The sequence below is a fragment of the Symphalangus syndactylus genome, chromosome 19, assembly GCF_028878055.3.
Source record: "Symphalangus syndactylus isolate Jambi chromosome 19, NHGRI_mSymSyn1-v2.1_pri, whole genome shotgun sequence".
NCBI classification, from domain to species: Eukaryota; Metazoa; Chordata; class Mammalia; order Primates; family Hylobatidae; genus Symphalangus; species Symphalangus syndactylus.
The window spans coordinates 60,130,002-60,418,359 of record NC_072434.2 but is presented as its reverse complement, the minus strand read 5'-3'; the positions used below and the strand labels follow the sequence as shown (position 1 = coordinate 60,418,359).

Below are 288,358 nucleotides of genomic sequence, written 5' to 3'. Positions count from 1 at the left end.
GTCTGCCTGTCCAAATCTCATTTGAATTATAATCCCCAGTGTTGGAGTTGGGGCCTTGTGGCAGGTGATTGAATCATGGGGGTAGATTTCTCATGAGTGGTTTACCACCATCTTGGTGCTGTCCTTGCAATAGTAAGTGAGTTCTTGTGAGATGTGGTCATTTAAAAGTTTGTGGCACCTCCTCATTCTCCGTCTTGCTTCTGCTCCAGCTATGTAACGTGCCTCCACCAGCTTCCCCTTCCACCATGATTGTTAGCTTCCCGAGGCCTCCCCAGAAGCTGAGCAGATGCCAGCATCATGCTTCCTGTACAGTCCATAGAACAATGAGCCAATTAAACCTCTTTTCTTTATAAATGTCTTTACCCAATGTCAGGTATTTTTTATAGATATGCAAGAATGGACTAATATGCATACACACAATATAATTTAAAATTAATGAAAGAATAGAAGAGAAAGTAATACTAGCAAAGCAAGATCAAACTAGTATTTAATCTTATAAAATTCCATGCCATGGGTATGGAGAATCACAAATTTGACTTGCAGTCTACTAGAAGCCTAGGAGGAAAGAGAAATCAAATCCTTTACACAACTCCTAATATCTAGTTACTTAGAAGAATCATAAACACTTATGGCACTGCCACAAGAACAAATCACCTTATCACCAGAAATAGCCCATGTGATATTATAGTTAGTGCTCTCAGTGACAGCATTCTTAAAAACATTCTATGTGATAACAAAATGGCTGCCTCCATCCATTTTGGTATTTTCTGCTTTTTTGAATCTTGCAATTCTGTGGGTGTGATGTGGTATCATTTATGGTTTTGATTTGCATTTGCCTAGTGAATAATGATATTAGGCATTTTTTTATGTGCTTGTTGGCCATTTCGATTTCTAATTCAATCTCTTTGCATTTAACAGGTCTGTTCAAATTTCCTGTTTCTTCCTAATAAGTTTTAGTGGCTTGCATCTTTCCAGGAATTTGTCCATTTCTTCTCACTTATTGACATAAAGTTGTTTGTAGTATTCTCTTAAAATCTTTTTTACTTTTGTAAGGTCTATAGCAATACCCCACTTTGTTTTCTTGGGCTAGGAATTTGAGTCTTCTCTGTCAGTTTTGCTAATTATTGAACAATTTTGTTGATCTTTACAATAAAACAATTTTTTGTTTTGTTAATTCTATTTTTTCTATTATCTATTTCATTTGTCTCTACTTCAATCTTTATTATTATTTCCATCCATCTGCTGGCATTGGGTTTAGTTTGTTCTTTTTCTAGTTCTATAAGAGTAAATATGGTTACTGATTTGGTATCTTTCTTCCTCTTTAATGTAAATATTTACAGCTATAAATGGTTCTCTGAACATTGCTTTTTGATGCATGCCATAGGTTTTGGCATTCTTCTTTTTATTTATCTCAAAGTACTTTGTAATTTTCTGTATGATTTTTTTCTTTGACCCATTGGTGGTTTAAGGCTGTATTGTTTAATTTCCACATATTTGTGATTTTTTTTCAGTTTATCTTCTGTTGTTCATTTCTAATTTCATTATATTATATTCAGAAAACATACTTTGTATAGTTTCCACACTTTTAAATTTATTAAAACTTATTTTGTGGTCTACCTAAAAGATTGTCTATTCCATGTACACTAGAGACGAATGTGTATTCTTCTCGTTTTAGGTAGAGTGTTTGACAGATGTCTATTAGGTCCACTTGATTTTTAGTGTTATTCTGGTTTTCTCTTTCCCTGTTGGTCTTCTGTCTAGTTGATTTATCTATTATTGACAGTAGTATACTGAAGTTTCCAACTATTGTTGTTGAACTGTTTATTTCTTCCTTCAATTCTGTGAGTTTTGCTTCATGTATTATGTAGATTTATTGTCTGGTGCTATATATATATATATATTCATATATGTATATTTTATAGAGAGAGAGAGTAAGAGAGAGAGAGAGAACCTCTTAATAGATTGGCACTTTTATCATTATAAAATAAACTCTGTAGTAACAATTTTTGTCTCAAAGTCTATTTTGTCTGATAATATAGGCACTTCAGCTTTCCTTTGGTTACTGTTTGTATGGTGTGTTTCCACCTGTTCACTTCTAATCTGTTTGTGTCTTGGATTAAAGGGTGTGCATTGTAGAAAGCATGTACTTGGATTTTTTTTTTTTTTTTTTTTGGAGTTTCGCTCTTGTTGTCTAGGCTGGAGTGCAATGGCATGGTCTCGGTTCACTGCAACCTCCGCCTCTGGGGTTCAAGTGATTCTCCAGCCTCAGCCTCCTGAGGAGCTGGGATTACAGGCATGCACTAACATGCCTGGCTAATTTTCGTATTTTTAATAGAGATGGGGTTTCACCATGTTGACCAGGCTGGTCTGAAACTCCTGACCTCAGGTGATTCACCTGCCTTGGCCTCCCTAAGTGCTGGGATTGCAGGCGTAAGCCACTGTACCTGGCCGGGTCTTTGTCTTAAAATCAGTTCTGTCAGTTTCTGCCTCTTGGCTAAAGTGTTTAATTTATTTGTATTTAAGGTAATTACTGGTAAGGTAGCACTTACATCTGCCATTTTACTATTTGTTTTCTATACCTCATGTCATTTTGTTCCTCTATTTATTTATTTTTGTCTTATTTTGTGTTAAAGAGATATTTTCTAAAGAACTGTTTTAATTCCTTTGTCATTTCTCTTATTACATTTTTTGAGTTTTTTTTTTAACTGACTGTCCTGGGGTTTATAGTTAACATGTTAATTCATAACAATCTATTTAGAATTATTATCAATTTAATGTCAATCACATATAACAACTTTGTTCCCATATAGATTCATTCTTTCCTGCTCCTTTGTGTTGTTATTGTCACTTTAATTATGTCTTTATATATTGTATAACCATCAAAACAGATGTATAATTGTTACTTTATGAAGTTGCTTTAAAATTATATTAGAAAAGAAACAACAAAAAATATTTTTATATTGTATCTTATGGTTATCTAGCTTGCTCCATTTACCGTGGTCTTTATTTCTTCATTGATATTTTTGTTACTGCCTAACATTTTTTATTTCTGCCTAGACACCTTTCTAGTATTTCTTTTACAGAAAACCTACTAGTTACAAGCTCGCTCAGTTTTTGTTTATTTTGGAATGTCTTAACTTCTTCATTTGTGAGGGGCAATTTTGTTGGATATGCAACTGTTAGTTGACAGGTTTTTTTTGTTTTTGTTGTTATTGTCTTTGTTTTAGTCTTGGCAATTAAATAGGTCACACTACTGTCTTTTGTCCTTTATTGTTTCTTATGAGATACTGACTGTTAATCTTATTGAGGATTACATTATATCATTCACTTCTCACTGCTTTCAAGAATCTCTCTTTGTCTTTGTCTTTTGACAGATTAATAATTATGTCACCTAGCAAAGATCTCTTTGAGTCTGTCTTACTTGAAATGTGTTGAGCTTCTTGAAAGTGCAGATTAATCGTTCCCATCAAATTTGTGAGGGTTTGGTCACCATTCAATTTTTTTTCTGCCTCTTTATCTCTTTCCTTCTTACACTATCATTATGTGTATATTGGTGTGCATGATATTGCTTCACAGGACATTATTATTTTGTTTTTTACTTTTTTTCTTCCTGTTTGCTTAGACTGAATAATATCAATTAATCTGCATTCACATTCTTGGATTCTTTCTTCCCCTGATCCAACGTGATGGTGAGCTTCTCTAGTAAATTTTTCATTTCAGTTAATGTATATTTCTATTCCAGAATATCCATGTTACCCTTTTTTATAATTTCTATGTTTTTATTGATATTCTTAGTTGATGAGACATGATTATTACTTTCCTTTAGTTTGTTAAGCATGGTTTTTCTTAGCAGTTTGAAAATATTTAAAATAGCTGATTTAAAGTCTTTGTCTATAAAATCCAATGTCATGGCTTTTTCAGGAACATTTTCTATTTACTGTACTTTTTTGGTCTTGTGTATGGACAATACTTTCTTGTTTCTTTGTCCATCTCTTAATTTTTTATGAAAATTGCACATCTTAAATAATAGAATGTGGCACTCTAGGAACCAGATTCTCTTCCCTTATCCAGGTTTGTTGTTGTTGTCGCATTGTTTCTTTAGAGGCTTTTCTGACTAATTCTGTAAAATCGATATTATTTGTCATGTATAGCCACTGAAGTCTCTGCTTAGTTAGCTAATGATTAGACGAAAATCTCCTCAAATACCTCCAATCAAAGTCTCCCAGGCTTTAGAAAGAGCTCCATGTGCATGTTTGTCAGGAAGTTGAGAACTCTGACTTAGCCCTCACATCCAGCTTATGCAGAGCCTCAAACTCAACCAAAGCAAGATTTAAGGCATTCTAGTTCCCAGGAATATGATAGGGCTTTAAAAAGCCCCATATCTTTAGTTTATTGTGGTTTTCCTTTTAAGCTTTTTAATTAGCATTTTGTTTTCTTCAACTTTTATCCACTACTTCATGCAACAGCAAGTTAAACAATGGCCAGTGATTGTTTTCAACAAATGACTTAGGAAAAAAACAATTCACACAAGGAGAGGTCCAAGTCAGGTTAAATAAAGGCAAGACTTGTGAAGGACTCTTAAAGGGAATGACTAGATAGGTCAAATGATAACAATTATCTGGAAATGGGGCTTTCAAGGAGCCCCAACACCATTCTGCCTCCTGCAGTGTCTGCCAGCCTGCTGATTTTCACTATGATTTCAGGCAGTTGGTTTTTAAGATTACTGCAGGATTGTAGGAGATGATCGTAATAGGGGAATTAGAAATTCCATAAAGCTCGCTATTCTTACTAGTATTTTTTTAAATGAATGCTCCCAGGGTTCTAAGCCTGTGGTTAATTTCCAAAGTTCTGAAAATGTTGATTCTGACAGTGTTTATCAGTGATCTCATGACTTTTATGAAAGAAAAGATTTTTGGAGCTCTTCACTCCACCATTTCTGGTGATGCCATCCCAAAAAGTTTATTCAAATAAACATATTTTAACACTTGATATGGCCATTCACAGTTTACAGCTGGATATCAGCCTCACTGCTAAGCACACTTGGTATGTGATATGGTTTGGCTGTGTCCCCACCCAAATTTCATATTAAATTGTAGTTCCCACAATCCCCATGTGTTGTGGGAGGAACCTGGTGGGAGGTAATTGAATCATGGTGGTGGGTTTTTCCTTTGCTGTTCTCGTGATAGTGAATATGTCTCATGAGATCTGATGGTTTTATAAAGAGCAGTTCCCCCGCACATGCTTTCTTGCCTGCCACCATGTAAGATGTGCCTTAGTCCTCCTTCACCTTCTGCCATGATTGTGAGGCCTCTTCAGCCATGTGGAACTGTGAGTCCATTAAACCTTTATATATATATATATATATATATAAATTACCCAGTCTTGGGTATGTCTTTATTAGCAGCATGAGAATGTACTAATGCAGTAAATTGATACTGGTAGAGTGGGGTGCCACTATAAGGATTCCTGAAAATGTGGAGGCAACTTTGGAAGTGGGCAACATGCAAAGGTGGGGACAGTTTGGAGGGATCAGAAGAAGACAGGAAGATGTGGGAAAGCTTGGAACTTCTACAGACTTTTTGAATGGCTTTGACCAAAATGCTGATAGTGATATGGACAACTAAGTCCAGGCTGAAGTGTTCTCAGTTTGGAGATGAGGAATTTGTTGGGAACTGGAGCAAAAGTCACTCTTGTTACGCTTTAGCAAAGGGACTGGTGGCATTTGCCCCCTGCCCTAGAGATCTATGGAACTTTGAACTTGAGAGACATGATTTAGGGTACCTGGTAGAAGAAATTTCTAAGCAGCAAAGAATTCAAGAGGAAGCAGAGCATAAAAGTTTGGAAAATTTGCAGGCTAATGATGCAATAGAAAATAAAAACCCATTTTCTGGGAAGAAATTCAAGCCTGCTGCAGCTACTTGCATAAGTAACAAGGACCCAAATGTTAATCCCCAAGACAATGGGGAAATGTCTCCAGGACATGTCTGAGACCTTCACGGTAGCTCCTCCCATCACAGGCCCAGAGGCTTAGGAGGAAAAAATGGTTTCATAGGCCAGACCCAGGGTCCCCCTGCCATGTGCAGCCTAGGAACTTGGTGTCCAGCATCCCAGCTGCTGCAGCCATGGCTAAAAGGTGCCAAGGTACAGCTCAGCCGTGGCTTCATAGCCCTAAGCCTTGGCAGCTTCCATGTGGTTTTGAGCCTGTGGGTGCACAGAAGTCAAGAATTGAGGTTTGGGAACCTCCCCCTAGATTTCAGAGGATGTATGGAAATGCCTAAATGTCCAGGCAGAAGTTTGCTGCAGGGGTGAGGCACTCATGGAGAACCTCTGCTATGGCAGTGCAGAAGGGAAATGTGGGATTGAAGCCCCTACACAGAGTTCACACTGGGACACTGCCTGGTGGAGCTGTGAAAAGAGGACCACCATCCTCCAGACCTCAGAATGGTAGCTCCATCAACAGCTTGCACTGTGCACTTGGAAAGGCTGCAGACACTCAACGCCAACCCATGAAAGAAGCTGGGGGGAGGGGGCTGTACCCTGAAAAGCCACAGAGGCAGAGCTGTGGGAGCTCACCTCTCTCATCAGCATGACCTGCATGTGACACATGGAGTCAAAAGAGGTCATTTTGGAACTTTAAGATTTAATGAGTGCCCTATTAGATTTTGGATTTGCATGGGACCTGTGGCCCCTTTGTTTTGGCCAATTTCCATTTGGAATGGGTATATTTACCCAATGCCTGCACTCCTTTGTATTAACATCTAGGAAGTAACTAACTTGCTTTTGATTTTACAGGCTCATAGGCAAAAGAGACTTGCTTTGTCTCAGATGAGACTTTGGACTACGGACTTTTGAGTTAATGCTGAAACAAGTTAAGCTTTTGCGGGGCTCCTGGAAAGGCATAACTGGTTTTGAAATGTAAGGACATGAGATTTGGGAGGCACCAGTGGTGGAATTATATGGTTTGACTCTGTCCCCACCCAAATCTCTTCTTAAATTGTAGCTCCCACAATCTACCACATGTTGTGGGAGGGACCCGGTGGGAGGTAATTGAATCATGGGGGTGCATTTTTCCTGTGCTGTTCTTGTGATAATGAATAAGTTTCAGGATATCTAATGGTTTTATAATGGGCAGCTCCCCTGCACAGGCTTTCTTGCCTGCTGCCATGTAAGATGTGACTTTGCTCCTCCTTCTCCTTCTGTCATGATTGTGAAGCCTCCCCAGTCATGTGGAATTCTGAGTCCATTAAACCTCTTTTTCTTTATAAATTACCCAGTCTTGGATATATTAGCAGCATGAGAACAGACTAATAGAGTATGGTTTCCTAATTGTGAACTACTAAATTTAAGCATTATTTTTTTCATAAGTAAAGAAAAAATTAATGACTTTTCCTTCAATCTGGTGTTAACTGGAAATCTGTAGATTTTTAGCTGATGTTTGCCCTAATATCATGCAAATGGAAGGTGTTAATTATTTTTCTAACACCTCTTAGTGTGTAAGGACTACTGGCTTTTATTTTCTTTTTGCTGAGACTATGCTTGTCCCACTGGTGGGAGCATCATGCAGAGCCTCTGTTTCTATCACTTTACCACACAGAACTCTGATTCCATAATATAGAGGTCCTATCTCAGATTTGGCACTAAATCACTTGTTGAAAACCACTTTCAAATAATCTCTCCAGATTAAAAAAAAAGTGATTCTGTAAAGAGGCTGCTCTAGGTAACAATTTAATTTTTTTTTCAAACTGAGAAGAATGAGATAGACCATGGGCATGCACATTTTCCCTTTGTAACTTCAGCATCTTTTAGACAGAAAAGGAAGAAATTAAGAGAGCAAACAATAAAAGTGCAACAACTACTTAAAGCAGTGCATCTCGACCATGGATATGCCTTAGAATATCCTGAAGAGCTTAAAAAACATCCATGACTAGTCTCCTCTCCAGAGCAATAATATCAGAATCTCTGGGAAAAGGAACCAGGCTTTTGCATGTGTTGAAATCTTCCCAAGCGATTTTTAAAAGGCAATCAGGAATGAAAACCACTAGCATAAAGCATGTATTGAAGCACAATGCCACGCCATGTGTCCTCGCAAAAAATACCTGAGAAACCCTTGAAAACACTTGGAATATATGGAAGAACTGGTACCTTGAAGGAAATGGTCAGAGAAACTACAAGTTTGCAGGCAGAACTAGAAACAAAACCAGGCTCTGAGTATCTCTGCATAATATGTAGGGTCATTAGTCACAGGGTGAGAAGGCAAGATTCTTGGATTCTATTCAACAACTAACACTGAAGTGCCTACTTGTGCCAGGCTCTATCCTATGCTAACTAGCCCTATGATCTTAGATAAGTTATTTGTGATATCTAAACATCTGATTTTTCCACTAGCCCAAGGCAAAGTTCTTAACTTATGCCTATTTGGCCATAAAGTCCATTTCATCTTTTTGTGATTTTGTCCTTCCTACATTTGAAGGGCTCACATATAATTTTGTTTACTAAAAAGCAATGCAAGAAAGTGGTTTTATTTCTAATGCCCTTTGTCAGCAATATCAAAATCAGAAAGTCGTTTATTAGTGCTTAAAATTAAAAAAATACTTTTAGTAATCTTTAAAATTTGGAAGTCAGGAAACCACTAATTTGAAAAATAACTAATGTCTATATTTGATGACTAGTTTGAGGAACACTAACCCAAATTACGGCAACAAAAGTATTTGTAAAATATTATGGTTTTTGAAATGTGAAATGTCAGATGCCTTTGTTTTCCTTATTATGGTGTAAGTGTAGGTCCATTTAGAAATTTTTTTGAATTTTTAACTATAATTTTTATTTTATTTTACTTTATTTTTATCAAAGGTAGCACTGGAGCTGACTTGAAGAAATAATAGTGCTAGTTAAAAAGGCTAATTACAAATGTAATTTATTTCCAAAATTTCTTTTAGAACTAAGCTAAATGAAAAAAAAAATTAAACATTTTCTTTGGAAAATGATGGTTTCCTAATCCTATATTAGTGAGCTGTTAATTTTATTTTCTGAATCATTAACAATCACTTGGAAACATTATAATAATTTTGGTAATTGGGGCAGAATACTCCAGTCATGTCAGTGGAGTTCCTGAAATGAAGGAATCATCCAAGTGTTTAAAGAATAACCCTCCACCTGGATGTGGGAGCAATTGAATCTGTTTTGTTTTTGGTTTTTGGTTTTGGGCTATAATTTTTTCTCTAAGCAGGCCTATTTTAGATCCAAAGATGCAGGCTCTCAAAGACCATAGAAGATAGGACATTTCCAAGAGTAATACCAAAGATTTTTCCCCAGTTCTTTTCTATTCTGTCTGCCTGTCTTTTCTACAAAGGCAAAGTAAAGAATCAAACACTGCCCAATGAATTCAATACATGTAAATGAAACTGGATAATGAGACCCCAATCTTCATGGCTTAAGCATGCAATCATCAGATTGGAGTTAATGAGATTTAAAAAAATAATTTTTCTTCATAACTAGAATGGTGCATGGCTTAGAATAAGTGCTCTATCAACATGGTTGAAAAATTCACGAGTTGTGGTCAGATAATTAGACAGGTATCCAATGCCTTTGAACTTTTTGTTGTTTCATAACAACTTTAATAACACATCTTCAGTCCAGTATTTTCTCCTACAATTCTCAAGAATTGTCCACTTCCATGTCAGATGAACCATTTAATATTTGGACCAGTCGTCAAACTTTTCTAAAGTGATTTCATATTTACTCAGAGAAAAAAACTGGGAGATAAAGGTGCAGAAAGGAACCACCAATTCTTGCCAAAAAATAAAAGCTTTGGCTGAGCACATGCAAATGCCCAAATAGTCCAGTTTATCAAAGATGACAGTTTTAAAAAATGGTCAACATCAGGTACTCCAAAAGGAGAGAAACAGGAAGAGAGGCAAGGGTAGAAAAACCACCTTATTGGACTCACTATCTGTGTGATGGGTCCAATAGAAGCCCAAATCTCAGAATTACACAAGCAATATATCCATGAAAAAACCTTACATGCACCTCCTGAATTAAAAAAAAAATGTCAACATTATACCCCAGGTCTGCTGATTTCTAATACAGATCAGGTATTTCAGTCTTAAAGCCTATCCTTCAGCTTGTACATTATTAAGTTTTCTGTCATTTGAGTGACTAGCTAAGCAGATCAAATTATGTGTTTTGAGGGTCAACCTGTTCAGAGTTAGTGAGATTTATTGGCAAGCACATGATTTTTTGGAGTCAGATACACTTGATTTCCAAATCAGGTTTCTAACTATTGGCTGTATATCTTTGGTCATGTTATCCATTCTATTTGAATTACAATTTATTCATCGAGAAATAAGAATACCTGTTCAAGGCTTCTGTAACAATCAGTTGAGTTACTGATATATAACATCCTTGGCATATAAAGGGCACTCCAACTTAGTTTATTTACCACTTTCTCTCATCAATGACATCTTCATAACGAATATTTCTTTGTAATAATGAAGTAATGAGCTCGTGAATGAAAAAGAAATAATAACTATAGAGGGGGCATAAATGGAGCACTTGCTGTATTTAAAATTGCAAAATGTGATTGTCACACGGCTTTCCTCTATGTTTCTCTGTGTCATATAATTTCACTCTCACTGGACCTAGGGACCATTCTAATTCAGTATGATCTCATGTTGATTCTTACCTTAATTATATCTTCAAACACCCTATATCCAAGTAAGTGAAGTTCTGGGTAGACATGAGTTTTGGGGCACTATTCAATCCATTATCATCTTATAGGATGCTCTCTTTCATTTATTGCCTTCTAGCTTCCTTGACCTTTCAAACATATCTATCTTAATCACTTCTTCAAGGCTTTCTATTTCCCCTTTCCTCCTCACAGAGCGTGTTTCTACCTAAATTTTGCATGAAGAATTAGTTCTTCATGCTCCTTAAGATCCACCTTCTTCAAAAAGACCATCTTTGACTTTAATTATTTAAATAACACCCACAAGCCACTAAATAACTTCTTACAAGTCACTTGCTATTTCATTACCTTCTTTTATTATCTTTGCTGTAATTATGACATTCTAAAATTATATGTTTTTATTAATTTGTTTTACTTGCTGTGATGGCTAATATTGAGTGTCACCTTGATTGGATTGAAGGATGCAAAGTATTATTTCTAGGTATGTCTGTGAGGGTACTGCCAAAGGAGATTAACATTTGAGTCAGGTAACTGAGAGAGGCAGACCCACCCTCTATCTGAGTGGGCACCATCTAATCAGCTACTAGCATTCTAGGATAAAAACAAGCAGAGGAACCTGGAAGGACTGGATTGGCCCGAGTCTTCTGGCCTCCATCTTCCTCTTGTACTGGATGCTTCCCGCCCTCAAACATCGAACTCCACGTTCTTCAGCTTTTGGACTCTTGGACTTACACCAGTGGTTTGCCAGGGACTCTTGAGCCTTCAGCCATGGACTGAAGGCTACACTCTTGGCTTCCCTACTTCTGAGGTTTTTGGTCTCAGAATGGCTTCCTTGCTCCTCAGCTTGCAGGCAGCCTATTGTGAGGCTTCACCTTGTGATTATGTGAGTTGATACTCCTTAATAAACTCTCTTTCATATATACATCTATCCTATCAGTCCTGTCCCTCTAGAGAACCTTGACTAATACACTTGCTTTTTTGAAATCTTACACTATTTTATTCCAAGAGAATATAAAGTACGTGAGAACATAAACATGGTTATATGTTTTATCATTGCATCTTCTGTGCTTATCTTAGTAATAAGAACACAGTGGCACTCAACAAGTACATGTTGAAAGAATGAATGGTCAATAAAAACAAAGAATATGAATTGGGAAGCAACTGACCTGACCCTAGTCCTAACTTTGCCACTACCCAGCTATGTGACCTGGAGTACTACATGCTACCTCACTGGTTATCAATTTCTCCATTTAGTAAGTGAGGAGGTTGATTGCTGAGTAATTTTGTAATTATATGATTCTGTTACTACAGATTTCAATAAGTCTTTGACTACATTTTTATCAGAGACAAAATTTTAAAGTAAGAACAACTATTATAATTGTGAATAAACCTTGTACTGTGGCTCAATTCATGAATTAATTGGAGAGTTCTAAGTTTCAATACAATTAGGAAAACAATTTGTTTTTCTTTATAAATTGGTTCTTTATGAGGGAGGTCATCAATTATATTTGCTATTTTGTCAACTGGTTCCTGAGCATATTTCAGATAGTTTTGATCCTACTAATATTGTGGGTCAGAAACTCCACTGGGCTGAAAGTAGGGTGTTGATTTACCAAACCATGTTATGCTACAGAGAAAATTTCTGATGGGAGTGATAACTACTGACACTCCCATTAATTTAAAAAATAAGGTAAAATTTGAATCATTCTTCTAACTTCCATAACTTAACAGAAATTCAGGTTAAAATGTGGCACATATATACCATGGAATACTATGCAGCCATAAAAAAGGATGAGTTAACGTCCTTTGTAGGGACATGGATGAAGCTAGAAACCATCATTCTCAGCAAACTATTGCAAGGACAAAAAACTAAACACCGCATATTCTCACTCACAGGTGGGAATTGAACAATGAGAACACTTGGACACGGGAAGAGGAACATCATACACTGGGGCCTGTAGTGGGGTGGGTAGAGGGGGGAGGGATAGCATTAGGAGATATACCTAATGTAAATGACGAGTTAATGGGTGCAGCACACCAACATGGCACATGTATACATATGTAACTAACCTGCACATTGTGCACATGTACACTAAGAGCGTAAAGTATAATTAAAAAAAAGAAAAAAAAATCTTCTCTATACATACCCCTCAGACATTGTTTTTTTCTTGAGAGCTCTATGCAGTGCAGCCTGCCTGTGTACAGATTCCGAATACACTTTCCAGAGAATAGCAGATATTTTGTCCTCTTAGTTGACCTCCTCTTGGAACAAAATATCAGTAACAATACTACTCCAAAGGCAGGGGAACGTCAGCTTTCAATGACTATTTCAGTGTCGGCCACCGTGCTCATTATCTGACTAACAAAACTAATTTTGTTGCAGCCTTTGAGAGAAGATAATGTAGGCCCCTGAACACATAATAGCTGATCCTAAATCCAAAAGTGTTTTATATCCAGAGCAGCTGCTACCCTCTTGGCGATCTCTGAGATGTATGAACTTGGAAAATCTATTTCTTTATATAACATATTGAAATTTTCTTCTCTATAATAAAAAATTATACATGTCATGCTTCAGATCACTGCTAGGAAAGCATGCAACTATTAAAGTTATGTAAAAATAATGTGAATTGCCCCAGGCCATTCACAGTCCTTCATCCAGTCCTTATTTGACCCATGGTGGTCTGCTGGACATTAACCAACATGCAGGGGTGGTTTGTGATCACACAACCAAGGCTCTTTCTCTGTGAGTTGACTCAGACATGATATTTTCCGTTGCTCTCAGTAACCAAATAGCTCTATATACCCTTTTAATATAATAATTTAGAAATGAATCACAGTTGTACAGTGGTTCCAAATGTCATGCTCTATAGCAGTAACATGGTGAGTCTTATTTATTCTGAAAGAAACATTTATTCTCTGGGTCGTTGGTTTAATGATGAAAGGTATTTTTCATGAAATGAGAGTTGTGAGGGAGGAGGAACATACAACTCCACATATTGAATGAGATTGTTAAAAGAAAGCATGGTAGTATGGAAGCGGAAGCAAAAATTTAAGGCCTCTGTATTGTAAAACTATACATCTATCTGCACCAGAACCCTTCACCTTCCTTTTCTCTTTTTTCTTCTGCCCACTTCCCTTCTTCCCCTCTTCCTCCTTCTTGTTCTGTTTAGATAAATATTTTTGCCTACTCTTTATTATTACTTAGGATCTATATCTAGAAGTAAAATTACTGGGCCAAAGAGAAAATATCAACTTTTAAATTTTTCTAGCAATTGATTTTACTAGCTTGCTTGGCAGCATCTGTGGCTTATCATCAATGGAACCCATACACAGGAGTCAGGAATCCTTGCTCTATGAAGTCTACATTAATAAAAAAGCAGTTACAGAGAATTGTTTTGTGTCAAAAACAGAGCATTGTGGCAATATAGATAGTCCAGGAAGATTTTTGATTCCAAGTTTTCAATCAAGATATAAGAATAATACATTTTTAAGAAGTGAAGGTGCAATATTGACCTTAACCTCTCAGTGTTACAACTGTGAAGATACAGGGATGCTTTGTCTGTTTGATGTAGAAAATGTTCTGGTTAGTTTATTTATTTATTTATTTTTTTGAGACAGAGTCTCACTTTGTCACCTTGGCTGGAGTGCAGTGGTGCGATTTCCTCTCACTACAACCTCTGGCTTGTGGGTTCAAGCGATTCTGTACCTCAGCCTCCCAAGTAGCTGGGACTACAGGTGCGCACCACCACACCCAGCTGATTTTTGTATTTTTAATAGAAACGGGTTTCATCGCTACTAAATCCGTTGGCCAAGTTGTCCTCGAACTCCTGACCTCAGGTCATCCACCGACCTTGGCCTCCCAAAGTGCTGGGGTGAGCTTTTTAATTACTGTTGTTAAACTACAAAATAGAGCATAGCTATGTGGGAAATCTCAGGTGAAGTCATTAATCCTGCCTCTGTACTAGTGCAGAGCAGAGTACTCTGGTCTGGATTTATGATGAGCTCTGCCCCACTTCTCCTCTGGAGTCTCTCTAATATAAAGGAATGCAATTCCAAAACCCTCAGCTAGAATAGCTAGCCTCCACTTTTTGTCCTGGTTCCAAGCCTTTACTGCAAAAACATTTAACAGTACTCTTCTGTAAATGTTGCCTCCTTTCTCTCTTCCCAACCTTCATTTACCTGTTTTTAAAATTACCAATGTGAAGACATGATGTAATCAGGCTCTACCACATTTAGTGAAATATCACATTTACTGTAGATATTCTGAAAATAAAAATCAATGGAAGTTGAAATCATCTTGAAAAGCCTAAATAAAAGCGTCTGTCTATCTAGATTAGAGTCTGACACAAAGATAACTCTTAAGAACAATTAACCTATTAAAAATAATAAGGGTGAATCTTACTGATAGAGGATAACACAGGAGCTCTGCAAATTTAGCAACTTGAGCCTTCTGCCTATATTCGCATGAAGAATCAGATGGTACAGTTAAATGATATATATATAGTATATGTATGCAAAATGTAATAAACAATTTAGTCAAACTGTTGGAAGAGAACAATTTAATGGCTACACATAATCTCAAATTTGTAAAGGTCAGAGTTCTCTTTTTTTTTTTTGGTATGATTAGTAAGATGTCTAGAATATATTTAGGCTTCCATCAGTAAAATAACATAGAAATAGTACAGAGTACCGAGTGTATATAGGACTTTAGGCTGGGCCTTTGACAATTCAGATCTTCAAAATGTTTTCCATTATTTTAATGAGAATTTATTACCAGTTTTATAAAGATACTTGTTTCAGGAAGAATTTAAGATGGAATTTTTTGGTTCATTTTAAACATAATTTGTCAGTTTCAACATATTTTGTTGGTTTCTTGGGAGATTAATTTACATATAATAAAAATTACCAACTACAACATATAATTTCATCATTTTTGACAAATGTATATGGTTGTATAACCACCACCACAATCGTGATATAAAACACATCAATCCTGAAAAAAGTCTCTTCACTGCCCTTTTCTGCATACCTTCTCTACACCTTCCAACCCCTGGGTAGCCACTAGTGTATGTAAGTTCTGCCTTTTCTAGAATTTTACATAAATGAAATCATATGGTATGGGGTCTTTTGTGACTGGATTCTTTCACTGAGCATCATGAATTAGATGTTCATTCCTGTTGCATATATCAGTAGTTTATTCCTTTTTGTTGCTAGGTAGTATACAAACATTAAAAAATAAGACTAAAATATATAAAAAACACAATGTTTTCCGATGATAGTAAGCATTTTGGAGTAACTACCCTAAGGATTCTAAAAGAATTACTTTATAGTCCTACTTGCAACTAAATCATCAACAGAGAGATGAGCTCATTGTTATGACAAGGAAATAACCAGAAGATTAATTGGGCCTAAACAAATTCATTTTAACTTCTGTTACTCCTCCAACATAGACATGTCTGTTTTGGGCACTGAATTAATTAGAAAAAGTCTCTAGCGCTTCAAGTATGTTTATGTTTTACTTCTAAAGTAGTTAAACAGCTTATAAAAAATTTTTTCCTTGAACTGAATGAAAATGCTCTTCCTGGGAATAATAACATAAACTCATTTACCTTTTTGATTGTTTATTCTGCTGTTTGTGTTAATTAGCAGACATCTGTGCTTGTATCTGAATTTTTCTTTATAGTATAACCTTTTTGCTGCTAATGGCTTAACCTGCAGTGAAGGTATATGCCTGGACTTCATGGAGAATGAAATTGTTAGTCAAGCAGCACAAACATCATTAGAACAAAAATATGAAATAAAAAGTTCTTACAATGAGGAAAAAATATAGACAAGCTTCAAGTTTTTAGTTCCTTTTAATTTCCATTATTTAAGCTTAGAAACCAAAGTTGCTGTACTTCCAATATGTTCCATATTGTAGAGCGTAAGTAGATGTAAAAATTTAGTTTTGTTTCATAGGATCAAAAAACTACCTATCAGTTACTATGCTCATTACCTGGGTGTCAAAATAATCTGTACAACAAACTCCCAGGACATGCAATTTATTCATGTAACAGACCTGCATGTGTACTTCCTGAACCTAAAATAAAAATTGGAAATAAAAAAATAAAATCCACCTCCGCTCATTATTTTAAAAGTACTACTAAAAAGCCAATGATAAATTAAGAATAGAAGAATATACATATTCAAATATTCCCAAAAAGGCAGGAAGTGGTAAACAGAGAAAGAAAAAAAACAGAGTGATAAGCATGAAGCAAATAATGAAATTTTAGACCTAATTTCAAACATATCAATATTATATTAAATATTAATGGATTAAACATTCAAAAGGCAGAGATGGTCAGAATAGTTAAAACTGAAAAACTCCATTATGCTATCTACAGGAGATGCCATTTATTTATGTATTTATGTATTTATTTTTTTACTATTTGAGACAAGGTCTCACTCTGTTGGAGTGTAATGGTATGATAACAGCTCACTGCAGCCTCAACCACCAGGGCTCAGGTGATTTTCCCACTTCAGCCTCCCAATTAGCTAGGACCACAGGAACCAGCCACCATACCCAGCTACTTTTTATACTTTTTTTTGTAGGGACAGGATCTCCCTATGTTGCACAGGCTCATCTTGAACTCCTGGGCTCAAGTGAAGAGATGTGCTTTAAACATAAAGACACATAGAGTGAGAGTAAATGGTTAGAAAAACAATATGCCGTACAAAAATTAAGCATAGGAAGGCTAAACTGGCTCTGTTAATAGCAGAAAAAAAAAGCTTAAGGCAAGGGGTATTATCAGAGATAAATAGGGACATTACATAATGATAAAGATGTCAGTTCATCAGGAAGACATAACAATTATGAACATACACGTACAAAATAAGAGTTTCAAAATACATAAAGCAAAAATTGGCAAAACTAAATGAAGTCAACTGTTCTACAGTTATAATCAGGGAATTAATGTTATTGACATTCAGTGGATAAAACCAGGCAAAAATTTAGTAAAGACAAATGATTTTAACAACATTTTCAACCACCTTGACCTAGTTGATATTTATAGAGCACTATACTGTGTAATTACAGACACACATTTTTTTCAAGTACAACCACCTTGACTTAGTTGATATTTATAGAGCACTATACTTTGTAATTACAGACACACATTTTTTTTCAAGTACTTGTGGTATATTTATTAAGATAGACCACAGGCTGCAATCAAAATCAAACAAGATAAATTGTCTATCTAAAGGAGCAGAACTGAAGTAGAAATCTCTCTCTCTTTCTCTCTCTCAATATATAAACTGTATATATGTATAACCAAGTGTTTAAAAATTGAGATCATCACCCTTCTAAACAATAAATGACTTAATAAAGAAATTATAAATTAAGTGAGAAAGTATTACAAACAGAATGATAAAAGTACAGTATAATAAAATTTATAGAATCAGTGAATGCGATGAATTGAGGAAATTTAAAGTGTTAATGCTTATATTATTTTTAAAAAGTTCTCAAATTAATGACCTAAAGTTCAACTTCAAAATGATAGAAAAAAATGTATATATAAAATGAAAAAAAAGGAAAAGGGCACAAGTCAATCAAATATAAAACATACAAATAGACTTTAAAAAGATCAAAAAATTTTCTAAACCCCTAGAGACTAATTTTGAAAAAAATGGACACAACAAAATCACCAAAATCATAAGTGGGAGATTATCACTATAAATCTTATAAACACTAGAAGTATAAGACAACAAAATGATAAAATTTATACCAGCAAATTAGACAACTAAGATTCAATGGTGACATTTATTTAAAAAATGCAACTTACCAAAATTGATACAAGACAAACAGAAAAATTTTAATTTTCTTAAATTTATTAAGGCAATTTTATCTGTTATAAAAATTTCCACAAAGAAAATTCTAGACTGATTGATTTCATTGGTAAATGCTATAAAGTATTTTTTTAGATAACAACTTTATTCTTACTTTTTCAGTAAATATAAGATGAAGGACCACCTTTGTTTGGTCATGAGACAAGGAAAACCTTCCTACCCAAATCTGACAATTATATATAAACATGATTATTCATAGATACGTAACATAAACATAACATTAACATCTCATTAAAATCAACACATTACTGTTTTAAACTATTAGCAAATAAAGTCAAACAATATTAAAACGGAGAAGTCATAATAATCAAGTAGAGCTTATTCCTGAAAGGCAAAGTTGGATTGACATTCAAAAATCAATTTCATTCACCATACTAACAAAATAAAGAGAAAAATCATATAATCATTTTGATAGATGTCCCCAAATTCTCCAAAACTTTGATGTAATTAAACACTTCTTAGTGATAAAAACTCTCAGAAACTAATAAACAAAAGGACATTTTTGAATCTTAAAAGGACATTTTCAAAAAACCTCACATATTAATTAATAATAAAATACTGAATGTTTTTCCTCCAGGATAGGGAACAAGCAGGAATTTCCATTCTCATCAGTTCTATTAAACACTACACTAATATCTGAGGTCATTATAACAAGGCAAGAAAAAAATACATTCAGATTGAAATGGAAGAAGTAAAACTGTCTCACTGAGTAGATAACATAAACATTGTCATTTAGAAAATGTCTATTAAAATTTAGAAAATTATTTGAAGTAATGGACAAATTTAGCAAGGACGTGAGATAAAGTTACATTACAAAAATCAATTGTATTTTTATATACTAGCAGCAAACAATTGAAATTTAAAAACAATTCTATTTGAAACAATCCCAAAGCACTTTAAAAACATTTAGAAATAAACTAACAAAATATGCAAGACCTGTACACTGAAAACTACAGAATGTTCCTAGGATAAACTAAAGGACACCTACAGAACTGGGGAGTCATATCATATTCATGAACTTAATATAATTAAGGTGACAATTTTTCTCTAATTTATCTGCTAACTCAGGAAAATCCCAAACAAAATGCCAGAAGATTTTTTTATTTGTGAAATTGATAAGCAGTTACTAAAATTTATGTGCAAAAAAAAGGATCTAGATTAGACAAATCAGTTTTTTAAAAAAGAATGTTTCTCAACTTCATTGGTCATCAAAATGCAAATTAAATCAATAATGAGGTACCACTTACACATCCATTAAACTAGGTAAATTTTAAAAGACAGATTGTACCAAAGTGAAGATGTGGAGCAACTGGAACTTTCATATACCTCTGGTGAGAATGTAAAATGGTACAGTCACTTCAGAAAATGTAAAATTATGAACATTTAAGTTTGACGTTAAGTGTACATAAGGATTAAACATACACCTACCATAAAAACCAGCCATTCCACTCATAAATTTACTCAGGAGTAGTAACGACACATTTTTGCATAAACAGGATTTTTCATAGTAGCTTTATTCATAGTAGCCTCCAAATGGAAATAACTTAAATGCACATCAAAAGCTGAATGGATAAACAAAATGTGAACACTACTCAGCAGTAAAAAGGAAAAGAAGTGAAAGTAGACAGATACAAAAGAATACATAGTACATGATTCCATTTATATAACATTCTAGAAAATACAAACTAATTTATAGTAACAAAAAGCAGATTAGGGTTTGCCTGGGAATGGGATGGAGCAGGAAGGAATGGTTACAAAAGTCCATGAGGAATGTAATATGTATGGTGGATATATATCTTGATGGTGGTGGTGATTTAATGGGTGAATATATGTATCAGAATGCATCTGGTTGTATACTTTAAGCAGATGCAGTTTATCAGATGGACATTATACCTCAATAAAGTTTAGTTTAAAGTGATAAAATGGTTGGCTGAACATATGCTAAACCTCCTTCATGGTGAAAAAAATATAAGGTGCCAACCTACGACCAGGAGCAGAATCAGCATCACCTGTAAAACTGGGACTCAGGCCTGTGCTACAGATGCAAGTGCAGGACCCAGAATTGCACCACCCATAATGAGCTAAATCCCCAAACATAGATGCCCAGAGCTTGTTGGGTTTGGAGCTGTGTCCTGAGCAGGCTTCAAGACCCACTCACAGGACAGCTGTCATAACTCTGGACACACATAGATAAATGAGATTTTAAACCAATGTAAAAGCAGACAGGAAAAGATTCAACAAACTGAAGAAATGTGGTCAAACAAATAAAGATTAAAAAGCCTTCAATAAAGAACTTTTTAAAAGTATTTTTAAAACATCCCAGAAAATCAAAGGAAAAATAAAAATAGCATCCATGAATGATGACTGTATATTTGGTAGGTATTTATCCTCATAGATCAAAATTATTATCCACAAATATGGAGATTTAAAATAATGTGATTTTTTTAAAAATAGAGAGTGAAAGTATTCAAGACTATCCCTAGAGTATGTTCAGTCTGTGTGTGTGTGTGTGTATGTGTGTGTAAGTGACAGGGATGAAGTGTATCCTTTAAAGAAGAGGAAGAAAAGACTCCAAAGGTAGAAGGAAAAAAATAGTGTGGTAAAAAAAAAAAAAATGTGGTAGAAAAAAAGAAGACAACATTAAGAGAGAATTTGTTAAGAAAGAAAGAAGCAGCAGCTGGATCTTGGTGTTTCCTAGGTTCAGAATTTGGTAATTTTCTCTCTTTAATATTCCTCTCTAAATTACATTATTTATCAATATGTTTTATTGCCATTTACATAATGATAATTCCCCAATCATACATATATACATTTCCATATATTTATATACATGTTTATATATAAATGTATTCCCACACTTATATCTGACATTCCCTCTGAGCGCTAGACGTTATATCTGACTGCCAACTTGAAAAGTAAATTTGGATGTCTTAGAGATGTTGCAAAGTTGACTTGTTCAAAACTGAATACTTATGTTCCACCACCAGCTGGCTTTCCAACCATTCTTGCCCTTCCTCATCTTAGTATAATACCACAGCTTACAATTTTTTTGAGCCTCAAATGTGGATGTTCTCCATGATTCCTTTCTGTATTTTATCACCAATACATTAAGTCACTAGAAGGTTATTGGAATCTATCTGCAAAATATGTCTACTTTTTTCTACCTCCACTACTATGTCCTGGATTAAGCCAACATTATCTCTTGCCTTGGCTTTTTACAATAGCCTCCTCTATTCTCCTAGCTTCTATTCTTGCATTTCCTGTCATGCTCAATGTAACAGATAGAAAGAGTCTTCAAAAACACTAATCAGACCTTATCTCTCTCAGGCTTACAATCCTCCAGTGTCTTACTGTTTCACTTAGAATCATATGCAAACCCTTTACCACAGCCTATGATGTTCTGCTTGATATCACCCCTCCCCAACTCTCCAAACTTGTCTTATGTTCCTCTCTCCTTCCTCAGACTGCTCAAGACACAATTGCGTTTTTCCAGCTCCTTGTCCACAGAAGCTCTTTTCACTTTGCTTCCTGCCTCATTCCTCAAGCAGGAAGGCTCTTTCTCCATTCTTCACGTTGCTAGGTCTTGCAGATTCTTCCAGGTTCATTTTATTTTTTATCCCCTAGAAAGCTCTTCTCTAACACTATTTAAGAGTACTTCCTTGTTACTCTTTATCTCAGCCACTGATGATCTTTCTACACAGCACTTACAATAATTTTAACTATTCTTAATGTATGTACACTGCTTTTGCTCCATCTCTCCCTGCTTGGCTGCAAGCTAGTGCATGAGGACAGGGGCTCCATCCATCTTCAACCTACCATGGAGGAGACAACTAGCACATGCTGTTTAAGCAGTAATTCTGGTTATTTAGGCATGCTGTAATTAAGAAAGAGCTTGGAATGGCAGAATTAATAATATTTGTTTAAATTTCAACCATCTCCTGTCATCCGTGACCTAAATAAGAAGTTATATTTATTTATCCTAAATCAAAATTAGTTTAATAAACTTAGGAAAACAAAGTTTTCTCTGACACTTTTTTATGGAACAAAAGATTTCTGATAGACAAACAATATTGAGAGGTGGAGGGGCATTCCAGGATACTTAGTGAGCATTTCCTATGAAAGTGTAATTCATCTTCAGTGTAGGAAGGGCCTGACTCGCTCTCTGAAGACATAAAATTATACAAAGTGAAGCCATTAGGTTGAATTTAAGACATTGAAGCAATATTTTAAAATGGCCTTGTTTTGTGAATATGAATAGCAATTTGAGGTTATGTGAGGTCACTGGTAGAATAGCTTTTTCTGCTGTCTCTTTTGGGATTTTGGATAGAATGGGGTGGTGGGGGTGGGTGTTATATTACTACCATTGAAAGCAGCTTCAAACTCTGAAACAATGCATTGAAAGGCCCATTTTTTTCTTGGCAGCTCCCAAGTTAGAGAGTGTGGGTGGCAGTTGATTTTCCATTTTCACCATGTGCCAAATTCCCCTGGATTTGATTTGATCCAAATAGCAGGTAACTTTAGTTAAGTGATAAGAAGTTTAGTTGAGGAAGAAGGGGAGAAGAAAAGGATAGAGGTACCATCAACCTGTCATTCTGGGTTTATTTGTCATTTTTGTTTTACTGGCAAGTGTAGACATCAAGGTCTACTTATTCAACTAAATGCTTTAGTTTTGGTTTTGTTAGTATTGGCAGTGGCTCTATAAGATTCAGCTCAAGCATCTGAGATCTTGTGAGAAGCTATTAGTTCTGATTTACTTCTTCATGACATAAGTACAAGGGTGACAGGTGAATGTATCATAGGGCAGAAGACACTATGGTGTAATCATTTAAACTTTTCATGTTGTGATATTGATAAAAGTGTCATGTAGGGGCAACCCCTTGTCCAGGAGATGCCATTATAGGAGGTAGAAGGAAAAAACTAACAGTAGTGAACTAATCGCAGTAATGACTCAGATTTTTTTACTCTTCTTAATAACCTTGCTCTCTTGCAGTATCCTTCCACAATGATTCATGTGACTTGTTTTGTTTTGACCAAAGAGATGGAAAACATGACACAAAGAGAGATTGGAAAAGCACTCACAGTGGAGCTTGCTCCCTTGCTGCTCTTGAATTCTGCCACCATATGAACATACCCAGACTAGCCTCCTAGAGATGGAGAGGTCATTTGGAGAAGATTCGAGGTGCCCTAACTAGCCCTCTAGTCTAACCAGAAGCTGACATCTGACTGAAAACACACTAGTAACCTAGACTGACAGAATTGCAGAGCTGAGTACAGCCCAAATTTTTGATCTGCTGATCTGTACATGTTGATAAATGGATGGCACAGCCACTAAATTTTAGGATGTGTTGTTGTGTAGCAAACGCCAGCTGATAAATCAAGGTATGGATAATAGATCCATTCTAAGAAGGGGAAACGAAATCAAGATCCACCAGATATTTGTATCTACTATTGAAAATCACTGGATTAACTGTTCTGTGAGTTGGAAACCAGATTTGTCTTTAGGAACATTTCAAGTGCTCCAGTATGATTGTATACACTTATACAGGAGAGGTCACTAAACACCTCTTTACTGACTATATCTGATGGAGAGGAGCTAGGATAGTTTTAAGGTGTTTTAATTAAAGTGGTTTTGTCCTTTTGAAGTTGAGTGGAAGGCCATTCACCAGGAGGCTCTTTGCATTGCGGTCTAATTCTTGTGTGGCCTATTTTCCATAACAGTACTGGAAAGAATCCCTAGGAGACTTTATTACAGATTGCAGGGGTGGCCTGTACTGAGAAAAGAAAATATTGAATTATAATTTAAAATTTGCTGCAATATTTCCCAAAATCATCATTTTTTTTAAATTCAAGAAGCCAGGTGTGAGTTTATGGGGATAACTGAAGGCCAAAACGAAAGCTCTGCTGTCTCTTAGAAATTGTAAATACCTTGAAGCATGCCTTCCAACAACACAGAACAGCAAGAGCTCCTAGGAGAAGATAGCAGCTGAAAGACCAGTCTGGTATCCAATAAAAAGGAATCTTGCAAATAGTAATAATGACTCTGAGGAACTGCCCTGTGTAAGCCACTGTAATTTGGCATGTCAGTGAAATAAAATAGAAAGCTTTAAAGGAGTTTTAAATTAAGAGTTTTTAAATGCATCTGAGGGCATCACACTCAAAAAGGATGTCATAAATGTGAGATCCTGTGCAAAGTATGTTTGTGCAATACGTAGAAGACAATGCCTAAGGGACAGGTATTCTTTACTATCCCCAAAACAATGTGGGAGAGGATCAAAACAACAGAAGATACTGCAACAGCATCTGCCATGCAAAACACAGGACTGAATATATGTGGGCTCAGGAGCCTTTTCAGCCACATCTGCAGATACCGACTGGATAAAAGTCAAATGTGTTGGGAATTTTATTAATTATTTGATTAGGCAACTGTCTGATGCTAACCAATATATGATACAGCTAAATTTACATCTATCTAATAGCCTTTCTACAGGATTCTTCTCATGCAAATTTTATATTCAAAAGCTGCAGTTTCAGAGACACCAAAATGATCCAAATCATGTCTATACTTCTTGCAGAGCATAAAAATTGCTAGGATTCCTGGAGTTCATATTATTTGTGTTTGCCTATGCACTGTTCTAAGCTTCAGGTATGAAGGGAACAAAATATGTTAAAGGGTAATGTTTCCCTTGCTATTTTTTGGTGAGTTTTTCCCCTTCAGTCTCCCTTACTCCTTAGGTACGTTTTGTTTTGCCAACCAGGTTTTCGGATTTGGGGGGTTTTTGTTTGCTTGTTTGTCTGTTTTTGGTAATGCAGAAGAGAGAGAATGGACAGACGAGAATAGAAACCAGCAGTGCTTATCCTAGTTAGATATCCTAGTTTGCCTGTTGAATCAGAGCTAAAGTGCTCTCTCTCTTTCTTTCTCTCTCTCTCTCTGTCTCTCAGAGAATGTGGGAAATTGATGAAGCAGGCAAAATAGAACTTTAAACATTCAGAAATGTTTAGTTTTTTAAAATATGCATTGAGAGTTGGGAAGAAGGAAAAAAGATGGGAAAGTTGTGGGCAGTCTAAGGAATTGGAGAGAATGTGGGGGAATTTTGCCATATAAAAAGGATGCACAGCAGCTGTGAGTATGAGAGACTTGCTTGGCAAGGGGTTAGGAATTGAGGGGGGAGCAGAAAATATTTGGAAAGTGTTGCTGTGCTTATGAATTGAATATTCTCTAATTTTCTTTGAGGGATACAAAGACACTTGGAATTCCTTTTTATTTATGTTAGGTTGTTCTTCTTTGAAAATGACTTCATGCAATGACTGAGAAATCTTTTATAACCAGGGTAGTTGCTGAGAGGCGACAAATAGAAAATGGTGTTACTTCTTTTTCCAATGATTGTAACCCATTTTCTGCGACTCTCACTTACCGTACCAATGACATCTTAGGCGAAGTCCATAAACTTCCACTCACTTCCCATTATTAAAGTCTAGGTCGGTTTTAGTCAAGCTTAACATTCAATCCTGTTTCCACATTAAGAGTTTTTTCTCTCTCTCCTTTTGGTATTTAGCTCCTCAATACAAGGAGGATTCATCAAGAGAAAAAAGGTGTATCAGTCAGATTCCATCAGGAAATATACCGTACCTCAAAATAGGATAATCAAAGGAGTTTATTCACAGAAGATATTTACAAAGGTAAGTGTAGAGAAAACAAAAAGCATAATGCAGAAACATAGACAGGGCTTAGTGGCAGACAAGCTTTTACCACACCTGCAGGGAGAAGGGTCAGATGTGGTCACTGGAACTTGGAAGGAGAGTTATGTAAAGTCAGCCCCTTTAAGCGTCATGGTGACCTGTGTCAAGGGACACAGCCAGCTCGTCTGGTCTTGTAGGAAGGGAGCCGTAACCTTACTCTTCTCTCTCCAATTTCTTTCCAGGGTTCTCAATTGGTGAAACCCAACTAGTTTGAGGTTTCAAAAAAATCTACTGATGTAGTTCATGCAGTTGATTTTCTGGGATCAGAATACAGGGGAAAAGGGTGAAGAATGGATCTGGACAGGCAAAAGAAAGCTACATCGTTATCCTATCAAGAGCTGCCCTTCTCTTTCATCTAATTCATGTCTCAGCATAGGAAAGCAAAAGGTTCTACCAACTATCATAACAGGGAGGAGTTACTTCCACCAACTTATGATCCAAGTTGGGAGCTAAATGTTTGTTACTGCTGGTATTCTTTATATAAGGAAGCATGGAGAAAAAAAGGGTACAAAGGAAATGGTCAAGTAATAAAACAGATGCAACAGTTCGTGCCGCCCTATCTGGTCATGAGGCCTGAGATGGTAATAATTGCTGTCGACTTCCACCACTCATTCCATGTTCCCCTTGACTTTTGCCAGCTCCTCATTTAGAGGGCGGTTCATTTGTATCTGCAGGATCTGAGTGTTTGCTTGTTTTGTTTTTTGTTTGTTTGTTTGTTTGTTTGTTTTGAGAGGGAGTGTCACTCTTGTTGCCCAGGCTAGAGTGCAATGGTGCGATGTCAGCTCACTGTAACCTCTGCCTCCTGGGTTCAAGCAATTCTCCTGCCTGAGCCTCCTGAGTAGCTGGGACTACAGGCAACTGCCACCACAGCCAGCTAATTTTTGTATTTTTGGTAGAGATGGGGTTTCACCATGTTGGTCACGCTGGTCTTGAACTTCTGACCTCAGTTGATCCACCCGCCTCACCCTCCCAAAGTGCTGGATTACAGGCATGAGCCACTGTGCCCGGCTGTTTGCTTGTCTTTTCTTTGTTGGATTTATGAGTTTTTTAATTTACCAGACAATGGGGCAAAGGAACGATAAGAATAGCCCAGTTAAATTATTTGGGTTCTAAACGTAGCCATCCTTACCTCAATTGCGTAGCAGCACCTTAATTTCTTCCAGCAGATGGGATCAGCACTATAACCACTGATTCTGGCTCTGTTGGTTCACCTTCATGAGGAGCCCAAAATGGCCAGGAGGTGTTTTCAGCTTCAGTGTATCAGGAATATTACTGTTTCATGGTGGAAGTCTCTTGGGGATTAGCAACCACAAATCTACTAAACCTCAGTGGCTTAAAACACTTTGGTTACGATTTTGTTCCCTTTTTTTTTTCCCCATTTCTTCCTTTTTCAAAAAAATTTTTTTTTATTACTATACTTTAAGTTCTGGGATACATGTGCTGAGCATGGAGGTTTGTTACATAGGTATACATGTGCCATGGTGGTTCGCTGGACCCATCAACCCGTCATCTACATTAGATATTTCTCCTAATGCTATCTCTCCCCTAGTCCCCCACCCGCTGACAGGCCCTGGTGTGTGATGTTCCCCTCCCTGTGTCCATGTGTTCTCATTGTTCAATGCCCACTTACGAGTGAGAACATGCAGTGTTTGGTTTTCTGTTCCTGTGTTAGTTTGCTGTGAATGATGGTTTCCAGCTTCATCCATGTCCCTGCAAAAGACATGAATTCATCCTTTTTATGGCTGCATAGTATTCCATGGGTATGTGTGCCACCTTTTCTTTATCCAGTCTACCATTTATGGGCATTTGGGTTAATTCCAAGTCTTTGCTATTGTGAACAGTGCTGCAATAAACATATGTGTGCATGTGTCTTTATAGTAGAATGATTTATAATCCTGTGGGTATACACACAGTAATGGGATTGCTGGGTCAAATGGTATTCCTGGTTCTAGATCCTTGAGGAATCTCCACACCATCTTCCTCTAACTTTTTGTAGTCATTCCACCTTAACTTTGATTGTCTGAGTGGCCTTTACAAATCTGAGATGCCATTATTCCCACTGAGATTAGTGAACCCAAAGTGTAATAGCATATTTCTCTGCTACTTTTAGTCTTAAGGGGACAACCACCACAGAGAGCTTCAAAGCTACTGACATCCTTTCACAAATGCATTTCTTAATGCATTGTCTGTTTTCTAGGCAAAGAGGCTGAGCAAGTTGCACATAACATACACCTACTTCCTGGAATAGTTGGACATTTTTTTCTTTTCTGTAGTATGTATGTGAATAAATTTCTGGCAGTTTGACCTCAATAATTGTAAGCCCTGATTAAATCCATATTTTGATTATTCAGCCCAGCAAACTATTAACCCACTTTCTTGAGCTCAAGACAACAAATTAATTCTGAATCTCAGGTAGATGGGACATAGGACAATGAATTTGGCTCCATCAAGTCTTATGTTCTGTCCCTATTGGCTTAACCCTCTTAGAATCTATTTTCAGAAATCCACCTCAGTTCTTGATGGCATACATTGGTAATGCCTTGTCATTGCATTGATGTAAAGGTTTTCTCCTTGTAAAATAGGGCTTCCCTCACTCAGTCTGGGCTGTTTTATTAGGATTAGAGGCAATGAAAGCTGACAGAGTATGTCTTGACAAAAGTGGGCATCAGCTTGAGAGCCAATCATTAAAATATTATTTTTTCACAGAATAACAGTTGAGAGGAGATTTCTCTACTGGCAAATGATGTTCAGAAGAATTTTGAAGTTCAAATTTCTCAGTCATAACTTCTGGGTAAGATGGAGTCGTGGGGATTGAATTCACCTTCCAACTAAAAAACTGAACACCATGACTAATTAATGGTTGTCAAGATATTGGACATTAGAAACAACTGGGTTTGTTGCCTAGAAGATGAGAAACAAATAACATGAGTGACATGATTGCCCATCTTACTTTCTAGAGAATGTTTCCAGGCTACAGTGTATTGAAGAAGACCCCAGAAAGAGCTTGGCACCCTCCCAAAGATAAGAAGACTTTAAGAGGTCAGTAGGACAAGTCAGCTAGAGTACAAAAAGCAGAGTACCAGAGAGAAGAGAGCTACATAGAGAATGAATTGCAGAAATCTGCAGAGGCTTACTTAAATTGAACTAAAGTCAGTTTAGTAGTGAGCAACATGTTCAGGTAAGGAAACTACTCAGGCTAAACAAGGAACCACTCTAAAGGATTAGAGAAAACAATTCCTGGTGCTCCAATAGGGCTGAGAATAGTACCTATTCCCATCAATGGAGCAACCTCATAATTCAAAAGGAATTTTAGAGTCCTACCTCAGCAGTAGTGAGGTTACCTCTAGAACAAAGCTTTAAAACAAGACCTGAAAGAATTGAACTAGTTTCAAATAACTTAGCCATGTTCTTTGCTCTTTATTCTTTTGTGCAGGTTTAGATTTCCATCTGATATCATTGTTCTTTTCCCTAAAGGGCATTCCTTTAAAATGTCTTATAGTGTAGGTACACTGGCAATAAACTCTTCCAGTTTTTCTATGTCTTAAACAGTCTTTATTTCACATTTTGTTTGAAAAATATTTTACTAGATAAGGAATTCTTGGTTGACAGTTATTTTTCTTTTCAGTACTTTAAGGATATCTTCTAGTTTGCATTTCTTCTCATAAAGGTCTGTTGTCCTCTTTATGTGTTCCTCTGTACATGATGTGTTTCTTTTAAGTCTATCTCTTGTGATTTTCTTCTTTTGTGTGTGTGTGTTTAGAGTTTTCTGAGCTTCTGGAATCCATGGGTTTATAGGTTGTATAAAGTGTGAAAATTTACCAGCCATTATTTCTTCAAGTATTTTTTCTTTCCTAATTCCTCCATTGAAGACTCCAAAAACAGATATATTTGGCTGCTTGAAGTTGTGCTACAGCTCTCTGATGCTCTGTTCCTTTCTTTCAGTCTAATTTTCTGTCTAAATTTTGAACTGTTTCTATTACAATGTCTCCAACTTCATTATTCTTGTTTTTTTGTTGTTGTTGACGTTGTTTTTGTTTGTTTGTTTGTTTTTGAGATAGAATTTCACTCTCTTGCCCAGGCTGAAATGAAGTGGTGTGATCTCGGCTCACTGTAACCTCTGCCCCCTGGATTCAAGCGATTCTCCTGCCTCAGCCTCCCAAGTAGCCAGGATTACAGGCACGTGCCACCACACCCAGCTAATTTTGGAATTTTTAGTTGAGATGAGGTTTCAACCATGATGGCCAGGCCAGTCTCGAACTCCTGACCTCAGGTGATTTGCCCACCTACCTCAGCCTCCCAAAGTGCTAGGATAACAGGCATGAGCCACCATGCCAGGCAGTTCATGAATCTTTTTTTCTGCAATGTCTAATCTGCTGTTAATTCATTCAGTATAGTTTTCAACTCAGACATTTTTGCTTTTATCTTTAGTAATTTGATTTGTTCTTTTTATATCTTTCATGATTTTGCTTATTGCATCTTTTCTATAGCTTCTTGAATGTGTGCAATACACATACAATAATTGATTTAAAATTGTGTGATTATTATATGCCATTTCTGGGTAGATTTTAATAGATTGATAATTCCGAGTTTTGATGAGGATGTGGAGCAACTGGAACTTTCAAATAATGCTGATGGGAATGTAAAATGATATAACCACTACGGAAAATGTTCATATCTCCTATATAACCCTGCTATTTTACTCTTAGGTATTTATCCAAAAGAAGTAAAAGCATATGTCCACATATTGACTTGTATATTAATGCTCATAACAGCTTTATTTTTACTAGGCAAAAACTGGACACAACTTAAATGCCCATTAGCAAGTGATTGGATAAACAAATTATGTTATATCTAATGAAAGGAATACTACTCAGCAATAAAAATGAATGTTACAATCAACAACATGTATAAATCAACAACATGTATAAAACAATTATGTTGAGTGTAAGGAGTGAGACAAATTAAAGTAACATAAACTCTTATAAAATTTTGGAAAATAAAAACTAATCCATAGTAACAGGAAGTAGATCAGTGGTCTGCATGGAGATAAGAAAGAATAGGAAGTTGCAAATGACAGGGACTACAAACTTTTGCAGATGGTGGTTATTTTAATTACCTTTATTGTAGTGATGGTCTTTATGTATGTATATAGATGTGTGTGTGTGTGCATGTGTGTCAAAGTTGATCAAATTGTACAATTTAAATATGTGGGGTTTATTTTATATAAGTTGTATCTAAATAAAGACACCTAAAATGTAAAAAAGAAGAAAAACAACGCAAAAGGAGCAAAAATTTTCTCTCCTTCATTCTTGTCTGCTTAAATGTCTCCCACCAATGCATATGGTTCCTAATCCTTCCTCATAATGCTCTTTTAACGGTAAGAAAGACTTGGCAAGATTGAGCATTCAATTGTTGCAATAATGCTGCACTCATTACAATCAGACTTGACCTTGTCCTCAGTCATATCTTCCCTGAGACTGCCAGAGATGATGAACTCTTTCAAAGCCACCGCCAAGGCCTTCTGGTTCTCCTCACAGATTTTAATTGCATGTTCATGACTTTTATTTTTTTTTCATCCTATACACACTCACTAGGGTAGTAAATGGAAGGTGAATGGCTCCACAGTCTGTTACCATAGAAGGTAAATACCAAAGCCATTAGTTCTTCCTCCACCTTCCCTCTGACTGCATCTCATCTCATATCACATTAGTAATAATTTGAGTACCTGGGAAGCTCACCTGGCAGTCAGAATTTTGGGGTAAGTTATTGTAATAATGATTTGGTCCGCTTACCTTCTGAGGTATCCCCTTGATATATGGGATGTCCACACATCCAGAAGGGCTGCACTACACCAATCATAATTCTATTCTTAAATAATTTAATTAAAAACAAAAAGTGAAGAGTTGACCTAATACCAAGATCTTTTTACTTCTTTACTTTGAGTTACTTGATAGCAGCAATGGGTTAAATGATTTCAACATTAATATTTATAAGCTACCTGGAAATTTTGAGGAGCTTAGGCCTAAGAAAATACGTTAAATGCTAGCACAAAAAGTGAAACAAACATTTATGTCAGCAAAATCTAATTATATCTTAACAGTCATTCCCATATCACTTCCAAGGTAGAATGATTTTGGACAATATAGGTCATAAGGTGATTCAATGTCTTAGATGTTACTACTACAGACAAATCTATGTCTCCTTTTAAGCCTTGTTACAATAAGGTCAAAAGGAGGTGAATGACAGGAGGAAGCTTATTGCTTTCCAGGGTAATAAGAACAGGAACTCAAAATTCCAGATGTTTCTGGAAAGCTAGATAATAATCACAGATTTTGTGCTTCCAAAAGTGTTGTTCAGTCTCTGGTTTTGTGCTTTGCTTGTAAAAAGGACATCCATGTGTTCAAACATACGATTGTAGCAATTGGCCCTAAATCAAAAGGAAATGTTTTTATTAGCACGTGTTTTCCTTGAGGGCGAAATTAGGACATCTTCTTCATGCTATGGAAATTCTCAAGGTGCCCAGAGTTTGACCAGAAATGTAGTAGGTTTTCAATAAATAATGACAGTTGGTGATGATGGCATGCTAAGTAGAGAGACAGTCTTTGGATTTGCACCTAAGGATGCATGGACAGTCTGAGTAGTGGTGCTAAGTCCACATGTGTCCTCTCTTATGTGCCCCTCCCTCCTGGTGCTCAGGTTGTTGTAAGGGTCATTCATATTTCAGCTGTGAAGGAACTACAGTTACCATTAAGTAGCATCAACTTAGTTCATAATTATGTCTGTAACCCAGGGAAGGCCCATGTGTTTGTCCATGCCACTAGTTTTACTGCCAGATGAAACATTTTATTCATATACCTCTACAGTTTTGATTGTCTGTTGCTTATCCTTGTAGTCAAGGCTTTTCACTTTCTTATCCTACTAAGCATTTTCAGTTTGATCTTCTGCTTCTCATTATAAATTCTCTAACCCACTAGATGGGCCACAATGGTTTAGAAGATTTATAATGGTCACAGTCTTTGCCTTTATAACCTTCCAGAGCATTTACTATCTATTTGATTTGAATTTAGCAATGCATTCATGCATTCATTGGATTCTATCCCTGGTCATTGCCTGACTTCTCTAAGATTGGACTGTGACTTTTCACTCCCTGTCAATCTTCTTTCTTTATCTTGACACTTCTCAGACTGCCTTAGAAAAACGGCTGCAGCCTGTAATCCCAGCACTTTGGGAGGCCAAGGCAGGCAGATCACCCTAGGTCAGGAGTTTGAGACTAGCCTGGCCAACATGGTGAAATCCTGTCTGTACAAAAAAATCAGCCGGGCGTGGTGGCAGGTGCCTGTAATTCCAACTTCTTGGGAGGGTGAGGCAGGAGAATCACTTGACCCCAGGAGGCAGAGTTTGCAGTGAGCAGAGACCATGCCATTGCACTCCAGCCTGGGCAAAAAGAAACTCTGCCTCAAAAAAAAAAAAGAAGAAAAAAGAAAAGAAAAGAAGAAAAAGAAAAACAGCTATAGTCTCTAAAATGAAGACAATAATATCATGTGTCTCATATAGTTGTTCTGAGGAGTAAATGGGTCAATATATGCAAAACTCTCAGAAAATTGCTTGCTGGAAAGTGCAATATAAATATTAGCTATATACAACAACTATATAAAAGTTTTATATATATATATACATATAACACATGTATGTGTATGTCTCTGTTGTGTGTGTATGTACCTATTGGTATCATACAAACCTCCTCCCCTTGGCTGTCGGGTTTTTAACATTCTTTTTCCTCTTCACATTTAAGTTTGGGAAGTGTTTACTGACATATCTTCAAACTCTCTGATTCCTTCCTCTGTTTAGTCCATTGATGAGCCCATCAAAGGCATTCTTCATTTTAGTTGCAGTGTTTTCGATTTCTAGCATTTTCTTTTGATTATTTCTTAGAATTTCCATTTTTGTGGATGGAAACCATCTAATCATGCATGTTGTATATTTCTTCTATTTAAGCCTTTGATATATTAATTATAGTTATCTTAAATTCCCTGTTAGATAATTCCAAAATTTGTGCCATACCTGAGTCTGGGTCTGAATGCTTCCTTTGTCCCTTCAGACTATGTTTTTCCTTGTCTTTTAATTTTTCTTGTTTTGTAATTATTTACTGAAAGTTGAACATTATTTGTTAGTTAATAGGAAATGAGGTAGTTCTTTAAAGTGAAGTTTTGTGTTAATTTGGCTAGAACTGGGCTGTTTAATTTTTGCTGTGGCTGTGGGTATATAATACTTCAAATTCTTTTAGTCTTTTGTTGTGTTTTGTTTTTGTCTTCCTTGTTGTCTTTGGGCTTCCCTAAATACTCCTACTTAAATAGAGGTGGCATCTTGGCACTCTTTTAGTTATGATCCACTGTTTTTACTGTTGATGTGGTGTAAGCCCTGGAAGAGGCAGACTTTTGTTCTATAATCTTATGATAAAACCTCAGCCTTCTAGTGGGCCTGTGTTTTCATCTGTTATTTCAGAAGCTTTTCTTAGCTCCCCTTCCACCTTAGATGTAACAGAAATGCTACAGAAGGCTGGAGTTGGCAAATCGCCATTTTCCCAGGTGGGATAAGGCTCTGGTAAAGTCTTTCCCCCTACATAGTAGGCCTTGGTCATGGAAAATGCTCTGGGCATATTTCAAAATGGTTACCTTCCCCCTTATTCTGCCAGAAGCACAGGAATTTTTCTCAGTTTTTTACCATGAGAACCTGGTGGAGTTCCTGAAGATAAAAGCCATGAGAGTGAGGGAGCTCCCCTAAGACTGTGGCCCCCAGGAGATTCTCATTCTCACATTAACTTCTCATTCTCAGTCTCCAGCAATTTGGCAAAATGATCATTTAAGTTTATGGCCTATTAGTTTATGGCTCCTGCACTTTCTGCTCCAGGTAACCACACCTTAGTGGTGATTCTCTGTATTCTCCTGTCTCTCCAGATTTTGGGATAGTAGTTTGCTCTGAGACCTCAATTTTCCAATGTCCCAAGAAAAGGTATTGACTTTCAGTTTGTTAAACTTTTTTCTAGTTGCAAGGACACGAGTGACAACTTCCAAGCTATTTACAAGTGAGAGCTTGGTAAGTGAGAATATTAACTCAACAGAGCTTTGAAGACTCATCCACTCTCCTTTATTTCAATTTAGTATTTTGTTATTTTGTGATCCCTCTTTGAGGGTAATATTATAATCAGTTTAATCCAGGTTTGTGTTTTTGTTTCAAATTCAGTAAACATTTACTACCTATCTACTGTATGTTAGATGCTGTTTTAGTTTCTGGAGACACAATGTGAACAAACAGATGAGATTATCTATTTTTTCTTTTGGCCAAAACTCTCACATAGTCATAGTCCTACCACCTCCTTTAGGTTAAGACCTCTCTACATTGTCACAAAATATGTCACTTTTTCATACCACCTCTCTCTGCCATGGAATTTCCTTTCCTATATTCTTCACATCTCACCCAGCCTTTGAGGCTCAATTCCCAAAGAAGACAGAATTTTTTTTTTTTTTTTTTTTTTTTTTTTAGATGGAGTCTTGCTCTGTCCCCCATGCTGGAGCGCAGTGGCATGATCTCTGCTCACTGCAGGCTCTGCCTCTTGGGTTCACGCCATTCTCCTGCCTCAGCCTCCCAAGTAGCTGGGACTACAGGTGCCCGCCACAAAGCCCTGCTGATTTTTTTTTATTTTTAGTAGAGACGGGGTTTCACCGTGTTAGCCAGGATGATCTCAATCTGACCTCCTGATCCACCTGCCTCAGCCTTCCAAAGTGCTGGGATTACAGGCGTAAGCCACCGCGCTGGGCTAGAACTTTTTTTTATCTACAGTGACCTTTTTATCCTTTGAGTTCTTATCACTTTGCGTGTATTTATATGTATCTGTTGGGGTAAGGTGAAGAGATGTTTATTTAGGTCATAATAATATAACACCTTGAGTGGGGAGGTTTTTTTTTTTAACATCATCTATATTTCAGAACTTACAAATTTTGTAAACAATTAGGATGAAGAACCTGGTTGTCCTGTTCCTTTTTCATTTATCGGTTAAGAGCTTTCATTAGTATAGAAGACACAATGAGGTACCACTGAAGAATTCAGTTGTACCCATCACTAGGACCCACAAAAAGCAAATTCTTTATCTAGTAGGTTCTCTGCTGCATACTGATGGCCATAAAAGTAATGTGGCCAATTTCTCAAGCTCATTTGATTTATCTACAAGCATGAACCTCTCCTTCTTCTTTGACAGCATGCACTTTTTCTGACATCAAGATCCTTGCTTATTAGATCTTTTTGTATGACGTCCAGTCTGCCATATATGGTAAACACTTGACTGTATAGCTATTCGATGATATCAGAAAGTGTGGATTCTGTTACAACCAATCATTTTATTTGTAAGACAATTTATGCATCTGCACTAAACAACTCTCTTTCTTGTTAAAAATAACTGCAATGTTTTATAAGCATTTCTATAAATACATCCAGTTTTACAATGCTTCTCATATATAACCAATGTGGTTTCTGCACTATCGACCATGGAGACACATATGTGTCCTGTACTGCTGGATTTGCCAAGAAGTGTTTTTGATGAATGTGTGGAATGCCCTTTTTCCAAAGTCAAACATCTGGTTTTGGCACCAATTTTCAGGCCAGCTCTATGCTCAGCACAAAAATGGAATGTACTGGATTTGCTTGGGTAGAAGTTGCTCACGCAATCCACATTTCCAAAAGCCAAAGGCTTTTTCAAAATTCATTTGAGTTGATTTTAGGTGTGAGGTGAAATCAAGAACAATACTGCTTCTTGCCTAGTCTAGATTTTTGCTAGTTCTACCATTTCATGTTAATCATTAAGTTGCAAGTTTCAGTGTTACAAGGGAAGGCCTTATTGACAAGAGGCATCAAATAGAGACTAATCAGTAATTTCCACATCAATAATCAAGGAGGGTACCTGCAGATTTTTAAAATTGCAGCAGAAGCTGAGTTTAACAATTTTTATTTTTACTAACCTATGTTCAGATGTCAAGATGGAAAAGGCAATTTTGAGTTTTTTTCTTATCTGTATCATGTAATAGTAGATTGTTCACTTAAATCTTTTGGCTTATGTTAAATGGCCAGTGCTGGACTTTGAGTCCCTGGAAGTGAGCTCATGCCATATCCTAGAGCTCCTACTATATCCTTTAGTGACATCTAAAAAAAAAAAAAAGAAAAAGAAAAAAAGAAAAGAAATGCGTATTGAGTTCTAACTATGTGTTGGTCACTATAGTAGGTGCTCAGGATATAGCCATGAACAAAACAAAGTCTCTACAAAAAATGAGCCAGAACAGGTGAGAAAATAAAAAAAATAAATAAATGCACAATACATAAGTAATATAAATCAAAATAGAGTGAGAGGATAGTGACAGGTGGGATAACATTTAAGCCCAGACCTGAATCAAGTGAGGGCGTGAATTACTCATGTGAATCTCTGAAAGGAGTGTGGTCTGCACTGAGAGAGCGAGATGCACATTAAATACTCTAAGTCAGAAGGTAGATCAACCTGCCCTACTAGAGGCCAAAGGAGCAGTGCAGCTGCATCAGAGTATGCACAGGCTATGGTAGTAGGAAATGGGATCAGAGAAGTAGCAGTGGTGAGATTTTTATAGATCAAAGGAAGGACTTGAATTGTCCCTGACTGTGATGGGAAGATGTTGGGAGATGCATCCCTATGGGCCTAGCAGGCACAGCAGAGTCAGCTTCATAGTAAATGCTTGTTGAATGGAAATAAAAGTGATGAACACTCAACTACACATTGTATAAACTTTCACAATCAATAAGGACTTTAGAAAGACAAAGTGAATAGGATATAATATCTTGTTCTTTGCCCTACGTTTTCTGCATCTATTTTGAATATGTTTTAGATCCTTCCATATACCTAGTGACTTTTACCAAATAGTCACTTTAATTCTTTCATCAGCTACAACAGTGGGACAAGATTTATCTGGATCACCCTGGATGACTTGCTATAGAAGGTCTTGGACTATTTCCACATGTGCCTTGACACTAGTTTATTGTTTCAACCCACCATTCTGTTGTGGAACACAACAGAAGCATCTCTGAAGTCAAAAAGGGAACAAGTTATCTGATTTTTCCTTTCCCACTCAGAGTGTATGCCTGTTTCATTCATGTAATCAAAATAGTTTTTTGATTTTTGGTTTTATTCTGGGTCTGTAAAACAGAGAAGGCAGTCAAAATGTATTTTGACATTTTTACCAGACCTAGAGAGAAAAACATAGGTTTAGAATTTAGACATAGGTTTTAATTCTGGATTATGGCTCTAAATCACAGGGAGGCAGTAAGTGTGCAGGCTCTGAAGTTACACTTGGGGGCATGCATCTCACATTGCCATTTACTAGTTATGTGGCGTTGGGAAATTTACTGACATTTTCTAAGCTTCACCTTTCTAACCTATAAAACATGAAAAATAGTAATAGTATTTTCTTCATAGAGTTGATGTAACAATTACTAAGTTAATGCTATGCATATAAAATTCTTAGAAAGTACCTGGAATATAGATTATAATATGTACAAAATAAATACTAGTTATTATTATTGTTATACTCACTGTGTGTCCCTATACAAGTTGCTTAGTGTCTGTGACCCATATCTGAAAACTGGGGATTATTGGTACATACTGTTCAACATTAATAAGAAAAACAAATGAGATAAGATATGTAAAACACCTAACACACTGTCTGACGCATAATAGTAATGATCATATTGAAATTGCTATTATTTGAGGTAATTTTAAGATAGTAATTTACGATTTCTGCTTTTGAATATGATTAAATACTAGATTCTACAAATCACACCTTGTTCTATTGTCCCTGTCTAATAATGTATGTTGAAATGGAAGACCCCAAAACAGTTATCATTCATTTGTTTGCAATTTAAAAATATCTGATTCAATAAATAAGAAGAAAATGCATGACTACCTAGAGGCAGCCATCCACAGGGAAAGTGAGTTTCAACATTATCGTGTTCACTAGCTGAAGGCGATTCAGAAATGCAGGGTCTTTCTATCCTTCACTTGGGTATTTGCCAGATCTATCTTCAGATAAGCTATCCTCGGGGTTGAAAGAGGCATCACGTCTAGGTCCAACAATGCCCAGAGGCAAAAACAGAAGCTGGAACATATATCTCAGAAGCTCCCAACAACTCTCCTGTTAGGTTTCATTGGCCAGAACTGCATCATATGTCCTCCAATAAACTCATCACTAGTATGGAGAAAGGCCTACCTTGACTGGTTTATGCCAACCAGGATCTACCTCTGGAGTTAGGTAGGGGCATCCTCCACTGAGTCCTATGGGGAAAGGTGGAGTAGAACAAAACCAGGGCTCTGCCCTCAAGGGAGAAAGAATAAGATAAATGGTTGACAGCAAATAGTGTCTGCAATAGATGATCAACCAAACCTTGCAAAACTACTTGTATTATCCTCTAAAATGAAATTGTGTTAAGATTCTTTTTATATGAGTCCAAAGCACTGACTATTAGCTTGGAATGTAGCTGTTCTCATATTTCTCACCCCAAACTATTACATAAAAAGTGTTTTCCAAGCCTTAGATATTTTCAAAGCAACCCTGTATTTTTAGACACCCAAAGACAACCAGAGGTGGCAAAGAACCTCTCATGGACATTTCAAGTGTTCTGGGTCAGAGGCTTTCTTATGGCCAGTTGAGTTGGATTTTTGCACTAAAACCAAGTTTCCATCTTCCACAATGCCAGTGGAATGTGAGACAGCCAATGCAGAAGGAAGAATTTGTCCTCAAGATTGTTCTTTTTGAGTTTGTAGTAATATTGTTACTGCTATAAGAGGGAAGGAACATGCTAGCTTTGCTCCTTGTTTATTGAATACAGCCTGCCATAAACTCAATTTTATTTTTCTCATGGCTGTATTTTATTTTCATCTGTATTGGTGCCTCAAATAAATCTCTGGAAAGACCAGCTGGGGAGGATTTGATACCAACAGGAATCACTTTCTAAAAAGTGGTTGAATGTAAGGAGCACTGAGAAAGTTAAAAACTAAACAGTGGGGAACTTTCCTGCTGGGAGTATAAATTGTACCATCAACATCAACCATACACTGGCTACAAGGACATAATTAGACAGACAGAGAAAGCACTTCGATTTGAAATTCCACTATAGACTTTTATAAAAGGAGTTAGATAAGATGCTGAAGAAAACTCACTGTAAATAAGTACTTTCTGACATAGATTTAATTTCTGTAAATGGAGGTACCTACTCTTCTTTATCTCTTAATAGTCTTTATTCTGCTCGCAACACTCTAGTGTCTCTAGATATCCATTATTCATTACCAAATCCAATGATCTTTTCTCTATTATCCTTCTCAGCCTCTCTGCAGTATTTCACTTATTCATTCCCTTGTTGAACTTTTCTTGCCCCTTGGGGCCTGGACTAAATACATTTGAATTAAAGATGTCAATTCTGCATTCTAAATGGAGTGATGGAGCCAGTGGCCGCTGGAAGTCAGTGGAGGGTCACAGATGGGGAATAGTCACTGATTAACATATGGGGATAGGCAGTGTGAGTCTATCGCCAAATCCATAGTCATAAGAGTCAGACTCTCTGAGCTCAGAGAGAAAGGTAGAGATCGAAACAGTTAGACTGAAGTCTTGTTGGATTCAACTCGGAGAGAACAACTTGATAAATGTATAGTTAAGTCACTAGGATGAAGAAACAAGAAAAATAAAGACACAAGTAAATAGACCAGAGGAACTAGAGTTAAGAAGTAAAGCAAATAACTTTCCCTGTGTAGCACAAATCACAGAGAGAGGTATGGAGGAGCTATAGTTATAGTCTGTTTCATTGTCATAATAATTACTCTTAAGATCCAGAGCCAGTCTGATGTCTGGAAAAGAAATCTATTTTATTACAACCCAAGAGTCTTCTTTTCCTTTACAAATTGTCATCTAAGGTGGGTAGAAAAATTCTGAGGAGTTCTATGCCTGGGGAATATACATGGTGGAGACGCACAGACACAGAAGGGTGTGCTACATGTCTCAAGTGACATTGGCCTCTCTAATTTTTCTCTTTCCATCTTTCTTGAGGATTAGTCATTTTCTATCCCCTGATTTGTTTAATCATTTCTCTCCTATGGCATAATGGTAGCTCTTCCACCCTCTTCTCTTCTTGAAAATTTTACTTACTTTTCTGGTTTCAAACATACCTGGTCCCAACCTCACACTTAACCTCTAGTTATGCATTTTAAAGCCACTTGCAAAATATCTCCACTGAGCTGTATCTAGCTGTCACCAACATCTCAAGGTGAACTCCCTTTCATTAAACCTAGACTTCCTGAATTCCTTATTTTTTTGGTTGTTGTTGGTATTGTCTTCTCAGTCACCCTGTCTTGAAACCTCACTAGCCTTTGAATACACATTCATCCTTAATCTTCAGGCAAATCCTCCTGAATTCTAGACTTTCTAGCTCTTCCACCTCTCTCATGTCCATTTACTCTTCCATTCCTGCAGTCATTGCCCTTATTTAGGCCCTTACTTCTCATGTAGTCCATTATAATTTTCTTCAAAATGATATTTCACTTTCCAGTTGCTTTCCCTTTCATTCTGTCCTATACAGAGTTGCATAGTAATTTACATAAGGTATATTTCTGATCATTCCCACTACTATGCAAAAACCTTCAAGGTATCTCTGCCACCACTGCCAAAACTGTAGTCAGTTTTTCATCTGGATTACTGCAATAGACGTTTTATAGCCTATTTACTACTTCTAGTTACCTTGACTTCAATCAAGTTGGTAACCTGTGGATAAGTGACTATTTCTTAAATCAAGAGTAAACACTTTAGATATCCATGTATAGCGCTTCAATGGTTCTCTAATATTCCCTCAGAAAAAAATCTGAATTCCTTTACATAGTTTTGAAGGTCTTTCAAGATCTAGAATCTTTTTTCATCTTTGATCTTACCTTTCACTATCACTAGCCAACCCTTCCACCTCCCACAACCCTTTTAGGATACAGAACAAAGAGGTAACTAATAGCAGATGTTCCCTCTTATCAGACAGACAGCTCATGTGGGTAGGCACCAGTTTACTCTTTAGCAATTGGCTTAGGGCCACTGTGTAAACAAAACCTGATGCTCTGTTTCCACGACACCAGAAACCATCTTGGTTGAAAATGAAAAATTCAGTCAATCATCTGGAGGCATCCCAAATATCCAGATGTTTGGCATCATGTTGACAAAACAGCCAGATGATTCAAAAAGAAATTTTCACTTTTTCAGTTAGAATATGTTTTGGTCTCCTGTAGTTATCAAAGGGGCCAACATGTCCAAGTGACTTTGTTGAGATAATGAGTTCCAGGTGGAATTAAAAACACCAAAGGGATAAGGAGGAATGAGAACAGTGGTTATTGCACTTGTAGGACTCTAAAGACAGTAAAATCTTCTGTCTTGTTGTAAATTGTTGTTAATTAACAATAATCTTTGTTGTTATTTGTTTATGCTCCCAACGGGAACTGTGGCAATGGCATCCATATCAAGAAACTCACAAATACATTGACATGCATTAGGCATGAGTTGACATAAATTGCTCTGAAATGACTGGAGTGTCTTTTATGTACAAACCAATTAGTTACCTGGGAGAATTAGCATTACATTAAGGGTTTTAATTTTAACTGAGCTAATGTTTCTGTGCCTCATAGCCAAGACAAAATGAAGAGTTGAGGAAACTGATTCAATGGAAAAATTTTCCTCCAAACACAATAAAGACTTTATATGAGCAGTCAGTGGCAAAATTAATATTTGTTTTACATCACCTGAAGAAGAAAAATAAACAATAATTTAATTTACCTATAAAATTAGCAGTAAAATTAAAAGATGTGCTTCAACTACCCTGTGTGCTGTAAGGTAGAGGCTTAAGAATTGTAACAGAAAAGTTTATCTAGTCCAAAAAACACTAAGAGATGTGGACAAACCCAAGGAGAACCGATGAAGGTAGTCTGTAGAATAAAACTGATGTTTATTTGAAATCTAAGTTTACACAGTCTGTTACTGAAATCTCTGTATGTACTAGAGATATTCATTAGTGATTTAAGATTATCTGGGCAAACACACACTGCTAGGAGGATGAGCCATAACCATTTTGTGACTTGGAGAATCTTTGGTTAAAAATGGCTGCTATCTTAAATGTGTTTAGAATTACTCAATGTTTAACAATGGAAAAGTTCCATTGCAAAATTTATCACAAGTTGGTTGAAATTCATGGAAAAAAATATTTTAATTGAACAGAAAAGTGATAGGAAAACTTTCAAGGTAGGACATTAGCGATACACATAATGTGGGAGAACAAACACCAACACAGGAGCTTCTGTTAGAGTTGAGCAGCGATGATAACAACAGAAAACATCTCAAAGCAAGAAATAATCTAAGCAGAAAAGTGATAATTAGCTACTATTTTTCTACTATATAAATGCTTTATTCTGTTCAATTGTGTGGAAAATCACATTAATGTATTTTTTGGTTCTTCATTTTTTTTAATTTTTGTGGGTACATAGGTGTATATATTTATGGGATACATGAGATGTTTTGATACAGGCAGGCAATGTGAAATAAGGACATCATGGAGAAGGGAGTATCCATCCCCTCAAGCATTTATCCTTTGAGTTAAATGTGTTGTTTAAGTGAATATAATTTCTGTTTTCCTCAGAGAAGAATTAGTTGAGTAAAAACATCTTGTGTGCTCATTGCACAAATTATATCTGTAACTACATCAGTGATATATCTCTTGGAATTCATTCACCTGGCTAGAAACATGGGGGCTAAATCAACAGAACTTCAGATATTCTTTCAGCTCTAGAATTTTCTGATTATGCTGAAAAATTGGCAGATCTGCCTGGTCTATGTACGGGAAAGAGTGAGGCTTCATGGGAATAAACCCTTGTTTTTAAAGTCATTAAAGCTCTAGGTCTTGAAGAATTTTGTGAATTCCAAAAACAACATGTGGCCCTGCTTCTATGAGACAGATGAGGGCATTTTATTATCTTAGAGAAAAGGCAGGAGTTGATGGCTTCCTATGGGTATAAGTTATTCCTTGGGAATCAGGACACGACTCAAAGGCCTATTAATTTCCATAGCTACATACATCCTGTCCACTCACGCACATGCATAGGAGTAATTAAAGTTTTGAGTGGAAAACTCTTTACCACATGGGACACAAATATGATATTGAGACCAAATACATGTACTCAAACATTTGGTTATGATTAGCCCTAACTAGCATATAATAAAAATACATTCAAAGAACTAGGGTGCGTGCTGAGCTGAAAGCTGATAGTTCTTTAAAGTTCTGTTCTATTATTAAATTTCTTCCTCTTTCATATTAAACTTCATTTAAATAGTCTCATTGGTTCATTGGAGTAGGTTTCCATTCAAAATGAACATTTGTCAACAGATACATTTATAAACAGCTGTGGGTTTCTTTGGGTATATACAGTGTCATTATCCAGACCATCTGGCCATTCTATGCTGGTGTTTCTTATTTGAGCTCTCTCTCTGACATAATAATTTGTCATCTTAAGTTTGCCTGATTTCTTCAGAGAGACCTTCTCCTGCTCTCACACCTCATGAAACAACAAAAACAACAACAAAAAGCAATAAATTATAAAGGTTACAGGAAGTGAATAGATATTTCTAAAGGTCACTGAATGGCCTGATAATTCTTCTTTTTTCCTCTTTTTACGATTAAATGGAGCCTGATTAGAGAGAAAGGTCAATTTAAAAACAGAGCAATGCAATATTAATATTTTTAAAAGAAATTGTTTCCAAATATACATATTTTCTTGGGTTTATTTGTTTGATTTATTTGTTTCTTTAATTTTAGAATCCCTGGCCAGTTCTCAAAAGATTAAGAAAAAACAGCTTTATTTTTCCAGGGCTTATCATTCTAGCCCATGCTTTTCTTACCAGCAATTTTAGTCAGAATGATATAACCATGGAAAGAAAATGAGAGGGGAGTGGATGTGTTTGCCTTAAAAGCTCCATAAATGAGCAATATAAGAACCTAAAAGTATGTACTTTACCTATGCAGAAATAAAAAGCAAATAAATGTTTAAAATGCAGGAAGTTATATGGAAGTAGCATTTTTAATGAATATGAGCCAAATATAAGCCAAGTATATTGGTAGTCAAAGAAATATGAAAACAAAAATTTAAGTCACATTCTTATCTTATTATGAACATATAAATTATTACACTTTGCTTGTCAAAATTATGTATAAATTTTAAATAAAATTATATTAGGAAACAAAATATTGACTATGAAATAAGAGATTGTTATTTCCATTTGTTTGTATCCTCTTTTATTTCACTGAGCAGTGGTTTGTAGTTCTCCTTGAAGAGGTCCTTCATGTCCCTTGTAAGTTGGATTCCTAGGTATTTTATTCTCTTTGAAGCAGTTGTGAATGGGAGTTCACTCATGATTTGGCTCTCTGTTTGTCTGTTATTGGTGTATAAGAATGCTTGTGATTTTTGTAGATTGATTTTGTATCCTGAGACGTTGCTGAAGTTGCTTATCAGCTTAAGGAGATTTTGGGCTGAGACAATCAGGTTTTCTAGATATATAATCATGTCATCTGCAAACAGGGACAATTTGACTTCCTCTTTTCCTAATTGAATGCCCTTTCTTTCTTTCTTTCTCCTGCCTGATTGCCCTGGCCAGAACTTCCAACACTATGTTGAATAGGAGTGGTGAGAGAGGGCATCCTTGTCTTCTGCCAGTTTTTGAAGGAAATGCTTTCAGTTTTTGCCCATTGAGTATGATATTGACTGTAGGTTTGTCATAAATAGCTGTTACTATTTTGAGATACGTCTCATCAATACCTAATTTGTTGAGAGTTTTTAGCATGAAGGGCTGTTTAATTTTGTCAAAGGCCTTTTCTGCATCTATTGAGATAATCATGTGGTTTTTGTCTTTGGTTCTGTTTATATGCTGGATTACATTTATTGATTTGCATATGTTGAGCCAGCCTTGCAACCCAGGGATGAAGCCCACTTGATCATGGTGAATAAGCTTTTTGATGTGCTGCTGGATTCGGTTTGCCAGTATTTTATTGAGGATTTTTGCATCAATGTTCATCAAGGATATTGGTCTAAAATTCTCTTTTTTCATTGTGTCTCTGCCTAGCTTTAGTGTCAGGATGACGCTGGCCTCATAAAATGAGTTAGGGAGGATTCCCTCTTTTTCTATTGATTGGAATAGTTTCAGAAGGAATGGTACCAGTTCCTCCTTGTACCTCTGGTAGAATTCGGCTGTGAATCCATCTGGTCCTGGACTCTTTTTGGTTGGTAAGCTATTGATTATTGCCACAATTTCAGAGCCTGTTATTGGTCTATTCAGAGATTCAACTTCTTCCTGGTTTAGTCTTGGGAAGGTGTATGTGTCGAGGAATTTATCCATTTCTTCTAGATTTTCTAGTTTATTTGCATAGAGTTGTTTGTAGTATTCTCTGATGGTAGTTTGTATTTCTGTGGGATCAGTGGTGATATCCCCTTTATCATTTTTTATTGCATCTATTTGATTCTTCTCTCATGCTCATGGGTAGGAAGAATCAATATTGTGAAAATGGCCATACTGCCCAAGGTAATTTATAGATTCAGTGCCATCTCCATCGAGCTACCAATGGCTTTCTTCACAGAATTGGAAAAAACTACTTTAAAGTTCATATGGAACCAAAAGAGAGCCCGCCTCGCCAAGTCAGTCCTAAGCCAAAAGAACAAAGCTGGAGGCATCACACTACCTGACTTCTAACTATACTACAAGGCTACAGTAACCAAAACAGCATGGTACTGGCACCAAAACAGAGATATAGATCAATGGAACAGAACAGAGCCCTCAGAAATAACGCCGCATGTCTACAACTATCTGATCTTTGACAAACCTGACAGAAACAAGCAATGGGGAAAGGATTCCCTATTTAATAAATGGTGCTGGGAAAACTGGCTAGCCATCTGTAGAAAGCTGAAACTGGATCCCTTCCTTACACCTTATACAAAAAATAATTCAAGATGGATTAAAGACTTACATGTTAGACCTAAAACCACAAAACTCTAGAAGAAAACCTAGGCATTACCATTCAGGACATAGGCATGGGCAAGGACTTCATGTCTAAAACACCAAAAGCAATGGCAACAAAAGCCAAAATTGACAAATGGGATCTAATTAAACTAAAGAGCTTCTGCACAGCAAAAGAAACTACCATCAGAGTGAACAGGCAACCTACAAAATGGGAGAAAATTTTCGTAACCTACTCTTCTGACAAAGGGCTAATATCCAGAATTTACAATGAACTCAAACAAATTTACAAGAAAAAAACAAACAACCCCATCAAAAAGTGGGCAAAGGACATGAACTGACACTTCTCAAAAGAAGACATTTATGCAGCCAAAAAACACATGAAGAAATGCTCATCATCACTGGCCATCAGAGAAATTCAAATCAAAACCACAATGAGATACCATCTCACACCAGTTAGAATGGCGATCATTAAAAAGTCAGGAAACAACAGGTGCTGGAGAAGATGTGGAGAAATAGGAACACTTTTACACTGTTGGTGGGACTGTAAACTAGTTCAAACATTGTGGAAGTCAGTGTGGCGATTCTTCAGGTATCTAGAACTAGAAATACCATTTGACCCAGCCATCCCATTACTGGGTATTCACCCAAAGGACTATAAATCATGCTGCTATAAGGACACATGCACACATATGTTTATTGTGGCACTATTCACAATAGCAAAGACTTGGAACCAACCCAAATGTCCAACAATGATAGACTGGATTAAGAAAATGTGGCACATATACACCATGGAATACTATGCAGCCATCAAAGACGATGAGTTCATGTACTTTGTAGGGACATGGATGAAACTGGAAATCATCATTCTCAGTAAACTGTCGCAAGGACAAAAAACCAAACACCGCATGTTCTCACTCATAGGTGGGAATTGAACAATGAGAACTCATGGACACAGGAAGGGGAACATCACACCTGGGGACTGTTGTGGGGTGGGGGGAGGGGGGAGGGACAGCATTAGGATATACACCTAATGCTAAATGACGAGTTAATGGATGCAGCACACCAACATGGCTCATGTATACATATGTAACAAACCTGCACATTGTGCACATGTACCCTAAAACTTAAAGTATAATAATAATAAAATTAAATTAAATTTTAAAAAAAATATTGTTATTTCCAAAGTGTGAACTGAGTTTATCAATGACCTAGAAAACCTAGCAGGGCAGCTTGATCACTGTAGAAAACTAAAACATAAACAAACAAATTAGAACTTTCAGCCTTCCCAATGTCAGTGAACATTCGCCCTCTATAACATCAGTGGAATGAGTTTGACAAAAAATGGCAAGACTTTATTTAAAGGAATATTTGATGACATGGAAGAAACAAAGGAAATAGAAAATACTTATAGGTAAGTGAGCACTGTGAAACTGCACACTTACTGTATATAATTATTCAAATAACGAAATACTGTTTTCTAACTTTTATTTAAAAAATTCTTATTCTTAGATTACTTGTTAAATGAATTATTTAGGACACAAAAATATGTTATAAGAGATAAATAGGGGAGAGTTGAAATTATTGGTAATTCTTTCAAAGCTCCATTAAAGCAATGTAGATGCTGAAAATTTTTAGCATTGTCTTTGTGAATAATGTGTCGTGTAAAAATTTACACTTATGAAAATAATCATCAAAGGCTGCTAACATCACAAAAAGAGGGACAACCAGACATCATGTATCTTCTAATGGGGCAAAACATCACCTAAGAAGTAATTTTGCCTGAAAGAAAATTGAACCTTACACTGATTAAACTACTCCAACTATCTAATAACTTAAATGAAATACAGAGGAAAGAGACTACAGTATAATGACACCTATGGGTGATGCAATCAGAAAAATTCAGACTGTGAAGAATTCTATAGGACAAAATACAGTCTCTTTAACCAAAGGAAAAAAGGAATAGAGATATCAGAGGAGTATATATAGGTTTTAAAATATTTAGGAAATATCCCAATAAAATACAATATATAGACCTAATTTGGATTTAGAAGCAAAAAATATATATTATAGAACTATAAGATAACTGTGTATTGATGATATTTAGGAATTTTAATTTTGTTAGATGCAATATGACTTTGTGATTATATTTTCAAATGATTCCATATCTTTTATAGATGCATACTGAAATATTTAGAGATAATATGCTATGTAGAATTTTCTTTAAAATAATTTGAGACAGGGGCTAAGTAGGTAGGGAAGAGATACAACAAGATTGTCCATTACTTGAAAATTGCTGACAGTATATATGATTTTCTTTTATACATGAAAGAAATTCTTTATATTAAATATTTTGTGAAAGAAGTGACTGGTCATGTAGGAGAAATATCATTATACCACATGCTCTTTAATATAGAGTATTATTTTTAATATACAAATTTAATATACAAAAAAACTAAATGTATTATAATGTAATTTTAAAGACCTTAAAGAAACTTACTCCCTTTGAAAACCAGTGCATGACTTGCTGCAAACAGCAATGAAATAGTGACATCTAAAAACGTCGAAAAATTATTTTGCTGTTATTAATTTAAAAAAATTAGAAAGTTAACAAAAGATGAAGTGATAAGAAGCTAATGGTAGTTTAATGATCATCTCTTCAGACAATAGAAATGAAATGGAAGAAAAACTTTTCACTCACTAGGGCCATCACTCTACATATCCCTGAATCATTCTCTTCACGAATGCATCTCTCCCAGTCTAAGAGGAAATCATCAGGAAGGAAATGACCCGGAAACTTTTCAGATGCTTTCAGGATGTTCCCATCTAGATTCCATAAAGTACCTTTCCAACTCCTCTGTTCTATCAATGGTATCACCATTCTCTTAGTCCATAGACTTGAAATCATGGATAATTTTGGATCCTTCCTTTTTTTTCAACTGCAATTGCAATCAGTGAACAAGTCCTGATGAACCTTGTTTGTCAATGGGTCATGTATTGCCCTCTTTTTCCACCTTTACTTTCTAAACCTCACATCTGGCTCCTATTTAATAACTGAATTCTCACATTACTTAACTGACAGCATAGTCTTCCTAAAATGCTGATTTCATCACATCATCCTATACTGAAGAAACTCCAGTAGTCCCCTCTGATGTCAAGCTATATTTCTTTGCCTGGCTGTCCACATTCTCCTAGATTTGTCCCCAAGTTATGGATAGATATTGCTTCCTTCCACCCTGAAGTTTTGATCTGTACTCCAGTTCCACTCTTCACCCTTCTCCACTCTTCTCTGTCACCTGGATGTCTATTTTACATGACTCGCTTGTCCTCTACCTATTGAATTTGGGACTTCTAGGTTAAATAAACCTTAAGTCAAAGGACTTCTGGGTTAAATAAAACTAAAGACATTTAAAAGATATTTGCCTTTAAAATAAACTGGAAGAAAACCAAACCAACTAGTTTTCTCTCTGTCCTAACTAGAAACACAGTAATTTATATAGAATCTCCAAGTAAACGGGAACATAAAAGTTATAAACTCCAATCACCTTCCAATGCTAAAGTCTTCCTTAGCACAGTCTCTAGCTTATGTTCCCTTTTTCTCCCTCAAGAAATTCTTTCCAAGTTTTGGCAGTTTTCAGCTTTTGAAAGTTTTTTCTTATGTCAAACTTTCTATCTTCTCAGAGTTATGTCCATTGCAATCCTATGTGCTACTCAGAACCTTTATAACAGCACTTCAAATATTTTATGACAGCTATTACTTTGCCTACTTTTCTCTAGGCTGGAGATTTCCAATTTTTAAAACTGTGCCAGAAAGAACATTATTTTTCAGACCAGTAAATTTCCTGACCCACAGAGCCTGTTGACCAAGCCTTCCCTATAGCACTCACGCTATCTGATGAGAGCTCCATGCTTCATATATGTCATAGGTGCCTGGCTCCTCTGTCATATGTGAGCTCCTTAAAATCAGTGACTGTGTCTTTTTCCTGCTTGTATTCTGAGTGTTTTGTCCCAGTTACTAGTGTTTTCATATATTTATTTTAAAAAAAACATAAATGGATAGATCATAGTTATTCCCCCTTTTAATGCTTTCAGTGTGTTTCTCCTCTCAGAAATGAACTCACTAGTTAAAGTGAAGTCTGACCAGTATAGTGAGGATTGGAGCTTTCCTTGTTCAAGATAGAATATCACACTTCTTAGAATGCAGCTAGAGATTACATTAGCATGTTTTCTTCCAGCTATACCCACTATTTACTCATGTCAAATGAATTTTAAGTTAAAACTCAATTCATTTTTTTCATATTATATCAAATCATATATTCCTAGCATATATTAGTGCAGAAGCATTTTTATCCAAATATACAAAAATTGATGTCACTCATGGTAAATTTATTCCTACTGGATCTATCAAACCATCCTTTAAGAACATTTTGGATTCTGACACTATCATCCTTTATGTTTGTTATCTCTCCTATTCTTGTTTGCTAGTTGTGAGCTAGTCCTCATAATCCTCTTTCCAATATATTGATAAAAGCATGTTTATTTATTTACTTATTCAGTGACTATTCTGTATCTATGACATGTAAGCACTTTTCTAGGCACTGGGGAATTCATTGGTGAGCAAGAGACGTGACCTCAGGCCTCATGTCACTTATATTCTAGGCCAGTGGTTTTCTAACTTTAACATGCATCAGATCAACCTAGAAGACTTGTTAAAATACGTATCACTAACCTGGCCCCACCACCAAAGTTTCTGATTTAATAGGTCTGGTTTCCAGGGGCTTGGGGGAGGTGAGATTTTATATTTCCAACAAGTTCCTAGATGCTGTTGATGTTGATTGTTCAGGGACCACACAGAGAATCACTGTTCTAGGGAGTGACACACATTTAAATACCAAGGACTTAATTAAAAGTGAATACGAGTTCACAGGACTGAGGACAGATCCTTGCCTATAGAATACTCCAAGGTTTACTTCATTCTATATGTTTGTGTCTAAAATAAAAACAATAGGTTGGCTTAATTAATTATGCTAAAAGAATGATCCAATATATTGAAGATGAGTAGAGGGCAAATTAATAGAAAATGAAACTTGTCTTAGATGAATTAATCAGTTGATTCAATTAAAATAAAATAATATAATACTTATGAGCTAGAGTGCTACTTATGCAACTGGAGTGATTTTTTAAAATAGCAACTAATATACTAGATTGAATAATATACTCTCAAGTATTTGGTTCAAAACTAGGAAATCCATAATATTAATATAACTGTGAATAAAGAAATGAATGAATAAATAAGGATCAAAAAGTTAAGTGATTTTCTGAGAAGTGATCCATAGGTAAGTGGCAGAATCTGAACTTGAACTCAAAGCTTCACAATCTTCACAAGAGAACAGAGTCAATAGTACATTAAGAAAAGTAAAAGCTTATTTCAAAGTCACTATCTCCTAGGTAAACATGAGTTAATAAAAGTTTGAGCACTTATTTTCACAAGTGCTCTTAAGCTTAGGCACCCTGTGAGACATGAACAATGGTGCATCTGAATGTCTTAGAAAAATCCGAAATCTCAGAATGTTAACTATTGCTTGGATGAAAGCCAAAGAATTGTACAACGAGTACTGGCAACAGCTGTGATATGGCAAATAGGCTTCTAGGAAAATTCACAGGCTGACCCAGCCAGCCAGGGCCTATTTGGTCTGTTGACTTGTGCTCTCTCCACACTGACTGCTGAGCTGGAAGAGGACACTGAAGAGATGTGTGGGTGGGTTTTAAAGGTTCTAACTTAGGGCCCTTTCTGTAGCCTGTAGGCAGGTGTTCTGTTTCCAGAGTGATAAGTACACCATAGACCTACCACAATGGCTTGTTTGAACCACTTTTTGTGCTATTCTGGGGATGAGCCTAATAAATTATAAATCACACTTACTAGTGAGCTAAAATATGCCTACACGATGTCAAAACCTCTGGTGTTCATTAGCTAATCAGACGAATGGTTCAGCTTCCAATCACTGAAATGGTTCTGGCTTCTGGTATCAATGACTTTGAATTTTTGATCTGGAAACTTACTTTGGTTTGTTTCAGTCTATGTCTATTTTGGGCCCACTGATAATTATTATTCCATTATTTTATAAATATTTATTTACCCTATTAGTGTCCACGTTCCCCCAAGGATGAAGGCTACATATTTTATACTATTTAGTTTAAAGTCAAATGAAATCAGTTTTAGTTAAGAGTCTTATACCATTGACTGAAAAGGCTTGAAAGACTCCAGATAGTCTACACATTCAGAGCAAGAAGCTGGGGTTTATATAAATAGTGACAAAGCAGGCTGCTATGGACTGAATCATGCTTCCCCCCGTTCATATGTTGAAGCCTTAACTTCCAAAGATGTGATGAGTACTTGATTTGGAGATAGGGATTTTAGGAGATAATTAGTTTTAGATGAAGTTCTGAGGGTGGGTCCCCTATGATGGGATTGGTGCCCTTCACTAATCTAAGAAGAGACACCAGGCACAGCATGGTTGCTCATGTCTGTAATCCCAATACTTTGGAAGGCCAAGGTGGGAGGAATGCTTGAGGTAAGGAGTTTAAGACTAGCCTGGGCAAAATAGTGAGACCACAGCTCTACAAAAATAATGAAAAAACAAAACGAAACAAACAAAAGGTTGCCCAGACATGGGGGTTCACAGCTGTAATCCTAGCATTTTGAGAGGCCAAGGTGGGTGAATCACTTGATGCCAAGAACTTGAGACCAGCCTGGCCAACATGATGAAACCCTGTCTTTACTAAAAATATAAGAATTAGCCAGGGGTGGTGGTGCACGCCTGTAATCTCAGCTACTAGGGAGGCTGAGGCACAAGAATCACTTGAACCTGGGAGGTGGAGGCTGCAGTGAGCCAAGATCCCAACATTACACTTCAGCCTGGGCATAGAGTGAAACTTTGTCTCAAATAAAATAAAATAAAATGCAGTTGAAGACACACCACAGAGGTTACAGTCTTGCTTTCTCTCCCATCCACCCTCACCCCCACCTCCTCAGCCCCCTACTCCCACACTCCCACCATGTGACAGCATCTATAAGCTAGGAAGAGAGCCCCCACCAAAACCCAACCATGGTGGCATCTTGATCTTGGATGTCTAGCTCCAGAATGGTGAGGAAATAAATTTATGTTGTTTAAGCCAAGCAGTATATGTCAGCCTGAGCTGACTAAGACACAGGCAAAGTGTTTTAAATGAAACTTTTGGATGAATTAAACTGTCTCCACTAATAACATTCTTACAATTTTTCTGCAAATGATGCAGATTCAATTTAACTTTTTTAATACTCATTTTACTGGATGTTTGGTCACTGAGAAGTCATGAGTTGATTATTTTATTGTATAACATTGCAGGTATAACCTATTAAAATAACAAGATGACTCTAAATGACTTTTGATGCGGTTACAAACTCATAAACAGCAAGAAAATAGTGGAAAATGCATATCCCTTCTCTTTCCTTCTGCAAGAAAATCATTGAAATTCAGAGCAATGCCCGGAATCATAATTAACTAAGTTGGATGTGCCATTCTTAGAGTATATAATTTGAAATGCCACACATACTCCACCAAACTACAGCTGTATCTTAATAGAACGTGATAGCAAGCTAAATTGTGTATAAGATTCTGAGGGCTTAGGAGGATCTGATTGGCAGAGAACCAAACAAAGCCATCCTCTGAGTCAGTCAGATGTTCAGATTTCCAGTAAAGATTCCACAAACAACTACCCAAATGCATTGACAGTCAACTGCCAAAACAACAGCTTCTCTTTTTTTCCAAAGCAGTACTTGTGTACAATCCATAAACAAACTGTCAAAGATGTTGTACATCTGGACGACACAGTTGCAAAGTTAATTTTGGTTGGAAGAAAACTACATCCCTGGTTTTCATTTGAGTGGAATTTTGATCAGGGAAAGAATTATATTGTGGGCATTTCTAATGTTTCTAAGGACACGTGCAATAGTGCCACAAGCTGCCAAACACAGAGGATTCTGATAAATAAAATTAACCCTTTGAATGAAGTCTAGGAAACAGTGAAGGCTTTAACTCATGGACTGTTTAGCTTTATGGACCAGCAAGTATCCTGGAGCAATCGCCATCACATTATAGACTTGAAAGTTCAAGATTCGTATTACAAAAATAACTTTCTTCTTATGTATGTATGTTTTCTAAAAATTAGATAGATGTCTACCAAGTGGATGATGCTACCTAGTGCATGACAAATACTGAGTAGTTTCTCTTGCCTTACGGGATTGTGGTAAGTTTTGTACTCTTAGAAGGAGTAACCACCATTATCAAAATAGTCAAAGTCCTCTAGCACCTTTGCTGATGCAGAACACTTAGGACATTAAATCTCTCTAATATTTCTCTCATTCCTGATATTATTGAGATTCATCTAAATCCAATGTCTCCAGGAAATGACAGAGAGCCAAACATCTCTTCCAATCTGAGTCCTTTTCAAAATAATAATAAAAATATAACCATGTGCATAATGACAGGACTCACTGAAGAGTAATTATAAGTGTGGAGAAAGAAGAAAGTGAATAACTTTCATGATATTGCACAACTGAATCCATATAAAAGTCAGATTCTTTCCACCATGTTCTTAATCTTTCCCACTTCTCCCCTGAGTAGGTTATGGTCAACTGCATAATACAGCTGCCTTCTATTCTGTTGTTGCAATGGACTCTTGATAGTTTCCATCTGTAGTCTGGACCACCTCTGAAGTCTACTCAGTTCAGATTACCACCGAACCAAGTGTCTGAGGCGCCTTCAACACTCAACTATCAGGTTCACCCAAGAATATCTGTCCTAGCAGTCTTCATCACCATTCTAAAAGAAGTGGCCTTCCACTTACATACGTTGGGTAAAATATTTATATAACCTGGGCTCAAGATACTGACTTCTAAAATATGAGTAAAGTCAACAACAAAAAAAAGGTTATAAACGGATGAATTGGAAAAACTATTTATTTTTATAAGGATCGAAAACTTGGCCAAAGAATCACCACAATTACCCTAAATAATAACAACTGCTAGTATAATCACTGTATACAACTGGTTTAATAAATTCTACCTGCAACTGTATAGGCAAGCAAAAATATCACCTTTTATGTCAGTATGTCATACTTTTCAAGTATATTAACGCATATTTTCTTAATAACAATTTTATAACCAATTTAGAGCAAGAATGGTGTCAATTTTATAGCTGAAGATTCTGAGAGAAATTAGAAGACTAGTCTAAGATCATATTAATTGGGAATTAAAATTAAAAATCAGGTTTTAATTTCAAGATCTCTGTGTTTTCTACTATACAGTGTCTACTTCTGAACCTTTATACTTAATAAAAATATTTAGGGGAATTAACACATGACATCCGTTGCTATTTAAGGTTTAATGATCAGGGATCCTAAGTATTAAGGATTATGAATATTAACTCATGATCAACATTATAGTCCATCCATGACTTTATGTATTTTTCAATGTCATCATAAATGGCTGTCTGTTGACCTCAACACGTCTTAATTACATTTTAAGCACAAGGACAGGCTCCATCTGTATCTAGGAAATATGAAGCCCTATATATTTTCTAATGAGCAGGGAAGCAAAATTTGCTATTAATCTCATATTCACCTGTGACTTATTTCTAGTAACTGTGCTTCTCTCTTAACTGTGCTACTCTCTTAAACCTTTGTTCTGGTATCTCTTTCCTCTTGCCCCAGTTCTTATCTTGTTTCAATGCCAGACACTTTAGTTCCTTTAGTTTGAGGGATTTTTCTTGTCCTAATAGTCCCTATATCTTCAAACAGTACTCATCACCCTTGCACAAGCATTCTCAGCCTTGGAGGGAGATGTCCTTCATGCCAATGTTAGTCTGCCTGCTGGGCTCAGGAGGGCTGCCTGGTGAGATGCCATAGACGTGAAGTCTAATCGTGATGGGTTTAGTCATTCATCCCTCACTTTCATCCACTAGCTTTAATCTCTACTACAAACCCATCAGGTAGGTATTAAATTCCCATGTACAAATTATGAAACCAATACAAGTCATTTGGCCTCCAGAAGTCTCAGTTTCATAATTTTTAAAATGCCACTACTATTATTACTTAACCAGGGACTCTGTAATATTGACTAGAGATTGAACTGCCCTCGATCACTGCCTTCCAGGCTTTGTGGATTCTCTATAGATCCTAGAGCATGTGTCAAGGCTCCCAGATCCCTTTCTTCCTGGTCAGCTCTACTTTATGGCAATCTGGGCTTCCAAATGCCTCAAGGACAAGTATAAATTGACAAAGCAAAGTATAGCAGTTTAGATGAGCACCTTCTTCACATAAGTTTAAAACAGCAAACAGACATTACGTACTATGCAATCTAAAACAATTATTCACTTTAGTTCACTTCAAATCTCCCTATATTATTATTTCCCTTTGTACTTGCAACAGTCCCATGTTCACTTTACCTTGTCTTATTTTCCCTCACAATGCATATTAGTCATTGCTCTCTGGCATTATGTTGTAGATTGATTTGCTTATTGTCAGGGCCCCTTTCATGAACAAAGGCTCCCCTTATGAAAAGAAGGTTTTCTGTTTTGTTTACCTCTTTTTCTCCATACACATAGAGGATTATGGGGCATCCATAGTTTTTCAATAATATCTGTTAAAGAAGAAGTCAGTAAAGGAAGAAAGGAAGGGAGTGAAGAAAGAAAGGAAAGAAGGAAGTAGGGAGTGAAGGGAGAAAGGAAGGAAGGAAGGAAGGAAGGAAGGAAGGAAGGAAGGAAGGAGCAGAGGGAGGGAGAAAGGGGCATGTTTGGGTTAAGTTTGGGAAAGATAAAAGTTTTAATTTTGATAATAATGATATCTAAGACTTACTGAGTACTTATTCTATGTGCTAGTAAGACATTGATATATACTAATTAATCTAATAATGCAAATACATATTAAGAGATAGGTAAGATTGGGAAACTGAAACACAAAGAGGTTCAGTTACCAGTTGACGGTCACACAGTTCATAATTAGTTGAGTTAACACACAAACCCAGGAAATTTAACTTCACGTCTCATACCCTTAATCTCCATGACGTATTGCTTCTTGCCAGTAGTAAGTAACTGATTCACTGAATAAAAAATGAGACTGATCATCTATACCTATTCAACAAAGTGACCTGATGAAGCAACTCCAAGAAGGTTATTAGTAACTGTTACTGAATTCTATAAACTAAAAAAAATCCTCCTTGTTTAGGCAACTTTACTGTGAACACTTGAAATAAGAAGACTTGGAGAGCGAGAGAGACAGAGTGAGAAGGACGAGGCTGGATTACACATTTCTTATCCAGACCCGATCTAGATTAATAAATCACAAACCATTGAATTCAGAAGACATCCTCATGCAACTCCAAGGGCATTTCAAGGAACCTTCCCATCTGGATACTGTGCTGATTCTTTTCATATTGTATTTCCCTAAGGATGACTCACAGGAAATTGAGGTTTCAGAAATATGTTGTGTTTTTTTATGGCATTTCTCTACCTTCACCGAAAAGTTTTAAAGATAAGTGACTTTGTGGTTATGTTTTTTTTTTCTCATTGAGTTTAAATAAAAAAAAACACTTTTTCAACTTTTTTTTACAGCTTCTCTAATTGTAATGATGTTTATACCTACACGATGATGATGATGGCAGTGATGATGATCCTCTTGATTGTGGTATAAACATTCCAGTAAGTGAGGGTAAAAAGAGGGTGGAAAAAACCCTCAATAAGCGATATAATTGCAGTCAAAAAACAGTTGTTGGGCTTAAGTATTACATATATGGAGCTATGCTATATATTGTGAGAGTATGAAAAATACATGGCATCACTCTGTCTCACAGAGTACACAGTGTTGGAGTCAAAGGTAGACCAGATGTCTCCAGCATGAGATGAGGGTAGTAGGTATAAAACAGGTATCAGGTACAATGACCACATATTCACTGGGAAATGATTGACTTCAACTGGAGGATCACTCAAGCTTTTGGGAAAGGGTGACATTTGAAATAGGTCTTGAGAGATTGTATAGACTTTCTTTAAAAAACACCATGAGGAGTAAAGAAGAAATTTGCAAAAGGTGCCAGTATTGATGGAGGGAGTGGCTTCCCTCCCTCTCTTTTTTCCTTTCTTCCTTCTTTCTTTCATTCCAATGCCTTATATACTATTAAATGTTTAAAGGGCCAGAACAGAAGTTCATGAATCTCTGTTCAGTGCCTAGAGTGATTTAATGTTCAATAAATATTATTATTTTATTTTTAGTTGACAAATAATAGTATATATGCATGAGGTACACAGCGATGTCTTGATACATATGTAGTGATTAGATCAGGATAATTAGCAAGTCCATCATCTCAAATACTTATGTCTTTGTGTTAGGAACATTAAATATTCTCTTTCTAGCTATTTGAAACTATATATTATTGTTAACTAGAGTCATCCTATAGAGGTACAGAATAATAGAAATAATCCCTCCTATATAGCTGTAATTTTTTTCTTTGAGACAGAGTTTCACTCTTGTTGCCCAGGCTGGAGTGCAATAGCACAATCTTGGCTCAGCGCAACCTCCGCCTCCCAGGTTCAAGTTATTCTCCTGCCTCAGCCTCCTGAGTGGCTGGGATTACAGGCATGCGCCACCACGCCTGGCTAATTTTGTATTTTTAGTGGAGACGGGGTTTCTCCATATTGGTCAGGCTGTTCTCAAACTCCCCACCTCAGATGACTGGCCCACCTTGGCTTACCAAAGTGCTGGGATTACAGGCGTGAGCCACCACGCCCAGCCATAATTTTTATTCTTTAACAGATCTTCCCATATCCCTCCTTTCTCAGCCTCTAGCATCCTCTGTTCATCTTTTTACTTATGACACTAGCTTTTCTTAGCTTCCACATGAGAGTGAGAACATCCAGTGTTTATATTTCTATCCCTGGCTTATTTCACTTAACATAATGTCTTCCAATTCCATTCATGTTACTGTCAATGACAGGATTTTTTCTTTTTTATGGCTGAATAGTATTCCATGGTGTGTGTGTGTGTGTGTGTGTGTGTGTGTGTGTGTGTGTGTTTGTGTGTGTGTATATGCCACATTTTCTTCATCTACTTCTCTGCTGTTGGACACCTAGATTTGTTCCGTATCTTGGCTATTGTAAATAGTGCTGCAATAAACATGGGGGTGCAAATGTCTCTCTGATATAATTACTTTCTCTTCTCTCAATAAATATTATTGAAAAAAATGGTTATCATATGTACAAATGGGCACCCAGATAAACAATTCTAATTTGCAAATTAAGGCAAAACTTTCATCTATTTAATTTATTATTTGGAAGTAAAAAAAATTATGAAGATCTATATGAGCCACCCATTATGTAATTGCAAGAGAGAGAAAAGAATGCATAAGAATTCAGGCTCTGAGCTATCTGGAACAGGAACCATATCTTTACTCATTCAATAGACATTTTATTTAGTACTTACAATATGCCATCTTCTGTATTATTATGTACGACAATGAATGATATGGTCTTTGCCAATGCTGTGCGTGCATTTAATGGGAAAGAAAGATAGGTGATATAGGTGTATGATGCTAATGATTATTAGATAATGTCTACTGTGTCTATTTCCAGGCACTATATTAGGCACTACAAAGACACTGTTTATTTGGTCTACCCACCCTCTGGGGAAGGTATTATCTCCATTTGACACATAGGATTTAAAGCTTAGATAAGTCACACAACTTGTCCTAGGTCACACAGACATTTTAGTTTTTTTTTTTTTTGGTCAGTTGTTGCTTTATTTTTATTTTATTATTATTATACTTTAAGTTTTAGGGTACATGTGCACAATGTGCAGGTTTGTTACATATGTATACATGTGCCATGTTGGTGTGCTGCACCCATTAACTCGTCATTTAGCATTAGGTATATCTCCTAATGCTATCCCTCCCCCCTCCCCCCACCCCACAACAGTCCCCAGAGTGTGATGTTCCCCTTCCTGTGTCCATGTGTTCTCATTGTTCAATTCCCACCTATGAGTGAGAACATGTGGTGTTTGGTTTTTTGTGCTTGCGATAGTTTACTGATCTGTTACCCAGGCTGGGGTGCAGTGGCGTGATCTTGGCTCACTGCAATCTCCACCTCCCAGGCTCAAGCAATTCTCATGCCTCAGCCTCCCCAGTAGCTGGGATTACAGGTCTGCACCATCATGCCTGGATAATTTTTTGTATTTTTTGTAGAGATGGGATTTTGCCATGTTGGCCAGGCTGGTCTTGAATGCCTGACCTCAAGCAATCTGCCCTTGCCCCAGCCTCCCCAAAGTGTTGGGATTACAGGCGTGAGCCGCTGTGCCCAGCCAACACAGCTATTTTAAGTGATAGAGTTGGGATTAAACCTTTCAGATTCTGAAGTCTATGCTCTTAGTTGTTCATTCAACACCTTTAGGCATTGGAAATAGTCACTTCTTAGATTGTTGCCTATGTTGAATCTTAAAGAATAATTACAAATGTATATGGAAGGAAAGGAGTGGAAAGAATGTTGGAGGCAAGAAAACAAGTATTTCTTTTTTTTTTTTTTTTTTTCCTTAGATATTCATTTTATTCCACAAATTCAGAATCCATAAATTTATTCCTCTACAAATTCAGAATCCACAAATAATTTTGTATTTTAATTGTTATATTCTCACTTATTTGATCTATTATTTATTATCATCTATTTCATTTATTATATCCATTATATTTTCATTTCTGATGCCAGAATCCACCTGTGACTATTTTTTTTTTTTTTTTTATTATACTTTAGGGTTTTAGGGTACATGTGCACAATGTGCAGGTTTGTTACATACGTATCCATGTGCTATGTTGATTTCCTGCACCCATTAACTCGTCATTTAGCATTAGGTGTATCTCCTAATGCTGTCCCTCCCCACTCCCCCCACCCCACAACAGTCTCCGGAGCGTGATGTTCCCCTTCCTGTGTCCATGAGTTCTCATTGTTCAATTCCCACCTATGAGTGAGAACATGCGGTGTTTGGTTTTTTGTCCTTGCGATAGTTTACTGAGAATGATGGTTTCCGGTTTCATCCATGTCCCTACAAAGGACACGAACTCATCATTTTTTATGGCTGCATAGTATTCCATGGTGTATATGTGCCACATTTTCTTAATCCAGTCTATCGTTGTTGGACATTTGGGTTGGTTCCAACTCTTTGCTATTGTGAATAGTGCCGCAATAAACATACGTGTGCATGTGTCTTTATAGCAGCATGATTTATAGTCCTTTGGGTATATACCCAGTAATGGGATGGCTGGGTCAAATGGTATTTCTAGTTCTAGATCCCTGAGGAATCGCCACACTGACTTCCACAATGGTTGAACTAGTTTACAGTCCCACCAACAGTGTAAAAGTGTTCCTATTTCTCCACATCCTCTCCAGCACCTGTTGTTTCCTGATTTTTTAATGATGGCCATTCTAACTGGTGTGAGATGGTATCTCACTGTGGTTTTGATTTGCATTTCTCTGATGGCCAGTGATGAGGAGCATTTCTTCATGTGTTTTTTGGCTGCATAAATGTCTTCTTTTGAGAAGTGTCTGTTCATGTCCTCTGCCCACTTTTTGATGGGGTTGTTTGTTTTTTTCTTGTAAATTTGTTTGAGTTCATTGTAGATTCTGGATATTAGCCCTTTGTCAGATGAGTAGGTTGCAAAAATTTTCTCCCATTGTGTAGGTTGCCTGTTCACTCTGATGATAGTTTCTTTTGCTGTGCAGAAGCTCTTTAGTTTAATGAGATCCCATTTGTCGATTTTGGCTTTTGTTGCCATTGCTTTTGGTGTTTTAGACATGAAGTCCTTGCCCACGCCTATGTCCTGAATGGTATTGCCTAGGTTTTCTTGTAGGATTTTAATGGTTTTAGGTCTAACATATAAGTCTTTAATCCATCTTGAATTAATTTTTGTATAAGGTGTAAGGAAGGGATCCAGTTGCAGCTTTCTACATATGGCTAGCCAGTTTTCCCAGCACCATTTATTAAATAGGGAATCCTTTCCCCATTTCTTGTTTTTGTCAGGTTTGTCAAAGATCAGATAGTTGTAGCTATGCGGCATCATTTCTGAGGGCTCTGTTCTGTTCCATTGATCTATGTCTCTGTTGTGGTACCAGTACCATGCTGTTTTGGTTACTGTAGCCTTGTAGTATAGTTTAAAGTCAGGTAGCGTGATGCCTCCAGCTTTGTTCTTTTGGCTTAGGATTGACTTGGCGATGCAGGCTCTTTTTTGGTTCCATATGAACTTTAAAGTAGTTTTTTCCAATTCTGTGAAGAAAGTCATTGGTAGCTTGATGGGGATGGCATTGAATCTATAAATTACCTTGGGCAGTATGGCCATTTTCACGATATTGATTCTTCCAACCCATGAGCATGGAATGTTCTTCCATTTGTTTGTATCCTCTTTTATTTCATTGAGCAGTGGTTTGTAGTTCTCCTTGAAGAGGTCCTTCACATCCCTGGTAAGTTGGATTCCTAGGTATTTTGTTCTCTTTGAAGCAATTGTGAGTGGGAGTTCACTCATGATTTGGCTCTCTGTTTGTCTGTTATTGGTGTACAAGAATGCTTGTGATTTTTGTACATTAATTTTGTATCCTGAGACTTTGCTGAAGTTGCTAATCAGCTTAAGGAGATTTTGGGCTGAGACAATGGGGTTTTCTAGATATACAATCATGTCATCTGCAAACAGGGACAATTTGACTTCCTCTTTTCCTAATTGAATACCCTTTATTTCCTTCTCCTGCCTGATTGCTCTGGCCAGAACTTCCAGCACTATGTTGAATAGTAGCGGTGAGAGAGGGCATCCCTGTCTTGTGCCAGTTTTCAGAGGGAATGCTTCCAGTTTTTGCCCATTCAGTATGATATTGGCGAAAACAAGTATTTCATGAAGACTAGGGCACATGGTGTGTTGGAAGAAAGGTGTCGGAGTTATGTTTAGAAATACAGAAATGAGATGGCTTATAAGAAGCACTGGATACTTAGGCTCAGGCAGTGGCTCACCACCCTGATGAAACAATAGAATCAACTGGGGAATGTTTAAAAAATGTAAGAGGCTGGGCACCTGTCCAGACCAGTTAAAATGAAGTCTCTAAGGGTAGGGTTCAGGCGTCTGTATTTTTAAAAGTTTTCCTGGTGTAATTCTAGCACGGTGTTGGGTGAAAAGCATTGGGCTGAAGTGATGGGAACCATTAAGGGAGTTTAGGCCGAGAAGTGTGGCAGATGGAAAGGAGAGGCCCAGAGTAGAGGACGGGAAGTCATTGAGAAGGAAGCGAATCAGTGATGGCGAGGGGCTAAGGAGAGTTAGGAGCAAAAGGGAAAGAATTGAAGGGGGAGATGTAAGAGATAATTAGGGAGTGGAATACACAGGTTTGATATCCACTTGGATGGGTGGGCTGGATAAGATGAGGAAGTAATAGTGACTCTTCCATTTCCAGTTTGGGTGACTGCATGGAAGTTAATCTCTTTTATTGAAAAGGCAGATACAGGAGGAAGGTCAGGTTTGTGGAAAAAATGATGAAGCGAAAATTCTGTGAATTAGACTAAGATGGAACACTCAGAAGAGTTGCAGAAAAGCCAGGGAGAGTGACACTCCAACAGCTAGGAGAACAGGAGCAAATTGTCAACACTGTCAAACACCTCTGAAACAAGGGACGACATGATTTTATTGAACATATTTAAAACAAAATACCATCCCATGATGTAGTTTTTCTTCCTCTATCTATCTTCTAAGAAGATTCCTGCTTGGGATGTATAAACCAACGGGGATAAGTGCAGAACTGGAAGAGGCCTGTGCCATTTATGAAGTCGTTGTCCTCAGCCCCAAACTGACCCTCTATGCTCTGCTTTTTGATGCTAGGGCAGAATTCCAGAAACCACATTTCTGCTTTGTTAGGCTCTGACAGTGAGGGGCACTAGTGAGAGACTGCAAGGCTGGAGAAGGAACAAGCAACAGTCTTGGCTGTATTCTCCCTGAGGGCTGTGACTACTGGCAGCACTTCAGAGTTGTTGTTGTTGTTGTTGTTGTTGTTGTTTGACTCCATAGTACACCAGTTTGTTTGCTTGTTTGTTTCAACACAGCAGGTGAAACCGGTTCATAGTATTTCCCGCACTTGCAGAACCAGCTCCATTATGTTCCCTGCCTGAAAACACCTGCACCAACTGTCTGGTGACTCCTTTTCCATAGACAAAGGTCTCAAGTCTACAGGGCCTTTTCTCCAAACCCCAGTGCAACAGCACTAGCTGAACAAGCGCCTTCTCGTCAAATGGCTTAATTTCTGCAACAGAGAGCCCCTAGCTAAGTTACTAAAGATTAATAATTGCAACCTCTCCTGTTTGTTCCCTCAGCCCTAGGGGTGGCAGCTACTTTCTGCAGTTAAGGATTTTTAAAAAAAAATCCTTTCCTTTATCTATTTAAGAACTTTGTAAATAGTTATCAGTTCTTTACATTAAATTTTCTGGGTTCAAATAGCCAGTGTTGTGTCTGTCTCCCGAATGGGCCCTTACTTACACAGTAATTGGTTCCATAACCAGAAATTTATTTTAGGAAACAAATCCTTAAAGTTATTTTGGATTAATATGGTCATGTCCTTAGATTGAACGCAATATCAAGATCCTTGCCAATGGTAAATGAGGCGCTAATCACTAATTGCATGTAGATGTACTACACTTAATCACATCACCACCTGTGATTGATTGTGATGAAGTGTCTACTGAAGCAAGAACCTTGGGAACCCAAGTGACTATTTCATTTGACTCTTACGTAAGGATGCCTACGTGGACTGTGGTATGGGATGGATTCTTATGAGCATCTACTTATTCAATTCCCATGCCAACCCTAGGAGGAAGCATGATCACAGCTTAAATAAGATCATATCATGGCTTGATCTTCCTATCATGATGCATCCTCATTAGCTTTTTGCTGTCAAGTGCACAAGAGTGGTTACAAGATGGAAACTATAAACATAGTTCTTTAAACTCTCAATTCAAGTGATGGTCAGAGAACCACAAACTTTTCATGACAACCCTAAATAAGTCTCATTTTTCTGTAGCCATATGACCAATATTTTAAGAAGCTATTCTTAAAATACTGTGAAGTTTGCAGAATTACAATACATATTGAATTCACAGCCTTACAAAGTCTCTCACAAGAAAGCGAAAGCTTGATTAGGAAGAAATGGGACTCAGAAACTTGAAATGGACAAATTAATTCATACTCAGATGAGGCTGAGAATCTTAGATTCAAGTCACTCTGAGCCCCCTGTAAATACATGCCAATTGCTTACCTGAACAGGCTGGGAATTCCTAATCTGAACATCCAAAATCTGAAATATTCCAAAATATAAAATTTTGTGCATGCCAACATAACCTACAAATGGAAAATTCCATACATAAGTACTTAACACAAACTTTGTTTCATGCACAAAATTATTTTAAAATATTATATAAAGTTACCTTCAAGCTATGTGTATAATGTTTACATAAAACATGAATTTCATGTTTAGACTTGGATTCCATCCCCAAGATATCTCGTTATATGTATGCAAGTATTCCAGAACCCCAAATTTGAAACACTTCTGGTCCCAAGCTTTTCAGATAAGGGATACTCAGCTGGTAGCTGAAAAGACAAGCTTTGCCTCGCCTGAAAACTCTGCAACCATCTGTCTAGGAACTGGACTGTTGCCTTGAAAGCGAATGCTCATTTTATGTAAGATTAACCTCAGCCATCGCTTATTGTCACCATAACTGACTTATAACTAGGTTCAGAACTCAGCATGCTCCATGGGTCTGGTACAGAATCTGACCCAAAGAGAAGTAGCTTATACATCAAAATAATTGCAAGATTTTCTAAATTACATTGATAGAAATCTAGGAAATATGTGTAGGAGATAATTCCAATGGGGAGCTAGAATAAGGATGGTGAAATGTAAAACTAGATCAGGTCTAACTTATTAAATAAGTGGAATTTTGAAATAGTCCGAATATAGTGGGTTAGGCTATAAAGCCAGAAGTGATTCTAACAGTTTCTTTGTTTTGTTTACTTAAAATTGAACTTAACAGTGTCTTAAATTGAAGTAGAAGGAGATAGCAGAAATTTCATGGTAAGGTGAAGTGGAAGGAATCCAAAGACATAGGGAGAGAAGAATGTTAGGCAAATTGTATAATATGCAAACGTGACACCTATCCTCCAACTACATCACCCCAAACAACCTAATACCTTCATTAAGTTATTGAGAAACACATACATGTGCAAAGCACCGACATCTTTACATAGCTCTGTGATGGCTGTCTTCTGTAAGCCAAGTATGAGTATGGAAAATAACATAACTGAGACGGAATTTCTGATTTTAATGGAAATGATGAGATCCTGGGGTAAAAGGAATGTTTGTTTTATTTTTTTGTTTACACTTGTTTTACTTTTACTGTTGGCAGTATTTAACCACTAAAGATAAGACAGGCACATTTACCATAGAAGTTAGCCATGGTTGAGTAATATAATGGTTTTTTTTTTTTTAGTTTTAATTTTTTCCCCACTCTATTAAAATATAATTTGCAAATAAAATTGTATATATTTATGGTATATAACATGATGTTTTGCTACATATATATGATATATATGAATATATATATATTTGATACGTATATAGTGAAATGAGTACCACAATCAAGCTAATTAACATATTCATTACCTCACATAGTTATCTTTTTGTGTACATGTGATGAGAATACTAAATCTACTTTCTTAGCAAATTTCAAGTATGCAATATGTTATTATAAATTATAGTCACCATGCTGTATTTCAGGTCTCCAGAACACATTCATCCTGTAACTGAAACTTTTTACCCTTTGATCAACATTTTCACAGCCCCTGGTAACTACCTTTCTACTCTCTGTTTCTATGAATTAAACTTTTTTAGATTCCACATGTAACTGAGATCAAGCACTATTTGAATTTCTGTGTCTGGCTTTTTTCACTCAGCATATTGTCTTCCAGGTTCCTCTGTTTTGTTGCAGCTGGCAGGATTTTCTTCTTTTATAAGGCTGAATAATAATAGAATGTTTTAACTTTCAGGGATTTGGGGCAGCAGCTAATTAATCAAGTTGTTCCTAGAAATGAAATATATGGGGAGTCAAATAAAATGTTTCTTAATCTATATAATGGGAAAAACTCCAGCAGCGTGGTGGCCAAAAACATGACTTGAGTTGCCACAATGGAGAGTAATGGCTTCTCACTTCGCTTCCACACCTAAGCCAATCCATAAACCCAAAGTCCTTCTACTGAAGAAGAAATTGGGTTCCTTGAGAATGGATGCTGCAGCACTGCTATACATACATCCTATAAATATTTCTCTGTTTTCCCCAAAGGAACTTATAGGCGTTTACTAGAGTTAATGTGCATTGGGGAAAAGGAAACACCCAGACCTATCAGGGATTTTTATACTGGTCCTGAGTTGACACTAATTCCTGTAAACTCCAAATCCTACTGTAATCTATCAATAGTGACGGATTATTGTACTCAGGAAAGAGATGGCATCTAAGCTCGAATGCAAATCACCATGAGATCTGAATCTTCATGGCCCACCCTTTGACTATTTCCCCAGTTTCTGAGTATGTAATGGGAATTCATGTACTTGGACAACAGCAGCATCCCCACATTTGCCCTGTGACTTATAAAGTAAGGGTCAATATCATAGGAAGGACCAAATGGAAGCCACTAGAACTTTTTCTTCCTACCAGGATAGTAAACCAAAAACAATTGCATCCCAGGGAGAATTGCTGAGATTAGTGCCATCAAAGACTTGAAAGATTCATGGATGGTCTGGGCGTGGTGGTTCACACCTGTAATCTCAGAACTTTGGGAGGCTGAGGCAGATCTCCTGAGGTCAGAAGTTTGAGACCAGCCAGGCCAATATGGTGAAACCCTGTCTCTACTAATAATACAAAAATTAGCTGGGCATGGTGGTGCATGCCTGTAATCCCAGATACTCGGGAGGCTGAGGCAAAAGAATCACTTGAACACAGGAGGCGGATGTTGCAGTGAGCCAAGATCGTGCCTTTGCACTCCAGACTGGGCAACAAGAGTGAAACTCTATCTCAAAAAAAAAAAAATTGGCCGGGCGCGGTGGCTCAAGCCTGTAATCCTAGCACTTTGGGAGGCCGAGGTGGGCGGATCACGAGGTCAGGAGTTCGAGACCATCCTGGCCAACATCGTGAAACCCTGTCTCTACTAAAAATACAAAAAAATTAGCAGGGCGTGGTGGCAGGCGCCTGTAGTCCCAGCTACTCGGGAGGCTGAGGCAAGAGAATTGTGTGAACCTGGGAGGCAGAGCTTGCAGTGAGCCGAGATGGTGCCACTGCACTCCAGCCTGGGGGACAGAGCCAGACTCTGTCTCAAAAAAAAAAAAAAAAAAAAAAAAAAAAAAAAAATTAATGTATGGTGATACCTGTAATATTTCACTTAACTTGCTTATTTGGCCTGCACATAATGTAGATAGCTCTTGGATAATGACTATGATTATCATAAAGTGAATCACATGGTAACTCCAATTACAGTGGCTCTTGTATATGTTATATCTTTACTGGAGCAAATGAACACAACCCCTGGCATCTGATAGCAGCTACTGACCTGACAAATAATTTTTTCTCCATACCAGTTTGCAAGGACTGCCAGAGTAGTTTGCTTTGCTCCTTGGCAGGGCCAAAAATATACATTTTCTTTCTTGCCCAGACGTATGTCAACTCTGCAGCTCTCTGCCATACAGCATTTTGTAGAGATCTTAATGGTCTTGATAATTCCACACATCACATTAGTCTATTACATTGATAGCATTTCACTGATTAGATTTCATGTGAAAATTTTAGATGCTTCCTCAAATGGGAACTAGAGAATGGTAGATAAACTCAGTAAAATATCTGGGATCTGCCAACTCAGGTCCAGAGATTTTGAGAATATCATTTTAATGCTCTGTGAAATGAATCTGTAAATAGACCCCAGGCTTTCTAGATTAGATGGACCCTATGAAGCTTATAGAGATGCCCAAATTAAGATACTAGGAAGCCAGTGGCCATGGTGAGTGAGAGAAAGGTGGTCACTTACCCTTTGTTCTTGAAGAGAGCAGCTCCAAATAAACATCCTGTTTGCGCCTGTGAGCCAAGATAGTTCCAGAGCTGAGACACCATGGCTGGCTGGAAGGCTCCTCCTACCAGCCTGAAAGGGGCATGCAGAGACGTCTGGTTTGAGGCTTAGAAACTACACAATCAGCACGCAGTTATTTCAACCAATCAGGATGGAACAAATTTAAATTCTTCATTTGCATATACAGGCCTGATTGAGGGCTGTGATGGGAACTTTTCCTATTTAAGCCAAATCCCCTCTTTGTTCTCTGCAACTGTGCTTTCATTATACATCCGAGGCTGTGTCTCCTCCAGCCTCGGATGTATATGTAAATATATATAAAATATATTTATTTTAAATATATATTTATTTATTTAAATATAAAAATATATTTATTTTATATATATAATATATAGGCATATATTTATTATATATATATAATATATAGGCATATATTTATATATACATATAAAATAAATTGCTCCCTTTTTCCTCTGGAGATCTCATGGTCTTTTGTTAATACTTCTAATGTGAAAGACAAGTTACTGCACCTTGGACCATCTACCACAAAAAAAATTAAAAGGCATAGTGCTTGATGGTTTGTGTATTTGTTCATGTTTGAACCAACATATAACAAATTTAACTGTGCTAATTTAAACCTCCAAAGGGCTTTCAGAGGGACCTGGGAAGGGAAGTCTCTGGTGCTCTGCAGTATAAAGCAGCATTTACACTTTATGACCCAGCAAATCCAGTTGTATTAGCCTCTTCTCACACCAATAAAGACATATCTGCAACTGGATAATTTATAAAGGAAAGAGGTTTAATTGACTCACAGTTCAGCATGGCTGGGGAGGCCTCACAATCGTGGTGGAAGATGAAGGAAGAGCAAAGGGATGCCTTACGTGGTGGCCAGCAAAGAGAGAACTTGTGCAGGAGACCTCCCGTTTATAAAGCCATCAGATCTCATGAAACTTACTGACTACCACAAGAATAGCATGGGAAATACCTGACCCCATGATTTAATTACCTCCCATGACATGTGGGAATTATGGGAGCTACAATTCAAGATGAGATTTGGGTGGGGACACAACCAAACCATATCACCAACGATATTTAAAGTGCCTGAGTGAAATAGGAATGCCATATGAGCCTCTTATAAATGCCAATAGGATAATCACCGTGAGGGCCTTTAGGATTTTGGAGAAAATGTATGCCTTCTTTTACAGATAACTATTTTTCTTTTCTTTTGAGAAACAGCTTCTGGCTTTTTCCTAAACTAGGATTAGAGAGTAAACACCAAACCATGGGATATTAAATGGCCAAGTAACCTTAGATCTCCACCATGATTTGGCACTATCTGACTCACTAAGACATAGGTTGCACATGCACCAAAGCAACCTGTCATCAAGTGGAGACAGTATACAGTCATGCATTGCTTAATGACAAGAATAGTTTTGAGCAATGCACTGTTAGGTGTTTTTGTGATTATGTAAACATCATAGTGTGCACGTACACAAACCTAGTGTGATAGTGTAGCCTACTACACACCTACACTATCTGGTACAGCCTATTGCTCCTAGGCTACAAACCTGTGTGGCATGTTGCTATATTTAATACTATAGGCAACTATAGCACAATGGTAAGTGCTTGTGTATCTAAAACGATCTACATGTAAAAATACAGTATAAATGATAAAACATGGTTCACCTGTATAGGGCACTAATGGAGCCTACAGGACTGAAAGTTTTTCTGAGTGAGTCAGTGAATGAGTGGTGAGTGAATGTGAAGGCCTAGGACATTACTATACACTATGGTAGACTTTATAAGTACTGTCCAATTAGGCTACATAAATTTATTTAAAACTTTTTTTCTTCAATGAAGAGTTAATTTTAGCTTCCTGGATGACCACCATTGTATATGCAACACATGGACTGAAACGTCATTATGAGGTGCATGACTGCATATGAGATTGTGCTTGAGCAGGTCCTGAAGCCACACAAGTAATTTGCGTGAGCAGGTGCCTACAACTCCTTTGAGTAACTCCTGCTGCCTTCCTTCCTTTTTTACAGTCTCATGATTTTTTGACCAGGCGACTGAGGGAAAAAAAAAAAAAAAGCTCAGGCCTAGTACAGATGGTTCTACACAGTATACTAACACTACTGAAAGTGGACAGAGGCAGCATTATGGCATCATTCAAGGGTGGCCCTGGAAAACTGATGAAGGCAAACCTGACAGTGTCCAGAGGTTAAGTGGTGCATTTGGTTGTCTATCTTCTCTGGGCGTAGACGTACTCAATCTGAGGGATGAGTCTACATTGATTCATAAATAGTTACTAATGGTTGAGCTGGATGGTCAGGGCCTTGGGTAACAAAAACCCCATAGAATGAGAATACAGGAGACAAAAAGGTCTGGGAAAGGGGTTTGCAGATGGAACTTTTAGAATTGGAACAGAGTGTTAAAGTATTCATTTTACATGTGAATGCTCACCGAAGGACTTCCGTGGCAAAGGTGGATAAAGTGACACACTTTGTGGGTGTCAATCAGCCTCTTATCTCAACTACTAGAACACATGCTAAATGGATCAATGCACAAAGTGGCCATAGTGGTAAGAACAGAGGCAGTCCATGGCCTCAACAATACGTTGAGTCAACAACATGCAGGGCCTCACCAAGGCTAGATGCCCAACCTACCAACAATAGAGGCCAACACTCAGTGCCATTAAAGCATGATTCGCTAGGGGCATTTTCTAGACACTTGAGGTAGCAGACTGATTACATTGGACACCTCCCCACTTGGAGGGGCTACACATATGTCATCACTGGAATAGAGACATATTCTGGATGCACATCATATTTTCTCCAGAACAACACAAATTCTGTAAATTTGTGGATTTACAGAAAGTCTTTTTCATTAGTCATGTTATTCCACATGGCATCTCTTCATAAAAAGAAACTCATTTGGAGAACATATGGACACAGGGAGGGGAAAAACACACACTGGGGCCTGTTGTGGGGTGAGCTGGGGGGAGAAAGAGGATTAGGAAAAACAGCTATGCGTACAGGTGCAGCAAACCACTATGGCACATGTCTACCTATGTAACAAACCTGCACACCCTGCACATGTACACCAGAATGTAAAATAAAAAATAAAATTAATTTTTTTAAAAAAGAAACTCATCTCACTGCAAAGAATGTAGCAACAGACTCATACCCATGGGGTTAATTGATCTTACCATGTTCCCTCATCACTCTGAAGCATCTGGCTTAATACCAAGATAGACTGGCACATGGAGAATTCAGTAATGGCACCAGTTAGAAGACACCTTGAAAGCAACAGGGTTCTATTTCACAAGATACAATACATGATTTCACTATTAAACTTGGGAGCTTCTCATTTTGGGGACAAGATAATAATGTCTTCATTTGTGAGATAGATAGTTGCATTGCCTTAGGCAGGAACAATGTCTTTTGTTGTTGTTGTAGAAAAGTGTCAATATGTGTAGAAGACTTTATATGGATGCTAAGTAGTCAAAGGGAGAGGACTGTGCCAGTTTTTGAGCTACTCCCTTATAACTTCAAATACACACTTGTATAATCTGCTTTATGACCCTGGACACCAGTCTCAGTAAATCACGTTCTGCTTTGCCACCTGGCTCTATGTTAGGCTCTGCCAATAGGGGTTTCTAGAAGTAGATTATAAAATTGGAAGAAGCAGAGCAAGAGGCTTGTTCCTTCCTCTCTGCTTTCTGTGAGCTATTTGTTTGTTTGTAACGCATGTCAGAGGCACCTCAGCAAGACTTTTTCATCCCAGAGAGAGTTCCTTTCTAGAGCAGTGCCTGAACTCAGTTTATAGCTTTTTAAAGATCTGCAGAACCAGCTTAATTATGCTCTCCCTTAGGGACCCCAGCACCTGCTAAGCAGTACCTTGTCCTCAGAGGTAAGAGTTTCAGCTATGTGTGTCCCCTCCTTTAAGTTACTAAATTTTAATAATTCCAATGCCTATCATAAGAAGGTAGGTCCTTCTTACGATGGCTTGTCTATGATATCTTGAATTTCTCTTTTTATCCTTGCATTTTCTTGGTCAATAATTTATTTCTAGTTAACAAATTCTCTCTGTTCTCGCTTTGTTCCTTGACTGGACTTCTAACAACACAAAGCCTTAGAAAGTCTGATGTGTATTAGAAAACAATGGGGCAGGGGGTGGGGTGGGGCGGATTCAAGATGGCCGAATAGGAACAGCGCTGGTCTGCAGCTGCCAGGGAGATCTACGCAGAAGATGGTGATTTCTGCATTTCCAACTGAGGTATCTGGTTCATCTCATTAGGACTGGTTTGACAGTGGGTGCAGCTCATGGAGGGCAAGCCGAAGCAGGGTGGGGCATCTCCTCACCCAGGAAGCACAAGGGGTCAGGGAATTTTCTCTCCTACCCAAGGAAAGCCATGAGGGTCTGGGACCGAGGATCTGCAGCACAGATACTGCACTTGTCTCACGGTCTTCTCATCTAAAACACCAAAAGCAATGGCAACAAAAGCCAAAATTGACAAACGGGATTGAATTAAACTAAAGAGCTTCTGCACAGCAAAAGAAATTATCATTAGAGTGAACAGGCAACCTACAGAATTGGAGAAAATTTTTGCAATCTATCTATCTGACAAAGGGCTAATATCCAGAATCTCCAAAGAACTTAAACAAATTTACAAGAAAAAAAAACAACTCCATCAAAAAATGGGCAAAGGATATGAACAGACACTTCTCAAAAGAAGACATTTATGCAGCCAACAGACATATGAAAAAATGCTCATCATCACTGGTCATTAGAGAAATGCAAGTCAAAACCACAATGAGATACCATCTCACACCATTTAGAATGGAGATCATTAAAGAGTCAGGAAACAACAGATGCTGGAGAGGTTGTGGAAAAATAGGAATGCTTTTACACTGTTGGTGGGAGTGTAAATTAGTTCAGCCATTGTGGAAGACAGTGTGGTGATTCCTCAAGGATCTAGAACCAGAAATACCATTTGACCAGCAATCCCATTACTGGGCATATACCCAAAGGATTATATACCATTCTACGATAAAGACACATGCACACATATGTTTCTTGCGGCACTTTTCACAATAGCAAAGACTTGAAGCCAACCCAAATATCCATCAGTGATAGACTGGATCAAGAAAATGTGGCACATATATACCATGGAATACTATACAGCCATAAAAAGGGATGAGTTCATGTCCTTTGCAGGGACATGGATGAAACTGGAAACCATCATTCTCAGCAAACTATCACAAGATCAGAAAACCAAACACTGCATGTTCTCACTCACAAGTGGGAGTTTAACAATGAGAACACATGGACACAGAGGGGAACATCACACACTGGAGCCTGTCAGGGGGTGGGGGGATAGGGGAGGGATAACATTAGGAGAAATGCCTAATGTAAGTGACAGGTTGATGGGTGCAGCAAATCACCATGGCATGTGTATACCTATGTAACAAAACTGCACATTCTGCACGTGTAACCCAGAACTTAAAGTAAAATTTTTAAAAAAAGGAAGCAGAGAGAACAATTGTCAGAAGATAGAGAGTAGATATATCAGATAAGCAGAGAAAGAAATGTATTACGAGAAATTAGGAGAGTTTGTGGAGAGAAAAAATTGGGGGAATGGAAGGTTTGAGAAAGCTGTCAGATTGTGATAAAAAAATAGATTTTTGAGGAAATAAGTAGATGTGAAGGTTTTTACATAGTTTTGCCATACAGAATGACAAAATTCCTCTCTTTGGCCTTTCACACAAAATTGTATAAAGATTTCAATTGCTTTACAATTCATTGTGGACATGTATTACAGGGATGTGTATTGCAGGGTACCTGGCAGGGCAGCAAGTAAGTGACAACCCTTAATGACACAGACTCCTTTGGAGACAGTAAACATCAACAAATTAGAGAGGAAAGAGGGGACAGTAGCTAGCTCATTTTCCAGACTCAAACCTCAGACTAAACATAGTTTGGAATAGAGAATTTGTCTGGAAATCTGGGTGTCTAAGCACATGCTAACAATAAGACTGCTGAGGTCCTCCAAAATGCAAACTGAAAATGAGTGATTATTTGTGAATACATTAAATTAAAGGAAGAATGTAACACTAGTATCAGAGCATAATAGTTCATTTTGAATCTCTATGTAATGTGTAACTTGGAATGATTTTAGATTAAGTTATAATTATACATTCAAACATGTGATGTATATACAATCAATTTCCTTTCTCTTTGAAGCGATACATTAAAGAAAAGCAATGGCCAAAATAACACTAAATCTCTAACATTGTCTACTGAATCCAAACTCGGGTCTCCCCCACCCTATGAGGAGACCCTCTATGACAGCGTTTTTCAATTCAGAAACTACCCTTTTGTGGAGGGACTCCGGAAAAATAATTGCTATGTATTTTTAAGTCTGTTCTCCAATAAAGAGTTTACAGTATATGCTTTCTTAACTGAGTATCTTATTTGTAAACAGTAAACAATATCATGAGAAAGGGAGTTCCTAACTTCTGTGCATATTCCTCTACTCCGAAACATGCTACAAACTTGTTCTTCAACTTGCACTTCACTTATGGTTGCTACAGTTGCCACCAACAGGGGTCATTAAGTACAAACCCAGGGAGCAAAATCATGAATGCCTCCCCTTAACACTCAGAAGTGGGTGTGCGTCGCCCCCTTCAAGAAATTCTGTGAGGTTGCCAATGTGGAGCATAGACATGGAGACCTTGGATGTATCTGCAGTTTTGTCTCCCAAAAAGTCACCCTTAGCTTGGTTGACAATATATGCTTGGTATCTTTCTGCTTAGCCTCTGGTTATTAAAAGAAATTTGGGCATACAAAATAGATTGGCTTCAGGGTGATCATGAGGGTGAGTTTGAAGTAGCATGCATCTGTGCAATAAGGGGAAATAGAGGAACACCTGACAGGATCGAATACAGAAAACTGGCAAATTGACATCGTAACAGAACCAGGGAAGGACTCTAAATAAATCCATCTTATTAATGCTTCACCCTATCTATGTCTCTTCTTCCCATTCATATTACTTTAAAAGTCTGAATTTCAGATAAATTATAAATATATATAATCAGTGAGAAATAAAAACTGAAAAGTTAAATTCTTACCAGCCTATGACTAGTTAGCCTGCATAAAGTTGATTCTTATCTCAATCAATGCTTAAACCTTATGATTAAATGTCAGTATTTATAAAATTTATGATGGCATCTAATACATAACACATGCCCAATAAAACTTACTGGTTCCCTCTGTATACAGAGTGAAACAAATAAACACATTGCAGTCTCCCCAGGCAGCCAATTCCAAAATTTGTACATTTCGTCAAAGGAGTAATATTGTACGCACAAGTCTGCAACTTAGAATGCAAACTCCTTGTATGTGAAATTGAATCTTGGTAATAATGTTGTTTTCCTATTACATGTTTCTTTTACTGTGAGCTTCTTCAATATTTTTGGAATATAATTTAAATTTTGATTAAAACACTGGGAAAGTGACATTTAAAATGTATTTTCTACAAAATTGTTAACCTAGGTCAGTATACTTACAAGGTTGGTGTTTGCTGGAAATGCAAGATTGCAACATTCAACCACACTTTTGCGTAATAATTACCATAGGCAAAGAAAATGTCTCAGTAGAGATTAAACAACACTAGCTGAAATATGTACCCTCTGGGAAAAATTGTATGTTAATAATCAAGAACCAGCTAGCAATTCCATCTCTGTTCACTGAATGTTAACATCTCTTATCTGTTATGTTCTTGCCCGTATTTATTCCCTGACAGCCAGTTGATCACTTGGGTCCAATAGGGTTTTCAGTCTTTCCTGACTCTAAGCTTCTAATCTGCTTCTGAGACATTACAGTTGGAATTGCCTTGGAGACAGATAAACAGCTACTGTATGGGAAATCAGAGAAACAAATATTCCACTTGGCAGCATGCTGGCCTGCTTTCTAAAGATCTTCTATAGCAAAGTGACAATTAAGACATGCCAAACATGTTTACAGTCTCCACTGAATGAAATGCCTCTCCAAATGGAACAAATGCCATGACACCTTTTGTCTCAAATATTAATGGCCAGCATGCCCTGGACTTTCCTCTCTCAACCTTGAATGAAATGATTCTGCTATAGTGAAATAAGGTTGAAAATAAGAGTAACTGAGTTATTCTCTGGTGTCCAGATAAACTAAGCACTCATTCCTTCTACTGGAAATATGAGACTGTGCTAATTTTCCTTTCTGAATGACTTAGCTGGTCTTCCCTTGGTTTTTTTCCATTTCCCTTTCTACTTTTCAATATGTTAGATGAATTTTTTTGGCTCAGGAGATTACAAAAGAAGGCATTTTGGCCCTAAAGGTATAATAGAATCAGAAATTTTTATCTTAAAGATATTATTCGGTCCCAGCCCTATATTTGCAGGATGGGGAAACTGTAGCCCATCTTACTGATCATCATACAGTCAGGCAGTGGCAGGATTAGGACTAGAACCAAGACTAGGGCACTTTCTATTCCAACATAAATAGTTCTCAAGTTCAACTTAATATACATTTCTCTGCGCCAATATCAAATTGGAAAATTTCAGCAAAGATTATCACTAGACAAATTTTCTAGACTAAAAGAAATAGCAATTTTCCAAGAGACACTTAATTCCATTCAATTTAATGAACATTGCTTAAACACCAGTATTTCAGGCATAATACAGATATTCTCCTTCAGGAAGTGATTACTTTGTTAAACCCTTTGACTAGGTCCACATAATAGGACAGATTGTCTCTTAGTGACTGAAAGGGCTGGGAGCTAGTTTATTGCATGCAGAGAGCCTGAACTTGTTCTAACTTCCATTCTGTGTCCTGAAGTTATGTTGTTGTGCCATTACATTTGAATCCCTCGAGCAGTCAAAATATAATCATTCCTAGGTTGGAAGCCTCTTTCAACCCATTAGTGTATAGAAATACTCACCAGTTAAAAGATATTTACGATGTTAGCTTACTGAGCCACCAAGGGTATGCCTTGCACATGCATGAAATAAAGAGTTTACATAAAAAGGTAGCAAAGAAGAAACTGCTATTTGCTATCATTTAGATGTTACTCTGGTGTCCTTTTTATTTGAGGAAATACCTCATTTATTTTGTTATAGCAACCTGAGGATATACCTATTCTGGCCTCCAGTATACTTGGAATCTTGAAATGATTCTACCTTTTCTCTATTCCTGCTGCCAGGGTGTTTTTGTTTTGTTTTGTTTTTTTATGGGGAGGGGGTGGGTTAAGAGTGACAGTGAATTTGCAGGAAGAAGAAGATGCACACTTTACTGTTCCCCAAACATACACCCTAGAGTACCAATAGTGGCAACATAGACTTGGGATTTTTGTTTTTTGTTTTTTAAAGGAATAGGCAGGCACGGTGGCTTATGCCCATAATCCCAGCACTTTGGGAGGCCAAGGCAGGTGGATCACTTGAGGTCAGGAGTTCGAGATCAGCCTGGCCAACATGGTGAAACCCTGTCTCTACTAAAAATGGAAAAATTAGCCAGGCGTGGTGGCAGGCACCTGTAATCCCAGCTACTCAGGAGTTTGAAGCAAGAGAATCTCTTGAACTGGGGATGTGGAATTTGCAGTGAGCCGAGATCACACCACCGCACTCCAGCAGCCTGGGCGACAAGACTCTATCTCAATAAATAAATAAATAAATAAATAACCTAAATAAATGGCCTGAGAAGTTAGGCTGAGGTTGAAATTTAGGCTCCTTCTTGATGTAGGGCAGGATTAAGGAAGTGGTAGTAAAGCATCTCCAACCTGTCTGTGTTGATTGGTCCTTAGGTAATCTGGAAGAGCAGGAGCTGCCCTCCCAAATCAGTCAATGATTTTCTGAAAGAGCAGGAATCTTGGCTCAGGAAGCAGCTGGTGTTTCTCATGGACAAATTTCCTGAAGCATTTTTATAAGAAAAGTATTGCTGACAACCACTGAGACGGTAATCTACCATGGGAACTGTGTGAATACAGGTTATAGGGCTTTCTGGGATGCAGCTTAGCAAAGTGGGAAAACCAGCCTCTTTATAGTCTGACAGATCTGGTTCTGGTATGTGATTCTCTCTGTGCATTTTAGGCATTAAATGGTTATTATTATGATGATAGCTATTATAATGATGAGAACATAATCCTGGGTGTGGAGAGGCAAGACTATCTGCAGATACCCAGGGTATGGCTAACTTGACCTGTAGAATCTGATACCATTGGTAAACTTTAGGAAAATACTCAACCCAATGGGCATTTGAGGACAAGGCACCCTGGTGCAGATCTCTTCCAAAGCATCTCAACTCTAATAAAAATTACAAACTCACGGCGGCCGGGCGCGGTGGCTCACGCCTGTAATCCCAGCACTTTGGAAGGCCGAGGCGGGCGGATGACGAGGTCAGGAGATCCAGACCATCCTGGCTAACACGGTGAAACCCTGTCTCTATTAAAAATACAAAAAATTACCTGGGCGTGGTGGCAGGCGCCTGTAGTCCCAGCTACTCGGGAGGCTGAGGCAGGAGAATGGCGTGAACCCATGGGGAAGAGCTTGCAGTGAGCAGGAGATTGCACCACTGCGCTCCAGCCTGGGCGACAGAGCGAGAATCCATCTCAAAAAAAAAAAAAAAAAAAAGAAAGAAAAAAATACAAAATATTAGCCGGGCATGGTGGCGGGTGCCTGTAGTCCCAGCTACTCGGGAGGCTGATGCAGGAGAATGGCGTGAATCCAGAAGGTGGAGCTTGCAGTGAGCCGAGATCACGCCACTGCACTCCACCTGGGCCACAGAGTGAGACTCCGTCTCAAAAAAAAAAAAAAAAAATTACAAACTCATATCACAACCTTCCTCTGACACATGGCTAGTTTCTCCTTTCCTCCCTGACCTACCTCCCTCTCACTCCAATCCCCCCTCCACACACACAAATATACACTCCAAAAAGCTTAAGCCACTGAGCATAATGGATGATGAAAGTGAAAAAAAAAAGTGCTGTATTGAGGAATTATAATTCAATACTCAAAGAAAATGTGTTATATAAGCCATATATAAACTCCCAGTAAAAGAAAACATATCTTCTGTGAGTAGATTAGAAGGCATTTCCATCTCAGTTCATCAAGGAACATATATCAGTAGACCAGTATTGTCTACGAGCTTCTTCCCTTCCTCTCTGGAGACCTGAAATATAAACATCTCTTATTTCCAGTGATCCATGGAGTACAGTCAGGAAACCAATCAATCTTGGTTCTGTTCTTTAGGTGAGGTTTGAGGGGTCATTACTAAGCTTTTTTTTGTTTGTTTGTTTGTTTTTCTTTTTTTTTTCATACAGGCGCCTCCCATTAAGCTCTTAAGGCTCATCCCAGAGCATTCCATTAGGTACGTTTCCTTTCACTTTAAGATAAGATTATTAACATTTAATCACTGTACTTATGTTCAGCTTGCTAACACTTGATTCAACAGCCTTGGACCAATTTTAGATTACTTCTTCAGATTTCAAAAATATATAAGAATGTATTGCAACTCTGGAACTCAATGAACAAAAACGAGTTTTTCCAGTTAATTAGAGATATTATTAGGAACTGGCCTCTTACTCTTTTTATCAGAACATTTATTGGAGAGTGTGACTTAAGTCAGATCTTTGTGGTTGCTCCCATGTCATTTATTAAATATAATTACCTAATTTCAACATGCTGTACAGGTGTAATGAGCACACAGGTTTTTAAAAGAAGGATCAAAGCATTGAGAAACTCTGAGAATTTAGAGTTCAGACCAAGCACAAAATGCAATGCAATTTTAGAAGTTTGCTTTAGCTTCTGAATAAGGTCCCTTATGACACTCTAGGAAGAAACAAATATTTTAGTTCAGGTCAACTCAAAACAAAATGAAAAAGAGAATAAGGTACTGTTAGTGCCCTCCTTCCACGAACAAATCATCTCCCTTGTAGTCAAGATTCTCCTCCAGGGCCATAGCCCATTGTGTCTCCCATCCGGGCCACCTGCCATTCTCTGGATCTGAATTACTTTCAGTCTCTGACAGAATTTCACAGGAAAATTGCTTTCCCTTTCCCTTCAGATTTTACCTGACTTTCATTGTGCTTTTAAAGTGTCAGTGGGTTACTATACATGTTTCTCTCTGCTCCTTAACATAATTTGGGGGAATTGTATAGTTTTAATATATTGTTTTTTCAGATATGCTTATTACTATAATCTCTGCATATGAGTTGTGATTGCTAATGATTTTTTTAATTACCATACAATGACATACACCCTGTAAGCCTTCACCTTGACATATCACTCTATAATCATCAACCATATAAAAACATGTATAGTGCATCATATTTTTATATTTGACATGAAAGTCTATATGGTTTTATATATTTATCATACATTTGTAATGTTTTAATATTTAACATTTTTAATATTCATATTTGATTGAATTTTTCTCTTATAATTTACTGATAGTTTGATTTTAGTTTTGATAATAAAAGTGTAGCAGAGATTAAACTTTGAGCCTCAGCTGAAATTTAGATAGCTCTAGACACGTCTTGCTAACTGATGTTCTGTGCCCAACAGACACCTGTCTGGAAAGGGAGTGCTGGAAGGGAGGCACAGCGTGATGATTTTAGATTTTAGCACAGCAACAAAATTCCAGGACCAGAAACATTAACTTTCAGTTCAGCATGGCAGTTGCCATTTAAAATCTGTATATACCCAGTCCATACACATTGCTGTATATGAGAGGCAAAGGGCTGCAAGTAAAAATCAATATAATTTTGTTTTTACTCAATTTCTCAGTAAAGTATTAAGGTCACAAAGCAAAATTGCTCTGGGACATTTACCATCATTTTGCAACCAACAGTGGCATGGCTTAAGCAATGAAGATTCACAGATCTGGTGTGTTTCATAACAGCAGTAGCATCTAATGGGAAAAGGGAGATAGCAGTACTTAGGGAGTGCAGGAGCAACACCCACTATTTGTGGGAAAATAAGAGACACCTCTGAAGATGCCAAGAAATACCTGTGAGATGAACATTTGCCAGAGGATAAGGAAAAGATCCCAACAACTTCAAGTTCTTACTAATCATGGTGATCTCATTAGTTCTTCTTCTCTAATGATGACTGGAGAATCTGGTTACATATCTACACTCCTAAAACATTTTTGTATTTGAAGATTTTTTTCCTTCTTAAAATTATTTCCTTGGGATAATATCTCAGAAGCCAGATGACTTTGTAAACACTGGAGTAATATTTATGTGCCTTTAAAAAATGCATTTTACTTCTAATGGGATTTTCAAAAGACAGGTCCTTTAGGAGACCAATGGGAAAAATACTTTGGGGCAAATGAGACATTTGAAACCACTAATATTCTAGGCTGTATCAATCTTCATATTCTTCATTCGCAGAGGGCTGGCACTAATTAACATCTCCCTTTACTAACTTTAATTGATCAAAGAAAGAAGTATGGCTTCTGAATAGATGTAATTGAATATACTGTAATTATACCAACTTATTTGAGACGATTGCATCTAATCTAGTTTCGGAGACATTAGACATATAGATTAGCTTAAAGCATAATGGAAGATTCCCTGTACCTTTGCTTTATGTTCAGCATCAGCCGTAGGCTATGTCAGAGCCTTCCTTGCCTTTTGGTCAGTCCTGATACGTTTAATGTTTTTTCTTACCTAATAATCTAGTTCCTTGGGATCTGGAACATAAATAATTCTTTTATTGAAATTGGATAACAGAACTAAGTAAACTAGGTTTACCTGCAGAGATTATTCTTGGTAGCAGAAGCAAAACCCTGCAAAGAATCACACAGAGATATTCACCCCAATGCACTTAAAAAAAATAGTAAGTAATGAAAGGATGCACATTTTATTTCATACTGAATATTCTTTTAAAGAGTGGGAGACATCATTTCTACTTTTACTTCTACAGTGAGGTGCAATGATAATTTCTTGCCCATAGTATGATGACTTTTTTTTTTTTTTTTTTACTGAAACCATTATTAATACTCTATGACTTTATAAATAGAATGAAAGCCAAAGGACCTCAGCCTCGGAGTGTCCGCAACCTAACTTCAACTTACCCTTACATTTTTATCACTCACTTTCTCCCTCAAGCCATACCAAATTAATTCCTTTGTCACAAATATGCTTTTAGTCATAGATGGTAGATATGAGTCTATGTGGGATCAAGAGTAAGGCCAGGTCAAAATAAAAGTGGGAGGGTTCTGGGTTTGTCTAAGAATGGGGGTAGACGTGGCTTGTTAACTACATTCAACTCAGTCAATCACTGAAAATCTGGGAAAATAAAAATATTATAAGTTCTGGAAAGTCTGTCAGGCCAGCAGAGGCTGTTGCACTAGGCAACCTCTAGATGGGAACAGGGTGGGAAGAGGTTGTTAGTGCTGAGATATGGTGCTCCAAGTATTGGTGTTCACCAGAAAAACCAAGGAACAAGAAACCATCTGCTATCTTTATTTGTGTTTGTCCTCTTGTCCTCTGCCTACTACCCTATAGGTCGTGTGGCGTAAAGTCCTTGTGGCAGTCACAGGAGTGCCACATTCAGATCTCCCTTCAAGAAAACTTATGTTTATTGCGGGACTATTCACAATAGCAAAGACTTGGAACCAAGCCAAATGTCCAACAATGATAGACTGGATTAAGAAAATGTGGCACATATACACCATGGAATACTATGCAGCCATGACAAATGACGAGTTCATGTCCTTTGTAGGGACATGGATGAAGCTGGCAACCATCATTTTCAGCAAACTATCGCAAGGACAAAAAACCAAACACCGCATGTTCTTACTCATAGGTGGGAATTGAACAATGAGAACACATGTTCACAGGAAGGGGAACATCACACACCAGGGCCTGTTGTGGGGTGAGGGGAGGGGGAGGGATAGCATTAGGTGATATACCTAATGTTAAATGAAGAGTTAATGGGTGCAGCACACCAACATGGCACATGTATACATATGTAACTAACCTGCATGTAGTGCACATGTACCCTAAAACTTAAAGTATAATAAAAAAAAGAAAAAGAAAAGAAAATTTGCCATCTGATATATAGCTGTTGAACCCCTTTTAGCTTATGAACCTTTAGCTCTACTACATTGTTCACACCAGTGCTTCTGTAGGACAGCCGCTAGGCAGCAGCTGAACATGGTAGGTATAGTGGGACCAGACCATTCCTGCTCAATGCAAGATTTCTACAATGACAGCTTTGGTTGAGGGCCTCACACTTTTAAAAGCCAATTTAGCTACTGCTGCTTCCGAAAGTCTAAGATGCCAGCAACAGAGATTAGGATTCAACTCCCAATATGGCACTATTCATCAAGAAGACCAGCCGGCCACTTGGTTACAAGTTGACTATATTGAGCCCCTTCCATCCCATCACTGAAATGCTAGCAGTTTGTCCTCACAGGTATAGATAATTACTCTGAGTATGGGTTTACCATTTCTGTTTACAAAACCTCAGCAAGCACCACTATCCAGGGACTTACAGAATGCCAGATCCACAGGCATGAGATATTACCCAATATAACATTGGAGCAAGGAACCCACTTCCCAGTGACAAACGGGTGGGAGTGGGCTCATGCCCACGACATCAACTTGTGTAACATGCCAGACCATTCAGAAACAGCTGGTCTTGTAAGTGCTGACACAATGATTGAAAATACAGCTAAAGCACCAGCTTTGGGGGAAATAATTTTCAAAAATGAGGTATTATCCTTTGGGATGCAGTACATCCATTAAGTTAAGTCCTCTATATGGTGTCCCCAGTATGAAGGATACTTGTGTCTGAGAACCAAGGGATGAGAGATGTGGTTCTACTTTCCATCATTTACAACGGCTCATTGGGAAACATTCTGCTTCCTGTATCTGAGCGCTGCAAGGTTGTATATCCTGGTCCCCATGGAGAGGGTGGGAAATATGCCCTTACAAGGAACACAAGGGTCCTGTTAGACTACAAGCTTTGGTTGGTGTCAGGGCACTTTGAACTCTGTGTCCAGTGTTCAGCAGATGAGAACAAGCGACTATTTTCGTGAAGGTTATTGACCATAATCACCAGAAGAACACAGGATGGCTTTTACATAGTGGAGGCAGAAAGGGATGTGTTTGGAACCCAAGTGATTCAGTTGTGTGTCTCTTGGTACTCATCCAATGTGACTGTAAATGGATAAGAGCAAAATCCGTTGTGAGATGGATATAATTATCAAGGATTTGGATGCCTTCAGGAATAAAGGTTTGAGCCACGCCATCAGGTAAGGCACAAAGATCTGCTGAGGTTGAGGGAAATTTAACATGAATAGTGGATTAAAGAGACAACAAGTACAAGTTGCAACCACAAGCCCAACTGCAACAATGAGGGTCATGGGTCATCCTACTACCCTTCTTCTTCTAAGTTTCCTCTCAGGAAGAGCAACTCATAGCTACTGAGCAAGTGTGTTTGCAAAAGCATACTGTGGTGGCCATAGATATGCCCTGCTCTGATCTGCCTTTAATAGAAACTGCTACGAGGAGCAAGCATAACTGATTAACAGCCTCTAACTCTCGCCTTTTGGGCTCCATTCATGCCAGGCTATGCTTCTACCAGGCTGTTCCAAGCCAATATCTGAACATGGCGGGTGGGGGTGCTAGAACTAGAACATTTATTCCTGATGTGGAATGCCTTTAATGGTGAACTTTGGTTGGGGATTCCTCATCGGCCTGACCAGAACTTTCTCAGAACTGTATTGTGATCTGAGTTTCTTCCTACCCAATCTGTCCTTCCTCCCTCCTTGCACAGGGATCACACTGCACTGCAGAAAGAAGACTCTCCTTGAATATTTCTCTCTCTCTCCATTCACACTTCATAAATATTATTATGGATTGAACTGTGTCCCCTCAAAAGGTATTTCCAAGTTCTAACCCCTGGTACCTGTGAATATGACCTTATTTGGAAATTGGGTCTTTGTAGATACAATCAAATTAGGATGTGGTCATTCGGATGGGCCCTTCATCCAGTAGGACCAAACACTGCATGTTCTCACTCATAAGTGAGAGCTGAACAATGAGAACACATGGACACAGGGAGGGGAACATCACACACCTGGGCCTGTTAGAGCAGAGCGGGGGGGAAGGGGAGGGAGAGTATTAGGACAAATACCTAATGTATGTGGGGCTTACAACCTGGATGATGGGTTGATAGGTGCAGCAAACCACCATGGCACATGTATACCTATGTAACACTTTCAGCACATGATCCCAGAACTTAAAGTAAAATTTTTTAAAAAAATAAATTAATTAAAAAGAAAAGAGAAATTTGAGAAACACAGAGGGAAGAAATCCATGTGAAGACAGAAGCAGAGATTGGAGTTATTATACCACAAATCAAGGAATGAATGCCTGGGGCTAGTGGAACCTGGAAAAGACAAGGAAGAATCCTCCCCTAGAGGCCGTGGAGGGAGCATGGCCCTGCTAACACCTTAATCTCAGACTTCCAGGCTCCAGAAGTGTGGAAGGGTAAATATCTTTTGCTTTAAGCCACTCAGTTTGTGATATTTTGTTATGAGAACTTTGGGAAACTAATATAAGTATTTCCTCAAATAAATCTCTTGCATATCTAGCCTTGTTTTCATATCTGATTCTCAGAGAATCCCAGATATGATGTTTATCCACTAGTAAGGAGATATACACAAACTGATATGATGACCCATGGAAGTGAGAGAAGAAAAAGGTGGGAAGTAAAATACTCCACAAACGTTCACATTTTCCTTTATCTCAAAATCCCATTACCTTTGCATTACCATTACATCTTACATATTAGCTCCTCCATGATAGCTTCTGGGAACCTTGAGATGAATGAACTCTTACCTCCTCCAAACCTAGTGGTTTCTTCATAACTCTGATGGCATATACCATTGATAATCTTGTATTCTTTTTGCATATATCTTAAAGAAATTCCATTTAAACCTGGGTGTGTGTTATTTCAAAAATATTAGAGCAGATCTGATTCTTGAACACATTTGCCTTAAAGCTTAATGTGTGACATCCATCCAACAAAAACCAGTATTTTGTGTCATCCAGACAAAAATTAAGTTAATCATTCTTGATCTTCTTCTTTGCTAGGAGGCATTGTCACATATTTGTCTGAAAGCTGGAAAAGAGTGACATATAATATCTGCATACACAACAGATTTGACAGACTTGATCCTTAAGGTGCATATCAATTTCTTCCCAGTCTCTTATGGCCATTGACACACCACTTGTTATTTACATTGGGCAAAAAGGAATTGTGGCACCTGTTAAACCTATCATTCATAGGCAGAAATGTTTTTCTTAGGATAAAGTATATATATGATATGTAATAAAGGTATACTTAAATATTCAGCAACATAGAATGCATTTCCCCTTTGAGAACCAATATAACCTACACCTCTAATAACCACTTTTTCTTTGCTTTTGCAAGATTTACATTTAACTACACAGGATGGATTATGAATTATCTGAGAGTAATAGTCTGCCCCAAAATTATTTTATTAGCTAATGTTATCAAGAGCTTGAACTTACATCTGAAACCAAATGTAATTTTCTTGAATGTAGAATGAGGTTTAATTGTTTTAATCAATAGTATTCATGTCTAACACATCTGTGTATATGTGTACTTCCTACTTACCTACTCTTCGAGTATAAGCTTGACTTAGTGATTTACTTTTAATGAATAGAGTAAAAGTGGAAATGAATATGTGTGACTTCACAAACTAGATCATAAAAAGCACTCTGGCTTCCTGCTTGCTCTCTCTTTCTCAGATCACTTATTCTATGGGAAGCCAGCTGCCATGTTATGAGGACACTCAGGCAGTACTGTGGAGAGTTGCACATGGTAAAGAACTGAGCTCTCTTGCCAACATCCTTGTGAGTAAGCCATCTTTGAAGTAGATCTTCCTGTCCCCCTTCAAGCCTTCATATGATTGCAGACCTGGCCAACAGCTTGACCACAACCACATGAAAGACCCTAAGCCAGGATATCCAGCTAAGTCATTCCCAGAGTCCTGATCGTTTGAATCTTTGTGCGATGACAGATGTCTAACTTGCCAAGTTTGGGGGTAACACAGATTATTATGCCATGTTTTAGGGTAATGCTGTGCTATAAACTAATACAGATTCCTTACTGGAGGACTTCTCAAAACCTTTAAAACCTGTTGGTGTTAGTTGTTTAGGTGTAGGGTACAGTGTATTCCAAATTTTTTGACCACAAAACATTCTTTCTTTCCCCAAAGAATCTTAAAGGATAATGTTTCCCTAAATATTTTTGGGAATGGCTGTCATAGAGATTTTTGATAGTTCACGGTAACTTCAACAAGAGATCAGATTCACCTAGTTAAGTGACAATTTCAAAGTGGTCAATTTAGAGAAATTTGGGAGAGCCCAGATGCACTTGGCTAAGTAGGACATAGAAGTCAAAAACATTCCCAATCTTTGATTTTCAGTGCATTTCCTGCAATGTGCAGGGGCATTGCTGCACCTAATTGGCAGAAATACATCAGTATCTGATTAAATAGATATTTTTCTGCTAAAATCCATTGCCATAATAATTCATGAAAATTTATGTCCTTCATGGTAATGTTGGTCATGTTCCATAGCTGGTTGTAAGAAATTATCATGCTGCAAATGTTAAGCCTTTATAATTCAGCTTTGCCATGCGGAGAGAATTTACAGATTAATAGGAAATGTATTTTTTCTTTCCCTTCTGAAACTCGAAGAGCCTCATTTTGCTGAAGAAAATTGCTACTTGAATTCAGATGAGATTAAGACAATTTCACGGAGACTATGCCATTGCAGCAGGCTTCTTCGGATAACACATGTGGAAAGGCTCAAAGAGGAATTACATGATTCTTTGGGTAAAAGGGTTTTAAGAAAAGTTTATTCCTAGGCTATTTAACTCCAAAATGCAAACACAGCAGATGGAACTGCTTACTATCTGACCACTTCCCTTGGTTTTAACAGTTGCCCATGGATGAGGCAATGTAATTTTGGACCACAATATCAGAAAAGAGATTAATTTCATTCAATCTGAACATAATCAAGGAAGCTCTCTGTTTAGCCCGTGAATTAAGTCAAGTCAAGTCAATGAAACCGCAGGCAACTTAGCTAGCTTCCTTCATCTGTCGATCTCATCTTGATTTGAACTAATTTTTGACCTGAACCAATTCTCTAACAGTATGTCTTAGTTCATGAGTATCTCTCAACTGCATATGTTTAATCAAATACTCACCTGTTTATATTCCTGTAGCATGTAACTTCCTCTTGGTTGACATCGCTTAACTCCTTAGACAACATATATAATAGTTTACTTCAGTGGTGCTAAACTAGGTGTGATTCTCTCTGCAGGGAACATTTGGCAATGTCTGGAGACATTTTTGGCTACCACGTCTTGGAGGGTACTACTAGCATCTAGTGGGTAGAGGCCACTATTACTACCAAACATTCTACAGGGTACAGGATAACTCCTACAACAAATAATTATCCACTCCAAAATATCAATAGAACAGAGATTAAGAAACTCTGATTTAGTTGGAAGCCAAGTTATATTTTTCCAAGTTGTGTATTGCATTTAGCTATTAATCACTCTCCCCTAGTCATAGTTTATATATGATTGAACTTCACTAATATAGCCATTTCATGATTGGCTTACCCTGCTTGTTTCACTTTGCTTCTGTTGAAGTGCATAAGCTAAGTGAAAAACTTCAAATCCCTCCAGCCTAAACCACAGATATATAATTTTGATGCATCCAATATTTCTTTGTGTCTGTCGCAACCTTTTCAGGATCCTAGCTGAAAAATATTCCAAATGGAATCCTTCATTGCTCTCTGTTACCTATATGAAACCATATGTAAAATTGTATTATTAGAATTCAGTTATGAAAAGGCTCTGTTTTCATGAGACCTGGATGCACTTTCTCATCATTGCTAATGAGAACCAAGCCCTGATAAATGTTTCACTTTTCACTATGGTTGCCCAGAGACTAAAAGCCACATAAATGGCCGAGTCATCACTTCTGTATTTTAAAAAAATGTTTATTTCTCCCACCCTGAACCTGACCTTCTCTTCCAATATATGACTTCTACAGTCATCTTCAAAACAGAGAGTGAGATAGGGATTCAGGTGCATGTGATATTTGGGTGTGTGCACTCCGAAGAAAGAGGATGAAGGCAACAGGAGAGGACAGAGAGAGGCTCTAAGCAAAGATGTGGTCTTAGCTAGAGTCTAGCCTCAGCCTGGCCTCGTGGGGAGCTCTGGAGTGTAAGTCTGCTTTTTGTCATCCTTATGGCAATTATTGGCTGTGGGTCACCCATGTTGGGGTGGGACTGAAGCAGCTTCAAATCTGCAGAGGAGGGTGCTTCAGAAAATGCAGCAGCTGTAAACTGTTAGCATCTAACACTAAGAGCAGCTGATGATAGGGCTTCCAACTCAGTAAAGGCAATCTGGCTCAGGCAGCAACAGAGTCCACTGCAGCTGTCATGCATGAATTCATCGATGTTTTTCCAGTTTCATGCATGAGTTAGTTGTGTTTCTCTTTTTCAAGAAGAGATGTCATGGGAACATATCTTAAGATTAATAAAACCAAAAGAAATAGTTTGGCAGAGATAAAAAATATGAACACATATACATGCCCTGCTGATGAAAATTGTTTACCATAAAGAAAATGTATACAGTAATTACCATAGTGCCAGCCAGTAATTCTTGATTAATGTTTAGGTTGAAAATGTTCTAAGATCATCTTATTTAATTCATATGAGGTTTTTTTATTTGCAGTGAATACACCTAACTTACATAGGTCATTCGAGGCTGGGTTAATATTTAGAAGAGAAGAGTCTTTTATTTTTAGCAGTATTAACTATAGCGACTTCAACTTCTCATTATTAATGTGAAGTTCTTGTAATATCAGCAATGCCTACATTTGTTTCTTTACCTGGGACCCCTGACCTGAGCTCATTTGAGTATTCTAACTGCCCATGGAGGGTTTCCACTTTGGTGATCCCACTGGCACCATAACTTCAAATCATCTGTTTCACTTTCAAACTTTCTCTTCCTTTCTGGTAGCTTCATGATCCTAATCTCAGTTGAAGGCACCAGTATCAACCCAGTGCCCCTCACATGGTTCAGACTCAAATCCCGCTCACGGACTGCTCCAAGAGTCCTCTGACTTCCTGCCAGACATTGCATCCCTTCAGCATTGATTTCCACACCATTGCCAAGGTGACTGTTCTATAGCACAAATCTATTCACATCACTCCCTATTTTAAAGTTTGAAGTGACTTTTCACTGCCAAATCTAAACTTCTCGGGAAAGAATTACAGTTCCTTCTAAGGAGCCTGGCTGCAGGCCAAAATTCTATGTGCAATCTTTCAGGCCCAACCATAGGCAATTTCAAGGATTTGCCTGGCAGGACCCATGGGGAAGGGTGCCTCGCCATATTAGATGTGATGCACAGCCAAAGCATTGGAACTTTCTGGAGGGAGTTGCAATCAGGAACTCAGGAGCTTCCATTTGGAAAGTTCCTTACTGGGGGCCTGGGCTGAGGAACTTTTCTCAACTCTGGCTTAATATTTCAACTCCTATCCCTTCTTTTCTTCCCACTTTCTGCTCCCAGCCTCCGGTCTGTGAGAGGCAGGAGGCTTTGATTGGGAACTCCTCAGTGCTGAGATGATGCCCCTGTCTGTGCTACGAGTTGTCTGATTCTCACCCAGTGCCGTTCCATGGGGAAATATGAAACACTGGGGAGCCTTTCTCATGTGTTCTTCCAGTAAGTGAATAAAGGCTTGATTGTCACTTTAAGTTTACTTCTTTGTCCTACTTGACCACCTCAACCTCTGGCAGTTGAACACCTTCACCACCCAGTTCCCATCAATTCTTCTAGCCTCATTTTCTCTGATGTATATGGGATTTATTATTATTAGTTGTAGTAGTAGTATCATCATTAGCAAATATTTATTGAACCCTTAAAATGTTCCAGGAATTGCACTGAACACTTTACATGTATTTGTTCATTTAAATCTCAGAATAATCCTAAGATTTGGAACTCATCGTCATTTTACATGTTAGGAAAATAAGGTATACAGATGTTGACAAACAAAAACCTTGCTTAGGGTGTGGCAGGACAGAGGAATGATCTTAGGCCGACTGGTTACACACTTTGTGTTCTTAAGCATTTTGCAATGTCATCACACACACACCCTGCTCAGCCCACACAAAACAATCTGCTAGTGCCTAATCATGCTAAACTTGTTTGTCCTTATGTCTGAAATCCAATGAAATTCTATAGCTCTTTTGAGATCCAACTCAGACATGAGTTGCTCAATAAAGCCTTTCTTCCACTCAAGTTGATAGTTTTTCCTTCCTCCGAGTACTTGTACTACTCCTAGTACTTCTTTGCACACCTCATTGTAATATTTATCGCCTTATATTTTGGCTATTTGTTTTCATTGTTGTCTTACCCATGGCTTGCCATTTCCTAGACAGCAAACATTGATTTGGCTTAGTATCTCATGATTGGCACTCTAAAGAGTCTTGATAAATGTTGACTTGATAAACCATGAGCAACATAATATTTTGTTTGCATATACAATTTAATCAGTGAAGAAATTCATACATTTGGCTAATTTACTTGTCTACCTATCTAGACCCTGGCAATATTAGAGAAAGTTTTTCAATGCACGTGTAAATTCTGAATTGCTGTTCCCAACTGACTGAGAATCAAAATGAGTTATTTAGATGTCTTGACAGTATCTTGGTGTTGTGTCTTCCCAATCCTGAAGTACTTGGCCAATGACAAAATTTGAATCTGGACCAGATAATGTCACTTAGTAATACTTGTTATAAATTTTTCAATAAAAATCCCAAAATATACAGTCTAATGTGAAAATTACTTAAAAGTGTAAAATGTTTTTAAACAAATTAGATAGAATGATAAAAACCATCTACGTATTATTCTCTATTAATTGTATAGTGCAAAAAGGGATACCATATACAAAATCAAGAATCAACTGAATGAAATACGATATTTATTCTATGAATTAATTTTAAAATCACACCATGTAAGTGATTAATATTCTCTATTGAATACTGTTCAAATGTGCCAAATAATGGATTGCTTCCAAGACTGTTTATAAATTTGTTTAAGCATGAAAAAGCTGGATTTTATTTGGCAAGGATAATAATTGTGCATTTAGCTTTCTACTAATAAAAGGCATCCACTTACTAGCATTAGCAAATATGTTTTCAAGTTAATTTCTAAACAAATTTTCAAGATTAAACTATAGTTGAAAAGCTTTGATAGTATCTATTGTGAGTTTAAGTTTAGAAATACAAATAATAAATTTCTTGCTTATAAGTAGCAAGAGTATATAATGACTAATAAACTGCAAGTCTGCCTAGTGTGAGAATTGGCTTTAATTCATACACACACACACACATGCGCACACACACACACGCACACACCACACAATAACTAGTACCAGCTTATCAGTTAATAGTAGTTAATAGGAGAAATAACTGCTGTTTGTATTTCATTTACTAGTAAGTCAGTGGAAGAAGACAGATAAATGCGGAGCTAAGAAAATTTGAGTTATTTATGCACAAGGAAACTTCAGATGTTTACAACAGCCAAATCCCTGTTTTTATCTTTATTCATTCATTTATCATGTATTTATCGAGCACCTATTTTATGTACTCTGCTAGTATCTAGGAATAAAATAGTAAGCTAAAACAAATGAATTACACGCTAGTGATGGAGACATATAATAAATAAGAATAGTTATGAATATCTAATCATAAACTGAAGGAAAGAAAGAGGTTTTATAGAGCATATTACAAAGTTATCTGAATTGGTGTTAAGGAAGGCTTATCAGAGAAAGTGATAGTGTAGCTGGGTTCTGAAGGATGAGTAGAAGTTTTTTAGGTGAAAAAGGTTAGGGAGGAAAAAGAGAGTGAGCATTCCAGGTAAAGGGACAACAGCAACAAAACCTTGTGACAGAAGGGAGAAATCTAGTGGAGCTGGGATTCAGAGAGGTAGAGAGGGATACAAGATGAGTCTGGAGAGGGTGGCATAAAGTAGATTAATTAGCAGAAGGCCTTGTAGACAATTTGCAAATTTAAAAAGAACTCTTTACCATCAATGACGAGAAGCGAATGATATAAAAGCAGTTGAGTGAAGGGAAAAGATGGTGTTGATTTGGATTAAGGCAATGGCTGTGTACAAATTCAAAACATATTTAGGTTACAAGTCAACAGCTTGGTGATAGGTGGAGACAGAGTTGAGGAAGAGAAGAAGATATCAAGGATGACTTGCCCAGCCAGAGGGATGGTCATGCCATCCGCTCAAATAGATGATACCAGAAAAAGGCCAGGTGTGGGGAAAGATTATAAAAGAGTCTTGGTTCTGTTGAGGCCCCTTTTAGAATTGATACCCATGTGAGTTAGCTTGACGAATCCAGAGCAAGAAATCCAAGTCTAAAGGTTCAAAATAAACAGAATAAAGACTAGGCAGTGAGTTTTTGGTGACTATACAAAAATACTTTGACAAGGAATGCCAGATAAAAAGAAAAAAAAGTTGTATATTGAGGCAAGCCTAACACAATAAAAACATTTTGTAGAGCTAATACTAGGAAAACAATAAATGGCTTTATAAATATTAGAAATTGTAAAAGCCGAGGTTTAGTGAACAGAATCGAGTCAAACCAAAAGAGCAAGACCAAAACTCCTGCTCCTTGAAACCAATCCCTGTCTTTCAGGAAGGGATAGCTGAGTTATGGCTGGGGAAGTATCATGTATGAAACGAGAGGGGAAAATCTTTGAGAGGGTCACTGAGGTGGTTGGGGAGGAAGAAAGCAAGTGGAGCTTATGAAGCTTCCCCTATATTAAGATAACTACAATAGGTTACTCTCAAATGTTTCTGTCAGAAATAACCAGGTTATCCCATTCTATCTTGGCACTGACACATGAGCATATGCAAGGCCAGTTTCACTATGAGAGGAAATTTTATTTTATTTATTTAGTTTTATTTTTTTGAGACAGAGTCTTGCTCTGTCGCCCAGGCTGGAGTGCAGTGGTGCAACCTCCGCCTCCAGGGTTCAAGCAATTCTCCTGCTTCAGCCTCCTGAGTAGCTGGGACTACAAGCATGCGCCACCATGCCTGGCTAATTTTTTTTTGTATTTTTAGTAAAAATGGAGTTTCACCATGTTGTCCAGCTGCATCTTGAACTCCTGGCCTCAAGTAATCCACCTGCCTCGGCCTCCCAAAGTCCTGGGATTACAGGTGTGAGCCACTGCACCTGGCCAGTTTCACTATGGGAGGAAATTTAAGTAAACTCATGCTAAAGCAAATATCACACATTAATTGTAATGGAGTTATGGAAGTTCAAATAAAAAAACCCTTTAGTTTATATAAAAACAAAGTCATACTTTCATTTTAATAAGAAATGCAAATCACAAATAACTTATGACTTTACTAGACCAGCAAGAATTAAAAACAACAAAAAAAGAAAGAGGAGTTGATCTAGACCTCTAATTCTTAGGAATAAACAGCTATTTCAAATCTTCAGAATGTCTAAATTTGTTTTTTGGTATTCCATTTAAAATTTCCCTAAGTCTCTTTGAACTTTAAGCTTTAAGACTCAAATAATTCTACTGATTTTTGACACAGAATTAGATGGGATTTGGTCTTTTATGTCATGTGTTCCTTAAAATTTGAGAAATAAATAAAGCCCTACACACTGTTCTTTCTTTTTTTGAAGGCCAAGATGCACATTATTCAATTTCCTCTTGGCCTCAGAAGTTTTACTTTCTTCTGCATTGCAAGAGTGAAATACTATTGGAAAACAAGGTGTGTCACATGAACTATGTAGCATGGTATATAGAACTGTGTAAGAAATTGAAAGAACTCCAAAAGAACCACTTTTACATTTAGCGGCTGTTAAGGGTGGATAGAGAGAGTATTCTAGAATCTACATCTAGGGATATAGATTACGAAGTCCCTGATACTTTCTGGTCTAGTAGTTTTTTTTCTAATACCTTTCCAAGAAAAACTACTCACCCTTATACTGGCCTAATGGAAAAATAAACTCACTAGAAGATTCCACGTTTTGTCAAAATCTTTATCAAGTTTCTCCCTACAAGAAATAAACAAAATAAAGCTTGAGAAAATAAAAGTGATTTCCGTTCATATAATACATGCTTTCTTAAAATTCCCCTAATCCTAAGGATAATGTTGGGGGCTAGTTTCAGAATACTTACTGAGCATCAAATTGTTTAGGAATTAATCAATAAATCTATGTAGGATACGAACAAGATAAGTAGTCCAAACATTTGCGATATAAGGTCTAGAAGATCGGTTGGTAACTACCTTCTTTAGACTTCAATACCACCAGGATGCTTAATTGTCTTTTTCTTACAAAAAACACGTTCAGGCACCTGTGTTCAGCATTCAGTCTACTTCAGTGTTAAGACAAGGTCTAACAATGATAAAATATGGCATAAATATATGTAATATAATAGAAACAATCTTGAATCTATATGCGATTTCAAATATCTTATTTCAAAAATGAATTTCAGTATATTTGGTTTTAAGGAGTAGCCACTGAGGAAAACAGTCTGCATGTATTTAGCAAGGGTAGTATCAATGCATCAAAAATATTTCTTAAATATTTTGAATAAAGGAGTGACAAAAACTCAGCATGAAAAGTAACATCCTGGAGTTCTACCTACCTAGATCATATCTAAATTCTCAGCAGCAAGCAGGAGACTCAGAAAATGCTGACTTTAATTACAAACTTTATTTGTCAATACAATTCACAGTTTATACATGGTGCATTCCACCATATAAATTTTTGGAACAGTTATTTGAGGAAATGAGTGTAGCTTTCTTTCTAAAAGAGCCTGACTTTCTAAAATTTTGGTCGGATTTTTTTTAACTTTATAAAAGTACTTTTAACAAATTAATTGAATATTTACATTTCTAGCTTAAATTTAAATTTTGGAAAATAAGCATCTATTAGATTATTTGTTTTTTTTAAAGATTCTGGGTTTATTTTTCAAGACCCTAATCTGAATGCCACTTATTCAGATACAGCTCCCACCCCCACACACAAAAAAGTAAAAGAAATCAGTTTGCAATTATATTTAGGGAAATTATTTTCTTTCTGCATTTTAAAAATTATATATATATACAATGTACAGCAGATCTAAGTATGAAAATAAAGGAAAGGGTAGCAATTTACGGGGTGCATTTACTGAATTTTTTCTGAATCTTGGAACCATCCAAAGAATTACAGGATATAAAATTAAACTAAAAAGAATAATCAGCCTCTTTTATGTAAAAAAAAAAAAAAACACAGCAAACTCTCAAAATTTAAATTGTGCTATAACAGCTTTTTCTCTAATGTCAGAGATGAATTATGCCTGCAATCTGCATTTTTCCATGTGCAAAGTCACAGTGATCCCAACTTCAACTTCTGCCCTCACAGCCAAGTCACAACTCCAAAAGTACACCCACAGAAGGCTAGGACTGTGCCCTGCACTCACCACTGTGCCACCTCCTCTCATCTGGCAAAAGTCATCCAACGAAAAGAAAATTATATAAGCCTTTCATACATCAAAAAGCAGTTAGAAGCTGGCAGTATACTGTTTATTAGCAAATACTTGTAACACATTGTTTTGCTATTTTCTTTCCATCAGAATGATAATTCACACCCACTGTTTTAAATCGCCTCCAGTAATATCCATTTTTAACAGTTTTCTTCTGTCAGGTCATTTATATAGATAGATAGATAGATTTTCTTCTTCTGCCTTTAAAAATGTATAGTTATTAATAAATGATAAATTCCAAATACTGCCAGGAAAAAAGGGGATTGTTTGGGAGCAGCCAATTTTACCAGCCTGGTCATAATTACACTGTATATATGTACCACTGGTACCTGAGTCAAATAAATACTCAGAGGGGCCACCTCTGCACCTCATTTCTCTGCAGTGCCTTTAACTCTAGGCAACGCTGAGTGTTGCTTCAATGTCCATCTAATTTGGCATCTATTTCTTCTTCGGGCATCATCACTTCAGTCATTTTACACACTGTTTCCAGCAAGGTATGGTATTCAAACGGGAGAACTGGGGTAAAAGACTGCAGAGATGAGCCTAGGGGTGGGGGCAGGGTAGGAGAAACCACACATTAGCTAGAGAGGTTCTGTTTCTTCATAAGATAAGGCACTGACAGAAAATTTCTTAGGTAAAAGGCTGCATAAGAATTTCTCGTCATTTACAAAAAAAAAAAAAAAATTGTTGTCATCCATAAATGGTCCATATCTAGGCTCAGTTAGGTAGACCCTGAAAAGTTAAGAACTGATCCCTCAAAGCTACATTGTTACCAGAAACAATTCTCATTCATTCTGAGGCCTTATGGCACATTAGGGAAAGAGAGAGGAAAACAGTCTGGGCACAAAAAGGCATCAGACATTGCTTGTCATTCCACTCATCAAAGAAAGTGGACCGTTCAACAAGCATCATCAGAAAGAAAGTGCTGGCTCAGAATTCCAAATTATCTTGATGATAGATGACCATGATGGGTGTATCTATTTTGTTCCCCCTTTGAGCTCATGCACAATTTAAAAAATGCTACCAGCAACAGTCATAAAGAGCATAGAGAAGTCCTCACCTATGGCTATGCCTAAGGTTATTTGAAGAGAGGGCTATTTGATGTTCTCAATCACAGCAATCTCTTCGCCAGCACAGTGTGGCGTCAAACCATTCAGATAGATACTCTCAGTCTTCAGTAAGGGAGGCAAGACATCCCTCTCACTGGTCAGGTGGTTCACTGACAGGGTCCTCCTACAAGGAGTCAGCTCCTGATTGTGGTTTCCAGCCAGTTCTGCCGAGAGCTTCCGCTTGATGGAGGTGGCACGCTGGAACTTGTCATAAATCTCCACACTCAGTCGCCTCCTGGTTTCTTTGAATTCGGCTGTGACGTTGGCTGTCCACTCAGCAGCGTGCGCTCTGAACTCTCCCACCTGAAACATACAAGCAGAGAAACGATAAAGATATCGACATGCCAATCAACATTTTCTATGCTTTATCTTCTGTTCATTTTATTTTGGGATTTTAAAAAGAAGAGTGGAGTAATCTTTTACAGCACTGGTGGTATGAGAATTGATGAAATTAGGCAGGGTATACACAGAAGGATTCTATCTTATATAGTTATGGCTCTAAAATTAATCTATGAACTTAAACTCTATGAATCAAACTATATTTCAGGGGCTCTAGATGTGCTTGGTTTTTATACAGGAATCCTGTCATTGAAATTTTTGATGCTGTAAAAAGGCAATCTCTAGCTTTTTAAAAATATTTGTAGTTGTTTTTCATTTGTATCTTATTTCAAGAAGTATTGGAATGTACAAAGGGCAGTAAGATATAGTAGAAGGAGCAAGGCAGAATAAAAGAGGCTGCAATATGAACCCAGGTGACCTTGTTTAGTTCTGAAAACAGCAATGCTGTTTGCTCAGATGTGAACCTAGTTTTCAGAGATCAGAAAAGGTGTGTGCAAGAGCGTTGTATCCAACCTCATACTGGTCATTTAAGAATTCTCTTTTTCCTAACTAAGCAACAAAATATTTTGTTTTTGCTTTCAGGGAATGCAAATAAATAATAACTGTTAAGCCCACCTTGAAGCCCACTTGGGAAACAGTTAAACCCAAGGCACAGTTTCTCAAAAAATGTTTGTGGAATCCGTGAAGTTACTCAACCTGTGGGCTACCACCTCCTCAGCTGTAGGACAGACATCTTCACAGTACACACCTAACAGGATGGCTGAGCTAATGAACTTTACAAACTGCAAGATTTTATGCATTTATTATTATGTAGTTCTCTTTTGAGAATTAAAGAAAAAAAAATGTGCCATCAATCACCCTGAGTCCATCAGACATTTTCTTTGACCTCTTTCAAAACTGCGTCCGTATGTTTGTGTCCTGAAACAGAAAATATGACCAATCCTATGGGAATCTTTATAATCCTCTTAACTAACCAGAATTTAATAATCTAGACTATCACTTAAAATAATCTCCTAATATGGAACAACTCCTCCATTTTCTTCTAGCACTTCTGCTTTCAGCTTGGGAAACCCACTGAACTCGTTTCTTAAGTTACCCAGGCTTTCCTTTGCTTCACAAGCAAACAACTATGGCTCTGTTTAATGTATTTAATTTTTGCGATCTTGATTTTTCTTTTAAAAAATCAACACAGGAAATATAACTGATAGTTTCTAAATGTTTATACTCATCTGAATTATTGGAGGGGATAGATATGTATGTATATTATAATATGATATGTACACATACTTGGAAGTAAGGCTATAGATATAAATGTGTGTGTGTGTGTGTACTCAAAAACAGAAATGAAACTTCAAATATCCAAGGCAGACAGGAGGATGGTACATGGCAAATCAACTCTTTTTTTAATCCACACATAATCATACATACACATACATTTGGAGATCTATTTTTTATTTTAACAGGCCTTTTATTTCCTAGTTATACTGTCTTAACAAGAAATAATTGCTTGATATCTAGGTCTGGCTCTGAAAAAAAAGCAAAGCTGGAAAAATGAGTACTCTATGGCATGTAGAATCAGCAAAATCAAGCTTTCCTTAACCACTGAGGCAACTTAGGGGAAGCTTGCTGGGAAAGTGGTGCAAATCTACAAGAATTTATCCTGGAGATACTTACTGTTCCTATAAGGGATCCTGTCCAACTATACTTAGATATAGAACTGATTACTAAACATGTAATTCTGTTTTGGGGGGACTCCCAGGTTAGGAAGGCACAGGCAGTTATCTATCAGTGGTAACACCCAGTCATTCGGATTTGGCTCCTACAAATTCCATACACACTTACAAATAAACCCTCCCACAGTTTATATTATTTTTCTGTTTTTTACCTAAGTCATGTCTCAAGTCTTGGGGCACAGTCAGAACTGATGGACCTAAAATGAAATCTATTCCATCAGCTTTATTTTGGTTACCACCAGCCTCTTACCTCACAGCCAGTCCTTCATGAACAGAAGGGCTGTAGACTTTCACAGAAACCGCCCCCACTTTACTTTGGTAATTGTCTTCTTTTTTGTGTTATCTTAAAAATATCTTTTTAATATAAAAGTAATAGGCTTTGTGCATCAAAATTCAAATGTTCACCTATATACTTGCTAATTGTCTGTCTTTTCTAATGAGAATGTAAGCTCTATATACATCCTCAGCACCTAGAACCTCGTATGTAGCACATTTCCAATAAGTACCTGTTAAATGAATAAATTTATCACTGGAAATACACATACTCTGTAATCTCATACCACAGTGATAGTAATTGGCAGTAGTATTTATAGGACACATGCTATCAATTGTTTTTCTTCTATCTGTATACACTAATCTTACTTTCTCCCTCTTCCATCTCAATTATCATCAATATTTTGCAAAAAAAGGTCTTATAGTACACACATTGTTTTGTACATAGCTTTCTTCTCATCCAATTGTAGTCCTTTTTCCATGTCAGTACTCATTATTTCAGCTCATAGTTTATATCAGCCACCTAGCAATCCCCAAGGATAATGGCAATGGCATGATTTAATCATTCCCCTATTGGTAAACATTTGGATAGATTTAATTTTTTTAGCTATTAAAAATAACACTTCAGTGAATATTCTTGTACCTACACATTTGGTAATGTGTACAAAGTATTACCGCAAGTGGAAACACTGGGTCGAAAGGCATGAGTATTGATGTGGCTTGGCTGTGTTCCCACCCAAATCTTATCTTGAATTGTAGCTCCTATAATTCCCATGTGTCATGGGAGGGACCTGGTGGGAGGTAACTGAATCACCGGGGTAGGTCTTGCCCTTGTTGTTCTCATGATAGTGAATTAGTCTCATGAGATCTGATAGTTTTATAAAGGGGAGTTCCCCTGCATTCGCTCTCTTGCCCGCTGTCATGTAAAAAGTCCCTTTGCTCTTCCTTCTACCGTGATTGTGAGGCCTCCCCAGCCACGTGGAACTGTGAGTCCATTAAATCTCTTTCCTTTATAAATTACCGAGTCTCAGGTATGTCTTTACTAGCAGTATGAGAACAGACTAATACAAATATTTTCTGATTTTGCAGACACTGTGAATTTTCAGTCTGATTTTACTGGAGAGGCAGAATAATGTGCTGGATCTAAACCTCTAAGTTTGAATTCCGGCTCCACCACATATTCATTGTGTGTCTTAGGGTAAGGTTTTTAACGTCTTTAGCCTCAGTTTCTCCTGTGAAGTGGGGGAAACAACAGAATCCTCCCTATAGAGTTGGTATAACAATCAAATAAGTTAATATATTTAAAAGAGCAACACTGAGCACATAGCAGGCACTAGATACACACACAAAATTTTACACAATCTCATGACATAGACCTGTATTACCAGTGAGAGTCCTTTTTATTATGGGTATTTATTGAGCATTATTTTCAGACCCCAGAATTCCCAGCAGGCTCACCATTTCTTTTCTGCACACTTAGGTATAACCTTAGCATTTTTGTAGCAAAAAGCACCTTATCATTGGCACCTGCATAGAAAGTATTTTAAATATTTTAATCATCTCTTTATTGCAATTTGAATCTTAAGTGGTCCCGATAAGTTGGACAAAGAATGAAAACCTTTCTTAGACTTGACTGAATTTTCTCGAGAAGTTTCACAAAGTCACCGTGATCTCACAGGTTGCACTAATGGCAAACACACAGGAAACAGGAACATGTAGAGCCGAGTGCTTCTACCAGTTAGTGATTCCTGCCAATTAGGAGAAGGCTGAATGCAAGAAAAGCTCAGACTTGTTGGAGTCCATAAATTATTAATACTTAGTTATCTTTAATTGCATTCAATTTCTGTCAGAGGCTGGTATTTTTGTCTAATTTTGGAAACATATTTTTTTCTCATTTCTGTAGAATTCCCCGAGGTGGAAAAGTAAACTCTGCAAATCATAAGAGCTGTAGTAACAATCTGTCAGAAATGGGGTGGGACAGGTGGGGGGATGAATGGAAGCCTCACCTTCTAGCTCTGTAACCACATTCTATGTGCCTACAGCCATGCAATTTAACCTTCTTTGAGCTTCAGATTTCTTACCTATAAAATAGGGCTAATAACCTATTTCACAGGACGAATGAGATATATATATATATATATATATATATACAGCCATGAGCTACATAATGATTTTTTGGTCTGGATATACAACAGTGATCCAATAAAACTATAATACTATATTTTTACTGTACTTTTTCTATATTTAGGTATGTTTAGATACACAAATACCATTGTGTTACAAGTGCCTGCAGTATTCACTACAGTAACATGCTGTACAGATTTGTAGCCTAGGAGCAATAGGCTATAGTATACAGCCTAAGTGTATAGTAGGCTATACCATGTAGGTTTGTGTAAGTGCACTCTACGATGTTGGCACAATGGTGAAATTGCCTAATGCCACATTTTCTCATAACATAGCTCCATCTTTAAGAGATGCATGACCTGTGTGTGTGTGTGTGTGATACACACACACACTGGGCCCGTGTATATATATATATATACACACACACACATATATATATCTGTGTGTGCATATCTGTGTTCTCAAAATATAAGTGGCTACACAATTATTAATTATGATGATAGGTGAAGATGATAATGGTTTGCCAAGGGTGCTTTAATTATTTATTACTTCTAAGGCCTAAACATCTTTTAGAGGAGTGCAGGGCAAATTCATGCTATATAGAAATCTACCTTATAGCGGGTTACATTAGGGTGAGGATACACTGCCTCAATTTCCTGAAGATACTGAAAACAATACATTGACTCATAAAAGTGTGTACTTGGGCAACTCATCTAAACCACCAATAATAGTATCTGCTCCTTTTTTTTAAAAAAAAAAAAAATCTTTTTTAATCTTTTTTTTTTCTTTTTTCACTTTTTTTTCTTTGTTTTGAGACAGGGTCTCACTCTGTCTTCCAGTCCGTGGCAATGATCATGGCTCACTGCAGCCTTGACCTCCTGGGCTCAAGCAATCCTCCTGGCTTAGCCTCCCAAGTAGCTGGGACTATGGTGCATGCCCCCCATGCTCAGCTAATTTTTTCAATTTTTTGTACAGATAGAATCTCCTGAGGTTGCCCAGGCTGATCTCATTCTTGTGAGCTCAAATGATTTTCCTGCCTTAGTTTCCCAAAGTGCTGGGATTACAGGTGTGAGCCACAGTACCAGCCTGTTCCCTCTCTGTTGTGCCCTTTCTACTATTATTTACAATACTTTAGGAATATAACTGCCCAAACCCAAAGCTTGAAAATCAGGAGAAAAAAAAGAGAAAATAGAGTCCCTCAAAAACTAAACCAAGGCAAGAAAGAATTAATCATTCACATTCAAAAAAAAAGAAAAACAATCTTGACCTTATAAGATTTCAGGGGCATCTAATCCTTTGACTTCTCTGGGCCACATGGGAAAAAAAAAGAATTGTCTTAGGCCACACATAAAATACACTAACACTAATGACAGCTGATGAGCTAAAAATAAATATATTGCAAAATATAATATTTTAAGTTTATGAATTTATTTTGGGCTGTATTCAAAGCTATCCTGGGCTGCATGCAGCCCATGGGCCATGGGTTAGACAAGCTTGGTTTATAGCAATGTAGTCATTATTCACCAAATAACACATAATCCCCTAATGTACAGACTCATATCTTTTCCTGGTGATAAAATTGTCTACTCAAACTCTAAAGATGCTTTTTTGTTTTCAAAGAAATTCAAAAATAAATTCCTGAGAATACCACATTTATATAAGTAAAATTTTTTCTTAATAGAAATAATGCTTTTGGTGTTCTGGATAATTAAAATTAATCTTTGTGCATTAAAATACTTTTGCTTCATCAGATTTTTATAAAAAATATTTCAGTAACTTAATCAAATAGTACTTCATCTTCCTATGACCAAGCAATCTGCATTACTTACTAAACCAAGCTGAGGACAAAAAGTGAGCAAAAACAGCTCCAAAAAATCACAATGAATGTTCCTACAGGTCATGTAATTTACAGAAGAAAGAGGTCTTTACCGGAATTCCATGTATTCCTAACTTTCACATGATGTTCACAGCCCAGGTGATCCGATTTACAAAAGAAAAGGCAGGAAATGGAGTGCTATATATAAACAGGCACTTGTTCTCTGACTCTACTGGAACTGTTCTCATCCACCTCACTAAGTTCTCTGTCCTTAACTCGCCGGAGCTTCGCAGCTGCAAATGGCACTGCTCTGTCCCTCCCAATCAGTGTTTGCTCTAAGTTTCTGAGTCAGCACACTCTCATGGCTGTTGTCTCACTGTTCAGGTCAATTTTCTCAATCATCTTTGTAGCTTCATTTTCCTTTACCCTCCTCCTTAACTACCTTTGTTCTGCAGGGTTCTATTTTCATTTTCCCTGGATAATCACATCCTTCCGATTGTTTCAATTACCATCTATTTGCTGATGACTCCCAAATCCATATTTCTAGGTCAAATCTTTACTGAATCCCGCATCTGTATAACTGACTGCTTATTAAGCCTTTTCACTTTCGATGGCTCCCAGGCATCTCAAACTTATGTCCCTAAGTGAAATCATTTAACTTCTTTAACTTGTTTTTTTTTTAACTTAATATCACATCGTGGTATCACTAAATTTCCTAAGTTGAACTTCAATATAGTCCCTTGCTCCTCCTCTTACTGAATCTTACATCAAGCTCTTATTCAAATTTGTTCATTAAAGCAAATCTTACAACCAGCTCCAATTCTTGCTTATTTACCTCTTTTCCTCTCAATTCCTTCACTTCTTTCCATTCCTATTGTCAAAACTGTGAAAGAGTCCACCATTTTGTCTCATGTGTATTACTTCTGTGGTCTGCAAACCAATCTTGCTGACTTAATTCCCTATCCCCTCAAATGCATTCTCCACACAGCCACCAAATTGCCCTGTAATGAACACAAATCGACCTAGTACTTTCCCCTGCATAAAACCAATCGATGACTGTTTCACTTACAATAAAGTTCCAACTCTTTAAAGTGACTCATGTAATCTAGGGCTTACCTACTGTTTCAGCCTCAATTCTAATTACCATCCCTCTCAAACTCCATGTCAGGGGCCATCCTGAATGTTTCTTTTATTTCCTCAAAATTCTTCTCTTTCTTTTGCCTTCGTTCATTCATTAACCGTTTTTCTCTCATCCAGAACGCTGTTTCCCAGTCCCTCTCTAGGATATTTCCTACTCATGCTAAACTGGACATCCTCATGGAGCCATTTCCTGATCCTCTGGAATACACTAGAATCATCTCCTAGTTGTGCCCATACCCCTCTGTACTTCCCTAGCATTACTGCTCAACACAACTTATTACAATTACTAGTCTGATTGCTCTCCTGACTTCATGACACTAGAAAGGATATGTCCACCATATTCTATTCAGTATTCCCAGCTCCTAGAAGAGTGCACATAGTGAGAACTCAGTCAGTACTTGTTGGACAAATAAATGGGTAAGTGAATAAAGGACAAATGAACCAATCACATTTTTGATACACAATCCAGTACAAAGAATGTGCTTCCTGGTTGACTCTGATGGGATAATCTTGATCCTCTCAGCAGGAGGATGCAGCCGGTGAAAAGCACTGACTCATAGCCATCTCTATTCATAGTAAAGGTCCAAAATATGTTTCCTCAAACTAACTTTTTAGTCATTGCAGAGACTCCTTAGCATTCTAAGAAGCCTATGATGCTAATATCTCATTCTCAAAGTGAAGAAAGTCACGCCTATTGTATATATAGATCTTTTAAATCAGATTTTCTTTCTTTCTTTTTTTTTTCCTTTCTCCTTACCAGCCCTCTAACTCTTTTCACCTCTCTCACCACTTTTCATGACAATAACTCACCAGGCTATTCCAGAACTTGGGCTTTATCATCTTTACGGAATGCAATCTTTGAAGTTAAAGAAAGGTTAGCCGGAGCGGTGGCTCACGCCTGTAATCCCAGCACTTTGGGAGGCCGAGGTGGGTGAATCACGAGGTCAGGAGATTGAGACCATCCTGGATAACATGGTGAAACCCCGTCTTTACCAAAAATACAAAAAATTAGCCAGGCATGATGGCACGTGCCTGTAGTCCCAGCTACCCAGGAGGCTGAGGCAAGAGAATTGCTTGAACCTGGGAGGCGGAGGTTACAATGAGCCGAGATCGTGCCACTGCACTCCAGCCTGGGGACGGGGTGAGACTCTGTCTCAAAAACAAAAACAAAAACAAAAACAAAAACAAAAAACAACAAATAAACAAAACAAACAAACAAAATATATGTTAACAATTTCACTTTGGAAGAATCACTAACATCTTCCTCTGCAACTATAAATGTTAATCCTCTGATAGCTTTTCAATGGAGCAAAGTCTCATGATTACAGAGGCCTAGAACCTGCCTCCTCAATAATGGTTCCAAACCCTACCATCCTCAGGTTATCCTAACGTATCTCAAATAATGTCAAGAAAGCCCTTGTCATGACGGTAACATAATTTAAAAACAAGCCGTTGCCATATTTCAACATTTTTAGAGTAATTTTCCTGAAGTACGTAAGATCGATAGGGTGGCCTAAGAAGGATAAAATTTCTCTATTCTAGAAGTTTGCAATGTATGAAGTTTACAGTAAGCTCATTTATAACCACAAGGAATATTTATTACTCCATTGGCTCCAGTCAGCTACATGGCCAATTTTTTGAAGGTAAGCATCATTGTTCTGTTTCTTATCAAGTTCAACTTTCCTTCCTACCCTCTCCACACTGCAACATCTTGGATAGTGCTATGAGTATAGTAATTTAATAAAATAAGTTTAGTCTTCCCAACTAGATGGTAAATTAATGACAGAGACTATGCATTCTACCAATTTCTTCTCCTCATAAAAGTACCCAACATGGTAATTTGAATAGACCAGATTCCTACATATATTCTAACTGACTGGTAAGAGAAATCTGTGACCATTGACTGACATAGCCCTCCTCCTGCACAAAAACATTCTGGAACTTTCATGTAAAGGTGATATTTGCATAGGTTCTTTACCAGTGTGTGTTGGTACAGCCTGAAGAGAAAGCAACTTATAAACCAATTTTAATCAGACTAAAATCTTCATGTCCTTTGATAAAAGTCAATAATTTATAGAAATTAGTTCTGACCACGAATTTCCAGCAAAGGAAAGGCAAGTATGTAAGAAGATATTCTTTGAGCCGTATTTTTAATAGCATAATCTTGAGGCTAATAAATGTCATGTATGAAGTCAATGTTTATGAGAAGCCTGTCAGCTACAGAAACCATTTTTCTTACTACTATGGTTGTATTAAGTAAAGTGATAAAGAAATAAAATTACATTTTTACCAATTGATTACAGCTTTATAAAATAATGGATGCATGTAATGATATACAAAGTACATAAAAATGAAAACTATGGATTTTAGCAATTACCTATTGCGTATCTATTATATGCCAAGTCCTGGGCTTAGTGTTGGCTTTCTTGAGGTAAAAAGTTAATTAAGTAGTATTTTTATTCCCTTTTAAGTCTCCCTTTACTGGTGTTATCTTATGCAGTATACAGCATATCCAGCCCTAAATAAACCTTGGGGAGGCAGAGTTCTTTATGGGGTGCTATTTATTTGCTCAACACAACCTAAGTATCAGAATTGGACTGCAATTGCCCCCAGGAATTTCTCTGATTCAGATATCACAGTAAAAAAATACCTGAAGAAGGTATTTAATTTTCAATCGTGTAAAGAAATTTAAAAATGATTGAGATTATTTGAGTCTATATTTCCGAATTGTAGCTCTACATCGTTGACTGAAGTGTAATTCATTATATTTTACTACACACGCAAGTGTGATAAAGGGTAGTTAACAGTCGCGAATTTCATGTTTGCATAATATTTTCACTTTTGTAAGTTTCCTTGGCTCTCTCTAGCTCTACTCCAGGTCATTTGTGTAGTTATTTCCTTGTCACAAAAAGTATAACATGTTTTAAAGAAAATTTTCAGTCTTTTCAGTTTGAAAAAAAAAATTTTTTCATTGCATTTTTTTAAGTGTTTGGTCTTTATTAACTGCATTTCTAAGGAGAAGATTTTCCTCCAAACAACTCTGCAAAATGCCAACTCCCTAGTTTTGCAAGAAAGTAAAGCCAATGTTTGAGGAGCAGTACTTCTTGATACTTTCTTTCTCTCTCTGCTGTTTTTGAGCCATGCATCTGTGACAGGAGTAGGTATCATCCTACCATGACTTTTGATAGAATAGCATCCAGAGTCAGTTTCATGTAAAAATGTCTTCTCCACATGGCAGAAATGATTGTCTCCCCTCTAACTGGGGTTACCTAGAATTTCATTGTTGAATAGTAGCTAATACGCAGGAGGTTCTCCAATTTTAGATAATGCTGTTGCATGAGTCCTGTTTTCCATAAAACTCTACAATCACCAAGAAGTTGGACATCATTTCATTTTAAATATTCTGCTTAACTTATCTATATAAACTTAGACAACTCCTCAAATTTAGACTAATTCTAAACAAAATAATTTACTTAGCTTAATTATCTATTTCACTTTGACTTTCAGAGCCATCCAAAGCTCTGTCCTCCTGAACAAGGCTTTAGCACTTCCACGCCTTTCCATACATTGGAAAACCTAACATTCTCTGCTTCAGTTTTTTTTACCCAGCATACTTTCCCCAACTACCTGTGAGCTTTGAAATCCTGCAATACTCTTTATGGAGTTTTGATTTCTGGTCATGAATAGAAGTGTAAAAATAAAACTTTCTAGTTTTCTAAATAGTCCATCTCCAAAAGATGAGTGTCCGAACAGCATTATTACAATTATTTGCAGTCAGCCACCTTAGAATAGAAACATGTAGTGTGATTTGGAAGTGTGGAAATAGCAATTATGCCAGGTGTTCTATGATGAGGAAGCAATTCACATTTTCTTTCTCTCAAAGCCCCTTCCACCATGCATCCTTTGACTCAGGGCCTTCCCTTCTCACTTTATATACAAGGTCATTTTTTTCCCTTGCATTTCTACAATCTTGTCCTAATCAGTTTCTTCCTATGGAGCTTACCCTGCCTTATCTATATTTTTTATTTGAATTGGCTATACTTTCTCTTCTTATCTTCAACTGACTATAAACTGTCATTTGATAAAGGTAAGCCAGTCCCTGTCCCAGAATCATCACTAGATAAGGGATTTCTACCTAAACTCTGTAAGATTTTTCCAATTACCAACAGCCAACTCAAGTATCGATAATACTTGTAAGAGTTTTGACTTTTTTTCTTTTTTTCTTTTTTTTTTTTTATCAAAGAGTTTATTCTGTACAGATATAATCATTATTTTTGATGTGGGGAACCTTTTCCACATAAGGGATGGCTTCAAAATAATCTGAAGCAAAGCTGAGAATTTAGGATTTAAGAATGGCCATTTGGAAATTTTCTTCACCAGAAATAAAACTACTGAAGTCTTCCTGATCTTTGACCAGGATTTTTTCCTGTCCCTTTTGGCAGTGGTATTTTAATTTTAATTTGCTTTTCTCAGTGCTCAAATGCTTATATACCTTAATGCTTTGAGGAAAGTTAAATATTAAAGGTAGCTGAGCTAAAAACATCCCTCTAGTTAAATTTGTAAAAATAATTAGAAGCCTACTTTGCATTCCAATTTCAGCGGTTGCCTAGACTAAAATTCCTAACAATTATCATTAATTCATTTTCTAAAGTATTGACATTTCATTGTATTGTTGAACTGTGCTGGTAAAAGGAACATTTCCAATTATTCTCTTTACCAACCAGGTTTAAAGAAAAAAAAAAGGCTAAAAGGATTATTTAAGTATCACATTATCTTAACAGAACAGTACATGATGTTTTCTCTGGTTTTCAGAAAAGTATATGTAATATTCATAAGGTCTTCTTAACCTAACCTGCTTTTTTTGGTTAGCAATTTCTCTACTTCTTAATGTTACACATATTAATGTAATTGTGTAAAGATTAATTACAAGAGTACTTAGTCTTTTTAAATAAAGACAATGTCAAGAAAAATAATACTAAAATTTACAGCATTATTTTAAATAATATCTTTCTTCTAAAAATGTCTAAGTATGAAATACAGTGCTAACCATCTTAATGATGAGGTGTGGCTGCAAAACCAACCACTCACTTGTTGTGGAGTAAACTCAGCTTATTTTTGTCATCATATCACTGAGCATCCTTGAAATTCTCTTCACTGCTCTGCTATTGGGGTTTCTTTAACAATCCATTTTATGAAGCTCATCCAAATTACACAATATCTTACTGTATTATAAAGATGATAATATAGTTTTGATAGTTGTCCCCACCCAAATCTCATGTTGAATCATAATCCCCAATGCTGGATGGAGGTGGGGACTGGTCGGAGATGTTTGGGTCATGGGGGTGGATCCCTCATGGCTTGGTGCTGTTTACACTGTAGTGGGTTCTTACGAGATCTGGTCATTTAAAAGTGTGTGTCACCTCCCACCCCACTCTCTCTTTTGCCATGTGACGTGCCTGCTCCCACTTTGCCTTCCACCATGAGTAAAAGCTTCCTGGGGCCTCCCCAGAAGCAGGTGCTTCCTGTACAACCTGCTGAACCATGAGCCAATTAAACTTCTTTTCTTATAAATTACCCAGTCTCGGGTATTTCTTTATAGCAATGCAAGAACAGCCTAAATATAGATGAGGATACTGAATTTCAGAAACAATATAATTTGTGTACTTAGATAAAATTTCATACACTGTTATATGATTGAGTTATAGTAACTAGATACAGTTGATTTCTGAACAATATGCATTTGAACTGTTTGGGTCTACTTATATGTGGATTTTGTTCTGCCTCTGCAATCACTGAGACAGCAAGACCACCCCCTCCCTTTCCCCCACTCCTACTAAGCCTACTTAAGATGAAGAAAACAAGGATGAAGGCCTTTATGATGGTTCATTTCCACTTAATAGTAAATATATTTTCTCTTTCCTATGATTTTCTAAATAATATTTTATTTTCTCTAGCATATTTTACTGTAAGAATATAGTACATAATAATTATACAAAATATGTGTTGATTGACTGTTATCAGTAAGGCTTCTCAATAGTAGCTTATTAGTTTTTTGTGTGTGTTTTTTTGTTGTTGTTTGTTTGTTTGTTTGTTTGTTTTGAGATGGAGTCTCACTCTGTTGTCCAGGCTGGAGTGTAGTGGTGCGATCTCAGCTCACTGCAACCTCTGCTTCCCCAGTTCAAGCAACTCTCCTGCCTCAGCCTCCCGAGTAGCTGAGATTACAGGCACCTGCCACCATCCCTGACTACTTTTTATATTTTTAGTAGAGACGGGGTTTCACCATGTTGGCCAGGCTGGTGTCAAAGTCCTGACCTCGTGATCCACCCACCTTGGCCTTGGCCTCTCAAAGTGCTGGGATTACAGGCGTGAGCTACCGCGCCCAGACGAGTAGTTTTTTAAGGAGTCAAAAGTTATACAAAAATTTTTGACTGTGCAGGGAAAGGGGTCAGTGCCCCTCACTCCTGCATTGTTCAAGGATAAATTGTTATTTGTCAGGACAAAGTGGAAACTCTACAAGTACCACTGTCTGATGACCCGGGTGGTATAGTGATGAGGCAGTGGAGGGTAATCATCTCTTTGTAGTTCAAGTTCTTAAGGTATTCAAAAAATACCAAGTCAAAAGTAACAACTGAATAAAGAGGTAGGTTGCAACCTTAAAGTCATTTGCTGTAATATGCATTCATTATGTATTTAGCAAAATCAAAACATTTAATGATGCTTCAAAACTCATTCAGGAAACCTAGATTTAATAGTATTTATTTATAACAAAATGGCATTTTAGGTTCCCTGCAGCAATACAGGACCAGTCCACTAAAACATGGTTTTGCTTCCTTTTCTCTTCCTCTCCCTCTCCCTTTTCTAAACAATTCAGCCCCAAAGCAGTGAAATGGAGCAGAACTAGTTAGCCATCCATGCAGCTGGTTTGGGAGAGGGCCATAGTACCAGAGTGAAATGTCAGAGCCAGACCAGCATGAGAAGAACGTCTACTCAAGGGGTGGCAGCAGAGCGTGGGTGTCAGAGTCTGAGATGGGTGATGAGGTCAACCCAAAGAGGGAGGCCCAGCACACAGTGTCAGAGACTAAGCAGGGTGGAGAGGGTGTCCCTGCAGGGTTCCTGGTGGTGGCAGTAGTGGCAACTCAAGATTGGCTACATACAAGGAGACTGATCAAATAATATATTGAGAATAACAAGAATCAGAAGCTTCACCATGGATGAGAAAGGAATTACAAATATAAAAAAGCAGAAAACCAGAAGTAACTCTATTATATCAGATTGGGACTAGAGATACCAGTATGAATTCATGGTTCTCAAAATATATAGATATAAAATAAACAGACGTGGAAATATGTGTATGCATGAGTATAAAATATATTCCTTAGCTCTGTCAACTAAGAGTGTGTGAGGGCAGTGATACCCCCATTAGCAATAAACACTCAAATATTTTTCTCTAAATATTATTGTCCTTTATCCACTAAAAGAAATCACGGCACCTTGGAGAAATGGAGGATTCAGGGCTAGGGTAGAGAAACTGTAAGTTGAGTCTGGAACATTTAATGTGCTGGAGTATGAAGAATTGCTCAAGGAATAATGGGGATATGCCAAAAAGACAGAGAAGTTTCAAGGGGCTCCCAGTGGCCAAGCCTTAGACAACTTGAAGATAAAAATAAATGATTGTAAGAGATTATAACCCATTGATTACAGCAGAAACCCATGAGTCTGTATTCACATAAATAAATAAACAATAAATTGACAGTTTGATGATGAAAGGGACAACCATAAAATCTCAAAATGCCTTTCCAAAAAAATATGCATTAAATACACACAGAAAAGAGGAGATTTCCAATGGAAAAGGCTGGCAGACAGCACCTTCTGTCATCTGGTTAATATCATGAGTCATGGGAAGAATCAAAATTCTGTGTCATCTGATAGATACAATAAGAAGAGCTTTTCCTGTGCTATTTAGCCTTATGTTGGGTATCAATTCACTTTGATATTTATATTTCAGTGGCACATTTAAGGAGATACATAATAGTTATAATTAAATGTCAGTATTTAAATTTCAGTGATAATTATATTTTTCCTAACTATTTAACCTAAAATGAAGAATTTATGATTTAAACTAAAATCTTAAAATAGGCGTGGACAGGACTGGATCTTCAAAATATCTTCAGAGAGGTCACATGCAACATATGTGAAGGCCAGTGCTCTGGAACACTGCTGGGCAACTCCAGTACAAACCTCTTTTCTTTATGAATTATCCAATCTCAGGTAGGTTTTACAGCCACACAAGAATGAACTAACACAAATGTCTAGTTGGTAAAATCAACGATGTACTTCTTTCATCTAGATCTATGTATCTCTGCGAGTTACCTTTTTCAGACATGACAGCTATTAAATTAATCATCAAAATAAACTGCATGACGAAGCCGAATTGGGATTTGCTACAAGTGTTAAATCCAGATTTGAAAAAATAAGCATACAAATCACATTTCTCCTATTATTAATGTTTAGTGAGAGCAAAAAGGTTTTGTATTATCAATAAGTATAATTAAAATATTTTAGCACTATTTCATACTCATATTTAACATTTGTATTTTTGCACACATTTTAAACATGTATATTAGTACAGAAAGAGTAGTACATCTTTGCAACTTATAAATATGCATACATTGCAGGCACATGCTAAAATTTTTTTTACTACTAATAATTTACAAGAAAAATACTTAAATCATAGGAGAAAAGAAAGGAGTTGATGAGAAGTAAGGAGGGAAACAGGACATGTAGGAGGGATGCTACTATGATGGACCAGGGAGATGAAAATGGTAGTTTTGGAGATAGCGAAGCATGCATCAAAGTGGTGGTATAGAGACTGAAAATGGAGGACAGCATTTACATGCTTTGTTCATGGAATCACTAGAACTTGTGATGCATAAGCCATTGGGGTGAGAAAGAAGACAGCATCAGGAATGACTGAGAGGATTCTGGCATGAGCAACTGGATGAATGCTGGGTGATATTTACTAAGACTGGGACATTAGAGTAGGACATTGTGGGGTAGCGATACTAGGATTCCCTGTGGGTTATGTTAAATTTGAGGTGGTAAATAAGTGGTTGATTTATAAAATATTCCCCTTCACAGCAGCTCCTGCCATCCTCTTGGGGGTTTCCATTTCTATGTCAGTGACTCACCTTCAGACTTCCCAGCACTTTAACCTTTGCTGTAGGTCAATATCCACTCCCATGTTCATAGACTGGATCTAATCTCTGACCACAACTCCAATCATTCCAGCTATTTTACTCTACTTCCACTATTATCCTATACTGTGATTGCATTAAGTCTTGTAGACAGCTGGTTCATTAGTGCCTTAGCGAAGTGGTCCCCTTTTGACTCCTTCCTTCATTTCTCTATTCCCCTGTGAAACATCATCTCTTCACTGTCCCGGGGTCTTATGAATTTCTTCTTTGGACTTCTATTCTAGCACTGTATCATGGCTACTGGTTCATGTCTATCATCATGTTTCCTATTAGACTCTGGTCACTAAGGGCTGAGACTGTGTCCTATTCATCTTTCTATCTCTAGCACCAATCTCAGTGCCTGAAATATAATGGCTGCCCAACAGAACTTTAAAACCCTGAATTATGCAGATAAAATTTACTGCTTTTTCTTTAAACTACCCTAAGTCCATCATAATACTTAAATCAGACTTATCAGTGTTCAAAAATCCAGTTTAATAAACTAAAGGTGGTTATTTTAAAATTTAAAGCCATTAAATCTAGTTTGTATTCATACTTGAAATTCTATTCCAAGAAGTGACAGATTTCTTTTTCCTGGGAAATCAAAGGAAAAAATTATTTAGGCTTCTTGGGCTAAAGTAGTCTCTGATCAAGTTGAGTTACCAGAATTAGTGTCAGTGCAAGTTACAGATGAGCAGCTGGAGAGTTTAAGAGTGTGAAAAGGAAGATGAGAAGTGAGTAATAAAGAAGTGAGAAAAGAACAAGTCTTCATTTTGTGGTTCTTCGTTGTTGTTGTTTTCAGAGGTTAATGCATGTATATCTAATACATGCTCCATTGGTTTAATAATATCTTTATCATATTTAAACTCTGCCTAATGGAATGTGGGAGAAAATATTCAACATGGTTTAAGCAGATCCAGGAAAATGATTTTTCCAGTTTCTTTTTCAAAGGTGAAATTGCTTCCAGAAATTTGTCTTAAGAGTAAACTCTCCCATGTACAATTGCATGGGTGTGGGTGGTGGACATTTATAGCAATCTTCTGAAAGAATTGACAATCCACTGATGAGCCAGTGTTCCCTTTGACACTGGATAAAATGAAATACCCAGGCAGCAAAAGAAATATAAGCCCAAAGATATTTTCCAAGACTTGCTTTAGATTTGGAAAAAAATAAGTAATGTGTATTGATACATTTATGTCATTGTCCCTGCAGTTAGTCTTTTACTCCTCTTCTTTCTGTTTGCAATGATATCAATTACAGACCATAACATTTCTAGGAGGAAAAACACAATCTATATCATTAGCACAGAAGAAACAGCTTTGGCTTAAGACAGGTTACTGCCAGCAATTCTGATCTTAGTCTATAGCTCTGCTGTTTGCTTCAGAGCCACTGCCATTGTGGCTACTGTGTGCTTTAAATGTGGCCAGTCTGATTTGAGATGTGCTCTAAGTGTAACATACACACCAATTTCAAAGATTTATTATTAAAAAAGAACATAAAATATCTCATGACTTTTATATTATTCAATATTTACATGTCAAATGATAGTAGCTTAGATATGCTATTGGGTTAAATACAATATAATATTAAAATTAATTTTACCTGTTTATTTTTACTTTTTTAGTAAGACTATTAGAAAATTAAAAATTACATGTGTGGCTTGCATTTCTATTTTTATTGGAAATAGAAATACAACATTCTATATATGATATATAACATATATAACATACAAGTAACATGTATAGTATATACAATAGCATTTTGTATAAAAATACAACATATTAATGTATTATATTATGTATAATCTTATATATAAAATATATATTATATCATATATAATATACAATATTAATACATTATATGCACTATAGAATATATATTATATATTATCTAATATACGATATTAATATATATTCTATATTAGTGGTTACTTTCTGAAGTGCTAGTCCACAGAGCCCCTTCAACACCATCTTTAAACTGGACTACAATAAATCATGCTTTTATTCTTTTATGAATATGTAAAAAAAGTTCAGAAATCAAGAAAATAAACCAAAATTGGAAAACAATGCAAAATCAGAAATATGCCTCATCCTATTTCAACAAGTAAAAGTAGCAGTGAGGGTCTAATAATGCAAAGTATTCACGCACATTAAGTGAATGCTCACAGCTGCCTTTCCCAAACTAAATATAGCCCTGCCAAATTAGTTCTACAGAAATGCTGCTCACTGTGCAGGACATGCCCTGTCTTACAAGCATGCTGCTGTATTTTAATTAACTTGGCTAAACTGTAATGAGGATGCCTAAGAAACAGGAAGAAAAGGCAGAAAATAAAATAACAGACAATGGAAATATTGTGGAGGTGACAGGAAGGCAAAGCTGGCATCTCACCCCAGAAGAGTGCAGGGGCTTACCCTGAGCCTGGTGAAACAGATCAGAAGTGCCGTGGGCCTGCCTCCCCAGCTGTGTCCACTGATGACTTCTGAATTTGGAATATGGGGAAAAATAATGCCTCTGAATGTAAGGATAAAATATGGGACTCTTCCATTGTGAAAGGAAATCAAAGAGCTATACTTTAGTGTCCTTTTAACAAATGTTCCTAAACAGTATCCTAAGGTAGCATGATAGACACACGCATGGCCACCCTTTGTCTGTGGCCATCAGAGCTGTCCAAAGCATCTACTTATATTCCATGAAAAGTCAAGGACTGTGACAAGAGAGAAAATCAAATGGAACTCCTTCACTCCCACTGCTAGTCACCTCAGGCAAACTTTCATATTTAGCACTTATGATATCACTTTATGCTTTAGAGAACACGATTTGACCTATTTTTTTGTATCCATTTAACAGGGAGCTGTGTTATAATGGGTTTCTGTTAAACCTTGGTCTAGTTATTTTATGAAGCCTGTATTACATCAAGTAATAAAGGGGTAAGAAATATTCAAGAAGGAGACAAGAGGCAGGGGAGAAGTAAAGACAAATTCTAATGCCTTGGTGCCTTACCAGTATTACCTATTGCCTTTTATTTGGTATTAACCAAAAAAAAAAAAAAAAATCCCCCTAGCTTCATTAGCTTCATTATCTCTTATTAAGTCAATGCTTAGTGAGAAGGAACTTTTTTGCCTTTGTCTGATTTTAACATCTTCAAGGCTCATAACAAAGCTCTCAAAGGCTTTAACTGTTCCCAAGTTTCTCTCTCACTAGCCTCCTTATCTTCTTTCTTTCAGATGTAAAAGTTGGTTGCTCATGCATTTCGAATAATGGAAGATAAAAGCTGCCAGAGAAAGAGAAAGGAGGAGAGAATTAACCAGTTCGTTTTTCTCTAGTTTTAAAATACCTTCAAACTGCCAGTTTCTCCAATAGGGGACAATCCATATAGACATGATTTTTTTTTGGTTTTTGGTTTTTCAATTTTTTATTTTTTTGAGACAAGGTCTCACTCCCACTGCCCAGGCTGAAGTGCAAGGGCACGATGTGGGCTCCTTGCAACCTCGACCTCCCAGGCTCAAGCCCTCCTCCCACCTCAGCCTCCTGAGTAGTTGGGGGTACAGGCATGCCACCACATCAGGCAATTTTTTTGTATTTTTTGTTAAGACAGGGTTTTGCCATGTTGCCCAGGCTGGTCCTGAACTCCTAGGCTCAAGAGATCCACCTGCCTTGGCCTCCCAAAGTGCTAGGATTATAGGCATGAGTCACTGAGTCTGGCCATGATTGCTTTGTGAGACAACATACCCAGCTACCTGATAGCTTTAGTAAACACAAGAATATGATGCTATTCATGGATGCTGATATGGTTTGGGTGTGTGTCCCCACCCAAATCTCATGTCAAATTGTGATTTCCAGTGTTGGTGGTGAGACCTGGTGGGAGCTGATTAGATCATGGGGACAGATTTCACCCTTACTGTTCTCATGATAGTGAGTGAGTTACTGTAAGATCTGGTTGTTTAAAAGTGTGTAGCCCCTCCCCCACTCTCTCTTCCTCCTGTTGCAGCCATGCAAATCATGCCTGCCTCTCCTTAGCCTTCCACCATAATTGTGAGTTTCCTGAGGCCTCCCCAGCCATGCATCTGTACAGCTTGTAGAACGGTAAGCCAATTAAACCTTTCTTTATAAATGGCTCAGTCTCAGGTATTTTTTCATAGCATTGCAAGAATGGACTAATACAGATGCCGACCATGGATAAATAGAACATACTTGTAACAGTAAACAGGTTCAAAGAGGCAATGGTGTAGAAATATAAATGTAGAGTTGTTTCAGCTCCAATTAGCAGTGTCATATTAGAGATGAATGCAAAGATCCACAAATGGACAATAGAATAAATTGATTAAGTTAGAATATTTATTAAATATAAAATTCAGAGCTTTGACATTACCCAAGAACTTTTGAGACAACACTTTTTACTTAGTTGCTTTTAATTTATAGAATCTACACTTTTCATCATAAATCCTCGGGTTGATTTGGCAAGGTGGGGCGATCTACAAGCACTTTCAAATTTACATGTCTAACAATTCCTCTACACAGAGGAATTTTAAGGAAATATTGTTTCATGAGATTCAGCTTTAGCTAATTACTATTCATTTAATAGTAATTAATTAGTAATTTATTCAATAGTAATTTATAGTAAAATTGGGATAACTTTTTTTTTTTTTTTTTTGAGACAGAGTTTTGCTCTTGTCACCCAGGCCGGAGCGCAATGGCATGATCTCGGCTCACTGCAACCTCTGCCTCCCGGGTTCAAGCGATTCTCCTGTCTCAGCCTCCTGAGTAGCTGGGATTACAGGCATGCGCCATCATGCCCGGATAATTTTTGTATTTTTTTAGTAGACACAGGGTTTCACCACGTTGGCAAGGCTAGTCTCGAACTCCTGACCTCAGGTGATCCACCCAGCTCGGCCTCCCAAAGTGCTGGGATTACAGGCGTGAGCCACCACGCCCAGCCCAGGAGAATTTTTTTATAAAGTTTCATCTGCTTATTTAAAATAAGAAGAGTGCTTTTAGTTGGCAATTTTTTATTAGGCCTCCCTTCAAAAAACCATTACCCTGCCTCTACACAAAAAGAACTGCAGGAAGCGTTTGAGTATTCCCACTGGTAAAATGCAGAGGAACAAAAGCATTGTCTATCTTGGATGTAAAACTATATAAAACATTTCCATTTGGATAGCCTGTAAACTGCATGATGTCTCAAAGCCAGGAACGCATTTATTCCAGTCGAGCATAAGACCCCCTCACTTTTCCCTCTCGAACTGTGAAAAAACATACTGACTTGTTTTACGTGTAGTCCTTAAAGCAGCACTAATATAAAATATCCACATTAGCATTCAAGTGCCAGAAATAGCATCAGTACTCCGAAGATCTTTTAGTATGTAACACTGTCAAAGGGAGAGAGAGATAGAACTAATTCTTTCCTGGAGCTGCTCATTCAGAATTCCTAAGTGGATCAAAGGGAATCTCAGATACATCATCTCTAATAAAGAACATTCCTGCTAAGTTCCACTGGAAGAAGAAAACTTGTGTTATTTGGAATTAACAATCATTGTGAAGCCAGCATTTCTGAGCAAAAGTTTTTAAGTTAAAAATAGAAGCAGTAGATTATTTAGCATTATCCATCAAACGTAACTATATTTTCTCTTTGGAGAGGTTGGAAAAACACACCAATTCCTCATTTAGAGAACCATAGTGAATTAATTTCATGTTAAGAACACACTTTCTCTAAGCACCCTTTCACTTTATCCAATACTATTACTATGCTTATTGTTCTCTAGAAACATATCAGTTGGATAAAAATAGCCCTTCCTGCCTGCATTTTTCTTCACTCAGCCATAGATTTCACCTTTCAAATCAAATACATGCCCTACAAATTAGCAAATTTGTCATTTTACATAGTTTAGAAAGTTTAAAAATATTTAAAAACCTTCTTGAAAATATTATTAATACTTAGAATCAGTTGTTATAAGGGGCATTTCACATGTAGGAAGTGGGTACTCTTTAGCTAGAAAACAGGGAGTCCTAAGGACCAATTATTTAAAAGTAAAACAACGAAAGTATTAAACATGCAAAAAAGCTTCCAGCCATAAAACCATCACATCAGGAATAAAAATGAAATATTCCTGACATTTTGCTGCAGCTATAAAGTTTTGAACTAGCTTCTTGTTTGATACATCAAACTTTGTACCACCTCTTACAGTAATTTCTCAAGATTTTCTTTATTAAAACATGAACCATTTTAGCCTCTTGAAAATTTTAAGTAGCTTATTTGCCAAGCTACTCAAATATAAAATTAATCACTCCTTAAATATTGTCATTTGATTTTATATCTGTAAGCAATAATAGAATGAGTATAAGCCACCAAAATAAGTACACTTTGGTTCTACTGAAAACATTTTTAAAAATGAACAAAATTAAAATCTTATCTTTAGTTTGACAGAGATGAAAATCTAGCCCTTCGACTTTTATCAGTGAGATATAGATATACTAATATTGAAAATAAGCATGAAAAACAAAATCTCTAGATTATTAAAGATTTATCCATTTTTTTCTGAATTCTACCCCTTCTGAGTTGAATCATTTTCTCTCTACACCCACTCATCCATTCAATTCAACAAGCATTTATTGAGTGCCTGTTATATGCTAAGCAGCATTTCACTTGATTTTGATAAAGCAAAACAGCAACAATTCCTTGTCTTATGAGAAATACTTTCTAGGAAGAGAGACAGCCAGTAGACAATGGCACGTAGTAAGTTAGTACGTTGTATGGAATGTTAGACGTTGGTGAATATGATGAAAATGCAGAGCAGGGAAGGGAGAACCAAGGGTGCCTAGGGAAAAGGAGTGTCAATCTTAAATAGAATGGCCAAGGTGGGCCCCATTGACAAGTGGTGTTTGATGAAAAGATTTGACGATGTTGGGAGGTGAGCCAGGTAGGTACCTGGGAAAAGAGCACTGCTGACAGAGGGAACAGTCAGTGCAAAGGCAGCAGGACAAGAGTGTTCCTGGTGTGCTAAGGGAATCACAAGGGTGCTAGCGAGGCTGGAACAGAGTGAGCACCGGGAAAGAGAAGAGGAAGAGAAGAGGCTGGAGGAATGGGGGCTGGATCATTTAAACCTTTTTATATGCTGCTTTACAGACATTCACTTTTACTCTGAGGAAAAAGGGAAGCCATCAAAAACTTCCAAGCAGAGAAATAACATGATACGACTCATGTTTCAAAGGATTATTCTGGCGTCTTTGTTGAGAATAGACTTTACATAAAGCAAAGGTGAAAGCTAGGAGGTCTCTGCAATAATCTAGTGTGAGCTCATGGTGGCACAGGAAAAAATGATGAAACAAGTGAGAAGTGATTGGATTCTGGATACATTTTCAGATCACTGTTGTAGGACGACTTGATAGATGAAATGTAAAACAGGAAAGAAAGAGATAAGTCGGGGTAGTACTTTATGCAATTTTCCCCAGTTCACCCAGTTAAATTTAGTAATTCCCATTTTTGTGCACCATTGCATGTAAAGCATATCCTGTATATCTCTATTACAGTATCTACTCTGTAGTGATTATTAGTAGATGCTTATATACTCCCTTGTACCTATAAATTTCTCCTTGAGGGAAAATGCTACTATATATATATATATATATATATATATAGCTGCATTTCCAACACCTAGTAAAATGCCTGACACATCATGGACAACAATAAAAACATGTCTATGAACAAACAAATCAATGAGTACTCCTGGAATGAAACAATTAGTGCTATGTATCTTTTCATAATAGTCCTCAACTTGCAAATCAGAGACACTATTCAGCAAAATCATTATTTTTTCTGTACTCAGACTATACTGACTTTTGTTGAACTTGCATAGTTTGCATACTGCACTTCATGAAGCTTCAGAACAGGAAAGCAATTCTTACCCTGCCCTGCTTACATATGACCTTGTTGCCTTGCCTGTTCATTCAGAATCATGTACTGAACATGAAACAGTAGTTATTAAACCAAAGTTATGTTTAAGTTAAATCCGTTCATTAAGTTCTCAAAGTGTGGTAGAAATGACACAAATGAGAGCTAAGATGAATTTATACATGTGCGTATGTGTGTACACACACATATGTACATACACACGCTATATATATACTATATGTACTATATATTTATAGTACATATATTTATATATAGTATATCTATAGTGTACATGTAGTGTGTGTGTGTGTATATATATGTATATAAAACTAGATATCATAAAAAATGCCCTCACTAAAAGAAATAGCTTCTTAAGAATAGGCAACAGGGCCAGGTGCAGTGGCTCACACCTGTAGTCCCAGCACTTTGGGAGGCCAAGGCAGGTGGATCTCTTGAGGTCAGGAGTTTGAGACCAGCCTGGCCAACATGGTGATACCCCATCTCTACTAAAATACAAAAATTAGCTGCCTGTAATCCCAGCTACTGTGCAGGCCGAGACAGGAGAATTGCTTGAATCCAGGAGGCGGAGGTTGTAGTGAGCCAAGATCGTGCCACTGCACTCCAGCCTGGTCCACAGAATGAGACTCCATCTCAAAACAAAACAAAATAAAACAAAATAATATGCAAAGGGAAATTGAAGGGGCCACTGACATATTACAAACTTTGACATTTGTGAGAAATTCCTTGAAAAAAATCATCATGTTTATACTCACAGTCTCCAATTTTGAAAATGGATTTCTTTATATAGTAAGATATCCCAATAAACTTCATTTTCTACCTAGGGCAATATTTCATACGTAGCATTTTTCTAAGAAGATACTCAAGTGCTTGCTGATGTCGGGAGCTTATGAAAATAGCAAAACTAGAGTGGTTATGAACAAACAGCTGCAAGATGTGAGAAGCATTTCTGTTGTTTTTGTTTTGTTTTTAAACTTTTATTTTAGGATGGGGGATGCATGTGAAGATTTGTTACATAAGTAAACACGTGGCGTGGGGGTTTGTTGTACAGAATATTTCATCACCAAGGTATTAAGCCCAGTACCCAATAATTATCTTTCTGTTCCTCTCCCTTCTCCCACCATCCCCCTTCAAGTAGGCCCCAGTGTCTGTTGTTTCCTTCTTTGTGTTCATAAGTTCTTATCATTTAGCTCCCACTTATAAGTGAGAACATGCAGTATTTGGATTTCTGTTTCTGAGTTAGGATAATATCCTCCAGCTCCATCCATGTTCCCCCAAACGACATAATCTCATTCTTTTTTATGGCTGTGTAGTATTCTGTGGTGTATATGTATCCATTCTGTCATTGATGGGCAGTTACGTTGATTCCATGTCTTTGCTATTGTGAACAGTGTTGCAATGAACACTCACGTGCATCTGTTTTTATAATAGAATGATTTATATTCCTCTAGGTATATACCCAGTAATGGGATTGCTGGGTCAAAGGGTAGTTCTGCTTTTAGCTCTTTGAGGAATTGCCACACACTGCTTTCCACAATGATTAAACAAATTTACAATCCAACCAATGGTGTATAAGTGTTCCTTTTTCTCCATGACTTAACCAGCATCTGTTGTTTTTTGGCTTTCCATAATAGCCATTCTGACTGGTATGAAATAGTATCTAATTTTGCTTTTGATTTGCATTTCTCTAATGATCAGTGTTAACTTATTTTTTTCCATATGCTTGTGTTGCTGTTTAATTAAAGGTGAAAAACCAGACGTTTTAGGAATCCAAAATAACTTGATATGCTGGATGGGAGCTAGAATTTATCAGTGTAGTAAAACCTCCTTCATTATGAAAGTGACTACTTTGGTGAGCGTATTCGTTTATTTATTGGCTTGTTTACTCACAGACATGTAAGTCAAGTACCTGTCCACCATTCCTGGGAACAACCTCACATGAGAAAACAATTCAAATGCATGTGCTTCAGACTAAGACAGCCAGTATCACAGTTAATCATTTAAAACAGCAGTCCCCAACCTTTTTGGCACCAAGGGCTGGTTTCATGGAAGACAATTTTTCCACGGACAGAGCTGGGGGAATGGTTTCAGGATGAAACACTTCCACCTCAGATCAGCAGGCATTAGATTCTCACATGGAGTGTGCAGCATAGGTCTCTTGTGTGCACAGTTCACAATAGGGTTCCCGCTCCTATGAGAATCTAATGCTGCCACTGATCTGACAGGAGGCAGAGCTCAGGCAGTAATGCTCACTCACCCACCGTTCACCACCTGCTGTGTGGCCTGGATCCTAACAGCCCATGGACCAGTACTGGTCATCAGCCCAGGGGTTGGGGACCCCTGATTTAAAAAGCTATCTCCATCTGGGGGAGAGTATGTTTGCACATACATTATCATTGTGTCAACTGGTCTTCTGCTAGTGTGGCCTCTGTACCACAGGGGAGGGGATATCCAACAGAATGAATTTGTCTGGAGTGGAAAGCAGAGCCCTATAAGGATTGAGAAGTGAAATGGCCAAGAGGAGATTCTTTAAGAAGATAGCCAAGAGATTCTAGAAACAGCACTGTCTGATTACCAAGCATGGAGTTTTTATTTTCTGCTCTGTAATTCCCTTAAATTATCCGCAGGACTTCTATAAAGTTACAATCTGTTTCAGCCTTATATTAATTGTGTTACAGGAAATAAAGTGAGGGATCAACATGCATTATTAGAATGTCATGGCCCCAGAGAGAGCTTCAGCAGCAGGAGAAGCAGTTATGATGTGCTCACGTGAACAAAGAAGAGGGAGACTTGGAGTGACAGTCTTAGAGGGACACATGACAAGTCTAAAAGGTAGAGATTTGTGTAACATGCAAGTGCAACACATTGGTCTGTCGAGTTGAGATGCAATAATTATTCCATAGTCTGTATGTAATCAGAATAGGATTTTGAAAAGTTTTAGTTAACTAATGAATAAAGAAAATATAACATAGATGTGTGGCTAAATATGATTTTCCCTAATGTAAAGGTTATAATCTAGTGAATAGATTTTATAGGACTTGGAAATATGAGTTTCAAATATATTTCCTTAGAATATTACATTGAATTATGTGAGACTGTGATTTTTAAGGTCAAAAACAGTTGAATGTCAATAATTTCACACAGTTCAACTTAATAAATTTCAAAAATAATATTATATAAGAGTATTCTACTCTTCCATATCTGAATGCTTTGATATGCATTGATTTTATGAAAACACATTCAGTTCAATATTTCTTCTTATGGAAATTTTACATACAAAACAGATTCAACATCACTGGACTCAATCTCATATGAGTATATAGAATCAGAAACAGAGATAACAGTAAGGCTGAGAGCAGAAACTGCCTTTTTACAGGATCTGGTCTCTGGAATTTACAGCCCATGAAGGGTTTTCTTAAAAGGCAGGTTGCTCTGTTTTACTTGAACTCTTACCTTGATGCTTCCATTTTACTAAAACTACTAGTGAATCTTAAATAAGATAATGTAGATAATACACCTAAGCCTGTCAGAGATTTGGAAGCTAATGTAAAACTTACCAAATATGAATGTGGCACATAAAGTCTAAATATCCCAAATTATTATTTTAACTCTTTCCTTGAACAATACTATTATTAAAATAATAATATTATCATTGTGATTCTGTCCTTGAATTAGACAAACAATGATTATGGTGTGTTACCAAATTAATCAGGATAGCAGAGGTTATATAGAACAAACAGCCCCTTCATCTTAGTGGCTTAAGGCAACAAAGGTTAATCTCTTGTTCTGGCTAAATATCCACAACAAGTCAGCAGGGGACTCTGCTCATTGTAGTTACTCAGGGACCCAGGCTGACATGGCATCCGTGATCTCCTATGGTAATTGTGCTGGAGGGCAAGAAGATCTTGAGGCACTCACAGATGCAATTAAATCTTCTTCCCAGCCGGGCGCAGTGGCTCACGCCTGTAATCCCAGCACTTTGGGAGGCCGAGGCGGGTGGATCACCTGAGGTCAGGTCGGGAGTTCGAGACCAGTCTGGCCAATATGGTGAAACCCTATCTCTACTAAATATATAAAAATTAGCCAGGTGTGGTGGTGTGTGCCTGTAGTCCCAGCTACTTGGGAGGCTGAGGCAGAAAAATCGCTTGAATCTGGGAAGCAGAGGTTGCAGTGAGCCGAGATCGTGCCACTATACTCCAGCCTGGGCAATAGAGTGAGACTCTCTCTCTCAAAAAAAAATCATCTTCTCTTTCACTCATATGAATTCTGCCCACAAATCTGTGGCCAGATTTATTTATATGGTTAACCAAACACAAAAAAGAAGAGGAAGAACAATTCCAATATGTATCTGGAAAAAGAGTCAAATGAAAATATTTCATGATCAATACTGATGACTAGCACTTTTGCTGGAGAAAGAATAGACATTCTACCTTGTTTTGAAATAGATTTTATGTGTGTGCACATGCACACATGGGCACACATGTGCATGTACACACATGCATGTGAGTCGTTTATTAGAAGCCGTTCATTTGGTTCAAATCAAGTTTGAGGCAGGAAGAGCTAAATTCTCTTCTTATAATTAGGATTTCATCCACCGAACGCTAAACAAATCATCATACTTTGTTGCAAAAGATGATTAAATAATCCCTGACTTGATTATTCTAAATGCCCCCGACTCTCAGTCCCAACCAATCACAAGCTAATATTCATTTAGAAAAAGCCATCTTAAAGAGGAACTAAAACCAAGTTCATTTTGATCTATGTTTGAAAACACATTTTCTTCTGTTCTCAGCAAACATAGCTTGATTTTTTTGTAAAATGAGATTGTTTTTAGCTCTGAATACAGGCAAGTGCAATACTTTGGTTTGCTGAAGAATGTCCAAAAACAATCTTGAAAGCCAAGTTCACGGTGACCACTTTTCCTAACACAAATTCTCAAAACAGGTAACAGTCTCAAATAGTCAAAAAATAAAAATAATATTATATCATGATGCACTAAATCCTCATAATGTGCTCTCTAGCTAAAGAAAATGAAATTACTTATAAAGAGCTTTGAGGCAGAAACTATTAACTTATTTTCCTATTATTTACAAAGGAATAGAAAAAAAATTATTCTGAATTTCCATTACCAGATGACATTCTGTGAAATACATGAATCAAAAAAAAAGTTACCATTTATACTAAGAATTCAACTAAAATTTAAAAAAAGGAAGAAAACAAAAGTAATCTTCCTGCACATTTTTATTTTTTTAAGAAAACATTGGGCTATTGCCTCTTGGTTTAATAAAAGTAAGAATCCAGACAGGGTCTACCTCAATTGAGACAGCGAGATACTAGAAAATGTGTGGGTCTAATTCAACAACAACAACAACAAAAGGAGCATGTGGGTAGATTTTAGGAACATTTAATGTAGAAACTAGTTGTTTAAAAAGTCCATAGAGTATCCAACATATTTGAAATTTCTATATTCATTTTTTTACTAGGCTATTTTGGTCTCTGGTTTTGTGATTAAATTCTAGCAATATACACGCCCTCAATAGTTTTTGTTTGTTTATCTTTTCTTTTGTGTTTACTTATTATTTCAACCAGGTAAAATGTTTAGACCTATAAGCGCTCATGATATTTTATGTTCTACATAGAACAATATATGATGATATTATATATATATAGTCTTAAAACTTTATAAAACTATTTGATTTGAGATAATTTGATATTAATTTATTCAGAAACCCATGTGGAAAGAAACAAGCGTTCAGTAAGCATTCAGCCACATCACATACACTCCTCATCACATCTTCACAGCAAACTCATAAAGGAGGTATCATTACCTTAATTTCACCAAAAAAGAAATAGGGATTCAAAAGAGATTAGACATTTTGGTGATGTCTGCAGAGCTAGTAAATAGTTGAGATAGAATTAAATCTCAGTTCTGTTGGCCTCAAAACCCATTCACTTTTCAGAAATCATACAAATCATTTCTTTTCACTTGAAAGAATGTAAAAATTTTAGGTTTTGAGATTTCACTGATCTATACCATAAATAATTAGTAACCAAATTAAATACAAAAAGCCCTTCTCTGTAGTTACACAATAACAGATGGGTAAGCCTCTGGCGCAGGTTTCTGATGAGTCAGTATTACCCACATAAGGAGAAAAGAGGAAAGAAGGAGGAGAAAGGAGAAAGGAAGAGGAAAGGGAAGGAGGGAGGAGAAGAATGGGGGAGGACAGGAAGAAGTGAGATGAGAAGGCAGAGGCAGAAATAAATAGTAACAACAACAGATAAGAAACATTGTGAGCACTTGGGAAGCAGCATAGCTAAAACGTTAAAAGGCTAGGCCATGGAGTCAAGCTATCTGAGTTCATTACTGACTCTTCCACTTTACTAGCTGTATAACCTTTCACAAGTCACTGTACCTCTGTGTGTTTCTGCTTCCTTATTAGCCATTATTATTCGACAGCTGTGCATTTTACATCATTCTTTCATTTAGTATTAAAAGGGAAATAACTTAAAATGTATTCTAGAAGTGTTTCCATTTCTGAACATCTTCAAATCCTATTTCATTTTTAGTACACATTTGACTTATTAAGGCCTTCCTGAAGTTCGAACCACAAAGGTTCATACATGCAACATAATACTGAGGCTACATAGAGACATAATTAGGGTCTTGGTTCTGCAGAAATGAGTGCTCATACAATTCACTTAGAAATTAGACATGTCTGGGCTTCTGGCAGTTAATGCTGCCTTCAAGCATAATTTAATTCTTGCCTTGTTTTATTCTCCTCTCCAATTGCCTATTTACTAAATAGACAATAACTTGCTGAACTCAGACTGTGACTAGAGAAAGAAAGAACTTTCTCCTTTGCTTGATTAGGCAGAGCCAACATTGACCAGCAGATGAACCTCAAATCTGATTGCTCTGATCTTTTCCCCATCACATAGTGAAGGACACCCCTCTCCCCGTGGGAAAGAGAAGATGGGTCTTTTATGTATTCCTTAGTTTGAACAGCCCATTGTGACACTTCCTGCTTCTATTTTATTTTATTCTTATCCTTCGGTCAAAGAAGAGTTACATGTGTAAGACATAAACCTGAGAAATTTTACAGTCAGTGAATACTATGCATTATAAAGCAAGCATTATAAAGATCAGTAAGCAAACAGACCACCTACGCAATCCTCCCAATAAAGAGATGGACTTCAAACTACCACAGATGAAGAGTTACTCACAGCACCCAATACAGCACCCATCACATAGTAAGAACTTAATAGCACTTTTTGAACGAATTAATAATTTAGGAACTCAACATTAAATAATTCTAATTCCTAACTGGTCTCCAAGCCATGGCTCAATTCCCCAGGGCACCATTCATACAGATTTCTATTAGTCAGTCTCCAAAGGCTCCCATTTCCATAAAAACACTGTGACTGTTGCCCTTTGAAATTGTGTTTTATGTGGCCAGAACTATCTTAAGATATAGCTACTGTATTGCACCCATGCCAGGGAACAAGATTTACATTGTTTTCTACAAGAGTGGTGCATCAGGAGCACAACCTAATGCAGAATTCTAGTTACTTTATTCATCGATTTTATGTTATTATGTTAGCCTTTTCTTGGATTCTTTTTCTTCACCATTTTCTTTAGCCAATATGATCTACCACTGTAACCATCTTCCTCTCTTCAAAACCTCAATGCCTTTGCCTTTCCAACAGACCCAACCACAAATCAATTTATTTAACTACATTATTTGCTAAATAGTCCCACATCCCACACCTTAAGTGAAGGTGTTACTCCAGGTTCTGTTTTTAACTCCACTATTGACTTCCTTTACGAATCTTCATTAGGTGAATTCATCTATACTCACAGCTCTCAGGTAGTGATGGCCCCAAACTATCTTCCCAGCTTTAATTTCTCCTACATTCCAGGCATGCAGATGCAATTTTCTAGAATTGAACTACCTGAATATCTGTTACGTCTGCAATCTCAACATGTCCCAAATAAAACTATCTCATTGCTCCAATTTATGCAAAATCTCTCATTTTCCGGCATTCTGTAATCCTACCCAAAGTTAGAATTATGGATGTCATTCTCCTTTCCTCTTTATTGTGCACAATTAATGGGTTACCAAATTCTATTCCTTTTATCCCCCAAATATTTTTGAAATCTGAACTTTCATCTCTATCCCACTGCTACCCTAGACCCTTCGTTTGATAGTATCTGGATACCTGCAATAACCCTCTCAACTGATTTTCCTGAATCCAGCTTTGTTTGCAACTAATTCATCTTCCTCACTGTTGCCAACATCATTCATTCCACTTACTTAAAATCCTTCAATGGCTCCCTAAAGTTTTCTGAATAAAGTCTAAGCTATTCAAATGGCATATAAAATCTTTCAGATTGAAAGCACTTCTCCCATAAGAAATAATGATAAGTGATCTACTGCAAACTTTCCAGGGCCCAGTCTGCAACTGTTTCTTAATTGCTCATCTCTGGCAAAGATAAAGAGCCTCCAAGTCCCAGCTCTTTTCCTGAAACAGTCATTGCCACCCAGAGTGAAATTTAAAGGAGACCAAATGCTGCCACCAGGTAATTAGCAAAACAAAACAAAACAAAACAGAACTACGTTCTTTCAAATTTTCAGGCCCCTTCACAAAATTGGGGTGAAATAAAAATTCAGGGACAGTCTTTCAAGGCTTCTTGGCACTAGCGTTGTCCAGTCAAAGGGTGTAGTTTTCATACAATACAATGCCAACTTACTAAAGTGAGAGCCTCTATTTGCATAAACATCTCCAGAGACTAAGGAAATGATATTGGTAGAGAAGCATTGCTTGCCTATCAATTCACTGTGGCCAGCTGTGGTGCCACCCAGCCTGACAACGCTAGCATGCTATGGTGTGGGCCATGGTGGTTTTTATCTCATATGTGCACAGGAGCACCCAAACACTGGTGCATGGGCATCGATAGAAGAAATATGTAGAAATCACAGGCCCTTTCAAGCTCAAGAAATGTAAACAGTAGGAACCTGAGGTATGCCTGTGTCTACGCTCTACTCCCTGCTTTCCTCCTAAGCAAGCACAGATTTTACCTTCTGAGTTTCGTGGTCACATCTTATTTCTATTATGCCTCCCTCAGGTAGCAGTATTATTGTATTATCCAGAATATCTAAATAAGCTTTATTTTGTGAATGGAAACATTATTTACTCAGAAGAGAGTACATAGTTTCATGGAAAAGATAAGTTGGCTTACCAATCCTTTCTGTTAAACATGCGCCTACCCTCCACTGGAGCTTAAAAAATAGACAAAGAAACGCTTTTACAGAAATGCATATGTTTCCGTGGAAAACTGGAAAATTACCAAGCTCATTATTGTTTTCCTTGATGCAGATCAACGATAATTATATGTGGCATTTTTAAATATATAGTATGTTTCAACAAATCATTTCCTCTTCAAATATTTCAGATGGATTAGCTATACCATGTTTTATTTCAGCATGTTGATGGAAAACAAAACATAATTTCATTAAAACTATTCTTCATTGGAAACAGAATTTATTTTATTTTTTATTTTATTTTTATTTTTTTGGAGATGGAGTCTTGCTCCATCACCCAGGCTGGAGTGCAGTGGCATGATCTCGGCTCACTGGAACCTCCGCCTCCCCGGGTCCAAGCGATTCTCCTGCGTCAGCCTCCTTAGTAGCTGGGACTACAGGCACCCACCCCCACACCCAGCTAATTTTTGTATTTTTAGTAGAGATGGGGTTTCACCATGTTCGCCAGGCTGGTCTCAAACTCCTGACCTCTGGTGATCCACCCGCCTCAGCCTCCCAAAGTGCTGGGATTATAGGCGTGAGCCACAGCGCCTGGCTGGAAACAGAATATGTTTTAACATAAAAAACAGAAATGGAATAAAGGCATGTATGACTAGATCTATATTTTCATACTTAAACCAATATGGTTTAAGCAGATTTGTTTTTGAAAAAATAATATAAGACTGGGGTTATTAGCCAAAATCTTTTCATTCAGGGAAAGCATGTTTCCAAGTATTATCACTTGGAAAATTTGAAGCTATATTTAATTTTGTATTTTTTATATTTTGTACCAGTTAAATTTTTTAGTGAAGAAGATTCCCAGTTATCAAAAATGTTTAGTGTTTTTATTCATCAAAACTGAAAACTAGAAATAACCTTGTTGTTTCTTAACACTTTGGGAGTTTTTAAAACTAACAGTGCCCGGAATGACTTGGGCATGGAAAGTAAGGAATATCTATTGAGCAGTCACCTGGCATTGGTTCATTTTTACACAGAGATGACAACTAGAATATATTTAGCTGGCTTTTATTGATTTATACCCTTTAGTGAGTTATTTCAAAACTAAAATTGTCTAATAATCATTTTCCATTGCTTTAGAAATTTTAATAGTATTTTGTTTATAAAAACTTTGGCCATGATAATATTTTGAAAATTATAAGGGGCCTTTCCCTGTCTTTCTTCACATTCTCTGTTGAATTCCTGACCCCATTTTGCAGTTCCCTAAATTACATTATAAATCAGAAAATATACATATCTACTCCAATTGAAAGCTTCATTTCAACTGGCTCCCCTGTCCAGAGCAGCTGCAGCTTCGGAGGGTTCACTTAAAGCTCTGATCATAGCATTGACTCGTGAGCTTTCGACAGATGCAATCACCAGAAAGTACATGCTACCCAGAATATTAGGTAGATGCCAAAAGATGTGTGGTAAGAAAAAACAAAAAAACAAAACAAAACCAAAAAACCATGCAATGTTTAATGAGCATGAAAACACAATGCTACATCTCACACTTTCAGTTGAGGGTCATGAAGATCACTCATAAGTAGGCACACAACCTTTTTTGTTTGTTTGTTTGTTTGTTTGAGACAGAGTCTGGCTCTGTTACCCGGGCTGGAGTGCAGTAGCGCCATCACCGCTCACTGCAACCTTCACCTCCCAGGTTCAAAGGATTCCCCTGCCTCACCCTCACTGTAGCTGGGACTACAGGCACCCACCCCCATGCCCAGCTAATTTTTGTATTTTTAGTAGAGATGAAGTTTCACCATGTTGGCCAGACTGATCTTAAACTACTGGGCTCAAGTGATCCACCCACCTCAGCCTCCCAAAGTGCTAGGATTACAGGCGTAAGCAACCCCACCCAGTTTTGTTTTTCATTTTGAATAAATCAGTTATGTAGAAATTTGTATTTATTTAAAAAGATGGTGTTATGGCCTGATTTGTGTCTCCCCATAAGTCATATGTTGAAGCCCTAAGCCCCAGTGTGACTGCATTTGGAGACACGGCTTTAAAGAAGGTAATTAAGGTTAAATGAGGTCATAAAATTGGGGCCCTAATCCGATAGGACTGGTGTCCTTTTAAGAAGAGAAAAATATACCAGAGTGTGCATGCTTACACGATCCTCGCTGTCTCTCATGCATGCACACAGAGAAAAGGCCATATGAGGACACAGTGGGAAGGCACCACCTGCAAGCCTAGGAGACAGGCCTCACCAGAAACCAACCCTGCTAGCACCTTCTTGGACTTCTAGCTTTCAGAATTGTGAGGAAAAAAAAATGTCTGTTGTTATACCACCCAGTCTGTCATATTTTGTTGCAACAGCTAGAGCAGACTCATTACTTTGGAAAAGTATGCTAATTCTTTGACCCAGCTAGTCCTATCACAAAAAGCACTGTTTTTTAGTAATACGAGTTTTAAACATTTAAGCAGATATTCTATACCAATTTCATCAATTCATAAAGATATAAAATTTCCCTCTGTACTATCTGTGCCTTAGTGGCTTTCAAATTTTTAGACTGTGGACCACAAAAATATTAAGATATTAAGTATGTATGTATGCGTGTATGTATATAATACATAGTTTATTTATAATATTATATGTGTGTATTTGTGTATCGCAAAACAATACTTTTCCTAACTACCTGACTGTATGAAATAGGCTCTGCCCAAGTCTATTTTATTTAAGAAATACATGCTTGTGTGCATGTGTTTTCAAATCCATTTGAAAGCCAGATTATTGCTTGATGTTTGAGTAGTTCTCTTTTTAGCTATGTTGTCCAAAACATTCCCTAGCTACAATTTCCATTTTTTCCCTTAGCATCTCAAGATACACATGAAGTACATGTGAAGAATAACCATCTATTATATTTCTCTCTCTCTCTTCCATCTCCCACCACCCCCACACATACCACACTCACACACGCACACCACCTACAATGAGCCTAAGGTTGAGGCAAATCCATTGAGGTCCTATTCAAAGCAAGGCTTTTCATACAATTTAAATTACAGTGTCAAGCATATTGTCTTACTGACTTGTTTATAATAAAAATATTTCTATTTGATGATGCAACTAAGATATAGACTAATGCATACAGACTGAATAAGTAAATTCCCAATTAGGAAATATGGTATCCTTGAAGTAAAGTATGGATAATTTACATTCTTGCTAGTTCACACAGGCAACTTGGGTATAAATAAAAAAATTGTATGACTTGGCCTGGCATGGTGGCTCATGCCTGTAGTCCTGGAACTTTGGGAGGCAGAGGCGGGCAGATCACTTGAAGGTCAGGAGTTCTAGACCAGCCTGACCAACAAGAAGAAACTCCGTCTCTAATAAAAATACAAAAAAAATTTAGCTGGGCATGGTGGTGCGAGCCTGTAGTCCCAGATACTCGGGAGGCTGAGGTGGGAGAATCACTTGAACCTGGGAGGCAGAGGTTGAAGTGAGCTTAGATCATGTCACTGCACTCCAGCCTGGATAACAAAGCGAGACTTCGTCTCAAAAAAAAAAAAATTATATGACTTGATAATTTTCAAAGAAAACATTTGTAAAGGGAAGTTAATTTCATCATTTTCTATCTTATTCTATTTCTGTTGGGTGTATGCTTAAAGAATTCATGCTTATAGCCATCAAAGAATCTGACACTGATATCTGTGGTCTAGGAATAGATAGTTAAAGGAAGGCAATGGGTACTATAGGGACAGGTTTTACAGATTTGTTGTTCTCTGAAACAATTAGCAAATTTGACTAAGACCCAGAAGCAAGAAATACACATTTCATAATAAGACATTACCCTGTCACATTCAAACTAATAGTGATCCTGGATATGTAAATATGAAATCAAAATTTAATTTCCAAACAATAGAATTTCAAAATCAATATTTAAATTTCAAATTTTCCAAAATTTCATGGGTCAAAATTCTAATATTCACTTCTATATGTATAGTTGTATAAGATAAGTAAATTGATACCTTTTAAAATTGTTAAAATCTATACACAGGGAAAACGGCCATAATGCGTACTGCTTTGGAATATATATACATGTGTATGTACAAATTTATATAGACATAAGAAAAATAAAATAAGTTAAAGGTAAAAAACCTCCCACATTATTTAAAACATCCACTATTTCATGCTACTGATATCTTGATACAAATGTTTTCTATTATATTTTACTTTACAGAATAAAATTTATTTTGTGCCCTTGAGAACAAAAGAGAGAAAACAAAAGAAAAAGAAATAACAAAGAAAATGTTTTTAGTTACATCCTTTTTCATTAGAAATTATCCTCAGTTCTGAGACAGCAATTGGCATAGAAACATTTTCTAAGTGAATAAATTATAACTCATATATTTGCTCATAGCCTCATACAGCAAGTTCATGCCAAATAGAAAATATTAACATTTTAAAATGTTTAAATATTTTAAATGTAAACATAAAAATAATTTAAAATAACCTTTATTGAATTAACTAAATAGAAGTTTTTTGCACACTTCTTAATTCTCACCTCTTCTTTTGTCTTTTTGGATATCACTCGGAGCCAATCTCCAATCATGCTCAGGACAGCGGCAAAGTAAGCAAGCCCTACAAGGATCCAGAACCACACGACAGGCTTATAGAAGTCCAGATATTCAATATCGGATCCACCTGGAGACAAAACAAAGTAAAACAAAATAACTTCATAGTCTTAAAAGTAAACAATCTAGGTATTGCTAAAATTACGAACTAAATTTTGGTTTGCAAAACATAGAAATCTAGTATTCTTGTCAATGGACTTATTTTCTTCATTTAGAATTTCTCATTTTCACTCGTAATTCTTACCTATTTTTCAAGAACAAGTTAAGTTTTTCTTAATGAAATCTTTCATTGCTTCTTCAGATCATCATGATTTTTCCTTGCTCCATGTTTTATTTACATTTATATAATCCATCTCAGTCTAGCACTTAATTAATCTATGTGTACTGTTTCTTTTTCCACCTCTATTTTAACAAATAGAAGACAGGGATTACACTTTTGTTGGTGTGCATTTAACTTAGCATTATTTACCTCATTGCCAATAAATACATGCTAACTAATCAACTTAATGCCAAACTGAACAGCAAGTGAACAACTCTAGTGATGGTTCTTATTTTAAAGTCATCAGTACAATGAATCACTGACAAATGCCAGAAACAATGACTTGATGGTTCGAATGAGAACAAATAGAAATTTGCAGGTGATACTACCATTCATTATTCTCTGACTTTTCTGAGAAATTCCCATGACTGTCACACACACAAAAAAAAAACCGTAGCTCTCGAGAAAAAAAAATTGGCAAGGCTCTCTTTTTTTTAACTCTAATCCTTGAAGTTCTTCTCCATCCACTTGGAACAATAATACCTGTAAGAAGCTGGGTTCATTTCAACATACCCTTTGTTCATTATCCCATTAATATGGGGGCATTTATTAAGTCCCAACAGTGAAACTATTTTTATTTTCACAAATAAGAAATCAAATACCTCTCTTGAAAAATTCATAATTTAGCCCAAGAAATCTTCATATAGACAGTTAACCTCAATGAGGTGTATTGCATGATGGCAAAGAGAATAAAAAAGTACTATGAGAGGACATAGAAGAAGTGATTTTTACTTCTGGAAGAAGGAAAGTAAGAAGGGGAAAAGTGAGTCTTAAGTAATGAGGATCAAAACATGGAATAGCACAGTGTGGAAAATATATAGTATAGTCAAATGACTTTTAGTCATGGATAAATCTCCACATGTAATGGGCCAAAGAGCAGATAAGTAGAAGAGAGAAATCTAGAAAAAGTAGGCTGTATCAGATTGTAAAGATTTGATCTTAACTCAATGGAGAATAGGTAAAAGTCTCTCGGGAGATAAGTCCTATATATTCGTGTTTGACTATCTCCACAGAAAGATCTAGTGGCAGAGAAGAACAAATTGACAGGGAAGCCCCATGAGCAGCTTTTGTTCTGAATTAGCTAAGAAATTATTGTGTCTGAGTTAGGGCAGAGATGGCAAGGAGAGTCATTTTATAGGCCAAATCATCAAGGATTGATGGCCAATTACTTGGTGGGATAAGTGAGAGGAAGAGCTCTCTGATGACCAAAGACCCACATTGTAACTGAATAGGGGAAGAAAGAGTGACTTTAAAAAAAAAGTAATTAAAACTGGAACTGACAGGTTCGAAGTGCTTGAGGTAATAACCAACAAGATCCTTACATGCAAATCTAACACTTAATAGAACAGGGCAGAAGATAAGGATTTTAGGACCAACAGCATAGAGACTGGAGGTGCTTAAACAGAGCATGGATTTGCCCAATTCACAAAAATTCAACCAGTAAATTGCAAGTATATCAAAGATCAAGTATAAAATACTGAGTATAACATTATCATAGAGAAATTAAATTTTGCTAATAAGTTGCAGGTATATATTAAAAACCAAGTATAAATTGCAAGTATATATTAAAATCAAGTATAAAATACTGAGTATAACATTATTGTAGAGAAATTTAATTTTGCTAATAAGTTGCAGGTATATATTAAAAATCAAGTATGAATTGCAAGTATATATTAAATCAAGTATAAAATACTGAGTATAACATTGTAGATAAATTAAATTTTAAGTTGCTCATAATGACATTTTCAAATAATAAAGGGTCAATAAAAAGCATTTTTCGGTCAGGTAAATAATTTGCATAGGCATCGTTCAGCTTTCTTTTGGGACAAAAATAATTTTAAGAACACATTTTACAAAGTAAATAATATTACTTTCAAATATTATAAAATTTTTACTTTGTGCAACATTAAAAACTCATTTCTGGGAATAATTATAAATGCATCTTGTGATAGTTAAGAGTTGGCCCATGGAGGATACAGCTCTAAAACTTCACAGGACTGACTTAAGAAATATGTGTGTAAACCTGTTACATGATAGGCCCACCAGCGAATTTCATTTTTTCAAATGTTTCCATTTCAATGAAACCAAAATGACATTTTTTCCCAAGTACTTTCTCTTTCAAAACCAGAAAAAATCTTCATCCACATATTTGTGACTCATTTAACACATAAGTTCACCAAGATGTTGACTTTAGAAGAGTTAGTTCATGCTCAGATTACTTTTTATAAGTCTTCTTTCTTATAAACAGGATGTCACAGTTTGAAAAGAGTAAATTAGCTTAATCACTAAAAGGTCTATATTTGGGTAAAATGTTCAACCCACAAGTTTTAGTGGAGTCTAAGCCCAGGGGAAAAAAATGTTTTTCCTTTTTAAATTGCCACTCTCAAGATGAAATACTGGCAGTCAGATGATCTAGGAAAAACAAATACTATATGTAAGAAATATTGTCAAACAGCTCCCAAATCCTACTCACTTGCTGATATCTAAGATTCATGAATTAATTTTTACACTAATCAATTCACTTCATCTAAGAATCTTCTCCAAATTAACATATCTGTGATGACAGGATAACTTGCTAAGAAAAACTGTTTTATTTTTAAATTAGGAATAAATTAGGAAATACTTTTTAAAAAACTTCTTGACTTTTACAAGCATTAATTTCAGTCTAGCTATGTTCAGGAAACCTACCTATTTGTCTCTGGCTTACTAAGAACCGAGTGTAATTTCTATTATTGACTTCTTATTATTGACAGGGCCCCTGCGCCTGTCTCCCATGCTCTGTTTTTTCTCTTTCCACAGACTTCTGAGACGCAGCCTACAAGATGCTACAGCCTACTCTCCCCTCCTAGGTCCCCCACCGACCTGGCAGAAATATTCGCTCCACTGCTCTTTTTTCTTTACTACCACTGAATACATGCACATAAATCCTTTCCATTTTAAGAGCTTTCTGGCTAATCATAATAGGACAGTAAACAGATGGTAATAAAAATAACAAAAAGGTGTGGAGGTATAAAGGTTTTGGGAATCTTATAAACTTTTTAAGTAGTTAAAATAAGTCTACTCATCTTGACATTCTTATATGACATGTGACAGCTTTTAGATGGTGCAATCTCTCACCGGATCCCTTGCCCTTAATGCTTGTGTAAGGAACTCAGTCAGAGCCTAATCCAATCTAGAAGATTAAACTACAAAAAATATAGCTCAGGAAAGTTCAGGCTGGTATTATTGCTAGGAAACCATTATCTCCACAAAGCAGGTTTCCTAAACATTTGCTGGAAACAGTCCCTCTACCCAGCATTAAGGAAGCCCTATTCTAGCTGGCTCCAAAGAATCATTGATTAGGCAACAGAACAACCCATGAGGCCATGGCAGACACCTTTTAGATGGCTTTTTTTTTTTTTTTTTTTGAGACACAGCCTCACTCTGTCATCCAGGCAAGAGTGCAGTGGTGTGTTTTGGTTCACTGCAACTTCTACCTCCCAGATTCAAGCGATTCTCCTGCCTCAGCTTCTCGAGAAGCTGGGAATACAGGCACCTGCCACCACGCCTGACGAATTTTTGTATTTTTAGTAGAGACAGGGTTTCACCACGTTGGTAAGGCTGGTCTCGAACTCCTAACCTCAAGTGATCTGCATGCCTTGGCCTCCCAAAGTACTAGGATTACAGGCATGAGCCGCCATGCCTGGCCCCTAGAAGACTTAAAAAAAAAAAAAAAAAAGGAAAGAAAGAAAATTGGCTCCGTAAACCCTGCCTAACCCAGTTAATATGCTCATTTCCACTGATTTACAGAACATTCAAAATCAGATTAGAAGAGCGGGATGAGAAGGAAGACTTACTGATTACCTCCATAAATGAAATCATTCAATCCTAATGCCCTGTGGGTAGGTGTTGAGGGGAGTTGCATTCTCATGCTTCACACTTCCATTGACTTAGGGCAGGGCTATTATTAAGACCATGGGGCCATAGAATTAAGTCACATTGCCAGCTTCCTTTTGCAGCAATAAAGCTGATGATCCAATTGCCATCACTCTCATGGTCTGTTTGGAACTCAGGAATGAAAGACCAGTTTGTACTGGCTCCTTGAAATCCCAACAGTAAGTATCCCCCTTTAAAATAGAGATATCACAATCTCAGTAGAGAAAATAACATATGTCAGGCCACCCAAGAAAGGGGTAGCAGAGCTAGAGTTCAACAGAGGTGTCTGAATAGTTCCAAAACACAGGCTCCTTCATTGAACCCAGTGGTCCATGTCACCTATGATGTCACCTACTGTCCTTCTTATCATTTATCCACCAACCTATCTTGCTCATACTGCCTGGGAAGTACTTAGCTAAGGCAGGAAACACTAAATTGCACAAGGCGTGCCTCTTCTCCTCAAGGTTCTCACCTAGAAACCATATGGGTCTGAAGACAAGCATCATTGCACCAAGAGCCTCCTTACCTTGCTCTGTCCTCTCTCAAGCAGTTCCCAGCCATCGGCCCTCTTCCATGCTAAAGAACTTGGGCATACAACATCCCCTCTCACTTAAACATAATTTTCTTTTTCTGTGAATTTTTTTCTGAATGACAAAATATTTATGAAGAAAGAAAAAAGATATATCCTGGTTTTAAAGGGTAACCTAGCCACTCCGGACTAAGGTTATCAGTTCCATACACCTCTTCTGTTTTTCTAAAATGGCATATCTGTTATAGAATATAAACATAGATATATAACTCCATTTTAAAGAAAGTGGGGATCATTCCTTTAAACGGGCCTGTAAGTATTTTAGCTTAAATATCAAACAGGGATTTTAATTTTGGGGGGTTTGTTTGACTTTACTTTTATTAATTAAACCTATCCTGTCTTAATATGAAGGAGGGAAAATCTTAATTTCTGTTTTAGTATATCTTATTGTGTTGTTAAGTAATTTAACTGAATAAGGTGTTTCTCACTGCTTCAAGGACTGAGAATCCCTTTTAATGATGTTATAAATCCTATTTTCTTTTTAACAAATGGAAATATGACTTCAGTATTAAACAATAGCTTACCTACTAAACTAAACTTTTCATATGCCATTGAGTCAGAAAACCAGAATGCCAAAAAAGGTGTCATTTGAACTTATATTTGGGGATTTTAAATTTTAGCATTCAAGAAGTTGTCCATGTCCCTCTAGGTACTTGCTCTTAAATTGGGAAAACTGCCATGAGAACAGCAGTCTCATGATCATAAAGAAAGAAAAATCAACACATGATGTCACTCACTCATCCTTTATAAAGATGGAACAGTATATAGATGTACCCAATTGTTATTCTTAGAAATTGTCTTTAAATCTCAATCTAGAACAATTTGGAATATTTTTCACGGAATGTAGTACAATTTACTTCCTGCCCCACGAAGCCGTAATTATCAATCACTGAATGCTTTTCTCCTCAATTTTTTCTCCACGTTTTTACAATACTTCTATATATCCATTCAGAACCCTAAAATTTAAGTAACTTTTTGGTTTGTCCACGGCCCCTAAGACTTCTGAACCATTTGAGTCAAATCCCACTTATTTAATCATGCAGATGGCCACTATTTGTGTTGTGAGTTCTCTGAGAGTCATGAGTTAAATCAGGGAGTGACTAAACCCTCTATAGAATTTTCCTGTATTATAAAACAGAGCAAATACCAGGAAGAGAAAAAGATTCCCTACTTAATTATTGCTCCTGGATTTCATACATTCTGTCTCACAGGAACAGGAACTAGAGCAATTATTGTCACTAAGTGCTAAGCACAGTATCTAATATACAATATGTGTCCATTAAACAACTAAACAAGCAAATGACCAATGAATATAAAACATTTCCCTAGCAGTCACACAAAGCCTCCTTTTCCAAACAAAGGAATTTTTCTGAGCCATTGTGATGGTGGTAATGACTGCTCTTCAACAGATCTCACTATCAGGTACTTTCCTTGTTATCTGTTAAATTCCTGGCAAATTTCTACTCAGTTATCAGCTCAACAACAGCAATTTTAATACCTGGCCTTTGACATGGTTGCAAAACTCTCAGTCAACACAAGGTGCTGTTTTCTAGAGGGTCTCTACTTGAACTAACTGCTTGGGGGTTAGGGGAGAAACATGCCATGGTTTTGAAAGAGATTTATGTTTTCATAATAAAATTCTCTTAAACTGAGCAAGCTCTGAGCACTCCACCGAATGAGTCATAATTTCAGTTATACAGGAAAGCAAATAGTTTGGTTACTAAAAATTACATTTCCAATAATGACTTTGAAAATGTAATTCCAAGAAAACTGAGTCCTTACCGTATGAGACATACAAATGTGTGCTTCCCAAGTAAAAAATGTGATGGCAAATGATTATAACACTGTGAAAAACTATAAAAATGTAGTAAAGGTAAATATGCCAGAAGAGGAAAAATTTTACCTGGGAAAGTCCCAAACTGTATTACACCTCTATATGAGGGAGCACAAGGTACTAAGCATGAAGCCTGATTGACCTAGGAAGCATTCAAAACTACATGCGTGATGAAGAAAATTTCATTATTTAACCAAATATACTCAATTTCACTGATCAGAATTCCATGATGATGTATTTGGATGGTTAAATAAATTCATGCTCAGATGGAATATGTGTTTTCAGAATATTAATCATGAGGATTTCTTAGAACATCTGGATTTTTGCCTAGAACTTTTGGATTTTATTAGAAAACTAGGTAATGTGAGGACACTGCTTTGTGAAACTGTAAATTATTCTCTGGCTGTTTCACTCTTTCACATTACCCTTTACAAAATATTAACCTCAGGTTTATGAAAAGGAGTACTTTTTTTCTTTCTTTCCTCTTTTTTTTTTTTTTAATTTTTGAGACAGCGTTTTGCTCTGTCACCCAGGCTAGAGAGCTGTGGCTCAATCATAGTTCACTGCAACCTCGAATTCCTGTAATTCTGAAAAGGAGTGTTTTTAAGGACTTCACTGGGCAGCTTCTAAACAAGCTGTGGAAATGAATTCACTGGCTTGTATGACCCCTTTAAGGTATACACCCTAAGGGTTTATATTAAAGGAGATACCAGCCTTGAAAAGGAATTTTAATTGTGTTAGGTTGGGTAATTATTTCACTTTTCTCTAATTTTGAAGAATCACTAAGTAACACCTTATGTGTGTTTTTTTTTTTTTTTAAAAGTCTTGGATCTCTGTAAAAGAAGACAAGTTGTAAAAAAGCAAGCATTCATACATTACCATATAATTAATAAGACTTCTTAGATTTTAATGAAGAAAGAGAAAAGTTGATTTAGCTCTCAGGAAGGCAAGCATGACTTAACTTATCACCCCAGACGTCCAGCCAAATGAAAAATAAAATGACAAAAGTTAGGAAACAGAACGTAGGGAATCAACACTAATTCTCACATACAATTTTGCCATTAACTTTAACTTATCTATACAAATTTGATTATACATCATTATTGATGCTTTTAAAATCCCAGCAATTTGGGCAGCCAAGGCAGAAAGTTCACTTGAGCCCAGGAGTTCAAGACCAGCATGGGCAACAAGGGAGATCCCATCTGTACAAAAAAACACAGAAAATTAGCTGGGTATGGTGGCATGTACCTGTGGTCCCAGCAACTTGGGAGGCTGAGGCAAGAGGATTACTTGAGCCCAGAATGTCGAGGCTGCAGTGAGCCACGATCACACCACTGCACTCCAGCCTGGGCTACAGAGTGAGACTCTGTCTCAGAAAATAAAAATAAAAAGATTAAATAAAATTAAGTAAGTAACACTTTGCAAAATAATTTCCTTTCTCTCTTCTCACCTTTTGGGAAGAATTACTCTGCACTTGCCACTCTTAGCAACAGGGGTCTGCTTACTCATATGTCAAATAAAAGTGTCTACAGATTCTGTGGCCTCCCAAGTGCTTTTTAGCCCCAGAACACTGAGCACTGAGAGAGAACAGAAAGTGCCGTCGGGAAGGAGCAGACAGATACCAATCACTAAGGTAACCAGTCACTGAAACATGTTCTCTGCATAAATAAATATGAAGTTAAAATTTTCTGGGAGATCTCTTCCTGTAGAGAAAGTACTAAATGCTGAATTCCTATATTCAGTTACATACACAGAGACACCTGAGCACTGCCTATTTATCTGCACCGGTGATCTCTAAATGCTTTTGATTCATCACTCACAGTGATAAGTGGCGAAGTATTGCACATTACTTATAAATTAGAAATGTATTATGCTCTACTATATCATAAGTATTATGATATATAAAAATAAAAAGTGAAGAAGTAATGAGATTTAGAAATACATAGAAATAGGAGTTTTCATATTTTCTTTTTTTTCAAGATGGGGCCTCGCCCTGTTGCCCAGGATGGAGTGCAGTGGCACCTTCATAGCTCGCTGCAGCAAGAGCTCCTCCCACCTCAGCCTCCCAAATAGCTAGGACTGTAGGTGCATGCCACCATGTACAGCTAATTTTTAAAAATTTTTGTAGAGACAAGAGTCTCACTATGTTGCCCAGGCTGGTCTTGAACTTCTGGCCACAAGTGATCTTCCTGCCTTGGCCTCTCAAGTCTGCCATTTTGCCACCACACCCAGCCTAATCGTCATGTTCTCTTATTGTAGAAAATCTACTTTTCTTGCTCATTCCCTGGAGACAAGCACTATTTCAGAGTTCTGGTCTAAACCACCCCATCATCACTTGTTCTTAAGATGCTTCTAATAATTATACTGATGTTAAGAAATACAGATCTATTACAATCTGTATCCTAAACATTTATAAATCACTTTCCAAAATACACTTCTTTTCCTTTAATAACACCACAGTTTGAAGAATACATTCTTTAAGTTGCCTTCAGAAAAGCTCAATATAACAATGTAGCTGAACCCTGATCCTCCTCAGAGCAGATTTTGCAGGTTTTGCAGATTGACATCAAATATTAAGTGTGCATTATGCAAGGGACGTCTTTGTTTCCTTATGAGATTTATAGCCCAATAGAAAGATGAGGAGGTTCAAGTTAGAGCAATTCCTCTTGCTTTTCCCTGGCAAAATAGCAAAATTAAGTCAGAACACCGTCTTTAGGACATCTAATAGCAAGAGGGAAGGTTCTAAACAGTAAATAATTGATATTTCCCAGATGGGAAACTCAATAGCTAATTTTACAGTCATAAGGTACCCAGAAGCAAAGTCTAATTTTGTGTACTCTATTGGACTATATGAGGCAATTATTTTCCAAGATCCTTTAAAAAAATTCACAATTTCTGTTTTTCCAAAGACTCTCGCAAAGGGCACACATCTGCTACCCAGCCGTTGCCACATCTGCCCCCCAATCCACATTCTCATTCCAAAAACACTCCCTGGACACAAGAACCTGAAATGTAAAGATTACAGTACTAGAAACAGGGTATCATAGCTTCACAAAGACCAACACAGCCACAAAAATATATAAGTTAAGGAGATAGCAATGAATCAGCAAAAATAGTGTCAATTTATCTTACTCAGCATCTGTCATATTAATCATATCAAATTCTTATGCTAATTATAATCAACGTATATTTCTACAAGCTTGTATTATTTCCTCTGTCAAATAAAAATAAAATTAAAGTAACAGATTTGAAGATGGGTAACAATAGAATAAAAGCTAGTAAAAATAAAGTTGTTTATTTTATTATTCTTATTAGCACACAGCTATCATTCTCCTATAATCCTATGATACTATGCCATGACTCTGAATTTTTCATCTTATACAAAACCATAAAGAAAAATATTTTTTTTCCTAAGCTGGTTTATACAATGGTCACAAATATAATATTGTTTAGGACTCCATCCATGTTCATTTTTATTCATACTTTTTGTATTTTTTTTGGTCTCAGGTCATGAGGGCCACATACTGAATTGACACTGTTGTTTAAAACAACACTGAGATGGTTTGGGCTGTGTTCTCACCCAAATCTCATCTTGAATTGTAGTTCCCATAATCCCCACCTGTCATGAGAGGGACCCCATGGGAGGTAATTGAATCATATGAGTGGTTTCCCCCATGCTATTCTCATGATACTGAGTAAGTTCTCATGAAATCTGGTGGTTTTATAAGGGGCTTCCCCCTTCATTTGATTCTCATTCTTCTTCTCCCTGTCACTATGTGAAGAAGGACATGTTTGCTTCCCCTTCTGCTATGATTGTAAGTTTCCTGAGGCCTCCCAAACCATGCTGAACTATGAGTCTATTAAACCTCTTTCCTTTATAAATTACCCAGTCTCAGGTATGTTTTTATTAGCAGCGTGAGAATGGACTAATACAACCACATACAATACGATGTCAGGCCTGAATATATAAAACGTGTCACATAATACCTATATATTCCACAGTTGCTATAAGGCCTTGTTAGTTATATTTAAAAAGTGATAAGACAGCCTAAGATTAATGCATCACAAGTATATTTTTGTTATCATCACTATGCCTCACTTTCTCCTGTAATAACAAACTTTCCATTTCTACTTAAGCCAGTTATACACCTTGAATAAGAGGTAGAAAAATGAGTGTTTCAGGACACAAGCTTATCTTATATGGAGTTAGAAATGTCTCAAATTCTCCTTCCCACATTCCGCTAATTATGAAACTAAAAGATCTTCAGCAGAGTGATGCACCCTCCTTTCCCAGGGTCCTCATCCAGAGAGGATGTACACTGGTACATCTACACTGTAGATGTCCTCTGTACATCTACAGTGTACAGAGAGGTGTACACTGTATTTTTGACCAAAAGCAAAGCTTTGTTCATAAAAGTGTCCCCATCTTCATGGATATTAGCGGCTTTGCCTGGTTGAAACTTAATTAACAAATTGATAGAAACAGATAAATATTAGCCCTCTCTGAGATCTCACAGAACTTCAGAAAGTATTTTCTGTTCTAAATATATTTAAGTAAGAAATTTGGGTCAATGAAGAACAGTAAACAGCCAAAAAGTATAAAACTCTCTTAAAACTAAATTAGGCTAATGAGGTTATTCTGAGAATTTTAATAACACATTCCTACTCTAATTTTTACCATGTTTTTTAATACTTCAAATTGAATTTTTTAAGAGAATGGTTTAGATTTATGGTACCTGGTAAAAATGATCCATAATAGATTAGCACACTTGCTTTTACCATTATTGTATTTTACTTAAAATTGGAGTTAGAACAATAATAATAGTGGGAAATATAATTGGGAAAAAGAGAACTGAACTAATAGGCACATAGGACCTTACAGATACAACAATAAAGCAAATGGCAGTTGAAATAACACATATAGAAAAGGAAAAGTTTTTAAAATTTTAGTAGAAAAACGTAGACACTTTAGGTCTACATGACCTATTTTAGGTTAAGTTAAAAAATGCTGTGCTAAGATTGAAAATTAAGTGGGTAAATATCTTAGAGAAAAAAATATTTTACGTAGCCAAGAACTTCTTCTGAAGTTTGCAGCTGTTTTTAAAACTAAGGCAGAAAAGAGCCTAAGTAGAAAGGGCAAAGATAAGTTAAACCTGAATTCTTGTGCCACTAAAAATAATAATAATAGATTCATTTTTTTCCCCAACATGGAAAAAATGATTAATGGCTTTTAGTGTGCTTCAGCCACTTGAAAATAGCAAGACAGTGCATAAAGATCAACCCTGTAAGCTTTAATTCAAGAAGGAAAATGAGAATTCACTGGAATCATGTAGGAAACCCCAGAACCTGGGGAGGAGAACACGGGCAAACAGCCCCCATGACAGCATCTGGCTGATAAAAATGAGTGAACCCTCAGGACGTGAGAGAGGCAGATAGCCTCCCTCTGAGACTCACCTTCCACTGGGATCCAAGCAACCCAGGCCAAGGGAGAAAGGTTGTTTCTCCCAAGCCCTGGAACTAACTTGGGGAGAGCTTGGAAATGCAGTGAGGGAAAGACACTGGGAAAAGCTGCAGACATTTTCCCATACCTGGGACAGAGAGCAAGAGACCATTTTTAATCTGGACAAACATAAAGTCAACAATTCTGTGGTGACCTAGTAGCGTGCCCGCACAGGATTTTAGTCTCAGGCCAGAGACTGGAGTACTTGCTCTGGAGTGGGGTAGGAGCTTCCACAGCCAAAACTGTGGAAAGTGCCTCAGCAGTAGGTGCTGGAATTGTGCTCTCCTCCATCACAGGCCTGGGTAGGGTGGGGAGAGCTGCTGCTGCTGCAGTTTCTTTTGGGCAAGGAGACTTGCAGGCAGGGGCAGAGTGGTGACCTGGTACCAATCTGTATGTGTTGTTACTGAGTGCCCAGGATGCTCCCCTGAGACTGTAGTGCAGTGGGCCCTTTCCACTGAAACCCCAGGGAGAACTCCAGGCATTCAGAACACCCACTTGCCTGGCTCAGCAGCCTAAGCTGCCCAACCCTTCCTGGACACAGATTGTTGTGCAGTAAACCCCTCTCCACTCCAACCCTAGGCAGAGCTCCAGGCATTTGGAGCACCTCCTCACCTGGATCAGCAGCTGATCCAGCTCCACCCTTCCTGTGCATAGATCATGGTGCAGCGGGGCCCTCTCTGCTTCACACCCAGGCAGATCTCCAGGCATTCAGAGCATCTGTTTGCCTAGTTCAGCAGCCTGAGTCATCCCACCCCTCCTTTGAAGAGATCTTGGTGCAGGGGGGCACTCTCTGCTGCATGCCCAGGTAGATCTCCAGGCATCTGGAGCAACTACTCTCTTGGATTAAGAGTTTATATCTCCCCCATCCCTGTATAGAGAACATGGGGTCAAGGAGTTCCCCAGCTCCATGCTTAGGCACACTTCTGGACACTCAGTGGTCATGCACTGGATTCTCCCTCAGTGCTGGTGCCTGTACCTGCCATCAGGGGACCTGTAAGCAAACCTACCAAGCCCAGCCCTGCCTATCTTGGCCTCCCCTGGCCTGAGCAGAGAGCTCAAAACACCGAGCAATCCAAAAATCAGCCCATTGCCTTATGCAACAGAAAGATATTCCCATTAAACAAGGATTAAGTACATACCCAGCCTCACTGGCCACAGCTGGCTCTTACCCATAAGTGCAATCTACTGGCTTGTAAGTTGACAGCATAGCTCAAGATAAAACCTGCTGAGAGAAGTACATAGTGCTATAGAAGCAAAGTCAAAATACCCTGCCCAGCATTCTCTACAGTCACACCCCATGTAAAAAGCAGGGGAGAGGAAGAAAGAAAAGAGGAACATAGTAATATTATAGGGAAAGAAAGAAAAACAAAAATATGCTATTCATATAAAAATAATTACAATAATTAGAAGTGGCAGTGTCTCCAGATGAGAAAGAACCAGGGCAAGAATTCTGGCACCATGAAAAAATCTGATTGTAGTGACACCACCAAAGGATCACAATAGCTACCCAGCAATGGCCGCAAACCAAAATGGAAACTCAGAAATGACAGATAAAGAATTCAAAGCATGGATTGCAAGGAAGCTTAACAAAAGCCAGTACACAGCTGAAAATCAACACAAAGAAACTTCTAAAGCAATCTAGGAAGTATAAGAGATAAACATCTTAAAATAAATCAATCAGAGCTTCTGAAATTGGAAAACTCACTTAAGGAATTTCAAAATAAAACTGAAAGCTCTATCAACAGACTGGACCAAAGAGAAGAAAGAATTTCAGAGCTTGAACTCTAACCTTTTGAACTAACAGTCAGACAAAAATAAAGAAAAAAGAATTTTAAGAAGTAAAGAAAGTCTTTCAGAAATGCAGGCTTGTGTAAAGTGGCAAAATCTAAAAAAATTATTGGCATTCCCGAGAGAGACAGAGATAAAGAAAACAACCTGGAAAACATATTTGAAGGAATAATTCAATAATATTTCCCTAATCATGCTAGAGAGGTGACATTCAGATACAAGAAATCCAGAGAACACCTGTGAGATACTATACAAAATAAACATCACCAAAGCATATAGTCACCAGACTGCCTGAGGTCAATGCTAAAGAAAAGATCTTAAAGGGAGCTACAGACAAAGGTCAAATCATATATAAGGGGAACACCATCACACTAATAGTGGATTTCTCAGCACAAACCTGACAAGCCAGGAGAGATGGAGGTTTTTTTTCAGTATTTTTAAAGAAAAGAAATTTCAACCAATAATTTTATATTCCACCAACCTAAGCTTCAGAAGTAAAGAAGAAATAAAATATTTTTTCCAAACAAGCAAGCATTAAGGGAATTTGTTACCACTACATTAACCTTGCAGGAGATACTTAAGAGAGTTCTAAACATGGAAAAAAGAAATGATATCTGCTACCACAAAAACACACTTAAGTGCATAGCCCACAGAGCTTATAAAGCAATCACAAAGTAGAAACTACAAAGCAACCAATTACCAACTACATAATCAGATCAAAACCTAACATATCAATATTAACCTTGAATGTAAATGGTCTAAATGCCCTCACTTAAAAGGCACAGAGTGACAAGTTGGAAACACAATCCAAGACCTATCCATCTGCTGACTTCAAGAGACCCATCTCACAGATAAAGACATCCTTAGGCTCAAAGCAAAGGGTTGAAGAAAGATCTATCACACAAACAGAACACGAAAAAGAGTACAGGTCACTGATTTATATCAGATAAAACAGACTTTAAGCCAACAACAGTAAAAAACGACAAAGTAAGGTATTACATAAGGATAAGAGGTTGAATTCAACAAGAAGACTTAACTATCCTAAATATTTATGCACCCAACATTAGACCACCCAGATTCATAAAACAGGCACTTCCAGACCTATGAAAAGACTCAGCTAGCCATATAAGAGTGAGGGACCTCAACACTGCACTGACAGCATTAGAAAGATCATCAAGGCAGAAAACTAAGAAGTTCTGGGCTTAAATTCAACACTTGACCAAATGGACCTAACAGACATCTACAGAATACTCCATCCATCAACCACAGAATATACATTTTTCTCATCTGCACATGGAACATATTTCAAGATCAACCACATGCTCAGCCATAAAGCAAATCTCAATAAATTCAAAAAAATTAAAAGCATACCAACCATACTCTCAGACTACAGTGGAATAACAATAGAAGTCAATACCAAGAAGATCTCTCAAAACCACACAATTTTACAGAAATTAAACAACTTGCTCCTGAATGAATGTTGAGTAAACAAGAAAATTAAACTAGAAATTAAAAAAATTATTTGAGATAAATGAAAACAGAAACACAATATACAATATACAGCAAAAGCAATGTTAAGAGAGAAGTTTATATTGCCAAATGCCTACCTCAAAAAGTTAGAAAGATCTCAAATTAAAGATCTAACATCACACCTAAAGGAACTAGACAAACAAGAAGAAACTAACTCCAAAGCTAGCAGAGGTGACTAAAGTTAGAACAGACAAAAAATAAAAGAATAAAATCAGAGCAAAACTGAATGAAATTGAGACTCAAAAATCCATGCAAATAATAACACCAAAGGTTAGTTCTTTGAAAGGATAAGCAAGATCAATAGACAGTTAGCTAGATTAACAAGGAAAAAAATGAGAGAAGATCCAAATAAGCACAATCAGAAATGACAAAGGTAACATTACAACTGGTCCCACAGAAGTACAAAAGATTCTCAGAGACCATCATGAACATTTCTATGCATGCATATTAAAAAATAGAGAGGAAATAAATTCCCATAAACACACAATCTCCCAAGATTGAATCAGAAAGAAATTAAAACCCTGAACAGACCAATATTGACTTCCAAAATGGAATCAGTAATAAAAAAAAATCTACCAACCAAAGGAATCCCTGGACTAGGTTGATTCACATTCAGATTCTACCAGACGTACAAAGAAGCGCTGGTACAAATCCTACTAAAACTCTTTCCAAAAAATTGAAGAGGAGTGACTCCTCCCTAACTCATTCTATGAAGCGAGCATCATTTTGATAACAAAATATGGCAAAAGACACAATAACAAGAAAAACTATAGGCCATTATCCTTGATGAATGTAGATGCAAAATCTTCAACAAACTGAGTCCAACAGCACGTCAAAAAGTTAGTTCACCATGATCAGGTAGACTTCATTCCTAGAATGCAAGGTTGGTTCACCATATACAAATCAATAAATGTGATTCCCACATAAATGGAATTAAAAACAAGAACCATATGATCATCTCAATAGATGTGGAAAAAGCTTTTAATAAAATATAACACCCCTTCCTTATAAAAATCCCCAAGAAATTAGGCATTGATGAAACATATGTCAAAATAATAAAAGCCATCTATGGCAAACCCACAGTCAACAGCATACTGCATGGGCAAAAACTGGAAGCATTCCCCTTGAAAACAGAAAGAAGGTAAGGATGCCCACTCTCACCACTCCTATTCAACATACTACTGGGAGTCCATGCCAGAGCAATCAGCCGAAAGAAAAAAATAAAAGCATCTAAATAAGAAAAGAAGAAGTCAAACTATCTTTCTTCACTAACAATATGACTCTATACTTAGAAAACCTTAAAAATTCTGCCTAAAGGCTCCTGTAATAAACAACTTCAGTAACATTTGAGGATACAAAATCAATGTACAAAAATCAGTAACATTTTTATACACCAATAACATTCAATATCAGAGCCAAATTAAGGACACAATCACATTTATAATAGCCACAAAAAAAACAGGAATACGTCTAACCAAGGAAGTGAAAGATCTCTACAAGAACTACACAACACTGCTTAAAGAAATCATAGGTAACACAAAAAATAGAGAAATATTCCATATTCATGGATTGAAAGAATCAATATTTTTAAAAGGACCATACTGTCCAAAGCAATCTATAGATTCAATGCTATTTCTATTAAGCTACCAATATCGTTTTTCACAAAGCTAGAAAAAGCTCTTCTAAAATTCATACAGAACCAAAAAGGAGCCTGAACAGTCAAAGTAATCCTAAAAAAAAAAAGCTGGAGGCATCACATTACTTGACTTCAAACAACACTACAAGGGTACAGTAACCAAAACAGCATGGTACTGCTACAAAAAAAAATAAAAAATATATATATATATATTTTATATGGGCCAGTGGAGCAGAATAGAGAACCGAGAAATAAAACCACACACCTACAGTCATGTGATGTTTGACAAAGTTAATAAAAATTAGCAGTGAGGAAAGGATTCCCTATTCAATAAATAGTGCTGGGATAGCTAGCTAGCATATAAAGAAGGATGAAACTGGACCCCACCTTTCACCATATACAAAAATTAACTCAAGATGGATTAAATATTTAAATGTAAGACCTCAAACTATAAGAATCCTAGAAGAAAATTTAGGAAACACTATTCTGGACATCAGCCTTGGGAAAGAATTTGTGACTACGTCCTCAAAAGCAATTTCAACTAAAACAAAAATTGACAAATAGGACCTAATTAAACTAAAGTGCTTCTGCACAGCAAAAGAAACTATCAACAGAGTAAACAGACAACCTATAGAATTGGATAAAATAATTATAACCTATGCATCTGACAAAGGTCTAACATCGAGAATCTTAAAGGAATTTAAACAAATCAACAAGCAAAAAACAACACAATTAAAATGTGGGCAAAGCACTAAAAAGTGGGCAAAAGACATCAATAGACACTTCTCAAAAGGACATTCATGTGGCCAAGAAACATATGAATAAAAACTCAACGTCAATGATCATTGGAGAAATGCAAATTAAAACCACAATGAGCTACCATCCCATGACAGTCAGAATGACTATTATTAAAAATTTAAGAAACAACAGATGCTGCCGAGGCTGTGGAGAAATAAAAACGCTTTTACACCATTGGTGGAAATGTAAATTAGTTCAACCATTGTAGAATACAATGTGATTATTCCTCAAAGACCTAGAACCAAAAATACCACTGGGCCCAGCAATCCCATTACTAGGTATATACCCAAAGGAATATTAATCATTCTGTTATAAAGATACATGCACACATATGTTCATTGCACCACTATTCACAATAGCAAAGACATGAAATCAACCCAAATGCCCATCAATGATAGACTGGATAAAGAAAACCTGGTACATATATACCATGGAATACTATGAAGCCATAAAAAGGAATGGGATGACGTCCTTTACAGGGACATGGTTGGAGCTGGAAGCCATTATCCTCAGCAAATTAACACAAGAACAGAAAACCAAACACCGCATATTCTCACTTACAAGTAGGAGCTGATCGATGAGAACACATGGACACATTGGGGGAACAACACACACTGGGGTCTGTCAGGGGTGCAGGGGTGGGAAAGCAACAGGAAGAATAGCTAATAGATGATCTAGGTGATGGGTTGATCTGTGCAGCAAATTACTGTGGCACACATTTACCTATGTAACAAACATTTACATCCTGCACATGTACCCCTGAACTTAAAATAAAAGTTGAAGAAAAAAAAGTGGGCAAAGGGCATGAACAGACACTTATCACACTTGATCTTAGCCAAAAGGCCGAGAAGCGATAAACAGACACTTATCAAAAGAAGACACACAAGTTGCTAACAAACATATAAAAGATGCCCCACATCACTAATCGTCAGAGAAATGCAAATCAAAACCACAATGAGATATCATCTCATAGCAGTCAGAAAGGCTATTATTAAAAAGTCAAAAAATAATAATGCTGGTAAGGCTCTGGAGAAAAGAGAATGCTTACACACTGATGGTGGGAATGAAAATTAGTTCAGCTTCTGTGGAAATCAGTTTGGAGATTTCTCAAAGAACTAAAACAGAACGACCATTCGGCACAGCAATCCCATTACTGGCTATATATGCAAAGGAAAAGAAATCTTTCTAACAAAAAGTCACATACACACATATGTTTATCACAGCACTATTCACAATAGCCAAGGCATGGAATCAATCCAAGTGTCCATCAGTGGTGGATTAGGTAAAGAAAATGTGGTATACACATACCATGGAATACTTTGTAGTCATAAAGGAGAATAAAACCATGTCCTTTGCAGCAACATGGATGCAGCTGGAGACCATTATCCTAAGTGAATTAATGCAAGAACAGAAAACCAAATCCCCTATGTTCTCACTTATAAGTGGGAGCTAAACAATGTGTACTCATGGACATAAAGATGGCAACAACAGACACTGGGGACCACTAGAGTGGGAAGGGAGGGAAGGGGGCAAGGGTTGAAAAACTAACTATTGGGTACTAAGCTCGGTACCTGGGTGATGGGATCAATCTTACCCCAAACCTCAACATCACACAATATACCCAGGTAACAGACCTGTACATGTACCACCATATCTAAAATAAAAGTTGAAATTATTTAAGAAAAAAATCAAAATATATGCTAAACAAAACAAAAAAAATCAGAGGCAGATATTTGGTATCAAAAATTAGAATGGAAATGTAAAATTCTGAACAACCAGTGATTATATTCCCTTCATTAAATAAAAATAAATATTTAACTCTACCTTTCTGTATACCTCCAGCGTCACAGAGTTACTATTTGTCTTTGCCACTGTTATGGGTTGAATTGTGTCCTCCAAGATATGTTGAAGTCCTAATCTCCAGTACCTCAGAATGTAACTTGATTATCTCAGTAGATGCAGAAAAGGCCTTTGACAAAATTAAACAGCCCTTCATGCTAAAAACTCTCAATAAATTAGGTATTGATGGGACGTATCTCGAAATAATAACAGCTATTTATGACAAACCCACAGTCAATATCATACTGAATGGGCAAAAACTGAAAGCATTTCCTTTGAAAACTGGCACAAGACAAGGATGCCCTCTCTCACCACTCCTATTCAACATAGTGTTGGAAGTTCTGGCCAGGGCAATCAGACAGGAGAAAGAAATAAAGGGTATTCAATTAGGAAAAGAGGAAGTCAAATTGTCCCTGTTTGCAGATGACATGATTATATATCTAGAAAACCCCATTGTCAGCCCAAAATCTCCTTAAGCTGATAAGCACCTTCAGCAAAGTCTCAGGATACAAAATCAATGTGCAAAAATCACAAGCATTCTTATATACCAATAACAAACAGAGAGCCAAATCATGGTAAACTCCCATTCACAATTGCTTCAAAGAGAATAAAATACCTAGGAATCCAACTTACAAGGGATGTGAAGGACCTCTTCAAGGAGAACAACAAACCACTGCTCAATGAAATAAAAGAGGACACAAACAAATGGAAGAACATTCCATGCTCATGGGTAGAAAGAATCAATATCGTGAAAATGGCCATACTGCTCAAGGTAATTTATAGATTCAGTGCCATCCCCATGAAGCTACCAATGACTTTCTTCACAGAATTGGAAAAAACTACTTTAAAGTTCATATGGAACCAAAAAAGAGCCCGCATTGCCAAGTCAATCCTAAGCCAAAAGAACAAAGCTGGAGGCATCATGCTACCTGACTTCAAACTATGCTACAAGGCTACAGTAACCAAAACAGCATGGTACTGGTACCAAAACAGAGATGGAGACCAATGGAACAGAACAGAGTCCTCAGAAATAATACCACACATCTACAACTATCTGATCTTTGACAAACCTGACAAAAACAAGAAATGGGAAAAGGATTCCCTATTTAACAAATGGTGCTGGGAAAACTGGCTAGCCATATGTAGAAAGCTGAAACTGGATCCCTTCCTTACACCTTATACAAAAATTAATTCAAGATGGATTAAAGACTTACATGTTAGACCTAAAACCGTAAAAACCCTAGAAGAAAACCTAGGCAATACCATTGAGGACATAGGCATGGGTAAGGACTTCATGTCTAAAACACCAAAAGCAATGGAACAAAAGCCAAAATTGACAAATGCGATCTAATTAAACTAAAGAGCTTCTGCATAGCAAAAGAAACTACCATCAGAGTGAACAGGCAACCTACAGAATGGGAGAAAATTTTTGCAATCTACTCATCTGACAAAGGGCTAATATCCAGAATCTACAATGAACTCCAGCAAATTTACAAGAAAAAAAACAAACAACCCCATCAAAAAGTGGCCAAAGGATATGAACAGACAATTCTCAAAAGAAGACATTTATGCAGCCAAAAGACACATGAAATGCAAATCAAAACCACAACAAGATACCATCTCACGCCAGTTAGAATGGCGATCATTCAAAAGTCAGGAAACAACAGGTGCTGGAGAGGATGTGGAGAAATAGGAACACTTGTACACTGTTGGTGGGACTGTAAACTAGTTCAACCATTGTGGAAGTCAGTGTGGCGATTCCTCAGGGATCTAGAACTAGACATACCGTTTGACCCAGCCATCCCATTACTGGGTATATGCCCACAGGATTATAAATCATGCTGCTATAAAGACACATGCACACATATGTTTATTGTGGCACTATTCACAATAGCAAAGACTTGGAACCAACCCAAATGTCCAACAATGATAGACTGGATTAAGAAAATGTGGCACATATATACCATGGAATACTAGGCAGCCATAAAAGAGGATGAGTTCATGTCCTTTGTAGGGACATGGATGAAGCTGGAAACCATCATTCTCAGCAAACTATCGCAAGGACAAAAAACAAAACACTGCCTGTTCTCACTCATAGGTAGGAATTGAACAATGAGAAAACTTGTTTTGTTACAAACACAGGAAGGGCAACATCACACACCAGGGCCAGTTGTGGGGTGGGGGAGGGGGGAGGGATAGCATTAGGAGATATATCTAATGTAAACGATGAGTTAATGGGTGCAGCACACCAACATGGCACATGTATACATATGTAACAAACCTGCACGTTGTGCACATGTACCCTAGAACTTAAAGTATAATAAAAATATATATATTTAAAAAAATAATAGTAATAAGATTCTTAGGCCAGGTGTAGTGGCTTGTGCCTGTAATCCCAGCACTTTCAGAGGCCGAGGCACCTAAGTTCAGGAGTTCAAGACCAGCCTGATCAACATGGTGAAACCCCGTCTCTCCTAAAAATACATCAATTAGCTGGGCCTGGTGGCACACGCCTGTAATCCCAGCTACTCAGGAGGCTGAGACAGGAGAATCACTCGAACCCAGAAGACAGAGGTTGCAGTGAGCCAAGATCGTGCCAGTGCACTCCAGCCTGGGTGACAGAGCAAGACTCTATCTCAAAACTAAATAAATAAATAAATAAATAATAATAATAAAAGGCTCTTGTAAATGTAATTAGTTAAGATGTGGTTACGTTATACTTGGGTAGGATGGGCCTATAATATAATTTGACTGGTATGCTTATAAGCAGAAGGGAATTTGGCTGCAGAGACAGAGAGGCACAAGAAGAAAAACATGTGTTGAAGGAGATAGAGATGGGAGTGATAAAGCTGCAAGCCAAGAATCGCCAAGGACTGATGACCTCTACCAGAAATTAGGAAGAGGCTAAGAAAAATTCTACCAAGTCTGAGAGAGATCATGGCCCTGCTGGTACCTTGATTTCCAACTTCCGTGAGAAAATGAATTTGCATTGTTTAAAGCCACCCACTTCATGGTACTTGGGTATGGCAGCCCTAGAAAACTCATACAGCCATTGTGTTTTGTTACAAACCTAAGTGAAAAATCTATCTGATAAACCCGTGTTAGAAGAGTAACATGGGTGCCAGGAAAAGCTTACCTGCAACGTAGTCACCAAATCCAATAGTTGTTAGAGTGATAACCACAAAATAAATGGCGTCCAGGGCACTCCAGCCTTCTATGTGTTTGAATATGATCGCAGGCAGAGCCACAAAGAGTACACAGCCAAATAGTATAAATATGATTGTTGAGATGATGCGAATCTTGGTCTGACTAACATTCCACTTCTAGGGATGAGACAGAAAGGTGTGTGTATATATATATATGTATATACATGGGGAGAGAGAGAGAGAGACAAAGAGAGAGAGAGAGAAATTACTTGCATACCCACAAAGTTAACCTATACACTATTATGAGCAAATTAGCAAGTAAGCATGTTATTTTATTTTCTTTTATGCTTAGTTTTTAATTGTCTTTACTTATGAAAATTAGGTATCATCAATAAATCAATCAATGCTAATAATGATGCTATTTTATCCTCACATAGCTTTACAACAGGTAAAATTCTTTTGAAAGGGTAAATTACATTTGCCCTGAGAATGTAATTTTAGATTTGCATCATTATTTGTTTACCTAGAGTACTTTTGAAATATTTCTATTCTATAGTCATACATACAACTGATTTCAGGCCAAATACAATCCAGAACCATATGAAAATGGAGACACTGAAACAAGAATTAAGTATTTACAATTGTTTGTTGATAAACATTAATTTCATAAAGTTTTTTTTCTGTCACTTCCATCACTTTTTCCTATCATTAATCTAATTGATTACAGCATAATACTAACAGCTTAATCTCCACAGTTTGATTCCAAAATGAACCAGGTGAATCCTCTGTTCTATGGTACTAAATTGCATAACTAACAAAGCTATAAGATCAGCAGGTAAGGATAAGTCTTCAATACCCCTAGGCCATAGCTGTCATCAGAATACCCATTTTTTAAAACTCCTTCTCCAGTAAAAAAAATCTCTATAGTGTAAAGTATTAAATGAAGTTGGTATATATATAACAGTTTATATCCGGCTTTCTCTTTGAGGCTAGTTACCATATATTTTAAATCTGATTGGATCTGTCCTATTTACTGTAAAAAATATAGGTCACAAACTACACCATATGAAAATCACTGAATGTTAGAGCTTGAGAATTTTTAAAGACCTATGAAATCACAGAATGGAAAGGGTACATAGACATTCCTCTAGTCAACCATCCTCATCTTACATGTGAGAGTTAAATGAGTTCATGTTTATAAAGATTATAGAATAGTGCTTGGTACCAAACGCTGAACCATGATCACTGGAATGTCATCACCATAAGGGCATGGAACTTTTTTTTTAATGCACTGGTGTATATGCAACATAAAAAATATTACCCAGCATCTAGGAGGCACTCAAAAATTTGTTGAATGAATGAATGAAGAATTCAACATTACCATGTTTATGCTGTCAATCTGCCCTCTTGATTAATATAAACAATTCTTTTAAATAAAAGTATAATACAAAAAAAGAATAAAACTCCAATTTTGGAATAACTGTGTTATTCTATTTCAACACAATGTTGAACAAAATGCTTGAGATCTAACTTTGATCTTAAATCTGAAACATGACTAGTGCTAAAACTGGAACTGTAATCCAAATTGAGAAAACAATACTCAATATTTTATTTCATCAGTAGAGTTAAATGTAAATATTTTGTTGAACTTTGTGTGAAAGTATAAAACATTACTAAACAATGAACAAAATTTATTTGCAACAGTGTTGCTAGAAGTAACAAATCCTTTATAATCCCACCCTTTAACAGGAACAGTTACTTTTTCCATAATTTTCTTCCAATAACTCAAGCTTATAATCATAGTATTGTTATTTTTCACTTACAATTCTAACAAAAGTATTCTCATTTTTTGTTGACTATAATACAACTTGAAGATCTCCATGTATACTACACCTTTGGTTCTACTAAATTACGTTGTGTAGATACATTCCTATCAATGGCATTACTGAATTAAGTTATATGATCTCCTTTATTATGTTTGCTATTTAGACTACATCTTTCCCAAACGGGCTTTATAAGGGTATCAAAACAAATTTTAAAATAATAAAGTACAGTCAGTCATTTACTACTTATGTTAAAGTTCAATTTATAATGCCACCTACCCTCAGAGTGATGCCTCCGTAGTACCATTATTCAAGCTATACAAATAAGAAAATGTAGGTTTGATGGGATAATAACTAGTTTAAGAGAATATAGCTAGGAGACACTACATATGAAATTTAAATCTGGCTGGGCACGGTGGCTCAAGCCTGTAATCCCAGCACTTTGGAGCCCAAGACAGGCAGATCATTTGAGGTCGGGAGTTCACGACCACCCTGGCCAACATGGTGAAACTCCATCTCTACTAAAAAATACAAAATTAGCCAGGCATGGTGGCGGGTGCCTATAATTCCAGCTACTCAGGAGGCTGAGGCATGAGAATTGCTTGAACCTGGGAGGTGGAGGTTGCAGTGAGCCAAGATTGCACCATTGCACTGCAGCCTGGGTGACAGAGCGAGACTCTGTCTCAAAAAAAAAAAGGAAAAAAAGAAAGAAAAAGAAAAGAAGTAAAAGAAATTTGAATCTAAGACATTTGAATTTCTACTTTTTTCTGTTTATACTTTTACGTTTTTCTCATGCATTAATTTATTCATTCAGATTAAGTATAAACATAATTAAAATACAGTGAGTTACATGCCAATAGAGATGCGTAGAAATTGTTATGGAAGCCCTAGTAATTGAATGTCTAATTGTATCTGAGGTGACAGAAAGATATAATTTTTTAAAAAATCAAATAATAAATATATGTAGTTAAATATCTATCATACTCACAATAAATGTATCTTCCACTTTGGCAATTCCTTTTCCAAATATGGTGCCTAGTTGATCTCCAACTCCAGCCAAGAGAAAACCAAAGAGGGGAATTCCCAGTAAGGCATAGATGATACAGAATATTTTGCCGCCTTCTGTGCGTGGTGAGATGTTTCCAAATCCTTTAAAAAAATTACATTGTTTATAAATGAATAATAGTTGTTTAAAACATATGAACTCAAGATTGATTCAGAAACTCCAAAAAATTGCAAGATATCAATAATTGATTTTGACTAGTTAAGAATCCATTTGTATTACATATTATTTTGATATGTTCTAATATGTTATTCTTATGAGCAAATATTTCAAAAATATACAAAGTATAGTTAATATTCCAATTAAACTGTGAGATGATGAAAACTGAGGTGACAACACATGCAATAATATTTTCATTATCATTATTATTTTTTCAAAATAATATTTTCATCAAACTTATTTCTTTTTTCTTTCTTTTTTTACTTTAAGTTCTGGGATACAATTGCAGAATGTGTAGGTTTGTTACCTAGGTATACGTGTGCCGTGATGGTTTGCTGCTCCTCTCAACCCATCATCTAGGTTTTAAGCCCTGCATACATTACCTATTTGTCCTAATGCTCTCCCTCCCCTTCCCACCACCCCTACTGGTCCCGGTATGTGTTGTTCCCCTCCCTGTGTCCATGTGTTCTCACTGTTCAACTCCCACTTATGAGCGAGAACATGTGGTGTTTGGTTTTATGTTCCTGTGTTAGTTTGCTGTGGAAGATGGCTTCCAGCTTCATCCATGTCCCTGCAAAGGACATGATCTCATTCCTTTTTATGGCTGCATAGTATTCCATGGTGTATATGTACCACATTTTCCTTATCCAGTCTATCATTGATGGGGATTTAGGTTGGTTCCATGACTTTGATGTTGTAAATAGTGCTGCAATAAACATATGTGTGCAAGTGTCTTTATAGTAGAGTGATTTATAATCCTTTGAGTATATACCCAGTAATGGGACTGCTGGTCAAACGGTATTTCTGGTTCTACATCCTTGAGGAATCACCACACTGTCTTCCACAATGGTTGAACTAATTTACATTTCCACCAACAGTATGAAAGTGTTCCTATTTCTCCACAGCCTCTATTGTTTCTTTACTTTTTAATCATCACCATTCTGACTAGCATGAGTTGGTATCTCATTGTGCTTTTGATTTGTATTTCTCTAATGATCAGTGATGTTGAGCTTTTTTTCATGTGTTTTTTGGCTGCATACATGTCTTCTTTTGAGAAGTGTCTGTTCATATCTTTTGCCCAGTTTTTGATGCTTTTTTTTCTTGTAAATGTGTTTAAGTTCCTTGTAGATTCTGGATATTAGACTTCTCAGATGGGTAGACTGCAAAAATTTTCTTCCATTCTGTAGGTTGCCTGTTCACTCTGATGATAGTTTCTTTTGCTGTGAAGAAGCTCTTTGGCTTAATTATACCCCATAAACGTTGGCTTTGGTTGCAACTGCTTTTGGCACATTAAACTTACTCTGTCTCTCTATTGCTGATAATCTTGTTGACTATAAAACTTTCGTTATCGTTCAGAACACACTGAGAAGACTATATTGCTTTTATTCGAGAGCATTCAGATATGCTTAAGTTATTTAAAGATTAAAGTTTAGTAGCAACTTTAAAATATTTTTATTCAATATTTACCAAAAAGCAATATCTAAAAACTTAAAATTATTAAACTTCTTTAAAGTTTTAAAGATCTTGAAGCCTTTCCAGTTTCGTGCAAGGATATCTACTTGTTACCATTCAAGTAGCTCAACTTCATTTACTTTTAATAGCAGAAGCACTGTCTACAGATATATGCTTGGGTTAAAAAATATACTTCTAGAAGTACACAGAGTACCTCTTTTGATCAGCAAACCTCTTACTGTCCTTCATATTAAATTAATTTGGAACTTCAATTTTAGTTATCTCTTACTCAAAAATGTGAGCAGATATTTTGGGATTTTTTTTGTTGTTGTTACTTTCCAGTTTAATGACTATTGTAGTCAAAGATTATGGGCTGTGTGATTTTTACTTGTTGGAATCCACTGAGATTTTCCTTGTGGATTTATTATAGTCAATTTTTATATTTATTTCATTGTTATTTGAAAAGAATATGAATGTTCTATTTGTTTGATACAAAAAGAACATGGAGTGAGGGTGAGCTAATGTTTAGTCACTTTAACCCATATGTTTTTCCCTACAATATTTCCATCTTTCTCTTCCTCCTACTCAAACAGTTAGTCAATTCTGTGTTCATTGCTAGTCAACTCATCTACTGAGGGATTTGTTTTTAATGTATCTAATGTTCAAGAACGGTGACTATTTTTTCCATTAGCCTGTTCTCATGCCATGAAAATAATAATTATGTTAATTTCTTTTTCAGTGTTCAACCATGTAGTAATTCAATTCCTTGAGAGAAATCCTACACTTTCTTTACTTAGGACAATTTCTATGAGTAGTTGAGAACTCCTGGTCATATCCTCATACTTATAAGCAAAATACAATACTAGATTGGTTAGTATTTTAGTAGAAATTTATTTTCTAGCCTCAGTGAGAATCATGATTTTTCTGGTGGTATATGGAAGATTCTGGTTCAAGGAGCTCTGGCTGAAGTAGTGCTGGTGAAAGAGGGGAGACTGGAGTCTGGACTTCCATGTAGGAGTGCATTGTACAGGATTTCTGGGGACGGGTTCTCCCAATTCTCAAAGCAGCCACCAATGTACAGCTGCCTTACTGTTTCTCAGGCCTGCTGCCTGCTCTGGGAATATCTGTAACACAGCTCTGTTTGGAAAACACAGCTTGATTCTGCAGGCAAAGACTGGAGGCAACTACCAAAAAGTGAGGATTAGCGGTTCCACAGAACTTGAACTAATTTATAGGCTGACTGCCCTTGGACCCACTTCTGCTTTTAATTTTGGTGACTTTATGAAGTTCTCTTGGAAATTTTCATTTTTTGAATCCTCTGTTTTGCTTCTATGGGGGATATGGGCTCCTCAACTCAAAAAGTGTTCATGGTCCCTCTGCATCTATATGACTCATAACATCCCCAAATCCACTCCTGTTGTGTCGGTCACAATACTTTCCCTGCCCTCGAGCACATTATGGAAATTTTTAATAATTATTTTCCTATGTCTCTTTCATCTCAATGCAACTTTTTGGTGATGTGAGGTAACTGCATGTTTACATAAACAAGGAATTCAATCTCTGAATTTACCGAAGTCTTTTAAGATGTTAGATATTGATTATCTAACAAAAATTCCACAGGTTTACAATAAGGTCATCACACATCATTTTGTTTAAAACCATTTTACGTTACAGCCCAAAAGTAACTGATTGAAAAATATCAGTCAAGACAAAACCTAGCAAGAGTTTAGCAGTGTATTATAGCCATTCCTGGAACCACCATTCCTTAGTTATGTGACCTTGGGCAAATTATTTCCTCATCTGTTAACAGGGCATATCGTTATTACATACTTCATTTAGTTTTAAGTACTAAAATTAACTGATTGAAAGATATCAGTCAAGACAAAACCTAGTAACAGTTTAGCAGTATATTATAGCCATTCCCGGAACCATCATTCCTTAGTTATGTGACCTTGGGCAAATTATTTCCTCATCTGCTAAAAGGGCATATTGTTACTACATACTTAATTGAGTTTTAAGTACCAAATAAAGTACTATGTGAAAAGTGCTTACTCTACTATACTACATGTGCTCAATGTATGTTAGGTATGATAATAGTTCTTATAATCTCTATTAATAATATTTGTAGAAGCAGCCTTGTAGTATATAGTTTGAAGTCAGGTAGCGTGATGCCTCCAGCTTTGTTCTTTTGGCTTAGGATTGACTTGGCAAACCAGAACAGCATAGTACTGGTACCAAAACAGAGATATAGACCAATGGAACAGAACAGAGCCCTCAGAAATAATGCTACATATCTACAACTCTCTGATCTTTGACAAACCTGACGAAAACAAGCAATGGAGAAAGGATTCCCTATTTAATAAATGGTGCTGGGAAAACAGGCTAGCCATATGCAGAAAGCTGAAACTGGATCCCTTCCTTACACCTTATACAAAAATTAATTCAAGATGGATTAAAGACTTACATGTTAGACCTAAAACCATAAAAACCCTAGAAGAAAACCTAGGCAATACCATTCAGGACATAGGCATGGGCAAGGACTTCATGTCTAAAACACCAAAAGCAATGGCAACAAAAGCCAAAATTGACAAATGGGATCTAATTAAACTAAGGAGCTTCTGCACAGCAAAAGAAACTACTGTCAGAGTGAACAGGCAACAGAACAGGAGAAAATTTTTGCAACCTACTCATCTGACAAAGGGCTAATATCCAGAATCTACAATGAACTCCAACAAATTTACAAGAAAAAAACAGACAACCTCATCAACAAGTGGGCAAAGGATATGAACAGACACTTCTCAAAAGAAGACATTTATGCAGCCAAAAAAACATGAAACAATGCTCATCATCACTGGCCATCAGAGAAATGCAAATCAAAACCACAATGAGATATCATCTCACACCAGTTAGAATGGCCATCATTCAAAAGTCAGGAAACAACAGGTGCTGGAGAGGATGTGGAGAAATAGGAACACTTTTACACTGTTGGTGGGATTGTAAACTAGTTCAACCATTGTGGAAGTCAGTGTGGCGATTCCTCAGGGATCTAGAACTAGACATACCGTTTGACCCAGCCATCCCATTACTGGGTATATGCCCAAAGGATTATAAATCATGCTGCTATAAAGACACATGCACACGTATGTTTATTGTGGCACTATTCACAATAGCAAAGACTTGGAACCAACCCAAATGTCCAACAATGACAGACTGGATTAAGAAAATGTGGCACATATACACCATGGAATACTAGGCAGCCATAAAAGAGGATGAGTTCATGTCCTTTGTAGGGACATGGATGAAGCTGGAAACCATCATTCTCAGCAAACTATTGCAAGGACAAAAAACCAAACACCGCCTGTTCTCACTCACAGGTGGGAATTGAACAATGAGAACACATGGACACAGGAAGGGGAACATCACACACCAGGGACTGTTGTGGGGTTGGGGAGAGGGGAGAGGGATAGCATTAGGAGATATACCTAATGCTAAATGAGGAGTTAATGGGTGCAGCACACCAACATAGCACATGTATACATATGTAACAAACCTGCACATTGTGCACATGTACCCTAAAACTTAAAGTATAATAATAATAAATAATAATAATAAAATAAAAATTAAAAGCATTAAAAAATATATCTATATATATATTTGTAGAAGCAAAGGTTAGAGGATCAATGTATTTAGCCTCATCAGTATGCAAACTATTTAATAGCCAGGTTAATGCAGTCATGATTACACATTGTTCTTCCACTATGTTCTGAATGTTTTGTCAAACTACAGATGCCATTTTTTATAAGGGACAATGGCAAAATAGCATGCTGTATGCTAAGGCAACTTTTCACATGTAAAAGTTGAAGGAATTGGAGATGTTTGTGCTGAAGAAAAGAAAGCTGAGAGTAGAAAGATGCAGGCTAGCTGATTCCAACTATGTGAATGATTAAAACATGGAAAAGGAAACAGACCTATTCTGATGCTTCAAGGCAAAGAACAAAAGCAGCTGGTGCAAGATATGGAAAGCGAACTCATGCTAAAGTAACTGCAGCCAAAATAGAGTAAATGACTGTAAGAGTCAGACAGAAGCCAGATAATGACTTGCAGTGTTTATTACTTTGGACTGATGGTCTTCTGGGATTCCTTATAATACAAAGTTGTTATGAATCAGTGGGCAAATGTACATGCATAATAAGAGTAAGGTTCTTTAATATCTGCTTTTGCATGGATTACAATTACTCATTCATACATTCAAAATTTTTTATTAAGCATCTACTATTTGCCAGGCACTCTGCTAAGCACTAGGGCTGCAGCTATGAAGTAGACAGACCTGATCTCTCAAGTTGAAAATCCAGTGAGGACACCTGCAAGAGACTGATACAAACGTGTGATAACTGTGTGCCACAGAAAGTACAGAATGTTCCTGATGCACAGGATGTAAGAGAATGAGACATGCTGCACACGATAAGTGACCCTGAAGCTGTGATCTGAATCTGAGTAGAAGTTACTCAGGTAGTGTAAATAATGAAATTAAGGCAGAAATAAATAAGTTCTTTGAAACCAATGAGAACAAAGACACAATGTACCAGAATCTCTGGGACACAGCTAAAGCAGTGTATAGAGGGAAATTTATAGCACTAAATGCCCACAGGAGAAAGTGGGAAAGATCTAAAATCGACACCCTAACATCACAATTAAAACAACTAGAGAAGCAAAAGCACACAAATTCAAAAGCTAGCAGAAGACAAGAAATAACTAAGATCAGAGCAGAACTGAGGGAGATAGAGACACGAGAAACTCTTCAAAAAATCAATGAATCTAGGAGGTGGTTGTTTGAAAAGATTAACAAAATAGACTGCTAGCTAGACTAATAAAAAAGAGAGAGAGAAGAATCAAATAGACACAATAAAAATGATAAAGGGGATATCACCACTGATCCCACAGAAATACAAACTACCATCAGAGAATACTATAAATACCTCTACACAAATACACTAGAAGATCTAGAAGAAACACATAAATTCCTGGACACAGACACCGTCCCAAGATTAAACCAGGAAAAAATCAAATCCCTGAATAGACCAATAACAAGTTCTGAAATTGAGGCAGTAATTAATAGCCTACCAACCGAAAAAAGCCCAGGACCAGACAGATTCACAGCCAAATTCTACCAGAGGTACAAACAGGAGCTGGTATCATTCCTTCTGAAACTATTCCAAACAATAGAAAAAGAGGGACTCCTCCCTAACTCATTTTATGAGGCCAGCATCATCCTGATACAAAACCTGTCAGAGACACAACAATGACAAAAAAAATTCAGGCCAATATCCCTGATGAACATCGATGCAATAATCCTCAATAAAATACTGACAAATTGAATCCAGCAGCACATCAAAACTCTTATCCACCACGATCAAGTCGGCTTCATCCCTGGGATGCAAGACTGGTTCAATATATGCAAATCAATAAACATAATGCATCACATAAACAGAAACAATGACAAAAACTACATGATTATTTCAATAGATGCAGAAAAGGCCTTCAATAAAATTCAACTCCACTTCATGCTAAAAATTCTTAATAAACAGGGTACTGATGTAACGTATCTCAAAATAATAAGAGCTATTTATGACAAACCCACAGCCAATATCACACTGAATGGGCAAAAGCTGGAATCACACCCTTTGAAAACCAGCACAAAACAAGGATGCCCTCTCTCACCACTCCTATTCAACACAGTGTTGGAAGTTCTGGCCAGGGCAATCAGGCAAGAGAAAGAAATAAAGAGTATTCAAAAAGGAAAAGAGGAAGTCAAATTGTCTCTGTTTGCAGATCACGTGATTGTATATTTAGAAAACTCCATCGTCTCAGCCCAAAATCTCCTTAAGTTGATAAGCAACTTCAGCAAAGTCTCAGGATATAAAATCAATGTGCAAAAATCACAAACATTCCTATACACCAATAATAGACAAACAGAGAGCCAAATCGTGAGTGAACTCCCATTCACAGTTGCTACACAGAGACTAAAATATCTAGGAATACAACTTACAATGGATGTGAAAGACCTCTTCAAGGAGAACTACAAACCACTGCTCAAGGAAATAAAAGAGGACACAAACAAATGGAAAAACATTCCATGCTCATGGATAGGAAGAATCAATATTGTGAAAATGGCCATACTGCCCAAGTAATTTATAGATTCAATGCTATCCCCATCAAGCTACCATTGACTTTCTTCAGAGAATTAGAAAAAATTACTTTAAATTTCATATGAAACCAAAAAGGAGCCTGTATAGCCAAGACAATCCTAATCAAAAAAAACAAAGCTGGAGGTATCATGCTACCTGACTTCAAACTACACTACAAGGCTACAGTAACCAAAACAGCATGGTACTGGTACCAAAACAGATATACATATATATAGACCAACGGAACAGAACAGAGGCCTCAGAAATAATGCCACACATCTACAACCATCTGATCTTTGACAAACCTGACAAAAACAAACAATGGGGAAAAGATTCCCTATTTAATAAACAGTGTTGGGAAAACTGGCTAGCCATATGCAGAAAACTGAAACTGGACCCCTTCTTTACACCTTATACAAAAAATAACTCAAGATAGATTAAAGACTTAAATGTAAGACCAAAAACCATAAAAACCCTAGAAGAAAACCTAGGCAATACCATTCAGGACATAGTCATGGGAAAAGATTTCATGACTAAAACACCAAAAGCAATGACAACAAAAGTCAAAATTGACAAATGGGATTTAATTAAACTAAAGAGCTTCTGCACAGCAAAAGAAACTACCATCAGAGTGAACAGGCAACATACAGAATGGGAGAAAATTTTTGCAATCTATCCATCTGACAAAGGTCTAATATCCAGAATCTACAGGGAACTTAAGCAAATTTACAAGAAAAAAACAACCCCATCAAAAAGTGGGCAAAGGATATGAACAGACACTTCTCAAAAGAAGACATTTATGTATGCAGCAAACATATAAAAGAAAGCTCATCATCACTGTTCATTAGAGAAATGCAAATCAAAACCACAATGAGATACCACGTCATGTCAGTTAGAATGGCGATCATTAAAAAGTCAGGAAACAACAGATGCTGGAGAGGCTGTGGAGAAATAGGAATGCTGTTACACCGTTGTTGGGACTGCAAATTAGTTCAACCATTGTGGAAGACAATGTGGCGATTCCTTAAGGATCTAGAACCAGAAATACCATTTGACCAAGCAATTCTGTTAATTGGTATATGCCCAGAGGATTATAAATCATTCTACAATAAAGACACATGCACATGTATGTTTATTGCAGCACTATTCACAATAGCAAAGACTTGGAACCAATCCAAATGCCAATCAATGATAAACTGGATTAAGAAAATGTGGCACATATACACCATAGAATACTATGCAGCCATAAAAAAGGATGAGTTCTTGTCCTTTGCAGGGATATGGATGAAGCTAGAAACCATCATTCTCAGTAAACTAACACAGGAACAGAAAACCAAATACCACATGTTCTCACTCATAAGTGGGAGTTGAACAGTGAGAACATACAGTCACAGGGAGGGGAACATCACACACCGGGGCCTGTTCGGGGCTGGGGTCTAAGGGCTAGGGGAGGGATAGCATTAGGAGAAATACCTAATGTAGATGACTGGTTGATGGCTGCAGCAAACCACCATGGCACATGTATACCTATGTAACAAACCTGCATGTTCTGCACATGTATCCCAGAACTTAAAGTATAATTAAAAAAAAAAAAGAGAGAGAGACGGAGAAAGAGCAACCCCATAAAAAAAAGTTTCCCAGGTAGCAGAAATAAGTAGGGTTCATGATAAGGCTGATGAACAATACATATAAGGTCTTGGAGGAAAAATCAAAGGTGATCCAGCATCTTTGAGAAACTGAAAGAATTTCAGATGGTTAGAAAAGAGAGTGTGTGAGAGTGGCAGCAGATGAAGGAAGAAAAGAAAGCTGAAGCTACATAATGAAGAATGATATCCATGCTCAATAGTTTGGTCTCTATCATGTAGGCTGAATGACCAACGCAAGACTTTTAGATGGATCCTGCTACATGTTTATTCTGGCTATAAAGAGGAAGATGTTTATAAAGAGGCAAGAATTCCAGGTTCCAGTATGAGTAATGGATGTCCTGGCAACATTTCTCTGAGACAGACACAATGAAAATGACCAGGTCTTGGGGAAACCAGGGTAGGATCAAGGAAGGTAAGAAAGATAACAAATTTGGAGTAGGTTGATTTTGATATGCCCAGAGGAATAACCAAAGGAGAGAGCCACAGAATATGGCATGTGTAAGTCTGAAACCCAAGAGCAACCTGAACTAGATCTACAAATTATGGGGGAGATAAAACACCCAGCAGGAATGTATAAACTCAGAAGAAAAGAGAGCCTAGGACAACATTCCAAAAAACACCAACACTTACAGTGTAGAGATGGCAAAGAGGGCCCTCAAAGAGACTGGTTATAAAAGGATAAAGGGAAGTGAGTTGTTAGGAAAGTCACAGAAAGAGCAAGTTAAAAAGAAGAGAATGATGAATATCACCAGCTATTTTTGAAAGGTCAAATAAGATCATCACTGAAGAATGTCTAATGATTTAGTAACAAATTGGGTATCAGTGACGTCAAAAGTGGTCATTTCCGTGGAGCAGTGGAAGGAAAAGCCATACAATAAACCTGTGCTCCTGGAGCCTGTTTTCTTTCTTTTCTGTTTTACCTTTTATTTTCAAAGTATCTTTAACTCACAGAAAAGTTATAATTGTACACAGAACTCCTGTATATGCTTCCTGTACATGTTAATATTTTCCCACTTTGCTTTCTCACTCTCTCCACATCCAGACATTTTTTTCTGAACCATTTTATAGTAAGCTGTAGACATCATGCCATTTTATCCCTTAGTTCTCTGCTGTGTTATTTCTTTTTTTTTTTTTTTTTTTTTTTTCTGAGACGGAGTCTTGTTCTGTTGCCCAGGCTGGAGTGCAGTGGCGCAATCTCAGCTCACTGCAAGCTCCGCCTCCCGGGTTCACACCATTCTCCTGCCTCAGCCTCTCCGAGTAGCTGGGATTACAGGCGCCCGCCACCACGCCCGGCTAATTTTTTTTGTATTTTTAGTAGAGACGAGGTTTCACCGTGGTCTCCATCTCCTGACCTCGTGATCCACCCGCCTCGGCCTCCCAAAGTGCTGGGATTACAAGCGTGAGCCACTGTGCCCGGCCTGCTGTGTTATTTCTTAAGAAAAACAGGGCTTTCTCCTAAGTAACCAAAGTACAATAATCAAATTCAGGAAAGTTAACACTAATACAGTATTATCATTTAACCTACAGTCTACATTCAAATTCTTCCAACTAATTCAAGATTATACATTGTATTTAACTGGCATATCTGTTTAGTCTCCTTTAATCTCCCAGAGTAGTCCATAAACCTTCTTTCATCTTTTGTGATTTTTATGTTTTTGAAGAATGGAGGGCAGTTATTTTGTAAAATATTCCTCGATTTCAATCTGTCTGATACTTTCTCACAAATGGGTTTAAGTTATGCATTTGGGGCTGAAATACCACATCCTTCTCAGTGCATCACATCTGGGTATGTGATATTAGCTTGTCCTATTGAGATGATATTGACTTTGAGAACTTGGCTAAGGTAGGTCCGTAAGGTTTCACTACTGAAAAGTAACTTTTCTTTTCTTTTGCAATTAATAAGTTATTTGTAGGGAAACACTTTAAGAGTACAAGTATGTAAATATTATGTTCCTCAAACTTTTATGCACTAGTTATAGTATCAGGAAAAAACAAAAATGCAAATGCTGCTAGAAAAGAACACATGAAGGGAAATAAAACCATAGGATAGTAAATAAGATAATAATCCTTTAAAATACTCCCCAATTGTATTACATATATAGCAAGGATATTCTTCTTTAAAAATGTACTTTTCTATTTTAGGTAGTAGAAAAAAACCCTATAACCGTCCCCTTCTGTCCCCAGTAGATCCTGGTAGGGGAAAGAAGGAATTAGAGAAGATGCAAGTAAAATTCTTGTCCACCCAGTGTCTCCTCAATGGAACACAGCTTCAGAAACCTCCACAAATTGTAAAGAATCCAGAAGTTCCTATATATTCTGCGCAGAGGACAAGGAGAAGTTGAGAGCCCTGGAGTACAGAAGAGTGCCTAGAGTCAAGATGAAGAATCTGCCATGACCGGCACCCTGACACCTAGGAAAGCCTGGCAGGACCATGGGCTTTGATGTAAGGAGTCTCCGCACTTAACTCATTTGTCTCTTATCTGCTCTTATCCACTAATGCCTTGTAATGTTCTATAGCAGAGCAACATGCACAAATAATTCATCAGGGCAAGCATGATAAAGGCCTAGAAAGCTTGCATGAAGGTAATTTAAGGACGAAAAAGGCCATCTCAAAGTTTAAGAAGTCAGGAAATGTTCAACTGACCTACTTGGGAGGGTGAACCATTTCTGTACACGATCCAAGAATAGAACTCTAGAACTCAACAACTTCTAACCCATCCTCTATTCTAACATCAATAAACTGAGTACCAAAAACTTGAAGGACTTGCCAAGTCAGCAGGGTGCACTATTTTGACATGGGTTCGCTGATTATCTCAGAGGCCTGCTAAGATCCAACACTGTCCTTTATTGCTTTCTCCGGGTCAATAACTATGTGGCCTGGGGTAGGGCAGGCATCTGAGTTATCCTATTTTATCCAATTCTCTTTTGTTTGTTTGTTTTTTTGCATAAGATGACAAATGTCTTTAGAGTCATATTCATAAGAAGTAACCTATCTCTAAGATGGAAAATGTCTTTAGAGTCATATTCATAAGAAGTAACCTATCTCTAAGATGGAAAATGTCTTTAGAGTCATATTCATAAGAAGTAACCGACCTCTAACATGCAAAATGTCTTTAGAGTCATATTCATAAGAAGTAACCTACCTCCAGGAAGGATCAGGGAAAAAATAAACAAAAGAACAACTTTGGTTTTATTTTTATCCTCACTGTGGCATGGCTAGAAATAGGTTTTACTCTTTTAATAATAAAAGCCTAGCTGTCAAGAGGACTTAATTTGATCTACCCCATGTAATTAAAAGAGCATAAGAAATGAGAACTCCAAGTTTACATCAATCAGTTACTCAGATTTAGCCTGGAGGCCACTATGAAACATCTTCAGAAAATCTGTCAAAGAATATCCTCAGGAAGTCTATCTACATCACCTATAAAACGGCCCAAAATCCAAAGAGAATTCTAGATGTTAGGATAGCCAATCTACTTTTCACTGACCACAAAATGGAGACAAGTCCCTTGTGGTATCTGCACTTCATTTTATTATCTCTATGACAGACAACAGAAGAGCGACCTAAGACAGGAAGAATGAGGGATCCTGATAGAACCCTTCTCTGAATATTCTCTGCTTCACTTTTCAAATATTTCTGTAGCCACCATTATACAGAACTCTAAAACTGAATCTGTGTCTTGGAGGAGGCATCCCTCACAGAGTGATTACTCCCCATGGCACCAAAAAGGTGACTTAGCAGTTTTTCAACACAAAGGGCTTAATTAGAGCTCCCCCAAACATTCTCCTGGTGACCCAATCAGGTGGTTCTTTAGAGAAGGCTTCCTGATGCTTTCTTCCCTCTCTTCCCTGTGTACAATAAAAGCAGACTTCCCTCCACAAATGTACCACAGGTTCTAACCAATGAATACAGACGCTAGTTAAATGATGTGATATTGTTAATGGATTTATGGGCATCAGATGAAAGATGGCCATTGACTATAAGCAGTAGAGTAAACTGAGCTTTCTAAAATATTAATATTTGTAATTGTCTGGACTATTGATCCTTTCCCTGGTCAATCAGCAGCATCTTCATTGCCTTAAGTAAAATAGTACTACCACAGCAAGAAGAAAAATGGGCAAAAAAGTATTAAATTTTGTTTTAACTCTTAAAATAAGGTATTCATACTCAAAATGTTTCCCTTGAGGAAAGTAAAGCTTTCAGTTTATGGCATAATATATGCATAACAAGAGAGTGGAAGGAATGGCAGTCATTCTGGCTTCCAAAGAGCTTGAGGAATAGAAAAGATTGCAGATTAATGACGCATAATCTTCAAGGAGGTGGGGAGGGGCAGTGGCCAGAGGACTGCATCTTGGATCTGGTAGGGAGAAGGGGTTTAATACTACAGCTGGCTTAGCAGCTGTTTGGGGAGCTCTGATCATGCCGTTTGTGTCAGAAAACTGCTAGGTCACTTCTTTTTGTGCCTTGGGGAGTGGTCACCCAGTGAGGGATGTCTCCTCTGAGACAGATTCAGCCTTAAAGCTCAGTATAATGGTGGCTAGAGAAATTTTTGAAGGAATTCTGCATGATGGCTTGAAATTATCTTTAATAGATGATATGGTTTTGCTCTGTGTCCCCACCCAAATCTCATTTCCAATTATACTCCCCAAGCGTCAGAGGAGGGGCCTTGTGGGAGGTGATTGAACCATGGGGGTGGACTTTCCACTTGCTGTTCTTATGATAGTAAGTTCTCATGTTCTCATGAGATCTGATGGCTTAAAAGTGTGTTGCACTTGGCCCTTTCTCTCTAGCTCTCTCCTGTTGCACCATGGTAAGACGTGCTTGTGTCCCCTTCACCTTCTGCCATGACTGTACGTATCCTGAGGCTTCCTGTTAAGCCTGCATAACTGTGAGTCAATTAAACCTCTTTTCTTCATAAATTACCCAGTCTTAGGTAGTTCATTATAGCCATGTGAGAATGGACTAATACAGTAGAAATATTTGTACCACAGAAATTGGCAAGCTCTGTAATTTAGATCTTTTTCCCCGTCAGCCAGCTAACATTTACCAACACATTACAGAGTCAAATGTAGGGGACTGTAGGCAGTCTGTGCCAAAGAGCTGGATGGATGCCAAGCCAAGGCCTCTGGAATTTAGATGAGTATATCACACAGAAAAGTTAGTATTTCTTTTTCACATCACTTTCAAGGAAGGCCTTCATGGACAGCTATTGTTAAGTTCACTGCAAGTGGTAAGGGGATCATCTAACAGGAGGCCTGCATATGCTGCTCCTGGCTGAACAGTCTCAAGTGAACAGGCATTTTTTCTGATCAGAACTTAATAACACCACAAATAAATAAAATTCCCATCAATACTGTGTACTCTGCAATTATATACTTATTTGCAACAGTTCATTTTAATGTCTATCTTCCCCACTCAAATTTGAGCTCCATGAGTGTATAGACTGATTGATTACATTATATATATACACACACACACACACACACAACCTATAATATATCTACAAATATATACACACACACATAATTTTTTATAATTATAACTCCAGAACTTTGCATGAGTACTTTCTTATTAACTAATGCATACTTGACAATCAATAAATATTCTTGACTGATTGACACTCAAATACAAACACCTCAAGATACTTTAGAGAGTGGGTGTAGTAAAAGAAAAACAGTGAAATACAATGTTTCTTTCTGGGAACTCACTAAAAAATTAAATCTCTTGGCCTGGCATGGTGGTTCATGCCTGTAATCCCAGCACTTTGGGAGGCCGAGGTGGGTGGATCACGAGGTCAAGAGATGGAGACCATCCTGGCCAACATGGTGAAACCCCATCTTTACTAAAAATACAAAAATTAGCTGTGTGTGGTGGTGCATGTTTGTAGTCTCAGCTACTTAAGAGGCTGAGGCAGGAAAATCGCTTGAACCCAGGAGGCAGAGGTTGCAGTGAGCCAAGATCACACCACTGCACTCTAGCCTGGTGACAGAGCAAGGCTCGGTCTCTAAATAAATGAATGAATGAATGAATAAATAAATAAATATCTTCCTGAATAAGTAACAAATTTACTGTCTTTGCAACCAAAATTCATAGTTTTTAAAAATTATATAATTTAATGAAATTATTCTAAAATCCATCTGGAATAAAATGAATAATAATAGTCAATAAATATTTAAAAGGAACACTAATAGGAGGTAAAGGTTGCTTCCAAATTATAAAGATGTTATCTATAGTTTTAAAAATTAAGATTATGAGGCAAATTAATGAATGAAAACAATATAAAGCATAAAAAGGACTCCAGTATGTAAATGAATTTAATATTTGATAAATATGATATTCTAAGTCATTTTAAAAGAGCTGATTATTCACTAAATAGTTATGGGGTAAGTAGTAGGCTACTTCAAAATAAACTATGTCTTTATCTCACATTATACACTAAATATTATCAGATGGATTAAATCATCAAATATTTAAAAACATGGCTGTAAAATATTGTGAAAAAAGAACAAGAGAATAATCATTTAAATGTAACTACTAGGTAAGAGCCATAAAGAAAACAAAGGATAAATATGACTACTAAAAATAGAACAGTGCTGGTACCAAAACAGACATAAAGGCCAGTGGAACAGAATAGAGACCTCAGAAATGACACCACACATCTACAACCATCTGATCTTGGAAAAACCTGACAAAAACAAGAAATGGGGAAAGGATCGCCTATTCAATAGATGGTGCTGGGAAAACTGGCTAGCCATATGCAGAAAACTGAAACTGGACCCCTTCTTTACACCTTATACAAAAATTAACTCAAGATGGATTAAAGACTTAATGTAAGACCAAAAACCATAAAAACCCTAGAAGAAAACCTAGGCAATACCATTCAGGACATAGGCATGGGCAAAGATTTCAAGACAAAAATGCCAAAAGCAATTGCAACAAATGCCAAAATTGACCAATGAGATATAATTAAACTAAAGAGCTTCTACACAACAAAGGAAACTATCATCAGAGTGAACAAGCAACCTACAGAATGGGAGGAAATTTCTGCAATCTACCCATCTGACAAAGGTCTAATATCCAGAATCTAAAATGAACTTAAACAAATTTACAAGAAAAAAAAAACCCCATCAAAAAGTGGGCAAAGACACTTCTCAGAAGAAGACATTTATACGGCTAACACACATATGAAAAAAAGCTCAGCATCACCGACCATTAGAGAAATGCAAATCAAAACCACAATGAGATACCATCTCATGCCAGTCAGAATGCCGATTATTAAAAAGTCAAGAAACAATAGATGCTCACAAGGCTATGGAGGAATAGGGACACTTTTACCCGTTGGTGAGAGGGTAAATTAGTTCAACCATTGTGGAAGACAGTGTGGAGATTCCTCAAGGATGTAGAACCATAAATAACATTTGACCCAGCAATTCCGTTACTGAGTATATATCCAAAGGAATATAAATCGTTCTACTATAAAGACACTTGCACACATATGTTTATTGCAGCACTATTTACAATAGCAAAGTCGTGGAACCAACCCAAATGCCCATCGATGATAGACTGGATAAAGAAAATGTGGTACATACACACCATAGAAACTATGCAGCCATTAAAAAGGAATGAGATCATGTCCTTTGCAGGAACATGGACGAAGCTGGAGGCCATCATTCTCAGCAAACTAACACGGGAACAGAAAACCAAACACCACATGATCTCACTCATAAGTGGGAGTTGAACAGTGAGAACACATGGACACGGGGAGGGGAACAGCACACACCAGGGCCTGTTGGAGGGTGGGGAGTGAGGGGAGGGAATTTTAGAGGACAGGTCAATAGGTGCAGTAAACCACCATGGCACACATATACCCAAGTAACGAACCTGCATGTTCTGCACACGTATCCTGGAACTTAGAGTAAAATTAAAAAAAAATTAAACTAAACTTTAAAAAAATATGTCAGAGAAAAAAAAAATATATATATATATAACAATGCTATACATCGAAAGAAGAATGTAAACAGCATGCAAAGGCCTAATGATTTTGCCAAGAGGCAGTAAAGAAAGACCCAGACATCTCTGTAATTGGTCCTACCAGGACTCTTTTTGATCAAAAAGCTAAGCTTTCATTTCATTTTCAAGACTGAAGATGGCCCAGATCCATCATGTTTGCACTTGTAATTTGAGATATTCCCCTAATTTAGTCTTCCACCACAGTTATTTAAACTTTGGATCGTGACTTAAGAATATACCTAGTTACTGAGAAATTTCAGATACCCATAATGATAAATTGACAAACCCCACATACGTTTTTGTTTATGTTTACTTGGGATACTTAACGAAAGCCTGTCAAATAGCTGACTTTTACAAACAAGTTCACCTCCACTGAAAGATGTCAGGCTAAACTTGTAATAAGCAACACTTTTGGATAATAGCAGCCTTTCTACCCTCTATGTGAGATTTACTGAAATTAAGTCACAGAGTTAAACTGTTTAGACTTGTTGGGTGCAGTTTATATACTCTGGATTGAAGAGTTCTATTTGACTAATAGGCAATTCCCGAAAATCTTGAATCTCTTAGCCAGCTTTAAATGTGGAAGCAGTAGTTTATTGTTACATTTATTGACAACAGTAATGATAAAAGCAACAATAAATTAAAATTGCGTTGGTATAGACCCTTCTAGAATTAAACACATTTTTAAAAACCTGTAAGTAATTCTGACTAAAAATGTGGGAGGTAGAACTCTATTACTCCAATCTTATGGAAAGAAATTTTAGATAAGAAAAAAAGTGCATATTATTATGTTACTCTATCTCTATATCATAAAGTAGTAAGCTATACATAAAAACAAATCAAATATCGCTACAGCAATCAATAAGATTTCTGTTCAATTAAAAAACTTTCATTGAATACCACTTGCCAATAACCATGCTAGATACTGAGGAAACTCAGATGAAGAAAATGCTGATACAAAATTTTCAAAATTAATAGTAAAATCAGCTAAATATGCCACCCACTGGCTTTTCTTTATACCATTAATGAAGGCACACAAAGAGACAAAGATTTGCTACACTGAAAACCAGGGAAGACAGCATCATATGAGAAACATTCTCATTAAAACGCTGCACTTAAATAGCTGGGACAGTATAATTTTGGGCTCCTGATGACTGTGATCTCTGAAACTCAAGAGCAAGCCAACTAGGAAGTGGAGAGGAAACTGTTTTTGCATTTCTCTACTACCAGTTGTGGTGCATTTTCTGGTAGTGCCATATGTCTCATTTTCTCTACCTCCATCATAATTTATCCCTAAGTTAGGTCTACTCAAATGTTCTATCTACTCAGAGGCCACACGCTCTCAATATGCAGCATTTAGGCACTGAGAGTAGAACAAATTCAAGACAAGCCTTGAAATAACTCCATACTGGGACAAAAAATGTTAATGTACTATATCAGGGAATTCTGCAAGGATCTAAGGAAAAATGAGGAGTGAGGAGTTAAAGGAGTGTGAACAAAAGAATGGAACAAAAGCCATCCTACTCAACATAACCCTCTAAACAAAAAGTCCATGAATAAATCAAATGCTTACAAAGGTAAATACAATCAACACTTAGAAGAAGAATTACTGTAAATGAGAATAATTTCATGAAGTAATGGACAAGAGTTAAAAAGATATAGATGTTCAATAAGTAAGGTAAGCATGGTTAGGCTAAAATTCCTGGGCTCTTATTCCCCACACTACAACATTCCTACACTCCCAGAAATAACCATCACAAATGTAATACAAAACAAACAAAAAAACCTCAACAGCAACAAAGATTTATAAGAATAAATACAATAATATGAAAGTACTGTATGGATAAAATTACAAACAAAAGTTCCAAAATGAATGACATAAAAAAAGACCTGGAGGAATGAAGAGATATCGATTTTTATCAAATTTATGTATACATATAATACACTTTACAATAAATATTTTGGAATTGTTTTCAGTGGAACTTCATGAACTTATATAAAAATCATCTAAAAATGTTCAAAAAGTAGACAAAAAATAATGAAGTCAAAAGATTTGCCCTACATGGTATCAAGATCCACATTAGCAATTAAAAAGCAATATGATTAAGACAATATGGTATTGGACAGGGTACTGAACAGAGAAAGGCAGACTAATCCAAAAGAATAAAGGGCTCAGAAACAGAATTAAACATATTTGCAGGCATGAGATTCTACCAAAATTAGGAGGATTAACTAACCAACGAATAAGGGTGGCCTACTCAATGAGATTGGAAGGGACTTCAACTGTCTATATTGTGTTTTGTTCAATAATAACAACAAAACAGCATGAAGCAATGTTAAGATCTGGTAAAGGTAGATGTGCAATATTTTTTTCTCTAGACACTTCTACATATTTGAAATATTAACCAACAGCAAAAAAATGAGAGGAAAGAATACCTATAAATATATTACATTTACAGATCAAGAAGACATTGAACAATAGTCTGTACTACTTCTTTTATTTCTTTAAAAACTAGAAATATAAAATTATTTTATCATGACAAAGAATATCTATCTCAAAGTATTTAATATCATATTTAATATTAAAGCACAACTGGATGAATTCTCTTAAAATCAGGAAAAATGATATCCATTTTACAACTATTTTTATCATTACTCCGAAAGTTCTAGCAAGTATGATGAAAGAAAAGAAATAAAAATATAATTATTTTAAAGAAGGAGACAAATATATTAGTTGTGCGTGGAATTAAATACCTAGTAAATAAAGGAGAATATTGAAAATTGAATAAAGAAAATTGGAATATGAATAAAGAAAAGCTTAGTTAAATAGCTGAATGCATGATTAAAATAGAAAAACAACATCATTATAATATTTTAGCATTATCTCAAATGTGCTAAGTGAAATGGAAAAATATTTATTCATGATATTAAGGGAAATATAAAAATTACCTAAAAGTAATCATTGTAAGTTATATGCAAGAACTTTAGAGAACAGCTTGAGCTAGTGTAGAATGGGATGAAATGAAGCAGAAAAGAACAGAATAAGGTCAGGAATACTCATACTAATTTTTAAATGTATCATTACATTTAAAAACATCACAAACGTTGGAAATTAAACAATTATTTCAATTAATAGTGATGGAGAAATTGATTACTCTTTCAGAGAAAAAAAATTCATCCTATGCGAAAACAAGCAACAGGCAAAATACACATTACATTTAAAAACATCACAAACGTTGGAAATTAAACAATTATTTCAATGAATAGTGATGGAGAAATTGATTACTCTTTCGGAGAAAAAAATTTCACCCTATGTGAAAACAAGCAACAGGCAAAATACACATAAGATAACAAATAGGATACAAATAAGTTAACCAAACCAAAATATTTCCCTATTGGTCCCCTCTGATTATGTTACTTTCCTTGCTTCAAATGCACATTCTCCCATTCCCACTGCTCTTACCTGGCTCATGCCTAAGAATTATTTTGTTGTTACTTGGGTTAGATATCAATTCTCCAAGAAGCCATCTTTAAGCCCTCAATACATAGTCCCAAGACTGGATCTGAACCCCTGCTGCATACAGGGTTCCCTTTACTAAAACTAATCTTACTAGATCATAATGATTAGTTCTATAATTAGAAGTTCCATATGGTCAGGGGCCACGTTTTAGTCATCATGATAGCCCTGGTATTCCCACTGGATATCTAAACAAAACTTAAATGCTTCCTAAAGTTATCTTCCTACAGTCTATGCTTCTTGGTAGCCCTCTCTACATTCTACTCAGGCAGTCTCTCATCTTGAATGTTGAGGTTTCCAAGAATACCTGATAAAGTTTCAGAGTGTGGACCTAATTGTCAAACAGCTTTTCAATGTGGCCTTCACTGAAATGGTGGGGTTAAGAAAAACATTACATGAAGATATCCCACTAGTGACTCCTGATTATCTTTCAAAATCTCTTCCGCACATGAGTTTTATCTGCACTTCGTATTTATTGAGTTAACTTCTGATTAGCATGCTTTCTTTAAAAATAATCATACTAGCTTATTTCATGTTCCTCCCTTTAGTAATTCAGCTTTGACCTTAGTGAAAGGCTAGCAGATAACTATGGTCATAACTCACTTTGTCTTGCCATTCTTTGTTAGTGACCAACACCTCATGGGTTGCATTACAACACTTTCTTCATAAAGTATCTTTTCACAGAAGATTGTCTCTTCTCCAGTATCCCTATGCCCATTGACAGATGTGCCGAGGAAGTCTCCTAACTCTGTGTGCTCTGGGGAATACCTTAATCTTTTCCTTCTCCCGAACACTCACGGCATCTACCGCCACCATTTGATTATGTTTAAATAACATAAATTGTCACCACAGGGCCAGAGCTCCTGAATCTCACTCATCCTCAGACCACAGAAGGCTTTGTAGGCAATGAGGCAGACCTCCTTACCACCACAATCCCTCCATTCTCCTTCCCTGCTTCCTAGCAGTTCCACCGCCACTACCTGAAAGCATTAAAACAGCCTGTCTGTGTTTTTTCTCACACAAATCCATCTCCTAATAACCAACTCTTTCTAAAGCACAGCTTCAGTTTTGAGATTCTGTAGTTTCAAAACCCTTAAGTGTTCCAAAATCTCTCAGCACAAATCATCACTCCCTTTGTGCCAAGACTCCCCGGTGTGCAATTGCTCTCTACCTTTTAGAAACTTCAGTCATCATTACTCACTGAAAAAAATAAGCTGAACTTTTCTGATTCCCTCATTTTTATGTTGTTTTCTCCTTCTAGCTGACACAAGGGTGGACCTTCAATTATCATGTTGAAATCCTGTCTGTCCTTTCCTCCCACCTCACACCACTTTCACACACAGTCATTCCTTACCCTTTCAACCAGCTGTGATCTTGCCTTCTTTCAACATACATAGTACTTTTCTGCCATTAGAGGAACTATGTATTACTCTAACATGAACTCTCATCATTTGGTTACAGGCTTTGTCTCTCTTCTTATTCATAAACTTGTTGGGAGCAGAGAATCTCTGGGAATTATTTTTCTTTCCTTTATATATCTTGTATAGGGATTTGCTCAGAGCAGATATTCAAGAAAATATGCTGAATTGAAAAGAGTGATCTATAGGTTTTTATTAATATCGCATATTTTAATTGAATAGACATGTTCAGATCTAGATAGTTCTACTGTTCTAATTACTTGTACTCATTTTTATTTTATTCTGGACAGGCAAGAAAAAGCAAAATTATTGATACATACATACTTAAAAAAAGACACCCTTAAAAATAATTAATGTACAGGCATTGTGTGTCATGCCTGCAATCTCAGCACTTTGGGAGGTCGAGGCAGGTGGATTACTTGAGCCCTGGAGTTCAAGACCAGCCTGGGCAACATGGAGAAACCCCATCTTTGAAAAAAAAAAAAATTAGCCAGGTATGGTGGTATGCACCTGCAGTCCCAGTAGCCTAAGAGGCTGAGGTGGGAGGATTGCTTGAGCCCATGAAGTTGAGGCTGCAGTGAGCCATGATCACACCACCGCACCTCCAGCCTGGGCAATAGAGCAAGACCCTGACAAAAAAAAAAAAAAGAAAGGAAAAGAAAATAAAAAAATAATAATTAAAATATCATTTGAATACAGAACCATTTAAATTACTTTAGAGGCAGAAAAACAACATTAATAATATAGGGCAAAAGAGTTGAAAGTAGGATGAGAAAAAAGAGCAACATACATTTAGGAGATGCCATCAATAAGTAACCTAAAAAGAGCAAGCCTTTTAGAAATCAGAGTGAAATGACAATCACATCTCGTGTTTTTGTTTGTTTGTTTTTTGTTTTTTGAGACAGAGTCTCACTCTGTCACCCAGGCTGGAGTGCAATGGTGCAATCTCGGCTCACTGCAACTTCCATTTCCTGGGTTCAAGCAATTGTCCTACCTCAGCCTCCCAAGTTGCTGGGATTACAGGTACCTGCCACCACACCCAGCTAACGTTTTGTTTTTGTTAGTAGAGACAGGGTTTCACCATGTTGGCCAGGCTGGTCCCGAATTCCTGACCTCAGGTGATCCGCCCGCCTCAGCTTCCCAAAGTGCTGGGATTACAGGCATGAGCCACTGTGCCAGGCCACATCTCGTGTTTTTAGAAAAGTGAGTCAAAGCTACTGTTATGCAGAGCAAAGAGCCTAATCAAACACTGAAGAAGAAATATGGTTCCAGAAAAATATGATTCTAATTACGAAACAATATCTTTGTGAAAAGATCTGTTCATTTTAGAATTTTCACACATCTTACACTGTTCCTCTGTAACACCAGTTTTAAACTAAGGATCCATAGCAAAATCATATATGGAACTTTAAAAACCCACTTCAGAACAACTAAATTATTTTCTTCTGGGAAGGAGGATGGTACATGTGCATTTTAAAATATCTACAGAGGTGATTCTGATTCATGCCCCTGTCATAGATGCAGTGTTTATGGGTCACAAGCTATATGAGGCTCTGTAGGAAAAAAATGAATAAAAATTAAAAAGAAGGCCCATACAAATGAGGAGTCTTAACTTTCAGTCTCGAGGTAAATCTGCCTCTGTCTCTTTGTACACAGAACAATATTGATTAGATTTATCTCTTCTAGACTGCTATGACATCACTCTATTACTATATTTTCATTATCAATAATAAAATAATTTTCATTACCAATAAAAAGGGTGATTGCGAATATTTCTTGAATGCTCACAATCTCACTGCATATCAGATACCATGCTAATCCCTTCGTGTGTATGCTTATTTTAACTTGCTCAACAATCCTATGAGGTTTAAGTACAACTAGTTATCCCCACTCTCTGAATGTGGAAAGTGAGATTTACTGAAGTGAAGTAATATGTACAAAGTTAAACAATTGTTAAATGTTAAACCTGAGATTTGAACTATTAATTCAGTTGCTTGGAGCAAGTGTTTGAGATTAAGGCTAGAGATATGGGTCCTCAAACTTAGCGTTTTTCTCAGTTGCATAACTACAACATATAAATCTGGTTTGGGACATGCCATTCTGCAAATATGCACTGTTTTATCTTGTCAGACTGGGAAAGTATGTATATATAGGTGCATCAAAACAAATGCATTGATTAAAGTAGGTAAATCAAAGGGATGCGTCAACTTTAAGTGATCAAACTTCCTCTTGGCCCAGAAACAACGGCGCCTGCAGTTCAAACAGTATTTCACAAGATGGCTCCCTTGCTATTTTTAGTTGCAACTTACATAATAAAATCCTACATGACAGCTGTAAATTTCAAAATCTACAGGAAGTTACAAGTTTCTTATGTTACTTTTTGAATGAGCTTCTACCAAACATTTTTTGGTAACAAGATACATTCATATAACCTAGAATTTCAGCTAAATGTTGAGGGGCTATTCCTTTGCAAAGAAATTTTGCCAAAGAACAATAATAATCTACCTGTAGATTGTTTCCAAACTTCCCCAGCTGTTTCCTGAATACATTGGAAATGCATGCTGATTTCATAGTCCTTCTCAGGCTCCACAAGTGTCTCACAGTGAGAATATTTAACTATTCTGGATTTCATTTCGAGGTGTTTAAAGATACGCATTTTGTTAATAAAACACGAGCACTAAATGTTGGCCAACTATTTTATCTGAAGCTCAAGCCAATCAAGAGAGAACTGTTCAAGGCGTAATAAAATTATATTTCTGTTAATTGCTGTAAATTCATGTGTTATTTGATGATCTGATTCTCCTCTTATTCCAAGAGGAGAAGAAAAATAATTCTGTAGCATTAAGGAAATGGAGAACTATTTCTTAGCATAAAATTTGAGTAACTTAAGTTTTCCTACGTATTGAAAGAGATCATAAATTAAGAATCTGAACTTCTATCACAAAGCACTTTCTGGAAATCATACTTTAAAGAGTATTGTTAAAAGACTTTTCCAATATAATTTGATGCTGTATTCCTGACCAGACTTGGCATCAAACAATAAACCATAAAATCAATAAATGAAACTCTACTATAGCAGTAAACTGATAGAACTATGTAATTCCTCTGTCATCAAATTGTCCTAAAGTAACACATTAGACATATATTTTTTTCATTTTAGAAAGTTAGACCTTGATGGACATAAGTAATCTAAAGTGCCAAGAAATCCATGCTATCTTTGATTCACAATAATTTTTCTCAACTGCAAATAGACTTACTCAAATTTATTTTCAAGTGTACTGAAGGTAACGTAGCACAGCAGTTAAGACTTCAGGCTCTAGAGCCCAGGTGTCTTGATTTGAATCCTAGCTCTGCTACTCTGTCACTGAGAAAGTTACTACACTTCTATGTGCCTCAGTTTCCCCATGTGCAAAACAGTAAAAGGAATACATAAGAAACATAAAGAACTTAGCATGAAGCATGCCACATAGTAAGCAGTCCATGAGTATCAGCCAGCTAAAGTCACTTTCACGGCCACGAAGCATAGCTCAGGTACTACCACTGAAGCTCAGAATAAGGGTCTGATGTCAACAAAAAATAATGGTGGCAATGATGATGATGCTGATGATGATAGCACTTTCTCTCCTGAAACATATTTCAAGTAAGGAGGGGTTGAGTCAAAATTCTCTTTTCACACTCTTCACTTTGCAGAAAACGCAACCATAGAAAACAGCTATTTGATATCCAGTCAAATAATCTGTGAAATGAAGTGCTCTAAATTACTGTTACCTTTCATTCTCCTAGCCAAGCAGACATTAGCAGCTGTCAGAATATTTAATCCTTCATTAGTGAGTGGTATAATAATTTTATGACAGCAAAGCCTGTTATTTTGAAGGCGTTAACTTTGACATCCCTCACAGAATTGCTCGACCGTATCTTGTTTAAGATGGCCTATTACTTTTTATATTCACAATATAAACTACCATGAACTGAGGTGGGAAAAGCCTCTGAATTTTTTAAGCAAAATCATTAAATGTAAGCATGGACACAGTCAATAGAATTCTAACCCCATCACTACACAAAGTGGAAAACTGAGGCCAAAAAAAATGAAGTATTGGTGGCAATAAGGCAGAATAGATTGAAGAGATAAAACTCAAAGTTTTCAAGTACTGATTGTCTATATTGAATATAATTTTACTTGAAATGAGGGCGTAAGGAACTAGCCGTGCCTTGACTATTACCTTGTGGTAGCAATTCAAAACTCATCAACTACTGTCTGTCTCAGACAGGAGAGAGAAAGCAAGTGACAGCCAACCCACCTGAAAGATGTGTAACTATGCAGATCCTGAATTTGAGTGATGACAGCCAAAGTTGGGTCATTTAGATGAAAGGCTATATCACTAAAACCATTAAGGGGCATCAATTAAACTCAGTGTAATGCAATATCCATTACCATTTTTAAAATTCATCTCTGGTATGGGATTCGGCTCCCATGTACTCTTTTTGACAAATATCTTCAAAATAATTTATTTCTGTATCTTAGTTTTTAAAAGATACACATTAGAAAAAAGGGTATATGTTTACATTTTTAAAAACTATACCGTCAGCATCAAAAGAGTAATGCCATTTAGGCTAAATATCATACAAGGTTTTCTCACACATGGTAAAGGCAGATATACTTTACTTAATTCAATATTTACAAGTAAACAAAGTGTTGGGAGACACATCAGAGATATAGTCCAGTGTTTTCAATACTGATTTCTTGCAAATTACTTGTAGACAATAATTTTCCAAAGGTGACAATTTTTACTTATAGAAAGTGTTTTCCAAAGGCAATGATGGCATAGCCCTTCCACTTAGAAAGACAGAGTCTTAGAACTAAGTCCCTAAACCATTAGGAGAAAAGGTGAACATATATCATCAGTTCACTCAAAATTTCTGGTACAACATAGATACCCTACATTTTTCAAAATGTAATTCAATACAGGTCTGGCTCCCCTGGCCACTAGAGGCAGAGGTCAGAGTTAAGAGGTTATAAGTGCCAACACTACAAGCTAGGCTCTGTAGGCTTAAAACACCACAACGGCATGTACTTGCTGCATGATTAGGCACATTGTTTAATTTCTCAATCCTTCAGTGTACTTATCCAAAAATGTGAATAATGGAAACAACCACCTCATAGGGTTGTTATAAGAATGAAATTTCATAACATATGTAAAACACTTAAAACCTAGCACATACCACATGCTAAATACTGTTACATAAGAGACCATACAAAAGGCAAGTCTTTCAATCTAATGCCATAATTATTCCGACCTATGACATTTTAAAACCCACTGATACCAAGGCTCACAATGTTAAGGGCAAATCAAAAGTGGCCCAGCCAGTGTACAAAGGCAGATCTGTGTGACCTCAAAGTCCTGCCCTCCTATAGAAACAGGAAGCCTTCCCTTGGATACAAAACACTTCCACTTCTGCCTCACCACAGATACACTTACACAGACACACACATGCACAGCACATGCACAAATACATCTATTTATCTGTTCTATACATGTTAGAAATTCAATTTTAAAAAAAGGATTCTAGGGCCTGGGAGGCAGAGAAGAAATATGAAAGCCACTGTTCCACATCACACTTCATCTTCACACCTTAGTTTCCTACACACTTTCTCATTTGATCTTGAAGTGAAGTACAAACACAAAAAAGATAATTATGAGAAGGCCCACCCTTACTCTAAATGTGGACTCTTAGTGTATTTTCCCCTTTCTGTAATCTCTTCACAGCTATGATGACTACCTCAGATTACATCCTTTATCCTAAATTTAGTCTATTAGAAAAGCAAACGCTGGAACCCAGGATTTTAGCAAGAAATCAACAAGACAACTTTCAAAGACAACTAAGAAAAGCAGCTAGAAAAAAAAATATTTCTTCATTTCCGTAACAATTCAGAGCCTACAGAGAGAGAATATGTAAAATTTTATACTCAGCAGAAGAAAGTAGACTGAAATGCACTCATTGGCAACCAACTATAACTATGCTATTCCACTACTGAGCCTGCTCACATTGAATCAAGTAGAAAGAACATTCGAGGCTCCAACTTCACTGTCTGCCCACAAATTAGAAACACAAATCCAAGGTAAAAACAAGTAATGTAAAAAAACAGAATAGAAAGATCACCTTTTAGGCTCCATTAAAATTGTTCCTCTCATTCCCAGTCTATTTTGCTGTTCAGTTTTTCCCCAAAGCTATATAATTAACACATAACATGCTATATTACTTACTTTCCTATTAAGTTTCTAACTAAATTTTTGTCTATTTTAATATAATGCTTCTAGATTATGTACTCCAACCATGTAGAAGTTGTTCCATGAAAACTCTATAAATATTTTGTGAGGAAATGAAAGAATGATTCAAAAGAGCATGTCTCCAAAAATAGTACACTGCAGGACCCAGAATATGTTTGGAAATCACAACAGGAGAGAATAAAACATAAAGCCAACAAAAAATAAATTCACTGTGATTTAAAGACAAAATTAGGAAAAGAGATGGGTAAAAAAATAGATGATTGAAAGGAAACTGAATATGCAATTGCAAAATTAAAATCTGTATTCAATGTAATTAAGGAGCAGAAGAGAAATAGTACAAACTCAAGTCAGTGATGCAGCTCACAGAATATAAAAGATTTCCCAGAATTACAGAAAAAAAGTAATGGAAGAAAGAATTTTAAAAGACAAATGAAATATAGAGAGAACTGAGGATATGAAAGCAATATAAAATTTTCCAGCATCTTTGAAGATGGAAAGGCAGAACCATTAGCATAGAATAGCTGAAACTATAATATAATAGAAAACTTTCTCTAAAAACAACAAATTAAGTGGAATAAGTGCAAGATTTTAAAAAAATCTCTTAAAAATGAAAACAGCAGTTAGTTGGAAAATAGATTACTAATAAAAGAAGAAAATTGGGTTAATATTAAACTTCTTCCTGCAAATGCCAGAAGACAATAGAGAACAATTTATAGAGCTGTGATAGGAAAAGTTGTGATCCCAGAATTTTATACCCAGCCAAATTAGCTTTCATGTGTGAAAGCAAGAGAAAGCCATTTGCAAGTATGAAATATTTATTGCACCTATGTACCTTCATTTAAGAAAAGTATCTGAGGGTTATATAAGCTAATTGTGAGATAAATCTTCAGAATAACAAGATATAGTCATGTGCTGCATAACATTTGGTCACGGATAGACCACATACACAACAGCAGTCTCAAAAAATTATAACAGAGCTGAAAAATTCCTATCGTCTAGTGACATCATAGAACAACATATTACTCACATGTTTGTGGTGATGCTGATATAGAAAATATTATTTAAATGCACTTCTCATTATATAAAAGTACAGCACATACAATTATGTACAGTACATAAAACCTGATGATAGAAAATGTTACTATGGTACTGGTTCATGTGTTTACTGTATTATAATTTTTATTATTATTTTAGATTGTACTCCTTCTACTTATAAGAAAAAATGTTAACCATAATAGATATTCTAGGAGAAGTTATTGTTATCATAGGAGATGACAGCTCCATGCATGTTATCAATAAAGACTTTCCAGTGGGAAAAAATATGGAGGTGGAACACAGTGATATTGATGATCCTAACCCTGTGTAGGCCTAGGCTAGTGTGTGTGTTTGTGTCTTGGTTTTTAACAAAAATATTGAAAAAGTTTTTAAAAATTAATAGAAAAAAGCATATAGAATAAGAATGTAAAGAAAATATTTTTGTACAGCTGTAAAATGTATTTTAAGCTAAGTATTATTACAAAAGAATTAAAAAGCTCAAAAACATTAAAGAGTTTATAAAGTAAAACAGTTGCAGAAAGCTAAAGTTAATTTATTATTGAAGAGAGAAAAATATTTTTCATAAATTTAGTGTAGCCTAAGTGAATAGTGTTTTTAAAGTCTACAGTATTGTGCACCAATGTCCTCGGCCTTTACAATCACTCACCACTCACTCACTGACCCATGAAAGCAACTTCCAGTCCCACAAGATTCATTTATGGTAAGTCCCTACGCAAGTGTACTATTTAAAAAAAATCTTTTATATCATTTATTTTGTGCATCTTTTCTATGTTTAGGTATGTTTAGACACACAAATACTTACCATTATCTAACACTTGCCTACAGTACTTAGTACAGTAACATGCTGTACCAGTCTGTAGCCTAGGAGCAATAGGCTATAGCAGATAGCCTAGGTGTGTACATCTAGGTTTGTGTAAGTTCACTCCATGATGTTAGCACAGTGAGGAAGTTGCTGAATGACACATTTTTCAGAAAATGTCACTGCTGATAAGCAACACATCACTGTATTTATATGGCACATCACACTGTTTTTCTCACAGTTTAAGTGACATATATTAGATCTCACATTGGATGATACAACAATTTAGATGACTTGATCACCTTGCCTAAAGAATGAGTCAACAAAACTTTTTTCCCCCTTAGAAAAGTAAAGACAGACAGTATAACTAGTAGCTACTGTAAATGACAAGTAATGACTTTCTGTATCAGTTAAGTTCATATTACAATACCTGAATCATTGTTTATTTTTATGTTTTCATTTTGAAGCCTAATAAGTCAATCAAAGACAGATACTTATGCCAGCAAACTCAAATTTATAACATCCATAAAGACCAATGATATTGGCATGTTAAATATCTCTAAAAATCAGTGATTATGGTATAATATCAACTAAGTCAACTATACATAGGAAAATCACTGTAAAAGAAACATGATCCTATCTAGTTATTTCCCTTTTTTATACACTTCTGTATTATCCTATTTTTATGTTAATCACATATTACCATATATGAGAAAAGACCAATCTATCTATATACTTTGATAACACGTCACCTCATAATATTTTTAAAAATCAGGGAAAAAGTCATTAAAAACTGGTACTGGATTAACTCATACATATATATGTCATACCATACATATACTTTTTTTTTAACCTCCACCTCCTGGGTTCAAGCAATTCTCCTGCCTCAGCCTCCCAAATAGCTGGGATTGCAGGCATGCACCACCACGCCTGGCTGATTTTGTATTTTTAGTAGAGATGGGATTTCACCATGTTGGTTAGGCTGGTCTCGAACTGTTGATCTCAGGTGATCCACCCACCTTGGCCTCCCAAAGTGTTGGGATTACAGGTGTGAGCCACCACACCCAGCCATGTATACATTTTTTTAAAAAATACCCATTGCAAACAAAAAATGGTCAACATGAGATTAATGAAATTATGACCTATGCCTAAAATCAAAACTATGTAGCTGCTAAAACAATAAAGCAAATCTTCAACAAATGATTTTTTAAAATTTCATGACCTCTTATTATGTGGAGGTGGCAAGGTATAGTGAGCTTCACTTGTATAATAAAGGAATGTATCTATATTAATTATAGACACACACACTTTCACACACACATATCCATACATAAATGATTCCTAGAATGATAAGAAATGGTAATCATGTTTGACTCTGTAGGAGATGAGACACTGAAGGATCAGCTGCAGGAGGAAGACTTACCTGTCACTCTACATTCTTTACACTGCTTATTTGTTTCTTATTGCTTAATGATGTATAGACACTCCTTATTAATTTTAATGAAAGCATACAGTATTTTACTTTAAATGAGTATGCTATTAATTCCTCACTATTTGTATGCCCAAAGTTGCCAAGTGAAAGAATATGATTTTCTTTCTGCATTGACATAAGCAAAGCACCTATCTTAAGTTGCCTTGATTTATATGCCCTTCCTAGAGTTTCCATGAATTTAAAAAGATAACTAGCCCTGCACATCTTTAGACTTTCAGCAAACATTTATAAAAGTCAGCCAGGAAATATTGTAGAAAGACAAAGAGTGTATGAGATGTGATTTGCAATCAAGTCTATGCTATTATTTTTCTATCATTATCCACATCAAGAGTGGCTTTATCGTAACAACCTCCTTTCTATTATCATAAACTTATAATTTTCTGTTTGAGACAGGGTCTCCCACTGTTGCCCAGGTTGGAGTGCAGTGGCATGATTATGGCTCACTGTAGCCACCATGCTCGGCTAATTATTTTTTATTTTGTAGAGACAAGGGTCTTGCAATGTTGCCCAGGCTGGTCTCAAACTCCTGAACTCAGCAATTCTTGGCCTCCCAAAGTGATGGGATTACAAGAGTGAGCCACTGTACCTGGTCTATAAACCCACAATTTCTATCCTCTGATTTTTTCCTCTAAAAATATCGTGATCCCTTTTTCTGACACTTAGATTTCATTTTCTTGAAATTTTTCCCCCAAACTCTGAATTTTTTAAACCAGAATGTCATGGCTTGAGATTGGTAGCACTCTGGTTTTCTTAAATGTAACATTTTGTATCATATTTACAGAAAACAACTCAGAATCTGCAGGAGAGGAGTAGTGAAAATATCTGACACTATAACATCACCCAGAGCTAAGCAGTAGAATGAGATTTTCTTATTTTTAGAAATACATTTCCCTGTGGTTTCCGTCTGAGCCCTATATACTCAGTTTTTGAAGCAGTTATTTTGTCTGCTAGCACCTACACTGGAACATGTTACTACGTTTCTAATACAGTATTTTCTCTCAATTTTTGAAGTAGCACAAAATTGCACTTTTTATCAATCTGAAAATTAAAACAAATTTTACAAGCCAATGGTTCTAAACCCTTTTGTAGTTTATGGACCCCTTTGAGAATCTGGTATGTGCTGTGGACCCTCTCTCCAGAACATGATTACAGGCTCTTAAAGCTTATCCAGCTGTCTTCCAATAGTTCATAAAAATTGAGTCACAAACCTTATTTCAATCTTCGATGAACAATAGGGAAAAACAGACAAATACAGCAGCTTATTTAAAATTGAGCAATTTTATTTGCATAGTAATTAGGTTATTTACCACTGTTAAATACATTATCCTTTTGAGTTTTCACAAAACCCTGTGAGATAGCAAATGCAATTATTATCATTCATCTATTAGAAAGTCATTTAGACTATTCATCTGAAGGAAGTAAATAACTCGGAAAAGTTCAATGACCTGGTCAAAAGCACAAAGTGAAAAAATATTAGAATCAGGATTCAAATCAGGTATTCTATTTATAAATCTTATTTTTCTTCGCCTTACATTCTTTCCTCTAGTCCAGTATTTGGCAATCTTTTTCTGTAAAGGAATTGGTAGTAAATATTTTCAGCTTTGGAGGCCATATGGTCTCTGCTGTAAGTATTTGATTCTGCCGTTATAGCACGAAGGCAGCCAAAGTCAATACAAAACAAATGGGCATGGCTGTGTTCTAAAAATTACATAAAACAGGTGACATGCTTGATTTTGCTCATGGGTTATAGTTTTCTGACCCTGAATTATCACTTCTACAAAATAAATGACCTAAATCTTTTAACTTATTTTCCTAAATAGTTTGAATGCTTTTATCATCGTGATACTGACCTTGTTAAGTGATCATTGGTACAATACTCTAAATGCTAATGGAATCCCTAAGTAATATCATCACCAATAACAGCAAAATCTCTGCCAAAAACCTATGATAAAACTGTTACATATTAATCTTCATTTTTATTTTGAGACAATTTCACTGATGAAACCATCATCTAGGAAGGTACTTTTGAAACATAATCCCCTTCAATAACACAAAAGGAGTCAATATTACATGGAAAAAATTAAATTTTTTTTGCATTAATAAAGTTAAGACACAGTTTGGAAAAGCAAATTAAAATATAAAATACAGTTTTTTTATCATGTTTAATGACTTTGATATTGAATAACATTAAAGGAGGGTATAAAATTAGTATACATGTTTACAAAAAGATTATGGTAGTCATCAAGGCTGTCATCAGATACCCTGCTTCACTTGAGCACCCTTGAAGTTGGTTTGGCCAATGTCATATGAGTGAAAACAACATGTGCACTTGTATGAAGCTTTATCAGCAGTGTTCAATGTGCCTCGTTCTGGTCCCTAAGCCACAGGGATCATGGAAGAACCTGGAACACCACCTGCAGAGGTCTCTTAGCAAATACAATGAGGAGAACCCTCCTGCCTATCCAACACTGGACACTGACTGTAAACAAGAAATTGACTTCTTTTGTAAGGCCACCATGATATGGGAATTGTCACAGAATATATCTTAGCATATCCTAACTAATATAAAAGCATAGATTAAAAAATCATTTAAAAAGGTTTATACTAATATTAATCTTTATTATGCTTGGTTAATTAAAAGAAACACCTCAAGATAACATTATATGCTATTTTGAGGCCAGGTGTGGTGGCTCACACCTGTAATCCTAGCACTTTGAGAGGCCCACGTGGGTGGACTGCTTGAGCTCAGGAGTTCGAGACCAGCCTGGGCAACGTGATGAGACCCTGATTCTACTAAAAATATAAAAAATTAGCTGGACATGGTGGCACACACCTGTAGTCCTAGCTACTCAGGAGGTTGAGGCAGGAGAATCACTTGAACCTAGGAGGTAGAGGTTGAAGTGAACCGGGGTCATGCTACATCTGGGCAACAGAGTGAGATGCTGCCTCCAAAAGAAAAAAAAAAGGTGGTAACATTATACAATATTTTGAATGATCACATTTTGGATTATCTACATATCATTAAAATAACTAGTTGGTAGGCCAGGCACAGTGGCTCAAGCCTGCAATCCCAGCACTTTGGGAGGCCGAGGTGGGCGAATCACGAGGTCAAGAGATTGAGAACATCCTCGCCAACATGGTGAAACCCCGTCTCTACTAAAAATACAAAAATTAGCTGGGCATGGTGGCACATGCCTGTAGTCCCAGCTACTCGGGAGGCTGAGGCAGGAGAATCGCTTGAACCCAGGAAGCGGAAGTTGCAGTGAGCCGAGATCGCACTGCTGCGCTCCAGCCTGGGTGACAGAGCAAGACTCCGTCTCAAAAATAAATAAATAAATAAATAAATAAATAAATAAATAAATAAATAAAAAATAACTGGTTGGTCATTTCATTAAATCAAAATAAAAATTAACTAGGTGAAGAAATAGTCAAGTGTGACACAGCCTTGTGGGAATAACTGGTTTGGGACTGAATTTTTTACATTCAAACTATGCTAAACAATTTTTAAAAATTTTTCATGTTATAAAAATTAAGGGTATGAATTAAAGCTGTAAGAAATAATCAATTTTATTTTTTAAATATTAGTGGCAGAAATAAATATGTAAAAAATATTGGCTTACTCTAATAATAAAATAATAAAAATTAATCAATAATAAAGTTAGCCTACCCTAAAAATTAGTATAAAGTCATTCAATATACAAACTATTTTCATATATGCGACATCATTTAGTCTTCACAACTCTTGAGAAATACTAGCCCCAGTTGACAAATGAGAAAATTAAGGATAATAGAACTGTGATTTGCCCAGAAAGGCAACCCTAGCTAGTGGCAAAGACAAAACCCTGAACCTAAATCTTCTGAAGTGAAATCTGATGTTCCTTGTACTGTGTCACTCCTTTAAAAAAAATGTAGTTATTTTCCTTCTAAGCAGCATAAGCAAAACTAGCCTGCATCAACATGTACAGCACACGATTTTAGTTGTAGTATAATGCTAATTAGGAGGTCATGTCTGCAGTCTTTTTTTCCATCAATTTAAAACAGCTTCATAAAGTTTTCTACAGGTACCACTGAAATTATCTATTAAAACATGTATACTTTAAACAGAGGCTATTTAGGCCGAATATGACTTATTTCACATTCCTCATCATACTATAATTTATAATAAGAAATATACATATGTAGGTCTTCATCCCAAGTTCCTGGCACAGAGCCCCCTAAAACCCTTGTAATTTCCAGAGCAAAAGGGTTACTAGGAGGATCTTTTATTCTAATAATCGGTCTTTGATCCTGGTTCTTGACACAGAGCTCCTAATCCCTTAGAATTTCCTGGGTGATAGGAGCATCTTTTGTTCTAATGAGGTGACTCTTACTGGGTTCCTGGATAGCTTCAGGATGGGGGCTGGTCACCAGAAAAAAAACAAGCCATAACTACAAGTTTGGAACTTTCAGCCTCATCTCAATTCTCCAGAAAGGTGAGAAGAACTGGAGATTGATAATCAACCACACCTAGATGATGCTTTCATAAAAATCTCTGAACTATGGGGTTTGGAGAGCTTTGGGGTTGCAGAACACATGGATGCATCCCAGAGAGGTTGTGGAACCTCCTCATCCCTTCCTACATCCCTTTCCCTATGTATATCTTTCTTATGTATCCCTTGTAATATCCTTTGTAATAAACCAGTAAATGTCAGTAAACTGTTCCCTGAGTTCTGTGAGCTGCTCCAGATGAAACCCAGGGAGGCTCGAACTTGTGACCGGCATGTGGAGTGGGGACAGTCTTGTGGGACTGAGCCCTTCACCTGTGGGATCTGATGCTAATTCCAGGTAGACAGTGTCAGAATTGAATTGAAGTAGAAGAAACCCAGCTGGTGTCCAGTGGATAAATGCAGAAAAATCCCACACATCTGGTGTCAGAAATGTCCTGTGTCAAGTGGTAAGAACACAGTGGGAGAATTTTTTTTTCTTTTACACCCCTACTTTCGTTTTTTCTTCTCTAGCTGCTTGGCTTTGGCAATTTCACTCTTTGTTAGCATCTTCAATAAGGGATATTTATGCCTAGAGGGGAGAGGTAGGACACACCAACCAAACTTGGCCTCTTGTTTGTTGTTTTTGCTTCAACATTAAAGTTGGAAGGGGAAGAAATTTAAGATTAGCAATTAATGTGCATTTTTGGATAATCTGTGGCTTTCAGTAGTTCATATCATCACTAGTCCTCCCAATGCTCTGTTAGAACCAAGAGTTGGCTGTATGGAATTCCTTTCCATTTGGAATGAGTCACATCAGCATTGTACTTTAGGTGCACATAAACTACAATAGTTAAACATGAACTTCATTTGGCACAAGCACTTTTTTTGTAAACATCATGCAATATGCACCCTACCACATAAATAACAATGCCAATTTTCCAAGAGTAAGTTAAGATTGCACAAGTCTAAAATTTAAAAAAAAAAAGAATTATGAAGAAAACAAACATGCAGCCTAATTACCAGCTGAAAGTAGACAGGCCTGAACAAACGTTGTCACATTCCTTTCTTATCAAACGAAACACCCGAGACACATACAAAAAAAATTGCTGATAATCATCACACCTAGTTTTAATCACATTCAGAGCAATACTTGGATGTCTGGTGGTCAGTCAGATGCTCTACAAAATCTATAATCTAGAATGAACAACTCTGCATTTCAGAAGTTAGGAAGGGGGAATGACAAGAAAAAATAGGTTCTGTATTTATTCAGGGCATGAACTTCACGACTATTCCTTGCTTCCAATTTTTGGATAATTTCAAGATCACAACATTTAACAGTGATTGCTTTTCAGAAGATTAAAATATGCTATTCAAAGGTTTGCAAAATTATTCAGGAATAGGTGAAAGTGTGTTTTGTTTCAGAATACAAGCCATTCCTGACTTGAATTACACTAGAGATATGGGCAACTATGATGGGGGTACTCAATGCCCAAATTTTCTCTTGCTGGAGCTTCTGTTAGATCTATAATATATTGTTATGTTTTCTCCTGTTACCAAAAACAAACAAACCCAAAACAAAACAAATTATGCCTAACTTCTGGGAAGATTATATCCCTAATGTTCTCAAATCCCTTTACAGCTGGCACAGGATTCTGGGTACTAGGTGCTCTTCTTGCCTGATGTAACATACATATGCAATGAGAAGAGATGACTAATCTATTTCATTATTGCTTTGGAGTCTACAATACTATTTATGTAGTAATTCAGCTTTATACCCTATCAAATATACTTTTGCACTCTGCCAACTTAGCTATCATTCATAAGAAATTTTCCCTGAGAAACACATTTTAACTTAGAAAATAAATAAGCCTACATGAAGATTTTTGAGTGGCAGCAGCAAATGTTATTAATAATATCCTGATATGGGTTTTGTTTTCATTAATTTAAGTAGATGGGATAAATAATACAGAATAAAAGACCCAATTTTAATTTCGATTTTTGTATTTCAACTACACAATACTGAAAGTACATATTTTGGAAAAATAATCATCTACTTTCACGAGCTTGCATAAAGAAAAATGCAATGAGATTGTGGAGTAGGAACTGGAAGTCACCTTGCAAAATTCATTGTCTTTTAAGCTGCCTGAGAGAAACTTAATGGATTCCCAAAATCCAATACACAATTCTCTGAGAACATGCAAGAGACTAGTGAAATGCCACAGAGTTATGAGTGTACTAAGTTAATAAGTTAGCACCCAACAGGCAGAGCTACAATGACGTCATCCTTTGGGAAAAGGCTTACTGACAAATTCCACACCACTGCTTCAAGTCCATTCATTTCCAAGTTCAGGCAGTGACTTCTGTGGTCATAAAGTTGAACAGAAAACACAATTTTTCCTCATCCTTTCAAGTTGTAGTTTTGTCCCACATCCAACAGAAAGAAAGGTATTAGACTCCCTGCTGAAAACAAGCATAGGCTTTGTGGTGTTCAATATACTTTCTGTGTTTCCAAAAGTGACTCCTTTTTATCTGGAATTGCTTGTTAAAATTACTGCAAACTTTTAATTTTCTTCCTGGTGTTTTTTTGTTTTGCTTTGTTTTCGTAATTACTTAAGCATTATACCAAACTGGAAAAATACAAGTTTGCAGTAAGTCTGTGACTGTTATCATAATAGCTTTAGCAATTCAATCTAGGTAAAAGCCAACTGAAAGCCCCAGTGGCAGGTTCAAAATATAGAAACAAAAATACAAACAAAAAATCACAGAAACTGTTTAGCCAAATTCAATCTCTATACTCAAGTGACAGAAAGTAAGAGTCATTTGAAAATATGAGAAATGTTGCTCTAAGGAAAAGTTAAGTTTTTCATTAAGACTGAAGAGAAATGCTTTGGGATCTTAAAGTCACTGTAGACCATAGTGGCCTTCTTGTTATTTGCATTCTGACACTCAGATACAATAATTGAGTGATAAATGTAGGCAACTCCTAACCCCGACATTGCAGTTTACTTTCCACTGGAGAATATTTTATTATTTTAAATATAATTATATTAAATTATATTAATATATAACTAGATTAATATATAATTATAATTAATATAATTTTTATATTAATAATTTACATACATTAATATCAATATGTAATTTATATAAAATAATATATGAATATAATACATAATGTAAGTATATAAAATATAAATATACTAATTACATATTACTATATCAATATAATTGATATGTAAGATATAATAAATTGTTATTATATTTATATAATTATAAAAATTATAATTTTAATGCTTTCAAGTAATAAAATCTTCTTACATTTTATTCTAATCTTTAAATTGGTCTTGAAATAGAATACAGTTGTCCATACGTCATTTTTGCCAACTGCCTTTCCCATAGTTTAACTGATAAGCTTTAAAAAAAACTTAAAAATAAAAAAAACTTACAAATTAAACGCTAAGCCCTCTAAAGCATTATTCTGAGAGGAGTATATCTCCACCTGTAAACTTTTTTTAAGACCACATATCTGTCCACCTTTCACCTTCCTCACTGCTACCTCCTTAGTTCAAGTCAGCATCTTTTCCCGTATGGATTAATACATTAACATGTTTGTGAGGTGTTTCCTCCACCCCGTTCTCTGATTCTCTAACAACAGCAATTCAATTCAATTCTACAGGAGTCCAGACCTACAGATTAAGAGCTCAGTCCACAGGACAACTTCCAGGTCAGACACCAGTAGCAAATGGAATGCTGTGCTGCTCACATTTCTGCGTGGCCAACTGCAAATTCAGGGGTTCCCAGGACCTCTCCTCAGATTGGTTAACTTTAGAAAGATTCACAGAACTCCAGAAAGCATTTTCCTTACTAAGGCTGGTCTATTATAAAGGATATAATTTAGGAACAGCCAAATGGAAGAGATGCATTTGGGTGTGCATAGAAGTAGGGGGTATGGAGCTTCTATGTTCCACAGCTTCCCCTGCCATACTACCCTCCCACCACCAGTATTCACCAGCCCAGAAGCTCTCTGAACTCCATCATTTAGGGGATTTTATGGAGCTTTCATTAAGTAGGACTGACGATTAAATAATTGGCCATTGGTGATTAAACTCAACCTCTGGCCATTCTTCCCTCCGCAGAGTCCTGGGAGTGAGGCTGAAAGTTCCAATCTGATAATCACATGGTTGCTTTCTCTGGCTATTAGCCCCCATCTTGAAGCTATCTAGCAGCCCACCAGTAGTCACCTCATTAGCATAAACTCAGACATGGTTGAAAGAGGCTGTTATGAATAACAGAAGACATTCCCATCACTCAGAAAATCCCAAGGTTTCTAGGAGCTCTGGGCCAAGAACCTGGGTCAAAGACCAAATATATTTTTGTATTATACCACATTTTTCACTGGTCTTCTGCTTCAGCTTTTGCCTTCTGAATGACAGCCAGCATCACATCATGCTTGTTTGTCTTTTGCTTAAATCTTTCAGTGGCTGCCTACTGAATTTAGAATGTTACCATGACCTATAGAGTCCTACACAATCTTGCTGCCTCTTATCTCGCTAACCTCACTTCTTTCTCCTGCTCCCCTTCCTCCAGTCCCCCAGGCACTGCCTCATCTGTATTCTTTGAACATGCCAAAATCTGTCCCACCCAGATCTTTGCATTGTTGTACCCTTTGCCTTGATTAATCTTTCTACTTTTCTTTACATAGCTGATTTATTTTCATCATTCAGGGTTCAGCTTAAATGTCACCTCCTCAGAGAGTTCTTTAATCAGCCTCTTTAGAACACCTCCCACTCCCTGCTCTGGCTCCATCATCTACTTTCTATTGTGAGTTTCTTTTGCTACATTTATTGCAATCATTCATGGTCTTGTTTTTAATGTACTGACTGATCATTGGTTTCTTCAACCCCAATATTTCTAGTCTTGCTGAATTCAAGAAGAAACAAACAAAAAATGGGGGTGGGGGGAGAAGGGAATGACTAAAATGAATCTTCCTAAAATAATACAACATATAAAATCTTGGCCATATTTTTACTCCTTTCTCACAAAAAAAAATCAACTAGCACTGTCTATGAGTTACAAGACTGCTGCCTAAATATTCACTTCACTTTCAATATTTTGACTCTTGTCTCTTCATTCTATTAGTCACCAAGGCCTGTTGATTCTTGTATCTAATTATTTCGACATTTTGTGGTTACTCCTGTCCTTCCACACCAACTCCAATCATCCCAGTCAATACATCCCTCCTTCCCTGGGTCACTGCAATGCCTCCTAACTGCTCTCTCAGACAAACTGTCAGTATTCGCTAATCCTCTTCCTGACAAATGTCACTTTTAAACTTTTACTTCACTTTTATTAAAAATCCATGTTCCATCTTATTATAGTAGATCCTCAAAAATGGGATTATTTTCAATGCATTCTTTCCATCTAAAGCAGTCAACATTATTTCCCACTACTTCTTTAAACAATTCTTCTTTAAACAATTCCTTTAAACAAGTCTTCTTTAAACAATTCCTTTAAACAAGTCTACTCTAACACTTACCTTTCTATCACCAAAACAAATCCAGCTCACTCCTCTTTTTGGATTTTTGCTTAGCCATGCCACAGACTGGGAGGTTTTTTCCCCTTCCTCAGTCTAAATCAAAACATTTTCTTCAAGGCACAGTTCAAATCCAACTTCCCCACTTAAGCCTTTCCTTTCAGTTGCAGCCTATGTGTTCTTCCCTTTTTCTCAATTCTCATAGCACTGAAACCCCTGCTCTGTGTTACATTTGATTATCCAAGACTTATTTTTGTTATTCTTCCGTCATTTCATATGTGGAAATGTTGTCTCCCAAATGAGATTGCAAGCAGGGACTACATCCTTACTTCCTTTGTACTCCTGTACACAGATCCAGGAGGAGCTTCTTACGTTGACTTACTGATTAAAATGATTCTGAGGATGAATCCCGTCAACTCCCAGCAGCCATTCTAGATAACTGGCAATAGCCAAACAGACCACACTGCCTTTTACCTCTGGTCTTTTCCACATGAGCTCCTGATGCCTGCAAGCCTCCCTTTCCAACTTTCTTCACCCAGCAAATTCCTAGTTCTATCCAGTCCACTGAGACAATGCCTACTAAGGAAAAGGAAGCATCCCTCGACTCTTTCTCACTCACCTACCTACCCAATATCTATGTAAAGTGTTGCACCAATATGTTCCCATTAAATGCTCTTAACTCACAACTCTTGGCACACTGTATTGTAAATGTGTATTTACTCACACTTCTCCCTGACTGATCTATGTACAACTTAAAGTCAAGGAATTTATTTTTTATCTTTACAGCAACAGAGTGATAGTGTTTTATTATTTGTTGAATTAATAAATAAACAAACTGGCAATGAAATCTGTTGAAAGGGCTAATAATTTAGCCTCACAGGTATCAATATAGTGTTCTGTAATTTCCAATAAGTCATAGTTCAGACCATATAAAATGCCTATTTGTTTTTAGTTTCAAAAATAATTATTGTGCACCCAATATGTATCAGGCATTTGGAGATACAGACAAGATCCAAATAATTAAAAATCCCTAACTTCATAGAGCTTGCATTTTACTATAAAAAATCAGCAAGGGACTATGGCTTTTGCTCTGACTGAGTTGGAAACCACAGCAGAGTTCTCAACAGAAGGTTTCTGCAATGCTGCTGGCATGCGATCATGCTGCTTTGGACAAAAATGGTGGCAATTTGTATGTGGAGCAGTGGTTAAAGTATGAATCTAATTTAAAGGCAAAGCCAACAGGACTGGTATATGGAATGGAAGTGGCATATGAGAGAAAAGGAATGGTCAAGAATGGATTTCAGTCTGTGCAACTATGGAATAGAATTTGTGAAGAATTTGGAAGGGTATAACTTTGGAAAGGATGTTTAGATATATGAAGAGAATTCTAAAATTTGGTCCTAAATTTTAATATTTTATTTTGTATAACTTCCCTTGGGCATATTTCCAAGGAATAGTAAGGATCATGTTTGCTTCTTAGAAAAACTGACGAAATTGAACACAAAATCCTTGGACAACTGTGGCCAACTCAGTTCCGTGAAGCACTGCCTGTACCAGGAACCCTATAAAAGCCACTGCAATTTATTTTCCAAAACCCTCCCAACTTCTAATGTCATTTTAAAATGTCTTATGCAATGCAGCTATTCCTAAAGGTCATAATTTCTATGATTGCTAAAAATCACTTTAAAGTTCACACAATTATTATCATTAGCAATATTATTAATTATACTTTGAATTTTGTGGAATAATGACTTTAATGTCAAATGCACACTAAGGAAAGAGGCCAAATTTTTCCCTTGCCCAAGACCACCATAACCTAGGCCAAGATTAGAGGACGTGGTGTTGACCTCAAGAGCAAAAGACCATGCAGTAAAAAGTCCTCATATGGGTCACTCAGAATGACTTAATCCACTGAAGACTAAAGCCTGAGATAGAACAGTAGGAGATCTGGGCTGTCAGGCAGCTACCTAAAGGGCCTAAATGATCAGCTACTGTGCTTAATGGCTATAATTTGGAGTAAGGCTGGTAATAATGGTTTATTTTTTTTCATGTGTTGAAGTGTATGTCTGCCTAACTTACTGTATTTGGGGATTCAAAAAATGAGACTGTTTATAAACACACAGGGCAACAGTAAGTCTGTATAATGACTGAGTCTCCTGTAAAATAATTTAGTGGTGATCGTGATGAGTTATAACTTAGACTTTCGAATTTTCATTGGCAGAAACAAACCATTCTCACTCAGTCTGTAAGCTTTTTTTCTTCTAGACTCTAAGTAGTTTACACAATAAATAGTTATTTCCATAGTAGAAATGGCCAAGATGTCTAAGCCCCAAACTTAACCTGTTATTATGGTTAGAAATCAAGGTTGCCATTCTTCCAGATTTTCACAGCCACACAACTTTTGACCTAGCTGATGGAAATGTAAGAGTAAACATAGTTTCTTGACCTCTTAAAAAAGGCAAAAAATCAGCATGCTAAAGTATGTATTTTGCTGGCATGTGATCCAGCACAAAGAGGCACTATAGTGGACTCATAATGATAGAACAGTACAAATACCTGTAAAAGGAAAACTTTTAAGTCAGAGTTCATCCATAAATTTTCCATGTTCTCCTATTTAGTACTTTGATATAATCTACTGATATGAAAATGTTATATATGTCATAATTTATGAATGACATCAAAAAAATAAGATTGAAACTTTTAGGATTTCAATTTATCCCATAATCTGAAATTAGTCCCATGAGATGAAAATTTCTTCACAAAGGTATGTGGAAAGAAAGAACTCCCTTTTTTACATATATTTTCTCACGCCTGAAATTCCTTCATAACTATGATGAGTCCATTTCCTTCTCTTTCTTAAAAAATATGCTTTAAATGCATCTCTTTCCATGAGCAAGGCAGCTATTACCCTTCCCAAGTCTCACAGAATGACAAACATGGCTTTCTTTTTTTCAAATGTTATTATATATATATATATATATATATATATATAAAATACATATATATATATTATACTTCAAGTTCTAGGGTACATGTGCACAATGTGCAGGTTTGTTACATATGTATACATGTGCCATGTTGGTGTGCTGCACCCATTCACTCGTCATTTATATTAGGTATATCTCCTAATGCTATCCCTCCCCCCTCCCTCCACCCCACAACGGGCCCTGGTGTGTGATGTTCCCCTTCCTGTGTCCAAGTGTTCTCACTGACAAACATAGCTTTCACTGTAGGGTCTGTGTTTAGGTTTCCTGAATAGCTTTTGGGCACTGAACGACAAACTAGCAGAGAGAGGACATCTACATGTACCCATTCTGCCGCTTTACAAGATGCCAAACATATGTGTGGGTGAGTTGAAAAAAGAGACCACTTTCCATTATGCAACCCTTTCAACATTATAACAAACAATGCGATTAAAAGGTAAAACATCAGGGGCCTAAACTTTCATACTTTTCATAATCCTCACATTTCAGTGTTAAATTTTTATATATGTGCTACTGGCAAAATATAATGTATAAAAAAACAAGCCCTGAAGTAATCATCATAAATGACCATATAACAGGCACAATCTGTTAAAATGTAGAGTTGAAATTTACAAATTCAAAAAGGTGATATCACGTAAGAACTTCCATGAAAAGAATGTCAAAATTGTATTCAAAACCTTTTCTGCTACACAAAAAGTATCAAAAATTCAGGAAAATTAAAAACTAATTTTCTAAAGAAATAATCATTTTAAGCTGTTTCTTGACATTACTACCATTAGTCAAATGACTGACTGCATTGCTCCTGTTTCACATGTATTTTAAAGTCAACTCAGTATTCTAAAATAACAACTAATTCATTTCCATTATTCCTTTGTTTAAATCTTTAAATGCCCTTTTCAAAATCAATTTACTATAATCTAGTTTTTCTACCTTAAGTAGATCATTTTGCCCAACTATACAAAAAATTCAAACAAATGGATTTTAGCTCACAAACGGTATCAAAACAAAAAACAAAAATAAGTTGTCTCCTACCTATGGTTGTAATAACAGTGCCAGCAAAGAAGAAGGAACTTCCCAAATCCCAGTGACTGATTTGATTGGAGGTGTTTCCTAAAGGTATAATCCCTGCATTTATTGCTGCCACTATTTGCTGCAAGTTTAAAAAGAAATTTATCAGTACACATGAATCACACAGAGGCATCAAACAGCATATATTCCACCCCAGAAATGACTTATTTGACAAAGAGAATCAACTGTAACGTTTTGCTTTTCCATTTAAAATGTATAATATAGCTTAAAACTTTATACTGAAGAATTTAATAACAGTTAAGTTATAAGAAACTGACATGTGATATCAAGTGAATTGATTGGCATGAAGGTTGTAATATTGTACCAACAGGCATTCATATTGTCATCCATTAACATATTTAATGACTTATTGGAATTAACAACTAAATATATCAATGTTCTCCAGTAAGCACCACAGCGTAAAAATAGCAGGTTGCAAACTATAGTTACAATAATATATAACAGCTTCATCAAAAAGAAAGTATTTTCAAAGTGCTGTTCATTTCAAATGTTAAATATATGATCCAAGTCTGGGTTGGCTATAACTGTACCAAGCCTATATCAAAAAGAGCTAGCAAAACAACTTAAGATGAAAAGGCAACAGGACTTCACTTTCAAGCTTAAGGCAGTCCATTAGATCTAGACTCTTAGAATTTCTACAGATTTTAATAAATTCTATGACGAGAATCACCAAAACTCTGTAGATGACAATCTGTCAGCAATATTACATAGAGACCACTAAGATCTATTGCTGAGAGTGTTGAGTAGCACTAAGAGAAAGACAGAAAGATGACATTATATCCCTTCTTCAATCATCACATGTTGGGAGGTGGGGGTTGGAGGAGGAGAAGCACAAAAGATAAGACAATATGTTAGGAGAAAATGTATAGTAGAAGAGAGACAGATTACCGGGGATGATGTTTCGGTTGGAAATATAGCTTTAGAGATCTTTACTACTTAATTTTCAAATTATAGATTGGAAGAAACATCATTTGATAAGGAGATTAAAGGCCAAGAGAAGAAAAGTGGTTGGTTTAAGGTTACATAGTTTGCTGGCAAATGGACAATAAGTACACTATGAAAATGGGGTATTATTCAAGGAAGTCACAGGCACATGAAAAAGAACAGGTAACCCATAGCTGAAATGTAATATAAAATCTCATTTCAGAACTGACTGTTATGAAATATGTCTGATTTGTCTTAATCTATGAATTAAAATATCAATAGTTCTGTGTAAAATTAATTAAATTGCATTGATTTTATTTACTTTAACAGTGACATATGATCTCTGTAAAAAAAAATAGGAAAATACAAAAAGGCATAAAGAAGATAATAAAAAGTATCCATAATTCCAGAATCCAGAGATAACCACTTTTAATGTATTACAATATCTACCCCTGGTAGTTTTATATCCTCTTTTACATATTTGTATTCTCTACTCTTAGTTAATACTATTCCACATGCAGGTTTTTTTTTTGTCATTACTATATTTATTTAATCATTGCCCAATATGTAGATATATATGTTGTTCTAAAATTTGAATTAATATAAAATGTGCTGTTGTGAACAAATTTATGTATAAATATTTTCCTATTTCTGAACATTTCCCCAGGAGAGATTGCTAGGAATAAAACTGTCACATTAAAGATTATGAATGTTTTTGGTGGGGCGCGGTGGCTCACGCCTGTAATCCCAGCAGCACTTTGGAAGGCCAAGGCGGGCGGATCACGAGGTCAGGAGATCGAGACCATCCTGGCTAACATAGTGAAACCCCGTCTCTACTAAAAATACAAAAAATTAGCCGGGCGTGGTGGCAGGTGCCTGCAGTCCCAGCTACTCGGGAGGCGGAGGCAGGAGAATGGTGTGAACCCAGAGACGGAGCTTGCAGTGAGCTGAGATTGTGCCACTGCACTCCAGCCTGGGTGACAGAGTGAGACTCCATTTCAAAAAAAAAAAAAAAAATTATGAATGTTTTAAAGCATTTGATGTGTAGTAGCAAATAGCTATCTCACAAGGTTGTTTCAATTTACAACTGCCCCCCAACAATTTACAAATGCTTAGCAATATTTCTAATATTAATGACATTTATCTTTAATGAAGTGATAAAATATAGTTCCATTTGTATAACCCTTATCATGAATAATACTGAACATGAATGATTCCATTATCTAATATTAAATGCACAGAAGTATATACATATACACACATACGCACAACACACAGTGAAGCTTGAGATAGCTAATTCTATTCATCTGACTCTGTGTTGTAACTATAGTATCAGATAAGGCAGGTCTCCCTTCATTATCTTTCTTTTAAATGTTTTTGTAGTTATTGCTCTCTTATTCCTGTATAAACTTTAGAATTTAAATCTTATAAAAACTTTTATTTTCGTAGATTTAACATATTTCCATTGAAATATGTTAAATACTTCACATACGTTAAATGTTTGGAAATAGATGAAATCTATAAATTAAAAAGTAAACACTATTATAATACTCAAACTTCATACCATCTTGTATTGAGTTCCCTATACTACACTGATTATATATACCATATAGATCTATAAGGTTATTCCCAAATGTTTCACTTTTTTCCACTTTGAATTATAATTGGTTATTGCTGTTGTATACATAAATATATATTGCTAATCCTCTGCACCAGCAATTCTCAAAATTTTTATCTTAAAATAGTTTACAGTCTCAAAAATTAATGAAGATATGAAAGATCTTCTGTTTGTGTCAGTTATAACTATTCACATTTCCTGTATTGGTTTGAATTTCTGATTTTTTAAATGTTCATGTAAAAATATCAAGAAAGCCCGTATGTGTTAACCTAAGTGATCTATTTTTACAATAAATTATTATGTCTTCTAAAACAAATACATAGTGAGAAGAGAAGCAGTTTCACAATTTTATAAATCTCTTTTAATACCTGGCTTAATAGAAAACAGGTGTATTTTAATATGTTTCTGCCTTCAATCTGTTGGAATAGCACATCAGATAGCCGCTGGCAGACTTCATTGTAAACTCAAAAAGTGAGACACATTATTACGTATTTTTCATATTGAAGAGACAAAAACATCTTAGTACTATAGAGAAAATGTCTTTGGCAAAGTGTGGCGGCTCCTGCCTTTAATTCCAGCACTTTGGGAGACTGAGGCAGGTGAATTACTTGAGCTCTGGAGTTGGAGACCAGCCTTGGCAATACAGTGAAACCCCATCTCTACAAGAAATACAAAAAATTAGCTGGGCCTGGTGACATAATCCCAGCTACTAGGGAGGCTGAGGTGGGAGAATCGCTTGAGCCTGGGAGGTCAAGGGGACACTGAGCTGTGATCATGCCACAGCTCTCCAGCCTGGGTGACAGAGCAAAACCCTGTCTCAAAAAATAAATAAATAAAATAACTTGGATCTTAACAAATCTCTGAGGGGGTCTTGAGGACCACATTTAGAAAACAAGTATTCTGTAGTGAACTTGTTATTTTTGTTTGTTTGTTTGATTTCGGTTTTTACCTGGAAAACCAAAGTAAACAATACTTAAAAATAATGGCATTTTATCTCCACATCTTTCAATAGCTATGTATTGTTGATTTTCATCTCTTATTGGACTAAACAGTCTTTCCAGAGCTAAGTTAAATAAGAATAATGACAGCAGATTCTTCATTTTTGTCACATAAAGTCATCAATGGTTTAAGTGTTTAATCACTAAATATATTGGCTGTCGGCAAGAAAATGGCATTTAATTAAACAAAATATGACAACAAGCAAACAAAAAAAGACATAAAGCTTTAAAAAATTAAAAAATAACTTAGCAAAAAATTAAGATAGCAATAAACATATAGGGGATGGAACAGAGGTAATAAGTGAAGAAATATAAAATGGTTCAATTTTAGCATAAATCAAATAAAGTTATTGGTTCATATACTCTAATCTAGTGAACTCATAGGATATGTAGCTTAAAAATATATATCAAGGCTTCATAAATCTGAAAGAGATGCTTGTGATAATCATGCTGTTATCTACTTACTCTGGAGGGAATGGCTTCACAGTTAATAAACATGGAAATGCCACAGATTCACGTGCACACAAACAATTAGGCACAGGCACAAGGTCATCTAGGTTTGTAACTCTCAGGAAGAACTAAATGTTTCCAGTAAAAATCAGGGAAGGGGAATTTAGACAGATTATACTTGCATCAAAAGTATATTTTTAGATTTTACGTACATTTCTTCAACACATTCATTTATTCAAAAATATTTAGCAGTCGTATATGGTACTAGGTGATGGAGAAGCAACAGAAAAGAAGAAACATACATGGTGCTGTAGATGAGAAAGATAAGGTAGGTCTTCAGACTCCGCCCCCATTAATTAAAATTATTTTATTGACTACAGCAATTGATTTAATATAGCCTTCATAACCAGCACTATGATTTTTAGCTTATTCTATTTCTCATCAATAATGAATTACAACATCACCCAGACACTTGGATAAAGTCCACAAATTATTTAAATTCAAAAGAAGCAAATGCAGACCTATAATCAGAAACAGTAGTGTCTGGCAACATGTGGGTTGTAAATAATTATCACAGAGCTGTAATTCTTGAAACAGAGGTTTGAGATAGAGCTGAGGGTATGTCAAATCACTATGAGAATGAGTCTACCATGAGGTCTTTTCTCTAGAATATTCTTGTAAGTCTATTTTGTATTTTTGTATGAGGTGTCTTGGTCAACATCCACAGGAAACTGGATGTCCTTTCCCACTCACTGACGTAGAGCTAAGAATCTCTGAAATTTCAACATCAGTTCAGGTCATCAGAGTACTTTTCCAATGCCTTCATGAGAACTGTTTCTGGGCGCGTCACATTATGTGGCTAAAGCAACATAATCACCGAATAGATAATAAAATTTCACTTTTTCATTAAAAGCAACATTTCTATACAATCAAGTCCTGTTGACAACTTATGAATAAGTTGAATGGTTTAGGTTAAGATAAGTGAAGATGGAATCCTAAGTATTTCACCCTAATACATGATTACCTGAAGTGCTGATTAATAAGAAAGGGCTTCCAAACTTAAAACTTGCCATAGAAACAGTAAAAGATAATCTTGATTGGATTCACATTTAATTTTGCTCCTCAGTTTATAGACAAGCATGGGATGTACACTGAGGAAAATTAGTTGAATACATGGTTCCACTTAAGAGTGCAGCATTAAACTTAAGAAATAGAGCTCTAGGAGGCTTATACTCATACACATGATGAAGATAATTATGGAAAATCTTGATTTCCATGACAATGGCAGCTTTAGAATCAAAGTTCACAAAGTTCCGCTGTGAATTTGTGGATTCTTGAATTGTAAATGCTGATGTCTCAATGCCATCTGGCATTCTGGAGCTTTATTCACTTTAACACCAAACAATGATAAAACACACTTATTTGTAAGTATATGGGACTACTACAGACTTGGCACTCAAGGAAGTGACTGACAATCATGAAAATGTTTCTGTCGGTCCAACTCCCAGAAACAGCTTTTTGTGTGCTATAAAGTACTAGAATGGCCATGTTTTCATTAAAGAAAAAGATACAGGGAATTTAGCAATTTTGGAAAAGCCTGAAGAATGTATTGCTTTCAGAGCAGGCTATATTGTGGATCTTAAAATACAAATGGCACAAGAAGTTCTGATTTTACTTATTTTTTCCTATTCTGAGATGTTTATGTTCATCAAAACAGTACAGAATGTTTTGAACAAATTCCCCCTCTGTTATCATCAGGATTTCATTAAAAAATGCTGTCACACCTATCATCCTAAAAGTAGAATCACATTAATAATTTGAACACTTTTAAGTGATAAAAAAATTCTGAACTGCAGGTACAAGGGGTTAACACCTAATTAGTTTATACCAATGATGTATGTATAACTGGTTCGATGCCAATTTATTTTATTTGGATATTTAAGATTGTTTCCACTTTTTCTCCATTTTTAAAAAAGACATAATTTCCAATAAATTGTACAATGGCCAAATCCACTTATAATTATACTGACGTATATACAATTACGCAGCTCCTCAAACAGTAACAAGTATTGTCTTGCCAAATTTTTGGTAGTTGCAATTATAGATGTTTATTTGCTACCATTTCTTTGTGGGGGAAACCAGTTTCCACCCTGAGAAGAAACTAGTCTTTAGAGAAGGAATCCAATCACACATCCTCAACACTGCATGTGACCACTTCAACCCATGTAAGCAAGATTATTTTAAAAAACTTGAAGAATGTGGGATGAGGAAAGTAAAATAATAAATGATGTTCTCATTGCCAAAAGACTTTGTGGGAAGGTAATAGTAGGTATCATTACGATTTATGGTTGCAGCACAAAAATAATCATCACCCATCAATAATACACAGTCATGTGTGAGTATTGTTGCCAAAGGCTACAGGATCCTCATGCATCTCATTCTTAACCTCTGGCTATGTGTCAACACTATGATTACCTTATTCCAGATGATGTGAGCTGTTTTGAATGGTTCTGCTATTAAAACCAGAGAGTATCTCAACATAGCCCTTACTCTTACAGGCTCAGAATTTCACAGACTGCACTGGTGGAGCCTAGGCAACCTTGACTGGCATGTTTGAAACAATGAGGAACCACACTGGATTATCCATTTTCTAAGTATTTTTAAAATTTACTGGACATATATATCTGGAATGTTATTTATGGACATCATTTACACAAGACACTCCTCCTCTACCGTCAGTAACATGTGGCAGTCTCAATGATTGGGCTGCTTCTTGGGCCATTTTACATATCAAATTAGGTTCCACTAAGGGGCAGCAGGATACTAGACCCATCTTCTTTACCTCTTTGTCCTTTCATGATATTCTGGAAACTAAAGTATGTCATTGGGTTCCTTGCATAAAATAATATTCCTGTTGAGTGCCACTAGGACCCTTAATAACCGAACAAGGTAGCAAACAAGTTCTTGAAAACCACACTACACTAGCATATTGCTCTTCAAGAATATTCCATTAGCAGTTCTCAGTTAATGCTAACACTAGGCTGAAGCATATAAAATTGCCAATATTTGAGCATTTGGTGCATGCAAAATGGCAATTAAATATGAGCATGCAAAAGAATAGTACTTGTGTTTTGATGCACAGTGTGTAATAACATACTAAATTTCACTGCAGTGTGATATTTATTACTGCAGAATTAAGGCTAATTTCCATGAACAGGAAGAACATTGTTACTAACAAATCAATCGATAAGGCTCTCATTATAGTTCTACAGTGAAGGATACATACTTATTAAAGGAAAACCCTTTATTGCGTAGAATGTTATTCTGAGAGAACATAGACTGATTGCTGAATCCTTATTGGAAATTCAAGTTGTATTCCATTTTTGCATACATCTGAGAAATCCAGAGATTTAATGTTTAATATTTAAGATAATTAAATTTTATAGAAGTTAATTCATATATCCGTGATTTGATATCAAATTTTGTGACTCATTACATGAAACTAGTTTTTCAGAAATTCTGTAGTTATATGGACACGGTACTTGTTTTATTTTTTTCCAGGAAAAAAAGAGGCATCTGCCTAAATATAAAATGCAGAAATCACAGTTACATTCCACAATTAAATGAAATGTTATAGAGTATTGACAAATATTAGATTTTCAAAACCTAGCATCGATAATCTTTTTCCTTTATAAAAATATATTTCTGATTTTATGTGGAGAAAAAAGATGGAGTAGTACTTTGCATATTTTATACAAAACATAGGTGTTTAAATCATACTATATTTAGAGACTGATAAGCATATTTTCAAGGTTCCCCCCCAGCATATTTTGTAAGGAAGATTTTTGTAAGAAACAATATGCCATAATGTTTTTAATCCATTGCTTTCGTTGGAAAAATTATGAGTCAAAATATATTCATTTCATGAAGATTTTTTAAAAACAAAATTTAATTCTTATTACTTAAAAGGGATATTATTTTCTACAGAAGGCAGTTTCTGCACACCAGACTTTAAGGAAGCACATCTAAAAGTAAATATCTTGCTTACCTTCTCATATATTTCCTTCCATTTGGGGATTATGCAATTGAGTGTCAAAGCTATTTTTAAACAGACTAATGAAGTGTACAGCTTTTTTCTTGCTCTTTTGAAAGTGTAAATTTATTTTCTGTTAGTAGAAACAAAAGCTTAAAATCCAAAGCAGGGAACAACAGATTTGAGAGCAGATATCATTGAAGGGCCAGAAACCATGAAGCATACTGCTGGGTATTTGGGTTGTCTTTCCTGGTCATATCCATTTAGGGAGATTTTTTTAATCATAAAAGTAATGTACATATTATTGGACATTTGGAAAAATAATACTAAAGAAAAAAAACCAGTCACGGTTCCTAAAACAGTATTTTGCAACATGCATATATTCACGCTTTAATAGTTGTAATAATAAATCTGCTGAAAACTCTTTTCATATAACATAAGCATACTCCAAGGCATTTTGTAGTCTTCAGAGCTATCATTTTTAAAGATTGCAATATCTCATTGAGTAGCTACATTTAATATAGTTTACATAACTATTCCTCTATTACTGAGTAAACCTGTCTAATGTCTAAGGGCAAGTAACCATTAGCTGACTTGTTACAGAGAAGATTTATGTATCAGTCAAGGGCTGAACTTGAAACACTGAAATTCTTTTTTCTTTGAGCCTCAGTGAAATGAGCACAGTGGTGTATAGAAAAAAAAAAAAAAAAGCATGATGAAGACCCTGTGCAACTCTAAAGGAGCCAGACTACATATGTGAAGCAAGCACACTGAAGCGGCATTTCCCTGGTGTGCATTTTTCCATGAGTCTTCCTAGATTCCATATTATTGTATGGAATAATATCTTATGGGACTATTAATCTTTGTCTTTCTGGCCACCTTCTACCCCATCTCAGCATGAGTGGAAGAAAGAGATTAATATTTTTTTTTTTTTAAAAAAAGGAAAGCATGAAAAGAGAAGGAGGTAGAAGAAGAAGTCAGAAAGAAATCAAAAGGCAAGGAGAGAGGAAAAAGATCAAGGTTGTTTAGTTAGTAAGGAAGACACAGTTCTAGGAGAGTAAGATATTTATCTAGACAGTTCCTTTAAAAGAGGTTGTCCTTAAAATAGGATTTGAGTAGGCAGGAGACTGAGATCAGGGAGACAGTACCTGAAACAATATTTTTGTACCACGTTGCCCAAGGCACACTACACTAACCAACATTTATTTACACACTATTTTTCTAAGGCCTGAATTTCTAAACTGATGAGAAGAAAAAGGCTAAAATGTGAAAAAGGATGTTTTTTTCTGTCAATTACACACATCCATAGGGTTCCTAAATTTGGAAAACCTGTTGTTTTTTTCCAATATAATGTCACTAATCTCTATTCATTTGATTTCCCAGTGCACTTAAGCCTATAGTTCCATAATGGATACAAGTTTAAACAAAAAGAAAGTGTTTTATACCTATATAAAGGTAATCACAGGCAGGGGAAATAGTTATGAAAATTATTCAAGTTTCCACAGAAAGGCAATATTTTTATGTAAGTTTTAAAAACAAATGGATTTTCTCCCATCCTTCCAGAATCATAGTGAGAATTGAAATTAAAAAATCATAGTAACTAAAATATCATAGTGATGATTGAAAATCTCAAGCTTTGTACACACACACACACACACACACACATACACCTGACAAAGTAACCAGTTAACACAATTTATATTTGAATAAATCAAACTTCCTACAACCCAAATTAGTCATGAGTAAAGGCACTATACTAAGACATTCCAATAATATCCTGATAGACAGATCCTGTTTCAGGCCCCATAAAATGTGTATTTCTCACTTTGAGTGAGTTGACTCATTGCCATTAATAACCTACAAGAAATTTCTGTGCTTTTAGGCTCCAGGTAAAACTTCTTAATATACTGCAGAGGAAGTTTATTAATGACTTGCTAACATTATGCAGAGAAAAGGAAGTCTTGCAAAACTGTTTAATATGTTTATATTTCTTGGCTCAATGTCACAAAATCAAGACAGCAAAAATAATATATAACTTCCCAAAACACAGTGATTCATACTGATTCTGTCTTAGCTTCTTAGCTTTTTCCAAGTTTCCTTCGCCTTTCTCAATTACACACCCATACACTCACCAGTTATAGCAAATACTGAATTGGTTGAACTCCATTTTGTTTGAGAAACAAGAACCTGATAGAATTTCTTGCCCTTTTTTGAGCCAACTGATAGAATTTCTTGCCCTTTTTTGAGCCAACTGGAATAATGGAGCTACCCTTTGACACCTGTCCAGTAGTTATTACACAAAAATGCAATTAAACCTTTCCCTCAGGCACCTCTTTTGCTGGCATGAGAGTGTCACACAACAACCATCAGCGCTGAAAACGAACTTGGCACCTTTCCTCATGTTTTCTACATTAGTCACTCACTTATGCTGTATTGTTCGTCTTCATTCACAACTAGGATACTAATCTCAACAATGCTTCAGAGTGCAGCACCCTATGAAAGGGAAGATGCTTCAAAATTCTCATAATAAGCATGAGGCTGGTGGGTCTTCTCTCCACTTCATCTGTCTCCTAACTCCCACAGTCCAAGAATATGTTTATGTTGGTGAAACACGCAGAAAACTTTTAAACCAAGCAGGGAAAGAGAAGAGTAAAAAGTCACAAAAAAGCGACATGCAGTCTCTCGAGGATTCAGAAGAGGCATGGAGGGGAAAGGTTATGAGCATTAGAAGATGACTAAATACACTTGAACCTCACTCACACTTTCATTTTTAATCACTTGCTGTATATCTGTTGGGGCTGTACATCTGTTGGGATTACATGCCTGTAGTCCCAGCATTTTGGGAGGCCGAGTTGCACAGATCACTTGAGGTCAGGAGTTCAAGACCAGCCTGGTCAACATGGAAAAACCCCATCTTTACTAAAAATACAAAAGTTATCCAGGTGTGGTGGTGCACACCTGTAATTCCAGCTAATAAGGAGGCTAAGGCATAAGAATCACTTGAACCTGGGAGGAGGAGGTTGCAGTGAGCCGAGATCGTGCCATTGCACTCCAGCCTGGCAACAGAACAAGACTCTGTCTCAAAAAAATAAAAATAAATAATATCTGTTGGGTGTCCTCTAGACAGCTACTTCTCTTTAAGCTAACTATTTGAAACAGCAGTGCAAGACCTGAGGGGCTTCACCAGAACCTTGTGAGCATTATGCATATAGTGTTACTTAAGAGGAATCAGATACATACTTATCTTTCACAAAAGCTGAGGCAGAAAGAGGCTAAGTGGGTCACTTGGTCAAAATAAGTAAAATATGCCAAAAGAATAATAAAATAACTTGGCAAGCCAGGTTCAGGTCTTGGGGTTATATTAATAATTCAGTTGTATTACTGCTTTGGTTGCCTCACCTTGGATATAGCTATCATTTACAATATTATTTCTATGAGGAAATACTGAAAGTTCTAAGCAAAAAAAATACATTTATAAATGAATTTTTTAAAGAACTCATAAATTTGAACGTTGGTGAACATTTTATTTTAGCCACGTATATGATGCATTCTAAATAGTCATCAGGTCTTGTCTTATATGTTTACGTCACATATGGCCTATGTGTCCAGTATAATGCTAACTACTCAAGAATCATTTGTAGCATATTCTATGCTTACTGATTTTTGAGTAGACATAAAATCACTGTCATGAACTGTCAGAATACAGTACAGTCATCAACTGTTAAGTGACATGTGACTACACTGTATTCTGTCAGTTTGTGATAGTGAGAAATGTGATACTGAGAAAGGTGTTGTTAGGCAATTTCATCATTTTGTGAACATCATAGAGAGTACTTCCACAAACCTAGATGCGATAGCCTACTGCACACCTAGGCTATATGGTATAGCCTATTGCTCCTAATGAACCTGTACAGCATTTTTCTGTACTGAGTACTTAAGGCAACTGTAAGACGATGGTAAGTATTTGTGTATCTAAGCATATGGAAACATATGATAGATACAGTAAAAATAGGGTATAAAAGTAAAAAATGGTACACTTACATGAATGGAGCTTGCAGAACAGGAGATTGTTCTGGGTGAGCCAGTTGAGTGAGTCGTGAGTGAATGTGAAGGCCTAGGACATCATTGTACACTTAGGGTACACTGAATCTATTTTTAAAATAAAACTAACTTTCTTCAATAATAAATTAGCCTTAGCTAATTGTAAATTTTTCACTTTATAAACTTTTTAATTTTTTGACTCTTGTACTAGCACTAAGCTTAAAACAAAAACACATTGTACAGCTGTATAAAAATATTTTTTCTTTATATCTTTATTCCATAATCTTTTTTTAACTATTTAATTTTTTAACTTTTTAAGCACTTTTAAAAAAAACTAAGACACGAACAAATCAGCCTAGGCCTGCACAAGGTCAGGATTGTCGATACTACCATCTTCCACCTTAATCATGTCTCACTGGGTTTCTCCCAGGGGAGGGAAAGAGAAGACTGGCTGAAACAAATGTCCAACAAGCAGACTTTCCAAAAGGCTTCTTGAGGGACTGGTGCCTGTCTTGTCCAACTAACAGCATTAACAGGACCTAACATGCTCTAGAAGTCTGGGAGCCACTGAGAACAAAGAAGAGCTGAGCAGCATGTGGTAGCTCCAGAGAGAGCAAGAGATTACAAGCCCCTGAAAAAGAAGAGTAAATCCCTGTACTTGGTAACTTACATGCACGAGTCCAGAGAACGCACAACTATAAAAAAGATTTGAGGCCCACAGAATCTCTAGGCAGGCTGATTAGAGCTGATTGGTGATTAGGTATTTACCCACATGAATCGAGTCCTTAGAGATTTACAGAGGTGACTCTTTATTTCACATGCATAGATCCAATCATAAAAGTTACAAGGCACATAAAGAAACAGGGAAACATGGCCCAATTAAAGAACAAACTAAATCTCCGCATACTGATCCTAAAGTAACAGAGGCATATGAATTATCTCATAAAGATTCAAAATAACCATCATAAAGATGTTCAACAAGCTCAGAACAATAATGTATGAACAAAATAAGAATGTCAACAAGAGACATAAAATATAAACAAGAACCCAACAGAAATTTTGGAGCTGAAGAATACAATAATTTAGTGGAAAAATTTACTAGAGTAGTTCAACAGCAGACTTGATCAAGCACAAGAAAAAAAACAGTGAACTTCAACAAACATCATTTGATAGTATACAGTTAAAATAGCAAAAGGAAAAAATAATTTAAAAGAGCAAAGAAAGCCTAGTGACAGAGGATACGCCATCAAATGAATGAATATATGCAACAAATAATAGTCATATATAACACCCCACAGTTAACATTATACTCAATGGTGAAAAACTGAAGCTTTTCTTTTAAGATCAGGAACAAGACAAGGAGGCCCACTCTCACCATTTCTATTCCAATAGTACTGGAAATCCTAGGTAGAGCAACTTGGCAAGAAAAAGAAATAAAACATATCCAAATCAGAAAAGAAGACACGAAATTACCTCTGCTCTCAGATTACATGAAAAGACATGCAGAAAACCTAAGTGCTTATTACTAAGTGAAGGAAGCCAATCTTACCAAGCTACATGCTGTATAATTCCAACTATATGACATTCTGAAAAAGCAAAATTATGGGGACAGTAACAAGACTGGGGTTGTCAGGATTTAAGGGGTTAGGCAGAGCATAGAGTATTTTTAGGGCAGTGCAACTACTCTTTAGGCTATTGTAATAATGGACACATGACATTGTATGTTTGTCCAAACCCATAGACTCTACAACACCGAGACTGAACCTTAATGTAAGCAATTAGGTGATAATGATGACAATGATGTGATAGTGATGTGTCAATGTAAGTTCATGAATTGTAACAAATGTGTAACTCTGATGAAGGATGTTGATAATGGAGAAAGCTATGCATGTGTGGGGGCAGGGAATATATGGGAAATCACTGCACTTTGTGTTCAATTTTGCCATGAACCTAAAAGTGCTTTAAAAATGGTATATTAAATTTTTAAAAAATGTTTGGGATTAGAAAATGTGAAAAAATCTAAAACAAAACAAAAATAAATGTCAAAACCATGTGATGCTGTCATAAAGACAGGCATATGGACCAATGGATCAGAATCAAGAGTCCAGAAATAAAGCTATGCATATATAATCAAATGATCTTCAACAAGGGTGTCAAGATTACATAATGAGGAAAGGACAGTCTTTTCAATAAATAGTTTTGAGAAAATTTGATATACACATCAAAAAGAGGGAAACTGGACCCTAAGCTTACACTATACATAAAAATCAACTCAAGATGAGTTTAAGACTTAAACATAAGACCTAAAATTATAAAACTACTAGAAGAAAACACAGTGAAAACTCTTCAAGACATTGATCTAGGCAAAAATGTTATGGCTAAGACCTCAAAAGCACAGGCAACAAAAACAAAAATAGACAAATGGGACTATATTAAACTAAAAAGCTTCTGCACAGCAAAAGAAATAATCAACAAAGTGAAAAAGAAACCTGTTGAATGAGAGAAAATATTTACAAACTATTCATCCAACAAGGGACTCATATCCAGAAGGTGCAAGAAACTCAACCCAACAAACACTAAATAATCCCATTAAAAATAGGCAAAAGACATAAATAGACATTTCTCAAAAGAGGACATACAAATGGCCATCAGGTATACAAAAAATGCTCAACGTCACTACTCATCAGAGAAATGAGAATTAAAACCACAATGAGATATCATCTTACAGAGTTAGAATGGCTATTATTAAAAAGATAAAAAATAACAGATGTTGGCAAGAATATAGCAAAAAGGGAACTTGTGCACACTGCTGGTGGAAATGTAAATCAGTACAGCCACTATAAAAAGCAGGATAGAGATTCTCAAAATGCTGAATAGAACTACCATACAATCTAGTCCAGCATTGGGTATTTACTCAAAAGAAAAGAAATCAATATATCAAAGGGACATATTGTACTGTACTCCCATGTTTATTGCAGCACAATTTCCAACAGCAAAAATATGGAATCAACCTAAGTGCCCAACAATAGATGAATAAAAAAGAGGTGTGACACACACACATGCACACACACACACACACACACACGAATAATACTCAACAATGAAAAAGAATTAAATCATGTCACTTGTAGCAACATGGATAGAACTGGAGATTATTACATTAATTAAGATAAGCCAGGTACAGAAATACAAACCTCACATGTTCTCATTCTTACATGAGAGCTAAAAGAAGTAAATCCCATGGAGGTAGAGAGTGGAAAGAAAAACACTAGAGACTAGGAAGGGTGTGTGGGCCGGAGAGGGGTGGGGAATTAAGAGAGGTTGGTTAATGGGTACAATCAAATATGTAGGCAGAAAAAATAAGTTCTAATGTTTGATAGCAGAGTAGGATGACTGTGGTTAACTTAATATATATTTTAGAATAGCTGGTCGAGAGAACTTAAAATATACCCAACACACAAAAATGATAGACACTTGGGTGACAGATATCCTAAATACCCTGACTTGATCATTACACATTCTATGCATGCAACAAAATTTCACATGTACTCCATAACTATGTACAAATATAATGTATCAAAAAATTAATTAAGAGAATGAACTATATATATGCATATATATGAATGAACTATATATATATGCATATATATATTCATTCACTTTTACATTTCAAAAAACTAAATGGCAATAGCAAACTATTTTCATTTTTTTCCACTTTATGCCTTTTACATAACATTATATCCTGAAGTTCACTCCATGTTAGTATATGAAGATATTTCTTCATCTCTCCCTCCCTCTCCCCAACCCCTCACACATACACATCCACACCCACCCACCCATCCCACCCCACACAGATGAATACTACTGTTTTATTTGTATACTATAATTTTAACAACCAGTCCTCCGTTAGTGACTGTTTGAGCTGTCTTCTGTCTTTTGGTATTAAAAATAGCCCTGCTTAATAAACCCTTTACCAAAAAAAAAAAAAATGACTTCAGCATAAGGCCTGAAACTATAAAACTTCTAGAAGAAAACACAGGGGAAAAGCTTCATAACATTGGCCTTGGCAATGATTTCTTGGATATGACCCCAAAAGCCTAAGCAACAAAAGCAAAAATAGATAAATAGGACTATGTCAAACAAAAAAGCATCTGGGAAACCAAGGAACAATCGGCAGAATGAAAAGGTAACCTATAAAATATGAAAAGCTATTTGGAAACCATATACAATTGTCTCTCAGTATCCATGAGGGATTGGTTTCAGGACCTCATCACCCCATGGATACCAAAATCGGTGGATGCTCAAGTCCCTTATAAAAAATGATATGGTATTTGCGTATAACCTACATACATCCATTAAATCATCTCTAGATTACTTAAAACAGGGGTCCCCAGTCCCCAATCCACAGACCCGTACCAGTCCATGGCCTATTAAGAACCAGGCTGCACAGTAGGAGGTGAGCGGCCGCCAGGGAGCTTTACCGCCTGAGCTCTGCCTCCTGTCAGATCAGTCCTGGCATTAGATTCTCACAGGAGCTCAAACCCTATTGTAAAGTGTGCATGCAAGGGATCTATAATAGGCTGTGTGCTCCTTGTGAGAATCTAATGCCTGATGATCTGAGGTGGAATTGTTTCCTCCTAAAACCACCCTCCCCTGACCCCCATTGGTCTGTGGAAAAATTGTCTTCCATGAAACTGGTTCCTGGTGCCAAAAAGGTTGAGGACTGCTGCCTTACAACACGTAATGCACCATAAATGGTGTGTAAATGGTAGTTATACTGTGCTGTTTTTATTTGCATTATTTTTATTACTGTACTATTGTTTTTCAAATATTTTTCATCTGTGGTTTGTTGAAATCCCTGGATGCCGAACCCATGGATACAGAAGGTTAACTATACCTGATAAGAGATTAATACCCAAAATATACATAGAACATACATGACTCAATAGAAAAAAAAAAAACAAATAACTTGATTTTTTAAATGGGCTAAGGACTTGCATAGACATTACTCCAAAGAAGACATGCAAAAGAACAACAGGTATATGAAAAGATGCTCAATATCACTAATTATCACAAAAACACAAATCGATGAGATACTACTTCACATATACCCCTTAGGATGGCATCATCAAAACAACAGAAAGTAACAAATATTGGCAAGAATGTGGAGAAATTCGAACACTTGTGCACTGTTGGCTGGAAGGTAAATGGTGCAGCAGCTGTGGAAAATAGTAGGGAAGTTCCTCAAAAAATTAAAACTAGAACTACCATATAATCCTGCAATCCTATTTCAGGGTATTTATTTACAATAGTCATACAAAAAAATAAAATACCTAGGAATACGTCTAACCAAGAAGATGAAAGGTCTCTACAAGGAGAACTACACAACACTGCTGAAAAATATCATAGATGACATAAACAAATGGAAAAGTGTTCCATGCTCATAGATTGAAATAATATCATTAAAATGGCCATACCACCCAAAGCGATCTATAAATTCAACATTATTCCTATCAAATTAAAAACATCATTTTCACAGAATTAGACAAAACTACTGTAAAATTCATATGGAACCAAAAGGAGCCCAAATAGCCAAGGCAATCCTAAGAAAATTAGAAAAAAAATCTAGAGGCATTACATTATTTGACTTCAAACTATACTATAAGGCTACAGTAACCAAAACAGCATGGTACTGGTACAAAAACAGACACATAGACCAATGGAACAGAATAGAGAGCCCAGAAATAAAGTGACACATCTACAACCATCTTATCTTCAACAAAGTCAACAGAAATAAACAGTAAGGAAAGAACTCCCTATTAAATAAATGGTGCTAAGATAGCTAGCTAGCCATATGCAGATGAATGAAACTGGACCCCTACCTATCACCATATGCAAAAATTAACAGGATGGATTAAAATGTTAAAAGTAAAGCCTCAAACTATAAAAACCCTTGAAGAAAACCTAGGAAATACTCTTTTCAACATCAATCTTGGCAAAGAATTTGTGGCTAAGTCCTCAAAGGCAATTGCATCAAAAACAAAAATTGACAAGCATGCCATAATTAAACTAAAGAGCTTCTGCCCAGGAAAAGAAACTATCAACAGAGTACACAGACAATCTACACAACTGGAGAAAATATTCTCAAACCATGCATCCAACAAACTCTGGACCTAATATCCAGAATTCATAAGGAACTTAAATCAAGAAAAAAAAAAACAAATATCCCTATTAAAAGTTATGCAAAGGACAGGAGCAGACACTTTTCAAAAGAAGACATACAAGGAACCAACAAACATACAAAAAATGCTCAACATCACTAATCATCAGAAAGATGTAAAATCAAAACTACAATGAGATACCATCTCACACCAGTCAGATGGTTATTATCAAAAAGTCAAAAAAATGGCAGACGTTGGCAGGACTGTAGAGGAAAATGTACCTTGTTGGTGGAAATGTAAATTAGTTCAGTCACTGTGGAAAGCAGTTTGAAGATTTCTGAAAGAATTTTAAATAGAACTACCATTCAACCCTGCAATCTCATTATTAGGTATTTACCCAAAGGAAAATAATCATTCTACCAAAAAGACACATCCACCTATATGTTCATCACAGCACTATTCACAATAGCAAAGCCATGTAATTAATCTAGGTGCCTGTCAATAGTAGATTGAATAAGAAAAATGTGTTACATATACACCATGCAATACTATGCAGCCATAAAGAAGAACAAAATCATGTCCTTTGCAGCAGTGTAGACACAGCTTAACCACTATCCTCAGTAAACTAATGCAGAAACAGAGAACCAAATACCACATGTTCTCACTTATAAGTAGGAACTAAACATTGAATATGCACAGACATAAAGATGGGAACAACAGACACCGGGAACTACTAAAGCAGGGAAGAAGGAAGGGAGGAGGGCAGGGGTTAAAAAACTATTGGGTACTATGCTCAGTACCTGGGTGATGGGATCAATAATACCCCAAGCCTCAGCATCATGCAATATACCCTTGTAACAAATCTGCACATGTACTCCCTGCATCTAAAATAAAAGTTGAAATAAATAAATCAATAATAATTAAAAATAAAAGAATTGAAAACAGGACCTTCAAGAAATATGTGCATTTCCATGTTTATTGCAGCATTATTCACACTAGCCAAGAGGTGGAAATGTCCATCGATGGATGAATGAAGAAAGAAAATGGGGTATAGACATACAATGGAATATGATCCATCCCTAAATAGGAAGGAAACCCTGTTATATGCTACAACATGGATGAAACTTGACAATACCATGCTAAGTAAACCAATCACGTTAAGGACAAATACCGTATGTTGCCACTTATATGAGGTATCTCTAAAATGGCCAAACTCATAGAAGCAGAAAACACAGTGCTGGTTGCTAGTGGGTGGAGGAAGGGAAAAAGGGAGACTTGCTGTTCAGTGGGTATAGGGTTTCAGTCATGCAAGATGAAAAGTTCTACAGAGATCTGCTGTGCAGATAGTCAATGATGCTGATGTGCACATAGTCAACGATACTGTATTAGACATTTGTAAATTTGTTAACTGGGTAGAGCTCTTGTTATACGTTTTTTCCCACAACTAAAAAATTATTAAGTGCCTGATATAAGAGAACAGTTTAAAAAGATGGTACATCCATAAAAAGGCATACTACAAAGCCTCCAAAAAGGGTTCTACAAATCTATATTTAGAGATATGGATAGATGTTCATGATATATTACAAAATGAGATAATCAGGTTATGAAAGAATATGTAAGATGAAACACAATTTACCTAGAAAAAAATCCATAGCCCCTTACAATGCTAGGCATATTGTAGGAACTCAATAAATATTTGTTTAATTCATAAAATTTTCATTCATTTCCCATAAAAAATAATTTTTAAAATTCTAAGTTGTCTCACCTCTCTTTACTAATATGTTTTGTATTTATGATCCATTAATTTGTGAAGTCCTTTTTAAAAATCCATTTATAACCTCACTTGGGCATTTTGGTGATGAGATACTTCATAAAGACACCACCTGCTTTTATTTTCCCCAAGATTCAGGAGGATTTTTCCCTAGTTCTAAAATTCTGAGACGTTTCACTAATTCATTCAGCAATGCACAGGAGGCAGCAAGCAGGCACTAGCAAGAGAACAGATGATCAATGCAAAACAGTGAGTCACACCTGCAGGGAGTTTGGGGCAAACTGCTGCTGTGTAGGGCAAAGAAGAAGATACATGGATTACTGACTCAAAGAAATGAAAAGTGCTAGAATAGCTAGCTCTGATCCTAGAACGATGATGGTATTTATAAGAGAAAGAAAAAGTAAAAAGGGGACATTAGGAGGAGGAGAGTTTGAAAAACCAGAAGTCACAGACCCAGTGTTTGTTCTATTGCTAACCAGCAGTATGCTCTTAGGAAAATGAACAAATTGTTTATTTTCTTAGCTCTAAAATGACAGAGTTTGAATAGGCAATATCTATGGTAGATCCCAAGTTCCAAATTCCATGAGTTTATGCCTTTGAATGTTACATGCAATTAATTCAAAATATATTTTGATACAATTTTCTGAAAGATTCTTTCTTATAATTGCCTGCCTTTCAGATGTAGTCACCATTTTTTGCTGGTTCTTTGTATTTCCTTTTACACTCAAAAACACTCATCCCAGTTTGGCCTATATATAAGATTAGCCTATTTTTTTTTCTTCTTCAATAGAAAGGAATCTCAGTATGTTCCTATTAAGAAGGCTTATCTGAAGCAATTTAATCCTGCATCGGGGAAAACGATAGGGAGTAAAACAGACACACAGACACACAAGCTGTCTATGGATCAGGAAATAATATGATTGCGAGGTTTTGAATAATGAAGAATAAAGCAGGAGTTATTGTCCCGTCAAAAAATACTTATTTGCATAATAGCACAGTACAGCTGTCCAAGAAAAATGTGCCTCAGGAATGATATCATTATTATAAAATAACATCATTTACCATTTTAATTAAGCCAAATTATTTTAAATTACCCTCATGAAATAGATTTTTAGGCCTGCTTAAATCAAGAGCCAAATGTCATTGTCTGATAAAACATCTCCCAGAAATTAAAACTGATGTGAAGCTTTGGAACTCGTTAACCAGAGAGAAAATAAGAAGCCTATATTTATTAAGAATAAAATAATTATATAGTCATTTCTGGTAGCATGTAAGCTATAATATGCCCAGTAATATCAATCTTGTGGGAGATTTTTAATAAAAAATAAATTTTAGAGGTGAAATATACATCGTTTATCTTAAAACAGATGTTAGAATTTGTTTTGAGAAAACAGAAATAAAGAGCTCTACCACACAGAACCCATGCATAAGAATCATCTAGTATCATCTATGCTCATAAAAATTTATCTTGTTCTTGAGGAATCTTAGACACATTAAATTCAATACCTAGTACCAGCTTCAGAATCTTTAACCAGCCATCTCCTCTCTCCCTATATCGTCCCAGAGATACACATATTACCTGTCTCATCACCCTAAGTATCTCTTTCTGAAAAGTTCTCTCCTCTCCTACTATCCCAAACCCTGTGTGTTCCCTCTTGGTCCTCATTCTTGAAAATTCTTCACCAAACCAACCTTCATAAACATTTCTCCAATTAATCTATCTAAATGTATTTGATCTAATGCCTCTAACAGGCCACTGCATGACTGTCACATGTTTCTTACATGGGGATATGTCCTGAAAAATGCATCCTTAAGCAATTTCATCCTTGTGTGAACTTCATAGAGTATACTTCCACAAACCTAGATGGCATAGCCTACTACACACCCAGACTATATGGTAGAGCCTTTTGCTCCTAGGCTGTAGAACTATACAGCATGTTACTGTAATGAATACTGTAGGCAATTATAACACATGGTAAGTATTGGTGTGTCTAAACATAGAAAAGATAAAAAAAAAATAGTGCACCTAGTATGGGGCATCTACCATGAATGGAGTTTGCAGGACTGAAAGTTGTTCTGGGAGAATAAATGAGTGAGGGTGAGTGAATGTGAAGGCCTAGGACATTACTGTACACTACTGTAGACTTCATAAACACTATGCACCTAGGCTACTAAATCCATTAAAAATACTTTTCTTTCTTCAATAATAGATTAACGTAGCTTATTGTAACCTTTTTATTTTGCAAACTTTTAAATTTTTTTAACATTTTGACTCTTTTATAATAACACTTAGGTTAAAACAAACACATTGTACAGCTGTACAAACAGGTTTTCTTTCCTTATATCCTTATTCTATAAGCTTTTTTATTTTTATTTTTTACTTTTTAAATCAAACAGTTTTAATGAAAACTAAGACACAAACAAACATACTGGCGTAGGCCTACACAGGGTTAGGATCATCCATATCACTGTCTTCCGCCTCCACATCTTGTCCCACTGGAAGTTGTTCAGGAATAATAATATGCATGATGCTGTCATCTCCTATGATAACAATGCCTTCTTCTGTAATACCTCCTGAAAGACCTGTCTGAGACACTTTTACAGTTAACTTATTTATATATTAATATAAGGGATCCCAATTACCCTCATTTAATCATTACATATTGTATACAGGCATCAAAATATCACATGTACACCCAAGATACGCCCAAATATTATATATCAATTTAAAAACAAAAAATTTTTTAAATAAATAAAACAAAATAAAATAATGGAAACAGTATAGTATAGTGAATACACAAACCAGTAACATAGTTGTTTATTGTCATTATCTACTATTAGGTAGTATATCATTGTATGTGCAATACTTTAATATGACTAGCAGTACAGTTGGTTTGTTTACACCAGCATCACCACAAACACTTGAGTAATGCATTGAGATATGATATTTTGATGGCTACGTCATAGGCAATAGGAACTGTTAGCTCCATTATAATCTTATGGGACCACCGTCATATATGCAATCCATCATTGACCAAGATGTCATTATGCGGCATGAGACTGTATTTGCCTAGCACAATTATGATGCAATTGTCTATTTCTTTTGAAATTTTCTATTTGTTCACTTCCCATTGCACCTAAAGCCCAGACCACTTGTCCTACCAGGTCTACCTCCCTCGCCTCATCCCCTACAGCTGTCCTGATCCACCCAGAGATGGCCCAATCACATCAGACCTTCTATGGGTCTTAGAACACATCAAGTATGTTCTAGCCTTTGCATGTGCTGCCTTTTCCTTGAACACTTCCCGCCCACCCCAAAAAACCTGTATATGACTGACTTTCCCTCATCCAAACCTCATCTAAACGTCATGTCCTCAGAGAAAACTTTTCTCAACATGGCCCATCTAAAGAAGCCCACCTCCCAGCTCTATCTCATTAGGCGTTGTTTAGTCTTCAGATGATTAGCACCTTCTGAAATTATCTTGTTCAAGTAGATATTTGTTAATTTTTAGTCACCCCTCACTAGCATAGCAGCTCCATGAGAACAAAACTCTCAGTTTAGTTAAATGTTGATTATATCCCATGCATAGAACGAAGCCTTCCAAAAACAGAAACACAGAATGGATAAATGAACGAACATGAATTTTAACTATTTCTTGCTTTAGATGTGTAGATCATCACACCAACTATCTTACCTCAGACCTCTATAACAGCTAATATGCTATCTGAATAAAATAGATAAATGCAAAAATGTTTCTAAGTAGGGGTTCAGAAAGAGAATTCAAAATAATTGGTATGTTTCCAAATGTCCAAACAAATTCAGGTTCACAAAACTATATTGCAAATCAATTATCCTTTTCTTTTATATGAACGATAAATTATTTTGAGCAATAATTAAATATAACTTTGTCTTACAAAATTTTACTTAGTAACAACTGGGAATAATTTTCTCCCATGTTTTCGTTATGCACTTGATGGTTTGTGGATGGTTTGCAACAAATGGAAAACAGCAGAAGCCTGCCTCACTTTCTGAGAAGCAGGAGTAAATTGGGTGTTCTGAGAAACCATCTCCTAGTACAATACGAACATCAGAACTGCAACCAGCAATGTTTAAATTTCTTTACGGACTGTGATGCCATTAACATTGTAAATTTTTTTTTAACTAAAAGAGGCAAAGTCACCAAATTAAGCTTTAAAGTAAAGGTCAACAAGACCTCCATCATATTCACTGGCTTCAATGCTTAAGAAACACCTAGGTTGCAGGCATCTGAGATCCTGCTGTATAAAACAAATGCTGCCCACTAAACATAATTTGTAAGCCTCTCTATGGCAATTTTGAGGAAAATAAGACGTTCCATTTAGTCCCAATGCAAAATAAAATATATGAACTCTAAATTCATCTAATAACTATGCTTCTCCTTTCTCACCTATTTTGGGCTGCCCTGCTTGGAAATCTGTTTAGGCATCCCGGCCACACTGTTACCCTGTTGGGAACACACACGACACCACAGACCCATGGTGTAGTGACTCCTGGGTTAACAGGACAAAACCTTACTAAGGACTCCCCTCCACATCTAGAAGATAAATGAGGTACCTCTGCCCTCTAAGTTAACCCCAAAATGCCTACATGGACACGAACCTGTGCCTCTTTATTCACAAATCTCAGAATCTACTTTCCTGGTGCTATTAATAGCACACTGGTGCAGAAACCACACGACGTCCAAAGAAAAAAGAAGTTAATTTTATTGTATCTGTCACTGAAATCAAATGTTGTCAAATCACCCTTTATTGCATATAAATGATAGTGACAGGAAAGGAGAATTTTTTATTTTCCCAATGGGAACATGTCCTGTTTTAGCAATTATGAGTTCTTGATGAATTCCCTTCTTCCTCTAAGGAAGTGTTAGCTAAATAATAAGAACAGATACATAACTGTAGAACAGGAACTTTACAATAGCCAAGAAACTATGTTGAGACCTTAAAAATGAAAAATTTAAGAATTAAAGACTTTTTTCCTTAAAATATGCTTCACCTTAATCTGTGTGGTCATGTGATGGGATCTACTGAGATCCCCCTCCCTTTCCTCTGTCCTGACATGTACTGCTTTACTTATTTCCCTAAGCTTTCCTTCACTGCCACATCACCAAAGAATACATTACACATTATACTTCTACAAGCTCCTGGTGAATTTCATTCCTTAAGTACTTCTAAAAAGAATACAAACGTTTTAACTTAGCAGTCCACAAATAGTAGCACTTTCACTCAACATTACTGTAGACTGAGGATACATTAACTAGAACTCTCTCATGTATGTATAATAAATCCAAAAGAATCCTTAGTTTTCTTATATATGCTCCATTGAATACTATGCAGCCATAAAAAAGAACGAGATCGCGTCCTTTTCAGGGACATGGATAAAGCTAGAGGCCATTATTCTTAGCAAACTAATGCAGGAACAGAAAGCCAAATAACATGTTCTCACTTATAAGTTAGAGCTAAATGATGAGAACACATGGACATATGGAGAGGAATAACACACACTAGGGCCTATCAGAGGATGGACGATGGGCTGAGGGATAGAATCAGGAAAAATAACTAACAGGTACTAGGCTTAATACCTGAGCGATAAAATAATCTGTACAACAAACACCCATGACATAAGTTCACCTATGTAACAAACCTGCACATGTACACTTGAGCTTAAAAGTTAGATAAATACATGCATACATATAATTTATCCATAAAAGAAAAACAGAAAACCTAGTTTTCTGAGAAACACTTAAAGCAAAACAGAGTGAAATCACAGAGAGAATAATATCTTTGAACACATATGCACTCCTAAGTCATCATAGAGAAAAATAAAACAGCTCTGTACAGAGAAACCATCCTCTACCAATCAAATAGCTACTATAAGGTGACAAATTAAGACAGAGAGAAAAATCAATTCACAAAACGTAAGTTGTCATAAAAAGAAGATTATCTACAAAGACTGAAAGATAATTGATTCCTTGTACAAATAAGTATGTTTGGCCAGAGATCTAAAAGAAAGAATTTTAACAGTTAAAAACAGTTAAAAAATGTAGATAAAATAAATACATATTTGAAGAGATAAGTGTAATGCTAGATATCTGTTCTGTGATGTTTTAATATAAAATTGAAAAGGGAAATATCAAAGTCTGGAAATATCACCATGATCTTTAACAATGAGAAATATATTCAATGCTTAATTAAATTTTTAAAATCTCACAAGCCAGGAGAAAGAGACACATAAATGAGAGTTGAAGCTCATCCTTGTCACGTGGAAACTAATGGATTTGGGGGAAAACAAGCAGGCTGCCCTTTTCAAATAGTGATTCCAGTGACCTAGAAGAAGGCTCAAGAGTCACCATGAATCTTTACCTAAGGACATAATTAAACAATGCCAATATCACTAGGGAGATAATAGAATTTTTTTAAAAAAGAAAGAGAGAAAAAACAAAAAGCCACCCATGGTAAATTATTATTCTCCTCTTCTGGAATACTGCCCACAGTTCTAATTGACACTTATCAAAGTCTTAACTAAGCAGAATGTATGTCTGCAAAGGACAACTCAAATAGGCAAGGGACACTATAACTGCCAAGGAACAGATTAAAAAACAAAACTACTAGGAAGACAAAGACCCAAGATACACATGATCATGGATTATAAAAACAAAGAGTTGAATGAGAGTTAATTCTAGATGTGATCGTATCATCCAATTCTCTTACTGGTAAGAATATTACCTAACCTATGCAGATATTTAATCAATGATAAAACAGGCATGAAGGAGACCATCAACCATGCCCATGAGTTCAGAGCAGACCCCAGTTGAATGGCTGAAAGGAGCCACCTTTCATTTCCCAGAAGTCTCTTTTGCCATGTCACAGGTTCTATTCCTCTATATTTTACTTATTAAAAGAATTGGCCATTTGGACCAAAGGACCACAAGGAAACATAAATTTTTGTTGCTCATCTTCAAATTCTAAACTTCACTTTAAAAGAATCACACCATCACTTTCACAATCCCAACCAAATATCATAATGGAATTGACACCTTCTAGAAAGTAACCATTAAACTTTATCTGCTACTAACCATTAGAGAAAATTGTCAGAATTAAAGCAACTGCATGAAACCATAAGGAATGAACTCACAAAGGTAGCAGAGGGCAAGAAAATTATGTAATTTCAAATGCTGCCAAAAAAACCATTTTTCTTGATTAACATTCACCCCAAAAGGAAGCCATAGCCAATAACAGAAGAGCCATTTAATTTTTTTTAAAGAAAAAAAGGAAGGTAAGAATGGGGGAGGGAAGAGAAAGAGAGGGGAAGAGAAGGTATCAGAATGGAAGGGGGCAGGAAGAGGAAGGAAGAAAGAAGCACATGTCTGTAAGTCCTAACCTGAGAGCAAAACCATGGCTGTCAATTTAAGAACTTTTACTTCTGCACTACCAGACAGGTCTAAAATCTTTTACATGCCTTTCCAAAGTATTATTTTTACCACAATCATACTTTTAGTCCAGACATTAATATGTCATTGGTTAAATTTTACCATTATCCACCAGCTAAGAGAACTATTCTTAGTACCTGCAGGTATAGATTTTTACAAATGCATTTTAGGTAAAAACTCCCTCCTTCTCGGTTGATCCATTAATTATTCTGCTTGCTGTTCATGAGGAAGCAGGACTGAAAGGCAGATTCCACTTAGACACTGGGTTTTCTATCTCTAAGGATCCAGGTTCCACCCTCAAAAGAACACAAAGCAAAGCACTATTGTTGAAGAACTTTTAAAAATTAGAAGGGTCGAGAGAAGAAAACAGCATGTCCTAGGACAACTGTAATACGCTCCACTTAATGCAGTTTCAAACATTGTGAAATCAGAGGTATCTCAAAAACATCATAAATCGGAGAGGGAAGTTTTCTACTAGAAGAAACTCAATATTTTGGTTTAGCTCCATGTTCCATATCTTTAAAAATGTGTTGTATCAGTTTGTCTGTGTTGCCCTATCAAAACATGTGAATTCAAAATGGTCCATGTCATGAAGATTCTTAAAGCTACTTTACCACAAACAGCCACTGTGTGAGGTTCCCTATGATCCACCTTACCCTGCCCCACCAGCAGGAGGGGACTCATGAGTCAGAACCCCACTGTATTAAGTCCTCTGTGTCAAAGCCCTTGAAGACTATATTTTAAAACAAGAATTAGAAAATTATTTGCTGCCTATGAAGAGGAATCATAAATGTTTGAGGTTATGAATATCCCAGTCACCCAGATATAATCATTACGCACTGTATGCTTGGATCAAAATATCACAGGTATACCATAAATATGTACAACTATTGTGTATTCATAAAAATTTTAAAATAAATATTTTTAGTAGGAAAAAAATGTTACTAAATCATCCCCTAACAATGGTGATTGAAAAATGGAGACAGCAAAATGGCATGCATACGTGATCCCATACGTGTGAAATCATGTGTGGAAAGATGTGTATGTGTGTATGTTCACACACACACACCTTGGTATATCCAAATACGCTTATAGGTCTAAAGAGAGGTTCGCTTTCTTCTTTCTACCTTCCTGCATTATTTGAATTTTGTGTAACAAAAAACTATTATTACTTTGTGAATGCTAGCAAGCAAGAAAAGATAAAGGTCGTATAATCCAACAGGTAGCACATGAATTTAGTGTGTCTTTGCAACCACTTCCTCTTGCCCCCCTCTTGTCTTCCCTGATTTACCTCACCTAGTCATGCCCCAGCATGAAGAATGTCCAGTCACACATGTTTTAGCAAAATATTTTATTTGCCCTTTTGTGTCCTTGTAATTGTGCTCAGTTTACCATGAGTAAATGTTCTGCCTTCGCATCTACAGACCTGCTGTGTCTTCAACTGCTCATCCTTGCTAGTACAGCACAGAGCACACAGACGACTTAAGCAGTGTTTACTGGGTTTACAATCCAGCAGCAATTTAAAATTAAGGAAGCATGTCCTAGATGCACAGATCATAAATCTGATTTGGTTTGTAGGGTTGGGTAAAACAGGAGCCCGGGGTGAAAAAAACGCAACCCAATAACATAGCTTCTAAAGAGGCCATTTGATACTGTGGAAAGAAGTGTTAGAGTCACCTGAATAGAAGCTCTGCCATTTTAACGTTTGCTGTGCCACTTTCAGCATCTCAAGTTGAAACAGGCAGAGTGGTCCTTGGTTAAACAATATGTGCCTCAATTTACTCATCTGTAAAATGGTGATCATGAAGAAAAACCTTTCTGTTTCCTAACAAAGCAAGACAGAAGATTTATCAAAGTATCTCTAGGAAGATGCAGACTTGAACTAAATATTTATTGAGTATCTATTATTGCTAGACATGTGTTGCATGCATTCCTGTATAACTGTCTAAGAGGAAAGCACTGGAGATGGAGTCATAAGGAAGAATCTGGTTAAGGTGGCATTTGTTTCTTTCTGAACTGCAAGGTGCTTAATCTGTCTGTCCCTCGGTTTCTCCATTTTACAAATACGAATTACTACATATGTGCCTAAGGGATGTGAGAATTAAGTAATATAATTTACTTTAAAGTGTAAAATGATATACAAATATATGATAAAATACACAAATGTGGAATATACAACTCTTAGAATTTTAGAGCTATTATTATAATTAATATTGACAGATCTACATTGGTCTAACCTTACTCTAATACTGTTTATTTGATGGAGCTCTACATTTTTTTTTCAGTTTCTTTTTTTTATTTTATTATTATTATACTTTAAGTTTTAGGGTACATGTGCACAATGTGCAGGTTTGTTACATATGTATACACGTGACATGTTGGTGTGCTGCACCCATTAACTCGTCATTTAGCATTAGGTATATCTCCTAATGTTATCCCTCCCCCCTCCTCCCACCCCACAACAATCCCCAGAGTGTGATGTTCCACTTCCTGTGTCCGTGTGTTCTCATTGTTCAATTCCCACCTATGAGTGAGAACATGCGGTGTTTGGTTTTTTGTCCTCGCGATAGTTTGCTGAGAATGATGGTTTCCAGTTTCATCCGTGTCCCTACAAAGGACATGAACTCATCATTTTTTATGGCTGCATAGTATTCCATGGTGTATATGTGCCACATTTTCTTAATCCAGTCTATCATTGTTGTTGAGCTCTACATTTAAGTCTTGTTTTTAGCTTAGACTAAGTGTTTTCTGCCAAAAAATATTTTGAAGTATATGAAAACTTACATGCAGAATAATTTCTCTCATTCTCAAATAACCATCCCATCTATTAAATAATATTCTAGCCATTATTTTAAAATAATATTCCTTTTTAATCACATTAGTTTGAGTGATATTTTATTGATATATAACACTCATATGGCATTTTTCTCATTTTGTATCCAATATTAACTTGTTAATCTTCATATATTCTTCAAATATAAAATTTTCTGACAGACTACTTTCATGTTTTATAATAAAAACCTAATTATTAATAAATAGTACATGAAAATGTCTCAATTGCTACTTGATGTAGTTATACAAGAAAAAGTATTTTGCAAGCCAGCATGAACATATGGGCAGAGAGTGAAAGCAAGAATGATTTATTCCTCTAAGAAAGTAGCACGTGGGGGAGTCCTAGGAAAATTGGAAATTGACACGGTTTTCTTTAAGACTTCTATATCCCCATTTGGTAGCCCAATTCCCTCTTGGAACTCTCACTTTTGGAGCACTGACATTTAAGTAGCATCTAGTTAATCTGGTAAAATAATTCTAGCTGCTAGGTTAGTATACATCCAAGAAGGTTACAAATGACACTGCTTTAAAGTGCTTTTTTCCAGAGATTAACCCAAAGGACATAAAGTATTTATGGGATGTTTAGACATTTTGCAGGCTATTTTTATGTCCCTAAACTCTATAATTAGGTACAAAAAGTTTTATGAGAAGAGTAAAACCACTGGTAAGAAAAGAAAGTCTTTCTAGACGCTTTCTAAAGACAGCATGTTATCTCTCCATAAATAAAAAATAATTGTACTCTTTCTAAGACTGAAGTCAAATATCTAATATATCTGAGTGCTTACACAAATCAGAATGACAGCCACCAAATCACTGTATTAGGTTGGTGCAAAAGTAATTGCAGTTTTTGCCATTGCAAGTAATGACAAAAACTGCATTTGCAACAACCATATATATTATATATATATAATATACTATATAGATTATGTACATAATCTATATATTTTATGTATAGATTATGTACATAATCTATATATTTATGTATAGATTATGTACATAATCTATATATTTTATGTATAGATTATGTACATAATCTATATATTTTATGTATAGATTATGTACATAATCTATATATTTTATGTATAGATTATGTACATAATCTATATATTTTATGTATAGATTATGTACATAATCTATATATTTATGTATAGATTATGTACATAATCTATATATTTATGTATAGATTATGTACATAATCTATATATTTATGTATAGATTATGTACATAATCTATATATTTATGTATAGATTATGTACATAATCTATATATTTATGTATAGATTATGTACATAATCTATATATTTATGTATAGATTATGTACATAATCTATATATTTATGTATAGATTATGTACATAATCTATATATTTATGTATAGATTATGTATAAATCTATATTTTATGTATAGATATGTACATAATCTACATATTTTATATATAGATTTTAGATCTAAAATTTTTATATATATAAATCTTTTATATATAATATATAGATTTTATATCTAAAATCTTTTATATATAAAAATCTTTTATATATAATATATAGATTTTATATATAAAAATCTTTTATATATAATATATAGATTTTATATATAAAAATCTTTTATATATAATATATAGATTTTATATATAAAAATCTTTTATATATAATATATAGATTTTATATATAAAAATCTTTTATATATAATATATAGATTTTATATATAAAAATCTTTTATATATATTTTATATATAGATTATGTACATAATCTATATACTTTATATATAGATTATGTACATAATCTATATATTTTATATATATAGTGGTACAGTTTCCTAAAATGAGGGAAATATCCTTGAAATCTTTTGGATTCTAGTCCTTACAGATTGCTACATGTTGAAGTGCTCCTGGAATCACATTAGAATCTCTGTTCATTTCAACCTACACTCATTCCCCAGATGTTTTTATCCAGCGTCTTGATTTTAAATAGCTTCTATATAATGATGACTTCCAAATGTGTATCTTCAGTCTGGCCCCTCCCCCAAACTCCAAACTCATATTTGCAGCTTCCTACTCAACATCTCCACTTGGATGTCCTAATAATCAACTCAAATTTCACATGGCGTGCTGACCTGAAATCAGTCTGAGCTGTTTCGCTTAAATACAGCACTGTCCCTTGGTAAAGGCATGAGACACAATAACCAAGAGTACCACTTTATAGCCATGGTCTGAGGAGTTTCAGGGAGGTGGGTACCAGCTTGTCAGCATTGCTTATTAGTAACAGTGCAATGGATGATTTGCACCTGGTCTTGGTGAGACTCTGGGGAGCTATGTCCCTGGGGCTGGTTACGTAGGAAACACATCGCTATGTGACCAGCAAGATATAAGAAGCCCTGGCTGACACCCCATTTTAGGCTATTTGGTTCCAAACTGTTCCATGCACACACCAGTGGTTCTTGATTCAAGAGAGGATTGTCCTGGTATGGCCTTGCAGAGGAAGTATCACTGGAGCTGGCACTGGCCTCTGCAGACCCCTTGCTGTCATGCAGCCTTTGCCTCTGATGCATGGCTTTACTTGGGTACTGTTGCTATATGTCTGTCATTTTCCTGCAATAAACCGTGGATCTGTAAGCCCTGCTATGTGGCATCCCATAAATCTTCCTCAATAACTAAAACATGTATAACTGACACAATTAGTGCAATGTCCAAAGCTAAGCTCCTGACATTATGCCCAAAACTAGCTCATCTTCACTGTTTCCCATCCCAGGGAAGTGGGAGCCCCATTCCGTTCATTCCCTGGGACAAAAATCTTGGGGTTGTCCTTAACTCCTCTCCCTTGCACTGCACCTCTAGTCAATCAGAAAACCCTATTAGCTTTCCTTCCAAAATACATCCAGAATCTGATCATATCTCACAATCCCTTAGTTCAAGTCCCCCGCATTTCTTACCAGGATTATTACAACAGCCTCCTACCTGCCTCCCCTGTTTCTACCCACTGCCTTGTGTGGTCTATTCTCAACACCACAGCCAGGGAAATCCTCTTGAAATGCAAGCCGGAGCTGGATACTTATCTGCACCAAAAAGCCAAACTCCTTATGATGATGACTTCCAGGGCCCTACATAACCTGGCCCCCATTACCTGCCTGACATCACCTTCTACCTTTCCATCCCAGCATCCTTGTAGTTCTTCTACATGCCAGGAACTCTCCCCTCGGTGAGAACCTCTGTATGTGGTGAGCATTCTGCCTAAGTATTATTCCCCAGACAGCTACTTGGCTATTTCCCTCACTCTTTACTTAAAAGTCACCTTATTAGTGAAGCCTCCCTAGTGACCATATCTGGAATGAATCACCAACACCATCCAACATTTCCTAGCCCTCTCCACTGCTTTATTTTTTCTCCTGAAACCTGTTCTATCAAACATATTACCTTCCCTAGCAAATGTAAACTCACTAATGGTACAAATTTTCATCTGATTTTATTCTCCACTGTCTGTCAGCACTTAGGACAATGTACACAGTAGGCATTCAACAAATGTTTTTGAATGAATGAATGATTATGGAATTAATATAAAACAATGTTTTGCTTTGTTTTTAAAGGCCACTATCACTGGTATTCTAGAGAAGGCATGTTTATTTATTTATCCTGTAGCTCCAAGTATCCTCTGCTACACAGCCAAGTACCCACAAAACTGACACCAGGTGGAAGAGTAGGCCTAGGATAAAGCCCACCTCCCTGGCATGGAACAACGCTCCATGGTCTACTTTGTTAAACCTGCTCATGCCCCTGCCCCTCACACCCAGATATTCAGTTACTGGAGCATACCATGCCCATTCTGCTTAGAATGTCCACTAGTCCTCTCATCTTCCCCTAGAGCACTTTGAGGCACCTTAAAATCAAGTTTCCTTTCACATCTTCTGTATCTTCCTCTCATTAAATGCTTAATTTCTTCCTCAGGGCCCCAACATGTAGGGATCCCAGCTCCAGTCTGTAAGTATTTCTATGGCAATGCTATTGTACCTATGTTAATAGCTATCTCCTTTGATTGACATGTAGGAAGGAGCACCTTGAGAGAAGCCATGTTTTTTTTTTCCATCATCTTAAATGGCTCAACACCCACCATTGAGGTAAACACATTGGAGGTCCTCAGTAAATGCCACTGGATGAACCAAAATGAGATGCCTAGTATAAAGAGAAGATAATCCCTTCAGCAGGAAGACTCTGAAGATCCAGACCTGAGGCTACCAGATGACCTTGTCCAAACACGTCAGTTTCTTCACCACAAAACAGATAGAATATCTTCCCACCCTAGCTCAAGAAGGAGTGGGGCTCAAATTAGAAAACAAAAATGTCAAATGTCCTATAAGATATTTTTATTGTCAATATATAGATCGTAGATTTCACTCTATCTTTTAACCCTACAATTGATTCAACTAACACGGTAATAAACGAAGACCAGATATGTCTAATGTGACCATCCTCTACTGATTTGCCACATTTAAATGGGAAAATACTGATATAATCCTGTTGTCCAGAAAGAATATTAAGATTCAGTTTATATACTTTTCATTTTGGAAAGAAAGATATGCTATATGTACAGAGAACTATAATATTCATTATACCTTAACATAAGGAATAACAGGAAACTTTACATCAAATATTTATTAAATTATTTTTAAAAGTAGTAAATACCAGAACTAAGTGCTAGAGTTTATCCAAAGATTTGAATGACAGTTCTTCCACCACGCACTCTTGGAAACTGAAGCACCCCTTACTTAAGTTTCCCTATAAGGTAAAAGCAGACAATAAGGCACCTACCTATTAGGGTTGTTTAAGAGAGTTATGTGAGATAATATAGGTAAACAGTTAGAATAATGCCTTGCACATAGTAAGTGCTAATTAAATTTTGGCTATTGTTAATGATATCCATGGCTCTTAAAATTTAAACAGGCGGGGTGCAGTGGCTCACGTCTGTAATCTCAGCACTTTGGGAGGCTGAGGCAGGTGGATCACCTGAGGTTGGGAGTTCGAGACCAGCCTGACCAATATGGAGAAACCCCATCTCTACTAAAAATACAAAATTAGCTGGGCATGGTGGCACATGCCTGCAATCCCAGCTACTCAGGAGGCCGAGGTAGGAGAATCACTTGAACCCAGGAGGCAGAGGAGTAGCCGAGATCACGCCATTGTACTCCAGCCTGAGCAACAAGAGCGAGACTCTGTTTCAAAAAAAAAAAAAAGAAGAAACCTGAACAATTTGCCATACATGTTTCTGTACTGACATCACATTAGTTTAAATGTAATGGGAGTTGAAAATCATATTGCTCAAAACATGTCAGGTTGGCAAAGGTATATGTTTTGATATCTTTGCCCCTCCTCAACCTTGTCTTGAAGGTCCAGTGCCAAAAACAACACTTAGTACATACACACATGCTTCTATAATAAAAGAAGCAGTTGATCTCACCTGCCTTAATGCTCCATTACCTATATCTTCCCTCACCTCCCCAACCCCACCCCAAGACACAACCACAGCATGAAATCAAGTTGCTATAGTCCAACCAGAGGAATAATTAATAACCTAATGCCTGAGACCAGATTAGACTAACTGCACCTGATATTGGCCCACTGTCAGACCACTCACTTCCTCCTCTGTCCTCACTCTCCATAATATGTAGCAGAATTTCTTCAACAACACTAGAACTGAAACGCTAACTACTCCAACTGTTTCCCCCCTCAGCACTGAAAGAAGGTAGGCTCCAAAAGAGCAGAGACTTCTAGGAAAAATGCCTGACCAAAAGATTCTGAAGACCTGAACTCCCATCCGAATGATGCTATCTAATCCTTAATGTTGTGGTATTGCTGCCCAATAGATACACTTATGAGGTTTCAAGGGATGATTAAATGGGAAAATAAATGTGAAAAAAAAATTGGGAAATTTATAAGAATCATATGAAGGAAGTGTAATTCTAATACATGATTATTGGCTTATTTACCTTCCTCCCTGTTTACACACTAATCTTGATCCTTGAAGTCATGGCATTGTAACAATTTCTTTTATCAAAATAAATTATGTTTAAAAAGAAAAAATAGTTTACTAAGAATGATGTTTTCCAGTTTCATCCATGTCCCTACAAAGGACATGAACTCATCATTTTTTATGGCTGCATAGTATTCCATGGTATATATGTGCCACATTTTCTTAATCTAGTCTATCGTTGTTGGACATTTGGGTTGGAAACTATCACAAGGACAAAAAACCAAACACTGCATGTTCTCACTCATAGGTGGGAATTGAACAATGAGAACACATGGACACAGGAAGGGGAACATCACACTCCGGGGACTATTGTGGGGTGTGGGGAGCGGGGAGGGACAGCATTAGGAGATACACCTAATGCTAAATGACGAGTTAATGGGTGCAGCACACCAACATGGCACATGGAGACATATGTAACAAACCTGCACATTGTGCACATGTACCCTAGAACTTCAAGTATAATAATAATAATAAAAAAAGAAAAAAGAAAAAATAATTATCAAAACCATTTGGTTATAAAGATGAACAGTACAAGAGTAAATAATAGGTAATTTCTGCATTGAAAAATATTGAATCAGCATAAAAAAGATTTTTACGAAGCAAAAATAATCAGCAGAGAAAATTAATAAAGCTAAAATGGACTGCCCATGAAGGGCATAAAGAAAAAAACTAGGTCATATTTTGATTTCTGCTTGTTTCCATCTCAAAGACAATGTAGCAAAAAGTGACCGGTATTCACCACCAGATTGCGCCTACCTGCCACGACCTTCAAGTTATCTTTAGAGTTCTGAATAAATCTGGGTAATACCGGATGGTGAGACCATTTTCAGATTCACACATAATTTCTTCCAGTGTTGTCCTGAAACTCTGGTCATGTTTTTTTTTTTTTTTTCCTGTCCTGTCCAACCAAGCATCTCACTCCAGGTGATAAGAATGCAACTACATGAATCAGAGGCTACAATCCAGTGAAGGGACAAGAGAGGAAAATAACAACCACAGAAAACAAATCTAACACTTTCTGAGCACCGAAACACTTTATGTGGATTATCTCTTTACCTCACAACCACCCTACTTGATAGATACTCTTTCCTCATTCCAGATAGATCATTTAAGGCTTAAAGAGGAAAACTAGTTGTTTAAGATGACACTTCTAATAAAGCACTCAACTGCAGTTCAAAATGCATTCTGCCTGCTCCCAAAGTTGAAGCTTTTACTACTACACCATGCTGCCTCCACCAAGATATCCAAGAGCTCTTCTTCAGAAACCGAGGAAAGTGGGGATTCTTCAAAGATTTTTAGTACCTCATAGGTCTATGTGGCCCAAAGAGAGAATGAAGTGAAAGTGATCTTACATGGGACCAGGGAAGGGGGCAGTTGGGACAATAATGTTAGCTGACACTTTCACTGCCAATACTAAAAAGGTCACCATCATCTAAAAATCATAGAGAATGCAGTATATAAGTGAACAGCATTTTCAAAACTTAAGTCAAATTTTTAGATGCAGAAATTTCTGAATGTGGTAGAAACTAAATAGGTGTCAGAGAACACTAGTTTTGATATCTTTCAATAAAACTTGAGTAAGAACGTGTATGCATATGCTGTAAACTGAGAGGACGATGAAGGGCAGAGATAGTATCTTGGGATCCATGGCAAGAGGAAATGAGAGAAAGGGTCTTCAAACAAAAAGCAGGATTAAAGCCAACAATAATTTTTCCCCTCAGTCCACTATTCCAACTCATTCAAACAATGCAAAACCAAATATGAAATAAGAAAGAACATGCTCAGATGATGACTCACAAATAATTTCCATTCCAATTTGAATTAAATCAGGTAAGAAAAGTAGGCTCTATAGGAAAACAAATGTGTATACAATTAAAACATTTTCAACAACCAGTCAAGTCACTCCTTGTGAGAAAATTCTAAAGTTTTCTTCTTCACTAAGATCCTGATTTGACCAATGAATTGTTTTATGCAAAAGAAATCTACAAAAAACAGAATACTGCCATCTCTAAAGAGCCTAACTGAAACTTATTGTGATTAATTTTTAAAACAAAATGTTTTTCTGTAAGGATGTTGTTCTGCTATTATAGAGTAAATTAGAACTAAGTTAGTTTTATTCAAAAACTCTTTTTCTGTATAGTAGTAAATTTCTCTTAGCTGGGAGTTAGAGAAGCAATAATTAATCACTTATCTGCAGATACTCTAAAAAGGTAGTCATCAAAGTTATACCTTGGCTAAAGAGGTAAGCTGCAACTTATTGACCTGAGGGGTACCCATCTCAAGAGGGTCACATCATGAATTCATCTTTTCTATCTTATGATGGCCACTGCCAAGATTAAAGCACATTTCTGCATATTTTGTTTTTCTCTCCTTTGCCACAGCAATGTTTCTCAGTTGACAATGATCATCCTAACCATGAGGACCTTCGGCGTGGTAACCCCAACCCCATGGATGTCCACTGACACTTCTAAGACAGGGCAAAGGGAAAGAAAGCAGAAAGACAACAGGAAAGAAATACAGAAGAACAGAAGCAGAAGAGGATGTGAGAACACTGGGAGAGAGAACTAAAAGAGGAAGAGAAGAAAAGGTGGCAGAAGCGAGAATATAGGCAGTAGAAGTGGAAATGAGACAAAGAAACTGGGGAAAAGAGCTATATGTTAAGGCAAACGAGGTGGGATAGGGCTCCCACCAGCACACCCGTAATACACTGGGCTACAAGTTGTCTCCTCCTGTCACTTTCTTTCCCATTTGGGGGAAAGGAGTAACAACTCTTCCCATGCCATTACCTGAATGAGTTCATCCAGCTCCGTCGAATTGACACAGGAATGTTGGGATATGAATGTTTGCTTCTGGATCACAATGGTGGTCCTCTGTGAAATCTCATGAGGCTGCTCCAATGCTTTGAACACGGTGGCTCCGATGATCAGATAGAGGACAACCACCAGGAATATCGTGGAGACCGTCTTCCATTTCATAACATTAATGGTCGTATCACTCTCCACCCGGGAAGCAAGCACTGTGGGTTTCGTGGAAAACGAGAGCCTCGGTTTGGAGTTCTGAGCGGCAGATTTAGGATCCAGCAAGTCAGGTGCCGCCACTGACAACAACAGAGAATGAGGGTTAGGTTGGAGGAGATGAGAAGGGAATTGGTCTGGCTTCTTCTTTAAGGGGTCAGAGAAGGTTGATTGAATTCCGCTCGCTCTCGTGGTGGAAGCTCTGGAACCCAAACCAGGAGTGCTGTCACTAGATCTCAGGACCACATATATGGGTTCAAGGAAAGGGGGCTGGATCTGTGCTCTCTGCTGCTATTGGAGTTCAAAATGAGAGGAAAAAAACTGGAATCGAAGAAGAAACTTCAAAAAAAAGAAAAGAATGCCTGAGGGCTTCTTAATCAATTTCTAAATTTACATCTGTCCATTGTGCCAGTTCACAAAGAGATACTGAACTCCTAAGAGTTGATGGTACTTAACCAGATATTTAAATATTCAGGAAGACAGCTCATGGTTATTCTGGTTCTCAGGAACTTTATATCACAAGCAAGCAATATAAAGAACATTCTCTATTTTCATTTTAAAATTTATTACAATAAATGAATTGCATTATAAGAGAATTTGTGGTCCAAACATTGTTGCTCAAAATAAATCATTCATCATTTTCTGGTAAAACACTGTGGTAAATAAACCACTCGATGGTCGAATTTTGTCTTTTTGCCTGTCCTCCAAAGTGAGCTCATGATGAAACATTCTCTGTATTTTGTTTTTCAATCTCTGACATGTTTTACAAATAAAAGTTACTGCTAATCATTGTGTCAATCCTAGACACAACCAAGAGAAGACAAGTACCTTCCTTTTCAAATGTGAACAAAATCAAGAAAAAAAAAAATGAAAACCGTGGCTCACACCTTAGACTCTCTACATGCTCTGTTCAAAGCTAATTGCTCCATTAGAGTGGATTTATATGGTTCTCTTACAAATTGCCATATACTCTGAGGTGACTATAAATCCATTTATTATTTATCACAGCTGTTCAAAAATATCATTAATGGATTTCTTTTTCAAAAATATAAGAGATACTAGACTTCTACTTGCTAAGGGGAAAATAAAACACCTACTACAGGACATTTTACGGAAAGACAACATTCAACTAAAAAAGGTTAATAGAATGGCTGAAAAAATAAGACTTTTAAAAACCATCAACTCAGACAGAATAATCAACTTAAAGTCCATAATTGTTACAGATTTCAGTAAACTTGCTATCATGTATATAATATAGATTATAAAATGATAATCTTATCTAAAACACACTTTCAGGTAAGTATATAAGAAATACCCATGGAATTGCACTCAAATACCCTACAGGCACCTGAAATTACTTCAGTATGAGAAGCTAATAAAAAATGCCAGTTTTCACATGGCTACCTACCCTGCCCTCTTACCTAACACTGTGAGTTAAATGTAGACTACCACAGTTTTAATTCATAAAATACATCTCTAATTCCCCATCAAAAAGAAGCTTTGCAAACAAAGCTATTTAAAACACTAGACCTAAGTAGTGTTGTAAAATGATGGCAGAAGGCAGGATCCTCAATCAGCAAAGCTCCGAATGGATCTGATTTGGAAGAGATGAAATTAGAGCTGTGATGAGGTTTCTGTACCCATGGATCCAAGTGGAGATTCCATGTACATATAGCTTATTACAGCAATTTCCTAAGGTTCAACCTACTACACAGAGGAATGCACATGTTTCTCTCCTGATACATTCACCTGTTCCAAATAAAGCCACAAGCTAGTAGACACCTTTAAAATATTTATAAAGACACCTTCACTCAAAATTAGCACTGGGCATGTGTTTAATGCTATAATTTAAAAAAACTGTTAAAATGGAAGTGCTGATAATAGCTAAAATCACTATAATCTGCAGACTCCCCACAACCTCCTATGCTGCTTAGTGAGTCTGAGTGAAAAACAAAAGTCATAATTTAAAATTTAGCCATCTTTGGAACAAAAACAACAAAAAAATCACGTAGAAGTTCCACAATTGTCTCCCTAAATGAAGACTTCCAGATCTCTGGGCTCTCCTATTTGTGATTTTTCTCATCAGTGGTTTACACTCTGCAGAACCAGAAAGCACTAAGACTGTTTACCTTGATGCCACCAAATGCCAATCTGAAATTCCATTAAGACATTGCCACATTGCCATTATATGCTTTTTGGGGAAAGGGGCAGGCATTTTTAAAAGATTGTGCGTGTGTGTGTGTGTGTGTGTGTGTGTGCATTAACCTAATACATTTCCAGAAGGAGTTTAATTCTTTTAAGCTGTTGCCTTATTTTTTAATTAGCAGAAATATATGTAATGTACATTTGGCAGACAGAATGGACAGAAACTGATGAAATACCAAAATAATATTTAAAAAAAATAAAAGCAGACTTTAACCTTTAATACAGGGAACCTCTTGGTTTCCACCTCCACGCCATTTGATGTATGATCAGGGAGAGAAGCTGCCCCTTCCACACACACTCAGCACCGTCACTACCCACTCCCCTCCCCCAGCTCATCACAGTCTTCTGTTAATCCCGGTCTTCTGTTCTCACCCAGATATGTCTTCACTCCAGCTGCGACTGACCACTGAATAGCAGGGGAAACAAGCTTTTTTCAGCACCACTGCCTGTCCCACCAGGCAATGGGCAACAAGTGTGACCAGGGTCACCATGAGTCCTGCCTGTCGGCTACTCCCAAGGGCTGACCCTCCTTCTCCAAGGGAAACTCCCCCAAGGTGTTCCAAACCCATACCTCAGGCAGATGCAAAAACCCCCGGGCACCGGCGGGAGAGGGGGGAGAAGCGGCGAGGAGAGGATCTGGCAAGGGTTTGCCTCCAAATCCAGATTATGACCCAACACTTTGGACGCGAAGCGAAGATGGGAAACGGCCGCTTGCTGAGAGGGGGCATTTGCAGTCCTCCCAGAAAAGGCTGGGGCAGGAGAGCGTGCGGCCAGAGGGGTGGGGGTACCGGAGGGGGGGTCTCACCTCCTGCTCTATAGCCGGGTCTCTCCCGCGAGGCGCTGGGAAGCATGAGGCATGCAGCATTCAAAATGTTTTTTGAAAAAGACGGACTTGAAGCTTTTTTTTACAAACACGCCATTGTACTCACTTCTTATTCAGAGACGGGCTGCGCGCTCCGAGCTGCACGGGCAGGCATTTTCCCCGGCTTTGTTTTACAAGGTGGGGAGAGCGGGGCTGGACGCGGGAGGGGGCGGGGGGGGAGCGTGAGAAGAAACGAAATCGCGGGAAGGAGGGGACACCGGCGGGCTGGGCAGAGGGCGAGGCGGAGGCCAAGTTGGGCTTGGGCGCCGCCGCCCCCGCGCGCGCCTGCTGCCGGGCCCGGGTCACCCGGAGAGCGCGGGCGACCCGGGTCCCGCGCCTGCCCGCCGCCGCCGCCGCCGCCGCCACGCGCTCAGCCCCGGGCTCCTCGCTGGCCCGGCCCCGGCACGGCGCGGCGCGGGGGCGGTGGGTGCAGCCCCAGCTGCCGTGCGCCCCGGCGTCTTTGTGCGCGAGCCTCGCTCAGCCCCTCTTCGCATGTCTTTGTGTGTCTCCCCCCGCAATGCCCTCCGTGCCCCGCGGGGGGTGTGTGGCACGGTCCGGGCGCCCGCAGCTCTGCAGCCCTCCGCAGCTCTGCAGCCCTCCGCTGCTCCCCCTTCCCGGCTCGCTCCTGTCGCCCCTCGCCGGCTCGTTTCCCTCCTTTCGGAACTCCCTCCTCTTCGCCTCCTCCCCCTCCTGTCTCACCGCCAGGGCTTGCTTCCCCGCACCTCCTCCTAGCCCTACCCTTGCCTGCGTCGCCCCTGCAAGATGCTCCCTTCTAAAGATCCTCTCTTCCCTCCTCCTGGGGGCACAACCCCTTGGCTCACCTGCTGGCTCTTCCCCTCTCAGCCCCTTCCACTAACCCCCATCCCCACCCCGCAAAATCCTCACTCTCGCTATCTGGCATCCACATCACACTGCGCTGCATCCTATCTCCTTCCCGACCAGCGTTCGGGGTGTGGGACCGGGTGTGGGACCAAGCTCTGGGACGCGAGTCCTTGGACCCTTGCACTTGGGCGTCCTCCTCGCCCTCGTGGCCCCCCAGACCTGTACAGGGAAGTGTCCCCATTGGCGCCTTGAGACCCCTGGAGTAGGGGAGGTAATGAAGACCCTGGCTTCTTCCAGTCTACACCTTCAGGAAGGGTTAAGGAGTCACCAGCTCGCCCTACTTCACCTCTGGCGGTGCTGGACTTGAGCAGGGCGCTATAATCAGCAGAACGTCCCGGACCGAAAAGGATGGGGAACACACCTGGAGCCAGGGCGAAGACATCTAGAGATGCAAAGGGAATGGAAGAAAACCCGGTTAGGTTCTCTCAGAGCAAGACCCCTTTGCTGGAGACATAGGTTTCTAAGCGCGGTGGGTGGGAGCAGCAGAGTGGGAGAACTCAGACTCCAGCCTGAACTCAGCGCTCCCCGACCTCCTCCCCATCAGGATCCGTATTTGGCAGGTACCAGACCCCGCCCAAACTCCAAGACCCCGGCGCAGGGACAGCCAAACTCGCAGCGACAGGGGGACGGAACGGAACCCACCAAGGAGGGGAAGAAAGCCAGGAGATCAGACGTTGCCGTCGTCGTAATAGGCGAATTCTCTCACAACACACGTGATGTAGGGGAACTTCGATCCGTTTCTAAACTCTCTTCCTTCCCACTTTCTCAGCGGGAATCCCCTGATGACCTCCACCCTCCCACCCCAACTGCTGTTTGCTAGAGTTTTTCTTCCATAACTGCTGCTCGGCCAGATTGGAGTATTTTCCCAGTTACAAGAACTTCTTAGTGAAAAATATAGACGTAATTATAGGAAAAAAAAACTTGTAAATCTTTTGCAAAACTGTTACTGTCAATGATAAAAATGCAATTTTTTTCTAGATTCCAGAATACACCTGGAAAGAGGCACCCAGCACCTCTTTCCCCTATTAAAAAAAAAAATCTTCCTATTATCCTTCCTGCTGGAATTCAAACACATTTTTCTCAACTTATGTGCTCAAAAGTAATACAATCAGATGTCCTTTCTAAAATGTGAATCTGATCCTCTCAACAATCCTTACAAAGTGTCTACGTCACCTATAATGTGCTTCCTGATCTGGCTAAATCTTTTTCACTCTGTCTTCCTGGGCAGTCACCTTCTCTCAGTGCACACCCCACACACACACCAACTTTACACGACTAAGGTATTTTATCAGTAAGCTTCTCTAGAGAAATGGAACATATGTACACACACACACACACACACACATACATTTGCGTGTACGTGTGTGGGGTAACAGATTTAAGGAATTGGCTCAGGATGATGGGGGCTGGCAGGTCCCTCTGAAATCTACAGGGCAGCTCTGGCAGGCTGGAAACTCAAGCAAGAGTCGATGCTTCAGTCTTAAGGCAGAATTTCTTCTTTTCCAGGAAATCTAATTTTTGGCTCACAATTGCTTGTGATATAGGCCCACCAGTATTACCTAGAGCAGTCTCGTTTTGAAGTTTACTGTAGATGCTGAACACATTTATGAAACACCTTCACGGCAACACTTAGATTTTAGATTCGTGTTTGATTAAATAACTGAACACTGTAGCCTAGTCAAGTTGACACATAAAACTAACCATCACAGGTGTTATCCTGCAAATCTCCATGCTGTCCAGAAATTTCCCTGGAATCCTGGCCAGTCAGGTGTTTTACTATTTGCTTCCCAGGTCAACTTGTCTTTCATCTATCTTTGTACTTGTCACATGATGTTTTGCTTCTTTAAACTAGATTGTATGCTCAATGAGGGCATAAACTATATCTCTCTCTTCACCGTAATATCTGCAGTCACTAGCATCTGCTGCTAAATACATGTTTGATAGACATCTGAGTGAAATTGTTATTCCTAGTAAATAGCTGACATTTTCTTATATTCACCTGGTCTCCCTCCAGGTATTCGGAACCAGGGTATATCCTACATACATGAGAAATGAGATGAATTCACTATATTCTGAACCATTTTCTACCCTGTCTCATAGGCTCTTTGTTCTCCAGATGAGATTTCCTCAAATTTTTTTGAATATTCTTTTCACTTTTCCCATTTTGTTCTGCAACTCGATGATTCTTTTTCATTCCCCTCTCTGAGTTTTCTGCAAATTTAACCACATCTCGCCCAGCACTGGTCCTCTGTCAAACTGGCTAATGCTTACTAGACTGGGAGATTAATAGTTTAAATATGCCTGTTTAATAGATTAAATATGTTTTGATATATGCTTGCATAGTGCTTCTGTTTTTCCAGACTCATGGAACTCAGGTCTCATCATGAATCCCAAATGCTGGATTGCCATCTTCCCTGCTTTTTGCTATCAATTCATACGTAGCAGTTGTCCTCCATATTCCCCTTTGTATTATTTTCATATTAGGCCTCACATTCATGTAGGGTGCTTGGGGGTTGGGGGAGAAGTGATGTAACTTACAGAGATGTTAAGATAAAAAGATAAAATTTCAGACTGTAACATTAACAGGAATCACCCCAACAAGCCAAGGCTCAGCCTCATAAATAATTTGAAAGAATCAAGAAACCACCCAGTCCTCCCATAGTCTGCCCCCATTAAAAGCCCTCTTGTTCCAAATGTAGACTTACTCATGCTGTTTGAAGTAAGAGGGAAAAAAATGTAGTATACTAGTTTGTATGTCATTGCAACTGGAGGAACGAGGAAATAGGATGGTTTATCCTGTTTAGCTTAATTCCTGCATCACTGAGTCTCTATGGTTTGGATTTGTGACTCTGCCCAAATCTCAAGTCAAACTGTAATCCTCAATGTTGGAGGATTGCCCTGGTGGGAGGTGATGGGGATCATGGGGCCAGACGTTCCCCTTGCTGTTCTGATAATGAGTTCTCACGAGATCCGGTTGTTTAAAAATATGTAAGCACTTTTAATATCTGCAGTAACTAGCATCTGTACTAAATATGTGTTTGATAAACATCTGAGTGAAATCATTCCTTCACTCTCTTCCTCCTGCTCCAGTCATATAAGATGTGCCTGGTTCCCCTTCACCTCCTGCCATGATTGTAAGTTTCCTGAGGTCTTTCCAACCATGCTGCCTGTACAGCCTGAAGAACTGTGAATCAGTTCAACCTCTTTTCTTCGTAAATTACCCAGTCTCAGCTAGTCCTTTGTAACAATGCAATAATGGACTAATTCACTCAATATATATAAGCCCCGTCGAAAGTATAATAGAAAGAAAAGATGGAATATATTTCTTCCATGCTGCAGGACTACTCAACACCTCTTAACTTTAATTTCATGAATAAGAAAACTGAAATATATAATTAAAAAATTTAGCTCTCCAGAATTCCATACTGCCCTTATTCTGGTGCTTTCAGATCTATTGTTCTACTCCAACTAGCAGCATGAAATCTACAGGACTTCACTTTTATGTTTATTTTGATTTTTGACCTTGGCCTATTCAAAATGTCATAGTGAAAATTAAAATTAAAAAATGAGCATGTCACTGCCTTTTCTTGTAGTTCCAATCATATCTAGGATTTTGGAGTCAAAGAGACGTCTGTGGGTATTCTGCCTCTACGATTTCTGAGCCATGTGAATTTGAAGAAGTCATTTTTTCTTTCTGAACGTCAGTTTTCTCATCTATAAAATGGAGATAATACACTGAACTCACAAAAGATTGTTGTAAGAATCAAAGTGAGATAGCATTTATGTGTTCAGTATGTCCATTCCCGATATGGTTTGGCTCTGTGTCCCCAACCAAATCTCACCTTGAATTGTAATCTCTATAATCCCCACATGTCAAGGGTGGGAACAGGTGGAGGTAAATGAATCATGGAGGCAGTTTCTCCCATGCTGTTCTCATGAGAGTGAGTTAGTTTCATGAGATCTGATGGTTTTATAAGCATCTGGCATTTCCCCTACTGGCACTCATTCTCTCTCCTACTGCCCTGGAAGAGGTGCCTTCTGCCATGACTGTAAGTTTTCTGAGGCCTCCCCAGCCATGCGGAACTATGAATTAATTAAACCTTTTTTTATATAAATTACCCAATCTCAGACATTTCTTCATAGCATTGTGAGAACAGACCAATTCAGTTCTAAAAAGAGTTTTATTATCTCCTGCGTTTGATCAACCCAAGGAACCAGGGGAGCTCCTGACCAAGCAAGAATACCAATGAATTCCAACTCTATAATACAATCTTGTCCAACCTGCAGCCTGCGGGCTGCACGTAGCCCAGGATGGCTTTGAATGTGGCCCCACACAAATTCATAAACTTTCTGAAAACATTATGAGGTTTTCTTATGATTTTTTTTAGCTCATCAGCTAACATTAGTGTTAGTGTATTTTATGTGAGGCCAAGACAATTCTTCTTCTTCCATTGTGGCCCAAGGAAGCCAAAAGGTTGGACACCCTTGCAATGAATCTTGCCATTTATTTAATCTTCTGAGTAACACAACTACATAGGTATGAGAAGATGAAAAATAAATCACATTCATCAGATATTTACTGAGTGCTTAAAATTCTGATAAGCCATAAGAAGAAGGCACAAGGTAAAGTGGGAGTATTTACTTCTAGAGGGTCAAGGAAGGCTGGTCTAAAGAAGCGATGTAAAAATTAGATTCTGAAGATGAGATGAGCAAGGGTGGAAAGGGAGAAGCATAATGGAAAGAAAGGCCTTCCCCAACAGAGAGAAGAGCTTGGAAGAAGACTGCAGTTGGAAGAAGCTGGGAGAATTTGGAAAGCTCAGAGAGTGAGGCTTGGTGGTGGACAGTAATCAAGCTGAAGAGGCAGGCAGAAACCAGGTCAGGTGGCATTTGGATTTTAATTAATGAGACCTGGATGAATTTTCATCCCAGAAGAAATCTCATCAAGTGCATTTTTAAAAAATTCCTCTGGTTGCTATGTGCAGAACAGGTTGAAGGTGAACAAAGAATGTAAGCATGTAGATAAGTGAATTTGGACATTATTGCTTTAACCCAGGTGAGGGCTTCATAGTGATATTGTTGGGAGTAGATTGGAGAGGTGCCAGTAGATCAACAGGGCTCTGCGTCGCATTGGATGTGGGGAGTGGGTGGTGACAGAGAGGGTAGGCATATTCCTAGAAGTTCCAGTTGACTAAAAACTCAGGGAGAGACAACGGTTTAGGCAGTACTTTGATGAAATGTCTTTCTGATGTCCTTCCCAAGGCACTTACCACCCCTTCTCATAGCTGTTGTGTTTTATATGAGACTCATCCCTGATTGTGAATGGAGTGTGTGTCTTGGGCCTCAACCAATACAGTCAGAATTTCTCAGCTTCTCAACTGGTTCAGGCATGGGCTTATGACACACTCAGAAATGCAACTTTTACTCTATACCACTGACTTTGAGCCTGAAAGCCTTGGAAGCTACTATGCTAAGAGGAGAGGAAAAGCCACCTGAGAGTGAAGCAATACAGAGCAAACAGAACCATGATGACCAAGTCCAGGTGACAACATTTGACCAATCCTCCATGTCAAACCACACCTTAAGCCACATACATATTCTTTTTGTTTAAGCCAGTTAGTGTTGAGATGTCTGACACTTGATATCAAGAGCCTTAATTGAAACATTGCAATGCAAGAAATAGGAGAAAATGACAATTCAGCTCTGTGGGGGGTCCCTAAGTTGACCCCCCAATGATTCCTACCTCATAGTATCAGGCCCTTGTGTTTCCCCCCTCCCCTCGAGTGTGGCTGGATTTACTGACTCCCTTCTGATTAATAGAATATGGCACAAGTGATGGAATATCCCTTTCAGTATTAGGTTACAAACAGTCTGGGGTTTCTCCTTTGTGCTCTCTCTAGCTCTCTCTGGATTCTCTTTCTGTGGTAAAAGCCAGTTTCACCATCATAAATCAACCCTCAAGAGAGGTTCATGTGAGTAAGCCTGCAGGTGGAGCTCCTGAGGCCTTCCAACAGCCGTGTAAGTGAGCTTGAAAGCAGATCCTTCTCCAGTCAAGCCTGGAGAGGACAGTAACCTCAGGCAACACCTTAATTTCAGCCATTTGAGAGACCCTGAGCCAAAACCACACAAGTAAGATGCTCCTGCATTCTTGAGCCTCAAAAACTGTGAAATCATAAATGAGTCTTGTTTTTGCTGCTAAGTTTTGGGCTAGTTTCCTATGCACCAATAGATAACTAATATAACCTCTAAGAGTCTAATTCCAAGCCAGACTATAAAGTTGCAGACCTGATACACAAATTATTTTAAGAAGGCAATTTTTCAAAGGCCAAAATTTATTCATTTTGAAGGATTCATATTCCTAAAATTAGAATGTGTTAATGAGAAGGGAGTTGGACATCACTGGAAGAATGGAAAAGGGAGGAAAGAGGTAAATGTTAGCAATGTCCGTACAAGCATTGTCTACAATTGTAGATCTCAAACTTGAATGTACATTAGAATCACCTCCAGGGATCGTTAGAGCACAGATTATGGGGCCCACCCCCAAAGTACCTGATGCGTCATGTCTGGGGTGGGCCATAAATAATAAGTTCCCCGGTTATTCTGCTGATGCTGCTAGGGCAGGGACCACACTTTGAGAACCACTGGATGAGAGGCAGGATTCTAGTTCATTCTGCCCTGATAGCTTGGTGGTGAGAAACTGGCAGTTATGAGAAACTGGGCAGTGCTGAGAACCTGGGCTACATGGCAACTCAGGTCCTCTACCAACATGGCTGGCTAGAAATTTGTGGCAGACACTGGCACATAGCAATATCCACTTTCAAGCTTAAAAGTATGAAGTTCAAAAGTTCTTTTGATTTGCAACAGCACTACAAATTTTTTGCCATTTATGCCAATAAATATATGTATTCATTCAGTAAACCAGTATTTATCAAGCACCTACTATGTAGCAGAAAGAGATTTTCCAGTATTTGGGGATATAGTGGTCAAAAAGATGCAACAAATCCTCGTCATCATGGAGTAAACATACTAAGGAAAGAATGACACTAGTGAAACTGTGTCCATATCTATTCAGTAAAACACCATTGAGTTCCTGAGTGGGTTTCAAATTAAAGTGCCTCACCCTGAAATTTTTTTTTTAATGTTACTTTACCATAAAACTTTACAAAATTCATTAAGATTGGCTGGTTCATTTCATAAAAACAAAAATTCCTAAAATATATGACCTTCAACAATATCTTTTTAACAGCTTTGCATATTTGCTTACATTAAAACAAACATATACATCCAAATATATGAAGAAAGGTAAGTTTTTAAATGTAAACAACGGTCTTTGCTTTCTAATAATAGTTCTTAGTCTGATATGATTTCTTTTTAGTTTTGAAAATTCATGCAGGTCAAAACACCCATGTTTTGCATATAAAGATTAGTGCTTTAATCAGTATACATATAGCATATGTTAATTATTTAAAATAGATAACATTCATATTTAACTTTGCCCAACAGAGAATAAGATATTGAATAAGGGCATTGTAATAAAAAGAAATCTTTATTTAATGATACTCTGTTATAACAGAATAAATTCAGAAAACATTAGAATTTACTCCATTTTCGGGAGGAAATTCTGCTGTGGGATTTCTTTTTCCCTTTCAAAGCTGAGTGACATAATAAACTCTCACTAGGAAATGAACACAGCATATTTAGACTTTAACATTTCTTACCTCTGGCATCACAGGTAAATCCTCCACTGACAATCCTCCACCAACAATGAATTTGTCAGATAATTTTTTAAGTGTGCCAGTACTAGGCAAAGCAATTATATCAAATGTGATGCTTTTTAAAAGAATCAGCCATAAATCCAGAATGAACCACAGCATTCTCAGTGTTTCTTGATGGCTTTCATTATCTAATGAATTTCTAGCACATCCAGTACTTTATTTAAAACTTATATTTGTTGTGAACATTTGTCAGTCCAGCATTTTGCCTTCACCTGAGATCACAAATTCTGTTGCCACTGAATGTGGCTTTATGAAGAGCAAATCAATACAATTTCCCTTCTAAAATGAATTCACAAGACATAAATGGAATAAAAAAGCAAAAAGAGGATGTGAGTATTTGGAATCTCCTAAAGACATTTTTAAATGTGTTCATTAACCAAAGATATTGACTTCGCCCTATATATATAGAATCTAATTTTCCCTTTTACCTTTTTGCATCATGATTAAATGAGCCATATGAGGCTTGCTTAAGGCCACTTGTTAAGTTTATGGAAGGATTGAGATTAAAAATCCATGCATCACCCTGGGGCATTTTGTTCTAGAAGAAAACCCTTAAACATAGAAGAAAGTGTCTTTTGTGGAATTTCAAAATCTGTTAAGATGGTTGTGTGATCTCCCCAAATTGTACAAAGTGATCAAGGCAAGACTGCCACCACCATTACCTCAGTCACCTCTCCTCAGGCCTCTACTCCACCGATCTCCAGTCCCTTTTCCACACTGAGTCATGTGGAACTTTTACAAACAAAATCTGGCTTGAAGTGTTGAAGTTCTCATTAAAATCCCATACTAGCTTCCCATTGCCTTCAGGATAGAGACTACATCACTAAGGGCATCCCAGGGCCATAAACATCCCTGCCCTGTCAAAAATAATAACAAGAACAGGAATCATAATATTAAGTAACATCTATAAACGGCTTACCACGTCCAGCCGTTTCACTCAGTGTCTCATCTAATCCTAATAAGACCCATGTGAGGTAGACACTGCTGTTATCCTCAGAGAAGTTAAGTAACTTCCCCAAAATAGCACAGCAAGTAAGTCAATACACCTTGCTATACAGGGCCCACACCTGCAGGCTCCATGATTTTCTCTCTGTGATTTAGTCACTGGCCAGATTCCAGTTTCTTGAATATATCTTACTCTTCCTTCTTCCCTTAGAGCCTCCACACATACAAGTCCTTCCAGCCTAGGCTGTACCTGTCTCCCTCATTACCAGAAAATCAGTTCTATTTATCCTTCGGACCTCAATAAAAACACATCTTCCTCAGAAAAGCTCCCCTAACCTCCAAACAAGATCAACCAATGCATCCCAATATATACACTCACAGCACTCTGCACCCTCCATTTATTACCCCTTTGCAAGAATTATTAGTGCTTGTTCCAACGGTTATTTAGTAACTTTCTGTGTTTCCTAGGGCTGCTATAACAAAGTGCCAAAACTCATGTAGCTAAAGTAACAGAAACGTGGTCTGCGGGGTAGAAGTCAGGAATTCAGGTGTCTGCAATTCCTTGCTCTCTGTGGCAGCTCTAAGGAAGAATCCTTCCTTGCTTCTTTTGGGTTCTGGGGCTTACCAGCAATCCTTGGCGTTCCTTGGCTAGTAGACGCAGCACTCCAGTCTCAGGGCCACCTTCTCTCTGTGTGTCTTCACATCCTTTTCCCTTCGTGTGTATCTGTCTCTGTGTCCAGATTTCCCCCATTTTTTTTTTTTTTTTTTTTTTTTCTTGAGACAGAGTCTCGCTCTTTCACCCAGGCTGGAATGCATTGGCGCGATCTCGGCTCACTGCAGGCTCCGCCCCCCGGGGTTCACGCCATTCTCCTGCCTCAGCCTCCCGCGTAGCTGGGACTACAGGCGCCCGCCACCTCGCCTGGCTAATTTTTTTTTTTTTTTTTTTTTGAGACAGAGTCTCGCTCTGTCGCCCAGGCTGGAGTGCATTGGCGCGATCTCGGCTCACTGCAAGCTCCGCCTCCCGGGTTCCCGCCATTCTCCTGCCTCAGCCTCTCCGAGTAGCTGGGACTACAGGCGCCCGCCACGACGCGCGGCTAATTTTTTTTTTTGTATTTTTAGTAGAGACGGGGTTTCACCATGGTCTCGATCTCCTGACCTCGTGATCCACCCGCCTCGGCTTCCCAAAGTGCTGGGATTACAGGCGTGAGCCACTGCGCCCGGCCCAATTTCCCCCTTTTTAAAGGACACCAGTCATATTGGATTAAGGTCTATCTTAATGACCTCATTTTAACTTCATTACCTCTGTAAAGACCTTATTTCATAATAAGGCCACATTCTACGGTACTGGGGTTAGGACTTCAGCATATCTTTTCTATTTATTGTAGTGGGGGGACAAAACTCAGCCCATAACATTGCCTATAAGACCAAAACAAATTCCAAGAGGCAAGGGACCTTGTCATCTTGTTCCTCAGCACAATATTTTACACGTAGTATGCATAAAAATCATTATTTATTAAAAGAATGCAAGACTATCTTTAAGAGGTATATTGTAAGGACGCTGTAGTTAAGGAGAATTCAGAATCTCCAGATTTCCGATACCTACAGCACCAGGCAGGTAACATGTCCACATGAAGTGGGCCCAGAGAACTGGAGAAAATATTCTCATCATCAGCTTTAGTTGATTACTGCTGTGAGAGAACATAGATCCAGTGTGTTAGACCTTCCAACTTTTCAAGAGAAGCCTGACATCCAAATTGTTTTTAGAAGAAATTTTCCAATTTTAAGAGAGGCAACTAATTCAATTTTTAAAAATAAACATTGTTTATGGCAAATAAAATGTGTTTGCAGGCTATACATGGTCTTAAGTTCTCCTGGTTGCAGCTTCTGCACAAGCTCTCTTGCCTGCCACCATGTAAGACATAACTTGCTCCTCATTCACCTTCAGCCATGATTGTGAGGCCTCCCCAGCCATGTGGAACTGTAAGTCAATTAAACCTCTTTCCTATATAAATTACCCAGTCTCGAGTATGTCTTTATCAGCAGCATGAGAACAGACTAATACAGGTAACATCGGATATCCTGTGAGATCACACCGACAATAAAATGCAACGGTTCTATTTACTCATATAGTGTAAGTGTTAAAATATCTCACTTCAACAGCAGTCATGCAGGGCCAGCACTAAGGAGATACTCTCCTCTGGAGCAAAATGTAAATAGTGTCAAAACACACACTAATCGAAATAAATAATGCAATATTTTAAAAATCAACATTAATACAAAACTCCATGTTGAACAAAAGATGACAATTATAGACAAAGGCAGGATCTAACCTTGCACTTGCACAAGTTGGCCTCACTCGCCTTACCCTAATCCTTGCCTGCTTGCCTGTTTCACTGACATTTACCCTCGCCGCTGGATCACTGTTTATGGGACCTATCTTCTATTGCATTGATTCCCCCTTCCTGGAGCTCCAGGTATTGTGGTACATTACAGAAGAAGCAGCTCCTCATCCACCCAAAATTTTATGCCCAAACATGCACTGCACTGAAATTTTGAAGATGCGATTTATGCCTTCTGCAGATTCTCTGTTCATCTCCCTTCTCTGAAAGAATAAATCATTTCTTTTCCTACAAGGTGGTACCACTCACTTCTGATGGAATTGCTATAATTATAGCTTTCTCCTAGGCTCCTGCTTATTACCTGCTGACTTCTACAACACTACTAGATGCTTCAGATGGGGATGTGTTTCTAGTCCTGCAACAGCCTGCTACTGGAGCATAACAGATGCAGGCTAGTTGCCATGGAATGCTCTTATGTTGATTCAGCTCTCAGCTCGGAAATCACATCTGAAGTGTCTTAAGGCTTGATACTATAGAAAGCACTTCTGACCTTTCCAAAGCAGTCACTCAAAATATAGACACTCTCATCTATCATCCCTGCAAACCCCTCTATGTGATAATGTGCATGATTAGGTAATAATTGAGGACAAAATGTTGATTCAGGGTTGTCACAAGCTTCTCTCAGACCTTGAGAATCACAAGACATGTCAAAATCACACCAGAACTAACGTAGCCAATTATGCAAATATATTTATGGACTGTCAAAACACCATTGGGAGAACAATTGGAACCAGCATGGAAACTCCACTAGTTCAGAATTCTGGTAACTATAATTTGAATAAAAACAAGATATGATGAGGAAAATTAAGCTTGGCCCCAAGTTCCCATGGAATCTGTTTCTTCATATATTAGAAGTAAATTAATTAGAAAAATTTAATTAGATTAATAATTGATTTGATTAATTTAATTTGCTCAGGACAATTGCCTGATCATATATTCTGAGTATATGCCTCTGTGAAACTTTCCCTCTTCTTTACCTCTGATAAATTTGCTCATAATTGCATGTCTTGATGTATGCTCATAGCATTTTTATGCTGTGTATCTTTTTGTCTATATGTCTGACTTCCTCTACAAACTGAAGGCTAATTGGGCAGCTGAAGGAAGGCATCTGACATGGTTTGTCTGTGTCTCTACCCAAGTCTCATGTTGAATTGTAGCTCCCATAATTCCCATGTGTCATGGGAGGGACCAAGTGGGACATAATTGAATCACAGAGTCAAATCTTTCCAGTGCTGGTCTCGTGATAGTGATTAAGTCTCACAAAATCTGATGGTTTTATAAAGGGGAGCTCTCCTCCACAAGCTCTCTTACCTGCCACCATGTAAGACGTGACTTTGCTCCTCATTCACCTTCAGCCATGATTGTGAGGCCTCCCCAGCCATGTGGAACTGTAAGTCAGTTAAACCTCTTTCCTTTTTTTCTTTTTCTTTTTCTTTTTCTTTTTTTTTTTTTTTTGAGACGGAGTCTCGCTCTGTCGCCCAGGCTGGAGTGCAGTGGCGCGATCTAGGCTCACTGCAAGCTCCGCCTCCCGGGTTCACGCCATTCACCTGCCTCAGCCTCTCCGAGTAGCTGGGACTACAGGCGCCCGCCACCACGCCCAGCTAATTTCTTTTCGTATTTTTTTTAGTAGAGACGGGGTTTCACCATGTTAGCCAGGATGGCGACAATCTGCTGACCTCGTGATCCGCCTGCCTCGGCCTCCCAAAGTGCTGGGATTACAGGCATGAACCACCGTGCCTGGCCTAAACCTCTTTCCTATATAAATTACCCAGTCTCTAGCATGTCTTTATCAGCAGCGTGAGAACAGACTAATACAGCATCTCATCTGAATTCTTCTTTGATTTCTTAGTGCACATGATGAGTATTCAAATATTTTTTAATGGGTGTAAGTAACCACCATTACCCCAATACACACAAAATCACCAGTTCTTATTAACTCCAAGAAAGATTTCATCATAACCATGACTTTTATCATCAAAAAGCATTTTAATTCACACCAAGAGACTTTGGGTACATTGAAAGTCATCGTGTTCCTTCCATGACCTTCGTTATCCCAAGTAATTCTATTACAACATAGATTCACATGAAAATCAGCATTGTTTACAGATAAAGACTGTGAACTACCTAGATTTGAATTCGGGCCCAGCCAATTGTTAGTTGTGCCTTGGTTTCTTCAGCTGCAAAATAGGGGTGAAAATTATATAAACCCCAACTTGTTAATGAGACCCAAAAGAGTTAATATTTGAAAATGTGTTTAGAATAGTGCCCAAATATATTAAGAACTCAATAAACATTAGTCACTGTTAATACTAGTATTACCACTGACAGAACTGAACCACAGAAAGAGGGAAGGAAGACGGGTCTGGGAAGAGAACACAAAAAGGAGGAGGCCAATTATCCTCTGGGGCTTGGCCCAGAAAACACTGGAAGCTGGCTTTTAGGAATCAAATGAGCAATTGCAATTCAGGAAGTAATCAGGTAATTCAGGTTGCAAAAGAGGGAGTCAAATTCCAGCCCCTCTGTTCCTGACAGGAGAGTACCCTGCAACTTAGGCAGCTCCTTCCTAGGGTGGGGAGCTTTTGCTAGACACCCTGATGTGGGAGAAGTCCTTACCAAGATGCAGCCAAAAGGGCAGATAGGTGAGAGCCAGTTCCGTTAGAAAGGGAGACAGTAGGGGTGTTCACAAGGCTACACTGGGTGTCTTCGCATCTATCCTCACTGTTAAAGATGTGAGGATGCCACCTTCTTTACCATGGACACACTCAGATTTCCCTGAGTACATTTGGACTGCCACTATCTGAAACTGTCCATTAAATTGTGTTGACTTTATTTTCCATCTCCTTAGCAACCATGATTGCTTTAAATGCTTTGGGTTTGCTTGATTTTTATTTCCTTTCATTGTTATCAATGTTGTTTTCTGGACACTGATAAAACTTTTCCACAAACAGGATTTCAGTTAAAGTAAAACTTTTGTAACCCCAAGTAGCTGATTGCTAAGGGGACCAAAGTGTGAAAATAACATACAAACACAATAAGGGCCCCAGGAAGGGAGTTTTCTATTAAGTCAACAGGTATAATAGGTATATACTACCAAGACTCATATGTTATACCTGTTTCTTCTTTACAGATTTATCAGGGATGTCCCTTATCCCTATCACCCCAGTATCACATTATGCTCATCTTAATTAAGACTGAGATGTCAAATGTTTACTGCTCTATTTTTAACAATTGCCAATGAAAATCTACCAGCCACCAAGTGTAGCTATTAATAGAATAAATTATATTTTTGTTTGTTTGTTTTTCTATCTACCCCAACAATGGAATGCTAAGTTTTTTGGTGTCTTTTTGTTGAGTGAAAAACAAAAACAAAAAAAAACTTGTTTAGTGTTTAGTGTTTTCTATTGAGAGCCAATAGTGCATTGTTCAGATTCCAGAATGCCTTGCCAACCTTCTTGGTAATTAACTATAGTGTTTCTTTCACCTGAAGTGATGGATGTCCTCTGTACCATTTTCATATGTGGCATTATATTCTTCATATACTGTACCTGCATATTTCTGGCAATGTGAATCTTAACTCCACATGTCTTATCTGGGGACAGCGGCCCCAAACATTCAGTTTGGGGTTGAGTACCCCTTTACTGTGTTCTCATAACATATAGTAGGAATTACGTAAGAATTGAACCATCATTATCATTTATATAGTACTACACTAAACACTCCAGAGAGTGGGTGATTAATATATGAAAACCAGATAGACCTTACTGAAGAGTTGGATATCTAGCTGGGAGACACATTTCCAAGAAATTAAAAAAAAAAAAAAAAAAAAAAAAAAAAAGGAAAAGAAACATAAAGACAACAGACTTGGAGAAGACCATATAGAAACATATGCTAAGGTAGATAACATTTATTGAAATAAATTACATGGGAGCATTTCCCAGTTGTATTTTGAGGATCTCTCACTAACAATATTTTGTTTGCAATTAGTTTGAAATATTAAACATGAAAGTAATTTTTTTTTTGAGATGGAGTCTCTGTCACTGAGGCTGGAGTACAGTGGCACCGTGTTGGCTCACTGCAACCTCCATTTCCTGGGTTCAAGCAATTCTCCTGCCTCAGACTCCCGAGTAGCTGGGATTACAGGCACCTACCACCACCTCTAGCTAGTTTTTATATTTTTTTAGTAGAGATGGAGTTTCACCATGTTGGCCAGGCTGGTCTTGAACTCCTGTCCTCAGGTGATCCACCCGCCTCAGCCTCCCAAGAAAGTAAATTTTTAAAAATTCAACAAGTGTGATGATTTTTTTGCCATGACTCTGACCTAGATTTCCTCAAAGTTTTCTAGGAAAGGGTCATTATAGAGTCAATCATTCTATTTAGAAGCCATTACATATGATTGTGATCATCACATTTTATTGTGAGTATTTGTTATATCCCTCTTCCCTCTTGACAATGAGGTCCTTCAGGTAGAGTCCCCATAACCCTAATACTTGTGTTCTCAATATCTAATGCATGGTAGATTCTCAAACTATTTCAGCAGCCTCAGAGACTTTTTTTAAAAATTATATATATCATGTAATTTTTTTAATTGATAAATAATAACTGTACATACTTAATGGGATACACGTGATATTTTGATACATGAATTACATAAATGTTTCATTAGTAAATATTTCAAAGTACAAAAAAGAACTGAAAATAGTATAAACCTGGATTTTAAAAGTACTAACAGTTGGCAGATTTGCTTTAGATAGATTTCCTCCTTTTGAGGAAAAACAGTTACAGTCATAGTCCCAGTTCAGCCCAGTCCACCCCGTTAGTTTTTTTCTTCCCCCTCTCCACAAAATAATCATTCTCCTGGAGTTGGTGTTCATCTTTCTTGTGGGAATAAATGTATTTTTCTGATGTATGTATGTGACCATAAAAATATACAATGTTTTAAAATTTACAAAAATTACATCATATGAATTCTTTTCAACTTTCTTTTTTTTTATTGAAAATGTATGTTGTCAAGATTGACACATATTGAGACATGCAGAGCTTTTTCTGAATGATACATTTTCCCTAATCAAATTTAGAGTAAAAATCCTTATCCTCCAAAATCTACTACCTGGCCTGAAGTTACAAAAAATAAAAGAAGATTCCAAGGCAAAGAAAAAGGGGCAAAGAGTCCTTTTCACACATTTTCACACTATCAGACTACCTTGCTCAGTCCTCTCTACTGACTATTGCATGGAAGCAAAAAATCCCGAGTTTAGAGCCAGGAATCAGAAATGAAAGGCAGGCTTGAATCCCCAGGCAAGCTGGCCCAAAGAGCCACACCAAAAACAGCCCCGCAACCACCAGATTCACACTCACTTTTGAGCACTGGCAAGGAAAAGAGGTGGATTCTCTTTTGAAATTTCTTTAATTTTTTTTAGCAGTCTAATTTATGTCTTTATTAAATAACACTTCTCAGTATCCATATTGATATTGGTTACATTCAGTAGCCAAAATAAACAGGAATACAGGGGTAAATTTGGTATAAACAGTTATATCATATGTTTTTATTAATTATTTTGTGCACTTATTCTTTTATTCAAACAGGAAATTATTGAATATCAGTTATATCTTTTTAAATTATACTTTAAGTTCTGGGTACATGTGCAGAACGTGCAGGTTTGTTACGTAGGTATACACGTGCCATGGTGGTGTGCTGCATCCATCAACCCATCACCTGCATTAGGTATTTCTCCTAATGTTATCCCTCCCCTAGCCCTGCACCTCCCAACAGGCCCTGGTGTGTGATGTTCCCCTCCCTGTGTCCATGTGTTCTCATTGTTCAACTCTCACTTACGAGTGAGAACATACGGTGTTTGGTTTTCTGTTCTTGTGATAGTTTGCTGAGAATGATGGCTTCCAGCTTCATCAATTTTTTTAGAGACAGAGTCTTACCATGTTGCCCAGGCTGGACTCAAACTTCTAGGCTCAAGCAATCCTCCCAGTTCAGCTTCCTGAGTAGGTGGGACTAAAGATGCATGCCATTACATCTGGCTTTCTTTGAAATTTTAGAAGAGACATCCTTCCTTTCTTTCCTCCCACTTTTCTTCCAAAAACATATATCTTGTCACTAGCCAGACCAAGTCAAAGCATGGGTTACTGAGGCAAGGTGTCCAAATTTTGCCATCTAATAAAGATATATAACATTTGTAAGAACAAGGCAGTGACTTAGAGAGACTTGGTAGTTAATTACATGAACAAGTTCCTAAAATCATTTGCCTTCACAAAGTCCCTTTTACCATGTGGTTCCTGGGCACCTAATTCTCATTTAACATGAAACTGAGACATTAAGTCATAATTTACCTCTAGTCAGTAACCAGACAATCACTGCTAAGGAAAGAACTTTGGTTTTGAGGTCCTAAATGCTCCAATAAATATATTTCATATCTCAATTCATGAATTTGATGCTTAACTTCACTTCTTCCTTTTCTTTTTTTTTCTGAATATTTGAGTAAGGCTAAAGGTAAAGTCTAAGTCATTTGTGGAAATTTAAAGAGCATATAAATTTCTCCATAACTTCTGGTTCATAGGTGTACATATTTAAAGAACAAATGTACAAAATCAAACTTTGAAAACAGATAAAATAGATGACAGCCACTGGCTTTGTAAGATTTATCTCAGGGCTTCCACAAATTAGGAGTGCCCCTAAAAATCTTGTTCCATTTTCAGAGTTCTGTTTACAAGAAATTTTTAAAATACTTTCTGAAAGTATTTAGATAGCTATGTAAGAGTAAGAAAACAAAGCCTTGATTATATAACGTCTAATTTCCCAGCTTAGAACTACTTTAAATAAATACTATATTGAAATACCTAAAATGTTTAAATCCTGTATTACTTTCAAAGATTCCCCAAATCAAATAACAAATGAATCTGTTTGACAAAACACAGTTAATATTTAAACACTTTAACACAATACTGTGGCATCCCACAAACACAAGAAATAAAGAAGGCATATAGGGGCAAGAAACTGGGAGGAAGAGGAAGTTAGAACCTTTTCTGTTTGGAATGGCAAAGGAATGTAATAATATAATGTAATTACAAGATAGGGACTTCAGAGTGGACATTTCAATGTAAAACAACTGTGCTGTCAATGAAGCTTGGCCTTGATGTTTAAGAAAAACAGAGTGACCTCTGTTTCTCAGCTCCCTAAAGACCATACTCTTAGATGGTATCATCCTCTTCTTCCCTGACCCAGGTGCCAGCAAGCTGTGGTTTTCTGTGTTACTTGCATTTCTTTATGGATCAGCTCTATGTCTGAGTAGTGAGCTCCCTGGAAAATACTGAACAAGTCCAGGCCTGTTGGAATCACCCAGGGAAGCCAATGGTGCCTCGTGCAAAATCTAGGCAGTGGATACTGCAGTCTCATCACCGAGGTGATGCAGTCAAACATCCTGTCTAGGACTTGGGCAGTTTCTAAATTTTCTGAACTACATGAAATCCAGTTGTTTAATTTTTTTTGGTTGGATTCATATTACACACACACAGAAACACAGACATGCACACACACACAAACACAAACACACACACACACCCGAGGCATTATAGCACAAAAAATTGTTGAAAATGCAAAATTGACACACTTTTGTCTCAGTTATCAAGATATTTTAAATGTTACAGGTAAAAGCGGTACTTTAGCGTAAATGTTTCACACAGAATCTCCTTTCTCTAATTTTCTTTGTACCACCACAAGTGAATCAACATAGCTTCTTTCTATTACGATCAAAAAAATGCTAAAAACCTGATAGATAACAGTGATTTATTTTTCCTTAGTCTTGTCACACACACATTCCCCTCATACACACATCACAGTACTTTTCCTACGTTTGAACTCTACTCAAGCGATTTCATCCATAAAATCTTCCCAGACATGCTCCATATGCCTCTTGCCCCTCTGGTGACACTTTATCTGTGACCTTTACAAATCTAACCAGCCGTTAATTTTGGTTTCCCTTTGAAAATATTGTGAAGGGAGCTCTGTTTCTTTGCTTTCTTTCTCCATTTCCATTTGGCACCCTATCCCTCCGGTTCTAATGCTTGCCAGGACCCTCAGTATGACACTCCATTAAGGAAAAGAAAGCTAACGTACCGTGTATTATGTACCTCTCCTCTATTCTCGTCCCAGTCACAAGAGACCTGCTCTGCATGCCATTCTTTCAGAGGAGTCTGATCGAGAGAGGACTAGCTAAACATGGTATGTTAGTTTATGATCATTGCTTCTTTCAGACAATATAGGTGCGTTTCAAGGAGGTCTTCCTTAGAGAATTTAATAGTATTATTACTGTTAGCACAGTTCCTCCCTGAAAAAGCAGGAGAAGGTAGCTTTCAGGTAATCATGATATGTTGAGTAGAAAATCCAAAATGCAAGCATTCATGGAGATGTGGATGGGGACAGGTAAGTGAGATGGACCTGTTACCTCATCCTGTTCACCTGGGTGAATGCAGCAGTCTCCAAGTTGGTGCTCCTGCCACCACCATATCTGTTTCTAATCTTTTCTCCTTGCTGTGGTCAGACTACAGCTCTGACAATAGTACAATCCAGCTGAAAACCTGCCAGTGGCTTCTCACAGCCTTAGGGATAAAATTCAAGCTACTGGCAAGAAATAGAAGGTTCTTCAATTGCATGTTTCTCCAGCTTTGTATTCTGCCTTGCTGCTGCAGTATCCTAGTTCCCAGCTTTGTTATTGTTTATTGCTCACCATTCCCACAAACAGACCACTCTCCCATTCTTCATTCTCTCACTCCTTGACTCAAATCCATCAGGCTAACTTCCACTCAACCTTCAAAATTCCTTTCAAGATTGAGCATTGCTTTCCCTGTTTTTCCTTCTCTCACAAGAACCTTTCTGGAATCCCTCTTCTAGACCCAAGTTTATCCTTTTTATTCTCATCCCACTATATTGTGTGTACTCATTGGTTTTCTGGCATGTTCATTCTCCTATAAAATCAGGGTCTCTATCTTTTCCTTCCCGTATTTCAAAATTTCTGACCAGCACCCAAAACATAGTTGAGTTGGTGTTGTAACACATGTTTAAAGAGTGAATAAACGAGTTTGGAATCAGCAAAAATTAAAAATACCAAAGCAATGTAAAAGCAGGCCTTTAAGCAAAACTTCTGTGGTCTTATTTACACAGTTCTGTAGCCAACTCTGTCTCAATAGTGATAAAATTAACTTTAGCCCATCCCACATCTAATTATCATAAATAAAACTCTAAGCCTAAAACAAGAGCTCTACGCCTGAAATGATTTAGGTAGTATCTAAATCACTACTATCTAAATCATTTCAGGCGTAGAGTTCTTGTTTCTACGTTCATCCCACCTTCCGCTTAGAGGTTGCCCTTTTTTGAAGCCTGATTCGATATTTATTTTCCCAGTGTGTTCTACCTGTGTGTAAATATCTGATGTTGTAGACTAGCTAAGGTACTAGCCATAGGATTCAACAAGTTTAGCTCATGAGCTGAGCACATGCCTTCTTCATATCTGAAATAGTTTAAACTGATCCAAAGTGGTACATTAAAAAAAAAAAGTTCAAACCAGTACTGACTGCCTCTGTTTGCTGCACAGCATTCATCTCCTCTCTTTAAATTAAAGCCCAGACTCTTATCTTGTCTTTGGTTTCCAGTATAATGTTTTTTATTCCCAGAGAGCAATTTTCGGCCTTTTGAACAGGGTTAGACAATTAACTCTGTCAGAGATCTGTCTGGTATTTAATGAAAGCCATGTATTGGTTAGAGCAGAAAGGGAGAGTGTTACCATTATAATCATAATGTTGTGTTGAAGATTGTTAGCATCTATTATTATATTACAAATTACTTCAAACTGTTGTATAATTTATTAATAATTTTTAGAATTTAGAGCCCGTGTTTAATCAATCTATAATTCCAAGATGATTTCCTTTTAAAAGTAAAACAAATGAAATCCACTAATTATTCCTTCTTTATTCCTCCTACCCCTAGACAATTTCCTATATCATTTTCTCCTAAGAAGCATCCTGAGCCATGGCATCTCAGTCTTACCCTTTATTATTAAAACTAACTAGTAACAAGGACAATCATCTTTTATTCTGAAATTTTTTAAAAAAACAATTTACTTCCCTTTTAAATCTGTTGAATTATCCAAACTACAAAATTAACTCTAAAATATTTTTATATGAAGGCCCCAAGAGTTGCTGCTAGTGAATTGAGTAACTTTTAATTCTCAAGACAATTTGCATATTTGACAGACTATCAGAAGTTTCTTTTTTAAGCTTTATAAATGATTTTTGAATCACAAAAATCCCATGCCAATAAAGCAATTAAAATACTTGTTCTTTGTCTGGAGATTTTTTTCTTTTAACTTTTAAACCCAGAAACATGTGATAGTCTTATTTCTGAACCCCTTCCTCCCAAAAAACCAAAGTCCCTTTAAGAGGAACATTGAAACTCAATTTGAAAAAGAAACCATATAAATACTGGAAAACTCACACTTCTAACTAATTTCAAAATTTAAAGAATGACAAACTTGATTTTTTTTTTACATAAAAGCTGAAAGCAGATGCTTCAAAACATTTTGAGAATTAAGCCAAGGCCATATTGTTTGAAGTTGATACTTGGTGGTAATGACAAATCCATTAATACTGAACTTTCATTCTCATATAAGCTAGTTAACATGTTACCATTTCCTGACTGATTAGATAAAATTGCAAAGTTTTATGTATACACAAAAGTATTTCTAATAGGAAAAATGGTGTAGTAAGTTTATGTTCATCATTAGAGCACTGGTCAAAAAATCATAATATCTATACGTTGTTGTATATTATATACACATTAAATACTACTTTTGAAGGTATGTATTTCTATTAAAATACAGTTGTGTGATCCAAGTTTTCCTAAGATTCATGTCTTCTGTAATTAGAAAACTTACTTAGAAATTTTAAAAATATATAAATAATCTTCTAGTTGCACAATCATATAGTCTTAATATTTAGCTTAAATAGTTCATTGTCTTCCTAAACTTATTCTTTCATATTTTTATAGTGATGTACCTAAGAAACCAGATTCTATGCTAATATTATTAGTCCCATATTTTATAGAGAAGGTAATTTATATTCAATGAATACCCAAGTCATCAGAACAAAGAATGAGTTTCAGGTGAACACTGTGGACTAGATGATACAAAAGTAACACACACTGCTCTCGGGCATCTAGATAAATATAGATTCATAATTTTTTCTACAGCTACTCTGATCTTCCTCAAAGCCCTCACCTCCTACATGGCAGGAACATTTCTTAAAAGGAAACTGGATCCAATTAAGTTTTAAAGTATATTTTTGAGCCAATAATGTATACCCCGCATCTAGGTGTTACTCAGTCCTTTGGGAACATTTGCACCGGCCTTCAGACTCTTTTATTCTTTGGATCCTTTCAAAGACAGTGTCTAGGCTACAAGAAAATGTTTACCTCATCTCTTGGTGGCAGGAGGATAGAAACAACTGGTCATGCCACGTCTTCGTTGTGCATTAGCTGATGCCTCTGAAGTATCAGCCTGGTCTCTCCTGGAGCCTACTGCTAGCATCTCCCCTTGACTCCTCTGGCCAATACATCTAGACTCATTTTTCTCTGCTTAGTTGCGGCCGAGGTTCTGCCTGCTCATTTAGCCTCCTCTCAGCGCTTTCTGGCTGGCACTGCAGACTGAATCTCTGCCAAGTCTACAGGTCCAGGGCAGGTCTGTTGGCTCTCACCTCAGTACCTGAGCCACAGGGAAAGTGAAGGGAGCAAATATTACAAATAAGAAGAGGGAGTACCTCTACTTTCTACTGCAACCTGGACACTCCATGTCCCTAGCCATGCTGATGTGCTGTCAACTGCATCGGAAGCCCCACGCCCACCTGTCTACATTGCCTCAGCACCTCCCTGCTGGAGGGTCTCTTCACTAAAAGGGAACAGATGCCACAGACCGTCAGCGGTGGGTGTTCCCCAGGCTTGTGTAAAACACACATCTGAAGTCCTGGGGTTCAGACCAGAGGAGAAAAGAGGATGCATTTCTGGGTTCTGACCTTCTACCTCCAAGTTCTTCTTTTCTATTTTTCTCCCCTTGTCTAGGCCCAGATAACGTGGCCTTTTCTTTTACTTCCTCTTCTTTTTGCCCATAAATAAAATTCTGTGATCTAGTTGGGCCAGGCCTTTTGAACCATTAAATGGGAGCTATAGAATTTTAGAAAATCATTTCTCTTTCAACAGTCTCCAAACATTTCTAATCCCAATTTCACCCCAAAGTAGATGGATACCTTGAGCTGATTTGGAAGAACTGTGTGTACATTGAAAGTAGAAAATATCTTATTAATATTTTTCTCTATATAGTATATCATGTTATTTTCTGACTATTGACTTAGCAAATTTTACTCATTACTAACTTACCAAGTTAAGGGAGCACTCGGAAGGCTTTCACACTTATTGGCTTAAATATAGTGTTGATTACCTATAAATTTCAAATGCTGGCAAGCATTCTGTGTTCAGAGGTTAAATCATTAATTCAGCGTTCACTAAAGTAATAATTAGGTTCAGATTATATGCTGGACACATATCTTGGCACTGGGGAAAGATTCTGTGAACTAGATGGGCAAGGCCTCTGCTCTCCTGGAGCTAAAATTCTAGGGACAGGGGAAAAAATATATATATATATGTGTATGTATATATATATATAGACACACACACACATATATATGTACATACACACATACATACATACACTCACATACACACAACAGAAAAACAAGTGAGAAGACCTCATGTAAAGAAACACAATAGTGGACTGTGACTCAAAAGATTGAGTGACTTTCACATGGAGTGGTAATCTAAAGCCCCTCAGAGAGTGACTTCTAAGCTAAAATCAGGATGACAGGAAGGAGTCTGGCTATGAAGATAAGAAGGAAAAGAAACAGGCATTCAAAAGGCCCTAAAGGGGAAAAGAACAACACTTGGCACGTTGAAGAACCATAGAGAAAAACATCTTCACTGTGGCTCCAGGGTAGATTGCAAGGAGAAAAGTGGAATGCAATTGGAAAGGTCAGGGGGGTGATTATGTAGGGCTTTGTAAACAAGGAGAAAGGGTTTGGATTTTAAACATAGTACAATGGGAAGCCATTGCAAAGGTTTAATTGGAAGTGGGGGATTACTTTATCTTTGAAGAAAGTTTGAAGGAGGCAAAAATGGAAACAAAGGTCGTTATAGAAATCCTTGTGGTAGTGAGATAGTAGTAGAAACAGGTAGTGGATAAGTTTAGTGCATGCTTTGGAAGTAAAAATAACAGGATTTAGAATGTATTGATGGGTGAGGGAAAGAGGAATAAGGAATTCTCTGAAAAGATATATAGAGGAGAAAAAGCATATATCCATCTCCAATCTGCATAACTAATGGTCCTGGATTCTGTCTTCAATTAACTCAGCTCCTGCCGCTAAAAGACACAAGTGCAAGATGCAATCCTGAATCTCCTAAAAGGAAAAGAGGAAGGGGGAAAAAGTCACGAACATGAGGAGTGAGGACTTCTGCCAACCAGTGAATAGGTGAATCACAAGTATTTATCTAGTGGAGGGGCATGGCTGTGAGAAGGACAGAGAGATGGTATCTTTTGAAGACAGCTTGAGGCAAAGCTTCAATTAGGTCCACTAGCATTCAAAAACAAATTTCTCATGTTCTCCTTTTCCCTTTTCATTCCTTATAGGCTACTTTCCCACTCCCTACTCCTGGGGCTGCTTCTCCATCTCTTTATTATTCTCACTTTTGCCCTTCATCATCCTCATCATCATATTGTCAGCATCCCCCTCACCATCACCCTCATTGTCACTATTACTCACTGAGCACTAAACTGGTACATATTTATTGTCTGAATTATTTATTGCAGCTTCCCTGTAAGGAAGATATGATTAACCCCCTTTGGGCTTGGTGAGATGAAGCAGCTTGCCCAAAGTTGCCAGGCCAGGGAGCAGAGCCAAAATGTGCAAACAGGTCTGTCTAACTCTGAAGCCAGTGTTCTCATCCTGTCCTCCACTGCTGTACAGCACCCTTCTCCTTCCCGCACTGCCCTTTCTCTCCCTGATGCAGCCCCTGAGCTTTCTTCTCTTACCTTTGTTTCTTCCATCTTGCCATTGTTAATATGGAATTTCCTATTATTATAAACAGAAAATAGAAGCTGTAGACTATTCAAGCAGAAAGAACTTCAGTGGCGGAGTCAACATAAAAGCAGGTCACTGTAGCTTCCACTCCACAAAATCACTGTTCCTGATGTACAGATACAGATTGAGGCAGAAACCATGTATTTCACTGTCACCCACGTGGGTCCTGCCTCAGCTGTCACACCCAAAGCCATGCTCTTTGCAGAGACTCTACTCCTTCTGCCCTGACCTCCAGTTCAGTTCCTCTGCATTTATAGGACATTTCTCACATTTCTAACCAGGATTATAAGCACTTAAAAGATCATTTTTCATCTTTTTTTTAAAATATGATTATCCTATAACTCTTCTATGCTTAAATATGCATATCTCAACTTCACTCCAAAAAAAAAAAATACTTGTACCTCTGGTTTGCTATTGTCCCAAGCATGGGCTTAATCCAACTTTGGGGTAATAGGCAACACAATGAATATAGCTAGGAAATGACTAGGGGCAGGTTTAGGAAAGGAGTAGCAGTGTCTACATTTAAAAAAGAATGAAAGGGCAAAGTAATAAACTTACACAAACTCACTCTTAGCTAGATAGATGTTAAGTCATTTACATGTAGTTCTTAAATAAACATTTTAGATAAATACTCATATTATTCCTATTCTACCTATAAAGCAGTTCAGTTTCTGGGATAGTAAACATTTTAGATAATTACTCATATATTCCTATTCTACCTATAAAGCAGTTCAGCTTCTGGGAGAGTAAGCAGGATTTGAATGTGGTTCTGTGGTCTCTGCAGCCTGACTGAACTTTTTACCCCACATACATCCTGCCTCGAAAACAGAATGGATGACTGGATGTGATGGCTCACGCCTGTAATCCCAACACTTCAGGAGGCTGAGGCAGGAGGATCATTTGAGCCTAGGAGTGCAAGACCAGTCTGCACAACATAAGGAGACCCCATCACTACCAAAAAAAAAAAAAAGTGGATACTATCCTTTACAAATGTTTTATACATTAAAACATTTAGATGACTATGGCATTATTGTATTAACTCATTTCTCTTTTTTTTTTTTTTTTTTTTGAGACTGAGTCTCACTTTGTTGCCTAGAGTACACTGGTACAATCTTTGCCCCCTGCAACCTCCATCTCCCAGTTTATGTACACAACAAGCTACTCTAGATAATCTTATGCCTCTAGTTTTCCCTTCAGGTAATCTGAATTTCTTTTTTTTTTTAGACAGCATTTCGCTCTTGTTGCCCAGGCTGGAGTGCAATGGCATGATCTCGGCTCACTGTAACCTCCCTTTCCTGGGTTCAAGCGATTCTCCTGCTTCAGCCTCCTAAGTAGCTGGGATTACAAGCATGCACCACCATGCCTGGCTAATTTTGTATTTTTAGTAGAGACGGGGTTTCTCCATCATGGTCAGGCTGGTCTCGAATTCCTGACCTCAGGTGATCTGCCCACCTTGGCCTCCCAAAGTGCTGGGATTACAGGCGTGAGCCACCGCTCCCAGCTGACATATTTTTAAAAATGAAACGCAGATGAATTTATCTTTGAGGTGACCTTAGGCTTTAAATGTATACTTTAGGATTTGCAGCCCACAAGCCATTGTACATAAAAGAGAAATCTCCAGGAGTTTTCTGTGCCACAAGGGAGGACTCCATCAAGGATGATGCCATGTATGATCACTGAATTTAAATTTCCATGCTCATTGGTTGTAGCCATTTCACAAGTACATCAAAAGGTCAATGGCAGGTGCCAAGCATTCCTCTGCTAGACCTAACAAACATTCCTACCAGATACAGAAATCCAACCAGGAAGCAAAGGGTTTGAACTGCCATGAATGGATGGTGGGAGGAAAGCATGGAAAGAAGAAAGACTAGAAAACTTTCTCTCTTTATTCAAGTGGAGAAAAGTGAGACCTTAAAGAATATAAGAATCTGTAAAGGGCATCATGGGGCCTATTTCACTTCCTTATAATAAAATGAAAGCTCTTCAACCAGTAACTAGAAAATCAGGTTCCTTTCCTCTGTTACCTACATGAGCTCCTGAGAATGTACCTGAAGCTACAGAAGCAGTTCTGTGGGGATGCCATATTGCATCTTGTTTAAAACCAATGAGCAGTGCAACATTCCTTTGTTAGTCCTTTTTCATAGCTTACTTTGTATTCGTGAAGAACTGATATGTGTCATATCCTCTGTGAAAGGGAACACATTCTCAGCATCTAGTGAGAATTTCTAATTGCAAACAGTGATTGGGACATAAAAGACATTTGTGTAAAGGTGCCATAAACAGACTCAAATAGTGATAAATCTTAAGTCTTTCTTTGCTGTGTACCCAGGTCTACTGGTAGTATATTTTAAGAGACAAAGTACCATAGATACTTTTAAAATAACACAAACTAGTTATTCAAGGTCAAAACTTTCAGAGTTTCCATGTATTTTAGATTTAATAATAAGTTATGATATTCATATAATGTGCTTAAATAAGCAATTCATCTGATCCAATTACCACAGAATTTTAATTCTATGTTCATTATTCAAATTAGTGATTTAACACTTAAGGTGTGTGCTCAACGTTCAAATTAGTGATTTAATGATATGGTTTCATGAACATTCATAGTATTTGGTAAAGACAAGTAGAAACAAACCTTGTGGGAAGAATACATTAGAAAAAAATGAAAAACAATTTAAAGCACACATACACTGAGAAGAGTCTTTTTGAGCAAGCCTTGATTGGTTTGTGTGGAAAAAGGCTAAAAATCTTCCCCTTCTAACTCAAAACCTGTCTCCATTCAGGTCGTATTTTCATTGTCTCTACAGATTTACATGGTTTCCATTATCACTTGTTATTTATAGAAAGACACACTGGCTACCTTGACATAGAACTTGCAAACTTTTCCCTCTGCACAGTAACTCATGGTTGGTGCTTTCCTGTCCCCAGCAAAGCTTGGTAGAACAGTGGTGGGTGGGCAGTGCAGCCTACGGGAGAATCGGAAATCTCAAACATGCATTTGGTATATGTGTGAGGAAGTTAAGTTCCCTATACACTGAACAGAATATAGCACCTTTTATACTCATGTGATGAATTATGTGCTCCTGGTGCAGGGATGGTCCTGAAAACAAAGCAGCCTTTGAAAAACTCTCACCAGTTTTCCAAACTGGGCTGGGGGTTTCTGCAATCAAAGCTAACATTTAAAAGGAGCTGTGTGTAAGTAACTGTTTCAGACTTGGTGGAGAAGGACTCAAAACTCCCTTTGACAGTCTTCTAACTACCAAGTTCCTCTCCACCAAAGAACATGACATTGACAATTCTGCAATAAGGGAAATCTTGGCAATCATAGGTTTCTTTAATCATGAATTAATACCTAGAGAAATAGCACAGCTCGAATAATATAGCTGCAGCTCAAAAATTACAGACTTGTATCTTATGATGTCTATGCTGTCATTTATTTAAGGTGAAAACCCATTTTGATTAACTGAGAAAATACACAGCTTTAAAATCCTCAATACACTCAAAGCACAGCAGTCAGGGATTGTACTTTGTTTTTTTGAGATGGAGTCTTGCTCTGTCGCCCAGGCTGGAGTGCAGGGGTGTGGTCTTGGCTCACTGCAACCTCTGCCTCCCGGCCTCCAGAGGTTCTCCTGCCTCAGCCTCCCAAGTAGCTGGGATTACAGGCATGCGTCACCATGCCTGGCTAATTTTTGTATTTTTAGTAGGGTTTTGCCATGTTGGCCAGGCTGGTCCCGAACTCCTGGCCTTAAGTGATCTGCCTGCCTCGGCCAGGGATTGTACTGAGTTCAAGAATGTCTATCTAAGGCTTTTGCTCTACCTTTGTAAGCTGGAAACACAATGCAAAAGAGAGGAAGCATTCATTTATTTAACAATTTTTCATTTGCTAGAATTTCCTAGTTGCAATTGTGATTTGAGTTCAAGCATAGAAATACCACTTTTCCAGAGGAATTCTCTGTTCAAAAAAACATTCAATATCTTGTACATCTAACATCTTCCACCACCTGTTTTAATTTGCCTTGTCCACTTTATCTCTTATCACCCACTTATCTGTTCATTTGTTCATTTACTGCTTAGTCAACAAAGTTCCCAATGGCTAAGCCCAGGTCCTAGCCCACGCTAGAGCCTCAAACATTTGTCAGTTGACTAATTCATTTCTGCTATCTCCCTCCCACCACCCACAATATCTAGGGAAGATGCATCAGTCACTGTCACTCTTATCCCAGGAGAATTTCCAGGAGACACGTAGCATTCCCTTCTGAGAGTTTGGTTTTCATGTCTTTCCATGGACTTGTTCACCTTGCCTGCATTTTACAGATGGAAGCCACAGACTCATCGTTAAATGGCTGAACTAACCTGCACGTCCTGCACATATATCCTGGAACTTAAAATTAAATTAATTTAAAAAAAAAGAAAAGAAAAGAAAAGAAACCAAAAAAACCTGCAGGTGAGAACATGAGAAGTTTGCATCCTCTGACTTTGGAGAAAATGAGTAACTTATTGCTCATCTCCTGCATCCAACCATCCAACTTTGACATAACTACTGTTTACAGAAAAGAAAAAAAGAGGAATCTGGTACTCTGGCAAAAGCTCAAGAGAAATATCCACAATTATGCTCATCTATCATATGCTCCTTAATTCTACCCAATAGTCATGATGCAAAACTATTCCTCCTCCATTCTTCCTCATCACAAAAATAAATGACTAATAAATACTATTCTCTCGTTGCTGATGTCCCAAACCTAGGAATCTACAATCCTTTCCCACGACTTCTAATCCAAGGTTTCTCAACCTTGGCACTGCTGACCTTTTAGGGGGCTAAGAATTCCTGTTGTAGAGGGCTGTCCTGTTCATTTTAGGATATTTAGCAGCATCTCTGGCCTCTGTATGCTAGTAGCACCTCCACAGTTATCACCAAAAAATGTCAGCATACATTTTCAGATATCCACTGGGGTTGAAAATCACCCCCTGTTGAGAACCACTGAATCTAACAGCAAATCCTCAAAGCTGAAATTCCAATGTTTATCCTGAATCTGAATCTCTCCCACAAAATCCGTCATGTGACCTAGATCTAAGCCGCAGCTTCTCTCACTTGGACCACTACAGTCATTTTCCATGGCATCCCATCAGTCCATCCTCTGCTCTATAGGCAGTGTGATATTTTTAAAACTGCAATCAAGTTATGAATTTTCTCTTCTTAAAAACTTCCAATGGCTTCTTGCTACATTGAGAAATGCTCACTCTACCACCATCTAGAACCAACCTCCCCCCATCCATGATTCTCTAGTTTCACCGGTTTCACCGTGTTAATTTTTGGTGTGATTACATTCATCATCTCTATTTGAAATTATATTACTTGTTCATTTTTCACCTGTCTTACCTGCTATAATGTAAGCTCCATGACAGGAAATATCATATCCATATTATTTACTGCAATATCACCCATGGGCTAGAGCAGCCACCTGGCACATAATAGGTACTTAATGAATGTTTGCTGGATGAATAAATTACTAAATGTTAGAAACAATAATAAATGTTATCTGTTTGCAGGTGAGCATATTCTTTACTTAAAATAATATATTGTTTTTATATTACCAAATCTATTCAAAACAATCCAAAATTTTCTTATCTCACCTCGAATTAAAGTATAAACTGTTCCAATCACCTGCAAGATCCCCCCTGAGCTGGACAACTACTACTTTCTTGACATAATTTTCTAACCCTCCCATGCCACACACTTCACCCTAGCCATATACGGATCTTCTTTTATTTCCAAACATGCTACATTCCCATTTCAGAACCTTGCATCTGCTGCTTCCCAAGCCTGAATGTTGTGCCCCAGATATCCCAGAACTCACTCTTTCATGTCCTCCAGGTTTCTGGTCAAGCATCCTCTTGTCATAAGGGCTGTCATCAATTACTTTATAGACAGTAATAAGAAAGAAAAAGCAGCTCCTGGCTACTGTCAGCTTGGAGCTGCCCTGGCTCTAATGGCTAGGTATGGCATTCCCCTTTTGAATATAAACAATTTTATAGTACACCCACATTTGACAAATTTACTCTGTAATATAATGGATCAAGACAAAAACAAGACAGCTCTGTAATTGTGTCTGAGCAGAGAAAAATTAATGAAACACTCAAATATTTTCCTTGTTCCTGCTAATATGAGTGACTGCTTTATCTTTATCAATTTTAGCTTCAGTACACTTTGTTCCTTCCATCTTCCACATAAAATTATTAATATTAAGATCCATGCATGGTGGTGCACATCTGTAATCCCAGCTACTCAGGAGGCTGAAGCAGGAGGATTGCTTGAATCTAGGAGTTCGAGGTGGCGGTATAAAATGATTGCACCTGTGAATGGCCACTACCCTCCAGCATGGGCAACAAGACCCTGTCTACAAAATAAAAATAAATAAGCTTTAAAAAGATTATCAATCTTTTTAATAATTGCTTTGACTCTCTGACAGTACTCAATCAAGATCAAAACCACACTTCCTTGAAACATCCACCTCATACAAGCTCAAATCCAATAATAAGCCCTTGTTAACAACCTATTACTGTGACATCCCACAGTTCCCCCATAGTATAATGATGCCAGGAGCTAATAAACTCAACTTTGTTCAAATACAAGTTTGTTTACAGTGGACTTGCTTGGAGGACATCGGCAATAGCAACCCCCAACTCCAATGAGTACTTAACATGACCTTAAGTAAGATGATCATATGTCTCAGTTTGCTGGGGAGAGTCCAAGATTACACCTCTTGATTTTATATGTCATTTGGTTACTGACAGCTCTCATCCTCAAAAATGTCCCAGTTTGAAAGATAAATTGAGCATAGCTTTAATCTGCACTATTTTTTTCAGTGGCATGAATCACCATCTGGTACCTCAAACCTTTTTTAATGGTTCTGTCTCTCTTTTTATCTCTCTGTATCCTCCCTTTCATCCTATTCCTCTACTAAAATATGAAAGAACGAAGTACGGAAACTTTATCTATTTCTTTTTATTGTACTGTCCCCGTCACCTGTAGTACTTCTTGGAACAGAGAAGTCTCCCAGCAAATATCTGTTGAATGACTTAACTAATGAATAGTTACAACATAACACTACAAGAGATCTTTGAGTTCAGAAAACTTTTTGAAAAATCATTCAAACCCCCAAATCGGTCATTTTTTCTATACACTAACATGTAGAAACTGACATTAAAATACAGTACCATTTATGATTACTCCAAATAAAATGATACACTTAGATATACCCTTAACAAAATATGTATAGAATCTCTATGCTGAAAATTACAAAATGTTAATTAAAAAATCAAAGGAGACAAAAAATAGAATTTCATGGGTTAGAAGACTCAACATAGCAAAAATCTCAGTTCTCCCCATGTTGATCTATAGGTTTAATACAACTCCTATCAAAATCTCACCAAAGCTTTTTATAGACATAGACAAGCTTATTATAAAATTTATGGAGGAAGGCACAGGCTCTAGGATAACTGAAACAATCTTGACAAATAAGAATAAAGTGGTAGGAATCACTCTACTTAATATGAAGACCTATTGTAAAGCTATAGTAATTAAGGTAATGTGATATTGATGGAAGGATAAACACACAGATTCTGAGAACATAATAGAGAACCCACAAATAAATCCACACAAATAGCCCCAACTAATTTTTCACAAAGATGTAAAAGCAATTTCATGGAAGGAGGAAAGATGTTCATCAAATGGAAGGGAAGCAAGTGGACTTTCATTGGCTAAAAAATAAATAAATAAATAAATAAATAACTTAAATCTAAACCTCATATTTTATTCAAAAATTCACTCAAAGTGAAATACGTGCCTCACTGTAAAATGTACAGGTGTAAAACTTTTAGAGAAAAATAAGAGAAAAGCTCTAAGACCTAGAGCTATGAAAAGGGTTATTTGACTTGACACAAAAAGCACAATCCATAAAAGAAAAAAATTAATAAATTGGACCTCATCAAAATTATCAACTTTTGTTCAGTGAAAGACCCTGTTAAGAGAATAAAAAGTCAAGCTACAGACTGGGAGGAAATATTTGTAAACCAAATATCTGACAGTGGACTAGTATCTATAATATATAAAGATCTCTCAAAACAATGTAAACAAAATCTAGTTAGAAAACGAGCAAAAGACAGGAAAAACACAATTCACTGAAGTGGATGTAAGATGGCAAGTAAGCACATGAAAATATGTTTAACTTCATTCAGCCATTAGGAAAATGCAAATTAAAGCACAATACAATATCTGATAGCTATCACTATATATCTATCAGATAGGCTAAAATAAAACTTAGTGACAATATCAAATGCTGACAAAAATGTGAAGAAACTGGATCATTCATATAATGCTGATGGGAATGTAAAATATTATACCTACTCTGGAAAATAATTTGACAGTTTCTTATAAAAACATGATCCTAAGACCCAGCAATTGTGTTCTTCTGCATCAAGGAAATGAAAACTTATGTGCCTACAAAAACCTACATGCAATGTCCATTGTGGATTTATTTGTAATAGTCAAACACTGGAAGTGCCCCAGATGCTCTTGATGGATGAATGGTTAAACAGTTTGGTACATCATGCCATGGGATACCACTCAGCGATTAAAACAAAGTATAAGCTATTGACACATGCAAACTCAGATGCATGTCCAGGCTGGGATGAATTCTCCCAGGCTGACGCAGCCTGAGCAGGGAACAGAGCTTTATGAATTAGTAGGGCTGGATTTTAATCCCGACTATCCTCTTAGTTGAGCACTCAATGGTAAGGCACAGTCTTAGCAAAAAAGGGCATACAGTTTACTCTGGATATTATTTGTGTAAAACACTTGTGGCCCATTTGACTTGAATAAAATCTAAGTCAAAATTCATACAAGCCTTTTTAAAAAACAGAAATGTGAGAGAGGTTTTATTTGTTGTTGTTGTATGTAATTGTTTTTTGCTAAAGTATGATTCTCAGCAACACGTAAGATCAGCTGGTGTTAGACATATATTCAGAAAACCACAAAGGCTCTGAAAATTTCGCATGAAATTTTCCCTTTTATTATTAAGCATTTTTTTTTTAATCTCACACCACTGGGGTTCTCATG

The 288,358-nt window shown here is 37.0% G+C and overlaps 1 protein-coding gene across 3 annotated transcripts; it reads right to left on the bottom strand.

Moving 5' to 3' along the window:
- Positions 1-98,421: 98,421 nt before the first annotated feature.
- Positions 98,422-253,355, bottom strand: KCNK2 (potassium two pore domain channel subfamily K member 2). Of its 3 annotated transcripts, XM_063613916.1 has the most exons (8): positions 253,005-253,064; positions 249,767-250,077; positions 210,617-210,734; positions 164,505-164,665; positions 161,684-161,870; positions 138,730-138,869; positions 100,313-100,664; positions 98,422-99,795 (listed from the first exon to the last, which is right to left on the bottom strand). In XM_063613916.1, the coding sequence occupies exons 1-7, from the start codon at positions 253,048-253,050 to the stop codon at positions 100,347-100,349; spliced, it is 1,281 nt and encodes a 426-aa protein (XP_063469986.1). In that variant the 5' UTR covers positions 253,051-253,064; the 3' UTR covers positions 98,422-99,795; positions 100,313-100,346. The 3 variants fall into 3 exon arrangements, with proteins under 3 accessions (XP_063469986.1, XP_063469987.1, XP_055090573.1); XM_063613917.1 differs by lacking the exon at positions 253,005-253,064 and adding an exon at positions 253,129-253,355 and having other exon boundaries at positions 98,422-100,664; XM_055234598.2 differs by having other exon boundaries at positions 98,422-100,664.
- Between the last annotated feature and the right edge of the window lie 35,003 nt (positions 253,356-288,358).

What these genes read in the sequence shown, in the direction of transcription:
- KCNK2 (XM_055234598.2), bottom strand. Translation starts at nt 253,050, where the DNA reads ATGCTTCCCAGCGCCTCGCGGGAGAGACCCGGCTATAGAGCAGGAG. An exon ending in ACCCGGCTATAGAGCAGGAG is followed by an intron (nt 250,078 to 253,004) that starts GTGAGACCCCCC and finishes TGTTGTTGTCAG; the next exon opens with TGGCGGCACCTGACTTGCTG. An exon ending in CACTGTTATTACAACCATAG is followed by an intron (nt 164,666 to 210,616) that starts GTAGGAGACAAC and finishes ATTTTTTTAAAG; the next exon opens with GATTTGGAAACATCTCACCA.